Source organism: Anomaloglossus baeobatrachus, chromosome 5 (assembly GCF_048569485.1).
Source record: "Anomaloglossus baeobatrachus isolate aAnoBae1 chromosome 5, aAnoBae1.hap1, whole genome shotgun sequence".
NCBI lineage: Eukaryota > Metazoa > Chordata > Amphibia > Anura > Aromobatidae > Anomaloglossus > Anomaloglossus baeobatrachus.
Window position 1 is genome coordinate 119,367,264 of NC_134357.1, and position 288,358 is coordinate 119,655,621.

Below are 288,358 nucleotides of genomic sequence, written 5' to 3' on the forward strand. Positions count from 1 at the left end.
GTTATGAAGCCCAGGTTGCTTTGATTGCAGCCTTCAGCTCGTCTGCATTGTTGGGTCTGATGTCTCCTAATCTTCCTCTTGACAATACCCCATAGATTCTCTATGGGGTTTAGGTCAGGTGAGTTTGCTACCAATCAAGCACAGTGATACTGTGGTTATTAATCAAGGTACAGAGAAACCTCTGTTTACGAGTAACTTGGTGTGCGAGTATTTCGCTATACGAGAAAAGCTTGCTGTAAATTTGTAACTCAGTTTATGAGCAATCTTTGCTGTACGAGCAAATACCGCACACAGTTCTGGTTCCGTACTTTCACCGCGCTCTGACCTGCTCTTGCCGTCTGCACAATCACACACAAACACACATTATGCTCCTTTTACCTTCCGCTCCTTCGCTGGCCTTGTAGTCCGCAGGTACAGTATGTGTATCCCGTAACCATCGGAGGAACTTCCGCCGTCAGCCACTTCTCAAAGGCAGCGCGCTGACCAATCAGAGGCAAGCGACTCATGCCTTTGATGGCGCGCTGGCAGTGATGCTACGGCCGCAATGGTTATCCTGTACACATCCTGTACCTGCGGACTACAAGAACCAGGAGGCTGGCTAGGGAAGGGTGTGTGGGGGATGACACGGAACAATAGGGGACCAGGGTTGGCCATTGAACAAGTTGTGGAACAAATTGTCTGAGCTTACATTATTTCCTTTTACTTTGCTAGACGAGTACTTTTGTTTACAAGCACACTCCCAGAATGGATTGTTCTCATAAATCAAGGTTCCACTGTGTTGGTACTTTTGGCAGTGTGGACAGGTGCCAAGTCCTGCTGGAAAATTAAATTTCCATCTCCAAAACGCTTGTCGGCAGAGGGAAGTATGAAGTGTTCTAAAATTTAAAACACAGTAAAATTAAAACACAGTGGACCTATACCAGCAGATGACATGGCGCCCCACACCATCACTGAATGTGGCTGATACCTCTGAGAATTCATCTAGAGTAATAGGTCTGTCCAGCCTCTCCGGAGTCATCATGGACCTGTGCAAAGTCTATATTAATTACAAATATGGAAATATCTTCCAGAGAAGAGGTGAGAGGATTAAGTATCTTGATGATAAAAAAAAAAGCAACAAAACAATTCAGCATGTCTATTATTTGTAAAAGCCTCCCCAGCTTTGGATTTAATCTACCAGCCCATACCCAATCCAATCTTAGTCGGATGGATCTGAGATATATAAATTGCTTTAAAGTCACAGACAAAATACTTAAAGGGAAGGTGTTGTAAAAAAAAAAATAAAAATCAATAACTGAAAAAAATGTAAAGTATTAATATTTTAATGTTTTGTTTAAATGTTTTTAATTGAGAAAATATTTGAGTGGAAAATATCAAACTTTAAACACTAGGGGGAGCAGCTGCTGAAATCCTACTGTAGAACTAGATCACATTACAGCTCCAGTAAAAGTGGGCAGAATCTGCTCTCCTGTGTGTGATGTCAGCCCCCCCCCCCCCCTCCCAATCTGGGTGTTTCCAAAAGGATGAGAAAATGAAGTTTAGGGACACTTGTCACCAACAAAATGGCTCCACGCTAAGTAATCCTAATCGCTGAAGTGTCACTAAGGACAGCTGGCATAGTGCCCCACTGTATCCAGTGCCATTGGTAAGTTCTCTGAAAAATGCATAACATATAATATCTTAGAAGTGGGTTAATATTTTTGCTTATTCCCCATCCCGAAAAAAAAATTGAGGGTGGAGAGAAATGGCTGCTTTACACGCAATGACATCGCTAACGAGATGTTGGGGGTCACTGAATTTGTGACGTACATCCGGCCTCGTTAGCGATGTCATTGCGTGTGACATGTACGACCGGCCGCCAATGATCAAAAATACTCAGTTGATCGTTGACACGTCGTTCAAATCCCAAATATCGTTGCTGGATGCAGGTTGTTAGTCATTCCTGAGGCAGCACACATCGCTATGTGTGACACCGCAGGAACGACTAACACTGTACCTGTGTCCTCTGGCAACGAGGTGGGTGTGACTTTCCTGCGGCTGCTCTCCGCCCCCCCGCTTTAATTGGACGCCTGCCGTGCGACATCATACGAACCGCCCCCTTAGAAAAGAGGCAGTTCGCCGACCACAGCGACGTCGTTAGGCAGGTATGTGTGATGGGTACTAGCGATGTGCGCCACGAGCAGCGATTTGCCCGTGACGCACAAACGACGGGCGGGTGCTTTCACGAGCGACATCGCTAGCGATGTCGCTGCGTGTAAAGCAGCCTAAAGTCTGAAGGAAATATCTAAGTACCAACATGAATACTATCAGAAATCTATGACTCCTGTTATCCAAAGGAGGTCATTTGCAGAATGTTCCCCTGTGAGCATGAAACAAATCTACTTTATCAGTTTAATTAAAGAATATAGTCTTATTATATTACTTGCAGTTCTCCCATAAAGGAGGCTTTGATTCTCTGGATTCCGGCAGAGAAATTGGGAAATATAGTAATGACTGTGCTCTCAAATACGGTCTTTCCTCTCTCGCTGCTTGCAGAATGTCATTATGGTCTCGGTTAATTAAGAAGTGTGTGGGGTGCTCCTGGTGGAGGTGGCCTTGCTAGCACTTAGTGAAGTCTGGGAAGGATTCTTATAAGCCATTTTTCAATAAAAGCACATTAGTCTCAATTTTCAGCGATTTACTGGTTTAGGCTTGATGCCTTCATGGAATTTTGTTATAAAAAAGAAAATGTATGAAATTGCACATGTGACCAACTAGTATACAAGCAAGGGCTTGGACACAAAATACCGTACATACCCACACCCCCCAAAAAAATTTTTATTTTTTTTTTTTTTTTTAACATATGGTGCAAAAAATTTTTACTTAAGCTGAGGACTGGATTAGGGAATTCTGCCACATTATATATATTTGATAGGTGGGGTTAAGCATTCACCATCCCTCCCCCTGGCTCCTGACTGCATTTTGGCAGAGCAGCTTAAAACAAGTGTGATTATGCCAAAGGTCACAATCTTCTTTGCTGAACCCCATGTTGTGGCAAAAAAAAAAAAAAATAAAACACACGTCTGCTGATAAGTCTTTTTTAGCTTTGCGATCTTTGTTTCTATGGTAACAAATGATACATCACATGAAAGTTATGTGGCTAATATATGTTTTCAAGTTTTGTTTGTTGCTTATGGCAACAGTGTTCGATGCACGCGGGAAAACAAAATAGCTGGGTCTAATGCGATATTCACAGCAACTGAGAGCAGAGGGGTGATAAAATTCTTGTTTCTGCAAGGAAAGTCCATGAAGTATATTCATGGTGATATGTCACAGACATTGGGGGATCAATGCCCTTCATATTCCATAGTTAAGAACTGGGTTGCCAAATTAAAAATGGGTCACTTCAGCACCAATGATGAGGAACGTCCTGGACGACCGAGAGTGGTGGTTGTTCCGGAGATCGTCGATGCTGTGCACAACTTTATACTGGAGAATCGACGAATTTCGGCTAAAGCAATAGCAGACATCATGGGGATTTCCTGTGAACGTGTTTGTGTCATTCTCCATGAACATTTGGACATGAGGAAGCTATCTGTAAAGTGGGTCCCCAAATGTTTGACAACAGAGAAGCATGCGAATAATAAGAACTTCCTGGATTAACTGGTCACTATGGATGAGACCTGGATTTATTTGTATGACCCTGAAAACAAGAAGCAGTCAAAAGAGTGAAGACACAGTGGTTCTCGTCCAAAGAAGTTCAGGCTGCAAAAATCAGCCACTAAGGTGATGGTGTCTGTGTTCTGGGATAAGGAGGGTGTGCTGCTAGTGGATTACCTTCAAAAGGGTTCCACCATCAATGCAAGGTATTACATTAAACTTTTGGACATCTCTGAAGGCCAAAAGGTGCGGCAAGCTGTTCTTGCTAGACAATGCTTCCACTCACATTGCACATGCGACCACAGCAAAACTGGCAGAGCTGGGCTTCTAGCTGGTTGACCACGCACCTTATTCACCAGATCTAGCTCCCTCCGACTACTAAAAAAAAAAAAACCCCAATATGTTATCACAGCTCACCTAGACCTATATGTATCTCAAATGATGGACAGTGCCAAGCATATCAGGCCGGATCCTATTGTACCAGCGATGAGCAAGAGATGTGGAAAAAGCCAGCAACCATCTTGGAGAAAACTCTGAAGCTTTATTGTGAAAAGTCCATAAAAAGCATACAGTGGCTAAAATGCTCAGCGTCTACGCGTTTCAGCCCTAACATGGAACTGGCCCTTAATCATGACCATGACTAAATAATGATTAAGGGCCAGTTCCCTGTTAAGTCTGAAATGCATAAACCTGTCTACACGCTGAGCTTTTTAGCCACTGTATGTTTCTGGGTTTTTAACAAAGCTTCAGAGTATTTCCAAGATGGTTGATGACTTGTTTTCACTTCTCTTGATCCCTCCAACTATCATCTGTTTACAAACCTGAAGAAACACCTCAAGGGTATCAAAGTTCACACCATTTCTAATGCCATGGCTGCTACAGATGCCTGGTATGAGACACAACCGAAATCCTATTTTTTTTTTTTTTGCTAGGCTTACAGAAATTGGAATACACATATAAGAAGTGTGTTGTCAACAGTGAGAGTATGTGGAATAAATGTAAAGTTTCGTCATGCTATCTTGTTTCTGAGTAAAGCCAAAGACTTATCAGAAGCCCCTCGTATTGCAATTATTCGAAGTGTTTTACCACAGTTTTCTGTTGTATATGCTTGGATATATTCGCCCCTGTGTGTGAATTATCCTTGATAAGATAGGTGACCGGAAATGAGCCTCAGATAACTGGGAGGCTGTAGATTGGTTGAAATGAAAGGGGAAAAAAAAAAACCCCCCAATGACAAACCTAGTGCCACCTATTGAGAATATGGAAGCAAACTTATTTAATCTGACTCCACAAATATCACTCGTAGAGTTTTTGTCCAGAGTGAGCTATAATCGATGATTCCAAAATGTAAAGTCCACTTGCGATGTTTGGCATGTATGTAGTGGTGCACTGCTTATGACTAGCGTTCTCTCTGCACCTGCCCAAAGTCAGAGCCGTGGGATGCTAAGTTTTGGGAGGAGTGAGTCTGAGTCAGGTATTGCGCCTCTGGGTGGGGTATCGCATAGTTCTTACCTGTCCATAACCAGCAGTACAGTCCCACATTGGGAGATGTCCCAACTTCAACTGTCTTCAGTTGTAGTCAGCAAAGTTTGTGCAGCGTGGCAATGTCTCCAGCTTGTACCGGTATATAGAGCTGCAGCCCTATATACCAGTAAAACACTGGTTTAAATACTTGTATGTAAAATGATTTATTTATAAACATTTTTTTACGTCTGCAGAGGTGTACAGGCATATTGAGCTGCATTCCTAATTACCATTAACCTATAAAGAACATCATATAGTAATGTAGCCAGAGAATTTCTCCTATTTAAGCAATAAGCCTATGGTTCATAGTGAAGGCTGCTGCCTCCCATGCTGTAAGCTTGAATCCTGGGGAGGGTCAAACTATATTCCCAAAGCCATTTTTATATACCTCCAAATACTGATTGTTTCTTAGAAATACACTTTATTATTTACTAAAAGGGTGGTCCAGGCTGGAGACAAAAGGCTGCAGCTACACTATGGGACTGCAGACTGTGATAACATGAGCGCTGCACAGTCTTGATTCAGCAGTTTCTCTGTATTTCTAATGTGAGTGGGTATTATGCGATTTGCATACTTGCTGTCATGTGACATTAAAAACATACTCAGATTCTCTCCCTAGAATTAAATTGAAAAAAGCTGGATGAGTTTAGTCTGTGCGTGACGTCTAGTTTACAGCAGGTATTAAAGGGAAATTGTTCACACTGTCATGATTCAGCAGTCTGGTGTCAAATGGAATTGCCTACAGACTTTTGTGCCAAGCCTAGACAACACCTTTAACCATAACTCACGGGTTTGCCAACACAATAATAACTTCCCCAACTAGACACTATATCTGACATTGGTCAAGTTCAATCAAGATGATAAAATGTAAATTTAATTCAAAATATTTTTTAAATCTTATTTTAAAAGAATTACACAGTATGGTACCCAAGGACATGGAAATAGGTCACATATATGTATTAATAGTATCAGCATCAAAGTTATATAATATCCAGTCTCAGTAATAACTCATATCACAGAACATATAGACAAATGTATTGATCACAAAAATTGCATACATCACAACAGCAATATAGAAATTTAGTAATGGACAGATGATGTATATTGAATTGATAAAATTTATCTCTAGGACATAATTATATCAATATAATATTATTATCATATATCATATCAAAATTACTGGTTTCAAAATGCATTACTTATAACATATAAATCACAATTCATCATTATATTGCAATAATGACTGAAACAATTAAAGTGCTAGGCGCTGTAAAGTTAGTATGGGACTTATAGTTCCTCTGATCTATCTACTGCATGGTAGATCTGTGACGAATACCGTAGTTCCCCCAACCCATTCACTGCACATATCAACGCTGCTAATGCTGTTACTGATTAGTCCACATTTCTCCTACCATAGACAGATCATAGGTATTATGCTACTTACAAGAGACCATAAAGTCCATATCCTTCAACCCCAATTACTGATACTATTAAATATAAATATAAATATATATATATATATATATACATACATACATATATATATATATACACATATATATATATACACTATATTAGTGTGTGTATATATATATATGTGACCTATTTCCATGTCCTTGGGTACCATACTGTGTAATTCTTTTAAAATAAGATTTAAAAAATATTTTGAATTAAATTTACATTTTATCATCATCTCAATTTCTTGAGCTTCTTTAATCTGAACACCAATGTCAGATTATAGTGTCTAACCCCTCTAGCCAGTCTTCTCTGCAACATTTTTTTTTTCTCATATGGTGTGCATTTTTCCCTCCTTCTTCCAGGAGCCATAACTTTCTTATTTTGTCATCAACTTATCCTTCAAAAAAAAAAAAAAATAAGAAAACAAGCCTTTCTATAGCGGAGTGGAAAAATGGATGGTGTTGCTTTGCAATGTACTAAACAATGGAAAAAAAATTCCATTGTTAATCACTTTTCAACTTTCCCTTTGTGACCGGGGGGGAGGATGAAATGGTGTGGAAAATTTTAGGTCATGCAATATACCACACAATATGGTTTCCTGTAATAGGCCATAAAAGACATGTAGCCATATAATTAGTGTATAAGTGTTGATCCAGATGTAAAAAAACAAAAACAAAAAAACCCCAAACAAACCCCAACAGATTATTGCAATGTGGGCTAGTACTGGGAATCCTGGGAATCAGCTGTACTCCATCAAGTGTCCATGTTCTTCTCATAGCACTGAAGGGGAATTCCTAAAGTACCACGGGGAGGGGAACCCTATAAGGTTTAGAATAGGGACCCACTCAAAAGGTTCGCCGTGACGTGGCAGTGGGCTTAATACAGTCTGATCAGAATGGTAACAAAGAACCTCGTGTTCTATTTAATTTTTTGCTTTAGACGGCTTTAGATCATTGTATTTTTTGGGATGTACGATCCATGTCTTTTATAGTGAGGAATGTAGCAGTTGTGGACGTCGTACTGCACCTGTGAAATGTTCTTATCCTTCTATATCATGGCCATATTTTGATTGCTTTTTCTTCGCTTATGTTAGCCAAACGACCCCACAGAGGAGAACATTTGTATATTGGATGCTCCTTAAGCACCAGGGGTAGTATATTGGAACAGAGGGGCACAAAAGAAAAATAAACTCTTACAGAATCAGTACCAATTGGACTACATACTCAGTTTCAAGTATAGCACCCAATAAAAGGAGCTCTTAAAATCCTGGTGACAGATTCCCTTTAAACACCTAATCTGAGAGCAGCACAATGTAGGGGCAGAGATCCTGATTCAAGCGATGTGTCACTTACTGGGTTGCTTAGTGTAGTTTTGATAAAAATCACTGATTAATCAGCAGTAGGTTATCATTACAAGCATGTGAAGCATATAACTGCGAGATCTGCAGCAGAGAAAACATTGATTTTTCTCAAAATGACAGCAAACAGCTCAGTCCCTGGAATCAGGGTCTCTGTCTCTATATTATGCTGCTCTTAGAAGGGTAGCAAAACCTGGTGACAGATTCCCTTTAAGACCATAGTATTACTCTAAAACACAACAGTCAACAATGTTCAGGATAATGTGCATAATATCAAGTTGAGGTGATGCACAAAGATACTGTGAAGAGATAGCTCCTGAGACCCATGGTTGTGCCATTCATCTATGACCATCACCTCATGTTGCAGCCTGATAATGCACGGCCCAATGTACACAATTCCCAGAAGCAGAAAACATCCCAGGTCTTACATGGCTAGCATACTCACAAGACATGTCACCCTTTGAGCATGTTTGGGATGCTCAGGATCAGTGTATAGGACAGCATGTTCAAGTTTTTGACAATCTGGCTACTTCTCAGTCATTCAGGATTAGTGGTCCATCATTCCACAGGCTACAATCAATAACATCATCAACTCTACGCGAAGGAGATGTGTTGCACTGTGTGAGGCAAATGGTGGTTGCACCAGATACTGACTGGTTTTCTAACCCTCTAGAATATTGTAAAACTGCACATTTCAGTGTGGCCAGCCTAAAGGCCCCTTTACACACAGACTTTCAGCGATCCCACCAGCGATCCCAACCTGGCCGGGATCGCTACAAAGTCTCTGGTGAGTCGCTGGTGAGCTGTCAAACAGGCAGACCTGGCCAACGACACAACAGCGATCCGGACCTGCAGAACGACCTAGCTAGTCATTGGGGACGTTGTAAAGCACCTTTTTGAAAGGGAAGTCGCTAACAAAGTCGCTGTAAAGTCCCCTTTACACACTGAGACTTTCTAGCGATCATGCTGCACAGCGGGAAACAAAGGACCAAAGAATGGTCCTGAATGATTTGTAGCGATCACAACTTCACAGCAGGGGCCAGGTCGCTGATGTGTTTCACACACTGCAATGTCGTTGGGGAGGTCGCTATTACGTCACAAAAACGGTGACGTTACAGCGATGTCGTTTGCGATGTTGCAGTGTGTAAAGCCACCTTTAGGTAACACCTGTGCAATAATGTTATCTAATCAGCATCTTGATATGTCACACCTGTGAGGTGGATGGCTCTCAGCAAATGTGAAGTGATCACTAACAGATTTAGACAAATTTGTGAACAATATTGGAGAGAAAAAAAAGCCTTGTGTGTACATAAAAAGTCTTAAGGCCACTTCACACATAACGAGATCGCTAACTACATCGCTGCTACGTCACAGTTTCAGTGACGAAACAATGAGTTCACCAGCGATCTCGTTATGTTTGACATGTACCAACGATCCGCCCCCTGCTGTGAGACCGTTGCTCGTTGCTGAATGTCCTGGGCCATTTTTGGCTCGTTGGAGTCCTGCTGGGCAGGATGGATCTGTATGTTTGACACCTACCAACGATCTCGTTAACGACCTAGTTGAGAACTTAAAGAATGACAAGTAGGCATGTAGTTGCGTCACCTTTTCCGCACCCCCTCTGCACCGATTGGTTGGTGCTGAGAACAGTAAGCAAACAGGAACGCAGGAGGGATGAATCCGGATGCAGATACAGCTTCGATCCGAAAAGCAAGCAAGCAACCGGTAACAAAGTACGAATGAATCCGGGTGGAGTCGCAGGTTCTACCCTCAAAGGAAGGCTCAAAATCGGACAAAGGATGAAGCAATACAAAGTTACCTTCTAGCTGCCTAATCAGAACGCAGTATTGGCCACCAATCGGGGCGGTGTAGAAAAGGCAACGCATATGCACGCCTACGTGGCTTACAGCGTCAAACACCACGCCCCTATTCGAGAACGGAATCGTTACATAGTCGCTGTGTGCCAGGATCCCAACGACCTACGAGATCGTTATACAGGTCGCTGCATCGTTACTAAAGCCGTTGGGAAAATGACTGTGTGACATCTCACCAATGATCTCACCAACGATCTAACAACGTTCCGGAACTGTGACATAATAACGATCTCGTTATGTGTGACTGAACCTTTACAATTGAGACAAGATCATGAAAAATGGGAGCAAAAACAAGTGTTGCATTTATATTTTGGTGGGTGGGTGTGTGGGTGTGTGTGTGTGTGTGTGTAAAATATATATATACAGTGTGTCCATAATGAATTAGAATAGAATTGCCCAACACTATAAACTGTTCACCCCAAAGTATAATAACATCCTATCTATGCAATAGCCAAGATGGCACCTCTCCCACCCATTCATGATAGCTGAAATCCTACTGTAAGGCCACGTCCACACGTTATTTGGTGACTTTTTTTTACCTCAGTATTTGTAGCCAAAACCAGGAGTGGAACAATCAGAGGAAAAGTAGAATAGTAACACGGGCACCACTTCTGCTATTTTTCACCCAATCCTGGTTTTGGCTTACAAATACTGAGGGAAAAAACCCTCACTGAATACTCAATGTGTGAACGTGGTCCAAAGCAGATTCAGCTACAATGTTTTGCTAATATGTTCATTTTTATGGAATGGATTTATCAGGCTGCAATTGTCAGGTCTGAATTTCATTAAAAGGGATTCTGTGAATGTTTTTGCCACCTAATCAGAGCAGCAAAATGCAGAGACCCCGATTCCAGCAATGAGTCAATTACTAGGCTGCTTGCTGTAATTTTGATAAAATCACTTATCAGCAGGAGATCATCAGTAGAGAACTAGGAAACCTGGGGCCATGTAGTCCTCCATATTCATGCTATAACCACGACCCCACCACTGATTAGTTTTCTGAGTACACTGTACATTGATAGAAAGCTGCCAATCCATGATGTGCATGTTGCTATACACAACTCTGCATTGCTGCTAGATGTGCAGAAGATGAAACACTGGTTTTAATCAAAACTACAGTAAGCAGTTCAGTAAGTGATATCGCTGGAATCAGGATCTCTGCTGCACTCAGATGGAGTAACAATATTCTGGTGACAGATTCCCCTTAAGATAAGCTCCCATCATAGCCAATGGCATCTATATATATAATTGCCTTATTCTGTCTGTCTGTCTTGCTCCAAAATTGTGTCCTTACGGTGACACAAAGCTGATTGGCCGCTGGGCTCGCCATGGCCCCGCCCCCCCGCACGAATTGGCCGCTCGCCCAGGCTGCGCCCCCACACGGATTGGCCGGCCGCTCGCCCAGGCTCCGCCCCCCCACAGATTGGCCTCTCGCCCCGGCACCCTGCAGGCATTGGCAACTCGGCCACGCCCCGCCCCCCTCACGCAATGCACGCTAGCTCTGGCCCCGCCCCCCCACGCATTCCCCGAACCGACACGGTCACGGACCCACGACTCCCAGGTGAGTACTGTACCCCCGGGAGCCCATCAGCGTACGCCGCCAAACCAGCCGACACATACCCTCGCATTGCTGGGGCTGGCTGGCGTATGCTGGTGTGGGCTCCCGTGCGAGCGGGGGACGAGATACGCTGGTAACCATGGTAGCATAGTTACCAGCGCATCAAGGTCCTGCAGCGGCGGAACATACACACACGCACACACATAACAGCACATACACACACATCAGATCACACTCACTCTCACAGACACCTCACACACACATCACATCGCATCCACACACTCACAACATCCTGGGATATCGCTTGCTTCTCGGCGGCGATACTGTGCTGTGAGCTTCCAGGACCTGCCGGAGGATCACATGGCCAGAAGCATGTGGTATCTCCGGATGTTGTGAGTGTGAGCGCGTATGTGCGATATCGTCAATGTGTGTGTGTGTGACTGTATGTGATCGGGGTGTGTGAGTGTATGCGATCGGGTGTGTGTGAGTGTATGCGATCGTGTGTGTGTGTGTGTGTGTGTGTGTGACTGTATGTGATCGGGTGTGTGAGTGTATGCGATCGGGTGTGTGTGAGTGTATGCGATCGGGTGTGTGTGAGTGTATGCGATCGGGTGTGTGTGTGTGTGTGTGTGTGTGACTGTATGCGATCGGGTGTGTGTGAGTGTATGCGATCGGGTGTGTGAGTGTATGCGATCGGGTGTGTGTGAGTGTATGCGATCGTGTGTGTGTGTGTGTGTGTGTGTGTGACTGTATGCGATCGGGTGTGTGTGAGTGTATGCGATCGGGTGTGTGAGTGTATGCGATCGGGTGTGTGTGAGTGTATGCGATCGGGTGTGTGTGAGTGTATGCGATCGTGTGTGTGTGTGTGTGTGTGTGTGTGTGTGTGTGTGACTGTATGTGATCGGGTGTGTGAGTGTATGCGATCGGGTGTGTGTGAGTGTATGCGATCGGGTGTGTGAGTGTATGCGATCGGGTGTGTGTGTGTGTGTGTGTGTGTGTGACTGTATGCGATCGGGTGTGTGAGTGTATGCGATCGGGTGTGTGTGAGTGTATGCGATCGGGTGTGTGTGAGTGTATGCGATCGGGTGTGTGTGTGTGTATGCGATCGGGTGTGTGTGTGTGTGTGTGTGTGTGACTGTATGCGATCGGGTGTGTGTGAGTGTATGCGATCGGGTGTGTGAGTGTATGCGATCGGGTGTGTGTGAGTGTATGCGATCGTGTGTGTGTGTGTGTGTGTGTGTGTGACTGTATGCGATCGGGTGTGTGTGACTGTATGCGATCGGGTGTGTGTGAGTGTATGCGATCGGGTGTGTGAGTGTGTGTGTGTGTGTGTGTGTGTGTGTGTGTGTGTGTGTGTGTGTGTGTGTGACTGTATGCGATCGGGTGTGTGTGAGTGTATGCGATCGGGTGTGTGTGAGTGTGTGTGTGAGTGTATGCGATCGGGTGTGTGTGTGTGTGTGTGTGTGTGTGTGACTGTATGCGATCGGGTGTGTGTGAGTGTGTGTGTGAGTGTATGCGATTGGATCTGTTAGTGTCGGCAGAGGAGCACGGCGTGCTGGAGGAGGCTGGGAGGAGAGAGGCTGATCCTGGGGAAGGCTGGGATGGGGAGGCTGAGAGAAGAGAGGCTGAGGCTGGGAGGAGAGAGGCTGAGGCTGGGGGGAGAGAGGCTGAGGCTGGGAGGAGAGAGGCTGAGGCTGGGAGGAGAGAGGCTGAGGCTGGGAGGAGAGAGGCTGAGGCTGGGAGGAGAGAGGCTGAGGCTGGGAGGAGAGAGGCTGAGGCTGGGAGGAGAGAGGCTGAGGCTGGGAGGAGAGAGGCTGAGGCTGGGAGGAGAGAGGCTGAGGCTGGGAGGAGAGAGGCTGAGGCTGGGAGGAGAGAGGCTGAGGCTGGGAGGAGAGAGGCTGAGGCTGGGAGGAGAGAGGCTGAGGCTGGGAGGAGAGAGGCTGATGCTGGGAGGAGAGAGGCTGATGCTGGGAGGAGAGAGGCTGATGCTGGGAGGAGAGAGGCTGATGCTGGGAGGAGAGAGGCTGATGCTGGGAGGAGAGAGGCTGATGCTGGGAGGAGAGAGGCTGATGCTGGGAGGAGAGAGGCTGATGCTGGGAGGAGAGAGGCTGATGCTGGGAGGAAAGAGGCTGATGCTGGGAGGAGAGAGGCTGATGCTGGGAGGAGAGAGGCTGATGCTGGGAGGAGAGAGGCTGATGCTGGGAGGAGAGAGGCTGATGCTGCGGGCAGAGAGGCTGATGCTGCGGGCAGAGAGGCTGATGCTGGGAGGAGAGAGGCTGATGCTGGGAGGAGAGAGGCTGATGCTGCGGGCAGAGAGGCTGATGCTGCGGGTAGAGGCTGATGCTGGTGCAGCATGGGGGATGGAGCACGTTTGGGAGTGCGCAGCATGGCGGATGGAGCACGTTTGGGAGTGCGCAGCATGGCGGATGGAGCACGTTTGGGAGTGCGCAGCATGGCGGATGGAGCACGTTTGGGAGTGCGCAGCATGGCGGATGGACCACGTTTGGGAGTGCGCAGCATGGCGGATGGACCACGTTTGGGAGTGCGCAGCATGGCGGATGGACCACGTTTGGGAGTGCGCAGCATGGCGGATGGAGCACGTTTGGGGGTGCGCAGCATGGGAGATGGAGCACGATGGGGGGTGCGCAGCATAGGGGATGGAGCACGATGGGGAGTGCGCTGCATGGGGGATGGAGCACGATGGGGAGTGCGCTGCATGGGGGATGGAGCACGATGGGAAGTGCACACCTCCCCCCAACACACACACACACACACGCGCGCACTGCACAACACACCACACACACACACTGGGAACCACAAACAACTGCCCTACACAGACACCCACACACACAGACAATGCTGCACACACACAACACCCAACACACAAACACCACGGCACACACAAATATACACACATACCGCACAACACACACATTGCACAAAACATACCTCCCCCCAAAACACACCACACACACACAAACCGCGCAACACACATACGCTACAGACACACAGCGCTCCACAAACAACGCAACACACGCAACACACATACAACACCGCTCTCACCCCCCGCCACACCCAGACAACACCCAGAACATGTACAGCGCCCTACACAAACACTTGGTAACTACACACAACATCTATCTATCTATATATCTATATCTATATATATATAAACAAAAATCATACATGAACTACATGCGTAGAATCGGGCCACCTTCTAGTAATTAATAAAAGCTATAAAAAGTGGGGGGGGGAAATAATTTTATGAAAGGGTCTGCTTAGGCGACATAGGACATTTTTCTAACGTGTAACTATGTGTGCCAAATCTTTTGACAAAAGGTGTGTGGATAAACCACAATTTTGATAGAAAAAATAATAATAATAAAAAAAAAAAAGGATAGCTTAATCCCTTAGCAGAGTCTCTTGTCCCACCTTACACTCGTTTTGAATAGTGGTCTTGACTTAATTTACACTCGCGCTCTATAATCTGGTGAGCTCTTAAACTACCGTTTCCCCGAAAATAAGACAGTCTTATTTTTTTTGCCCTGAAAAAAGCAGTCTTATTTTCAGGGGGTGTCTTATTCTTGAGGAGACATGGTTGGGGGTAAGTTTACCCCCCACAAAAAGCAGACCGCCCCCCATCCCAGGATAGTTATACTTACCAGCCCAGGGCGTCTGTATGGCTCCCAGATCCTTCTGTGATCTCCCATCAGGTACGCTGCACGCCTCCCCTGCGTCTGGCTGACATCAGATCACAAACACACACACACACACACCCACCCACCCACACCACACCACACGATCCCAGCAGCTGTGCTGCATGCCGTGCTCCTCTGCCTCCTGCCGACACTCACAGATCCGATCGCTTACGTTCACACACAGTCACACATCAGATAGTATACACGCACACATCTGATAGTATACACGCACACATCTGATAGTATACACGCACACATCTGATCGCATACACACACACACACTTCTCCCTGTGCCCTCCGGTGGGCGGTCCCAGCAGCTGTGCTGCACCCCGTGCTCCTCTGCCTTTTGCCAACACTCACAGATCAGATCGCATACACTCAACACACACACACACACACACATCCATGTGAAACTGATCCAGTAAGCAAAAAACATCAGTTTCAAATGAAAGAAAAAACAGATGGCTAGTGATGAGCGAGCACTACCATGCTCCAGTGCTCGGTACTCATAATGAGCATTTTGACGCTCGGAAGGGCTTGCCTCGTTAACAGAGTATAATGGAAGTCTATGGGGAACTCTAGCACTTTCCATAAGATCTTCTGGAAAATTGCTTGAGTTCCTCATAAACTTCCATTATACACCTTTCTAAATCATTTATGGTCACCAACAACTCATCTGATCTGGGTAGTGGCGGCAAGAATCCTCCTTTTCATGTATACTTTGCCCTGGTTATCATACCAGAATCGGTCATTGTTAACAACTGCTCAGAGGAAGCAAGACTGCAGCCCCACCTTGTGCTCAGAGGGTAGGACACATACCTTTATCTTCTTACGAGTTATGGCTGTTTTTGAGAGATTTGCAGCTCACATTCCCTTGCTACTGTTATAACTCATATTCTATGACTTCTTTCATGTGGAATTCCTCTTTAGCAATACGAACACCCCACAATGACTACTGATGCCACTGACTGCTGTGACCTGGCCACCAGTACAGTGGAACCTTGGTTAATGAGAACAATCCGTTCTGGGAGTGTGCTTGCAAATAAAGTTACTCGTCTAGCAAAGCAAGATTTCCCATAGGAAATCATTGGAATGCAGACAATTCGTTCCACAACTTGTTCAATATCCCATTCCACACATGCACACAAACACACACACACAAACACACACATTATGCTCACCTTACCTTCCATTCCATCACCGGCCTCCTGGTTCTTGCAGTTCGCCGGTACAGGATGTGTATCGGGTAACCATTGCGACCTATGCCGGACCTTCCGCTGCCAGAGCGCTGACGTCAAAAGGCAGGAGCCGCTTACCTCTGATTAGTCAGCGTGTTGCCTTTGAGAAGCGGCTGACAGCGGTAGTTCCTCCCTTGTCACGATGGTTACCCGATACACATCCTGTACCGGCGAACTACAAGATCCGCGAGGCCGGCGAGGGAACGGAAGGTAAGGTGAGCATAATAGGTGTGTGTTTGTGTGGACTGTAAGAGCGGGTTAGAGGGCGATTAAAGTACGGAACCGGAAGTGTGTGCGGTGAGTATTTTGCTTGTACAGCAAAGCTTGCTCGTAAAGGGAGTTATAAATTTACAGCAAGCTTTGCTCGTAAAGCGAAATACTCGCTGAGTTACTCGTTAACCGAGGTTCCACTGTATATCATCACTGGCTGCGCTCCCTAGTAAAGATCACAACACTCCATAAGCCTTGTCTACTGACAAACTGCAAGAATCGTTTATTGTTAAATACATTTCATTTTATTCGGGAGAACATCATACATTATCGCCTGCAAATAGGTTGCATATTGTAGAGGAAGAAGTTTGGCAGTATAGAAGAAACATACATTTTATAGAGGGCTTACACATCTACAGGTTTTTGATGGAGAATTATACTCAGTTCAGTCATTGCTGTTGCATGGTGATGTGGCAATTAACAGTTTGTCCTTTAAGCCATTAGGGAAAATGATTTTTTTTTTTTATTTATTCTAGATTCTTATATTAAAAAGCAAAAGGGCAGGAACATACAAAAATTGACACCCTGCTCAGAGCAGCGGCCCATGCACAAAATGTATCGTGTGCTACAGTTTTATAAAACTCTTAGATAATTCAGAACATGCATAAAATTTCAACCTGGATGAAGAATATGTACAATTTGTAAAGCATGGAAATGAAAAGGGGGAGGGACTGGAGGGGGCAGGTAACTTAATGGAGTCATGTTTTCAAGTGATGTTGCAAAGATGAAAAGGTAAAATGTCAAAATATATACCAAAAATACAATGGAAATCAGTACATTTCATTTGTGGAACAAAGTAGTAAATTGTTGGAGTTTAAAACTTAGCAGTCCAGCAAATATCAAAAGAAATGAACATGCAGTCTTGGATTTACAGTCACTAATGTAACGGTTTGGACAGAGCAACTTCCTTTCGTTCGGCAAAGGCTTTGCAAAGTCTCTGCAGAAAGAAGGCGAGTCAAAGCTCTGCAGCTACGCAGTCATGTGATCAGCCATAGAAGCAACTTTAATACTCACAAGAAACTAAAAAGTATCAATAACATCTATGTCCCCTATAGATGCAGTTCCTGTACATCATAGGTTTATATATTAAATATCTGCAAAAAAGAAAACATGCATACACAAAATACAATGCCAAGCTTTACAGACTTGATATGAATCAAAATTTACTTTAACAAAATGTACATTGTTCAATTAAAAGTACCCTAGAATGAACAATTTATTTTTTTTTTTTAATTTTTAGCCTTTTTGAAAATCTTTGTCTTTTATACTTTAAAGGGTTGAAAAAAAAAAAATATCTCCACAAATTTCGGGCGTAAAATATTGAAATTAAATATCGGTTTGATCTGTGTTCAAGTAATAAACGTTCCTATGTAGAAATTTTCCGGAATCCTTTAAACTAAAAAATACAGTGAATATATATATAATACATAATCAGCGACATCTAATTAATACACCTGAGGTCGGCACGCCAGGAGAGCCAACGGGGGAGTTTTTGGCATTACACTTCGTAGGTTTGCAAAGTGCATCTCGCAGCCTCGGTATATGTAAGACAAGTCTAATCTTTTAAAGACATTTAATAAACAAATGTCTTAAATAAATAGTGGATTTAAAGGGATGTACTTAAATTCTGATTGAAAAGAAAAAAAAAAAAAATCTAGCTAGTGAACAAAAAACAGATTTCCATTTGTAAACTTAAGTGTCGACAATGATAAGCGTGAGATGCTACACTAGATGTGCTTTCATGAAAAACAGCCCAATGCTTTCCCATGATTCAGAGACCGTCAGCAGGCAGGTTCTGGCCTTGCCCATGTATAGGATTCCAGATCTTTACGTTTGGATTTACAGTTTACACACAAGAGTCTGCTGCGTTTTCCAGGACCTTCGGCTGTCTCTTATTAGGTCTTCTAGTGCCCCATGGCTATTGAAGCTGTTCTATCACAAAGCAGGAATCTAGGACTTCTCAGGCAAGGTGTGAGTAAACCTGGACATGGAGCAGTCACTGGGCGTTGTTGTTACCAGTCCCATTATTTTCCTTGGCATTTGTATTTACTGAATTAATACCATCTTGCTGCCTGGCATCTTTCCTGGGGGGCATCCTTTCGTTGATCCTGTCCAATCCCTTTGCTTCTTCAAAGCTGCAGATTTTATGTTGTGGAGAGAATCCTCGTATTGCTTAAAATATAAATAGGAAAAGTTAGTTAAGAATCATGGTCGTGGGACTTAGCTGAAAAACTGAACACTCTGTTATTTTATTAATCCTTCCGTACAGGTACAGCTCCATGCTTCAGCAAATACTGTTACTAGAATATACTGTAAACGGGTGAACTCCGATAGCTCCTCATATCAGCTCAATCGTCTGCGGAGGGGTTTTTTTGGGCAGCAAAAATAAAATGTATTAAACAGTGAATAGGGAATTATTCTATTCACATGCAGATAAGAAAAATAAAATGATTGCATGCTCTATATGTGATACATTATGACCACATTCTGGTAAATATGGCGGCTTTTGTTGTGCAGATTCAAGTTCCCTTCACAGTACATTTTATGCTCCATATCAACTTGGTGTGTAATGTATGAAGGGACAGTAAATTTAATAAATTAAAAAAAAATAAAGGAGAGCTAGTATCACTCATCGATATTAAAGTGAATGTTTGGGATGGTCTCAGAAATGAGCATTTATAAGACTACACTGAACAAAAATATAAAACACTTGTTTTTGCTCCCATTTGTAATGAGCTGAACTCAAAGATCTAAAGAATTTTCTCTCAAATATTGTTCACAAATTTGTCTATATCTGTGTTAGTGAGAGCTTTTCCTTTGGGACGATAATCCATCCACCTCATAGGTGTGGCATAATCAAGATGCTGATTAGACAGCAGAATTATTGCACAGGTGTGCCTTAGGCTGGCCACAATAAAGGCCACTCTAAAATGTACAGTTTTACAGTATTGGAGGAATCTAGGAGGTGGGTGTCACAAAAGCAGTCAGTATCTGGTGTGACCCATTAGCCTCATGCACTGCAACACATCTCCTTCGCATGAGCTGATCAGGTTTCTGATTGTGGCCTATGGAATGTTGGCCCACTAATCTTCACTGGCTGCAAAGTTGCTGGATATTGGCAGGAACATGAGCACGCTGTCATATACGCCGATCCAGAGCCCCAAACATGCTCAATGGGAGACATATCCGAGGAGTATGCTGCCAAGCAAGAACTGGGATGTTTTCAGCTTCCAGGAATTGTGTACAGATCCTTGAAACATGGGATCGTGCCTTATGCTGTAACATGAGGAGATGGTCATGGATGAGTGGCACAATAATGGGCCACAGGATTTCTTCACAATTACAGAGGAGTATAACCGAACAGTTAAGTGTTCATATCGAACATGGACTTTACAAAAAAGTAAGGCTGTTGTAAGGTGGGTTGGATGAGCTGCCAAATTCTGTGAAACGCCTTTGGAAATGGCTTATTGTGGAGAAATAAACATTCAATTCACGGGCAACAGTTCTGGTGGACATTCCTGCATGCCAACTGCACACTCCCTCAAATCTTGTGGCATTAAGCTGGGTGATAAAACTGCACATTTTAGAGTGGCCTTTATTTTGGCCAGCCTAAGGCACACCTGTGCACGGATAACGCTGTCTAATCAACATATTGATATGCCACACCTGTGAGGTGAATTATCTCGGCAAAGCAGAAATGATCACTAATACAGATTTAGACACATTTGTGAATATTTGAGAGAAAAAGGCCTTTTGTGTGCACAGAAAGTGTCTTAGATCTTTGAGTTTAGCTCATTAAAAATGGGACCAAAACAAGTGTTGTGTTCATATTTTGTTCAGTGTATAATTGGGGGTTACAATTCTGCTGTGAACCCCCTTCTATTATACTACCATCCATGCGGCCTGACACATCTGGAAACAGGATAAAAAAAATATCCAAAGGGGTTGCCCAAGATTTTAAGAAATGGTATTTAAAAAACATCATTCATGTGACCGCTGCAGCCGAAGACTAGACCCAGCGACCTCATGCCGCACATGGAAGCGTCAAAACTGAGCCCAATGACTGGCAACAAAGGTCAAGTGTATGATGCACATTGCTTCAAGGCCATAGAGGACCAGGTGCACAATGGGGGTTTTTAGTATTATAATTCTAGAACATTTTAAATTACAACACTAAGGTTTAAAATCTCCTGAAAGAAGTTGTTTTTTTTTTTTTTTAAAACAAAAGTGCTAACAGAAAGGATTCCTGTATATACAATATAAGATATTAACGCTGTATATTTGTGTTTAACCCTAAAATAGCCTGGCATAGCAATGACTTTCTCCAAACAATATAATGTTGCAAATTTTACATCTCAAACCTTGTTATTAGAGTTCACAACAGTAGATGCTTCCACTAGGCTAAAATACAAAGGTTATAAAATAGAAAACAGAAAAATACCTTGCACCACCAGAACAGCTGTACAACCACATAAAATTGTATACCACGATAATTGGGATGTTGGGTCATGCATACATTAAACTTCAAGAGAAGAAATGGATCTAGAAATATTAGATCTTTCCTTCCACCATACAACACAGAACACAAGTACACAAAGTTCTAGTGAAGTGTAAAGGATAGAAAAAAAAAAAAAAGGGAAACAGATTCAATTTACTCCATAGAACCATGCTACAAAGAGGACATAACACACAATTAATCTGGGGTACAGAAAATAGGGACGGATCACTAAAAAGATCCATCTCTGGTTGTGCAAGTTAAAACTGGGTCAAATCTACATATAACATTTGACTTCCCCAACCCAAAGAAATCTCTGCTGGTAGCAAAGACACTAAGCATACCTTTATCAGCCTCAATTGCCTCAACTGTGGCTGTACAGAAGTGAGCAGATGCATGCAAAATGAATGAAAAAGATGAGAAGTGTAAAATCGGTAACAAAAAAAGGCAATGACCAATTCTATAGTTATAAATTGCCGCCCAGAAGTATGGTTCATACAAATATTCACTTTGTAATACATAGCAGATGCATTTAAAAAAGCAAGTTGGTTAGATTTGCAATGCTCAGTTGATAGCAAAAATGAAAGAAAGGAAAAATGCAATTTATATTAATACAATATGTGAGAAATGAGTATTTAGTAATGTCTATGGTATGTTTAAACAAAAGGTAACAACCTAAAAAGGTAGAAAAAAAAAATCTTTACTCATTGCAGTCAACACAAGAGGAAAAGGTAACTTATTTTTTAAATAAAGGTAGAGGCTCCCCCAACCCTATACATCGCAGGTCTCCAGTGCTTGTAATATAAGGACAATCTACCCACGAGCAGCCAGACCGCAAATCTCCCCTAGACATGCCGGGCCGCTATAACAATGACCAAGCTGCTGGGTTCCAGCCTCCAAGAAACTGCCAGTCTGAGCCTGAACAGCTGATCGGTGGGGTGCCGGGTGGCCCCTACCTATCTGAAGGAAAAGCCATCTATTAGCAGGGTCCTCTCACCTCCTGAACCGGTCTGTGCCTTGTATTCCCTATTACGTATACCCCTTTTCTTATGTAAAACGCCATGGAATAAATGGCGCTATAATAAATAATATTAGAATAACCCCTTAGTGACCCGGTCAAATTTTACAAATCTGACATGTCTCTGGAACACTTCAACATATGCCAGTGATTTTGAGACTGTTTTTGTGTGCCACATTATACTTTGTTATTGGTGAATTTAGGTCGATACATTTTGCGTTTATATATATATATATATATATATATATATATATATATATATATATATATATATATATATATATATATATATATATATATATATATATATAAAATATCAGAAATTTGACAAAAATGTAAAATAATATTTTTTGCAATTTTCAAACTTCGATTCCCTTTAGGCCAGAGTCACACTTGTGAGAGACTCGTGCAAGTCTTGCATCACATCACCTGACATGGCCTGCAGCTCTCCTGACAGGAGCATCTCAGCTGCATAGAAATACATGCAGCTGACCCGCTCCTGTCAGGAGAGTGTGTGGCCGTGCCAGGTGATGCGATGTGAGACTCGCGCGAGTCTCTCACAAGTGTGACTCGAGCCTTAAAGGGAATCTATCACCACATTTGCCCTATCTAATCTGTTAATATGGGCATACAGATAATAGAATGCTGAAAAAAAGAAGACAAAAGATGATTTATCAACAACAATGCATCCGATATGATGCAAACAGGTAGGACTTCAGCAGACTAACCTGTATGAGAGGACCTTTCACAATATTTTTAGGCAATGCTGTAAAATATGCAAATTACCCCCTTCAGGAAAGGGTGTGCATTCCCCCCATGTATGACATTGCCCAATCATAAGAAGGCAGTGTGATCATATGGAGGGGGGTGGGGAGGAGAAATGCCCAGAGAAAAGAAACTCTGTTAACCCCTGCACGATGTATGACGCAGGGTCTGTTATTATTCGTCTCCCTGCCTTTGATGCAGGTCGCACACCGAGTCTGCATGTTTGCAGGAAGATGATGGTTAAATTATTCAGCCATCATCTGCTTCTAATAGCAGCCGGGGAGCGTCGCTCCGCCTGCCGCTGTTAATCTATTAAAGATCGCTGTTAATCTCTGGCAGGGAACATGCTGTTCTAACCCCACAGACATCCCCGCAACGTGATCATGGGACGCTGATGGTTTATCATAATATCCAGGGGTCTGCTGAAGACCCATGTCTGTCATGACAGTACTTCTGTGAAAACCAGCTTGTGGCTAGTTTCTGCTATATACAGCGATTACACTGTTAACCGATTCATTTTATATTTTAATAGATTGGACTTTTATGAATACAGCGGTATCAAATACATAATTTGTTTAGCTCTTAATTTTTAATGTGATCAGTTTTATGGCAAATGAACACTGTAAAATAAATGAATAAATAAATTGCAGAATTGTACTTTTTTGCTATATCGCCACACTTGGAATTTTTTTCCCCACTTTTCATCATAATATAAAATGGATGGTGGCGGTTAAAAAAGTACAGCTCATCCCAAAAAAAAAAAAAAAAAAAAGCCCTCACACAGCTACAACAATATAAGATTTAAAAAGTTATGGCTTTTGGAATACGGAGAGGAAAAAAAAACCAAAAGCAAACAAAAAATGACTCCGTTCCTAATGGGTTAATGCCACGTTGGAGGAAAGGTTTTGTAAAAGTTTGTATATAATCTTCAAAAGTCCATATCTCTAGTGTGTGTGTGTGTGCGCATATATTATATATATATATATATATATATATATATATATATATATATATATATATATATATATATATATATATATATATATATATATATATATATATATATATATATAAATAAAATCATTTTTTATCACCCACGCTCCACTGTCTGTTTTTTTACCAATGCTTACAGTTTAAAACCGAAAAATAAATATGAAAGGTCCTCTTTAAAGCCATGTATTATGCCCATTACATTCTGCAACACCTTCGAACTTCAGCCTTGCCTTGAAGATGCAACAATATCTCCCGCCACTTGCCCCCATCCGTTAAATGACAGATATCTCTAGGATAATGTACATCCTAATACATATAAACCATTTACATTTGTTACTTGATTATATATGTGATTAAACTGTATGTAAATCACTGTCACATTTCCATTTCCATAAGTCCTTTAGTGGGAGTGCAAAATGCCTACAATCTACTACAATGATATACAGGGCCCATTCTGAGAGGAGATATAAGGAAAATCTAGGACAAATTAGGAATTACTTAATGGACGACAGCAGTACCTCTAGAGACTGGTCTAATCTGAGCCACACATCAATGTACACCATGGAAATTTTCCATTTTATACAGAATTCACAGCCACACTTAAAAGATATAAGAAACTCGAGTGTGGCTTTCTGAAATGAAATTCAGTTGCCACCTGTAGGTTGATATTTTACGCAATGACAGTCAAGAGATCCAAAAAATGGTATTACAGTGAGGATCGTCCATCAAAAGGTAAACTCATACTTGGAAGGGTAAATCTAAATGATCAATGTATGATACGTGGGGGCACTTATCCTCACCGATACTAGGAGTTAATGGGCCGCAGCCCTCATGCATCATTCATTCACTTTTTTTCCTGCAGCTGTGAGCCCTACACCAGCATTACAGCCCCTTCATTCTCGGGTTTCTTGGGGGTAACAGAGCAGACCCTCACAGATCAGAAAGTGAGCGTGCATCCTAGTCATGTGCTAGAACTTTAGCAAAATAACCCCTGCACCAATTTTTCTTTAGCCTACAACACATCAGTATTCTCATGTTATACTATCATGGTAGTAAAGACATGCAATGGAAGTTTTAGCCTTGTACAAAAAACAATTTAGATTTATGATTATTCTCTCTTCACGTACTTATATAAATTTCTTTAGTCCAATATTATTTATATGACAATGTGTGCAAAATTATAAAATATGAATTATTTGATATAGGAGTTGTCTTATACTTTAATATAGACAGCCCATCCTTAGGAAAAGTCATCAATACCATATTTGTGCGGATGAGACACACCACTGATTTGCAGTTTTCGGGTGCCGGTGGTGGCCAAATGTGACCAGGTGTGGAGCTGCACAGTGGGCATAGCCAGGTACTGCACATCTGACCTTTGTGCATGTATAAGGTTGTATCTGTAGTACCTGCCATGGCCACTATACAAGTTAAAGAGCTGTGATATTCTGCAACCAAGGCCATCCCACATCGAAAACAGCAGATTGGCGGAGGTGCCAGCTATCACACCCCCACCCATCTATCCTAAGGATAGGCAATGAATATTAGAGTACTAGACAACCCCTTTCATTCCAAAATTATTTTATTTCACTGGAACTATAACCACGTCTCCCAGCTGGTTTTGTCTGCTCCGTCTTCTGTTTCTCAAGTCCTGCATTATCAGAATTTGGCGGGGGGTTCTGGATGCCGGGATAAAGGAATTGCACAATACTCACTCACCACCAAGATTCTTCTTTTGCTTCACTCAATAGAAAATGACAGATACTGAAGTCATCATGTAAAATGTATACAGTTAAAGTGGCTTCCCAAAAATCAATACTTGCCACCTATTAACGAGATGAGTGATGTGTCTGCTTGCTGGGGGACCAGCCCAATCGTGAGAATGGACCAATCGTGACCCACTTGAAGGGACTGGTTCTCTATCACTATTCAATTCAAGTAGGGAATCGGCACCTCTGTTCTCATGATCAGTGCAAGGGTATTGAATTTTGGAAATTCATCTTTACCACCACCACCCCACCTTTCCCTCCAAGACAAAAAAAAAAATGATATCTAGAATACATGTAAACACGTGTAGAAGAGCCATCAAAGAAAGGCAAAATGTCTATTGCTTAAACATAAAACAGACAGTTCTACATAAATAGCAAAAATATTAGTAGAGTTAGAAGAATCCAGACCTTTGAAAAAGAATAAGAACAAGGGAATACGTAGCGACATTTTACAGAGACCACTTAACACGCTCTACCAGGGCACAAAACGTACGCATTTACTAATAGAACATAGACAGCAGACATTGGGGCTAGTCTGGTCTTTTCCATCACTGGTGTTTTCTAGCCAAATCAGAATCAGTAAATGGAGAAACTGTTAATATGTTTGTACCCTGGTATGTATGTCTTGTTCTCACTGCATAGTAAAGCTGTGCAATGTATTAGCATCAGCCGCTAAGACAGGAGCTAAAAGCATTAGATACTCCCAGCAAGCGCTATTTGTAGGGTTGAATACGAAGCAAGATGTGCACCCATGCTTCTGAGGTACAGCAAGCAGTTCAGCATTACCACTTTGTAAAGTCTGCCGTCCACCAGCCAGCACACCGCTCGGCAGCATTCCAGTTGGGGTTAAACCCTTCAGTGTCAGAACACTTTCACTCTCCTCCCTTGAAAAGAGAAAAGACATTTGTCACATGTGATGAATAACTGGATCAGAGCAATCAGATACTGCAGATATATTGACAAGATCCGGATAGTAGGCAAAGTGAAAACAGAGGAAACAAAACTATACATATACATATATTCTGCATATTACAATTGGCAGTCACCCCATGCTGTAATAGTTTCAGAATGAGGGGGAAAAAAGTCAACCAAAAACAAACAAGGAAGCAGAAATGATCATGTATTTTGCTAGTCACTTATGACATTCAATCTCCTAGTGATACAAGGGAAAGGAAAAGCCTATTTCACTAATATAGTGACACCACTAGCTGGTTAAGGCTAGGTTCACATTTCCGTTGTTTTAAATCAGTCTGCGACGGATCAGTAGTTTTTTAGATGTCAACTGACGCAACGGATGTGTTTTTCACAGGATTCCTTTCACAAGAATCCTGTGAAAAAACTGATTCGTCGCGTCCGTTACATCCGCTGTGCATCTGTTTTTTGACGGATCAGTCATGATCAGTTTGTGTTTGGGACAGCCCAGTGGGTGTGCCAAACATGCTGGGCATGCTCAGTAGAGCATGACTGAATCCAGCGCTGGATTCCGTCGTAAGACGGATTACGACAGCATCCAGCACCATAGACAAACATTACAAGCTTGACTGATTGCGATGGATTCCTGCGCGGTGCATTAATTTTGACGGCCCGAAAAACTTTACATTCTGCGTAGCTTTCGCCCGGCGGTCAGTCCAAAAACGACTGACCGCGGCGCAGCGGATGCAACGCAAGGTAATCAGTCGCAATCCGCCACTAATACAAGTCTATGGGACACAACGGAATCCGCTAAACAGATTCCGTTGTTTACCAGAGCCGCGGATTGTGACTGATACAATTTAACGGAAATGTGAACCTAGCCTAATCAGTTCACTACGCTTAGGTCCAAATCCATCAGTCTTCAACGGAACTCTCAAATAAAACCTGGTTGAAAGTTCTGCAAAAAAGGATGCGACTTTTGGCATTTCTTTTCATCCTTTCACCAGAACCAGTCAACAGTGTCTGAAAGATGAGCCAAATTCATTCATCACGCCTCCTAATAAACGTGGCTTATATTACTACATCTCACCCTTCATCATGACTGGGTTACAAAATATCAGTCTTGATGAATCGGGTATTTAATCTTGGTGGGTAAATCGGTCAATGTTTTGCAACTAATGCATGCCAAACGGTTACGCACCATAGAATTCATGCCGACTGGCAGAGTTTTTGGTGCAGATTATCTTCAAAATACTTAGTCCAGATTTGTACTAGGCAGTTCCATCATGTGAGCACACCTATGCAGAATGAATGCCATAGATCATGGTGTAACGGGCTTCAAACACACTCATACACCTACAGTGACCTGAAAAAGTATTTATACCTCCGGAATTCTTCCACATTACACCCACAAACTTAAATGTATTTTATTGGGTTTTATGTGATACACAAATACAAAGTAGCAAGTATTTGTGAAGTGTAAAGCAAAATCACACATGGTTTTGGCAATATCTTAAAAATATAAATCTTAACAGTGATGTGAATTTGTATTCAGCCCCCGTGTAGTCAGATACCAATAAATAAAATAGAGTGACCAATTGCCTCCATAAGTCACCTAATTAGTAAATTGAGTGCACCTGTGTAATTTATTCTCAAACTACAGCTGTTCAGTGAAGGCCTCAGAGGTTTGAGAACATTAAGTAGCTAACAACCTCATGAAAACCAAGGAACACACCAGACAGGTCAGGGATAAAGTTGTGGAGTGTAGTAAAGTAGAGTAAGATTACAATAAAAAATCCCAAAGTTCTGAACATCTCACGGGGCACTGTTCAATCCATCATGCAAGGAATATGGCACAAATGCAAACCTAACAAGACAGACATCCACCTAAATTGACATCAAAAGTAAGGAGAACACTAATTAGAGAAGCAGCTAAGAGGCCCATGGGTACTATGGAGGAGCTGCAGAGATCCACAGGTCGTGAGAGAAATTGGCCAAAGAACAAACTATTAGTCATATAGTCCACAAATCTGGCTTTTGTTTAAGAGGGTCAAAAAGAAAGCCATTTCTGAAAGCAACCCAAAAGACTTCACATTTGCAGTTCACAAAAGCCATGTAGGGGACAAAACTATCATGTGGAAGATAGCGCTCAGGTCAGATGAGACCAAAGTGGAACTGTTGGGGCAAAATGCTATGTATGGTGGAAAAACAAAACACTGCACATCACCCTGAAAATACCATCAAACATGGTGGTGGTAGCATGTTGTGGAGATGTTTTTCTTTAGCAGGGACAGGGAAGCTGGTCAGAGTTGTTTGGAGGATGGATGGAACTAAATACAGGGCAATCCTGGAGGAAAACCTGTTAGAGGCTGCAAAAGACTTGAGACTGGGTCGCAGGTTCACCTTCCAGCAGGACAACAACTAAATATACTGCCAGAGCTATAAGGAAGTTTATATAAAAGCATATTCATGTATTTGAATTGCCCAGTCAAAGACTGGAACTAAATCCCATGGAGAACCTGTGGCTAGACTTGAAAATTGCTGTTCTCCGAGGTTCTCCTTCCAATGTCAATGAGCTAGAGCCATTTTGCAAATAACGTTTTAGAATTTAGTTATGCAACAGTGGTAGAGACATACCCCTAAAGGCTTACAACATTAATTTTCAGCAAAAGGGGGTCCTACAAAGTATTGACTTATTTCATATTTTTAAAACCATGTATAATTTTCTTTACGCTTCACAAATACTTGATACTTTATGCTGGTATAGGATATAATATCCCAATAAAATACATTTGTGTGTGTAACCTGAAAAAAACAAAAGTCAAGAAGTTCACACAATATGTATACTTTTTCAAGGCACTGTACTTCATCAGGTATAAGATCTACTTACATAAGATCTACTTACATATGTAGAAATCTGGTGATTTCCCCCCTCCCTTTTTAGGGATCGGGTGTGTAAGTGTCAGGTAGTAAGATGGTTACTATTTTCTTCTGGTCTCAGCTCGGTTCATGCACCAAGTGACTGCATTTGTGACTGCTCAATCATAATTTGCTTGCTGTAGAGGTCAATTCTTGAATTTTTTTAATTCAAGTCTATGAGACTCACAATGAAGCGAGAGAGTAGTCTTACAACGACTGAGTATCCTCCGCTCCACGCTGATCTGAGAGATCACAGATGTGGTCACATGGTGCTGGAGTGGATTGGAGCACAACTGTAATATAATAAGTAAATGGCACTTCCTCTGTGCAGGTGTTGGTAAACGTCGGGGTGCACTTCAGGTTCAAGGCCATGTTACAAGTAGTAAACAAGGCACTCCCAAAATTGGCTGCAATGTGTATTTATTCAATGTGCAAAAAAGAAGAAAGTTTTTGGTCCTACATGGACCTTCCTCAGTAGCACATTAGTGGAGTGGAAGTCAGCGTGGGATGACAGGCGCGGTATCCACCGCCGCATGGGAGCAGTCATCCATGTACGACCGAAAACGTTCTTTTTTGCACACTGAATAAATACACGTTGCAGCCAATTGTGTGAGTGCCTTGTTTACTTCTTGTAAGATATGGAGCACAACTGTGCCCGGCACAAAATAGCAACTATGTTAAAGGGAATCTGTCAGGTAAAAAAAAAAAGCTTGTAACCTACAAGCAGGAGCCTGTGTGAGCTAGTACCTCCTTCCTACCCATCCCCGTGTTGTAATAATATCTAATATGAAAGTAATAAAATGCGTTTTATTACTTACATATTGCCTATGTAAATGAGCAGGGGCTGAAGCTACATGGGTGTCTCATCGCCCTGTGGGCGTCTACATGCTTTACATGGTATCACATCCCTGTGGGCGTGCGCCCATGGATTTAAATGACTAACCCCACGTCTGCTCCTTCTGAATCACACGCGTGCACACTTACCATTCTCGCCGCCTTCTCATCCTGGTGTTTACATGTCGGCTTCTGATGCGCACTGCGCATGCTCAGAAGACTCCTGTGGCTCCTGTTATGCGCAGTGCGCGTCAGAAGCCGACATGTAAACACCAGGATGAGGCGGTGAGAATGGTAAGGCTAATTACACACATCAATTTTTTCCATCAGGCACAATCCGGAAAAAAAAAATGGGTAAAACGGATCCGGCGCCGGATCCGTTTTATCAAACATTGATTTGTATTAGCGCCGGATTGTGCCTGAAGGCCTTGCGTTGCATCCGGCTTTTCCCGGATCCGTCATAATTGCCTAAAGCGGCGGCCGGAGGGAACGTATCTTGTAACGTTTTTTGTCCGGCAAAAAAAAAAAAAAGCATCACGGTGTGTTTTACATCGGAAGCCTATGGACGCCGGATCCGGCGTAATGCGGTAAAAAACAGATGCAGCCGCCGGATCAGTTTTTGTAAACTGAGCGTGCTCCAATGTATTGGAAAAACGGATCCAGCAAAAAAAAAAAAAAAAAACGGACGAAAAGGATGCAAAAACGGATGTGACGGATCAGGTATATTGGAACCGTAAAAAAAAAGGATCAGGCACATCAGTTTTTGCATATTCTGCGCCGGATCCGTTGCATCAGGCAAACGCCGGATTGTGCCTGATGCCAAAAACTGATGTGTGAAATTAGCCTAAGTGTGCACGCGCGGGATTCTGAAGGAGCAGGCGTGAGGTCACTCATCCATGGTATCACGCCCACAGGGGAATGATACCATGAAAAGCATGCAAACGCCCACAGGGCGATGAGACGCCCATGGAGCTACAGCCCCTGCTCATTTACATAGGGAACATGTAAGTAATTAAACGCATTTTATTACTTTCCTATTACACAATATTACAACAAAGGGATGAGTAGGAAGGGTTTAATAGATCACACATGCTCCTGCTTGTAGGTTATAACGCTTTTTTGACCTAACAGGTTCCCTTTAATATCTTACACACCATACCTAACAAAAAGGACAAATAGAAAAAAACGAAAAAAAAAAAAGCAGGAGTGGTTCTTTAAGAAAAGTATGGGCAGCCTCAGACTGGGATATTTTTATTTTAAGGAACACTTATTAGGAAAAGCTGTCAAGAGGGTCTCTCTTGCTCCCTTAAAGGAACTGACTATTCAAAGTCATCAGGTCCAAATTTCAGGCTTCTGGGATCCCGGCATACAGAGCAGGATCCTACAAACCTCTGTGGCTCTCCTTGCTGTGAAAGCAAAAGATCTCACTCTTATCACTAACCCATTTTTGCTGCATCCGTTACTTATCAGATAATAATATTACATAAGAGCTGTTACTGTTTGGTAACGGCTTAGTAAAGTATGTGGCTCAGCTGCATTAGTGTGAGGTCTCATTTTTTTGCACCATCACTGCGCGGAGAGCAAGATAGGATTGTGGAATCCCGCTCTGCGTGCCAGGATCCCACTACCGGGAAGTTAAGACTCTACTTTTGTTAGGTCCGCTAGGGGAGCATTAAAAGGGCAGTCCGAAGGCTGAAAAAATTTCAGTATAAATCCCTATTTATTGCCTTAAATCTAAACTAATTTCTAATATGGCTGTATTAAGAATTTCCTCCCCTTCCCCGACTATAGTAATGTTTTTTTTAATTCAATGAAAAAGACATAAATAAAAAAAAAAAAAATCACCAGAAAAAAAAAAAAAGCCACCAGCCAACGCAGGTCAAAATGGCAGATGCACTCGCAGGATGCAGCCGGCCCCTTATGATAAAGATGGGGGGTATGTGCAATGCAGTGTCTAGCTTACAGCCTATAGAAAATGGTATATAATGACGTTTGGGTTATGAGCTTAGGTCTTTTGGCCAAAATATGACCAATACCTCACATTTTTTATCATTGTATACCATTTTCTTTAGGCTGTAAGCTAGACACTGCATTGCACATAACCCCATCTTTATCATAAGGGGCCGGCTGCATCCTGCGAATGTATCTGCCATCATGACCAGTGTTGGCTGGTGGTTTTCTTTCTGGTGAGCTTTTTTCCCTACTTCCTGTCTGAGGACTCCTCATTTGAGAATCCCAGTGCATGCTGGGATACTCAAAAAAGTGTTCAGAGCAGGGGGACAGAGGCTGTGATTACGGCAGTGAGGGACAGAGCAGGGACAGTGCAAGCCCCTGACACAAGCGTCACTGATGACACTTTGTTTCAGGGAAGTGACTGTGACAGCAGCCTCTGCCCCCTGATGAAGATTTGTTTGCACAGTAAGTCTCAAACAAATCATCATCAGACAGGAATTTTTTGGGGGTGAGGGAATCAATACAGTAATTAAATTTTTAATAAAGCCATATTAAAAATTTGTTTGCATTGGGGCAATAAATAGATAGGGATTTAGATTAGTTTCCTCAGCCTTCGAACCACCCTTTTAAGGTTACATCTGGCCACTTTTTCTAACTAGTATTATTTTGCAAAAGAAGGGAATTTTGTTTACTTACCGTAAATTCCTTTTCTTCTAGCTCCAATTGGGAGACCCAGACAGTGGGTGTATAGCTACTGCCCTCTGGAGGCCGCACAAAGAACTACACTTAAAAGTGTAAGGCCCCTCCCCTTCTGGCTATACACCCTCCCGTAGGAGTACAGATTCCTCAGTTTTAGTACCAAAGCAAGAAGGAGGAAAGCCAATAACAGTTTCAAAAACAAATTCAATCCGATAACACGATCGGAGAACTTAAGAAACAACATGAACAACATGTGCACCCGAAAAAACGAAACCCTAAGAACAAATAGGGCGGGTGCTGGGTCTCCCAATTGGAGCTAGAAGAAAAGGAATTTACGGTAAGTAAACAAAATTCCCTTCTTCTTTTTCGCTCCTAATTGGGAGACCCAGACAGTGGGACGTCCAAAAGCAGTCCCTGGGTGGGTAAAAAGATACCACATGAACGGGCTGTCAGACAGCCTCTTCCTACAGGTGGGCCACCGCCGCCTGAAGGACCTGTCTACCTAGGCTGGCATCTGCCGAAGCGTAGGTATGCACTTGATAGTGTTTGGTAAACGTGTGCAGACTCGACCAGGTAGCCGCTTGGCACACTTGCTGAGCCGTAGCCTGATGCCGCAATGCCCAGGACGCACCCACGGCTCTGGTAGAATGGGCCTTCAGTCCAGATGGAATCGGAAGCCCAGCAGAACGGTATGTGTGAAGAATTGGTTCCTTGATCCACCGCGCCAGGGTGGATTTGGAAGCTTGCGATCCCTTATGCTGACCAGCGACTAGGACAAAGAGCGCATCAGAACGGCGTAGAGCCGCCGTGCGAGAAATGTAAATCCTGAGTGCTCTCACCAGGTCCAACAGATGTAAACCCTTTTCAAATTGGTGAACTGGATGCGGACACAAAGATGGCAAAGTGATATCCTGATTGAGATGAAAGGAAGAAACCACCTTGGGAGAAAACTCTGGAATTGGACGCAGTACTACCTTGTCTTGGTGAAACACCAGGAAGGGAGATTTGCAAGATAACGCCGCTAGCTCGGACACTCTTCGAAGAGACGTGACCGCCACAAGAAAAACTACCTTTTGTGAAAGCCGAGAAAGGGGAACCTCTTTCAAAGGCTCGAAAGGCGGCTTCTGGAGAGCAATGAGAACCTTGTTCAGATCCCAGGGTTCCAATGGCCGTCTGTAAGGAGGAACGATATGACAAACTCCTTGGAGAAACGTGCGTACTTTAGAAAGCCGTGCCAAGCGCTTCTGAAAGAATACGGATAGCGCGGAGACTTGACCCTTAAGAGAGCTAAGCGACAAACCTTTTTCCAACCCAGACTGCAGGAAGGAAAGAAAAATTGGCAATGCAAATGGCCAGGGAGAAAACCCTTGAGCCAAGCACCACGCTAAGAATATCTTCCACGTTCTGTGATAGATCTTAGCTGAGGATGGTTTTCTAGCCTGTCTCATTGTGGCAACAACCTCATGAGATAAACCTGAGGCCGCTAGGATCCAGGACTCAATGGCCACACAGTCAGGTTCAGGGCCGCAGAATTCAGATGGAAAAACGGCCCTTGAGACAGCAAATCTGGACGGTCTGGTAGTGTCCACGGTTGGCCTACCGTGAGATGCCACAGATCCGGGTACCACGACCTTCTTGGCCAATCTGGAGCGACGAGTATGGCTCGATGGCAGTCGGACCTGATTTTCCGGAGAACTCTGGGTAACAATGCTAGAGGTGGGAACACATAGGGGAGTCGGAATTGCGACCAATCCTGAACCAAGGCGTCTGCCGCCAGTGCTCGGTGATCGTGAGACCGTGCCATGAAAACTGGGACCTTGTTGTTGTGCCGTGACGCCATCAGATCGACGTCCGGCGTCCCCCAGCGGCAACAGATCTGCTGAAACACGTCCGGGTGAAGGGACCATTCTCCTGCGTCCATGCCCTGGCGACTGAGAAAGTCTGCTTCCCAGTTTTCCACGCCTGGGATGTGAACTGCGGATATGGTGGACGCTCTGCTTTCCACCCACGTCAAAATCCGTTGGACTTCTTGAAAAGCTTGGCGACTGCGTGTTCCCCCTTGGTGGTTGATGTACGCCACCGCCGTGGAATTGTCCGACTGAATCCGAATCTGCTTGCCTTCCAGCCATTGTTGGAAGGCTCGCAGGGCAAGATAGATTGCTCTGATTTCCAGAACATTGATCTGCAGGGTGGACTCTTCCAGAGTCCACATCCCCTGAGCCCTGTGGTGGAGATACACCGCTCCCCACCCTGATAGGCTCGCATCCGTCGTGACCACTGCCCAGGACGGGGGAAGGAACGACTTTCCTTGTGACAATGAGGTGGGGAGAAGCCACCAACGCAGAGAGTCCTTGGCAGTCTGAGAGAGGGAGACAGTCCTGTCGAGGGACGTCAATTTCCCGTCCCATTGGCGTAGAATGTCCCATTGTAGAGGGCGCAGATGAAACTGCGCGAACGGGACTGCCTCCATTGCTGCTACCATCTTTCCTAGGAAATGCATGAGGCACCTCAGTGAGTGCGACTGGCTCTGAAGGAGAGATTGCACTCCAGTCCGTAGCGAGCACTGCTTGTCCAGTGGAAGCTTCACTATCGCTGAGAGAGTATGAAACTCCATGCCAAGATAAGTCAGAGATTGGGTCGGGGTTAGATGAGACTTTGGAAAGTTGATAATCCACCCGAAACTCTGGAGAGTGTCTAGTGCCACCTTCAGACTGTGTTGGCATGCCTCTTGAGAGGGTGCCTTTATAAGCAGGTCGTCTAGATACGGGATGACCGAGTGACCCTGCGAGTGCAGAACAGCTACTACTGCTGCCATGACTTTGGTGAAGACCCGGGGGGCTGTTGCCAGACCGAAAGGTAACGCTACGAACTGCAGGTGTTCGTCGTGTATGACGAAGCGTAGGAAACGCTGATGCTCTGGTGCGATCGGCACGTGGAGATACGCATCTTTGATATCTATTGATGCTAGAAAATCTCCTTGAGACATTGAGGCTATGACGGAGCGTAGGGATTCCATCCGGAACCTCCTGACTTTTACGTGTCTGTTGAGCAACTTTAGATCCAGGACGGGCCGATACGATCCGTCCTTTTTTGGGACCACAAACAGATTGGAGTAAAAACCGTGACCTTGTTCCTGAAGAGGGACGGAGGTCACCACTCCTTCCGCCTTTAGAGCGGCCACCGCCTGCAACAGAGCATCGGCTCGGTCTGGTGGTGGAGAAGTTCTGAAGAAACGAGTTGGCGGACGAGAACTGAACTCTATCCTGTACCCGTGAGACAGAATATCTCTCACCCAACGGTCTTTGACGTGTGACAGCCAGATGTCGCCAAAGTGGGAAAGCCTCCCACCGACCGCGGGTGTGGGAATCGGAGACCGCAAGTCAGGAGGACGCCGTCTTGGCAACGGTTCCTCCGGCTGTCCTTTTTGGGCGTGACTGAGACCTCCAAGAATCTGAGCGTCTCTGGTCTTTTTGAGTCTTTTTTGACGAGGCGAATTGGGACCTGCCCGGTCCTCGAAAGGACCGATAACCAGACTGACCCTTCCTCTGTTGGGGTCTGTTTGTCTGTGTTGCGGTAAGGATGAGTCCTTACCCTTGGAGTGTTTGATGATTTCATCCAAACGCTCTCCAAACAATCGGTCACGAGAAAAAGGCAAATTGGTTAAGCACTTCTTGGAATGAGAATCTGCTTTCCAATGTCTCAACCACAGGGCCCTACGCAAAACAACGGAGTTGGCTGACGCCACTGCCGTGCGGCTTGTAGCGTCAAGAACAGCATTAATCGCGTACGACGCGAATGCCGCCATTTGCGAGGTCAATGGTGCTACCTGCGGGGCAAATGGACGTGTGACGGAGTCAACTCGCGCAAGCCCGGCTGAGATAGCTTGGAGTGCCCATACGGCTGCAAAAGAAGGCGCTAATGACGCTCCAATCGCTTCATAGATGGATTTCAGCCAGAGCTCCATCTGCCTGTCAGTGGCATCTTTAACTCTCATCTTTAACTTTAACATCTCCATCTTCAACTGCAACCAAGGATCTAGCTGCAAGCCTGGAAATTGGAGGATCCACTTTTGGACACTGGGTCCAACCCTTGACCACCTCAGGGGGAAAAGGATAGCGTGTATCTTTAAGCCGTTTAGGAAAACGCCTTTCAGGATAAGCGTGGGGTTTCTGGATTGCGTCTCTAAAGTCAGCGTGGTCCAGAAAAGTGCTTAAAGCACGCTTAGGGTATCTGAAATGGATTCTCTCGTGCTGCGAAGCTGACTCCTCCGCAAGAGGAGCTGGTGGGGAAATATTTAACATCTTATTGATGTTAAATATAAGATCATTAACTATGGCGTCACCATCTGGTGTATCTAGATTGAGAGCGGTCCCAGGATCAGAATCCTGATCAGTTACGTCCGCCTCATCACCCATAGATTCATCTCGCTGGGATCCTGACCATTGAGATGAATGTGAAGGCCCGTCATAGCGAGCCCGCTTAGGCTGCCCGGGGCCATCGTCCGAGTCAGAGTCTTCACCCTGAGGTGTATATGCCCGTCCCGGAGCTTGGAGCTGAGGGGGACCAGGGGGCAATGATTGCACAGTGTCCGTGGCCTGAAGTACAGGCCTAGCTCGCAATGTGTCAAGAATTTGTGACATAGTGAGAGACATTCTGTCAGCAAAAGCTGCAAACTCAGTTCCTGTCACCTGGACAGCATTCACAGGTGGTACACCCTGGGTCACGTCCAGCAGAGGTCCCGACTGTGCAAGCGCCGCAGGGGCCGAGCACTGCACACAATGGGGGTCCGTGGAGCCTGCCGGTAGAAAAGTCCCACATGCGGTGCAGGAAGCATATAATGTCTGTGCCTTGGCACCCTTGCGTTTTACGGACGACATGCTGCTGGCTCTCTGCAATGTGAGAGAGTCTATAGCCAAAGGGCGACCAGCGCTATGCAATACAAAGTATTTGTAGAAACAAAATACTAAGAATACTACTGGCACAAGAGGGGGTGAGCCCTGAGGGCTGCTTACCGCCCGCTGAATAGCGGGTAAGAGGCTGCAGAATTCCTTGTCTGGGTCTCCCCGGCTCCCCTCTGCAGCTCAGCGTGTCAGCAGGAATGGCTGCCGGCGTCTGTGGAGAGGGGCGGTCCGTGGGAGTTCCTAAACAAAAGTGCGGGAAACAGTGTCCCCTCTGTGCCGATTGTGAGGGCTGGAGTATGTAAAAACGACTCCAGCCCTCGGCGCTGATGCACTGGCCAGCGTCCCGCCCCTCTCCTGACTGGCAGGTCTGGGGGCGGGAACGAACGGAAGCAGGCCGCAAAAGCCGGGGACTCGAGTTATCAGCGCGGCCGCCGTAAAAGCGCGGGCCGCGCTGAAGTCCCCGGCGCACCACAAGTGCCAGCCGCGCCGCAGTCCCAGCGGCCGGCGCGACCGATTCCTAGACGTGGCCAGCGTCCCGCCCCTCTCCTGACTGGCAGGTCCGGGGGCGGGAACGAACGGAAGCAGGCCGCAAAAGCCGGGGACTCGAGTTATCAGCGCGGCCGCCGTAAAAGCGCGGGCCGCGCTGAAGTCCCCGGCGCACCACAAGTGCCAGCCGCGCCGCAGTCCCAGCGGCCGGCGCGACCGATTCCTATAAGTGTGCCTGCTTCAGCGAAGCTGAATGAGGCCATGGCACAAGCGCCGTAGCGCTGATGTCCCCCGGCGCACTACAACACCCAGCATGCTGCGGTGTGAGCGCCAAATGCACGGGGACACAGAGTACCTTGAGGAAGCAGGGCCATGTCCCTGATGTACTCCGCTCCATCCAGCATCTTCTCCAGGGGCTGTAGATGGAGCACGGTCTCAGTGCCTGGAGACCAGTAAATCCCACTTCACCCAGAGCCCTGTAAAAAGGGATGGGGAAGGAATCAGCATGTGGGCTCCTGCCGCCGTACCCGCAATGGGTACCTCAACCTTACAAACACCTCCGACATACAGTGGGGTGAGAAGGGAGCATGCTGGGAGCCCTGTATGGGCCCTCTTTTCTTCCATCCGACATAGTCAGCAGCTGCTGCTGACTAAAAACAATGGAGCTATGCGTGCGTGTCTGACCTCCTTGCGCACAAAGCTAAAACTGAGGAATCTGTACTCCTACGGGAGGGTGTATAGCCAGAAGGGGAGGGGCCTTACACTTTTAAGTGTAGTTCTTTGTGCGGCCTCCAGAGGGCAGTAGCTATACACCCACTGTCTGGGTCTCCCAATTAGGAGCGAAAAAGAAACACCTCTTTGAGGCGGGTTACCGTTTTCTTAAATAAAAAGCGTCAATCACCAGTCTGGTGGTGGTCATTTTAAAAGATATATTTAGCATCATACTATTGGTGAAATGGCCATAAGGCTATGTGCACACTAGGCCGTTTTACCCGCGGATTTGCTGCGGAAATTTCTTGAGAAAGGTTTGAAATCTTTCTGCAAACATTTCCCAGCAAAACCTATGGGAACAAAAAATAGCTGTGCGCACGCTGCGGATTTCTCTCAAGAAACTTTCTTGAGAAAATGAGCATGTCCATTATTTTCCGCAGGTACCTGCGGAATACCCCCGGAATTTCACTCCATTCACTGTAATATAATTGCGACATTCCGGGGGTATACCGCAGGTAGCAAATGATGTGCGGTATACCACCGGTATAGCCGCGATTTACCTGCGGTAATGTTCATCGCTGCCTGCGGTTTTGCAGGAAGTGATGTCATTATGCCAGAAGAGGAAGCGGAGCAGAGTAAACACAGACGTCACACTCCCTGGACGCCGCACAGAAGCACTTCCGTGTGACGTCCGGCGGGTGCCCGTGCAGTCTGTGTCCTGCTCCGGCCCCGCAGCTGCCTGCCCTGCAGTGTGTCAGTGTCTGCCCGCAGTATCAGCAGCTTGTCACGCTGCGGCGCAGGCAGACACTGACACACAGCAGTGCGTGCAGCCGCGGGGATGACGGGCGCTGCTGTCAGGAGGTGAGATGAGATCATTACCTGATGTGACGATCTCCTGCCTTCTGACGTCACCGCGGTCACTGCCGTCTATGCCCGTCTCGCGAGCGGCCCGAGACTGTCACTAGCGGTGACGTCACAGGCTCTCACGATACTGCTGACAACGTGGCGGGCATAGAAGGCAGTGACAGCGCTGATGGAAGGGCTGCAGGAGATCATCACAGCAGGTAATGATCTCATCTATCCTCCTGACAGCAGCGCTCGTCATCCCCTGCAGTGACCTGGGCTATTGATGGTAGCTCAGGTCACTGCATTGCTCTCCCAGCCAATGGGGAACATTCTGTTCCTCAATGAATGGGACAGTGACTATGGTATGGATCGCCGTGGGACCCCACCCTTATTGGATTACGCCGGACGTGGAATTGATTGTTCTTTTCAATAAATTGGTGAAAGAGGAAATGTGGGGAGTGTTTTTTCAAATAAAACTTTTTTTGTTGTCTATTTTTTTATTTCTTACTAACTGGGTTGGTGATGTCGGGTATTTGATAGACGCGTGACATCACGAACCCCAGGGCTTGATGCCAGGTGACATTACACATCTGGCACCAACCCCATATATTACCTCGTTTGCCAACGCACCAGGGCAACGGGATGAGTTGGGGCGAAGCGCCAGGATTGGCACGTCTAATGGATGCGCCACTTCTGCGGCGGCTGCGGCCTGCTATTTTTAGATTGGGGAGTGCCCAATAACAGTGGACCTCCCTAGTCAGAGAATATCAGACCACAGCTGTCCGCTTTACCTTGGCTGGTGATCCAATTTGGGGGGGTAATCCCATGTTTTGTGTTTTAAATTATTTATTTAATGTAAAATAACAGCGTGGGGTGCCCTCTGTTTTGGATTACCAGCCAGGTGAAGCTGCCAGCTGTGGTCTGCAGGCTGCAGCCATCTGCTTTACCCGAGCTGGCTACAAAAGATGGGGGGACCTCACGTGGTTTTTTTTTTTAATTATTTATTTATTTTATGGCTAAATACAAGGCTAGGCACCCTTTAGTGCCACATGAAAGTCACTAAAGGGTGCCAGGTTAGAATATGCAGGGGGGGTGGGACATTATATAGGTCTTTCTCATCCATTATCTATCTCTCTATCTATTATCTATCTATCTATTCATCTATCTTTCCCTCTATCCATTATCTATTATCTATATTATTTATTGCAATAGTTACAGCATAAAAAAACCGCGGCAAAAACGCATGCGTTTTTCCCTCGGATTTGGTGCGTTTTTTTTACCACAGGTACGGTAATCTTCAACTCCCAGAAGTTTCTCAAGAAATTTTCTTGAGAAAAATCACTTTTCTAGTGCGCACATAGCCTTAAAATGGAAACAATATTGCACCATCATTGAGACTTTTAATAGATCTGCATGGTCTTCTGTTCACATGGTCTTATATAATTGGCTATAGCCAACAATTTTGAAGGCATACCAATAAAAAGATTTTAATTATTTTGGTGCCTTATAGTGGATCAGTGAATTAATGACACTTTTATAAGAAAACACAATTTAAATAGACTTTACAAGTGTTTTTGGAGAACAAAGCACATATATTCCTACCTAAAGACTAACGTAATTAAATGTCAAAAACTTAAATACATGGAACATTCCCTTTACATAAACTATGGAGGTGATAATGATTTATATAACTAACCACTATAGTGATAGTAGTACTGATTTTAGTTTTGGGATAATAGTAGGTAATGCTGTGCTTCTCAATACATGGTACTTCTAGTATACAAGCGGTTGTACCCGGGCGTTGCCCGGGATAGTAACTGTCTTTCTTCGACTTTCTGTCTGTCTCTCCCTGTCTGCCTGTGTCTTTTTCCCTGTCTGCCTGTTTCTTTTTCCCTGTCTGCCTGTGTCTTTTTCCCTGTGTCTCTCTGTCTGTGTCTTTCCCTGTCTGTCTGGTTCTTTGACGGTCTCTCTCTCTCTTTGTCTCTTTCTGTCTCTCTCTATCCATCTCCTCACCGACATCTTATTACTTCACACATAAGCTAGCAGCTCCATTGACTTTAATGGAGGCAGGTTTTTCTGCAGAGTAACTGTGAAGCGCAGGGCTAAGTTTTCCCGTCCAAACATAGTCTATGACATTCTCTGAGTCCCATGGAGTGTCTGTGCAAAATTTCGTGATTGTAAATGCGACGGTGCGGATTCCTTTAGTGGACATACACACATACACACACACACACACACACACACACACTCAGCTTTATATATTAGATTATATTATCAGATAACCATTGTAAAAATCAGACCAGTCATGTCAGCAAATTGTAGATGTGAATGGGATTGTGTGCTCATCCACATAGCGGAAGGATGCAGAAGTTGCCTGATATTTCATAGACTATTTTGATCTGGAAAATGGACCAGAAGAGTCCATGCTGTAATTATTCAATGTGGAAAATTGATAGTTTTGGCTCAGAGTTCTGACAGATGTGGATGCAAACATCACACTGACCGAAATGAAGGGCTTAAAAATAGTGATCTGAAAATGAGCAGTAAAGATTTAGTGCCAAGTAATCAGAATGAAGAGGCGCACACCACAGTAAATGAACAGAACGTTCAAGACTTTTTGTCCAAATGTAGAAGAAAAAAAAAAAAGTAAATATAGGATCCACAGAGTGAGCATGCAGAGTAAGGCGTCAGGATTTGCTCCAAATCATAACGGAGATGCAATCCTGACCATTGTACCCACCCATCAGCTGCATGGCTGTTAAGGGATCCGCTCAGAGCCTACAGTGTGGCTATCGCAGGCAGAGGATGCCATCTAGGAGTATTCCACGACGGACGTCTGCACAAGCTCCAATCCCAACACATTCCAAGGTAAGTAACCAAGGAAAAATATATCATGGGGGTTAGCTGTGCCCAGAAAACAATCTTGATGATTTCTTATAACCAAGCTATAATTGTATTTACTTTTGTTAATGTAAAGTAAGGTAACATGAGAAAGTCAAACGTGAACAATGTCATTCATTATATTAAATCACGAAGCTGAAACAATATGACCTTTATTGCAAGTGATCGCAGAACAATGACGTGTATTGCCATTAACCCTTTCACGTTGCAACCAATTTCCGTTTTTGCATTTTGTTTTTTTCCTCCCCTTCTCCCCAGAGACACACTTTTTTATTTTTCTGCCCAAAGAAGTGTGAGGGCTTGTTTTTTTGTAGTAAGAGTTGTACTTTTGGATGACACCATTCATTCTACCACACAGTGTACAAGAAAAAAGTTCCAAGTGTGGTGAAAAGAAAAAAAAACCCACCAAAAAACACGAAATGTTGACAGTTTCAGGGAAATGGTTTTTACGTACACTAAAAGGTAAAAATTACCTGGCAAGAGGCTCCTCATCAGTCCGAGAATATGGCAAACATGTCCAGCTTTATTATTTTAGTAGTTAAAAAAAATAAATTAAAAGTCCGTAAAGAAAAATTTGGGGGTTGTGTCACCATGTTCCAAGACCTCTAATATTTTTGTTTAATCAGTCGATAGAGCCGTGTGACTGCTTATATTTTTCAGGGCGAGGCGACGTTTTTATGGATATCATTTTCGGTTAGATATGACTATTTAAAATCGATTTTTGAAGCATTTTTGTCTACTTGGTGTAACGCAAAATAAAAATAAAATTGGGCATTCTGAAATGTTTCCATTCATGATGTTTACAGAGTAAAGGGAACCGGTCACCAGACCCCAAAAATAACTTTAGAAAAACATGACCGTTAGGTATGCTAATGACCTGTGAGGCTCAGATGGGAGGGCTTATTTTCTGCTCCTTTCCCCCCTCCTGCCGTTATTCGCCGTCCTCCTTTCTTGATTGATGTGATGACACCTCAGTCATCATCCTCCTTGCATTTTCAAATCTCGCGTCTGTGCAGTTATGTCGGCTCGTGCAGGCGCAATTCGCTCTGCCATATCGTGGGCAGAGCAGAAAACCTAGCTGCCCTCGCGCGCGCCGGTGAGCTAAATACGCAGGCGCGAAATTATGGTTCGCGCTGTACATGACCACACCAGCGTCATCCTCGTACCCAACCATAATCTCGCACCTTCGCATTTAGCTCACATTTTTGGGGTCTGGAAGGGGAGTCAGGACACAAGGTGCACCTTCATAGACTGCAGCCCAGGAGCTACAGAAGGTAATACTTTTGTTTTAATAGTGAAAAAAAACTGGTGACAGGTTCCCTTTAAGTTAATTATTTTTAGGTCTTGATAAATTGAACTTCTCTGAAAGCAGAGATTCCACATTTATGCATTTTTATCCCCTTCACAACCTGTAAAGTATATTTACGTCAGAGATTGTGTCCCTGCCTCTTTGATGCTGGCTCGCAAGCCGAACCTGCTTCTTTCCCTGCTGGTCTGATTCATCATGTGTCTCTAAATGCTAAGGGAGGATGAAAATCAGCTTAGTATACAAAAATTAAGCCATCACTTAGCCCCATATCCTAGAAAATAAACATTATTTGATCTCTGAAAATGGCAACAAAATCGAAAAAAAAAATTTTTTTTTTTTTTTAGAAACTTCAGAATTTTTTTTTTCCCCCACCACTTAAATTAGAAGAAAACTATACGTTTGTTATCTACATGCTCGTATTGACCTGGAAAATCACACTGCCCAGTCAGTTTTACATATAGCAAACACGGGAAATAAAAAAAAAATAAATAAAAAAAAATTGTGGAAGTGTACTTATTTAGCATTTTCATCACATTCGGAATTTTTTCCAGTGACAATATAAAATTAATGGTTTCTTTCAAAAGTACAACTAGCCACAAGCCTTCATGTGGCCATATTGACAAATAAAAAAACAAAACAAAAACAACTTATGGCTCTTGAAAGAAAGGGAGGAGAAAAACAACAAAACGGAAAATGTCAAGGTCACGAAGGAGTTAATGGTGGAAAGGGGTGGGGGAGTGATTTTAAATAAATAAAACAAAAAAGTTAATTTATTTTAAAAAAATTTTTTACTGTATTAGGGGACCATTACCGGCTATCATCTGATTGCATGTGCTACATATAATTGCAATCACCTTTGAAGCCTGGCCACAGGCAGTATTTAAAGGGGGCTCCATAATGACAAACACGAAGGTCTTGAACAGACACCTGGCTCTCACAGCAACCCATCGACAGCCCAAGATCACGTTACGAGCTCGCCGACTGGCGCATAGAATGGTATGTCCCAATGCCGATGTGGGGTAAATGCCGCTGTCAGAGACTGCCAGCGGCATTTAACAATTTACAGTCGTGGGCGTCATTTTGAGCATGGATGAGCCCGTTGCATACACCCGCTTCAGAGTAGCGCCATACATGTACAACACATATCATGAAGGTATTTAAAATTAAAATAATTTTCCTACATCATAGGGGGTTTGTGTCTTCTTACCTCTGGTTGGTAGGGGGCAGAGAATAGGTTTGTTTTCCCACGTTAGAGCAACCCTACACCCTGGGACAGAAAAGTTACTATACATTTATCATGGAGGGCACTAGATAACCCAGTCTGTTCAAATTAATATTCCAGCCCTCCTGCTTCCAAGACGGCTGCAATGCCCTGAGGAGCTAAGAAGTTAATCTGAACTACGCCTCCTTTTCTTTCTTGTAGTGGGAGATGAACCGGCACTGATGGCATTATCACCGTGTCCATCCCTGCTATGTCCTCCCTTCAGTCAAGCACTTAAGTTTGGACCTGCAGGGTGAACACAAAGCAGGGATGGACACTGCACCAATGCAATCGGCACTGGTCCATCCCACAGCTCAGGGAGCCTTGGGTCAGACTTACCACTGCATTGGCCATCTTTGAAGTAGGAAGACAGGTACACCGATCTAACGGAAGTGACCATAACTTGAAAAACCAAGCGAGAAAGATAAAACGTCTAGCTTTGCAAATGCAATATATGACTGCGATTTTGGCCAGAAGCGACTGATCAGGTGTCAAAAATAACCTATTAAAGAAAAAAAATGCTTCTGTTGACAGAGGTATTTCCACACGAGATGCCTATTTCCACTTACCTGAGCACTGAGAAGACTCGCGCCATCTTTCCAATTGCCCGTATTTTGTTCCTGATGATTTCTTTACGAGCTGCAGCTGTACCTACTTTCAATGGAATAAGAAGAATCTCAAGCTCAAGAATAGACATTGCACAGATTGCAACAAATCTTACACAGATTGCAACACACCACCACACGCTTTATAAAGTTTGTTTTTACAAACTTACAAATCGGTTTTGGTTAAATACACTGATAAAGCAAAAGAGAAAACAAACCAGAGTGGGGGGAAAAAAAAAAAAGAAAAAAAAAAGACTGTGGGCAGGGGTAGGTAGAGGGGTAAATTCTTGCTGATAAGAGCTCCAAGTCTATTGCAGATTTGTAAAGGTGAGCATGTGACATTCAGATAAGGTGTAAAACACTGAATGATACCAGAGAAGCATAGAAATGTATGTGGAGAGGATTACATGGAACATACAACTATGGGCTCGTGTGTTTAGGAGAAAAGCTATGTAAATTCTTTGACATCTTTCTATTCCACTCACCCATTCTGAGAACTAAAAGCACAAAAGTGTAGGTGAACCCCATTCTTATATATGGAATTCATATCAAATAGAAGAAAAATTAATAAGCTTTAATAAAACTTGCTAAGCTTTCATTCATACAAACATGCTGAAGCTCATGGATGTCACAAGTCAAGCCGCCAAGAAAATATTATATTATATGTCTGAAGGGTTATTTTTAGGCCATACAGTCGTGGACAAAAATTGAGGCTGTCACATATTTTGGATTTCACAAAGTTTGCTGCTTCTCTTTTTACAGAAGCAACTTATATTAGGTCTACGCTGTTAGGAAGAATGATCATACTTCTTATAAAAAAAATGTTTGTTTAAAAGAACTGAAGTCCTCAGTGGCTGATACCTTTTAATGGCTAACTGAAAAGATGGTAATAATAGCAAGCTTTCCAGACTACTCAGATCTCTTGAAGAGTCACATATTTATACACAACAGGACATAGAATAGTGCAGTTTGTTCTTTTTACTGCACTATTCTATGTCCTGTTGTGTATAAATATGTGACTCTTCAGATTTTGTGTTATACTGAGCCTGATGAAGAGACCTGCGTAGTCTGGAAAGCTGCTATTATTACCATCTTTTCAGTTAGCCATTACAAAGGTATCAACCACTGAGGACTTTAGTTCTTTTAAACAAACTTTTTTTTTATCTCTACTGGCTAACACGGTACAAAGATATATTTTACTTATATCATACTTCTTATAAAACACTGCAAGTCATTGCTTGTAATGAAAATTAACTTAATACCCACAACCCCATTTCTACTGATTTTCTGTCACAAAAATGATGTGACATCACTCAGTAATCTCATTAGCTCAGCAGAAAGTGTAAGGCTATGTGCGCACGTTGCGTAAATACATGCAGTTACGCTGCGCTTTGTAACGCAGCGTAACTGCATGCGTCTTGCGTCCCCTGCACAGTCTATGGAGATTGTGCAGGGGACGTGCGCACGTGGCGTTTTAGAGCGCAGCGCTTCGGCTTCTGCCGAAGCGCTGCGTTCTAAGAAGTGACATGTCACTTCTTCCGTGCGCTTTGCCGGCAGCTCCTGCTCTGTCTATGGGAGGGGCTGCAGGCAGAGCGCATGGAATCGGCTTTTTTTTTTTTTCACTACAGACATTTCTGCAGCGATTTAAAGCGCACATGTGCTCTTCAGATCGCTGCAGAAATTTCTGCAGTGACTGTGCGCAACGTGCGCACATAGCCTTACTGTCCAGCCACAAATAACGAGATTGTTATCGAGATCGTTACTACGTCACAGTTTCCGTGTCGTTGTTATATCGTTGGTGAGATGTCACACAGACATTTTCCCAACGACTTTAGTAACAATGCAGCGACCTGTATAACGATCTCGTAGGTCGTTGGGACCCTGTCACACAGCGGCTATGTAACGATTCCGACCTCGAATAGGGGCGTGGTGTTTGATGCTGTAAGCCACGTAGGTGTGCATATGAGTCGCCTTTTTCACACCCCTCCGCTCCGATTGGTGGCCAATACTGCGTTCTGATTAGGCGGCCGGCCTAGAAAGCAACTTTGTATCGCTTCCTCCTGTGTCCCTTTTTGAGCCTTGCTTTAAGGATCGGACCTGCGACTCCACCCGGATTCATTCGTTCTTTGTTCCCGGTTGCTTGCTTTTCGGATCGAAGCTGCATCTGCACCCGGATTCATCCCTCCTTTGTTCTATCCTCAAAGCAAGGCTCAAAAAGGAACAAAGCATGAAGCGATACCCAATAAGAACGCAGTACTGTTCTCAGCGCCATCCAATCAGTGCAGAGGGGGCGCGGAAAAGGTGACGCAACTACACGCCTAAGTGTCACACTTTAAGTTCTCATCAAAGTCGTTATCGAGATTGTTGGTAGGTGTCAAACATAGATCCATCCTGCCCAGCAGGACTCCAACGAGCAAAAAATGGCCCAGGACATTCAGCAACGACCAACGATCTCACAGCAGGGGGCGGATCGTTGGTAGATGTCAAACATAACGAGATCACTGGTGACATCGTTGTTTCATCACAGAAACTGTGACATAGCAGCGATGTCGTTAGCGATCTCGTTATGTGTGAAGTGGCCTTTTTCCAGGACAGGGCAGCTGATATCATTTAATCAAAAGTGCTAAGTTGCTTTAAAAAGGGAACTGGTGCTTGACATCAGTCTTCTTCTGTTAAAGGGATTTCCCATTTCCAAGATCCTATCCCAATATGTAGTAAGTGTAATAATAATTAGTGACGAGCGGGCACTACCATGCTCGGGTGCCTGGTACTCGTTCAGAGCAGTTGGATGCTGGCAACTAAAGCACCAGTGTATAATGGAAGTCAATGGAGGGACTCAGACATTTTTTCCGAAGACTTCCTGGAAAAATACTCCAGTCTCCCATTGACTTCCATAACTTGGGTGCTCAAGTCGTGCTCATCCGAGCATCAAACTGCTCTTAACTAGTACCTGACACCTGAGCATGGTAGTGCCCGCTCATCACTGATATTAGCAAATACCTCCAATTAGCAATGTAGTAGTTCTCCTGATAACTATGTCACTTGCCTTACGTGGAGGGCTTTACAGTAACCTAATTATCCATGGTTACGACCACAAACAACTACTTGTCACTATATGAGCTGTTGTAACCATGGATACCTAAACTGCAATGCCCTACACATGAGGTAAGTGACCTAGCTAATCAGGAGAACTATACTACATTTTTAAATCGGAGGATTTGCTAATATTATTACACCTACTACATATTGGGATAGGATCTTTGAAATGGGAATAACCCTTTAACCATGATTACCTCCAAATAAATATATGCAGTTATCAATGTTTTGCATCACAAGGGCTTCCCAGGAGAAAAAAAAAATGAAACACATTGTTGCATGTAAGGAATTGCCTTGAAATCAACCATTTATCAAATCATGAGAGGGTCAATTGGGAGGAAGGCTTCACGGCATTTAAGAAAGTCCAGCATGTACCAGGACCATCTTTGAACCCCTTCAGCCCCCGGGCACTTTCCGTTTTTGCGTTTTTGTTTTTTGCTCCCCTTCTTCCGAAAGGCGTAACTTTTTTATTTTTCCATTAATCTTGCCATATGAGGGCTTGTTTCTTGCGGGACGAGTTGTACTTTTAAATGAAACCATAAGTTTTACCATATAGTGTACTGGAAAACGGCAAAAAAATTCCAAGTGCGGAAAAATTGCAAAAAAAGTGTGATCGTACAATAGTTTTTGGGATATTTTATTCACTGTGTTCACTATATGGTAAAACTGAGGTATCTATGTGATGCCTCAGGTCGGTGCGAGTTTGTAGACACCAAACATGTATAGGTTTACTTGTATCTAAGGGGTTAAAAAAAATTCACAAGCTTGTCCAAAAAACGTGGCGCACGTTTTGCGCCATTTTCCAAAACTCGTAGCGTTCTTATTTTTCAGGATCTGAGGCTCAGTGATGGCTTATTTTTTGCGTCTCGACCTGACGTTTTTAACTGTACAATTTTTGCACAGATGCTACGTTTTGATCGCCTCATATTGCATTTTGCGCAAAATTTGCGGCGACCAAAAAAACGTAATTTTGGCATTTGGAATTTTTTTGCCGCTACGCCGTTTACTGATCAGATTCATTGATTTTATATTTTGATAGATCGGGCATTTCTGAACGCGGCGATACCAAATATGTGTGTATTTTTTTAACCCTTTAATTTTCAATGGGGTGAAAGGGGGATGATTTGAACTTTTAGGTTTTTTTTAATTTAAAACTTTTTTTTTTTTTTACTTTTTTTTATTTTACTAGTCCCCCTAGGGGGCTATAGTGATCAGCAATCCGATCGCTTTGCACTATCTGCAGATCTCAGCTACAGAGCTGAGAACTGCAGATTTGCTGCTTCACTTTCAATGCCGGCTGTATTCCGGCATTGAGAGGAAGTGAGTCATGTTAGCTACAGGCGTCATCACATGACCCTGTGCTACCATGGCAACCGCCGAAAGTCACGTGATCATGTCACGTGACTTCCGGTGGGGGTGGGGTAAGTGACTGTCATGGCGGTGCCCATATACATATCGCTGCCAAGATTTTGGCAGCGAAATGTAAGGGGTTAATGGCCGCGGGTGGAAGCGATTCCACCTGCAGCTAGCAGGCACACATGTCAGCTGTTGATAACAGCTGATATGTGCGTGGATCACCGCCGCCTGCCGGCGGCAGGGCTTACCGGCACACGATGCATGACGTACCCAGTACGTCATGGGTCGTTAAGGGGTTAAAAGGGTATATCCAGCACTTTATACAAGAAAAAAAAACCAAAAAACCTGTACAAGCACTAACAGGTGTCTAGTTTCCACTTACCTGCCTGTTATGTCAGGTGCCATTCTTTGAGACACAGAGCAGTCACAGACGTTGCGTCAACAGAGCGATGACTTCTCATCCGCTCTGCTGTTTAGACAGGGTGGGACGGCTGGTTCACCCAGTAAGGCAGCGGAGAGCCGGCTGCTCAGCCCCATCCACAGAGCAGCGCGGGAAAAGAAGCCTCCGCACTGTTGACAAAGTCTAGTCTAGTTTAGAGGATTCAACTATGGGATAAGTTAAACAACAGTGCAGAGCTTGCTCAGGAATGGCAGCAGACAGTTGTCAGTGCATCTGCACCCACAATGAGGAAAAAGCATTTGGAGGAAGGCCTTGTGCCCAATAGGGCAGCAAAAATGACATTTCTCTCCAAGACAGACATCAAGGACCGACTGTACGAGACATCTGGAAGAATAATTGTCTAGAGAAGAAAGATTAATGCCAACACAAATCCTGTGTCATGCCAATAGAAAAGACCATGTGTGGGGTGACCATTCATTCAATAGAGTGGGCTCACTCACAATTTTGCTTTAGAACACTGGCATGAATAAAGAATCATATAAACATCCTCAAGAGCAATCTCATAATGATATAGCAGCAATTTGGAGAGGACAATGCTTTTTCCCCGCATTATGGGCTATCTTGTCACAAGGCAAAAGTGATAACCAAGTAGGTCAGTGAATAAAACATTGAAGTTTTGGGTCCATGGAAACTCACGATCGCAATCCCTTTCAGAACCGGTGACAATACTCAAAAGTGGGAGGACAAACAAAAAGCGCAGAAATTGTGATAAACTCCAAGTACAGATTAGGCAAGAATGTGTTGTCCTCAGTCAGGACTTGGCCCAGAAACGAATATTCAGCTTGCCAAGGCGAGCGAAAGAAGTCTTGAAAATTAATGGCCAACATTGTAAATATGGAGTCTTTGCATAAGGCCTAAGGCACACGGCATGAAAATCGGTGCGAGTGGAATGCAATGTTTTATAGCATTCCACTCGGACCAATATTAGCCTATGTCCCAGCACCCATGAGCGATTATTTTCTCAGCCCTAATCGGACCGAGAAAACAGTCACAGCATGCTGTGATTGTAATGCGAGTGTTGTTTCTCACGCACCCATTCAAGTCTATGGGGCGAGAGAAAAATCGCACTGCACTCGCAGTACACGGCCGGTGTAATGCAAGTGCAGGGCGAGAATGGCAATAGCCGGCTACGGAGGAGAGAAGGAGAGAAATCCCTCCCCTCCGCAGAGCCGCCCGTCCCCCACAGCTGAGGTGCGATTGCATGATCGGACCTCAGTCACAGTGACACTCGCATGACACTGGGCTCCTGCTATGCTGCCAGCGTGAGGTCAGTGTCATGCGAGGGGATCGCAGTAGATCCCCGTGTGGCACCGGCCTAAACTCAATATATTGCTAATAAAGGTGTAAAAACTCATGATTATCGTATTTCTGTAACAATAAAAACCATCTGACTAAAAGATTTAAAACCAACAAGCAGCAAACTGTGAAAACAAAAATTTCTATCAATCTTTTGGCCACGACTGTATATACGGTAGTCTTTTCCCGTTCTGTTCAAACAGCATGCTCCATCAGATTCCATATTTATCTTTTTTGGGTGTAAAAGCATTGCTTCTACGGAAGAATAATTCTGTAAATACAGCACTGTATAGAGCCTGACCAGCAGCAGAGAGGCTGCTCGGCTCTAGATTCCAGCATGGTAAATAATCGCCTGCTAGGCCTACACTGCCGTAAAAGCAACATATGGCACAAAAATACCAGATTACAACACATTGGCTAACTGCAATATTCTGATTTGAGAAAAATGCATAGAATACGAAAAAAAAAAAATAAATAAATAAAATCTTCCCTACTGTGCTCAACAAAACCAAATTTGCCCAGGCCCACCATCAGGCATAATAGCCAACTTCCTATACCGGTTGAGTACTAGTTGTATAGGGATACTGTGCCACTAGCACCACTCTGCCACATCCCCATGTTCTGTATTCTACAAGGAAAAATAAAATCCCCACTAGCCCAATTTTTAACATTTACAGATTGAAACTGTGCAGGGAGAGAAACTAGATTAACTGATAAACAGACATTCACTAGCGCAGGCACAGAACAAAGACTTGGGCAATATGGAGACAAGTCACACAACAGCATTTCAGTCTACCACAAATAAAACAGAATATTGAAGACATTTGTGACTGTCACAGTTGTAGTAGGTCACAACGAGAAACCCCAAAAAATCTATAGATGTGGTGTCACAATGTGACACCACAATTTCAATGCAGCACGTGCACTAGCCTAAATTTTCAGGCCTAGGTCTCCCAAATATTACATGAACTTAAAAGTTATTTCTCTTCTATTCTCCTATCCAGTTTTTGTGCAATTATTTGTGTTTTAATTTGATCCATCAAAGGGGCTTGTTCTGGCACACTCATACATTGTCCAGGCTCTGTAGGGTCACAATCACGGGGCAAGGAGAAGAGTAACACCCACTTGTCAATGTGTTCAAACATTTCCAAAGGAATAACAGAGGAATTGACCAAATTGTAATTCAGAATTATTATTATTATATTATGATGAATACAAGCAGTTACTTAGACGAGTCAGGAGAGACGCCTGCTCCTCTTCAAGACAATGTCACTTATAGTGCGATTTTACTTATTTTTAAAAGGTTTTCATTATTTTCTAAAATATAAATAACAAAATTAAAAAAAATAAAAATACCCCATTTTATATATTCTAAATTACTCAGAATGCATAATATTATATCAAATAAAAAAAAAATATACATATAAAAAAAGTCATGCCTACTTTTATTTTTCAAATCATTACGGATGTGGGGAAATCGTAGCTAATGACTATTTGCTAAGTATTCCTTCAATGCAATGAAAGACTTAAAAAGGTCAAATATGGAAAGAAAAAAAAAAAAAAAAGTCTATAAAGGAGTATTCCATACAGTTTGTGCAGACTCTGTATAGCACATTATGGCCACATGGGCACCAATTTAAGCACTTCGTTATAGTACTGGTTTTAGGCCGTATTAAAAAAAAAAAAATAAAAACTCCATTACTAACTGCAATTGAAGAAATGCCTAGGTCTCAAGTTATCAAAAACCAGAGGAAAGAGGAAAACACCTAATTAAGGAAAAAAAAAATAAAAAAAGATTCAGGAAAAAGAAATATTGGCACAATTGGGTAGAACTGTGTACATTGAGTGTCAGCACAAAACATTCAAACAAAGCACAGCTGGTCGAAGCAGTGAGGGCATACCCAAAGAGGAGCACAACGTCACACGCGCCCAGGAATCACCCGTTACAGCGGATCCAGCAGAAATCAGTTGACAAAAGTAGTGGAGACAGAACTTCAGACCACTTTTAGATAACTGATCTCATCTGGATCAGTTTCTTTAAACATTGGAGTCTATGGAAACCGGATCCGTTAACAGATTGCTATTTATCTTCCATTTGAAACTGATCCCGTAATGAACCTTTGCAAAATGAGAGAACGGCTGGCCAATTAACGGATCCGTTTTCCAAAGACTTTAATGTTTAATGATGAAATCATTTATTTAAAAGGGAATCTGTAAAGTCCAATATGCACCCAAAACCACGAGCAGTTCTGGGTGTATATTCCCAATCCCTGCCTAACTAGCCCAGCATCTAGTAGCATAAATAAAGAGATCTTAGATAAAGTATTTCTAAAGATCCTTTATGATATGCTAATGAGCGCCGGGACTAGTCCCAATGGCGTTAGTTGCCCCGACTAGTCTGCCCTCTTAGCATCTTAGCAAACCCAGAGGGGCATACTATCATGCTATTCAATGCCCAGCGTCATCTGCATAGAAGCGCGTACCTGTGTCCATTGTAACACAGAAAAAGAAGTGCACATATAAGGCACCAGAACAACCCTCAATAATTATTTTTCTGTGTTACTATATACTTTCCCACATACCCTGTTTATAGTGGAGAGGTGCTAGGCCCCTTTGTTAGTTGTGTCCATTGTCACAGCCTCAGACACCGGGTTTAGGGTCGGTGTGCATGATCAGAAGTCCCCGGCACCTCGGGTCATGTGCACTAGACCTCTCTAAAGCCGAATGCGTAGACCCGGCTTCATGACCGGAAATGTTGGGACTTCTGATCCTATGCACAGAGCCTAAAGCCAGCGTCTGAGGCGGTGACAACAGACACAGGTACGCATTACTATGCTGATGATGCTGGTCATTGAATAGCATGTTAGCACTCCCCTGAGGGCATGCTAAGAGGGCAGACTAGTCAGGTGAAGTAACCCCCTTGAGAATAGTCCCTGCGCTCATTAGCATATCATAAAGGATCTTTAGAAATATTTTTTCTAAAGATCTCTATTTATGGTTGTAAATGCTGGGACGGTTAGGCAGGGATTAGCAATATACACTCAGAACTGCTCGTGGTTCTGGGTGCATATTGCTCCTGACAGGTTCCCTTTACAAAGCAGATAAAAAAAATAAATAAATAAAATTGTGTCTACTACTGCAACCATTCTAACAGATGATTACTGGACATGCGAACAGAACCTATTCTCTGCCCTCCACTTCCTTGATTGCCTGCACTGGTATTTTAAGAATAAAAGGTTGATGGAGGATGGATGAAAACTAGTGGGAAGGAGCACGGAACCGTTCACCATATACGTCTGTGCTTGGTTTGAACAGTCATTTTGTGCGGACAGATTTTCTTAACATACCACATAATTACAATTACATTACTCATCTTCAACTAAAATATTGCCAACGCATCAAATCTCCCTCCCCAGAATCTCGCAAACAATCTAAATATAGTAATAGTATTGATTGAAAAAACACATTACATGCAGAAAGGTAAAAAAGGAAAATTAATGGCAAATACTAGAAATTTGAAGCAGAAACACACACAATGAAAGTGTCCCCCCGTCATGCAGGGCCAACAATATGGAATGTTAGATGCGGACAAAGAGGATGGACTCTACGAATAGAGGGAATGGAAAGAAACATAGAAGAGAAAATGCCATGCACAGAAAGACAGATGTCTAGGAATATGACTTCTGACGATGCAAAATTATATTAAATGCTCGTGGTAAAAAGGTCTGAGCCAGAAAGTAAAAAAAAAAAAATAAATAAATATAAACATCTAAGGAAGGAAAAGCAAAAAATAAAAAATGCTACACTTAACTGACAGGTAACATTGTATAAATGTATCGTGTAGCAACTTCAAAAAAACTGGGAAGTCATATTTCAAAACAATGGTGCTCTGTCTGGTCTGTACCTTTTCTATTGCCATATATGAGTCGTTCTTCAGATGGAGAGTCCAGAAAAAAAGGAAGTGAACGATGGAGAAATAGGTGAGTGAGACAAATAAAAAAAAATAAAAAAAGATATTTTACTCGGCAGCAGCAAGAATGAGAGTGGGCTGGCAAAAAAGAAAAAAAAAAAAAAAAGAGAAAAGCTGCACCTCTGGGACTCTTGATAATGGTGGCAATACATATGTAGATATAGAGTTTGATGCTGGGCACCAGTAGTTTACAGGTTAACCCCTTAATGGTCACAGAGCCATCAACGTGCTGTTACATGTGTTGCAGTTGAGATAAGTGGAAAATACCTTAATAGAGTACAAATGTCTAGACACTAAGGTTAAGAATTTAATCATGCCATCAGCAGCTCCAGATTTCGGATCACGGGATAATATTTACCAAAAAAAACAAACAAAAACCCCACCCAATGTTTTTCTATAAAGTGTATCTGACAGCCTGCGTCACTTGCCTGCCACTGTAATATGGAAAAGTAGAAGATAAACTGGGTAAAAATATACAGAGGGGCATGGGAAATGAAAAGGTTCATGTACAAGAGCGAAACGGTGACTATTCTAGCAATGCAAATACTTATTGAATAGATAACAGTACAATGATCACAGAGCAGAGAAATAAATGTGATGGCACAAAAGAATGGAATAAGCAGAATACGTCAGCACAGCAAGTCAAGCAGGCATTGTGGTTACAATATTACACCAATAAAGTGTGAATGTATTACATGGACAGAGAAGGTGCAGCGGAGATAGGTGCTTCAGTGCAAAAAGAAAAGGATTCCAGTGAAAGAATCAGTACTCATCAGAATCACTGCGAGCTCAGGCTACACCTCACAGACAGTCATGAGGTTACCCAGGGCACATAGGCTTATACTGTGATCCGAAGTTTAGGCAGATGTTAAGCTCGTTACATTAGCTGATAAACAGGAATAGTCTAAATGGTCGCATCCATCGCTCATAAGAAATAAAGACCCAAATACTAAATTCAAAAGAAAACTTTACAATAACTTTTTTTTTTTACTTTTAAATGATACAATTGTGTAACTGAGAATAAAAAAGAAAAAGAAAAAAAAAAATGGGGAAAAAAAGTTATCCAAAAAGACAGACATGACAAATCAGATTTTATAACTCTATGGACTTCACTTAAATATAAAGACAAAAATACAGTATTCCTCATTAACAGTGGAGAAAACATACATTTATTATGTCACTTATGAAGCGACGGTATATAGGGAAGCGGTCGTATTGAACTGATCTACGGTGAAACCACTTCTAGCTGAGCAGACTGACCGCTTTATGGGAGAAGATTAAACAGATCTTGAGTTTTAGTCACTTACAATTCTACAATTCTGCATTTTGTTTGAGTGGGAGTCCGGTGGGAGGGTCTACATTGTGACTGACACCTCTCTCTGAATGCATTGTCATATAGGGAAGACCATCAGTCACTGTATAGGACCACCCACTGCACTTTAAGCATACAAGGAGCAGGGTCTCGATGTATAAAATACTGAATCTTTTCCCACAAAACTGTATATAATCCTGCTTAGCTCCCCTTACTCTAACCACTAAAAAGTGTATTTTATTCAGATTTTTGTTGATATACCAACACTAAGTGTTTGTGGAATGTAAAGGAAATGGTTTTCTAAATATTTCAAAAATATAAAATCTGAAAAAACTGATTTTCAGCCCCCAAGTCAATCCTCTGTAGGACCACCTTTCCCTGCAATTACTGCTGTATAGCGGGCTTTACACGCTACGATATCGTTAATGAATTTTCGTCGGGGTCACGGTGTTTGTCACGCACATCCGGCGTCATTAACGATATGACAGTGTGTGACACTTATGTGCGACCTAAAACGATCACAAAAGCGGCAAAAATAGTTTGCCGCGGAGAGGTCGTCCTAAAACAAAAAATCATTTTCTTCAAATTAGCGATGTTGTTCGTCGTTCCTGAGGCAGCACACATCGCTGTGTGTGACACCGCAGGAGCGACAAACATCTCCTTACCTGCCTCCATCGGCAATGCGGAAGGAAGGAGGTGGGCAGGATGTTTATGTCCCGCTCATCTCCGCCCCTCCGCTTCTATTGGACGCCTGCCGTGTGACGTCGCTGTGACGCCGCACGACCCGCCCCCCCTTAGAAAGGAGGCGTATCGCCGGCCAGAGTGACGTCGCAGGACAGGTAAGTCCATGTGACGGGGGTAAGCGACGGGCAGTGATTTGCCCGTGTCGCACAACCGATGGGGGCGGGTACGATCGCTTGCGATCTCGCTAGCGAGATTGCAGCGTGTAAAGCCCACTTAAGTCTTTTGGAGAATGCTTCTAGCAGATTTACACATCTAGAGGATGAAATTTTTGCCACCTTTTTTGCAAAACAGCTCTAGATCTGTGAGATTGGCTGGAGACCTCTTTGAGCAGCAATTTTCAAGACTTGTCACAGATTCTTAAAGGGATTTCGGACTGGACTGAGACATTGGCACACGACTACGCTTTTATCTTATCCTGCTGGTAGTATGTTTAGGGTTGTTGTCCTCCTTGAAGGTGAACCTACGCACCAGTCAAGTCTTTTGCAGCCTCTAACAGGTTTTCATCCATGATTGCATTTAATTCAGCCCCATCAATCTTCCTATCAACTCTGACCAGCTTCCCCGACTCTGCTGAAGAAAAGCATTCTACAGCATGATGCTACTACCACGTCTGACGGTGGGGATGGTGTTTTCAGGGCAATGTGCAGTGCTAGTTTTCTACCACACACAGAATTTTGCATTTAGCCAAAAAAGATCTACTTTGGTCTCATCTGACCAGAACACTTTCTTCCACATGCTAGCTGTGTCCACTACATGACTTTTTGCAAAGCGCAAATAAGATTTCTTATGGCTTGTGTTAACAAATGCTTTCTTCTTGTCACACTTTCATAAAGGCAACATTTCTGAAGTATCTGACTGAAGCCACATTCACACAATGAGTATTTGGTCAGAAGTTTACTTCAATATTTGTAAGCCAAAATCTGGAGTGGAACAATCAGAGGAAAAAGTGTAATAGAAACCTGGGCAGCACTTCTACAGTTTTCACCCACTCCTGATTTTGGCTTACAAATACTAGATGCAAAATACTGACCAGGTACTGAAATTGTGAACGTGACCCAATAGTAGTCCTGTGGACAGACTCTCCCCCTGAGCTGTGGATCTCTGCAGCTTCATCAGCGTGAGCATGGGTCTACTGTCTGCCTCTCTAGTTAGTGCTCTCCTTGTTTGAGATGTTAGCTTAGGTGGACGGCCATGTCTTGGTAGGTTTACAGTTGTGCTATACTCTTTCTATTTTTAGATGATAGATTTAACAGTGCCCGTAAGATGTTGAAATCTTGGGCTATTTACAGTATTATAACCTAATCCTGCTTATCTCTTCTCCAGAACTCTATCCCTGACCTGTCTGATATGTTCCTTGCTTTTCATGCTGCTGTTTGATATGTTCTGGAGGCAATTGGTCACTCATGATTTTATTTAGGGGTATTCGGTAACAGGAGGCTAAACACAAATGCACATAATTTTCAGATTTAGATTTTAACAATATTGAGAAAACCATGGAACATTTCCTTTACACTTCACAAGTACCGTATTTTTCGGACCATAAGACGCACTTTTTTCCCCCCAAATATTGGGGGAAAGTGGGGGGTGCGTCTTATGGTCTGACTATAAGGCTGCGGGGAATGAGGGTCATCGGCGGCACGAGCAGGCTGTAACAGCCTGCCGTGACCACGTGGGCCCGCTCATTACATATGCACGCCCATCCTCCCGCCCATCATCTCTCAGCGAAACCGGCGCTGACAGGTGGGCGGGGTGATGGGCGGGGTGGGGGGGTGCGTGCATAATTAGCAGCCGGCCGTGATCACCCCTGGCAACTACAGCCTGGAGTGATCATGTGCGGCTGTATTCACTGCCCCCCGTGCATCATTATCAGCGCGGGGTGCAGTGAATCAGTGTACTCACCCGTCACCGTGTGTGGAGCCGCCCCCCTGCAGCATCGCGTCTTCCTGTCTGTGCCGGCGGTCAGCTGATCTGGACACTAGCGGCGCGCACCGCGATGACGTCATCGCTGTGCGCGCCGCTAGTATCCACCAGAATCGATCAGCTTACCGCCGGCACAGACAGGAAGACGCGATGCTGCAGACACCGGTGACGGCTCCACACAGCGGCGCTGCAGCTGAGACAGAGATTGGTGCTTCAGGGAGTGAGGAAGGGTAAGTATAAACGTTTATTTTTTTTTTTCCTGTGCCACAGGATACACGCCATTTACCAGGATGGGGGCATTTCATGAGCAGGATGGATGGGGGCATTTCATGAGCAGGATGGATGGGGGCATTTCATGAGCAGGATGGATGGGGGCATTTCATGAGCAAGATGGATGGGGGCATTTCATGAGCAAGATGGATGGGGGCATTTCATGAGCAGGATGGATGGGGGCATTTCATGAGCAGGATGGATGGGGGCATTTCATGAGCAGGATGGATGGGGGCATATCTTGAGCATGATGGATGGGGGCATATCATGAGCAGGATGGATGGGGGCATATCATGAGCAGGATGGATGGGGGCATATCATGAGCAGGATGGATGGGGGCATATCATGAGCAGGATGGATGGGGGCATATCATGAGCAGGATGGATGGGGGCATATCATGAGCAGGATGGATGGGGGCATATCATGAGCAGGATGGATGGGGGTATATCATGAGCAGGATGGATGGGGGTATATCATGAGCAGGATGGATGGGGGTATATCATGAGCAGGATGGATGGGGGTATATCATGAGCAGGATGGATGGGGGTATATCATGAGCAGGATGGATGGGGGGTATATCATGAGCAGGATGGATGGGGGGTATATCATGAGCAGGATGGATGGGGGGTATATTATTAGCAGGATGGGGGGGTATATGAGCAGGATCATATACAAGGCAGGAGGATCCTCATCAGAATGGGGTACCTTAGTAGAGAATTTGGGGACATTACCCCCATAACAGTGTCAGCAGCAGATCCTCGCCCCATAACAGTGTGTCAAGACCATATTTTTTGGTTAAAATTTTATTTTCCTATTTTCCTGCTCTAAAACCAGGGTGCATCTTATGGTCAGGTGTGTCTTATAGTCCGAAAAATACGGTACTTGCTATTTTGTGTTCTATCACATAAAATCCAAATAAGATACATTAAAGTTTGTGGGTGTAATGTGAAAAAGTGAAAGTTCCCAGGGACGGAATACATTTTCATGGTTCTATATATTCAACATAAAAGGTTCCCTTTAAAGGGGAAGAAACAACTCCACTATTGAAGTTTCTGGCGCTGTCGTGCATATGAATCCATGCGTCAGTGGTAAACAAATACAATTTGATTTTAGAAACCACATAAATCACTCCTGAAGACCATTTTATTGTTTGGGGGTTTTTTATCTGCAGTGATGCAAAAAGGAACTAGAATGGGAATCAATAAAAATAATAAAGAACACCAATTTTTAGTTGTACTGGCTGAGAGGCACTTGACAAAATAAGCAACATGGCACTTCCAGTTTGTTGCCATTATTTCCTACATACATCCAAGAGGAAACTCAAAAGCTTCATCTCGGCAGAACAGCCAGAAGCGACAATAGCAGAAGACCTTTTAGTTGACGAAACTTGTACATCCGATGCAATGGTGCAATGGTATAAAAGCATGTTTTGTACTGATTGGATTCTCATTTTATCTACATTACAAAAGGAAATCATCAGTGATAGACCTAGCTTTTAACATTTGGGTTCATTGTTCACCACTAGAACTTCTTGAAATTATTTTCTGCTTCTAACAAGACAAAGTGTAACCGTCGCTTTAATTTTTATTTCATGAATCAATAGTATACACAAAAATAAGCAACTTTGTAATATTTCTTATCAGACTAATTTTCTTCTTTCTCTGCCAGAACTGATCAGTCATTATTAAACTTCATTTAGAGGTAAAATCTGTGTTCAGTGAAGACTTTCTCATTACTGAGATAGGAGATTGAGCTATTACTGATGAGATTCGACGACGGAACGAGGGAGGAGCTTATGACAGATTGAGGCGCTAGAGGCAGGGGGGAGCTAAAGTCAGCAGGAGGTGCTAGAAACAGGATAAAACATAGTGGGAGGAGCTAGAGGCAGAGGGAGGCTCTAGAGGCCGAGCTCCGCCCCTCCCTCTTCTATCTACATAGAATCTCATCAGTAACAGCTGCCATTTAGCTCAGTAATGGGAAAGTCTTAACTGAATGTAGCATTTACCTCTGGATTGAGAATTTTGATAATGACTGATCACTTCTGGCAGAGAAAGAAGCAGATTTGTCTGATAAGATATATGAAAAAGTTGCTTATTAACATGTGTACTATGGATAAAATAAAAATTAAAACCACAATTACACTTTAAATAATGTTTCAAGTAACAATACAAAGTAGACGGCAAAACAAATGAAAGGTCATTTTGTCATAAAGAAGATTACACATGGGGAGTGGCAAGAGCTGGGAAATTTATATATCTGCCCATAGTAATTAGCAGTCTGGAGGATTTTTTCCATGTCCTTGATGTTAACAGTTTTGTAGAAATCATGTGGCTAACATAGGGGTTAATTTCATATTACAATTCCTCACTGAAGAGCTGAGGCTGTCACATCTATATATACTTGTGCAGACAGAGCAGACGGGAGAGGCTCCTGCTGCAGTCAGCTGTCTTTCAGTCAGACAAGCCAGTCAAATCACTGTGCAGTGCATCAGTACAGAATCAGCTGTCAGTCAAAGTGTCAAGGCATGCCTACAGCCGCCTTCCCTTTACAACATAGTTTTTCTAGTGGTGTTCATTACATGTGAATGTCAATAAGGAAAAGTAGTAGCTTCATATCTGCGAGTGGCACGCTTGCATGACTGAAAGCTGGCAGTTACAAGGAAGAATAAAGTTATTTTTCTCCCGCGTGTCCACCAGCATCTTTTTGATGTTATTAACCAACAGATAAACCCTCTCATATATGAAACTAGACAGGCTCCCTTTAATTCCAATCTCAGCCAATAAGAAAGCTAGGCAGCATCCTAGAGATAGCCAGTCTACAAAAAAAAAAAAAAAAAAGAAGGACAGAAGGGGGTATGAGTTCTTAATCCCAGTCAGTAACAAAAAACATGCCAATAAAGGATCCAATGATCACATTCAAACCAGAGAACTTCAGAAAAATCCAGAATTCTCCATAGCTAGATTCAACCTGTTACATAGTAATCTTGCAGTCCACCCTCACAACATAATCATGAGCTACATACATCAGGCATACAAACATTATATATATATATATATATATATATATATATATATATATATATATATATATATATATATTTATATTTATATTTTATTTATTGCCAGAGAGTTTGCCATCATGGGCTTTCCCCACATTCCCATGTAAGTTCTCAGCTCTCACACTCCCAATGTGGTGATATTCAGATATAACTGAATGACAAGTTAACATTTGGAAATTGCTTTCAACGGTCTTTTCCCAATGTAAGGAGAACAGTGTGACGCTATTCTCACTTAGATTTAAATAAAAATATTTAATAAAATCAAAACAATTTTTTCTTTTAAATTGAAACCTTGGCTCCAGAAAAATCCCAACTATAATAGTACCAGAAAAATGCTAATTGTCACTTTCAATAAAATGGTTTATGATGCTGCCCTTTGGTTCATGGCACAGTTTAATATGGTGAGGAGTTGCACACATGCACAGATTGGCTCTATAAAAAGAACGAGCAACTAGGAATATTACAAAGTTCCTACCGTCAAATTGGTCTTCGCCTTCAGTCATTAACTCATCATCTGAACAAATACTCAAGACATTTACAAGCATCTCTGTTACTGTTTAAAGAGAAAAAAAACATAATTGGACAAAAAAAGTAACTATAGCCTTTAAATACAATGTACAAACATTGCAAAATTCTCCGCAAAAATTAGGATTAGTGTCACGATCATTACAGATCACTACAAAATAAAAGAAGACTGTTACATGAAACAATTTCATGTCTATTTTATACTAAAAAGCAGACTGAATAGTATAATGAAAGGGAATCTGTCATCAGATTCACGCTGCCTGAATCATGGCTGTGAATAATAAAGCCATGTGTGTTTCACTCAGAAATGCTGCTGTTCTTCAGAGAAAACACACTTTGAGAAGCCAGCTGTCGACTATGCGTCTCAGATTAATAGTCTGAGGCAATTCCCCGTGGCTTCCCCGCCTCACTCACTTAAGGGTGCTTTACACACTGCGACATCGCTAGTGATCTCGTTAACGATGTGACACGCCAGATCGCAGATGTGATCTGTTGAGATCGCACGTAGGTCATTTTATAGCGCCGGTCACATGTGTGATCTCAGCAGATCACATCTGCAATCTGGCGTGTAACATCGTTAACGAGATCGCTAGTGATGTCGCAGCGTGTAAAGCACCCTTTAGACTGTCAGTTCTCTCCGTATACATGTGTATAGGGGGAGACCTGTCAGTGTAGAGCACAAGTCGCCAGCGACCTGCCTCTTGGACTAGTTATCCAAGACACAGTCCACAGCTGGCTATTCAACGTAGGTTCTCTCTCAGACACCGCAGCCTGCGTCCAACTTGGATTACAGGTTCCCTTTAATGTACTTCATAAAACAGATGTCAGGAGAGCTGCTGGGTCCTGTTTGAGATATACACTATATTACATAATATTATATGTATATATATTGTTACAAGTCTTTATCTTTTGGCAGCATGGTATCCCACATCTGAAAGTCATTCTAAATAGCGAATACCTCGTGTCTTTAATACAAACTTTTTCCAGTAAAGGGACATGCTGCAACTGCTTTGCTTGCCATCAAAATAAAATAAACATGAAGATTATTCAGGGTAAACAAGTCATAGTATCCGCCAGAATTAAATAAATGGTGAGTATATAAAAGCCGATAAAGATGGATTGAAAGAATTAGATATGTGATGTATACATCGATGGAAATTTTTCACCCAAGCATAATAAACATCCTCCTATACAATATAGGCGTCTTTTTAAAATGCAGAAATCAATGTTCTACCTTTTTCACCGACAAATGGCAAAGACCAAGTGAAGACGTCCATGAAGTTGGGAAGCCAGTACGGGTGCGGGGAGCAGTTGAACTGTCGGATATTCATCACATTATTTTCATATTTTAATACAGCAGCTGTAATGAGAGTGGGGAAATCATTAGAGGCAATAACCTAAAAGTAACTAGAAAGAATTATTTCACATGACCAATGAGTAGTAGAAAGCGTTTTAAAGGGGTTGTCCACTACCTGGAAAACAATTTTATAAATTAAAGTAGCCCCTCTAGGACGTTCGCACACAGGAGCTCAATAGCGACATGACAATCAGGAGAAAGATTTGCTGGAGCAGCGCCTGTATGGGAGGAGAGGAGGAGTTTGTTTGTATTTTATTAAAGGGACTGCTTCATATAAAAAGGATTGTCCATGTAGTGAGCAACCTCTTTAATTAAATGTCACTAGATCCATAACGCTGGATGTAAGTGACATCTAGGAGAGTCACTTGCACCGATAATTATGAAGTATCACTTTTCCCCTCAAAATTGCACATTGAATACAGAAAATGCATTGCATACCTTTATTATTATAGACATCTAAGTAGTTAGGAGCTGAAAATATCGTTATTAAAGAAGGAAACCCCGTCGTTTGACTTTTTCTGTACATTCGATAACTGCAGAAACAAAAAAATAAATAAATAATATATAACAAGATCTAGCAAGAACTGCAAACAAAAAACAACAGGCACACACTTCATAGTCTTACCCAGCATCTTGTGCTTCGTGCGCTCGTATGATTGACAGCAGGTTGTTAGTCAGCAAAAACTCACAAACAGCTGGGTAACTGAAAGCAATCAGAATATAAAGAATCCAATGAGGTTCAGTCCAAATTACGTCGCCTTTAGATATTATAAAATGGTGACGTACCTATAGAAGTAGGAGCATCCCCTGACTGTGTTATGACTGAAGTGTTCTTGCGACTTCTCGTTACCAAAATCTTCGGAAGGGTCCGACCACAACAAGTCACACATGGGACCAAATGCTGGAGGTTCCTTGAACCTGTCTAACTACAAGCAGATTAGAGCATGTTTGTTACAATACTGCTGAACAAACGAGTCAATGAGTCTGCAAGGAACATTTTAATAAAAGGCATACATTCAATCAATATTACAGGGCTTGGGGTAAATAAAAGCTGAAAGCAGGGCAGTGGGTATGTGGCCGAAATGTTTTGTCATCACCAGGACTTTACTATTGTGCTGCAGAAAGGTCCGTTTATATTGGCAACCATAATAGTGCTTACTATTAGATTAGTACAACCTGTATGACTGGAAAGATGACAGAAGTTGTCAGATAACTCCTCAAGGGGGTTTTCCAGTGCACGGATATTGACGACCCATCAGAAGGTCAAAAATATCAGATTGGTGTGCGGAATAAAGTAGGGATGGGAAGACACCCGTCACACCTATCAATGAGCTGGAAAAATCTACAGCATTGGCTGGACGTAAAAAACAAAAATGTGCAGGACATAATCGCTCTATCATTGTGTTTAGTGGCTGTTCTGAAATAATGCTCTATTCCTTTGGACTCGTGATCAAACAACACCAATCCTGGCAATGCTGACCACGGCATCACTGGCTCAAAGCAATTGCAGGGGGTCAAAAGCTTGCTATGGCATTCAAAGACTAAACAAATGGCACAGAGGACCACCATAGTGAACCTCGCAGCCTCTGTCAGCATCACACTGACATGCACAATACACTGCAATTTAGAGGGGAAAAAAAAAACCCCACAAAAATAAAATGTGTGCCGTTTTATAGAAAAAATTTATAGAATCAATAGAGGTGCAAAATATTGGTATAGCAAAATCACAAATGACTCGGGACTGTAGTTATGGCAACATTTAACCCTTTATGCTAAATGCAGCAAGAAGAAAAAATATATATTAAAACAAATGCCAAAATTTGCTTTGCTCTTATTTACTCTACCAGCATAATTTAGGAGAAAGAAAAAAAAAAAAAATAGAATAATTGGCGACCAAATATTATATGCACCACCAAAAAAAAAAAAAAAAAAAAAAAAAAAAAAAAACCAGCAGCCCTCGGACAGCTGCACCTACAAAAAAGGATATAACTCCAAGATAGACTGACCAAGCAATTTTGGAAAACAAGCTTTTTTTTTTTTTTCTTAATTGTGCAAATATAGTTAAAGCGTGACTATCATTTATTTTTTCTAATTTCATAAATTGATTGTACACATGAAAACAAGCAGCTTTGTAATTTATCTTATCAGACATTTACTTCTCTCTTCCGGAACGGAGCTTTCATTCTCAAAATTCTCAATTATAAAGTAAGATCTGTATTCAGTGTATGGATACTGTATTATATGACTGAGATAGGAGATGGCAGTTGGTTTTTATAAAATTCTATTAGAAGGGAGGTGCAGTGAGGAGGGAGGAGATCGGGGAAGATCTCCTCCTTCCTGCATAGACTCTTAAAAAAAACAACTGTCATCTCTCTCATTAACCTCTTCACGACACATGGATCGAGTCAGGTTAATCCCCTTCGGCTGCTGCAGGCAGTCGGCAGCGATCCCTGCACATGTCAGCTGATTTGAACAGCTGACATGTGCTGCTATCAGGCACGAGTGGATCTGCTTTCCACTCGTGCCTGTTAACCCCTTGCATCTCGCTGTCAAAATGTGACAGTGAGATGAAACAGCGCGCCGCGGTAAGTATTCACTTACCCAGCACCATCGGAAATCACGAGATGTGATCACATGGATCTGATGGTTGCAATGGTAGCACAGGTTCATGTGATGACACCTGTAGCTATTATGAGTCTTACACCCACAGTGTCCTGTTTGAGAGTAAAACAACTTTTCTGCAGATCTCAGATTGCTTGTTCCTTTCTGTAGAGCACATCAGACTGCCCCCTAGGGGGACAAATAAAATAAAAAAAAAATAAAAAAAAGTTGTTTAAAAAAAAAAAAAAAAAACCTAAAAGTTCAAATCACCCCCCATTTGTCCCATTGAAAATTAAAAGGGTTAACAAAACAAAAAATATACACACATTTGATATCACCGCGATCAGAAATGCCCGCTCTATCAAAATATAAAATCAATTTATCTGATCGGCAAAAAGCATACCGGCAAAAAAATTCCAAACGCCAAAGAAGGGAATTTTGTTTACTTACCGTAAATTCCTTTTCTTCTAGCTCCTATTGGGAGACCCAGACAATTGGGTGTATAGCTTCTGCCTCCGGAGGCCACACAAAGTATTACACTTTAAAAGTGTAACCCCTCCCCTCTGTCTATACACCCTCCCGTGCCTCACGGGCTCCTCAGTTTTGGTGCAAAAGCAGGAAGGAGGAAACTTATAAATTGGTCTAAGGTAAATTCAATCCGAAGGATGTTCGGAGAACTGAAAACCATGAACCAAAAGAACCATTCAACATGAACAACATGTGTACACAAAAGAACAAACAGCCGGAAGGGAACAGGGGCGGGTGCTGGGTCTCCAAATAGGAGCTAGAAGAAAAGGAATTTACGGTAAGTAAACAAAATTCCCTTCTTCTTTGTCGCTCCATTGGAAGACCCAGACAATTGGGACGTCCAAAAGCAGTCCCTGGGTGGGTAAAAGAATACCTCGATAAAAAGAGCCGAAAACGACCCCCTCTTACAGGTGGGCAACCGCCGCCTGAAGGACTCGCCTACCTAGACTGGCGTCTGCCAAAGCATAGGTATGCACCTGATAGTGTTTCGTGAAAGTGTGCAGACTAGACCAGGTAGCTGCCTGACACACCTGCTGAGCCGTAGCCCGGTGCCGCAATGCCCAGGACGCACCCACGGCTCTGGTAGAATGGGCTTTCAGCCCCAAAGGAAGCGGAAGCCCAGAAGAATGGTAGGCTTCAAGAATCGGTTCCTTGATCCACCGAGCCAAGGTTGACTTGGAAGCCTGCGAACCCTTACGCTGGCCAGCGACAAGGACAAAGAGCGCATCAGAACGGCGCAGGGGCGCCGTGCGAGACACGTAGAGCCGGAGTGCTCTCACCAGATCTAGTGAGTGCAAATCCTTTTCACATTGGTGAATTGGATTAGGGCAAAATGAAGGTAAGGAGACATCCCGATTGAGATGAAAAGGAGATACCACCTTAGGGAGAAATTCCGGAACAGGACGCAGAACCACCTTATCCTGGTGAAAAACCAGGAAGGGGGCTTTGCATGACAGCGCTGCCAGCTCCGACACTCTACGGAGCGATGTAACTGCCACTAGAAATGCCACCTTCTGCGAAAGACGTGATAAAGAGACATCCCGCAGCGGCTCGAAAGGTGGTTTCTGAAGAGCCGTTAGCACCCTGTTAAGGTCCCAGGGTTCCAGCGGACGCTTGTAAGGTGGGACTATGTGGCAAACTCCCTGCAGGAACGTGCGGACCTGCGGAAGCCTGGCTAGACGCTTTTGAAAAAATACGGATAGCGCCGATACTTGTCCCTTGAGAGAGCCGAGAGACAACCCCTTGTCCATTCCGGATTGAAGGAATGAAAGAAAAGTGGGTAAGGCAAAAGGCCAGGGAGTAAAACCCTTATCAGAGCACCAGGATAAGAAGATCCTCCAAGACCTGTGATAGATCTTGGCGGACGTTGGTTTCCTGGCCTGTCTCATGGTGGCAATGACATCTTGAGATAACCCTGAAGACGCTAGGAGCCAGGACTCAATGGCCACACAGTCAGGTTGAGGGCCACAGAATTGAGGTGGAAAAACGGCCCTTGTGACAGCAAGTCTGGGCGGTCTGGGAGCACCCACGGTTGACCCACCGTGAGATGCCACAGATCCGGGTACCACGACCGCCTCGGCCAATCTGGAGCGACGAGAATGGCGCGACGACAGTCGGACCTGATTTTGCGCAGCACTCTGGGCAGCATCGCCAGAGGAGGAAATACATAAGGCAGTCGAAACTGCGACCAATCCTGAACTAATGCGTCCGCCGCCAGAGCTCTGTGATCTTGAGACCGGGCCATGAATGCCGGGACTTTGTTGTTGTGCCGTGACGCCATGAGATCGACGTCCGGCGTTCCCCAGCGGCGACAGATCTCTCGAAACACGTCTGGGTGAAGAGACCATTCCCCCGCGTCCATGCCCTGACGACTGAGAAAATCTGCTTCCCAGTTTTCTACGCCCGGGATGTGAACTGCGGAGATGGTGGAAGCTGTGGCTTCCACCCACTGCAGAATCCGCCGGACTTCCTGGAAGGCTTGACGACTGCGAGTGCCGCCTTGGTGGTTGATGTATGCGACGGCAGTGGCGTTGTCCCACTGGATCCGGATCTGCCTGCCCTCCAGCCACCGATGAAAGGCCAATAGGGCTAGATACACTGCCCTTATCTCCAGAATATTGATCTGAAGGGATGACTATCGGAGTCCAGGTTCCCTGAGCCCTGTGGTGGAGAAAAAACCGCCCCCCACCCTGACAGGCTCGCGTCCGTGGTGACCACAGCCCAGGTTGGGGGTAGGAAGGATTTTCCCTGCGACAGAGAGTTGGGAAGGAGCCACCACTGAAGTGACGTCTTGGTTGCAAGGGAAAGAGAGACGTTCCTGTCGAGGAAAGTCGACCTCCTGTCCCATTTGCGGAGAATGTCCCACTGGAGTGGCCGCAGATGGAATTGCGCGAAGGGCACTGCCTCCATCGCTGCCACCATCTTCCCCAGGAAGTGCATGAGGCGCCTCAAGGGGTGTGACTGACCCCGAAGAAGAGATTGCACCCCTGCCTGCAGCGAAAGCTGTTTGTCCAGCGGTAGCATGACTACCGCTGACTGAGTATGAAACTCCATCCCAAGGTACGTCAGTGATTGGGTCGGTGTCAACTTGGATTTTGGGAAGTTGATGATCCACCCGAACTGCTGGAGAGTCGCCAGAGCGACGGAAAGGCTGTTTTGACACGCCATCTGAGAGGGTGCCCTGACCAGAAGATCGTCTAATTAGGGAATCACCGAGTGGCCCTGAGAGTGTAGGACCGCCACAACAGATGCCATGACCTTGGTGAACACCCGTGGGGCTGTCGCCAGGCCGAAAGGCAATGCCACGAACTGAAGGTGTTCGTCCCCGATGGCGAAACGCAAAAAACGTTGATGTTCGGATGTGATCGGCACATGGAGATAAGCATCCTTGATGTCGATCGATGCTAGGAAGTCTCCTTGTGACATCGAAGCGATGACCGAGCGGAGAGATTCCATCTGAAACCGTCTGGTGCTCACATGTCTGTTGAGCAGTTTGAGGTCCAGAACGGGACGGAACGAGCCGTCCTTCTTTGGCACCACAAACAAGTTGGAGTAAAAGCCGCGACCATGTTCCTGGGGGGGAACAGGGATCACAACTCCTTCTGTCTTCAGAGCGTTCACCGCCTGAAAAAGTGCATCGGCTCACTCGGGGGGCGGAGAGGTTCTGAAGAAACGAGTCGGGGGACGAGAGCTGAACTCTATCCTGTAACCGTGAGACAGAATGTCTCTCACCCATCGGTCTTGAACATGTGGCCACCAGGCGTCGCAAAAGCGGGAGAGCCTGCCACCGACCGAGGATGCGGTTCGGGGATGCCGAGAGTCATGAAGAGGCCGCCTTGGAGGCATTGCCTCCGGCGGGCTTTTGGGGGCGCGGCTTAGCCCGCCACGCATAGGAGTTCCTCTGGCCTTTCTCCGGCCTGCTGGACGAAGAGGATTGAGGCTTGGCGGAGGGACGAAAGGACCGAAACCTCGATTGTATTTTCCGTTGCTGAGGTCTCTTCGGTTTGGACTGGGGTAAGGAGGAGTCCTTTCCCTTGGATTCCTTAATAATCTCATCCAATCGTTCGCCAAACAAGCGGTCGCCAGAAAACGGCAAACCGGTTAAGAACCTCTTGGAAGCCGAGTCTGTCTTCCATTCGCGCAGCCACATGGCCCTGCGGACTGCCACAGAGTTAGCGGATGCCACCGCTGTACGGCTAGCAGAGTCTAGAACTGCGTTCATGGCGTATGAAGAAAAAGCTGACGCCTGAGAAGTCAAAGACGCAACCTGCGGAGCAGAATTACGTGTGACCGCATTAGTCTCAGCCAGACAAGCTGAGATAGCTTGGAGTGCCCACACTGCTGCAAAAGCCGGGGCAAAAGACGCGCCCGTGGCTTCATAGATGGATTTCACCAGGAGCTCTATCTGCCTGTCAGTGGCATCCTTTAGCGATGAGCCATCTGCACCCGATACCACAGATCTAGCCGCCAATCTAGAGACTGGGGGATCCACCTTGGGACATTGAGCCCAACCCTTAACTACGTCAGAGGGGAAGGGGTAACGTGTGTCAGTAAGGCGCTTAGTAAAGCGCTTGTCCGGCACCGCTCTGGGCTTCTGGACAGCATCTCTGAAGTTAGAGTGATCGAAAAACGCACTCAGTGTACGTTTAGGGAACCGAAACTGGTGTTTCTCCTGCTGAGAAGTCGACTCCTCTACAGGTGGCGGCGGGGGAAATATATCTAACACCTGCTTGATGGACGAGATAAGGTCATTTACTATGGCGTCCCCTTCAGGTGTATCAAGATTGAGAGCAACGTCAGGGTCAGAGCCCTGAGCTGCTACGTCCGCCTCGTCCTCCAGAGAGTCCTCAAGCTGGGAACCCGAGCAGCGTGAAGAAGTCGGGGAAGATTCCCAGCGGGCCCGCTTAGCCGGTCTGGGACTGTGGTCCGGGCAGGAGTCCTCCACATGAGACCTAGGGCCCCCCCTGGGAACGCGCTGTGGCGCGGACAGAGAGGGGCCTGGAGGCGACGATCCAACAGGGCCCGAGGCCTGTGTAAGGACCGGTCTGGACTGCAAAGCTTCAAGCAGCTTGGCAGACCATTTGTCCATAGACTGAGCCATGGATTGTGAGAGTGACTCAGAGAGTTTTTCAGCAAAAACGGCAAACTCTGTCCCTGCCGCCTGGACAGGGGGAGCAGGGGGGTCTACCTGAGCCGAGGGGCCCACTAGTGACCGAGGCTCCGGCTGAGCAAGCAAAACAGGGGTTGAGCATTGCTCACAGTGAGGGTAGGTGGAACCCGCAGGTAACATAGCCGCACAAGAGGTACAGGTCGCAAAATAACCCTGTGCCTTGGCACCCTTGCTCCTTGTGGACGACATGCTGTTGTCTCCTAGGAGAGTGATCACTGAGGGTATATGGGAAAGGGTATACAGCCCGACCAAACAGAAATATATAAATATATAGTATCTATTCCGGCACCCTAGGGGGACCAGCACCGGGTGACCGGTGTGGCTTACCGACCGCTAAAAAGCGGAGCGTGTGTCCTCCAGATTCCCTGCCTTAGGTCTCCCAGCGTTGCAGAGCTCTTTCCTGGAAATCCTCCACCGGCAGAATGCCAAAAAAATGGCTGCCGGAGCTCTCTGGGGAGGAGTGGGGCCGTGGGCGGCGCTAGAAAAGTGCGGGAATCTGGAGTCCCCACAGTGATCAGTGAGGGGGGAGGAAACATCCAGGATGCTCCGGCCCTCACATCTGACGTCAGGTCGGCAGTCCCGCCCTTACCCCTGATAGACAGGCCCGGGGGCGGGAGTTTTGCTACTAGGCCACAATTGAAGCCGGGGACTAAATTTAAGACCGCGGCCGACAAGCAGGCGCGGAAGTCCGCCGGCCGTCACAAATAAGCAGCTGCTGCAGCGTCCGGGATGAAGGCGCTCCATGCACATCCCCCATGGGGACACAGAGTACCTTAGTGATGCAGGGCCCGGTCCCTGAGGATAAATAGACTCCTGTCCGACAGATTCCCACAGGGGCTGCGGAGGGAGCACGGTCCCAATGAATGGATGACCGCTCAGGATCCCACTTCTCCCAGAGCCGCTAAGGGATGGTGAAGGAGACGGCATGAGGCTCCGGCCTTTGTACCCGCAATGGGTACCTCAACCTTAACAGCACCGCCGACGTAGTGGGGTGAGAAGGGAACATGCCGGGGGCCCCGTGGGGGCCCACTTTTCTTCCAACCGATATAACTAAAATGAGAATGCATGAGTGGATGTGTGCCTCCTTCCACACAAAGCATAAAACTGAGGAGCCCGTGATGCACGGGAGGGTGTATAGGCAGAGGGGAGGGGTTACACTTTTTAAAGTGTAATACTTTGTGTGGCCTCCGGAGGCAGAAGCTATACACCCAATTGTCTGGGTCTCCCAATGGAGCGACAAAGAAATTACATTTTTTGGTTGCCGCATATTTTGCAAAAGATGCAAAAACAGGTAAACATCATTGAGATTTTGCTATGTTTATAATTGAATTATCTGGGAGTTTTTGCAGCGATGCTGACAGCACTGGACACTGGAAGAGGGAGAATCATCACCTGGGGTTATTATTTTAACTTATTAGAAGCTGATTGAGAGGCAAAATGTATTCTCAGAAAACCCCATTAAAAACACTATATACATTTTGAATTGCCAGGTGCCATACTATAATACTATACAGTAACTGTAAAGAAGAACTATACAATTGCAGAATTATAAAGAAGAATTAGAAGTCATCATAGGCCCACCCAGCACAGTTATAGAAATAAAATTTACATTTACAGAACTGATGGACGACACAAGGAGAAAAGAAAAATAGTATACTGTACTGGTAAGAGAAAATTTCTGGGTGCAAACTAAAAAAAAAAAATCAAAACATTTATTCATTATAGTCTTATATAATATTTGAGAATTCTGAAGATACTCACTCTTTTTATGTCATCTAATGTGTGTATTTCTGGAGATAGTCCCCCATGGACACAAAGAAATTGTTGATTTAAAAGTGCAGCTAAGGGAAGACAATCAAATGCTTCCATACAGGCTTCATAAACTCTTTCTGAATATTTTATTTTACCTAAATAAAAAAAAACAAAAACAAAAAAAAAAAAACAGTTTAATCACAAAATCATTTCTGTCATGAATCATGAAAAGAACAGGGGTTGCCATGTCAATAAATGGAAATTCCACAAATAAGCCTAAAGGAACAATCAGAAGTCTCCATAATTTCATTTAACCTTTATCCACCAATGACACAGTAACAATTTTCTATGTATTAATAAAAGTTTGAAAAAATGTTTATCACGTGGAATGCCCCTCTGAACAGCAGGAGTTACTGTACATGATCCAGAGCAGGGCAGAACAAGCGACACTGGGAAAAAGAGGCCGGCAACAAGACCGCAGGGAATCCGGGAAAAGTAAAACTTTAAAAAAGTAGGGTGACTAAATATTGCAGAAAAAAAAAAATCCCTGAAAAATTCATGTTTACCCAGAGTATTAATTTGACAGAGCACTCAGGGCAAAATAAAAATCAGCTTATCACATTACATTTTAACTTCAATATTAATGTCACTTTGTAGAACAGATATACAGTGGAACTTTGGTTAACGAGAACAATCTGTTCTGGGAGTGTGCTTGTAAACCAAGTTACTCGTTCAGCAAAGCAAGATCTCCCATAGGAAATCATTGCAATGCAGACAATTCGTTCCACAACTTGTTAAATGTCACATCCTGGTCCCCTATTCTGTCATTACATACATGCACAAGCACGCGCGCACACACATTATGTTCACCTTACCTTCCATTGCATCGCCGGTCTCCTGGATCTTGCAGTTCACTGGTACAGGATGTGTATCAGTAACCATCGCGACGAGGGTGGAACTTCTGCTGCCAGAGCGCTGACGTCAAAGGCAGGAGCCGCTTGCCTCTGATTGGCCAGCGCGCTGCCTTTGAGTAGCTGCGGACAGCGAAAGTTCCTCCCTCGTCGCGATGGTTACCGATACACATCCTGAATCAGCGAACTACAAGAACCGTGAGGCCGGCGATGGAACGAAAGGTAAGGTCAGCATAATGTGTGTGTGCGTGCGTGCGGACTGCAAGAGCAGGTTGCAGCACGGTGGATGTATGGAACCAGAAGTGAGTGGGGTGAGTATTTTGCTTGCATGGTAAAGCTTGCTCGTAAACTGAGTTACAAATTTACAAGCTTTGCTCGTTAAGCGAAATACTGGTTGACTGGGTTACTCGTTAAGCAAAGTTCCACTGTAAACTAAGCAAAATAAGATATTTTCACAGTTTACCTATGTAACCAGGTTTGGATTCACTCCCATCTTTTTTAAAGAAACCCTGTGAGCGAAGAATGAAAGTTCAAAACAGGGGCTCGGTGCATCATTTCGGGGCCAATCATTTAAATACACAGTCTCACCTGCTTGTTTTCCCTCTATTCCCTTTGATAGCTCTTTCTTTAAGGAGCCAGATAATGGTAGAAGAGAAAACAAGCAGGTGGGAATGTGTATATAGAGGTTTGGCTGCACCGTGATGCACGAGCGCCTGTACTTGGTTTGAACAGTCATTGTTGGCTGATAGAGTCACTTTAAGATAGAGATGTAGCTGTACAGATGGAAAACCTATAGCTCGTTTCACACCACTTTTGTCTCCTCCTTTGCCTGTTTCTATTGGTGATATTACTTTTCCTTCTGATACGCCAATAAGTGGGATTCAGATCGAAACCCCAAAGGTCATTCAATACAATGAGGCAAAAGGAGTCCAAATACAACTGTTGAGTCTGTTTGACCCTATTTTTTTCCATCAATTGCAAACAGCATTAACTGCTGTATCATTAACATTTTCGCAAAATAATTGTCAGTTAGTCCAAAGTTGCACACTTCAAGTCATAGACGGAAGCCCTTGACAGAGATCTGAAAGGAGATTCAAATGTGGTGTGAAATTAGCCTAAGAGCCAATGACAGGCTGGACACGTGTAAGAGTCTTCTAGAGAGATACGTTTTTATATAAGTGGAAAATAGAAAGCTATATGATAGTATCTTTATCAAGAAGACAAATTGTTGCGTTTTCCATTTCTCCAATTAAAGTCTTTTTAAAAACTTCTTGGAAGGCTTTAAATGGAAAAAATATGGAAGGCAACAGGTAATGCAATGTAGTCACCTAGTGATATTACGTCCTAACGTGCTTTGGGATCCCATGCCTTTTATGCTGCATGAGTGAAGAAGACGGCAGGGATGCCAGCAACGTCAACAGCCTATACCATGATTTTGTGTTGTCAGAATTAAAATCTTGAAGAAATTACCTCGGACATTAGGATAGGCAATCAATATTCGATCAATTAGATTCAGACTCTCAGCATCCCCATGATTGGCTGATCTAAGGGGTTGGCAAGTGGCAAATCTTTAATGATAACCAAATATAGCTAGATATTTCATTGGCAATTGTGCCTGCCTAGAAATTTGGTTCAGTCTCAATTTAAAAGTGAGGCGGTGGCAGTAAGCAGATACTGGGCAGAAGTAAGCCACTCGTGGTAAAAAAAAAAAAAATGTAGGAGATCCTGCAAATTATTCTAAAAAAAAAAAAACACAACTGATTTTTTTAAGTCTTTTTAAGCAATAAAAAAATTGTGTGTTTGCCATTATTCCTCCCTGCAACAAACCACACTAAAAATGTAAGTCTGTTACAGGTGATCATTAATAGAACAGTGCTTGGTCAGAGGACTTTGCAAGCTTCACAAATTCATAGCAGAAGTCTAAGGGTCAAAACTAATAGCATGAATCTCAAAAGAAAGTCACATAATGCAGGGGCTTCTTACTTACATTCTTGTTTAAAAGTGAAATATTCTGTAAGGTGCCTGCATTCATGATTGCCTCTCAGAAGGAAGAGCGTATTGGGGTACAGAATCTTCAGGACCCATAGATATAACACGCACTGTGAGGAACACAAAAAGGAGAGTAAAGCATCTAACTTATGCCTTAAAATTATGAACACTTTTCTGTAGCCCACTTGGCATCTTCGCTGCTGCACCACCTGCAATACCACCTATACAAGGGATGCAGCAATGTATAATCCAATCAGTGACAAAGTGGTTTACTTTATAGGGGCTTTTTTTTAATAAAGTTTATTTATTGTTTAATAAAGAAGTATCACATCTTTAGGTAATTTAGTTTGTGTTTCAACAATTCAAATCCTGCCTGTTTTAATGAAAAAGAAAAAAAAAAAAAAGTACAATCCGATATTTCTCACAGCTGAGTGTATCCTACAGTTATATCTACTGGACTATAAGGTACACATAAAAGCCTATGATTTTCTCAGAAATCGAAAGTGCGGCTTATAATCCGGTGCGCCTTATATATGAACCTAGGCACCTTAGCAGGCGCTCATTGCTAATGCGGCTTATAATCCGGTGGGCCTTATATATGAACCTAGGCACCTTAGCAGGCGCTCATTGCTAATGCGGCTTATAATCCGATGCGCCTTATGGTCCGAAAAGTACGGTAGTCTGGGCAGTTTTCAGAAGTCTATAATTGTCGCTGCTACTGTAAAGTAGCTTGGGAACCAGAGACTAACCAAGATTTAATGCATTTTAAAGGATTCACTTGATAACTTCAGTTTAAGGCTAAGGACACAAGGCGAGTAAAAGTGAGCGAGTGGAATGTGATAGAGATAGAGATATATATATATATATAGATTATATATATATATATATATATATATATATATATATATATATATATATATATATATATATATATATATATATATATATATATATATATATATATATATATATATATATATATATATATATATATATATATATATATATGTGTATAGATAGAGAGATAGATAGAGAGATAGATAGAGATATATATATATATATAATTCCACCCGGACCCATATTACTCTATGGGGCCGCTCCCATGAGAGATTTTTTTTTTTTTCTCAGCCCTAATTGGGTCGAGAAAACAATTCTGCGGGTGGAATCCAATTAATTTTCTCTCGCACCCATACAAGTCTATGGGTGCGAGAGAAACATCGGACTACACTCGTGTTACAGAGAAGTGCAGTGCCATATACGCATCAGCTGACAATTGAAGAGATTGGGAGATTACTCCCTCCCTCTCCTCCGCAGCGCCCGCCCTGTCCTCTGCGGCTGTGCTGCCATCGCAGGATCACATCACAATGGCACGACTCAGCTTACACTCCAGCAGGGCGGGAGCCGAGTGTTATGCAATGCACTTGCAGTAGTGCTAGTGTGGCCCAGCCTTAAGGAAACTGTCAGTTTTTACTACCTAATTTGAGAGCAGCATAATGTAGGAAAAGAGATTCTAAATCCAATAATGTATCACCTCGATTACTGGATGCATCCGTTCTGACACAATCTGAATTTTTCGATTTAGTTATGTAGCAGAGCTGAGAGAGCGGACCTGTCCACACCAGGCTCTCAAATAGAGATTGCACATAGTGCGGTGTCAATCACAGCAGGGGGCATGCCAGACCGCCCTGCACAAGACATTGTAGTCCCAGCAATGATAAGTCTTGCTGGTTAAACATACATATCAAATAAATAACAGATCAGACCTCGACAAGACAGGCATCCCTGAATTCTCTATTAACCCTTGCAGCATGCTGGCTTCAGATTACATAGCAAAAACCTGCTGTCAGATTCCCTTTAACATCTGCACAGTCTGTTTTAGGATTAAAAGGAACTCAACAGTTCTGTGCGGACAAAGCACCGAGGCTCTGTGCATCATGAAGAGGCCAAACATTTAAACACTCCCTCCACCTGCTTGTTTTCCACCCATCTTTGCCCTTCTCTACTCTATGGAGCCAGAGCTGTCAAAAAAGAAGAGAGGGGTGGAGATTAAAGGGAAAACAAGCAGGTGGGAAGGTGTATTTAAATCCCTTTAATGGGAAAAATCCTCAGGGAATGGAAGTTTTTATATTTTTTAATATATAATTGACATTTTTGTAACTTTTATATCCAAAAATATGAATTGATGTTGAACAGTCATTCTCTGCTGACAGAGTGCCTTTAACCCCTTAACGACCGTGGGCAGTAAAGTTACATCCTAGCGGTCAGTGTTAATCCACCCCCCCCCCCCCCCCCCGACTGCCGATTTATACAGCTGACATGTGAGCCTACCAGGTACAAGCAGATCCACGATCTGCCCGTACCTGTTAACTCCTTAAATGCCGCTGTGAAACTGTCACAGCGGCATTATAATAGCGGTAGCGGTATTCCTTTACTCACCGCCCGTCACGTGACGTGATCACATTGATCCGATGGTTGTCATGGTAGCACAGGGTCATGTGATTACTCCTGTAGCTCATATGACTCACTTCATATCTCACACAGAGAGCTGTGTAAAATAGGAGAGGAGCATATCTGGTGTCCACAGCTGTGAACAGCAGATATGAATGAGCGATCAGATTGCTGATTCTTATAGTCCCCTAGGGTGACTAGTAAAGTAAAAAAAAAAAAAAAAAAAAAAAGTTCAAATCACCCCCTTTCGCCCTATTCAAAAATTAATGGGTAAATAAAAATACACACATTTGGTATCGCCACATTCAGAAATGCCCTACCTATCAAAATATAAAATCAATTAATCTGATCGGTAAATGGCGTAGCAGCAAAAAAAATTCAAAATGCCAAAATTGTTTTTTGGTCGCCACACATTTTGCGCACAATGCAATAAACAGGAGATCAAAATGTAGCATCTGCGCAATAATGGTACAGTTAGAAACGTCCGCTCGAGACACAAAAAATAAGCAGTTACTGAGCCTCAGATCCCAAAAAATGAGAACGCTACGGGTTGTGGAAAATGGTGCAAAACATAAGCCTTTTTTTGGACAAACTTCTGACTTTTTTTAACCCCTTAGATAAAAGTAAACCTATACATGTTTGGTGTCTATGAACTTGTACCGACCTGAGGCTCACACAGCGACACATCAGTTTTACCATATAATAAACACAGTGAATAAAGTATCTCAAAACCAGGGCTGTGGAGTCGGAGTCGGAGTCGTGGAGTCGGAGTCGGAGCTCATTTTGGTGGAGTCGGAGTCGGAGTCGGTATAAAATGCACCGACTCCGACTCCTAAAATATATAATAAATTGGGGACAGGAGTGCAATGCAGAATGTGCTGAATATTTTACTAAATAATAACATTTAGTATAATGCTTATATTTAAGTGAAAAATGTATTGTAGTACAATGTGAACATCAGACATTTAATTGTTTTTATGATACAATAATCAAGATATTTGGATAGAACATAAAATATATTTATTGGAATACAACTTTAGAACACAAAAAACTGTAATAAATTGTAAATATGTAATACACTATGTAATATACAGTAGATTACATATATATCTTGTGTGTGTATATACACTGTATATACATATATATATATATATACAGTGTATATACACACACAAGATATATATGTAATCTACTGTATATTACATAGTGTATTACATATTTACAATTTATTACAGTTTTTTGTGTTCTAAAGTTGTATTCCAATAAATATATTTTATGTTCTATCCAAATATCTTGATTATTGTATCATAAAAATTATTAAATGTCTGATGTTCACATACACATATTCATGTACTACAATAAATTTTTCACCTAACTATAAGCAATATATGTAGGAGTCGGAGCCGGAGTCGGAGTCGGAGTCGGAGTCGGTGCAAGAGAATTTGAGGAGTCGGAGTCGGAGTCGAAGGTTTGGCTTACCGACTCCACAGCCCTGCTCAAAACAATTGTGCAAACTTTTTTTTTTTTGCCATTTTCTGCATTTGGAAATTGTTTGCCGCTTTCCAATACACTATTTGGTAAAACTCATGATTTAATTTAAAGTACAACTCGTTTCGCAGAGATTGTCCATGACTTTTTTTTTTTTTTTTACACTACAGTCCAAAAGTAGGTTGCCAACTATCTACCTGTTCTACCTGATGCTGGCTCAGAGCGAGTCAGCTGCTCAATGTCAACAGAGCAGCACTCTCTCTTCTGGGCCGTTCTGTAGACGGGGCGTGACCGAGGACTTCATGCTGATTGACAGCTGGTTCCCACAGTTAGTCAGAGGGCTATCAATAAGCATGACATTGGTAGTCACAACTGGGCAAAAAAGCAGAGCTAAAGAGAAGCTGCTGTTTTGACAACGTGATTTGCCAATTACTTACAGTAGGTTAAGTGACATTAAAGGGCTTCTCCAGGGTTTTACCAGTGATGGCCTTTACTTAGTATAGGTCATCAAATGTCTGATCAGCTGTCTCTGATGCCACTTATGACTGTAACTAATCAGTTACAGCTCCGCGGACTGAATAGTGGCCATGGCCAGGAACTGCACATCCGACCACTATTCATTCGAATTAAGGGTGGATATGCAGTACCCAGCATCAGCCCTATAAAGTTGATTGAGCTGTGCAGCTCCACAACCAAGTAGTTCCGGCCACTGACAACACTGAGACCAGCTGATTAGGGGGAGGTGTCTGGTCTCACAACCCCACCAATCACACATTGATGACCTATCCCCAGCATAGGTCATCAATGTTAAAGTCCCAGAACAGCCATTTAACCTCCACCCTCAATTTTCTTAAAAGGGAATCTGTCAGTAGGATCAACCCTATATCGTTCATATGGACAAGTAGGTAACGGAAAGTTGAATAAAATGATACTTTGATACCTGCAATGCCATGTCTTATGCCAGAGAAGAAGGGAATTTTGTTTACTTACCGTAAATTCCTTTTCTTCTAGCTCCTATTGGGAGACCCAGACAATTGGGTGTATAGCTTCTGCCTCCGGAGGCCACACAAAGTATTACACTTTAAAAAGTGTAACCCCTCCCCTCTGCCTATACACCCTCCCGTGCATCACGGGCTCCTCAGTTTTGGTGCAAAAGCAGGAAGGAGAAGACTTATGAATTGGTATAGGGTAAATTCAATCCGAAGGATGTTCGGAGAACTGAACCATGAACCAAAAGAACAATTCAACATGAACAACATGTGTACACAAAAGAACAACCAGCCCGAAGGGAACAGGGGCGGGTGCTGGGTCTCCCAATAGGAGCTAGAAGAAAAGGAATTTACGGTAAGTAAACAAAATTCCCTTCTTCTTTGTCGCTCCATTGGGAGACCCAGACAATTGGGACGTCCAAAAGCAGTCCCTGGGTGGGTAAAAGAATACCTCAATAAAAAGAGCCGAACGGCCCTCCTCTTACAGGTGGGCAACCGCCGCCTGAAGGACTCGCCTACCTAGACTGGCGTCTGCCGAAGCATAGGTATGCACCTGATAGTGTTTCGTGAAAGTGTGCAGACTAGACCAGGTAGCTGCCTGACACACCTGCTGAGCCGTAGCCCTGTGCCGCAATGCCCAGGACGCACCCATGGCTCTGGTAGAATGGGCTTTCAGCCCTGAAGGAAGCGGAAGCCCAGAAGAACGGTAGGCTTCAAGAATCGGTTCCTTGATCCACCGAGCCAAGGTTGACTTGGAAGCCTGCGAACCCTTACGCTGGCCAGCGACAAGGACAAAGAGCGCATCTGAACGACGCAGGGGCGCCGTGCGAGACACGTAGAGCCGGAGTGCTCTCACCGGATCCAAAGAGTGCAAATCCTTTTCACATTGGTGAATTGGATTAGGGCAAAATGAAGGTAAGGAGATATCCTGATTGAGATGAAAAGTAGATACCACCTTAGGGAGAAATTCCGGAACCGGACGCAGAACCACCTTATCCTGGTGAAACACCAGGAAGGGGGCTTTGCATGATAGCGCTGCAAGCTCAGACACTCTCCGGAGTGATGTAATTGCCACTAGAAAGGCCACCTTTTGCGAAAGACGTGATAAAGAGACATCCCGCAGCGGCTCGAAAGGTGGTTTCTGAAGAGCCGTTAGCACCCTGTTAAGTTCCCAGGGTTCCAGCGGACGCTTGTAAGGTGGGACTATGTGGCAAACTCCCTGCAGGAACGTGCGGACCTGCGGAAGCCTGGCTAGACGCTTTTGAAAAAATACGGAGAGCGCCGATACTTGGCCCTTGAGAGAGCCGAGTGACAAACCCTTGTCCATTCCGGATTGGAGGAATGAAAGAAAAGTGGGTAAGGCAAACGACCATGGAGAGAAACCGTTATCAGAGCACCAGGATAAGAAGATTTGCCAAGACCTGTAATAGATCTTGGCGGACGTTGGCTTCCTGGCTTGTCTCATGGTGGCAATGACATCCTGAGATAACCCTGAAGACGCTAGGAGCCAGGACTCAATGGCCACACAGTCAGGTTGAGGGCCACAGAATTCAGATGGAAAAATGGCCCTTGTGACAGCAAGTCTGGGCGGTCTGGAAGCGCCCACGGCTGACCCACCGTAAGATCCCACAGATCCGGGTACCACGACCGCCTCGGCCAGTCTGGAGCGACGAGAATGGCGCGACGGAAGTCGGACCTGATCTTGCGTAACACTCTGGGCAGCATCGCCAGAGGAGGAAACACATAAGGCAGTCGGAACTGCGACCAGTCCTGAACTAACGCGTCCGCCGCCAGAGCTCTGTGATCCTGAGACCGTGCCATGAATGCCGGGACTTTGTTGTTGTGCCGTGACGCCATGAGATCGACGTCCGGCGTTCCCCAGCGGCGACAGATCTCTCGAAACACTTCTGGGTGCAGAGACCATTCCCCCGCATCCATGCCCTGACGACTGAGAAAATCTGCTTCCCAGTTTTCTACGCCCGGGATGTGAACTGCGGAGATGGTGGAGACTGTGGCTTCCACCCACTGCAGAATCCGCCGGACTTCCTGGAAGGCTTGACGACTGCGAGTGCCGCCTTGGTGGTTGATGTATGCGACGGCAGTGGCGTTGTCCGACTGGATACGGATCTGCCTGCCCTCCAGCCACCGCTGAAAAGCCAATAGGGCTAGATACACTGCCCTTATTTCCAGAACATTGATATGCAGGGAAGACTCCATTGGAGTCCAGGTTCCCTGAGCCCTGTGGTGGAGAAAAACCGCTCCCCACCCTGACAGGCTCGCGTCCGTGGTGACCACAGCCCAGGTTGGGGGTAGGAAGGATTTTCCCTGCGATACAGAGTTGGGAAGGAGCCACCACTGAAGTGACGTCTTGGTTGCAAGGGAAAGAGAGACGTTCCTGTCGAGGGAAGCCGACCTCCTGTCCCATTTGCGGAGAATGTCCCATTGGAGCTGCCGTAGATGGAATTGCGCGAACGGCACTGCCTCCATCGCTGCCACCATCTTCCCCAGGAAGTGCATGAGGCGCCTTAAGGGGTGTGACTGACTCCGAAGAAGTGATTGCACCCCTGCCTGCAGAGAAAGCGTTTGTCTCGCGGTAGCTTGACTACCGCTGACTGTGTATGAAACTCCATCCCGAGGTAAGTCAGTGATTGGGTCGGTGTCAACTTGGATTTTGGGAAGTTGATGATCCACCCGAACTGCTGGAGAGTCGTCAAAGCGACTGTAAGGCTGTGTTGACACGCCACCCGAGAAGGGGCCCCGACTAGGAGATCGTCTAGGTAGGGAATCACCGAGTGGCCCTGAGAGTGTAGGACCGCCACGACGGATGCCATGACTTTGGTGAAAACCCGTGGGGCTGTCGCCAGGCCGAAAGGCAATACCACTAACTGAAGGTGTTCGCCCCTGATGGCGAAACGCAAGAAGCGTTGATGTTCGGGTGCGATCGGCACGTGGAGATAAGCATCCTTGATGTCGATCGATGCTAGGAAGTCTCCTTGTGACATCGAGGCGATGACCGAGCGGAGAGATTCCATCCGAAACCGTCTGGTTCTCACGTGTCTGTTGAGCAGTTTGAGGTCCAGAACGGGACGGAATGATCCATCCTTTTTTGGCACCACGAACAAGTTGGAGTAAAAGCCGCGACCACGTTCCTGAAGGGGAACGGGGGTCACAACTCCTTCTGTCTTCAGAGCGTCCACCGCCTGAAAAAGTGCGTCGGCCTGAGCGGGGGGGCGGAGAGGTTCTGAAGAAACGAGCAGCAGGACGGGAGCTGAACTCTATCCTGTAACCGTGAGACAGAATGTCTCTCACCCATCGGTCTTGAACATGTGGCCACCAGGCGTCGCCAAAGCGGGAGAGCCTGCCACCGACCGAGGATGCGGTTAGGGGATGCCGAGAGTCATGAGGAGGCCGCCTTGGAGGCAGTGCCTCCTGCGGCCTTTTGGGGGCGTGACTTGGACCGCCACGCATAGGAGTTCCTCTGGCCTTTCTCCTGCCTGCTGGACGAAGAGGATTGGGGCTTGGCGGAGGGACGAAAGGACCGAAACCTCGATTGTATTTTCCGTTGTTGAGGTCTCTTAGGTCTGGACTGGGGTAAGGATGAGTCCTTTCCCTTGGATTCCTTAATAATCTCATCCAATCGTTCGCCAAACAAGCGTTCGCCAGAAAACGGCAAACCGGTTAAGAACCTCTTGGAGGCAGAGACTGCCTTCCATTCGCGCAGCCACATGGCCCTGCGGACTACCACAGAGTTAGCGGATGCCACAGCTGTACGGCTAGCCGAGTCTAGGACTGCGTTCATGGCGTAGGAAGAAAAAGCTGACGCTTGAGAAGTCAAAGACGCAACTTGCGGAGCAGAATTACGTGTGACAGCATCAATCTCAGTCAGACAAGCCGAGATAGCTTGGAGTGCCCACACGGCTGCAAAGGCCGGGGCAAAAGACGCACCCGTGGCCTCAAAGATGGACTTCACCAGGAGCTCTATCTGCCTGTCAGTGGCATCCTTTAGCGATGAGCCATCTGCCACCGATACCACAGATCTAGCCGCCAATCTAGAGACTGGAGGATCCACCTTGGGACATTGAGCCCAACCCTTAACGACTTCAGCGGGGAAGGGGTAACGCGTGTCAGTGAGGCGCTTAGTAAAGCGCTTGTCCGGAACCGCTCTGGGCTTCTGGACAGCGTCTCTGAAGTTAGAGTGATCGAAGAACGCACTACGTGTACGTTTGGGGAACCGAAACTGGTGTTTCTCCTGCTGAGACGCCGACTCCTCCACAGTAGGAGGCGGGGGAGAGACATCCAACACCTGGTTGATGGACGAGATAAGATCATTCACTAATGCGTCCCCCTCAGGTGTATCAAAGTTAAGGGCGACATCAGGGTCAGAACCCTGAGCTGCGACGTCCGCCTCGTCCTCCAGAGAGTCCTCAAGCTGGGAACCCGAGCAGCATGAAGAAGTCGGGGAAGATTCCCAGCGAGCCCGCTTAGCCTGTCTAGGACTGTGGTCCTGGCAGGACTCCTCCGCGTGGGACCTAGGGCCCAACCTGGGAGCGCGCTGCGGCTCAGACCGAGAGGGGCCTGGAGGTGACGATCCAACAGGGGTCGGGGCCTGTGTAAGGACCGGTCTGGACTGCAAAGCTTCTAGCAGCTTGGCAGACCATTTGTCCATAGACTGAGCCATGGATTGTGAAAGTGACTCAGAGTTTCTCAGCAAAAGAGGAGAACTCTGTCCCTGCCGCCTGGACAGGGGGAGCAGGGGGGTCTACATGAGCCGAGGGGTCCACTAGTGACCGAGGCTCCGGCTGAGCAAGCGAAACAGGGGTCGAGCATTGCTCACAGTAAGGGTAGGTGGAACCCGCAGGTAACATAGCCCCACAAGAGGTACAGGCCGCAAAAAAACCCTGTGCCTTAACAGCTTTGCTCCTTGTGGACGACATGCTGTTGTCTCCTAGGAGAGTGATCACTGAGGGTATATGGGAAAAAAGGGGTATACAGCCCTACCGAACAGAAATATATATATAAATACGTATCTATTCCGGCACCCTGGGGGCGACCAGCACCGGGTGACCGGTGTGGCTTACTGACCGCTAACAAGCGGAGTGTGTGCCTCCAGATTCCCAGCTTTAGGTCCCCTGGAGCTGCAGAGCTGTTCCTGAGAATCCTCCACCGGCAGAATGCCCAAAAAATGGCTGCCGGAGATCTCAGGGGAGGAGTGGAGCAGTGGGCGGCGCCAGGAAAGTGCGGGAATCTGGGGTCCCCACAGTGATCAGTGAGGGGGGAGGAAACATGCAGGATGCTCCAGCCCTCACATCCGACGTCAGGTCGGCAGTCCCGCCCTTACCCCTGACAGGCAGGCCCGGGGGCGGGATTTTTGCAACTAGGCCGCGATGAAGCCGGGGACTAAATTTGAGACCGCGCCCGACAAGCAGGCACGGTCGGCGCGGAAGTCCGCCGGTCTTCTCAATTCAGCAGCTGCCGCAGCGTCCGGGAAGAAGGTGCGCTCCTGCATATTCCCCAATGGGGACACAGAGTACCTTAGAGTTGCAGGGCCCGGTCCCTGAGGTTAAATAGACTCCGGTCCGGCAGATTCCCCCAGGGGCTGCGGAGGGAGCACGGTCCTAGCAAATGGCTGACCATTCAGGATGCCACTTCTCCCAGAGCCGCTAAGGGATGGTGAAGGAGACGGCATGAGGCTCCGGCCTTTGTACCCGCAATGGGTACCTCAACCTTAACAACACCACCGACATAGTGGGGTGAGAAGGGAACATGCCGGGGGCCCCGTGGGGGCCCTCTTTTCTTCCAACCGATATAATATGAGAATGCATGAGTGGATGTGTGATCCGTCCTTTTTTGGCACCACGAACAAGTTGGAGTAAAAGCCGCGACCACGTTCCTGAAGGGGAACGGGGATCACAACTCCTTCTGTCTTCAGAGCGTCCACTGCCTGAAAAAGTGCGTCGGCCTGAGCGGGGGGCGGAGAGGTTCTGAAGAAACAAGCCGCAGGACGAGAGCTGAACTCTATCCTGTAACCGTGAGACAGAATGTCTCTCACTCATCGGTCTTGAACATGGGGCCACCAGGCGTCGCCAAAGCGGGAGAGCCTGCCACCGACCGAGGATGCGGCTAGGGGAGGCCGAGAGTCATGAGGAGGCCGTCTTGGAGGCAGTGCCTCCTGCGGCCTTTTGGGGGCGTGACTTGGACCGCCACGCATAGGAGTTCCTCTGGCCTTTCTCCGGCCTGCTGGACAAAGAGGATTGGGGCTTGGCGGAGGGACGAAGGACCGAAACCTCGATTGTATTTTTCGTTGCTGAGGTTTCTTAGGTTTGGACTGGGGTAAGGAGGAGTCCTTTCCCTTGGATTCCTTAATAATCTCATCCAATCGTTCGCCAAACAAACGGTCGCCAGAAAACGGTAAACCGGTTAAGAACCTCTTGGAGGCAGAGTCTGCCTTCCATTCGCGCAGCCACATGGCCCTGCAGACTGCCACAGAGTTAGCGGATGCTACAGCTGTACGGCTAGCCGAGTCCAGGACTGCGTTCATGGCATAGGATGAAAAGGCTGACGCTTGAGAGGTCAAAGACGCAACTTGCGGAGCAGAATTACGTCTAACAGCATTAATCTCAGCCAGACAAGCCGAGATAGCTTGGAGTGCCCACACGGCTGCAAAGGCCGGGGCAAAAGACGCGCCCGTGGCCTCATAGATGGACTTCACCAGCAGCTCTATCTGCCTGTCAGTGGCATCCTTTAGCGATGAGCCATCTACAACCGATACCACGGATCTAGCCGCCAATCTTGAGACTGGAGGATCCACCTTGGGACAGTGAGCCCAACCCTTAACGACTTCAGATGGGAAGGGGTAACGCGTGTCAGTGAGGCGCTTAGTAAAGTGCTTGTCCGGGACCGCTCTGGGCTTCTGGACAGCGTCTCTGAAGTTAGAGTGATCGAAAAACGCACTGCGTGTACGTTTGGGGAACCGAAACTGGTGTTTCTCCTGTTGAGACGCAGACTCCTCTACAGTAGGAGGCAGGGGAGAGAGATCCAACACCTGGTTGATGGACGAGATAAGATCATTCACTAAGGCGTCCCCTTCAGGTGTATCAAGGTTAAGGGCGACGTCAGGGTCAGAGCCCTGAGCTGCGACGTCCGCCTCGTCCTCCAGAGAGTCCTCAAGCTGGGAACCCGAGCAGCGTGAGGAAGTCAGGGAAGATTCCCAGCGAGCCCGCTTAGCCGGTCTAGGACTGTGGTCCGGGCAGGAGTCCTCCGCCTGAGACTTAGGGGCCAACCTGGGAGCGCGTTGCGGCGCGGACCGAGAGGGGCCTGGAGGCGACGAGCCAACAGGGGCCAGGGCCTGTGAAAGGACCGGTCTGGACTGCAAAGCTTCTAGCAGCTTGGCAGACCATTTGTCCATAGACTGAGCCATGGATTGTGAGAGTGACTCAGAGAGTTTCTCAGCAAAAGAGGCGAACTCTGTCCCTGCCGCCTGGACAGGGGGAGCAGGGGGGTCTACATGAGCCGAGGGGCCCACTAGTGACCGAGGCTCCGGCTGAGCAAGCGAAACAGGGGTCGAGCATTGCTCACAGTGAGGGTAGGTGGAACCCGCAGGTAACATAGCCCCACAAGAGGTACAGGCCGCAAAAAAACCCTGTGCCTTAACAGCTTTGCTCCTTGTGGACGACATGCTGTTGTCTCCTAGGAGAGTGATCACTGAGGGTATATGGGAAAAAAGGGGTATACAGCCCGACCGAACAGATATAGATATAGATATATATATATATAGATATATATATATATTCATTCCGGCACCCTAGGGGGACCAGCACCGGGTGACCGGTGTGGTTTACCGACCGCTAACAAGCGGAGTGTGTCCTCCAGATTCCCTGCCTTAGGTCCCCCGGAGCTGCAGAGCTGTTCACTGAGAATCCTCCACCGGCAGAATGCCCAAAAAATGTCTGCCGGAGCTCTCAGGGGAGGAGTGGAGCCGTGGGCGGCGCCAGGAAAGTGCGGGAATCTGGGGTCCCCACAGTGATCAGTGACGGGGGAGGAAACATGCAGGATGCTCCAGCCCTCACATCCGACGTCAGGTCGGTAATCCCGCCCTTACCCCTGATAGGCAGGCCCGGGGGCGGGATTTTTGCGACTAGGCCGCGATGAAGCCGGGGACTAAATTTGAGACCGCGCCCGACAAGCAGGCACGGTCGGCGCGGAAGTCCACCGGCCTTCTCAATTCAGCAGCTGCCGCCGCTTCCGGGAAGAAGGTGCGCTCCCTGCACAGTCCCCAATGGGGACACAGAGTACCTTTGAGTTGCAGGGCCCGGTCCCTGAGGTTGAATAGGCTCCGGTCCGGCAGGTTCCCACAGGGGCTGCGGAGGGAGCACGGTCCCAGTAAATGGATGACCGCTTAGGATCCCACTTCTCCCAGAGCCGCTAAGGGATGGTGAAGGAGACGGCATGTTGCTCCAGCCTTTGTACCCGCAATGGGTACTTCAACCTTAACAACACCGCCGACGTAGTGGGGTGAGAAGGGAACATGCCGGGGACCCCGTGGGGCCCTCTTTTCTTCCAACCGACATAACTAATATGAGAATGCATGAGTGGATGTGTGCCTCCTTCCACACAAAGCATAAAACTGAGGAGCCTGTGATGCACGGGAGGGTGTATAGGCAGAGGGGAGGGGTTACACTTTTTAAAGTGTAATACTTTGTGTGGCCTCCGGAGGCAGAAGCTATACACCCAATTGTCTGGGTCTCCCAATGGAGCGACAAAGAAAATAATTGTTCATGTGTGCTGACACAGTAATATTGGTCCGAGTGGAATGGGTTTTTTATCGTACTCCACTTGCACTGATTTTCATGCAGTGTGTCTTGGGCCTAACTCTTCATCTCACAGACAGACAGGGTGGCAATATTGTTGGATAGCAAATGTGTTTGCAAAAAGACAAAGTTCCGTTCTACTGTCAAGTGTTAATTACTTGTCTCACCCTGGTAACGCCTCCTTTTATTAAAGGGAACCTCTCACTACTTTTTTGGCCTATAAGCTGCGGCCACTACCACCGGGCTCTTATATACAGAATTCTAACATGCTGTATACAAGAGCCCAGGCTGCTGTGAGAACATAAAAAACACTTTATATTACTTACCTAAAAAATACTTTTATAATACCAAACGGTCAAGCGGTGGGCGTTATGGGTGTGTCCGTTCTCCGGCGCCGCCTCTTTCGGTCATCTTCGTCCTCTTTCTGAAGCCTGTGTGCATGACTTGTCTACGTCATACACTCGCCGATCCTGCGCAGGCGCACTACAATACTTTGATCTGCCCTGCTCAGGATCTGAATGCCAGCGAGTGTGTATGATGTCGGACGCGTCATCCCCGCGGCTAGAGAAGTAGGACGACGAAGATGGCCAAAAGAGGCGGCGCCAGCACCGGACAGCGGAGACGTCCACCTGGCCAACCAAGCGACCGTTAGGTAAGTAGTATGAAGTGTTTTTTTATGTGGTCACAGTGGCCTGGGCTCTTATATACAGCATGTTAGATTGCTGTATATAAGAGCCCGGTGGTGGTGGCCGCAGCTTTAACGCCAAAAAAGTGGTGACCGGTTCCCTTTAAAAAAATAAGCTTTGGTGGCAGATTCTCATACAGACTCCGTGTCCGGCCCATAGCCTGGAAGAGCTCGTTTACATGTAACAAAAATGTATTTCTCTGAAATAAGACATCGGATAGCAGATAGAGTATATTAATCAGCTTCCTATCACCTACATGCCCATATAGATGGCTTATGAGGGTTAATAATACAGATAGATTCCCTTTAAATCATCATTAATTTTTAATGACACAGGTTTCATGATCTGCGTACGGACTGGTCGTGGGTCTCCTAAACCCAACACCCTCATAATCATACATAAAGCTGTTGAGTTTGAGCTTGGCACATCGCAGTCCGTACTTGAACTGTGAAACAAGGATGTGTGCATCCGGCCTGAGCAGGACTACTTTCCAATTTTCTGTTGTCTAAACCTAGGCTTGTCTTCTAGTTAGAAAAAGACAGCTTTTACAAGTTTGCTCAGCTGTGTATGACGAGAGGCAGCCTTCAACGTGAGTCACGGATCCTTGTTGGTGGTCGGCTCTGACACAAAGCAGGCACTGTGATGATGATACCAGCTCTGCTTCCTCAGCTAGAAGGGGTGAAATACCTGCACTGACATAATGACCATGCCAGGAGTGCCCACCTCCTGCACCCAGGTCATAGACCAGATATGACAAATGAGCAGGCGGGAAGAGGGAAGTCTGCAATACTCTCTGTCATCATGAGTAAACACCAGTGGGGGGCAGTGTGGGAAGGGGGACAAAGCTGTTGTAAGTAATGCACTTTAGTTTTTGTTTGATACTTCTGGGGAGGTATTGGAGGTTCAGCAGTAGTATTTGTTTGCTGCCAAGACTCCTGCACCTACATAGAAGTAGAAGCTTAGATGTAGAGTAGATCTTTTTATACAAGTTGTAATATAATGAACATGACTTAGGCAAGATAAAAAAACCCAAATACATCACTCTAAGGCCGCGGCCACACGGGGATTTGTGCGAGTGCTCGCATGACGCTCGGCACACGCTCGCAGCACAGTGGGAGCAGAGCGTCGTGCGACTGTGGTCCGGTGTAACCTGAGAGCACTGCAATGTTTCTTTCGCCCCATAGACTTGAATCTGCAGAATGCTGTGACTGTTTTCTCGATCCGATTAGGGCTGAGAAAATAATCGCTCATGGGAGCGGGCCCATAGAGTAATATTGGTCCGAGTGGAATGTGATTTATTATCTCATTCCACTCGCACAGTTTTTCTTGCCGTGTGTCCTAGGCCTAACAAAGAGCACTTCTAGCCCTGAAGGATCACTCACTCTTTCCAGCCTGGAGAGCGACAATTGAAAAGCAGGTGCCCATGTAATGGCTGTATTCATGTGGAGTTTAAGGGTTAGGTAGCCTTGGTCTAAGCCCACTGTAGAGCTACAAAAGAAAGCTTTCCATTATAAGCTAGGGGGAAACATCAATAATACATTACTACATATGCAAAGCTACATTCAAATAACACTTGGCAGAGTGTGCAATGCTTACTGATACATAGTCACCGCGAACAAGTCTCCTATACTACAAATACAGTAAATTAAGCTTAAAAACTGGCCATTTTAAGCGGGTATGAGAAACACAAGTTATGATAACGCACAACGCTAATATTGAATTTTATTAAACCACGGAGACAAAAATGCATTTACCTCTATACTAAAATACCCTCTGTCTACGTAATCTCCCAAGAAGAGGTATCTTGTATTTGCTGGCGATCCTCCTACTTCAAACAACTTCATCAAGTCGAAAAACTGCCCATGAATATCACCGCAAACTGGAGGAAAGGAAAGAAAAAAAAAAAAAAAAAGTCAACTGCTGAACAAATCACAAGTACACACAGAAATAAGAAAAAACACAGCACATGGAAATCCCTGCTATCTGAAAAACAGGGGAGCAAGACAATTATTGAGGATGTTGATAACAGTTATACTCTATTGACAGGGCTTACTAATGGAACATGTTTTAATGCAGCAACCATTTGGCAGATGGCATGATAAGCACCTCGGGTTCATTCAGAAGTAAAATATATTCACCCGTTATAGGAGCTTCAACTTCTATCATGGTCTTCTCTCGCCGTAAAATCGCAGCACCCTCATTGATGATCCGAAGTGCAATTTCTTCATCTACCCGACCTTCTTTTATTAAGTGGTTCTTCAAAACGTCCACTTTGGGTTTTCCATCAATGTCAAATACTTCGTCAGATGTTAATCGGTGTGTTGGGGGAAAAGGGACAGCTGCAAAAAGAAGATGTATTAATATAAATTAACAGACACTCAAAAGCACAGGACTAAACCTAACTTACCAACAGAAGACACAGAAAAACAAGAACTACTATGGCAAGAAGGACACAGCAACCTCCGCTGTCTGAGGCCAGGCACCCAGCGATCCAGGGCTCTCAGAGATCTCATTGGTATCTGTACTCCCCTAAGGTTTACAAGTAGCTATTCACAAATAAAACAGCTGCACAAAACATTAAAGGAACATTTCAGCTAATTCATGCTGTCCAAGCCAGCGGGAAACACACCGACTGCGTTATTGCTGCGATATGAAAACAATACATAGTTTCATGGTAAACAGAGAAATCCTACTTCGTAAAGCCGGGAACTAGGCTTCTCAGATGACTAAACCAAAACAGCTCCCTGATGGCATTCCTCGCCCCGCTCCCCATCACTGACCGATCTCTCACTATACACATACATAGGGACAGACCTGTCAGTCTAGGGGAGCAGCCAGCGGGAGACCTGCCTTGGACGAGTCATCCGAGACACATCGTCCCCAGCTGGCTTTTCAAAGTAGGTTTTTTCTAAAAAGGCTGCAGCTTTTCAGAGTAGGACTGAAATAACGTGGCCGGTATCTAGTCCTCAAGACCAGTGATGAACCCCCTTGGAAAAGAGCAGGAAAATGTCAAGGGGAAGAATCAAGAAGCTGAAGCGCCAGGTCTTGAATAACTTTTTTGTACCTTTCACCAGAAGTCACAATTTAGCGCTGATTTATGATGGTCTAAGGCCCTGTGTGCACGCTGCGGTTTGGCTGCATGAATTGCTGCAGAAAACGTTCATAACCTTGCTGCAGTCCTTCCCCAGCAAAGCCTATGGAAAAAAAAAAAAAAATGGTGTGCACACACTGCAGTTTTTTCACCTGCAGGTTTTGCTGCAGAATTTCTGAAGCAAAAAGGATGAGCATGTCACTTCTTTTCTGCAAGAACCTGCGGTGTTTGCCATAGATAAAATAATGGTAATAAAACGCAGGGAACAACCTGTGGAAAGTTTGCGGCAATACCGCGGTAAATCCGCATGTGGTTTTTGGGCGTGGTTTGCTGCGGTATTTTACTGCAGGTGCGGTAATCTTTCAGAGGGTGCGGGATTTTAAGAAAATTCTATTTTCTAATGCACACAGAGCCTAAAGAGGACCAACCAGCAGGTATTTGCTATATGAGGTAAAAACAGTGCATACAGGCAGTAAGGTGCTGAATCCAGGCATACCTGTTGTAGAAAGATTGGATACTTGGTTGATTAAATATCGTTAATCAAAGAAAAGCCCTGCACTTTGATTGACAAGTGCAACATGAGCGGGTCATTGTGGTTCGGGTCCTCGCGTTTCTTCCTCCTCCTCCGGGGTCCTAAGGCTTGCCTTATTTTCTTTATTTGAATGTCGTGTTACGCCGCCATTGCTTCTGTTGGCGATGCGTGGTCATTACCACAGTACTAAGGTCTTCATTAAATTAGCGCCGAGTCCGCGCATGAGCGTACCGCGATCTACAGCACCACTGTATTGAACACTGCCGTGAAGACTATGAGAAACATCGGTGCAGATTTCTTTTTTACATTTGCGCACGCTCCGATGCTTGTTTAATAATTTCTTTTTTGATGACCTTACTTGAGAATGCCAGTGCATGCTGGGATACTCAAAGTGTCATCAGGGGCAAAAGCTGGGGTCATTGTCACAGCCTCGGCCGCTCCCTGAAATTAAGTATCATCAGTGACGCGTGTTTAGGGGTTGGGCTTGTCCCAGAACAATGTGCACTGTGCACAATGACAGCTTGCTTTGATGCAAACTAGTGAGCATCAGAGAAGAGTGCACTGTTAGGCTATGTGCGCACTTTGCGTAGTGTCCATGCTGAAAATTCTGCAGCGATTTGGCAGTGCATGTGCGTTTCAAATTGCTGCAGAAACACTGGGTAATGGATGCGGTGTGTCTGCAAAATAGAATCCTGTGGTTGTTCCTTCCCGGTGAAAGACCTGGCTAGTTTCCTGGCAGCGTTGAGAAACACATGATGGTGTCTCCGTGGCTTTCTTATTTGCAGAATAGAGGCAGATTTCCTGCGCTCGGGAGGCTGCCTCTCCCATACACAGAGTGGGAGCAGCATCTAGACCGCATGAAATAAGTGACATGTTGCTTTTTTGAGTGCAGCGAATTGGATCAAAATTTCAGCATACAAATCACTGTGCTCTAAAACGCAACGTGCGTATGGATTATGCACAAGCTTCATAGATTGTGCTGGGGACGCAGGGCGCATGAGTTTTCGCTGCAGTGCAATACGCAGCGTTAACTCATGAAGTTACGCAATGTGCACACATAGCCTTATTGTGTCTTCTGAGACCATCCGGCATGAGGGCCGCCTCCGCAAGTGATGGTTTCTTGCATTCTGACAGTGCGCTCTGTTGCCGGCTCATTGCCTATGAATCAAGCCCACAACAGAGAGCGCACTGTCATTGTGCACATTGCGCTGTGACTAGCCCACCCCCTGAAACAAGTGTCACTGTTGGCACTTCATTTCAAGGAGGGGGCAAAAGCTGCACCAGTGACCGCAGCCTCTGCCCCCTGATGACACAGGGATTCTTAAATAAAGTCATCCAAAAAGGAAGTGGTTGGGAAAAAAAAGAAGAAAATCAGTTAGTGTAGTTAGGGAAGGATAGAGAATTCTTAATTAAATTATGTTACGGAATAGTTTAGACTATTGCAAAATAGATCGGGGTTTAGGATTAAAATTACTTTGTATGTGTCAGACCACCTCTTTAATTTGCTGAGATAATGTACTTGTTTTTCAATCTTGTAAATAATGAATTTTCGAGTATATTACCCAATATCAATGGCCGCTTATATGTGGACGGTTCACTTTGCTCCATTCTCGCGCGTGCATATTAGTCAGATTTATCATAATATCAATTTATAAAGGTTAGCCCTCAAGAAGTGCGAGCACCGCATTGAATTTTGGGTAGCTAGGTGAATAGGGGTGTGGTGAGACAATATAATTGCTGATATTTCCCTTTTCCATCGAGTGAGGTGCATTCCCAAGTCTGGAATACTACAAATTTCTCCACATTTTTTACTCAATTTTTCTTTGGATATTATACTGTGACTATACAAGGTATATTATTAAGTACACCCTCTACATGGTAAATTAAGCTTCTATATAGTACTGCTACAGAGATCATATGACCTATGTGTATAGTCATATTGAGTTGTCTGGTAAAGATAGTCTTTGATTAACAGAGATGTATTTTATCCCCCAGGCAATATAAGGATTCCTTGCCTTCCTACAGATTTGTGTGCTTCTGAAATATATAGGTCTTATCCAATTTCATCGTCATTGGGTTGTGATTTTCATTTTTAACGAGTATTAATAAATACTAACTTTTAAGAAATAAGGGTATTTGGTTTAGCATTCAAGTTCTTGGTCCTAGAATACCTGTAGGAGCCCCATTTTAGATACCGTAACTGATCAAATGACCTTTCTTCACTTGCATTGAGCGAGCCCGCGCCCCTCTAGTCAGATTCTGGGCGGGGGTCTGCATATCGCAGTGCATGCGGTGTGAGGATTCACAATCACAGAGGACTGAAGATTTGTCATTTTAGAAGGCTACATGCGCACGCTGCTTCTTTTTCGTGTTCACAAACTGCAGCCAAAACTGCAGCCAAAACTGCACCTTGTCAGAGAGAGCCTGGAAATGTCACAAAAAATGTAGGTGCTTTTTTGCTGCTTTTTTGGTGCGTTTTTGGCTGCAGTTTTGTCAACAATTGTTTCATGTATTTTTCAGTTCAAACAAGCCCATAAAGCTTGTTGAATTGAAAAAAAAAAAAAAATTAGAAATAAATAAATAAATAATTAAAAAAAAACTGGCGTGCGGTCCCCCCCAATTTTAATGCCAGCCAGATAAAGCCATACGGCTGAAGGCTGGTATTCTCAGGATAGGGAGCTCCACGTCATGGGGAGCCCCCCAGCCTAACAATATCAGTCAGCAGCCGCCCAGAATTGCCGCATACATTAGATGCGACAGTTCTGGGACTGTACCCGGCTCTTCCCGATTTGCCCTGGTGCGTTGGCAAATCGGGGTAATAAGGAGTTATTGGCAGCCTATAGCTGCCAATAAGTCCTAGATTAATCATGGCAGGCGTCTATGAGACACCCTCCATGATTAATCTGTAAATTACAGTAAATAAACACACACACACCCGAAAAATCCTTTATTAGAAATAAAAAACACAAACATTCCCTCATTACCAATTTATTAACCCCGACAAAGCCCTCCATGTCCGGCGTAATCCAGGATGGTCCAGCGCCGCATCCAGCTCTGCTGCATGGAGGTGACCGGAGAAGCAGCAGACACAGCCGCTCCGGTCACCTCCATGCAGCAAATGAAGAGTGCCGCGCGATCAGCTGAGCTGTCACTGAGGTTACCCGCGGCCACCGCTGCATCCAGCGGTGGCCGCGAGTAACCTCAGTGACAGCTCAGCTGATCGCGCTACTGCGTGGAGCTGACAGGAGCGTGGAGGACGGGACTTTCAGCGGTGGCGGTGAGAGGGGTCCATCATCTCCCCTGTGCGTGCATGCTGGGGGACAGTGGTACTTCGGGGAACACGTGAAGGACGGGACTATCAGCAGCGGCGGCAGCGAGAGGGAAAAATCAATGTTTTCAGCTGCCAATGTCCATCCCCCTCTCGCCGCCGCTGATAGTCCCGTCCTCCACATCATCTCCCCTGTGCGTGCACGCTGGGTACAGTGGTACACTGTACCCAGCGTGCACGCACAGGGGAGATGATGTGGAGGACGGGACTATCAGCGGCGGCGGCAGCGAGAGGGGGATGGACATTGGCAGCTGAAAACATTGATTTTTCCCTCTCGCTGCCGCCGCTGCTGATAGTCCCGTCCTTCACATCATCTCCCTTCACATCATCTCCCCTGGGGACAGCGGTACTTCGGGGAACACATGGAGGACGGGACGGGACGGGACCACTTGCCTGACCTCACTTCCTGACAAATCACCTGCGTTTTTGGTACCAAAACCGCAGGTAAAAGGCAGGTAAAATGCACCACTTTTGATTAGCATGCATTTTTCCTGCGTTTTTGATGCCCTCATTGATTTCAATGAGTGACAAATGTTGACAAAAACGCAGGAAGAATGAACATGCTGCATTTTTTTTGTCACAAACTTTTGACAAAAAACGCTGACAAACTGCAATGTGCGCATGACAAATCTGACTTCTCATAGACTTTGCTGGGAAGTCAGATGTCAGAAAGTTCTGCTGACAAAACTGCAGCCAAAAAAGCAGGAAAAAAAGCAGCGTGCGCATGTAGCCTTAAGGCCGGGGCCCACATGAGGCACTAATGCGATGCTCGCATGACACTCGGCTCACGCTGGCAGTACAGTAGGAGCAGAGTGTCATGCGAGTGTCCCTGCGTCTGAGGTCAGACTGTGCGAGCGAACTTCAGCTGCGGGGGGCGGGCCGACACAGAGGAGGGGAGGGATTTATCTCCCTCTCTCCTCTGTAGCCGGCTATTGTGATTCTCGCTCTGCATGCGCGATACACCGGTGTACTGCGAGTGCAGTGCGATTTTTCTCTCGCCCCATTCACTTGAATGGGTGCGAGAGAAAAGAGTCTCACATTACAGTAGCAGAATGCTGCGATTGTTTTCTCGGTCCGATTAGCAGGGCTGTGGAGTCGGTAAACCAAACCTTCGACTCGGACTCCTCAATTTCTCTTGCTCCGACTCAGATTCCTACATATATTGCTTATAGTTAGGTGAAAAACTTATTGTAATACATGAACATGTGTAAGTGAACATCAGACATTTAATAATTTTTATGATACAATAATCAAGATATTTGGATAGAACATAAAATATATTTATTGGATACAACTTTAGAACACAAAAAACTGTAATAAATTGTAAATATGTAACACACTATGTAATATACTGTAGATTACATATATATCTTGTGTGTGTATATATATTACATATTGTATTACATATTTACAATTTATTAGTTTGTGTTCTAAAGTTGTATTCCAATAAATATATTTTATGTTCTAAATATCTTGATTATTGTATCATAAAAATAATTAAATGTCTAATGTTCACATTGTACTAAAATACATTTTTCACTTAAATATAAGCATCATACTAAATATTCAGTAAAATATTCAGCACATTCTGCATTGCACTACTGTCCCCAATTTATTATATATTTTAGGAGTCGGAGTCGGTGCATTTTATACCGACTCCGACTCCATCAAAATGAGCTCCGACTCCACCAAAATGAGCTCCGACTCCACGACTCCACAGCCCTGCCGATTAGGGGTGAGAAAATAATTGCTCATGAGCGCTGACACACAGGCTAATATTGGTCCGAGTGGAATGCGATGTTTTATCGCACTCCACTCGCACCGATTTTCTCGCCGTGTGTCTTAGGCCTAACAAGTCATAACTACTGATAATTGGATATGACTAAGGCTGGTTTTACACTACGTTTATTTAACATGCGTCAGGAACGTTTTTTTGCTGCAAAAGCGGATCCTGCTTTTACAGCAAAAAACGCATGCAAACGCATCTGGTATTTTGCAGGATCCTGTCACTGGATGTTTAGGGGCGGGCATTGGAGTCATGTGATCGGGAGTGAGGGGAACTAGACTGGGAGCCGGCTTCTGACAGCTGCAGACGCTGGTAACCAAGGTAAACATCGGGCTTGGATACCCGATATTTATCTTGGTTACGAGTGTCTGCAGCTGCTAGGAGCCGGGCTCCCTGCACACGTAACCAACGTAAACATCGGGTAACTAAGAAGTGGTTACCCGATATTTACCTTGGTTACGAGTGTCCGCAGCTCTCAGGTGGGAGAGAGAGGGAGGGGGAGAGACAGAGAGAGAGGGAGGAGAGAGAGAGACAGGAGAGGGAGGGGGAGAGACAGAGATAGAGAGGGTGAGGGAGGGAGGAGGAGAGAGAGACAGATCACGCGAGACTGGTTCTGTGCATGCTCAGTAGAGCAAGCAGGATCCTGCCTATCAGCACGCCAGCGTTCACCTGCGTTTGCGTGCTGTTTGGTCAGGATCCGGTGACATGCAGTATTTGGACGCAGCTCAAAAACGCTACAAGTAGCGTTTTTGAAAGATGTTAAAAAACTGCAAGTCGCTGGATCCTCACTATAACGCACGCAAACGCAGGTGAACGCATGTTAACGCGAGTCCATTGCAAATGCATTGAAGTGAAAACGCATTTGCACTGGATCAGTTTTTCCGCTAAAAAAACGTTATGGACGGATGTTAAATAAATGTAGTGTGAAACCAGCCTAAATTCCATTCAGATACTGAGATTAGACTACAATCTTCATGCACACAACTGTGAGGAAATTAAAAGAAAACAACAAAGAAACAAAAGAAAACACAGAAAACACAGGAGGAAACCACCATAGAATACAATACAATACAAGTATCAAAACAACAATACAGAATATGTATATGTACACAAATTGTAACTTGGAGTCTAATTTAAATTAGCATAATTAGACAACTACCATCATAACAACCATCCTCACAGAAAATACATTAAAGCAATATATATTGGGTAGACACTGAACAGAAGGCTCATGCTGTGAATTTACATGAATTTCTCCCAACAGGGGGCAGTATCCTAAATACCAAGAAGGGATGTGTCTCATCATATGTCACCTGTCAACTAACAAATATACGTCGCTCGATGACAAAAAAGAAAGCTCAGTGTGCATGTATCCTAAGGCAGAGCGGGGAAGAATTATTGCCAGACACCTCAGGTGACAGGTAAGGATTGGGGCTGCTGTACATTGGACTTTACATCCTTTGTTCATCCAACTGCTCTCACCTGACTCTCTCCTACACAATGTTTTGTCTGATGGCTAACTAATGTGTATGGTCAGCTGTAACCACACAATGAGAGGATGCTGGTTCCCACATCTTGGAGCTGACTAAGGCTATGTTCGCACACTGCATCTTTTTTCTGTGGTCACAGAAAACGCTTCTTGTGGCCCAAAAAATGCATGATGTTTTGCCACATTTTTGCAGCGTTTTTGTTAATGTGTTTTTTAAAGGAGAAACAAAATATAATAGGATAATTGATAGCTAGAATAGATAGAAATAACATATAGAACATAGAAAGACATAACAGAATAGCTCCATAGATAGAGCAAAAAGCAAGCATGGCTAGCTGTTTTTTTTAAAAGATTTTTTGGTAAAAACAAACAAAAAAAAAAAAAATAAATTACATGGGGTCCCACCCATTTTTCATATCCAGCACCGGAACAGCAGCAGCTCCGGACTGCAACCCTCAGCTGTGTGCTGTACCTTGGCTGGTTATGAAAAATAGAGGGGATCCCACGGGGTTTTTTTTTTTTTTTTTTTTTTAATTTATTTATTTATTTTTTTTAAATGAAGTGGGGTTTCCTCATTTTTTAAAAACCAGCCAAGGTACAGCAGACAACTGGGGACTGCTATTAGGTTGGCAAGGGCCATGGTTATTTGGCCCTTTCCAGCCTAACAATAATCGCCTACAGCCACCCCAGAAGTGGCGCATCCATATGATGCGCCAATTCTGGCGCTGGACCCGGTTGCCGTGGTGAGGTGGCAATTGGGGCAATAAGGAGTTAATGGCATCCCACAGCTGGCACTAAGCTCTAGATTAGTAATGGCAAGCAACTATGGGACTAATCTATATGAAATATAAAATATGGGACTATGGGACATCACTAATCTGTAAGTGAAAGTAAATAAATACAAACACCCCAAAAATCCTTTATTTGAAATAAAAGAAAAAAAACAGAACACCCTCTTTCACTACTTTATTAAGCCCAAAAATGACTTCCCGCTGTGAGTTCCATGCAGCAACTGAAGTGAGCTGCGAGGTCAGCGGTGATGACACTCAGGTTAGCCGTAGCCACAGCTGGAGTCCTCCACCTGAGACCGAAAATCACCCAAGTGACTGATTAGTGATTTGCAGTCACAAGTGTAGTACTCCAGCTGTGGCTGCTGCTAACCTGAGTGACATCACCACTGATTGCGCAGCTCACTTGAGTCGCCGTGTGGCGCTCACAGCGGGCAGTCATGTTCTATGGTGCTTGCTGTGAGCTTCAGCTGTAGTAGTGCTGGGTCCTCGTGTGGATTACATCGGACCTACAGGGGTGTGTTGGGGGGGGGGGTTAATAAAGTGGTGAAAGAGGGTGCTTTTGTCTTTTATTTCAAATAAAGCATTATTTCGGGCTGTGTGTTTATTTCTTTTCACTTCTAGATAAGGGTACTTTCACACTTGCGTTGAACGGTATCCGTTGCATTGCGTTGTGTAACGGATGCAACGGATGTGTTGCATATAGTGGCACAACGGATGCAACGGATGCTGCAAAACAACGCAATTCGTTTTGATTTTTTTTTTTTTTTACAGTTTTACCAGCGGCAGACTATTGTAAACGATCAGCTGATCGCTCCCAGTAGCCGGCCGCCGGGTGATCAGCTGATCGCTCTCTGCAGCCGGCCGCCGGGTGATCAGCTGATCGCTCCCTGCAGCCGGCCGCCGGGTGATCAGCTGAGCGCTGTCACTTGCCGGCACCCGGGCATGCCGGCGGGCGGGCGCTCAGCTGAGCGCTGTCACTTGCCGGCGCCCGGGCATGCCGGCGGGCGGGCACTCAGCTGAGCGCTGTGACTTGCCGGCGGCCGGGCATGCCGGTGGCCAGTCGCTCAGCTGAGCGTTCGGCCACCACGAGCCAAAATAAAGTTTGATTTAAAAAAAAAAAAAAAAAAAAAAAAAAAGAGCATGCGCAGTGGAATCCAGAGGATTCCGCTGCTCAAAATAACGTTACATGCTGCGTTCCTCCCGCTGGGCGGAAGCAACGGAGCGTCGTCCAGCGGAAGCAACGCAGGTCCTTTTGGTACAATCCGTCACCCATACAAGTCTATGGGAAACAGCGGAATCCGTTAACGGATTCCGCTGTTTCCCAAAAGGGCGGATTGTAACGGAAGGAAATAAACGCAAGTGTGAAAGTACCCTTAGTGATTAGTGATGAAGGGGGTCACTAATCTAGGACTTAGTGCCATCTGTGGGCTACCATTAACTCCCATTATCCTGATTGCCACTGCACCAGGGCAATCGGGAGCCGGGTAAAGTGCCAGGACTGTCGCATCCAATGAATGCGGCAATTCCAGGCGGCTGGCTGATATGTTTAGGCTGGGGGAGCCCAATAACCATGTGTATCCCCAGCCTGAGAATACCAGCACCCAGCTGTCGGACTTTATCTGTGATGAGCATCATAATATGAGGGGATCCTACGCCAATTTTTTTGTATTTATTTACTTTACTATAAGATATAGACCCGCCCACCGGCATCTGTGACTGGTTGCAGTCAGACATACTGTCACCCAGGGTGGGGGCTTGTCTGACTGCAACCAATCACAGACGTCTGTGGGCGGGGGAAGCAATGCATAGTCAATGAAGGTAATGAGAGGCCCAGGAAGTGAATGACAGGCCATGGAAGCAGTGTGACAGCCACGCCGGTAATTTGGTAAGTATGAAGCGCTTGCTCCTACCCCTTTGCGCCAGATTCTGGTCCCCATAGACATTATATGGGGACCGGCATCTAGCAGACACCAGGGATCAATCCCTAGCCGATCCATAGTCAACAGGGAATTGATCTGCCAGTCCTCCGAAACGCAGGGACCAAATGCAAAAAGAACTGACATGCTGCGTCTTCAAGAACACAGCGAAAAAAAAAAAAAAAAATGCACTGTGCGGACAGCAAAAATAGAAATTTCAGACTTTGCTGGGGGAAAGAAAGGCATGCATTTGGATGCATTTTTGTGAACTCAAAAACGCAGTAAAAGATGCCGTGTGCAAGCATAGCCTTAGTTTTGTAAAGCAATGAGGTGAGAAGTGACTACAGAACAACATATGATGGGGGAGACAGAAAAGCAGAAAACCTATAGACCAACTGTCTGAATCTTTTCTCTTTCATCATTTGACAAGTGTCCTTTTCCTATACTTATGAACGAGATAAGTCAAGTATTGAAGAGCAAGCACTACCATGCTTGAGTGCTCATAATGAGCAGCTGGATGACCGTTGGGTGCGTCTCGAGCACCCGAGTATAATGGAAGTCAATGGGGGATTAAAGCATTTTTCCAGAAGATTTCCTGCATGGTAGGGCTCGTTCATCACTAAAACCAAGATCTAATGTGCATGATCAACTTTAAACTGCTAGAAACCAATTTAGACCATTCAGACATAGTACATGTCTTCATGGCATTCATATACTTATTGCTAAGAATGGCATCAGATCCAATTGGGATGGAGCAAGACAAACCTTTACCTACAACGAAATATACTAAACATATACTTTAAGGGATGGACGATGGTCATCTAAATGCAGCATTATTCTGTATCCTCTGCTCTATTTCTGTTATTTTACATAGAAATATTACTATCAATTTGCAGCTCAAGAGGTTGATAGATCAATATGGTGTGATGGGTAAATAAACTACTGCATAGAACAAAGATTACCCAACATGTAGGAAAGCTCTATGAAAAGTATCCAATCTTTCCTATTTCATATTGCTAGCTTTGCCAACCATGAGCAATAAAAGATTTGCAATTTTTGTATTTTTTCCCTACATAGAATCACTCAAATACGAACAATGACCAAACACTAATGAAAATCGGAGGAGAAACAACAATGGCTCTTGGATCATTTATTCTGAGGACATGAAAGTCAGACGACTGAATGTGGTCTAATATGAACATTTACGATCTATGAAGGAAGGTTGCTTATTAGTAGCAGCATTACTACATTAGTATACATATTTGACTTCATACGCTAAGAAATGCCATGTTTTATTCTCTTTGATGTTTAACTTCAGCTTCTATAAATAGAGGCAATGTAAAATAGTTGGCTTCTGGAATGTAATAAACTACTTGTGCAAATTGATATGCCAGTTTCCAGGTTCACAAACTGCAGCAGGAGCAACATTGCGTCACACTATGAAGCGATTCTAACCACGGTCGCAGACATTCCTGACACCGAGTGATGAAGCTGATCAGCTAATTGCTTTAGGGTACTTTCACACTTGCATTCAGTGCAGTCAGTCACTATGGAGAATAGCGCAGTTCATTAACGCACTGCGCTATTCTCCATAGACTTGTATGGACGACACACTGTAACGAAAGTGTCAGTGTTGCATCCGCTGGACAACGCGTCGTTATTTTGACGCTGCGTCAGGCGGAAGGAACGCAGCATGTAACGTTTTTTGAGCAGCGCAATCCGTAGGATTTCACTGCGCATGTTTTTTTGTTTTTTTTTAAAATCACAAACTTTATTTTGTCTCTCGGTGGCCGAACGCTCAGCTGAGCGCCCGGCCGCCGGCATGTGAGAGCGTTCAGCTGAGCGCCCGGCCGCCGGCATGTGAGGGCGCTCAGCTGAGCGCCCAGCCGCCGGCATGTGAGAGCGCTCAGCTGAGCGCCCAGCCGCCGGCATGTGAGAGCGCTCAGCTGAGCGCCCGGCCGCCAGCATGTGAGAGCGCTCAGCTGAGCGCCCGGCCGCCAGCATGTGAGAGCGCTCAGCTGAGCGCCTGGCCGCCAGCATGTGAGAGCGCTCAGCTGAGCGCCCGGCCGCCAGCATGTGAGAGCGCTCAGCTGTAAAAAACTGTAAAGAAGAAAGAAAAATAAATAAAATAAAAAAAAGCTTTCCGTTGTTTTGTACGATCCATTGCATCCGTTGCGCCATTATATGCAACGGATGCCGTTCAACGCAAGTGTGAAACTAGCCTTATTGTTACCAAATCACAGCACATGAAGTGTGTATTATGCAAGATACGCACAATGAGAATACAGAAAACACTCACTGCTCTTGGCCACCAACAGGTCAAATAGAATAAAGTCATTCAGGTTTGCCACAAACGGCAAGGAAGTTCAAAGCCAAATGTCCGAGCAATTTCCAATCTGAGCTCAGGGATGACAGTGGTCAGGTCACACTATTACAAGACGGCAGTGTCCTCTCCTGCAGCCACCATATAAACACAAGAAATGCCTTAAGGCCCTGTGCACACACTGAGGTTTTTGCCGCGGATTTGCAGTTTTTGTTCCTAACCTTGCTGCAGTCCTTCCCCAGCAAAACCGATGGGGAAAAAAAAACCCCGCTGTGAGCACATTGCGGTTTTTTTTTACCTCTAGTTTTTGCTGCAGAATTTCTGCAGCAAGAAGACTGAGCATGTCACTTCTTTTCTGCAGGTACCTGCGGTTTTTGTCATAGAAATGGTAAAAAAAACCCCACATGTACCAACCCACGGAAAAAAAATCGCAGGAAAACCGCGAAAAAATGCGGGTGCGTTATTACACGGTTTTTGCCGCTGGTGCGGTATTTTGCCAGAGTGTGCGGATTTTTCTTAAGAAAAAGTTATTTTTCCAGTGCGCACAGAGCCTAAAGGGACTTTGTCAGTAGGTTTTTGCTATGTAATCTGAGAACACCATAATGTAGAAGCAGAGACACTGATTCCAGTGATTTGTCACGTACTGTGCTGTGTTGCTGTTCCAATACAATCAGTGTTTTATCAACAGGAGCTTATTACATGACAATTTGGACCGTGTAGTGGAGTCCAACCCCATCCCCAGCACTGATTAGCAACTCTTGGTTACTTTTCAATGTACACAAGAAGATGTGGTGAGCCGGAAATATACACAGCTCAATAACTGAGCTTTGCTACATCAGGAGAAGAGAAAAATGTGACCATCATACCTGCAGCACCCAGTAAACTAAGTGATACATCACTGGAATCAGGTCTGTCTCCTCCTACATCATGCTGCTGTCAGATTATACAGCAAAAACCTGCTGACAGATTATTTTCAAGGCTGCATTCACACATCGAAACTGACATGTCCATATGCTGCTCATTTTTAAAAATAAAAAGAGAATTTTGTTTACTTACCGTAAATTCTTTTTCTTATAGTTCCGTCATGGGAGACCCAGACCATGGGTGTATAGCTACTGCCCCCGGAGGACACACAAAGTTACTACACTCAAAACATGTAGCTCCTCCCTCCCAGTATATACACCCCCTGCTAGCCAGTCCTAGCCAGTTTAGTGCAAAAGCTGAAGGAGGACATCCACCCACAAGAAGAGACAGAGTAAAAACCGGAAGAACCGGAACCTCTGTCTACAACAATAACAGCCGGTGAAGACACCGGAACAAAAAACCTGCCAACAGGCAATAGGGAGGGTGCTGGGTCTCCCATGACGGAACTATAAGAAAAAGAATTTACGGTAAGTAAACAAAATTCTCTTTTTCTTTATCGTTCCTATGGGAGACCCAGACCATGGGACGTTCCAAAGCAGTCCATGGGTGGGAATAAACAGACAACTGAGAAGCAGGCAAAACCTAACTTCACAAATGGGCGACAGACGCCTGAAAGATGCGTCTGCCTAAGCCCGCGTCTGCCAAAGCATAAGCATGCCTTGGATAGAGCTTCGAAAAAAGTATGCAGACTAATTCGAGCTGCAGTCTGACAGACCTACCGAGCCGTAGCCTGGAGCCTGAAAGCCCAAAAGGCACCGACAGGTCTGATCAAATGTGCTCTGATCCCCGGCGGGGAAGGCACTTGAGTACACTTGTTGGGCCTCGGAAATGGCCGACCTAAGCCAACGAACCAGGGTCGGCTTAGATGCCGAGAGACCGCTACGCTGACTAGCGGTCAGCACCAGAGAGAGGTGCACTGCCTAATAACGGCGGTGCAAGACACATAGATCCAGAGCGCCCGCACCAGATCCAGGATATGCAACGCTTTCTCAAGCGATGAACAGGAGCCGGACAAAAGGAAGGCAGGAAAATTGCCCCGGATAAGGTGGAAGCAGTAACCACCTCAGGGAAAAAAGTCCGGAGTCGGACGGAGAGCACCTTGTCTTGATGCAAAAGGCCAAGAAGGGGGTGACTCCGAGAGAGTACAGCCAGAACTCTCTGGCGGGAAATTATAGCCACTAGAAGACTACTTTCTGTGAAAGATGAAACAAAGAAACCTCCCAAAGAGGCGCAAAGGGGGTTTCCGGGAACCGAGAGGACTGGATTAAGGTCCCAGGGCTCCATAGGCCGCAGGAAAGGCGGAATAATGTGAGATGCGCCCTGAAAGGAGCGCACCGGAGCCAGCCGGACGATACGCCGCTGGCACATACTGACAGAGCCGAGACCTGTCCCTTAATGAGGGATAGTCCTAGCTGTAAACCGGACTGTGAAAGAGACAGGAGGGTCGGCAAAGCTAAAAAGGTCAAAGAACACTTTGAAGCTCGAGTCATAGCGGAGATGACTTCAGGAAGGATACCAGAAGTCGCCAAGATCCAGGACTCAAGAGCTACGCCGTCAATCTGAGAATCCAGAATTCTGACGGGAAAAACGGACCCTTTTGAGAAAAGGTCGGAACGGTCCGGAAGATGCCATGGCAACCCAACGGACAGAAGGAGCAGGTCAGGGTACCAAGCCTGCCTGGGTCAGACTGGAGAATGAGAATGACCCGACGGCCCCCTTAACTGATCTTGCGCAGGACTCTGGGCAAGAGGTAGAGACGAAGCTGGGATCAAACATGAACCAGTGTGCCTACCGCAAAACCTGAGGATTGTGGACCACGGTTGGACAGCTGAAATAGTCTGCCTCGCAGTTTTCACATCTAGGATGTGGGCTGCGGATATGGTGGACTAGGAGTCCCTTGTCCACTGAAGAAGGATGAGCCGCCAAGATTGCCAGACGGCTGAATGTCCCGCCCAGGAAGTTGATGTAGGAAAACGCTGTCACGTTGTCCGACTGGACTCGAATGTGCCTAGCCGCCAACAGATGGTGAAGGCTTAGAGAGCTAGAAATACAGCTCTGATTTCCAGCACATTGAACCAGAGGGCTGATTCGGACAGAGTCCAAGCGCCCTGCGCTCCACGGTGGAGATATACTGCTCCCAAGGCGGAAAGACCAGCACCCTGGTGAGGATCACCCGGGACGGGGCCAGGAAGGAGCATCCCTGAGACAGAGTGGCCGAAACCACCACTGCAACGAGCCCGTGGTCAGTGGCGAAGCCACCACTCCGAGAAGGAGGGAGGTCGCGTGTACAGCGGAAACCCTCCAGTCTCAGAGGACGCAGGAGAAACTGGGCAAGGAATCGCTTCCATTGACGCCACCGTCTGACCAGCACCTTATTTGGTGTCTGATAGAACGACGTCGACCGCCAGCGGAGGGACTACTGATCGACTAAGAGCAGCTTCACAAGTGCCGACAGAGTCTCGAATTGCGTCCCTGAAAACCTTTGGTGCGAAGTCAGAGTGGACCTGGACAGAATGACAAGCCACCCGAATAGATTAGAGTGGCGAGAGTAAGCGAAGTACTCTACTAAGAGTCTGCACTGGATGAAACCCCGAGAAGAAAACCGTCCAGGGCAAACGATCACTGCCAATCCCTAGGGGTGCAGGACCCTAATCACAGCAGCCCCAAGGAGAGTACTCGAGGGGCCGTGGCTAACCCCAAGGGAAGAGCCACGAATTGGACCACTCCGATGGCAAAACGTAGTCAACGCTGGTGTGAAACTGCGATTGACCCTTGCCGAAAGGCATCCCTGATGCCGATGGCTGCTAGGGAATCTCCTTGGGTTCTTGATTGATCCGGTGAAAAACACACGGAACAAGACCGAGACTCCATGTGAAAACGCCACACCTGACCATGCTTGAAAAGCTAAAGATCCAGGTCGGAAGGCACCGCCCTCTTCGGGGACTAGAAATAGATTTAAGCAAAAATCTCAGAACCGTTCCCAGTCGGGAACCGGAACAATTACTCCGTTGGCCTGCAAGAAATGCCACGGCCTGTGAGAAGGCGGCGGCCTTGGAGCCGGGAGGAGTTGACAGAAAAAATCTGTTTGGCGGGTGGACAGAATTCCATCCTGTAGCCATGGGAGATATAAACTCGCCCCCACTGAACGGAGACGTGGTAGAACCATACGTCGTCAAGTGGAGAGAGCCTGCCACCGACCAAGGAGGTGGTTGGCGTGGCCAGATAGCTCGGAGGAAGCTGACTCCGTGGTAGCATCTCCTGCGGTCTTCTGAAGACGCAGCTTCAAGCCATTTGGTTCTATGAACTAAGGCCGAGCTAGAGGACGATCAGAAGGAGGAACGGAAACCACCGAAACCTCAACTGATTCCCTGGTTTAGGTTTGTGGCAAGGAAGAACTCTCGTCGCCGAGAGCTTCCTAAATTTCATCTAGTTGGTTCCGAAGAGACTGGTCCCACCAAAGGGGAGCCCAGCAAGGAACCTCTATAGAGGCATCTGCCTTCCATTGCCGAAGCCACACCTGCGGATAGCGAGGAAAGTAGCCAAAACCACCGCTGTGCGGTGTCCAGCATGGCAGACTTGGCAGAGGATGGAAAGACTGAAGTCTGGAAGTTCAGGCAACCGTCTTGGGCATAGAGTCCCTGTGAGGGAATGCATCTCCTCTGAGGAGCCATCAGCCACTGACATAACGGTCCGGGCTGAGCCACCTGAGGTGAATGAGCCCACCTCTTGACCACCATTGGTGGACGGGGGAAACCCAGTCCTCAGAATCACGCTTCATGGGAAGCGACTGTCAGAGCGGACCCTGGGCTGGTCACAGGGGCCTGAAAACTGGAGTGGTTAAGGAACACACGTTGTGTTCACCTAGATAAGGTAACTCCGGCGGATTGAGGTCCAGTACAAAATTAATGTACCGTGGGATCCTTATAGAGGTGCCGTCAGCCACTGATACAACTATCCGGGCTGAAAGTCTGGACACCGGAGTGGCCACGCTTGGCGAATGAGTACACTCCTTGACCACCTCTGATGGGAGGGGGAGACAGGCAGCAGAACCCCGCTGTGGGATCTGCAGGACAGGCTGCGGGCTTGGATGCAGCGGGCTGAAAACTGGAGTGGTTAAGGAACACACTCCTCGTCTTGTTAAAGGTATACTGATGCCTTTTTGCCAGCGGGGAATACTCCCCTGATACAGGCGGATGGAGGTCCAATACAAGTATAACGGACGCAATCTAATCATTCGCATCCCCGTCATCTACGGACGGATCAAAGTACGTAAAGCAGCGTCCGAGCCCCTGATAGAGACATCCTCCTCGTCCAGTGAGTCAGCTCGTATCGGAGCTGCGGGACGGGGAGGACAGGGGACCCTGCGTCTCCCTGTCAGGAGGACGGGGTCTGTGAGCTTTGCTGAGCAAGCAGAAAACGCCCTGAGAAGGGGGTTGCATGCTCAGCGGATGCCGGGACAGCCGACCCCTGGAAAAAGAGATTCCCCCAGGGGTCAGCCACCGAACCCGGAGCAGCTGGAGGGACCTGAGCCTCCAAGCTGAGGGGCCACAGCGGTTATGAGCTCAGTACAGCCGTACGAGACTACCAGCAGTGGATAATAAAAAACAGCCTGCAGCCTCGCTCTGTGAGACCTGCTGCAGAGGTGGGGGGCTCTGTCTAGAATGTCTAGAAAACACAAGACAGGGGTTCAGCCTGGGGAGACTCCAGGCTGAGGCACCACCACCTAAGAACCATTACAGTATGGGTCTGTGCCGGTTCAGGCAATATGAGCCTACATGCAGAACATGTAGTGTACAGCCTTGGAGCTTTGCTCCTAGTGAGACATGCTGCTGAGGAGGAGGTTCTATAATAAAGAATTAACTCCTTCACAATGCCCTGATAGTATATAAAAGTGCACAACCAGAGGTTGTGACTTGTCAGGCCGCTTGAGTGCCCCCCCAGGTTCCAAGCCTGGACCCCCAGCCAGATATTCACTCCCTCTGCACTGCAGAGCAGCCAGCGCCGATCAGCGTGCTAAGAACGCTGAGAAAATGGCGCTAGAGTGAGGGGGGAGGGCGGGGGTTAACCCAGGAGCGGGAATCGGAGGGCTAAGAAATGTACAGGGGAGGGAATCATCTCCTCAACAAGGAGTGTCCTCCCCTGTGCAGAGCGGCGGTTGGGCGGCGCTGCAGCGTCCCCCTGCATGACTGACATGCAGGGGAACGAGACGAAACTAGGCCGCGGCTGAAGCCGGGGCCTAGAGTTAAACATGCGGCCGAAAATCAGGCATCATCGGCGCGGTACACAGAAAAAAACAGTGGAACCGGCCGGAAACACAGTAAAAGCAGCATTATCAGAGTCAAACTCTGTCCCCCTAATAAAGTGCCCCACATTGCAGAAGGACCCTCTGAATAACGTCTCTATACTTAGCTTTGAGACGCAGGGTCCAGTCCCTGGGTGGGGTGGGGGTCCAGTGCTCCGTCCAGCAGGGTCCTGTCAAAGGGCTGCGGATGGAGGCTGGTCTCCTGCAAAGCAGTGAGAACCGTGTTGGCTCCCACTTCAAGCCAGAGCCCCAGCATGGGATGGTGAAGGAGCGCGGCATGAAGGGCTCTTGCCCTGAATCAACCTAAACAGCACCGCCGCCAGGGGGGTGTGAAGGGACATGCCGGGGGTCCAGTGGACCCGCTTTTCTTCCAAATCTTGTAGAAAAAATGAAAATCAAAAAAGGATGCATGTGTGTGTGTGATCCTCCTGACACAAAGCATGAAACTGGCTAGGACTGGCTAGCAGGGGGTGTATATACTGGGAGGGAGGAGCTACACGTTTTGAGTGTAGTAACTTTGTGTGTCCTCCGGGGGCAGTAGCTATACACCCATGGTCTGGGTCTCCCATAGGAACGATAAAGAAAATAAACTCCTTCACGACCTAGGACGTATATACACCCTAGATTGCCTTCCTTTGATGAGGCCTGACGCGCTGAGCCCATCTTTCCCCGCACATGTCTGCTGATCTGATCAGCAGATGTGCAGCTAACAAGAGGATGGATCAGAGATCCACTGGCACCTCTTAACCCTTTAGATCACACTGTCAAACAGTGCAATCTAACGCTCTCTGGCAGGGATAACGTTGTTCCCCGCCATCGGCAGCCCTTGAGGTGATCACGGGGAGTCAACGGGTTGTCATGACAGCGCAGGGTCAGCTGATGAGCCCGTCGCTGTCATGACTCAGCATTTCTGATGTTCAGAGTGATGCTGAAGCATCGCTCTGAAAAGAAGAAGAACTGACTTCACAGTGCAGGCATAAAGTCCCCAAAAGGAACTAGTGAAATAAAAAGTAAAAAGAAAACATTTAAAAAAAAAATTCTGAAAAAAAGATTCATTGTGGGCGTAACTAGTGATGGGTGAACCCAGACTGTAAAACTCAGGATTCTCCACCCAATTTTGATACCCAGCCATGATAAAGTCGACAGCTGGGGGCCTCAACCATGGGCTGAGGCCTAAAAATAGCAGCCGCCATCCGTCCAGAATTGTCACATCCATTAGAAGCATCAATCCCGGCACTTGACCCGGCTCATCCCGATTCCCCTATTGCAGGGGTAATACAAGGTGTTAATGATAGCTCACAGGTGCCACTAAGCCCTAGATTAGTAATAGGAAGAGTCTATGAGACCCCCTTATTACTAATCTGTAAGTGAAAAACAAACACACCGAAAAAATCCTTTATTTGAAATAGAATGCAAAAAAAAAAAAAAAAAAAACAACCACCCTCTTTCTCCAATTTTTTAACCTTAAACACCCAGTTCCGATGTAATTCACAGAAGATCCCATGACGATTCCGGCTCTGCTAAATACTGAAGTCAGAGCGCGCGGGCACAGAACATGACCTCATTGAGCTCAGTGACATCACCTCAGGTGAACCGAGTTCACAAACCTGTATCTCCTGGCAGAAAACCGCGTGTTTTTGTTTTTTTGCTTAAGAGATGCAGATACTTAGATCAGCCTCCAGGTAGGTAACATTAATTCTGGTCCCAAAACTGAGGTTTTTTTTTTAAAAAAAGAAAAAAAAAAAAAGAAATCTAGTTGAACCCGCTTTGCTCATCACTACCTGTAACCAAATACACAACTGAAATATTCCGCAACTAGTGAAGAGGTTTCAACAACAAAAAGGATCTGCTTTATTATTTCCCAGAATATTACACCACTCCTGCTCATGGGCAGTATCCGGCCTGTCTCTTTCATCAGCTGTAATACTTGGCATGCAGCAGCTTCTCCCACAGCCAATGTCACACTTTAACAGGAGAATAAGCTGCAATACAAGATTCAACTCAAGGACAAAAGCATTGCAGTTTCAGGGGATAAAAAGGCAGACTGTTTTTGCACAATCGTTTAAAGCGTAACCGTCACTTTAATTTCTTAAATCCATGGTACACATGAAAATAAGCAAATTTGTAATATATCTTATCAGACAAATCTGCTTCTTTCTCTGCCAGAATGGATCGGTCATTATTAAACTTCTCAATTCAGAGGTAAAACTGAAGACTTTCCCATTACTGAGAAAGGAGATGGCAGCTGCTACTGATGAGATTCTATGTAAGGCTATATGCACACGCTGTATCTTTGTGGTGAACACACAGAATTTCATCCTGTGGTCACAGAAATACAGCCTAGGGCTCAAAAATCCAAAAACGCATGCATTTTTTGCGGGGGTTTTTTTTTTTTTTTTTATCAATGGGTCAAAAATAGTGATGAGCGGACCCGGACTGTCAAGTCCGACCCCTGCGGATTCAAAGGTATCCAAGTGCTGTGCGCGGCACTCTGGTAATTTATAAAAAAAAATTAAAAAAAAAAAAAAAAAAAAAAATCACCGGAGCAGCTGTAACTGCTCCTGCAGCCGCTCATTCATTTCCGGGGCCACTCGTACATTAGCCTCGTACATATTCACTGCTTCCCCTGTCCACCACAGTCTGTGATTGGTTGCAATCAGACGTGCCCCCATGCTGAGTGACAGCACCTCTGATGCTTCCAATCCCAGACCAGGTCTGCGAGTACATACCGTAAAGTAGAAAAAAGTAAAAAAAATTGAATTTGGGTCCCCCCCCTCATATTATGCTACCCAGCACAAATAAAGCATGAGGCTAAAGGCTGCAGCACCCAGCCATCCGCTTATCATGGCTGTGTATCAAAATAAGAACCATATGCGGCAAAAAAGCAGCATGCGGTCCCCGTCCCCCCCCCAATTTTGATACCCAGCCACGATAAAGCCGACAGCTGGGGGATGGTAATCTCAGGCTGGGGAGACCAACGCTTCTTGGGCCACCCCAGCCTAAAAATATCATCCTGCAGCTGTCCAGGATTGCCACATCCATTAGATGTGAAAATCCCAGCACTGAGCCGCGCAATCAGTGGTGACCGTCACTCAGGTTAGCTGCGGGCACAGCTGGAGGTCCCCCAAGGCCCTCCACCGGTGACCGCAGGTAACTTTACACCTCAGGTGACTTTAGTGACCTCACCTGATGTGAGGTCACAGTTCATTGCAGTCTCCTGGGGTCAGGTTACCTGCAGTCACAGATGGAGAGCTGTTGGAACCTCCAGATGTGGCCACAACTAACCTTAGTGACGTCACCGTTGATGGTCCGGCTCACTCAGTTTCTGCCTGAACCTCACAACGGGCAGACATGTTCCATGATCACGCACTGTGATCTTAGATGCAGCAGAGCTAGAATCGTGGGACCTCGCTGGGAAGAGCGGGGTAAAGTGCTGGGATTGTCGCATCAAATGGATGAGACAATCACGGGTGGCTGTAGGCTGCTATTTTTAGGGTGGGGGCGCCCAATAAGTATGGCTCTCCCCAGCCTGAGAATACAGCCCCAAGCTGTCAGCTTTATATTGGCTTGGTAACAAAATTGGGGAAGAATTACACGCTGTTTTTTTTTTAAAAAAAAACTTTACATAATTAAAAAAAAGCTGCATGTGGTTCCTCCTATTTTGATAGTGCAAAGAAAGTGCACGGCTGGGGGCTGCAGCCTGTAGCCGTGTGCTTCATCTGTGCTGGGCATCATAATATGGGGGACTCTACGCCAATTTTATTTTACTGTTCGACATAGACCCGCTCACCGGCATCTGTGATTGGAGGCGTCAGACACGCTGTCACTCAGCATGGGAGCGCTTCTGACTGCAACTAATCACAGACACCGGTGGGCGGGGAAAAAGTGCATATTCAATTAAAATAGTGAGTGGTCTGGGAAATGAATGAACAGCAGCGGGAGCATACAGCCGCGCTGGTGACTAAGTATGAAGCACTTGCTCCTACCCCATTGCGCCGAATTCTGGTCTCCAATTCTGAACCCATAGACTTCATGCAGCCAGATACCAGGGATCAATCCTCCGCCGACCCAGAGTCGGTGGGGAATTGATCAACGAGTCCTCCCATCACTAGTGAGAAACGCAAGGACAAAAACGCAAAAATAATTAACATGCGGCATCTTTGTGGTCACTGTATCATATGTGGTATCGCCATGTTTAGAAAAGGCTAATCAAAATATAAAAATAATTGACACAATCAGTAAACAATCGTATCGTCATGATCACACTGATGAGGAGAATCATACTGCAAGGTCACTCTTACCACAAAATGTACACTGTAAAAACAATTCCCAAAAAAAATCACATCAGAAAGTGTGTGTGTGTGTGTGTGTGTGTGTGTGTGTGTGTGTGTATGTGTATGTGTATGTGTATGTGTATGTGTATGTGTATGTGTATGTGTGTATGTGTGTGTGTGTGTGTGTGTGTGTGTGTGTGTGTGTGTGTGTGTGTGTGTGTGTGTGTGTGTTTGTTTTCACAATTTCTCCCAGTTTGGATTTTTTTCCCCCAGTTTTAAAAGTACGGTATGTTGTAGAATGAATGGTGTAATTGAAAAGTACATCAAATCCCGCAAAAAGCAAACCCTCACGTAGACAGGAAAAAAAAAAAAAAAGTTATGCCTCTAAGAAGACAGGAGAAAAAAACGAAAATGTAAAAACGAAAATTGTCCGCTTCGCAAAGAATAAGTCCTTACATTTTATTCCCATATCCAGGCGTTATGGTGCAAGTATAGACCTTGATGTATGGGCCGGCCGCAGGTCCTCATGTCTGTGTCAGGATATCTGTGGTCGGTCTATACTCACACCATGACGCCTGGTTGTGGGAATACAGCATTATCATTATAGTATGTGCGAATAGGGACCCTGGTGAAAAAAGTTCTATTATTAATAGTGGACTAAGGATCATTGAAGAGATCATGGTCCAACCAAACAGGATTGCTTAAAAGAAACCTGAGAATAACAAGACACACAGTTTCCTTATGGCTACTTTCACACCTCCGGTTTTTGCTCTGCGGCACAATACGGCACTTTGCAGGAAAATCGCAACCGTTTTTTTATGCTGCCGGTTGCGTTTTTTTCTGCATAGACTTTAATTAGTGCCGCATTGTGCCGCAAGGCCTTGAGTTCCATCCGTTTTTTGCCGCATGCGGCAGATTTAGCCGATGCGGCGGCCGGATGGAACGTTGCCTGGCACGTTTTTTCGTGCGGCAAACAAAACCGCAGCGCGCCGCATTCGGCCTATGTGGTGCATTTTTCAATGCATACCTATGGCGGCCGGATGCGGCGCGATGCGGCAAAAACCGCATCCGGCCGCCGCATGCGGTTTTTGCCACTGCGCATGCTCAGTAGCATGCCACAAGCGGCAAAAACCGGACGGGCCGCATGGGAAAAACTTATGCAAAGGATGCGGTGTTTTCACCGCATCCGTTGCATAGCTTGCACAGCCGGATTGAGCCGCAGAGCTCAAGCCGGATGTGTGAAAGCAGCCTAAGTTGTTTCTCAATAACAGTTGGATTTCCAGTCTGGATTATACTGTGTATATGTAACAAAAGCCACAATTATGCAACAAACTTTATCCACCACTTTACCCCAATTTACATTTTATATTCACATACAAAAATGGTGAGTTCAACACCCAAATGTACCAACAAGCCACAGCTGTTTGCATGTGCATCGCCAGAGAAAAGGCTATTTTAAGTCTCTACAATGTAAAAATAGCATTACAAATTTAAGATCCACCAGTGTAAAGAGGGTTATTAAAAAAAAAAAAAAAAGTTAAAAAAGAAAAGGAAATTAATTCAGAAGTCAAAATTAATGTCTGGCTGATGGGTGCAGTGCCATATGGCAATCTTGGACTGTCACCTAACGCCTGTAGTCATCCCCTGCGTTAGGGCTGGTTCACAATATCAGTTTTTGCCATATTTATTCTCCAGAAATAAAATATAGCTTTTCACATTACCGGCACTGATCAGATTTCTGGAATTTCATGCATACGCTGCATATTTTTCTCTTTGCAAGACTGAACCAAATCACAAAAAGATCTGTTTTGAGCCATAAATTACCCAAAAGTAACCAAGCTAAACTCAAAAACAAATCACCAAACACACTGAACTGCCCTGGACATGATCAATATCCACACGGGGGCGGCTAGGTAATCACAACAGTGTGTCACATGTAAGTTTTACTCTTTTATTCCTTTGGGTGAATATGTTTTGGATAGACAGCCTGTAGTTAAACGAACTAGCATCTTGGGCCTTTACTGATACCATTTTTGATTGTTATTGTATACTTGCTGTAGTACCCAGCGTTGCCCGGGACAGTAACTGTCCGTCTGTCTCTTTCCCCGTCCGTCTGTCTCTTTCCCCGTCCGTCTGTCTCTTTAACTGTGTCTTTTTCTGTCTGTCTGTCTCTCTCTATCCATCTCCCCACCGACATCTTACCTCACACATAAGCTTCTTATACTAACAGTTTATTGTGTTCCTATAGCAACCAATCACAGCTGCTATTAATAATCTATAGCTCGCATCTCCATTGACTTTAATGAAGGCAGGTTTTTGGAGAGTAACTAAAGCGCGGGGTTAAATTTTCCATTCAAAACATAGTCTACGACGCTCCCTGGGTCACATGAGGCGTCTGTGCAAAATTTCGTGATTGCAAATGTGTTGGTGCAGATTGCTTTAGCGGACATACATGCGGACGGACGGACATACATACACTCAGCTTTATATATTAGATTGGTATACTTGGCTGGTTGTTCAAAATGAGCTGATATGTCAATATTTTTTGTTTTTCTAAGGCTGTACTGTGACACGAAGTATTTTTGATTTTTACCCAGCAACTGCTGGTAGTACATGCTTGAAGTTACTATTTTATGTGAATTTTCTGACTAATAAATACATTTTGAGCTTTTAACTCTGTGTGGATATTGATCATGTCCAGAACAGTTCTGTGTTTGGGGGAAGGTTGAATCAAAGCATTTTTTCAAATTGGCAACCTGTTCATTCTTTCGACATTTTCGTAGCATTTTTCACTCATTCAAATGATAGTGAAAAAAAGTTAAAAATTCCCATTTTGTGTATGTTTTTCTCAGTGTTTTTGGCGCTAACACTGATATTTGCAGCAGATTTTTTTTTACTGAAAAAAAAAAAGCAAAAAAAAAAATAATGTTCACACGTTGCTTTCTTGCAGCTTTTTTTTTTTTTCTTAGCAATAAAAGCCAAGTATAAAATCAGAAAGTGGCTGCGTTTTTTGTTTTTTTTTTTTTTATGAATGTTCCAGACGGATGTGTAAGCTGTCTACAGTATGTTAATAAAGTTAATTTTATTCACCAAAAACACTGCAAATAAAAAAACAGTTCTAAATGTTATGCTGCATTTTTTGCACTCTCTCGTTGCTTTCTATGGATGAAAAAAAAAAAAAAGCTCCAAAAATGGTGGCATAATTGAAATGCTGCAGATTCGCGGTGGTCAAATTTAGCCAGGAAAAGAAAAAGCTGTGTGTACATGAGATTTCTGAATTCAGATTTCGCTGGCAGTGTAAACACAGTGACTTTACTGCAGAAAAAAAAACTGCTAAAAAATGCCATTTGTGAATATAAGCTTAGTTTGTCAGTCTATTTAGCGACATGACACAAGAGAAATAAATATAACATTTGGCATCTGTCAAAAAAAAAAAAAAAAAAAAAAAAAATTCTAGGCTATCCAATTGAGCCATCGGAACTTCTTTTAAGGGCCCCCTTCAAACGTCCGGGAAAATCACGCACGTTTTTCACGGACGTGTCAAAGGTGCGTATTGCCCTCCGTGTGTCGTGTTTATGGCACACGTGTGTTCTCCGTGTGCTATTCGTGATAACACACGGAGAACGGGAACTTTCTACCCACCTGTCCCTGGCGTTGCTGTCCGTGGTGCTGATCTTCGGTCTCAGACCCTGCCGACTCCCCGCTGCTGCTTCCGGCCCGCAGTGGAGTGAATATGCAATGAGCATAATGAGCGGGGGTCGGAAGCAAGTGACAGCAGTGGCACAGTCAGGATGGCTGAAGAAGGCAAGTATAACATTTTTTTTTTTTTCACAGACACGTTTTCTCTGGTGCGTATCACACGGATCACATCCGTGTGGTCCGTGTGACAGCCGTGATGCCGGAGAAAAACGGACATCTCTACGTGTGGAGCACACAGGCACACGTATGCTCCACACACACACATGGTCCATGGCAAAACACGCATGTGTGCGCAGACCCATTGATTTTAATGGGTCTATGTGTGCTCGTGTCTCCGGCACGTGAGGAAATGGACCAAACACGCACGAGACGGACGTGTGAAGGGGGCCTAAAAGGGGTTGCCCACTACTCATACGTACTATACTATATGGGTGCCGTTCCAGGGGTATTGTCAGCACATAGACCTCTATCACACGTCATCAGTGTTTGAATGTCAAAGCCATGAATGGAACTTACAGAGAAAAACTATAATTGAAAGATTGACACCTGCTCTGTGTTTTGGAGACACTCCCTGGTTTGGTAAATACTGATGTTTAAATGAGGCCTTAAGGCTGCTTTACACACAGCGACATGGTGAAAGCATCCACCCCCGTCGGTTGTGCATCAAGGGCAAATTGCTGCCCGTGGTGCACAATATTGCTCGGACCCGTCACACTACTTACCTGCCTAGCGACGTCGCAGTGGCCGGTGAACCGCCTCCTTTCTAAGGGTGTGGTTCGTTCGGCGTCTCTAAGCGGCCGCCCAATAGAAGCGGAGGGGCGGAGATAAGCAGCCATAACATCCTGCCCACCTCCTTCCTTCCTCGTCGACGGAGGATGCAGGCACGGTGTTGTTCCTCGTTCCTGCGGTGTCACACGTAGCGATGTGTGCTGCCGCAGTAACAACGAACAACCTGCGTCCTGCAACAGCAACGATAATTGGGATTAGAACGACTTGTCAACGATCAACGATTAGGTGAGTAATTTTGATAGTTAATGGTCTTTTGTGCGTTTCACAAGCAACGACGTCGCTAACAAGGCCGGATGTGCGTCACGAATTCCGTGACCCCAACGACATCTCATTAGCGATGTCGTTGCGTGTAAAGCGGCCTTTACTCTCCTAAGTCTCAGGTGACATTATATGCGCAGAATATCAGCACCCACTGCACTGTCCCCCCATTTCGGATGTAACGGATATCCGTAAGAAGTAAGAACTGCAGTTGTTCTCTCACTTCCTCCAGATTTGGGAAGAAGCTGCCGATTCACTGTAGGGATCACATTAGAATATGCCCCAGGAGAGCCAATGTCGACACTGCTGGAACAATGCCCACCATAGTTATTTTATATATGGCTGAGCAGAGTGATTGAGAATGGCCTCTCCAAGTAGTCGACAACTTTAAAGGGAACCTGTCAGCAGAAATGTCCCCTAAAACCTAACAGATTCCCCCTCTGCAGCTCCTGGGCTGCATTCTAGAAAGGTCCCTGTTATGATTGTGCCCACTTTCTGACCGAAAAAAAGTGTTTATAAAGTTGTACCTTTTTGGCTTCTGATTCTGTAAATCCGTCACGGGGGCGGGCTGCCTGATGGCCGTTATTCTGCCCCCTGGTCCTGTATGCCGCCCCCATCGCTGATTTCAATACTTCTGGACGCCGCCCACTGCTCCAGCCATCCCCGCGCATGCCCAGTGCCCATCTCTCGGGGATGAGCACTGTGCCCAGCGTCACCGCTGGTGACGTGCACGCAGGGTTAAGATTATGGGCGGTGCTGTGATGTTTATTCCTAAGCAACCGCCCATAATCGCGGGACCGCGCTTTCAGTGTAGTCACTGCTCCGCGCTCTTCCCATCTATTTCCTGCCTCGGGGCAAGATGGGAAGGAGGCGAAGTGAGGTCAGCAGCAGCGCGCTTGCGCAGAAAGAAGCAGGCCGAGGGGGAAAGCGCGGTCCCGCGATTATGGGCGGTTGCTTAGGAATAAACATCACAGCACCGCCCATAATCTTAACCCTGCGTGCACGTCACCAGCGGTGACGCTGGGCACAGTGCTCATCCCCGAGAGATGGGCACTGGGCATGCGCGGGGATGGCTGGAGCAGTGGGCGGCGTCCAGAAGTATTGAAATCAGCGATGGGGGCGGCATACAGGACCAGGGGGCAGAATAACGGCCATCAGGCAGCCCGCCCCCGTGACGGATTTACAGAATCAGAAGCCAAAAAGGTACAACTTTATAAACACTTTTTTTCGGTCAGAAAGTGGGCACAATCATAACAGGGACCTTTCTAGAATGCAGCCCAGGAGCTGCAGAGGGGGAATCTGTTAGGTTTTAGGGGACATTTCTGCTGACAGGTTCCCTTTAAAAGTCTGTTAACGCGTTTTGTTTGTTATTTTTCTTTTTACAGAAATTTTACAACTGTTCTTAACACTCAATTTTGTGCAAAACCCATGCACATGATGCAGAAACCCCATTCAGATATACAGTGGGTACGGAAAGTATTCAGACCCCTTTACATTTTTCACTCTTTGTTTCAATGCAGCCATTTGATAAATTCAAAAAAGTTCTTTTTTTCTCCTCATAATTGTACACTCTGCACCCCATATTGACAGGAAAAAAAACAAATGTTGAAATTTTTGCAAATATATTAAACAAGAAAAACTGAAAAATCACATGGTCATAAGTATTCAGACCCTTTGCTCAGAGACTCATTTTTAAGTCCCATGCTGTCCATTTCCTTGTGATCCTCCTTGAGATGGTTCTACGCCTTCATTGGAGTCCAGCTGTGTTTAATTAAACTGATAGGACTTGATTTTGAAAGGCGCACACCTGTCTATATAAGACCTCACAGCCCACAGTGCATGTCACACCAAATGAGAATCATGAGGTCAAAAAGGAACTGCCCAAGGAGCTCAGTGACAGAATTGTGGCAAGGCACAGATCAGGCCAAGGTTACAAAAGAATTTCTGCAGTAATCAAGGTTCCTAAGCTCACAGTGGCCTCCATAATCCTTAAAAGGAAGACGTTTGGGACCACCAGAACTCTTCAAAGACCTGGCTGTCCAGCCAAAATGAGCAATCGTGAGGGACGTAAAGAAGAACCCCAAGATCACTGTGACTGAGCTCCAGAGATGCAGTAGGGAGATGGGAGAATGTGGAACAAAGTCAGCTATCACTACAGCCCTCCACCAGTCGGGCCTTTATTACAGAGTGGCCCGACGGAAGTGTCTCCTCAGTGCAAGACATATGAAAGCCCACATAGAGTTGGCAAAAAAAATAAAAATACATGAAGGGCTCCCAGACTATGAGAAATAACATTCTCTGGTCTGATGAGACAAAGATAGAACTTTTTGGTGATCATTCTAAGCGGTATGTGTGGAGAAAACCAGGCACTGCTCATCACCTACCCAATACAATCCCAACAGTGAAACATGGTGGTGGCAGCATCATACTATGGGGGTGTTTTTCAGCTGCAGGGACACGACGACTGGTTGCAATTGAAGGAAAGATGAATGCGGCCAAGTACAGAGATATCCGGAAGAAAGCCTCTTCCAGAGTACTCTGGACCTCGGACTTGGCCGAAGGTTCACCTTCCAACAAGACTGACCATAAGCACACAGCTAAAATAACAAAGGAGTGGCTTCAAAACAACTCTGTGACCATTCTTGACTGACCCATCCAGAGCCCTGACCTAAACCCAACTGAGCATCTCTGGAGAGACCTGAAAATGGCCGTCCAACAACGTTCACCATCCAACCTGACAGAACTGGAGAGGATCTGCAAGGAAGAATGGCAGAAGATCCCCAAATCCAGGTGTGACAAACTTGCATCATTCCTAAGAAGACTCATGGTTGTACTAGCTCAAAAGGATGCTTCTACTCAATACTGAGCAAAGGGTCTGAATACTTATGACCATGTGATATAGCAGTTTTTCTTGTTTAATAAATTTGCAAAAATGTCTATACATTTGGGTTTTTTTCTGTCAAGATGAGGTGCAGAGTGTACATTAATGGAAAAAAAATGAACTTTTTTGAATTTACCAAATGGCTGCAATGAAACGAAGTGTAAAAGTTAGAGGGGTCTGAATACTTGCCGTAGCCACTGTATGAACATCTGAGAAATTTCTTTAACTAAGGCTATGTCTACATTTGCATCCATGTTTGTCGGTTTTGTTTTTAAGAGCAAACAGAATGCAGGAATAGGATCCATTGCATTACTGATGCAAGCACAGTAGAGCCACTGATTTTTATGGAGTCTGTCCGAGCTTCGGTCTCTTGTCAGTTTTTACAACAAAAAATTCTGCACAATGCACTCTTCTCTTCCACATTTGCACACAAGCAGATCTTTCTACTTTCATTTGTTGTGAATTGTCACATTTCCCTACCGCTGTACCTGAGCTGTTTCCTGCACCCTCGAACTCCTTTGATTTTACAGTCCTTCAGTAGGGAGTCATAGGTTCCTCACCAGCAATATGAGCCCTTAGAGTACATTCCCACGTAGCGCAAACGAAGCAGATTGCATATGACTTCTCAGAAGTTGAATAAAGGTTATTTTCTTAGGCAAGGATGCTTTCAAAATAAACCAAGGCATAGTGACCTTCCCCACCCTTGTGTAGCCAGCGTGGGACTGTCCAGATGTCACAAGAACAATGAAACCTATGATTGGCTGCAGCCATCAAGTGACTAGAAGAGCACCTCCGGGAAACATTTGATGCGCACTGTTCTGGCCACCTGACTACTTTTAAAGTGATGTGCAGATGTCACAGAGTGAGCGACTATTGGCAAGTACGGCATGGTTAATTGAGAAGACCTTTAACTGATTTTTATATTTATTTTTTTTTAATCAATGTCAGACAACCCCTTTAAGAAACCTCAAGTATATATTGAAATAAATAACTGCAGGGTAAATCGACCAGGGCTGTAGGTTTGATATGAACAGCATGTCACACATGAATTTATGTGAAGATATCGCTTATAAGTGGTTGGGCACGCAAAATAAAAACTTTGCTCAGGGAACTGGATAAGTCATACTCCACGCCACCCACCTGGAACCACTGCTGGCTGCTTCGTGGCCCGTCCAGATTCAGGAAGCAGTGTTGTCACCATACAATGAGCCGACGGACTACTCGATTAGTTGTAGGGGTCATGCGAGTACGAGCAGCGTGTCACCAGAAAACATCCGATGATGTGCTGCAGCCACAGGCCATAGCAGTCTGGCGGCTAAAGGAATTGTGACATCACCGCTTCCTGGCTTTGGCCAGTGAGGGCTTATTTTTGTGTGCAGAGCTGAGTTTTGGGGGGAGTGAGGAGGCATGCATTTTTGTGGGGGGAGGCACACAGTCATGGAAAAACAGCAAGCGATCGATTAGTTATTTTTGTTGTTTAATGCATGCTTGAAATACTTGTAAATTTTGATATTTCTGACTTTTGGGAGACAAAACTATTTGGTATTAGTTTGTTTTTTTTCTCCATATTTGAATGGGAAAAAGGGGGGGGGGGTGATTTAAACTTTTATATAGTTTCACTGTTTTTTTTCCCCAGTCCTCTTTAGGCGACTTAAGCCTGTGATAGTACATTTGTGTAATTGCAGTTCTTCAATGAAGCCCATCCTCTGGCTGAGCTTCACAGGACTAAATGGCTGCCAAGACATCCCGCAGCTCCTCGCAAGCGCGTTGGCGTCAGTGAGTGACGGTGAGATCCAAATGGTTAGGCTGGAGTCACACTTGCGTGTGACTCGTGCAAGTATGGGATCGCACTGCCTGGACCAGCCACGGCTCTCCTGATAGGAGCGGCTCCGCTGTATGTATTTCTATGTTCTGACCCGCAGCCGGTCCGGGAAGTGCGATCCGATACTCGCAAGTGTGACTCTAGCCTTAAAGGGAATCTGTAGCAGGTTTTTACTCCCCCCATCTGAAAGCAGCAGAGACCCTGATCCCTTCGATGTGTCACTTACTGAGTGGTTTGCTGTCACTTTGATAAAATCATTGTTTTCTCTGCTGCAGATCTCACACAGTTAGGGTACGCCACACGAACGTATGACTCTCGTGAGTGTATGCAAGAATATCTCGCTTTACACTCAGACCAATGTTAGTCAATGAGGCAGAGCAGTTGGTACACTTTTTTCTCAGATTGTGGATGAGAGAAAAGTCGCAACATGCTGCAATTTGTTGCCGAAATCGTGCAAGACTCGCCAATGCAAGTCAATGGCTGTAGAAAAAAAAAAAACAAATGCCACACGAACAATCCTAGTGACGTCCGTTCTTATGGACACATTACTATCATTAGTACAGAACACTAAATGGTCCTGTAAATGACTAATAGTTGCTGAGAGAAAAAAACGGATTGCAGACTGACAGCATACGGATGACAAGTGAGAAAAAAAAAAAAAAGTCACCCACTCGCAGTGCAAACTGAATACCACACGGATACCACTCATCTGAGTCTCCTGGACGAGAATGGGACCGTCTTTTCATACATTCATGTGACTCCAGCCTTCTACAGAGCTCATGTATATGCTGGACTACATGGACTCATGGCAAGTAGTCCACTAATGATAATCTACTGCCGATTAAACAGTGATTTTATCAAAACTACACTAAGCAGCCCAGTAAGTGACGCATCGCTGGAATCAGGATCTCTGTCCCTATGTTATACTGCTCTCAGATTAGGTGGCAAAAACCTGGTGACAGATTCCCTTTAACAGCAATTGGTGATCTTCAGCAGCTACTGTTAGGGGCAGATCTTGACTATGTAATAGATGGCATCTGCTTATAAAGTGGGCTCAGCTTCTGCTCACTACAGCACTTGCCATGACAAGTCGTAAACTGGATATAAAAAAAAAAAAACCCTCAAAAAAACAGTAATCTGGGTACTCCCAATTGCATGCAAATTGTTTTTATTTTACAAATGTGGTGAATCCAGTTATGAATGAAAACATTTTGGTCTTCACTCACACCTTCATCAGCTCAATGTGCTGTTGCCTGTGAGACTGCCTGGATTGGCGGCATGGGGCTCATGTACACTTGTGTACCGCTTCCAACGCGACAGCATCGGATGCAATATGCTAATGACCCTTTGCTGCATGCGTCAGCCGAGGGTCATGCGACTGTGATGCGATCTTGTGATCACATCACGGGAGCGTAGAAGATGGTGGGAGCACTTTCTCCCCTTGTCCTCTGCTGTCTGTCTCTGCCTGCACTGCATTGCAGTCGCATAACATGCGAGTGCAGTGCGATGTTGGGGGTGCGTGAGCGGAGACTCGGTGCAAAACGCAGCATGCTCCGATTGCACCGAGAGCACGATTCGAGACGAGAAAACAAAAAAAATAGCAAAAGGATACTGCCCCATTGATTATCACTGGTGCGACTGCAATCCTATTTTTTATTGGATTGTACTCGCACATGAAAATCGCAAGTGGACATGAGCCCATGGAGATTACAGCGGTATCCACCACTGAGAGTAGCGCAGATTACGCCAGACCGTATACGCTGATTGTGTATGCATCTTGACAACACATATGCTGCCATTGTGCTGACGCATACTTACCCTGATGCCGCCATCCAGAACCTCAAGCGACCATTAGATAAAGACCCCAGGGGGTCGAAACTTTATGAAAGACGTGTCGCTCAGTGTTTAACTATATCACTTGTAGTATGAAAAATAAAATATTTTTCTTTTGCATTAAACAATTGTGAGAGTGCGGTGAATTTTACATTGTTGTATCTTGATAACCACATGAAGACACAACATAGAGTGCTGCTCACCCCCCCAATGCAGAAGGGACCGATGTCAAGAACCCAGTGATTAAAGGGAACCAATCACCAGGATTTTCGAATATAAGCTAAAGCCAGTGCTATACTGGCACTATCAGGCTGATCCTATACATACCTGTAGTGGTCAGCTCAGATGTTTAGGTTTTGAAATCCAAAAAAGTAAACTTTATAAAATGAGCAACTTCTTCTGTGACAGCAGCAAAGGTGCAGATCATATATGCATAGTTATCCCCTCTCCCTCTTTTAGAATTAGCATAAGTAATTATACAAACAATTCACTTTGTCTTGCAGGACCTGTGAGGTCATACCCATGTGACCTGGTATCCAGCTTTGGTGGCTGAGGCCCTGCCACTTCTGGTCACATGGTTATGATCTCACCACAGGTCCTTCCACAGACAAAGTGAATCGTTTGTATAATGCTTATGCTAATTCTAACAGAGCGAAGGGATAACTATGCATATATGATCTGCTCCTTTGTGGCTGTCACTGAAGAAGCTGCTCATTTTATAAACTTTACTTTTTTGGATTTCCATACCTAAACATCCGAGCTGCCCACTACAGGTATGTATAGAATCAGCCTGATAGTGCCAATATAGCACTGGCTTTAGGTTATATCTGAAAATCCTGATGATTGGTTCCCATTAACTACAGCGGTCACGAGGACTGTAGTTGGGACGTTGTCTCTGCAGCCTGTCAACAAAGACCACAGCAGCACGAAAAAGGCAGCACTGGATTGGAGGAAGGAAAATACAGCACAAGTGGGTATTTTACATAGTTTAAACCCTATAGATAAAAATAAGAAAAGTGTATATTCTAGACCACCCCCTAAAATAACACCAGGTGAAACAAACATTGATGACTTCTTTCCAAATTATATCAAATGTCCAAAAGCCATCGGTATTAAATTTCACCTGACAAACCATCACTTTGGTGTAAAATAATTCAGATGAATCAACTTGACACTAGATGTAAAGGACAGAGATAAACAAAACGTAATGATGAGTGGCTGGATCCGGCACACGTAATGTCTGGCACTGTGGGACACATCAGCAACAAAGTGAAAACTGCAGCCAGATAAAAATATTAGACCAGAGCAGCAATCCTTAGCCTGTACACCAAAGCTCCAATATGACCCCCGGAGCAGCAATCCTCGGCCTGTATAGCACTGCTCCAGTGTGACCCCCGGAGAAGCAATCCTCTGCCTGTATAGCACTGTTCCAGTGTCACCCCAGGAGCAGAAATCCTGAGTCTGTAGAGCACAATTCCACTATAACCCCTGAAGCGGCAATCCTCTGCCTGTAGAGCACAGCTCCACTGTGACCCCAAGAGCAGAAATCCTGGGCCTGTAGAGCAGGAGCAGAAATCTTCAGCCTGTAGCGCACAGCTCCAGTGTGACCCCAGGAGCAGAGGTCCTCAGCCTGTAGCGCACAGCTCCAGTGTGACCCCAGGAGCAGAGGTCCTCAGCCTGTAGCGCACAGCTCTAGTGTGACCCCAGGAGCAGAGGTCCTCAGCCTGTAGCGCACAGCTCCAGTGTGACCCCAGGAGCAGAGGTCCTCAGCCTGTAGCGCACAGCTCCAGTGTGACCCCCAAAGCAGAAATCCTCAGCCGTAGCGCACAACTCCACTGTGACCCCCAGAGCAGAAGACCTCGGCCTGTTGCGCACAGCTCTACTGTGACCCCCCCCAGAGCAGAAATCCTCAGCCATAGTGCACAACTCCAGTGTGACCCCCAGAGCAGAAATCCTGGGCCTGTAGAGCACACAGCAACATTGTGACCCCAGGAGCAGAAATCTTCAGCCTGTAGTGCACAGCTCTACTGTGACCCCAGGAGCAGAAATCCTCGGCCTGTAGAGCACAGCTCCAGTGTGACCCCAGGAGCAGAAATCCTCGGCCTGTAGAGCACAGCTCCAGTGTGACCCCAGGAGCAGAAATCCTCGGCCTGTAGAGCACAGCTCCAGTGTGACCCCAGGAGCAGAAATCCTCGGCCTGTAGTGCACAGCTCTACTGTGACCCCCAAAGCAGAAATCCTCAGCCTGTAGAGCACAGCTCCAGTGTGACCCCAGGAGCAGAAATCCTCGGCCTGTAGAGCACAGCTCCAGTGTGACCACAGGAGCAGAAATCCTCAGCCTGTAGCGCACAGCTCCAGAGTGACCCCCGGAGCAGCAATCTTCGGCCTGCGGCTGCACTGACAGCCCCTAAATCAATGAGTGATGTGGCCGCCCGGCGCAGGCAGCAGCTGGACCCCGGCGAGCCGTCAATATCCAATTTCCCCCTGTAGGATGACACCAATAACAGCTACACGGAGGAATCCCTGCGCCCGGAGTCGCCGCACACTACGCTGCGCGCAGCGGCGCTGTTGTCATGGTTACTGCCTGCTGAATGGACCTGTCACTGATTAACGCGTGCAGTGCCGGGCGCCTCGCAGTGACACAATGTGGGGATTCCCGGACACCTCAGGCCGCCGCTCCGTCTCCACAGTCCGGTATCGGCTGCGGGGCCGCCATCTTTATTACAGCTGAGGAGGGAGAGCTGTCATCGGACGGGAGGGGACATGACATAGCAGGGGGTCACACCGACACAAACGAGACTCACATTTAACCGCCCGCTCGGTGGTGGAGTGTTTACCGTCCTTGGTGGACATGGTTCAGGCTGCGGGGCCTCTCCCGGCTGCAGTGACTCTGCGGCGGCCTCCTCCTCCTGGCGGCTCCGGCTTTTTTCAGGGAGGGAGAGGCGAAGGGAGGGGGGAAAGGAGGACAGAAGCGGAGCACAGCTAGAGCCTGGCGGTAGCGGCTGCTGGCAACATGGCGGCGGCAGCGCAGACTCTGCGGCTCACACGGCGGCGCGGGAAGGGGGCTGTCCCGGCCCAGCATGCACCGCGGCGACTCTCCCTCACTCACAGGGGAGGGAGGCGGCGGGAGGAGCAGGGGGACGGTGTGGGCAGTGTACACACATGGCACGGCAGGCGGTGCATACACACACGGCGCCGCGTCACCTCACGCTGCCTCCAGTCTGCCTGCTGTATACAGACAGCGGAGCAGCTGCCCGTGGCGACCAATCAAAGTGCAGCTCTCATTTTCTTCCCTGGTTGGGAAACAGAAGCAGTGATGTGATTGGTTGCCATGCACGGCTGACTTGCGCCCTGCACTGCACCGGCCCTCACTGTGAAGGAAGTGCCCGTGTCTCCTCATCCAGTCAAGTGCAGCCGACTGTATACTCCACAGCTGCAGCTGCCTCCACACTGTGCACAGCCGACTGTACACTCCACAGCTGCCTCCACACTACACAGCCGACTGTATACTCCAGAGCTGCAGCTGCCTCCACACTGTGCACAGCCGACTGTATACTCCACAGCTGCAGCTGCCTCCACACTGTGCACAGCCGACTGTATACTCCACAGCTGCAGCTGCCTCCACACTGCACAGCCGACTGTATACTCCACAGCTGCCTCCACACTACACAGCCGACTGTATACTCCACAGCTGCAGCTGCCTCCACACTGTGCACAGCCGACTGTATACTCCACAGCTGCAGCTGCCTCCACACTGTGCACAGCCGACTGTATACTCCACAGCTGCAGCTGCCTGCACACTGTGCACAGCCGACTGTATACTCCAGAGCTGCAGCTGCCTCCACACTGTTCACAGCCGACTGTATACTCCAGAGCTGCAGCTACCTCCACACTGTGCACTGCCGACTGTATACTCCACAGCTGCAGCTGCCTCCACACTGTGCACAGCCGACTGTATACTCCACAGCTGCAGCTGCCTCCACACTGTGCACAGCCGACTGTATACTCCAGAGCTGCAGCTGCCTCCACACTGTGCACAGCCGACTGTATACTCCAGAGCTGCAGCTGCCTCCACACTGTGACCAGCCGACTGTATACTCCAGAGCTGCAGCTGCCTCCACACTGCACAGCCGACTGTATACTCCACAGCTGCAGCTGCCTCCACACTGTGCACAGCCGACTGAATACTCCAGAGCTGCAGCTGCCTCCACACTGCACAGCCGACTGTATACTCCACAGCTGCAGCTGCCTCCACACTGTGACCAGCCGACTGAATACTCCAGAGCTGCAGCTGCCTCCACACTGCACAGCCGACTGTATACTCCACAGCTGCAGCTGCCTCCACACTGTGCACAGCCGACTGAATACTCCAGAGCTGCAGCTGCCTCCACACTGCACAGCCGACTGTATACTCTGCAGCTGCCTCCACACTGTGCACAGCCGACTGTATACTCCAGAGCTGCAGCTGCCTCCACACTGTGCACAGCCGACTGTATACTCCACAGCTGCAGCTGCCTCCACACTGTGCACAGCCGACTGTATACTCTGCAGCTGCCTCCACACTGCACAGCCGACTGTATACTCCACAGCTGCCTCCACACTGCACAGCCGACTGTATACTCCAGAGCTGCAGCTGCCTCCACACTGTGCACAGCCGACTGTATACTCCAGAGCTGCAGCTGCCTCCACACTGCACAGCCGACTGTATACTCCAGAGCTGCCTCCACACTGTGCACAATCGACTGTATACTCCACAGTTGCAGCTGCCTCCACACTGTGCACAGCCGACTGTATACTCCAGAGCTGCAGCTGCCTCCACACTGTGCACAGCCGACTGTATACTCCAGAGCTGCAGCTGCCTCCACATTGTGCACAGCCGACTGTACACTCCACAGCTGCCTCCACACTACACAGCCGACTGTACACTCCACAGCTGCAGCTGCCTCCACACTGTGCACACAGCCGACTGTATACTCCACAGCTGCAGCTGCCTCCACACTGTGCACAGCCGACTGTATACTCCACAGCTGCAGCTGCCTCCACACTGTGCACAGCCGACTGTATACTCCACAGCTGCAGCTGCCTCCACACTGTGCACAGCCGACTGTATACTCCAGAGCTGCAGCTGCCTCCACACTGTTCACAGCCGACTGTATACTCCAGAGCTGCAGCTACCTCCACACTGTGCACTGCCGACTGTATACTCCACAGCTGCAGCTGCCTCCACACTGTGCACAGCCGACTGTATACTCCAGAGCTGCAGCTGCCTCCACACTGTGCACAGCCGACTGTATACTCCAGAGCTGCAGCTGCCTCCACACTGTGACCAGCCGACTGTATACTCCAGAGCTGCAGCTGCCTCCACACTGCACAGCCGACTGTATACTCCACAGCTGCAGCTGCCTCCACACTGTGCACAGCCGACTGAATACTCCAGAGCTGCAGCTGCCTCCACACTGCACAGCCGACTGTATACTCCACAGCTGCAGCTGCCTCCACACTGTGACCAGCCGACTGAATACTCCAGAGCTGCAGCTGCCTCCACACTGCACAGCCGACTGTATACTCCACAGCTGCAGCTGCCTCCACACTGTGCACAGCCGACTGAATACTCCAGAGCTGCAGCTGCCTCCACACTGCACAGCCGACTGTATACTCTGCAGCTGCCTCCACACTGTGCACAGCCGACTGTATACTCCAGAGCTGCAGCTGCCTCCACACTGTGCACAGCCGACTGTATACTCCACAGCTGCAGCTGCCTCCACACTGTGCACAGCCGACTGTATACTCTGCAGCTGCCTCCACACTGCACAGCCGACTGTATACTCCACAGCTGCCTCCACACTGCACAGCCGACTGTATACTCCAGAGCTGCAGCTGCCTCCACACTGTGCACAGCCGACTGTATACTCCAGAGCTGCAGCTGCCTCCACACTGCACAGCCGACTGTATACTCCAGAGCTGCCTCCACACTGTGCACAATCGACTGTATACTCCACAGCTGCAGCTGCCTCCACACTGTGCACAGCCGACTGTATACTCCAGAGCTGCAGCTGCCTCCACACTGTGCACAGCCGACTGTATACTCCAGAGCTGCAGCTGCCTCCACATTGTGCACAGCCGACTGTACACTCCACAGCTGCCTCCACACTACACAGCCGACTGTACACTCCACAGCTGCCTCCACACTGTGCACAGCCGACTGTATACTCTGCAGCTGCCTCCACACTGCACAGCCGACTGTATACTCTGCAGCTGCCTCCACACTGCACAGCCGACTGTATACTCCACAGCTGCCTCCACACTGCACAGCCGACTGTATACTCCAGAGCTGCAGCTGCCTCCACACTGTGCACAGCCGACTGTATACTCCAGAGCTGCAGCTGCCTCCACACTGCACAGCCGACTGTATACTCTGCAGCTGCCTCCACACTGTGCACAGCTGACTGTATACTCCAGAGCTGCAGCTGCCTCCACACTGTGCACAGCCGACTGTATACTCCAGAGCTGCAGCTGCCTCCACACTGTGCACAGCCGACTGTATACTCCACAGCTGCAGCTGCCTCCACACTGTGCACAGCCGACTGTATACTCTGGAGCTGCCTCCACACTGTGCACAGCCGACTGTATACTCCAGAGCTGCAGCTGCCTCCACACTGAACAGCCGACTGTATACTCCAGAGCTGCAGCTGCCTCCACACTGCACAGCCGACTGTATACTCCAGAGCTGCCTCCACACTGTGCACAATCGACTGTATACTCCACAGCTGCAGCTGCCTCCACACTGTGCACAGCCGACTGTATACTCCAGAGCTGCAGCTGCCTCCACACTGCGCACAGCCGACTGTATACTCCAGAGCTGCAGCTGCCTCCACACTGTGCACAGCCGACTGTATACTCCAGAGCTGCAGCTGCCTCCACACTGTGCACAGCTGACTGTATACTCCACAGCTGCAGCTGCCTCCACACTGTGCACAGCCGACTGTATACTCCACAGCTGCAGCTGCCTCCACACTGCACAGCCGACTGTATACTCCACAGCTGCAGCTGCCTCCACACTGCACAGCCGACTGTATACTCCAGAGCTGCAGCTGCCTCCACACTGTGCACAGCCGACTGTATACTCCAGAGATGCAGCTGCCTCCACACTGCACAGCCGACTGTATACTCCAGAGCTGCAGCTGCCTCCACACAGTGCACAGCCGACTGTATACTCCAGAGCTGCAGCTGCCTCCACACTGTGCACAGCTGACTATATACTCCACAGCTGCAGCTGCCTCCACACTGCACAGCCGACTGTATACTCCAGAGCTGCAGCTGCCTCCACACTGTGCACAGCCGACTGTATACTCCACAGCTGCAGCTGCCTCCACACTGTGCACAGCTGACTGTATACTCTGCAGCTGCCTCCACACTGTGCACAGCTGACTGTATACTCCACAGCTGCAGCTGCCTCCACACTGTGCACAGCCGACTGTATACTCCACAGCTGCAGCTGCCTCCATACTGTGCACAGCCGACTGTATACTCCAGAGCTGCAGCTGCCTCCACACTGTGCACAGCCGACTGTATACTCCACAGCTGCAGCTGCCTCCACACTGTGCACAGCCGACTGTATACTCCAGAGCTGCAGCTGCCTCCACACTGTGCACAGCCGACTGTATACTCCAGAGCTGCAGCTGCCTGCACACTGTGCACAGCCGACTGTATACTCCAGAGCTGCAGCTGCCTCCACACTGTGCACAGCCGACTGTATACTCCAGAGCTGCAGCTGCCTCCACACTGTGCACAGCCGACTGTATACTCTGCAGCTGCCTCCACACGGCACAGACGACTGTATACTCCACAGCTGCAGCTGCCTCCACACTGCACAGCCGACTGTATACTCCAGAGCTGCAGCTGCCTCCACACTGTGCACAGCCGACTGTATACTCCAGAGCTGCAGCTGCCTCCACACTGTGCACAGCCGACTGTATACTCTGCAGCTGCCTCCACACTGCACAGCCGACTGTATACTCTGCAACTGCCTCCACACTGCACAGCCGACTGTATACTCCAGAGCTGCAGCTGCCTCCACACTGCACAGCCGACTGTATACTCCAGAGCTGCAGCTGCCTCCACACTGCACAGCCGACTGTATACTCCAGAGCTGCAGCTGCCTCCACACTGTGCACAGCCGACTGTATACTCCAGAGCTGCAGCTGCCTCCACACTGTGCACAGCTGACTGTATACTCCAGAGCTGCAGCTGCCTCCACACTGTGCACAGCCGACTGTATACTCCACAGCTGCAGCTGCCTCCACACTGCACAGCCGACTGTATACTCCAGAGCTGCAGCTGCCTCCACACTGTGCACAGCCGACTGTATACTCCACAGCTGCAGCTGCCTCCACACTGTGCACAGCTGACTGTATACTCCACAGCTGCAGCTGCCTCCACACTGTGCACAGCTGACTGTATACTCCACAGCTGCAGCTGCCTCCACACTGTGCACAGCCGACTGTATACTCCAGAGCTGCAGCTGCCTCCACACTGTGCACAGCCGACTGTATACTCCACAGCTGCAGCTGCCTGCACACTGTGCACAGCCGACTGTATACTCCAGAGCTGCAGCTGCCTCCACACTGCACAGCCGACTGTATACTCCAGAGCTGCAGCTGCCTCCACACTGTGCACAGCCGACTGTATACTCTGCAGCTGCCTCCACACTACACAGCCGACTGTATACTCCACAGCTGCAGCTGCCTCCACACTACACAGCCGACTGTATACTCCAGAGCTGCAGCTGCCTGCACACTGTGCACAGCCGACTGTATACTCCACAGCTGCAGCAGCCTCCACACTACACAGCCGACTGTATACTCCAGAGCTGCAGCTGCCTCCACACACTACACAGCCAACTGTATACTCCACAGCTGCAGCTGCCTCCACACTACACAGCCGACTGTATACTCCAGAGCTGCAGCTGCCTCCACACACTACACAGCCGACTGTATACTCCACAGCTGCAGCTGCTTCCACACTGTGCACAGCCGACTGTATACGCCACAGCTGCAGCTGTCTCCACACACTACACAGCCGACTGTATACTCCACAGCTGCAGCTGCCTCCACACTGCACAGCCGACTTTATACGCCACAGCTGCAGCTGTCTCCACACACTACACAGCCAACTATATACTCCACAGCTGCAGCTGCCTCCACACTACACAGCAGACTGTATACTCCAGAGCTGCAGCTGCCTCCACACACTACACAGCCGACTGTATACTCCACAGCTGCAGCTGCTTCCACACTGTGCACAGCCGACTGTATACGCCACAGCTGCCTCCACACACTACACAGCCGACTGTATACTCCACAGCTGCAGCTGCCTCCACACTATGCACAGCCGACTGTATACTCCACAGCTGCAGCTGCCTCCACACACTACACAGCCAACTGTATACTCCACAGCTGCAGCTGCCTCCACACTGTGCACAGCCGACTGTATACTCCAGAGCTGCAGCTGCCTCCATACTGTGCACAGCCGACTGTATACTCCAGAGCTGCAGCTGCCTCCACACTACACAGCCGAATGTATACTCCACAGCTGCAGCTGCCTGCACACACTACACAGCCGACTGTATACTCCACAGCTGCAGCTGCCTCCACACTGTACACAGCTGACTGTATACTCCACAGCTGCAGCTGCCTCCACACTGTGCACAGCCGACTGTATGCTCCAGAGCTGCAGCTGCCTCCACACTGTGCACAGCCGACTGTATACTCCAGAGCTGCAGCTGCCTCCACACTGTGCACAGCCGACTGTATACTCCAGAGCTGCAGCTGCCTCCACACTGTGCACAGCCGACTGTATACTCCAGAGCTGCAGCTGCGTCCACACTGTGCACAGCCGACTGTATATTCCAGAGCTGCAGCTGCCTCCACACTGTACACAGCCGACTGTATAATCCACAGCTGCAGCTGCCTCCACACTGCACAGCCGACTGTATACTCCACAGCTGCAGCTGCCTCCACACTGTGCACAGCCGACTGTATACTCCAGAGCTGCAGCTGCCTCCACACTGTACACAGCCGACTGTATAATCCACAGCTGCAGCTGCCTCCACACTGTGCACAGCCGACTGTATACTCCAGAGCTGCAGCTGCCTCCACACTACACAGCCGACTGTATACTCCAGAGCTGCAGCTGCCTCCACACTGCACAGCCGACTGTATACTCCAGAGCTGCAGCTGCCTCCACACTGTACACAGCCGACTGTATACTCCACAGCTGCAGCTGCCTCCACACTGTGCACCGCCGACTGTATACTCCAGAGCTGCAGCTGCCTCCACACTGTGCACAGCCGACTGTATACTCCAGAGCTGCAGCTGCCTCCACACTGTGCACAGCCGACTGTATACTCCGCAGCTGCCTGCACACACTACACAGCCGACTGTATAGTCCACAGCTGCAGCTGCCTCCACACTGTACACAGCTGACTGTATACTCCACAGCTGCAGCAGCCTCCACACTGTGCACAGCCGACTGTATGCTCCAGAGCTGCAGCTGCCTCCACACTGTGCACAGCCGACTGTATACTCCAGAGCTGCAGCTGCCTCCACACTGTGCACAGCCGACTGTATACTCCAGAGCTGCAGCTGCCTCCACACTGTGCACAGCCGACTGTATACTCCAGAGCTGCAGCTGCCTCCACACTGTGCACAGCCGACTGTATAATCCAGAGCTGCAGCTGCCTCCACACTGTACACAGCCGACTGTATAATCCACAGCTGCAGCTGCCTCCACACTGTGCACAGCCGACTGTATACTCCAGAGCTGCAGCTGCCTCTACACTACACAGCCGACTGTATACTCCAGAGCTGCAGCTGCCTCCACACTGCACAGCCGACTGTATACTTCAGAGCTGCAGATGCCTCCACACTGCACAGCCGACTGTATACTCCAGAGCTGCAGCTGCCTCCACACTGTGCATAGCCGACTGTATACTCCACAGCTGCAGCTGCCTCCACACTACACAGCCGACTGTATAATCCAGAGCTGCAGCTGCCTCCACACTACACAGCCGAATGTATACTCCACAGCTGCAGCTGCCTGCACACACTACACAGCCGACTGTATACTCCACAGCTGCAGCTGCCTCCACACTGTACACAGCTGACTGTATACTCCACAGCTGCAGCTGCCTCCACACTGTGCACAGCCGACTGTATGCTCCAGAGCTGCAGCTGCCTCCACACTGTGCACAGCCGACTGTATACTCCAGAGCTGCAGCTGCCTCCACACTGTGCACAGCCGACTGTATAGTCCAGAGCTTCAGCTGCCTCCACACTGTGCACAGCCGACTGTATACTCCAGAGCTGCAGCTGCGTCCACACTGTGCACAGCCGACTGTATATTCCAGAGCTGCAGCTGCCTCCACACTGTACACAGCCGACTGTATAATCCACAGCTGCAGCTTCCTCCACACTGCACAGCCGACTGTATACTCCACAGCTGCAGCTGCCTCCACACTGTGCACAGCCGACTGTATACTCCAGAGCTGCAGCTGCCTCCACACTGTACACAGCCGACTGTATAATCCACAGCTGCAGCTGCCTCCACACTGTGCACAGCCGACTGTATACTCCAGAGCTGCAGCTGCCTCCACACTACACAGCCGACTGTATACTCCAGAGCTGCAGCTGCCTCCACACTGCACAGCCGACTGTATACTTCAGAGCTGCAGCTGCCTCCACACTGCACAGCCGACTGTATACTCCAGAGCTGCAGCTGCCTCCACACTGTGCACAGCCGACTGTATACTCCACAGCTGCAGCTGCCTCCACACTACACAGCCGACTGTATACTCCAGAGCTGCAGCTGCGTCCACACTGTGCACAGCCGACTGTATATTCCAGAGCTGCAGCTGCCTCCACACTGTACACAGCCGACTGTATAATCCACAGCTGCAGCTGCCTCCACACTGCACAGCCGACTGTATACTCCACAGCTGCAGCTGCCTCCACACTGTGCACAGCCAACTGTATACTCCAGAGCTGCAGCTGCCTCCACACTGTACACAGCCGACTGTATAATCCACAGCTGCAGCTGCCTCCACACTGTGCACAGCCGACTGTATACTCCAGAGCTGCAGCTGCCTCCACACTACACAGCCGACTGTATACTCCAGAGCTGCAGCTGCCTCCACACTGCACAGCCGACTGTATACTCCAGAGCTGCAGCTGCCTCCACACTGTACACAGCCGACTGTATACTCCACAGCTGCAGCTGCCTCCACACTGTGCACCGCCGACTGTATACTCCAGAGCTGCAGCTGCCTCCACACTGTGCACAGCCGACTGTATACTCCAGAGCTGCAGCTGCCTCCACACTGTGCACAGCCGACTGTATACTCCGCAGCTGCCTGCACACACTACACAGCCGACTGTATACTCCAGAGCTGCAGCTGCCTCCACACTGCACAGCCGACTGTATACTCCAGAGCTGCAGCTGCCTCCACACTGTACACAGCCGACTGTATACTCCACAGCTGCAGCTGCCTCCACACTGTGCACCGCCGACTGTATACTCCAGAGCTGCAGCTGCCTCCACACTGTGCACAGCCGACTGTATACTCCAGAGCTGCAGCTGCCTCCACACTGTGCACAGCCGACTGTATACTCCGCAGCTGCCTGCACACACTACACAGCCGACTGTATAGTCCACAGCTGCAGCTGCCTCCACACTGTACACAGCTGACTGTATACTCCACAGCTGCAGCAGCCTCCACACTGTGCACAGCCGACTGTATACTCCAGAGCTGCAGCTGCCTCCACACTGTGCACAGCCGACTGTATACTCCAGAGCTGCAGCTGCCTCCACACTGTGCACAGCCGACTGTATACTCCAGAGCTGCAGCTGCCTCCACACTGTGCACAGCTGACTGTATATTCCACAGCTGCAGCTGCCTCCACACTGTGCACAGCCGACTGTATACTCCACAGCTGCAGCTGCCTCCACACTGCACAGCCGACTGTATACTCCACAGCTGCAGCTGCCTCCACACTGCACAGCCGACTGTATACTCCAGAGCTTCAGCTGCCTCCACACTGTGCACAGCCGACTGTATACTCCACAGCTGCAGCTGCCTGCACACTGTGCACAGCCGACTGTATACTCCAGAGCTGCAGCTGCCTCCACACTGTGCACAGCCGACTGTATACTCTGCAGCTGCCTCCACACTGCACAGCCGACTGTATACTCTGCAGCTGCCTCCACACTGCACAGCCGACTGTATACTCCACAGCTGCCTCCACACTGCACAGCCGACTGTATACTCCAGAGCTGCAGCTGCCTCCACACTGTGCACAGCCGACTGTATACTCCAGAGCTGCAGCTGCCTCCACACTGTGCACAGCCGACTGTATACTCCAGAGCTGCAGCTGCCTCCACACTGTGCACAGCCGACTGTATACTCTGCAGCTGCCTCCACACTGCACAGCCGACTGTATACTCTGCAGCTGCCTCCACACTGCACAGCCGACTGTATACTCCAGAGCTGCAGCTGCCTCCACACTGCACAGCCGACTGTATACTCCAGAGCTGCAGCTGCCTCCACACTGCACAGCCGACTGTATACTCCAGAGCTGCAGCTGCCTCCACACTGTGCACAGCCGACTGTATACTCCAGAGATGCAGCTGCCTCCACACTGCACAGCCGACTGTATACTCCAGAGCTGCAGCTGCCTCCACACAGTGCACAGCCGACTGTATACTCCAGAGCTGCAGCTGCCTCCACACTGTGCACAGCTGACTGTATACTCCACAGCTGCAGCTGCCTCCACACTGCACAGCCGACTGTATACTCCAGAGCTGCAGCTGCCTCCACACTGTGCACAGCCGACTGTATACTCCACAGCTGCAGCTGCCTCCACACTGTGCACAGCTGACTGTATACTCTGCAGCTGTCTCCACACTGTGCACAGCTGACTGTATACTCCACAGCTGCAGCTGCCTCCACACTGTGCACAGCCGACTGTATACTCCACAGCTGCAGCTGCCTCCATACTGTGCACAGCCGACTGTATACTCCAGAGCTGCAGCTGCCTCCACACTGTGCACAGCCGACTGTATACTCCACAGCTGCAGCTGCCTCCACACTGTGCACAGCCGACTGTATACTCCAGAGCTGCAGCTGCCTCCACACTGTGCACAGCCGACTGTATACTCCAGAGCTGCAGCTGCCTGCACACTGTGCACAGCCGACTGTATACTCCAGAGCTGCAGCTGCCTCCACACTGTGCACAGCCGACTGTATACTCCAGAGCTGCAGCTGCCTCCACACTGTGCACAGCCGACTGTATACTCTGCAGCTGCCTCCACACTGCACAGCCGACTGTATACTCCACAGCTGCAGCTGCCTCCACACTGCACAGCCGACTGTATACTCCAGAGCTGCAGCTGCCTCCACTCTGTGCACAGCCGACTGTATACTCCAGAGCTGCAGCTGCCTACACACTGTGCACAGCCGACTGTATACTCTGCAGCTGCCTCCACACTGCACAGCCGACTGTATACTCTGCAGCTGCCTCCACACTGCACAGCCGACTGTATACTCCAGAGCTGCAGCTGCCTCCACACTGCACAGCCGACTGTATACTACAGAGCTGCAGCTGCCTCCACACTGCACAGCCGACTGTATACTCCAGAGCTGCAGCTGCCTCCACACTGTGCACAGCCGACTGTATACTCCAGAGCTGCAGCTGCCTCCACACTGTGCACAGCTGACTGTATACTCCAGAGCTGCAGCTGCCTCCACACTGTGCACAGCCGACTGTATACTCCACAGCTGCAGCTGCCTCCACACTGTGCACAGCCGACTGTATACTCCACAGCTGCAGCTGCCTCCACACTGTGCACAGCTGACTGTATACTCCACAGCTGCAGCTGCCTCCACACTGTGCACAGCTGACTGTATACTCCACAGCTGCAGCTGCCTCCACACTGTGCACAGCCGACTGTATACTCCAGAGCTGCAGCTGCCTCCACACTGTGCACAGCCGACTGTATACTCCACAGCTGCAGCTGCCTGCACACTGTGCACAGCCGACTGTATACTCCAGAGCTGCAGCTGCCTCCACACTGCACAGCCGACTGTATACTCCAGAGCTGCAGCTGCCTCCACACTGTGCACAGCCGACTGTATACTCTGCAGCTGCAGCTGCCTCCACACTACACAGCCGACTGTATACTCCAGAGCTGCAGCTGCCTGCACACTGTGCACAGCCGACTGTATACTCCACAGCTGCAGCAGCCTCCACACTACACAGCCGACTGTATACTCCAGAGCTGCAGCTGCCTCCACACACTACACAGCCAACTGTATACTCCACAGCTGCAGCTGCCTCCACACTACACAGCCGACTGTATACTCCAGAGCTGCAGCTGCCTCCACACACTACACAGCCGACTGTATACTCCACAGCTGCAGCTGCTTCCACACTGTGCACAGCCGACTGTATACGCCACAGCTGCAGCTGTCTCCACACACTACACAGCCGACTGTATACTCCACAGCTGCAGCTGCCTCCACACTGCACAGCCGACTGTATACGCCACAGCTGCAGCTGTCTCCACACACTACACAGCCAACTATATACTCCACAGCTGCAGCTGCCTCCACACTACACAGCAGACTGTATACTCCAGAGCTGCAGCTGCCTCCACACACTACACAGCCGACTGTATACTCCACAGCTGCAGCTGCTTCCACACTGTGCACAGCCGACTGTATATGCCACAGCTGCCTCCACACACTACACAGCCGACTGTATACTCCACAGCTGCAGCTGCCTCCACACTATGCACAGCCGACTGTATACTCCACAGCTGCAGCTGCCTCCACACACTACACAGCCAACTATATACTCCACAGCTGCAGCTGCCTCCACACTGTGCACAGCCGACTGTATACTCCAGAGCTGCAGCTGCCTCCATACTGTGCACAGCCGACTGTATACTCCAGAGCTTCAGCTGCCTCCACACTACACAGCCGAATGTATACTCCACAGCTGCAGCTGCCTGCACACACTACACAGCCGACTGTATACTCCACAGCTGCAGCTGCCTCCACACTGTACACAGCTGACTGTATACTCCACAGCTGCAGCTGCCTCCACACTGTGCACAGCCGACTGTATGCTCCAGAGCTGCAGCTGCCTCCACACTGTGCACAGCCGACTGTATACTCCAGAGCTGCAGCTGCCTCCACACTGTGCACAGCCGACTGTATACTCCAGAGCTGCAGCTGCCTCCACACTGTGCACAGCCGACTGTATACTCCAGAGCGACAGCTGCGTCCACACTGTGCACAGCCGACTGTATATTCCAGAGCTGCAGCTGCCTCCACACTGTACACAGCCGACTGTATAATCCACAGCTGCAGCTGCCTCCACACTGCAAAGCCGACTGTATACTCCACAGCTGCAGCTGCCTCCACACTGTGCACAGCCGACTGTATACTCCAGAGCTGCAGCTGCCTCCACACTGTACACAGCCGACTGTATAATCCACAGCTGCAGCTGCCTCCACACTGTGCACAGCCGACTGTATACTCCAGAGCTGCAGCTGCCTCCACACTACACAGCCGACTGTATACTCCAGAGCTGCAGCTGCCTCCACACTGCACAGCCGACTGTATACTCCAGAGCTGCAGCTGCCTCCACACTGTACACAGCCGACTGTATACTCCACAGCTGCAGCTGCCTCCACACTGTGCACCGCCGACTGTATACTCCAGAGCTGCAGCTGCCTCCACACTGTGCACAGCCGACTGTATACTCCAGAGCTGCAGCTGCCTCCACACTGTGCACAGCCGACTGTATACTCCGCAGCTGCCTGCACACACTACACAGCCGACTGTATAGTCCACAGCTGCAGCTGCCTCCACACTGTACACAGCTGACTGTATACTCCACAGCTGCAGCAGCCTCCACACTGTGCACAGCCGACTGTATGCTCCAGAGCTGCAGCTGCCTCCACTCTGTGCACAGCCGACTGTATACTCCAGAGCTGCAGCTGCCTCCACACTGTGCACAGCCGACTGTATACTCCAGAGCTGCAGCTGCCTCCACACTGTGCACAGCCGACTGTATAATCCAGAGCTGCAGCTGCCTCCACACTGTACACAGCCGACTGTATAATCCACAGCTGCAGCTGCCTCCACACTGTGCACAGCCGACTGTATACTCCAGAGCTGCAGCTGCCTCCACACTACACAGCCGACTGTATACTCCAGAGCTGCAACTGCCTCCACACTGCACAGCCGACTGTATACTCCAGAGCTGCAGCTGCCTCCACACTGTGCACAGCCGACTGTATACTCCACAGCTGCAGCTGCCTCCACACTACACAGCCGACTGTATACTCCAGAGCTGCAGCTGCCTCCACACTACACAGCCGAATGTATACTCCACAGCTGCAGCTGCCTGCACACACTAGACAGCCGACTGTATACTCCACAGCTGCAGCTGCCTCCACACTGTACACAGCTGACTGTATACTCCACAGCTGCAGCTGCCTCCACACAGTGCACAGCCGACTGTATACTCCAGAGCTGCAGCTGCCTCCACACTGTGCACAGCTGACTGTATACTCCACAGCTGCAGCTGCCTCCACACTGCACAGCCGACTGTATACTCCAGAGCTGCAGCTGCCTCCAAACTGTGCACAGCCGACTGTATACTCCACAGCTGCAGCTGCCTCCACACTGTGCACAGCTGACTGTATACTCTGCAGCTGCCTCCACACTGTGCACAGCTGACTGTATACTCCACAGCTGCAGCTGCCTCCACACTGTGCACAGCCGACTGTATACTCCACAGCTGCAGCTGCCTCCATACTGTGCACAGCCGACTGTATACTCCAGAGCTGCAGCTGCCTCCACACTGTGCACAGCCGACTGTATACTCCACAGCTGCAGCTGCCTCCACACTGTGCACAGCCGACTGTATACTCCAGAGCTGCAGCTGCCTCCACACTGTGCACAGCCGACTGTATACTCCAGAGCTGCAGCTGCCTGCACACTGTGCACAGCCGACTGTATACTCCAGAGCTGCAGCTGCCTCCACACTGTGCACAGCCGACTGTATACTCCAGAGCTGCAGCTGCCTCCACACTGTGCACAGCCGACTGTATACTCTGCAGCTGCCTCCACACTGCACAGCCGACTGTATACTCCACAGCTGCAGCTGCCTCCACACTGCACAGCCGACTGTATACTCCAGAGCTGCAGCTGCCTCCACTCTGTGCACAGCCGACTGTATACTCCAGAGCTGCAGCTGCCTCCACACTGTGCACAGCCGACTGTATACTCTGCAGCTGCCTCCACACTGCACAGCCGACTGTATACTCTGCAGCTGCCTCCACACTGCACAGCCGACTGTATACTCCAGAGCTGCAGCTGCCTCCACACTGCACAGCCGACTGTATACTCCAGAGCTGCAGCTGCCTCCACACTGCACAGCCGACTGTATACTCCAGAGCTGCAGCTGCCTCCACACTGTGCACAGCCGACTGTATACTCCAGAGCTGCAGCTGCCTCCACACTGTGCACAGCTGACTGTATACTCCAGAGCTGCAGCTGCCTCCACACTATGCACAGCCGACTGTATACTCCACAGCTGCAGCTGCCTCCACACTGTGCACAGCCGACTGTATACTCCACAGCTGCAGCTGCCTCCACACTGTGCACAGCTGACTGTATACTCCACAGCTGCAGCTGCCTCCACACTGTGCACAGCCGACTGTATACTCCAGAGCTGCAGCTGCCTCCACACTGTGCACAGCCGACTGTATACTCCACAGCTGCAGCTGCCTGCACACTGTGCACAGCCGACTGTATACTCCAGAGCTGCAGCTGCCTCCACACTGCACAGCCGACTGTATACTCCAGAGCTGCAGCTGCCTCCACACTGTGCACAGCCGACTGTATACTCTGCAGCTGCCTCCACACTACACAGCCGACTGTATACTCCACAGCTGCAGCTGCCTCCACACTACACAGCCGACTGTATACTCCAGAGCTGCAGCTGCCTGCACACTGTGCACAGCCGACTGTATACTCCACAGCTGCAGCAGCCTCCACACTACACAGCCGACTGTATACTCCAGAGCTGCAGCTGCCTCCACACACTACACAGCCAACTGTATACTCCACAGCTGCAGCTGCCTCCACACTACACAGCCGACTGTATACTCCAGAGCTGCAGCTGCCTCCACACACTACACAGCCGACTTTATACTCCACAGCTGCAGCTGCTTCCACACTGTGCACAGCCGACTGTATACGCCACAGCTGCAGCTGTCTCCACACACTACACAGCCGACTGTATACTCCACAGCTGCAGCTGCCTCCACACTGCACAGCCGACTGTATACGCCACAGCTGCAGCTGTCTCCACACACTACACAGCCAACTATATACTCCACAGCTGCAGCTGCCTCCACACTACACAGCAGACTGTATACTCCAGAGCTGCAGCTGCCTCCACACACTACACAGCCGACTGTATACTCCACAGCTGCAGCTGCTTCCACACTGTGCACAGCCGACTGTATATGCCACAGCTGCCTCCACACACTACACAGCCGACTGTATACTCCACAGCTGCAGCTGCCTCCACACTATGCACAGCCGACTGTATACTCCACAGCTGCAGCTGCCTCCACACACTACACAGCCAACTATATACTCCACAGCTGCAGCTGCCTCCACACTGTGCACAGCCGACTGTATACTCCAGAGCTGCAGCTGCCTCCATACTGTGCACAGCCGACTGTATACTCCAGACCTGCAGCTGCCTCCACACTACACAGCCGAATGTATACTCCACAGCTGCAGCTGCCTCCACACTACACAGCCGACTGTATACTCCAGAGCTGCAGCTGCCTACACACTGCATAGCCGACTGTATACTCCACAGCTGCAGCTGCCTCCACACTGCACAGCCGACTGTATACTCCAGAGCTACAGCTGCCTCCACACTGTGCACAGCCGACTGTATACTCCAGAGCTGCAGCTGCCTCCACACTGCACAGCCGACTGTATACTCCAGAGCTGCAGCTGCCTCCACACTGTACACAGCCGACTGTATACTCCACAGCTGCAGCTGCCTCCACACTGTGCACAGCCGACTGTATACTCCAGAGCTGCAGCTGCCTCCACACTGTGCACAGCCGACTGTATACTCCAGAGTTGCAGCTGCCTCCACACTGTGCACAGCCGACTGTATACTCCAGAGCTGCAGCTGCCTCCACACTGTGCACAGCCGACTGTATACTCCAGAGCTGCAGCTGCCTCCACACTGTGCACAGCCGACTGTATACTCCAGAGCTGCAGCTGCCTCCACACTGTACACAGCCGACTGTATAATCCACAGCTGCAGCTGCCTCCACACTGTGCACAGCCGACTGTATACTCCAGAGCTGCAGCTGCCTCCACACTACACAGCCGACTGTATACTCCAGAGCTGCAGCTGCCTACACACTGCACAGCCGACTGTATACTCCAGAGCTGCAGCTGCCTACACACTGCACAGCCGACTGTATACTCCAGAGCTGCAGCTGCCTCCACACTGTGCACAGCCGACTGTATACTCCAGAGCTGCAGCTGCCTCCACACTACACAGCCGACTGTATACTCCAGAGCTGCAGCTGCCTACACACTGCATAGCCGACTGTATACTCCAGAGCTGCAGCTGCCTCCACACTGCACAGCCGACTGTATACTCCAGAGCTGCAGCTGCCTACACACTGCATAGCCGACTGTATACTCCACAGCTGCAGCTGCCTCCACACTGCACAGCCGACTGTATACTCCAGAGCTGCAGCTGCCTCCACACTGTGCACAGCCGACTGTATACTCCAGAGCTGCAGCTGCCTCCACACTGCACAGCCGACTGTATACTCCAGAGCTGCAGCTGCCTCCACACTGTACACAGCCGACTGTATACTCCACAGCTGCAGCTGCCTCCACACTGTGCACAGCCGACTGTATACTCCAGAGCTGCAGCTGCCTCCACACTGTGCACAGCCGACTGTATACTCCAGAGTTGCAGCTGCCTCCACACTGTGCACAGCCGACTGTATACTCCAGAGCTGCAGCTGCCTCCACACTGTGCACAGCCGACTGTATACTCCAGAGCTGCAGCTGCCTCCACACTGTGCACAGCCGACTGTATACTCCAGAGCTGCAGCTGCCTCCACACTGTACACAGCCGACTGTATAATCCACAGCTGCAGCTGCCTCCACACTGTGCACAGCCGACTGTATACTCCAGAGCTGCAGCTGCCTCCACACTACACAGCCGACTGTATACTCCAGAGCTGCAGCTGCCTACACACTGCACAGCCGACTGTATACTCCAGAGCTGCAGCTGCCTACACACTGCACAGCCGACTGTATACTCCAGAGCTGCAGCTGCCTCCACACTGTGCACAGCCGACTGTATACTCCAGAGCTGCAGCTGCCTCCACACTACACAGCCGACTGTATACTCCAGAGCTGCAGCTGCCTACACACTGCATAGCCGACTGTATACTCCAGAGCTGCAGCTGCCTCCACACTGCACAGCCGACTGTATACTCCAGAGCTGCAGCTGCCTCCACACTGTACACAGCCGACTGTATACTCCACAGCTGCAGCTGCCTCCACACTGTGCACAGCCGACTGTATACTCCACAGCTGCAGCTGCCTCCACACTGTGCACAGCCGACTGTATACTCCAGAGCTTCAGCTGCCTCCACACTGTGCACAGCCGACTGTATACTCCACAGCTGCAGCTGCCTCCACACTGTGCACAGCTGACTGTATACTCCACAGCTGCAGCTGCCTCCACACTGCACAGCCGACTGTATACTCCACAGCTGCAGCTGCCTCCACACTGTGCACAGCCGACTGTATACTCCACAGCTGCAGCTGCCTCCACACTGTGCACAGGTGACTGTATACTCCAGGGAACCGTCTGTTCTAGCTGGATTTTGTCACTGTCTGAAGAGATCCGCGAAAAAATAGTGCAGTGTAAAGGCTGAAGAGACGTCCGTGCATCTTCTTGAGCAATTTGTCAGTGATTTTGCTGCAAATCACAATTTTTATTGGATTTAAAAAAAAAAATTAGTAAAAAAGACGCACAAAAAGCTTTGGCAGTTTTCAAAACTCCAGAAAAAAGGAATGATTCCTAAAGTGTCTTCCCCTTTAAAAATTTACATTTTTAGGGTATGCTCACTCGAGTGTATGGCTATGTCTGCACTTTGCGTTTCCAAACGCTGCGTTTAATTTGCATACTTTTGGGCAAAATCTCTGCGTTTGAAGAAGCAGCATGTCAATTGTTTTTGCCGTTTTGGCTGCGTTCTACACCCATTGAAATCAATGAGTTGTAGCAAATCGCTGCCAAAATGTTAAGCAGTGTTTGCATTGCATTATTATTGCGATCCACATGTTTTAATTTAACATAACAAAGGCAGGTCTTTCGTCTTTCTCTCTCTGTCCATGTCGGTCTCTCCCTCCCACCCCCTCCCCCATACTCACCGATCCACGATCTCCACCGTGGCGCTGCACGGTGTTCACACTGTGGCGACTTTTTCTCTTTTTAAAATGCTGGCAGCTCATTAATCCATTACGTATTCCCTGCTTCCCCTGCCCACCGGCGCCTATAATTGGCTGCAGTCAGACACGCCCCCACGCTGAGTGACAGCTGTCTCACTGCAAACAATCACAGCCGCCGGTGGGCGTGGCTATATCGAGCAGTAAAATAAATAAATAAATGAAAAATAACGACGTGCGGTCTCCCCCCATTTTGATACCAGCCAGGGTAAAGCCACACGGCTGAAGGCTGGTATTCTCAGGATGGGGAGCTCCACGTTATGGGGAGCTCCCCAGTCTAACAATATCAGCCAGCAGCCGTCCAGAATTGCCGCATCAATTAGATGCGACAGTCCCGGGACTTTACTGGCTCATCCCAAATTGCCCTGGTGCGGTGGCAAACGGGGTAATAAGGAGTTAATGGCAGCAGCCCATAGCTGCCACTAAGTCCTAGGTTCATCATGGCAGGCGTCTCCCCGAGATACCTTCCATGATGAACCTGTCAGTTAAAGTAAATAAACACAAACATCCAAAAAATCATTTATTTGAAATGAAAGACAAAAAAACAACTTCTTTCACCACATTATTAATCCCTCAAAAACACCTCCAGGTCCGACGTAATCCACACAAGGTCCCACGACGCTTCCAGCTCTGCTACATCTGAAGCTGACAGGAGCGGCAGTAGAACACCGCCACTCCTGGGAGCTCCATGCAGCAACTGAAGTGAGTCACGCGATCAGCTGTGCTGTCACTGAGGTTACTCGTGCCACCGCTCTCAGGTGTAGGACTGCAGCTGTGACCGCGAGTAACCTGAGTGAAAGCACAGCTGATCGCGTGGTTCACTGTAGTCATTCAGGGGATTTGCGATCACAGGTGAGTCCTTCACGTGTGACCGCAAATCAAGCCGCGGCACACGCACAGAGCCGCGCGATCACAATGAAGTCGGGTGAAGTTCATCCGAGTTCATTCTGATCATGCGGCACTGTCCCGCAGCCAGCCATGACAGTGACAGTGCGGTCCCACTCGGCTCTGCTACAAGTCTATGGGGATGCTGCAGAGCCGAGTGGGTGCGTACTGTGAAAAATGTGCGTTCTGGATGCTTTTCCCGCTCTATCTATGGCAGAGAAAGCATCCAGAACGCATGAATTCTCCAGGAATGTCGGCACTTTGCATTCTGCCGAATGAGTCTCAGAACGCAGCTTTTTCGGCTGCGTTCTGAGACGCACACGCAGTGCCTTACACGCTGCAGAATTGAATTGTAAAGTGCGCACATAGCCTATGACTCCGACGAGTGCAATGTGAGAAAATCTCACCTTTCACTCGGTCCAATGTTATTCAGTGAGGGTGTCATGATTGACTCCTGGCTCAGCTGGAGCTGAGCCTTTTTTTAGTTTCACTTCTGATGCAGGTCACGTTAGGGGTTAATCCTTTCTGCCTCCTTCTGGAGGTCAGGCTGCTTTATTAGGGCACTGTTTCTCTTGGACTTCGCCAGTGATACTTCTGGCTCTGCTGTGTTTTGCTCTTGAGTGACCTGTTGTCTGCCCTGCCCCCGCTTGACCTCCGTGTTCACCTGACCTGTTATCCTCCTCTGTTGTCTGTTTCCATCAGTGTCTCTCCCGCTGTCTCCCTGTTCGTTCCTTATCTGTTTACCTTAATTCTGTCTTGTCTTCCCACTCCCCCTTGCTTCTAGTCTCTGATTTCCCAGCTACTGACTATTTGGTTTCCTCTGACTACGTTTAGACTTTGCCCTTGTGTACTTACAAGACCTCATGTTGTGACACGGCTTTCTGACGATTCTACTGCCATCTGGTGGGCTTGACTAGTATTCCCTCTGCTAAGGAATTCCCTGCTCATACGTTTCCTCCACTTTTACGCTCCCTAGTGGTTTACCAGCTAACTACCTTCTCAGATAGTTTCAGGAATCCTCTCAGTCCCACATTACTGCGCTGTACTGCTATTGTACATCTTAGAGTACAGCGTGACAGAGGGAGAGCACATGGTCAGCTTTTTCTCATCCAGATTTCTCATGCAGATTGTCAGAGACAGACGTGTTAAGGCCCCGTTACACGCAGCGATGTATCTAACGATATATCGCTGGGGTCACGGATTCCGTGATGCACATCCGGCATTGTTAGCGACGTCGTTGCGTGTGACACCAACGAACGAGCGTTAACGATGGAAAATACTCACCTTATCGTCCATCGTTGACACGTCGTTCATTTTAAAAAAATCGTTGATTGTGGATGACGCAGGTTGTTCATCGTTCCCGAGGCACCACACATCGCTATGTGTGACATCGCAGGAATGACGAACTACAGCTTACCTGCGTCCACCGGCAATGCGGAAGGAAGGAGGTGGGCGGGATGTTACGTCCCGCTCATCTTCGCCCCTCCGCTTCTATTGAGCGGCCGCTTAGTGACGTTGCTGTGACGCCGAACGTCCCTCCCCCTTCAGGAAGAGGATGTTAGCCGCCCACAGCGAGGTCGATTGATAGGTAAGTCCGTGTGACAGGGGTTACCGACTTTGTGCGACACGGGCAACAAATTGCTTGTAACGCACAAATGATGGGGGCGGGTGCGATCGCATATGCGATCGCACGATAAATCGACGCGTGTAACGGGGCCTTTACTCGCATCTATACAAATCAATGGGTGCGAGTGAAACCTCAGACTGCACTCTTATGACACCGGAGTGTAGTGCGATAATCGCATCAGCTGACAATGTAGGAGATAGGGAGGTTAGCCCCCCCCTTCTCCACTCCTGTGACCGCAGGATCGCATCACAGTATAATGACACTCGACTCACCCTAGCAGCACAGTGGGAGCCAAGGGTCATTAGCACATCGCATCGGATGCACTTGCATCACATGCCACACGATCATGTAAATCCAGTCTTAATTGAAAAAAGGCACAATGTAAACATACCCTAAAGCAGACTGGGCACAGTGTGGCCCGCGGGCCACTTGTGTAACTTTGGCTGTTACAGTACAGAACAGAACAGCCAAAGGGCCTTATGCCGTGGTGTCCTGTACTTCACGGCCACCCCCTGACCAGTGTCACATTCACCCATATCTGCATAACACTGTAAGGCCCCTTTCACACGTCAGTGATTCTGGTACGTTTGTGCTTTTTTTAAAACGTACCAGAATCACTGACATACGCAGACCCATTATAATGAATGGGTCTGCTCACACGTCAGTGATTTTTCACTGCACGTGTCCGTGCGGCGTACCCGCGTGTGCGTGATTGCCGCTCGGAGACATGTCCATTTTTTTCTGGCATCACTGATGTTCCACGGACCACGCAGTGCTGTGGTCCGTGAAACACGTGCCAGAAAAAAACGTACTTTTAAAATAAAAATCATTTTTACTCACCCGGCGTCCAGCGATGTCCTCTGCAGCCCGTTCTGCTTGCTGCTTCTGAGCCGGCTCATTACTGTCGCGCATATTCATTATGCGCGACACAGCCGACCCGGAAGCAGCTGCTGCGGGGGTCAGCGCCGGCCAGATGCTGTGCACCGCGGGAGCGATCAGCACCATGGAGAGCGGGAGCGCGCACAGGTGAGTTGTTTTCTAAGTGCAATCACGGGCCACGGAGAACGGAGCCCGGATTGCACTTAGACAACCCACGTGTGCCGTGAATCATGGCACACGCAGGGACATGTGCGTGTTTTACACGCCAGTGAAAAACGTCACTGTTTTTCACTGACGTGTGAAACGGGCCTAAGGACAATATGGAGACATACACAGCCCCCTTACACAGTGTTATTTCGTGTGGGGATATAACACTGTGTAAGGCCTGAAACACACATCCGTGAAACACGTGCATGTTTGGTCCGTTTCCGTGTATACTGGAGACACGGCCAAACGTGCACCAATGTTATTGTATGCGCAAAGCTCCACGTGCGTTTTTGATGCATGTCCGTTTGTCCGTTATCCGTACCTGTGTGCGTTTTGCACGGAAGCATGTCCGTTTTCTGCACGCAACACGCAGCACGGACCCAATGAAAGTCAATGGGTCTGTGCGCACGTCCGAGTGACACGGACGCATCTCTGTTTGCTCCCTGTACGTTTTGTGCTTTTTTCATGTGATGTCGGTCTTTTTTCTTTTTCTGTTTCGTTCTCTCCCTCAGTCCGTCGGTCGGTCTCTATGTCTGTCGGTCGGTCTCTCTGTCTTATCTGTCCCTCTCGCTGTCTGTCGGTCAGTTCCCCCCCTCTCTCATACTTACCGTTCCCCGATCTCCGGCGCGGCGCTGCACGGCTGTTATAAAAACTCCGGCGGCTTTTACTATTTTGAAAAAGCCGGCCGCCCATTAATCAATCTCGTATTCCCTGCTTTACCCGCCCACCTGCGCCTGTGATTGCTTGCAGTCACACACGCCCACCACGCTGAGTGACAGCTGTCTCACTGCACCCAATCACAGCAGCCGGTGGGTGTGTCACTATGGAGTATAAAAATAAATAAATAATTAAAAAGACCGGCGTGCGGTCCCCCCCCATTTTAATACCAGCCAGATAAAGCCATACGGCTGAAGGCTGGTATTCTCAGGATGGGGAGCTCCACGTTATGGGGAGCCCCCCAGCCTAACAATATCAGTCAGCAGCCGCCCAGAATTGCCGCATACATTATATGCGACAGTTCTGGGACTGTACCCGGCTCTTCCCGATTTGCCCTGGTGCGTTGGCAAATCAGGGTAATAAAGAGTTATTGGCAGCCCATAGCTGCCAATAAGTCCTAGATTAATCATGTCAGGCGTCTCCCTGAGATACCTTCCATGATTAATCTGTAAGTGACAGTTAAAAAACGCACACACACCCGAAAAAATAATTTATTAGAAATAAAAAACACTAACAAAGTCCCTCATCACCAATTTATTAACCCCGACAAAGCCCTCCATGTCCGGCGTAATCCACGGACCTCCAGCGTCGCATCCAGCTCTGCTGCATGGAGGTGACCGGAGCTGCAGAATACACCGCCGCTCCTGTCAGCTCCACGCAGCAAATGAGGTGAGTAACGCGATCAGCTGCTGTCAGTCAGGTAACTCGCGGCCACCGCTGGATCCAGCGGTGGCCGCGGGTAACCTCAGTGACAACTCAGCTGATCGCGCTACTCACCTCAGTTGCTGTGTGGAGGTGACAGGAGCGGCGGTGTCTTCTGCAGCTCCGGTCACCTCCATGCAGCAGAGCTGGATGCGACGCTGGAGGTCCGTGGATTACGCCGGACATGGAGGGCTTTGTTGGGGTTAATAAATTTGTGATGAGGGACTTTGTTAGTGTTTTTTATTTCTAATAAATTATTTTTTCAGGTGTGTGTGTGTGTGTGTTTTTTAACTGTCACTTACAGATTAATCATGGAAGGTATCTCGGGGAGACGCCTGACATGATTAATCTAGGACTTATTGGCAGCTATGGGCTGCCGCCAATAACTCCTTATTACCCCGATTTGCCAACGCACCAGGGCAAATCGGGAAGAGCCGGCTAAAGTCCCAGAACTGTCGCATATAATGTATGCGGCAATTCTGGGCGGCTGCTGACTGATATTTTTAGGCTGGGGGGCTCCCCATAACGGGGAGCTCCCCATCCTGAGAATACCAGCCTTCAGCCGTATGGCTTTATCTGGCTGGTATTAAAATGGGGGGGAACCGCACGCCGGTTTTTTTAATTATTTATTTATTTATTTCTATACTCCATAGTGACACGCCCACCGGCTGCTGTGATTGGGTGCAGTGAGACACCTGTCACTCAGCGTGGGGCCGTGTCTCACTGCAACCAATCATAGGCGCCGGTGGGCGGGGAAAGCAGGGAATACGAGATTGTTTAATGAGCGGCCGGCTTTTTCAAATTAGAAAAAGCCGCCGGAGCAGTGTGAACGCCGTGCAGCGCCGGTGATCGGGGATCGGTGAGTATGAGAGGGGAGGGACACTTCAGTCATCCGGGGGATTAGCGGTCACCGGTGAATCCTTCACAGGTGACCGCTAATCAGTACATGGCACACAGACAGAGCCGCGGCATGACAATGAAGTCGGGTGAAGTTCACCCGAGTTCATTCTCATCCCGCTACTCTGTCTTCCGACATGTAGTAACGACATTTTGCATCACACACGCACATTTCACACGGACAACACACACACATGTCAGTTATTTCAGTCACGCACACACGGACATTCCACACGCACATACGGCTAGCATACGGGATACACACGCAGGCCACACATACCATAAAAACGGACCTAAAAAACGCAAAACGGACCCGAAAAACGGCCCGTTTTACACGGACGTGGTTTTAACGGATGTGTGTTGGAGCCCTTAGGCCTGTTTCACACGTCAGTGAAAAACACTGACGTTTTTCACTGGCGTGTAAAACACGCACATGTCCCTGCGTGTGCCGTGAATCACGGCACACGTGGGTTGTCTAAGTGCAATCCGGGTTCCGTTCTCCGTGGCCCGTGATTGCACTTAGAGATTAACTCACCTGTGCGCGCTCCCGCTCTCCATGGTGCTGATCGCTCCCGCGGTGCAGCATCCGGCCGGCGCTGACCCCCGCAGCAGCTGCTTCCGGGTCGGCTGTGTCGCGCATAATGAATATGCGCGACAGTAATGAGCCGGCTCAGAAGCAGCCAGCAGAACGGGCTGCAGAGGACATCGCTGGACGCCGGGTGAGTTAAAATGTTTTTTATTTTAAAAGCACGTTTTTTTCTAGGCACGTGTTTCATGGACCACACCACTGCATGGTCCGTGGAACATCAGTGATGCCAGAAAAAAATGGACATGTCTCCGTGCGGCAATCACGCACACGCGGGTACGCCGCACGGAGACACGTGCAGTGACAAATCACTGACGTGTGAGCAGACCCATTCATTATAATGGGTCTGCGTATGTCAGTGATTCTGGTACGTTTAAGGCCCCTTTCACATGCCAGTGATTCTGGGACGTTTGTGCTTTTTTTAAAACGTACCAGAATCACTGACATACGCAGACATTATAATGAATGGGTCTGCTCACACGTCAGTGATTTTTCACTGCACGTGTCTCCGTGCGGCGTACCCGCGTGTGCGTGATTGCCGCACGGAGACATGTCCATTTTTTTCTGGCATCACTGATGTTCCACGGACCACGCAGTGGTGTGGTCCGTAAAACACGTGCCAGAAAAAAACGTGCTTTTAAAATGAAAAACATTTTTACTCACCCGGCGTCCAGCGATGTCCTCTGCAGCCCGTGCAGCTTGCTGCTTCTGAGCCGGCTCATTATTGTCGCGCATATTCATGATGCGCGACACAGCCGACCCGGAAGCAGCTCCTGCAGGGGTCAGCGCCAGCCGGATGCTGCACCGCGGGAGCGATCAGCACCATGGACAGCGGGAGCGCGCACAGGTGAGTTGTTTTCTAAGTGCAATCACGGGCCACAGAGAACGGAGCCCGGATTGCACTTAGACAACCCACGTGTGCCGTGATTCATGGCACACGCAGGGACATGTGCGTGTTTTACACGCCAGTGAAAAACGTCAGTGTTTTTTTTTTTTACCCCGATTTGCCAACGCACCAGGGCAAATCGGGAAGAGCCGGGTATAGTCCCAGAACTGTCGCATATAATGTATGCGGCAATTCTGGGCGGCTGCTGACTGATATTGTTAGGCTGAGGGGCTCCCCATAACGTGGGGCTCCCCATCCTGAGAATACCAGCCTTCAGCCGTATGGCTTTATCTGGCTGGTATTAAAATGGGGGGGGGGTTTAATTATTTATTTATTTTACTGCACAGTATAGACACGCCCACCGGCTGCTGTGATTGGGTGCAGTGAGACAGCTGTCACTCAGCATGGTGGGCGTGTGTGACTGCAACCAATCACAGGCGCCGGTGGGCGGGTAAAGCAGGGAATACGAGATTGATTAATGGGCGGCCGGCTTTTTCAAAATAGTAAAAGCCGCCAAAGTTTTTATAACAGCCGTGCAGCGCCGCGCCGGAGATCGGGGAACGGTAAGTATGAGAGAGGGGGGGGGAACTGACCGACAGACAGCTAGAGGGACAGATAAGACAGAGAGACCGACCGACGGACTGAGGGAGAGAACGAAACAGAAAAAGAAAAAAGACCGACATCACATGAAAAAAGCACAAAACGTACAGGGAGCAAACAGAGATGCGTCCGTGTCACTCGGACGTGCGCACAGACCCATTGACTTTCATTGGGTCCGTGCTGCGTGTTGCGTGCAGAAAACGGACATGCTGCCGTGCAAAACGCACACAGGTACGGATCACGGACACGGACAAACGGACATGCATCAAAAACGCACGTGGATCTTTTATCATACAATAACATTGGTGCACGTTTGGCCGTGTCTCCAGTATACACGGAAACGGACCAAACACGCACGTGTTTCACGGATGTGTGTTTCAGGCCTAAGGGGGCTGTGTGGGGATATAACACTGTGTAAGGGGGCTGTGTGGGGTCATAACACTGTAAGGGGGCTGTGTGGTGACATAACACTGTGTAAGGGGGCTGTGTGGTGACATAACACTGTGTAAGGGGGCTGTGTGGGGATCTAACACTGTGTAAGGCGGCTGTGTGGTAACATAACACTGTGTAAGGGGGCTGTGTAGACATAACACTGTGTAAGGGGGCTGTGTAGGGTCATAACACTGTGTAAGGGGGCTGTGTGGTGACATAATACTGTGTAAGCGGGCTGTGTTGTGACATAACACTAAGGGGGCTATGTGGGGATATAACACTGTGTAAGGGGGCTGTGTGGGGACATAACACTGTGTAAGGGGGCTGTGTGGTGACATAACACTGTAAGGGGGCTGTGTGGTGACATAACACTGTGTAAGGGGGCTGTGCGGGGACATAACACTGTGTAAGGGGGCTGTGTGGTGACATAACACTGTGTAAGGGCTGTGTAGGGACATAACACTGTGTAAGGGCTGTGTGGTGACATAACACTGTGTAAGGGGGCTGTGTGGTGGCATAACACTGTAAGCGGGCTGTGTAGGGACATAACACTGTGTAAGCGGGCTGTGTAGGGACATAACACTGTGTAAGGGGGCTGTGTGGTGACATAACACTGTGTAAGGGCTGTGTGGTGACATAACACTGTGTAAGGGCTGTGTGGTGACATAACACTGTGTAAGGGGGCTGTGTGGTGACATAACACTGTGTAAGGGCTGTGTGGTGACATAACACTGTGTAAGGGGGCTGTGTAGGGACATAACACTGTGTAAGGGGGCTGTGTGGTGACATAACACTGTGTAAGGGCTGTGTGGTGACATAACACTGTGTAAGGGGGCTGTGTGGTGACATAACACTGTGTAAGGGGGCTGTGTGGGGATATAACACTGTGTAAGGGGGCTGTGGGGTGACATAACACTGTAAGGGGGCTGTGTGGTGACATAACACTGTGTAAGGGGGCTGTGCGGGGACATAACACTGTGTAAAAGGGCTGTGTGGTGACATAACACTGTGTAAGAGCTGTGTAGGGACATATCACTGTGTAAGGGCTGTGTGGTGACATAACACTGTGTAAGGGGGCTGTGTGGTGACATAACACTGTAAGCGGGCTGTGTAGGGACACAACACTGTGTAAGCGGGCTGTGTAGGGACATAACACTGTGTAAGGGGGCTGTGTGGTGACATAACACTGTGTAAGGGCTGTGTGGTGACATAACACTGTGTAAGGGTTGTGTGGTGACATAACACTGTGTAAGGGGGCTGTGTGGTGACATAACACTGTGTAAGGGCTGTGTGGTGACATAACACTGTGTAAGGGGGCTGTGTAGGGACATAACACTGTGTAAGGGGGCTGTGTGGTGACATAACACTGTGTAAGGGCTGTGTGGTGACATAACACTGTGTAAGGGTTGTGTGGTGACATAACACTGTGTAAGGGGGCTGTGTGGTGACATAACACTGTGTAAGGGGGCTGTGTGGTGACATAACCCTGTGTAAGGGCTGTGTGGTGACATAACACTGTGTAAGGGGGCTGTGTGGTGACATAACACTGTGTAAGGGCTGCGGTGGTGACATAACACTGTGTAAGGGCTGTGTGGGGAGGTCATACTGCACGGGGAACTTTGTGGGAACATTATAGTGCATGAGAGGTTTTGTGGGGACACTATACTGTGGGTGAGGGCATCCTATTGTATTGAAAGCTGTTGATCTAGGTGCAAGGGCTGAATACCAGGAGCAGTATGATTTCTAAACTTTAAAAGCCATAAATATGGTTTTGATTGGCTGCAACTGATGAGATCATGTTAAAATAAGCCCTGCCTGTAACATGTATTAGAATTAGCAGCGAATTAACAGCCTTACATATTGAATTGTATACAGGGTCAGACTAACAGTAGCCAGGGCCCTGTCCGTTCAGAAGGCGTAGGCCCCCAGCCCCGATATATCATATGACATGTCATATGATTCTCTTGATAGGTCACGTGAAAAACATTAAGGTCCTCTGGTGCACATCTGCCGATGGAGATACGGTAGGTAGAGGGAAAAAGGTAGAGACAGTGGCACACATACCACCACTCAGGTTTTTTTCATTATGTACAGCTGTGTACATAATAACAGAGGTGCGGAAATGAATTTTCTCAAGTGGCCACATGATAGACTGACTGTTGTGGAGGGACGAACCAATTGGCTGAAATTAATTCTGCTCAATATTAATATTAACATATTCATTACCATTATTATTTTATATTAATATTAATTATATTACTTAATATTGAGCAGAAATATGTATGCTGACACCCACCTTATATACTGTATGAGCCTGCACACAGCAACCCCTATATACAGTATGAGTCCACACACAGCACTCTCTATATACAGCATGAGCTCTTACACAGTCCCATATATGGAGCATGAGCTCTTACACAGCCACCTATATACAGGATGAGTCCCCACATAGCTCCCTGTATACAGGACAAGCCCCCTGTATACAGGACGAGCCCTAACATAGCCTCCCTATATACAGGATGAGCCCTCACATAGCACCCTGTATACAGTATTGTCGCGGGCGGAGGAGGGGACGCTGCGCTCTCCCACTGCTCGGGTCCGGCTGCCGCTGCGGCCTCTGCTGCTCAGTGGCTCGAGTGATGGGCCGGATCCCGGGGACTCGAGCGGCGCACCTCGCCCGTGAGTGAAAAGGGGATTGGTTTTGGGGATTTATTGTTGTCCGTGACGCCACCCACGGTTGTGGTGATTGTGTGGACACCACCCCTGCCCTGTATGGGGATCCCGGGAGCGGTGGCAGGGAGCAGCTTTGTTGTTATTCCTCCCCTCCGTGGGTAGGGGGTTGGTTGTCCCGGGGCCCGGTGATGGGGTAGGGATGGATGGCAGGCCGGGTGCGGGGCCTGGTGAGGTGCAGGGTCGCGGGGGCAGCGCTGTGCCGCACGGCACGGTGGTACTCACTCAGCCTGAGACGTTGACACAGTTCTCGGTAAAACACACGGCTGGAAAGACGGTTCCCACGGACGGCTGCTGTTGCTTTTCCCCGGTAGTTGGCGGTGACGGTCTCTGTCCCTGCACCTAATGTAATGTTGGTAGCGATGGATTCCCACCGGTAACCCGCTCCCCGACTTGGATATGGGCCGGAGGAGCCCCTCTTTGCCCGCAGGCGCTGGCCTTGAGAAACTGGTGCCTTGGCGGTGGCGGTGTCTCTCTCCTACGGTTGGACTGTTGCCTTCAATCAGGACTTGGTTGTTTGGAGACCCGGAGGTCCCCTTCACTGACGGATTTGGCAAATTCACGGCGACTCCTAGCCTTACCGGGATCCGAAAGGCCCCTGCCAATGGTGCTGGCTTCTCTTCGTATACCGGTCCGGTACCGCCGGGCCACCACCCGTCCACGGTCCTTTCGGCAACCTCCGATCAGCCTCTCCTGCAGACGGTCACCACCGTCTGCTGACCTTGCTGTCTCAGTCCGGGGCACACACCCGGACCAACTTCAGGCTTTCCAAACTGTCACTTTCTCTTCCACCTTAACTCCTCTCTCTTGCTCCTCTACCACTTCACTTCAACTTCCACTCTCACTAATCTCATCTCGTCTCTGCCTGGTTTTCCGCCTCCAGGGCTGTGTACTCCTCGGTGCGCGGAGCCAACCGCCTGGCCCACCCCCTGGTGTGGACGTCAGCCCGTGGAGGAAGGCAACCAGGATTTCTGGTGTAGCTTTGGTGTACCTATCCGGGGTGTAGGGTGTGGTGGTGTCATGACCTGTGACCCCTGGCTTGCCCAGGGCGTCACATTCCCCCTTAGCAAAATGCAGACCGTCCGCGGGCTGCCCGTCCAACACCGGTTTTATTTTTCTGAAAAAGATAAAACATAATACAAATAAAATATCATCCCACAACGGGAGGCACTTTTCTTAAACGTTACGGTAACGGTTGCGGCTGCCGCTCTCTCCCACCCAAGTAACCTGGCCCTGATGCTGTCCCTAAGAAACAGGCAGCACCCCTTAACCCCAGTCCAGCACCAAGTTACCCGAGCGGGATCTGTCCTTCCCCTCCAGAGGGTAGCCACCGGTTCCTGTGGTGGCTGGGCCCCAGCCTGCTCCACTGCGGGCCCTCCCTCCAACCTGCCTCTCCGGAGGCGGTAACGGTAGGCTGCAACAACACAACATATTTACAAGCCACTAACGTTTGATGTTGCCCTGCAAGTTCTCGGGCCTGTTCATAGGAGTTCCTATGCAAACTTGTAAAAGGGGTCCCAACGGGGACCAGTTGCCGGCTACGACCGGTTCAATCATGGTTGCTGACAATCAGATGAGACTTCGGTGATCATTTTCATTTTCTCATAAACTTTCAAAACTTTTAAACACATATTCACCCCCCCCCCCCCCCCCTCTAAATAGTAGTTTCCCTGTACCTAAGTGGGGGTCTACCTAGGTTGGGGCGAGTGGACCTGCGGGGTCCAGTGTCAGTGGTGACAGGCAACGGGGGAGAGGGAACAATCAGTCCCCCTTCCCTGTTATCATGTGGGGCAGGCGGAGGCATAGGGGAGCTGGGCACAGGTTCATCCCTGGGCGCTGGCACTGGCTCTGGCTCACGGTTGACCACCTCCATCATTTCTTCATCCACGGGTTGTGGGAATAGTATCACTGGAAGAATCACCGCGCCGTTCTGTGTAGGCCAGTCCACTGGGAAGTCACCCATCATGGTGTGGATTACCTCTTTTGCCTTCTCAGCTGGTGGAGGAACCGGACCTTCAGCCATTGCCCTCAATGCTGGTGGGCACCTTTTCAGATGGTCCCGGGAAACCGTAGCCAAAGTGCCCCCTTGGTCACGACTGATCTGGTAGGCCTTCCCATCTTCCCATCCTGTGGGCTGTATGACATATGGGGTTTGTTCCCATTGATCATCCAGCTTGTGGGTTCTCCTTTTCCGCCAGCAGACGCCTTCTGGTTGAAGCGCCGCTCCTGTTGTTCCCGACTCCGACTTAAATTCTTCTCCACATATTCCTGAATCTGTCGGTACTGAACCCTCCTCCGGGTGTCCCATTCAGCCGTCGAGGGGAGTGTTTCTGGGGCTTCCAGTCCCATTTCCAGGTCCACCGGCAGTCGGCCGGGGCGAGCCCTCATCAGATATGCTGGGGTGCACTTCGTTGAGCTGGACGGGATATTGTTGTACATATCGACCAAGTCAGGCAGCTTCTCTGGCCACATGTTCCGCTCTTCTAGCGGCAACGTCTTGAGAAGGCCAAGGACCAAATGGTTCATCTTCTCACACATACCGTTGGTTTGGGCATGGTAAGGCGTGGTCCGGATCTTCTTGCAGCCGTACAGCTGACAGAACTCATGGAACACCTCCACTTCAAAGGCTGGGCCTTGGTCAGTAAGCACCTTCTCAGGGTATCCATGTGGTCGGCAGAAGTAAGCTTGGAACGCTCTAGCGGCGGTACGGCCGGTTAGGTCTTTGACCGGGACAACTACCATGAACCTTGAGTAATGATCCACTATGGTCAGAGCGTAGGTGTACCCACTTCGGCTGGGGGTGAGCTTTACATGGTCCAAGGCAACCAGCTCCAGCGGCTGATGTGTGATGATCGGGTGTAGGGGCGCCTTCTGGCTAGCCTCGTCCTTCCTCCTCAGCGTGCAAGGACTGCACTCTCGACACCAGGCCTCTACAGACTCCCGCATCCCACTCCAATAGAACCGCTCTCTCAACAGCATCTCCAGCTTCTTCCATCCGAAGTGTCCGGCACCATCATGGTATGCTTGCAGAACGGTGGGTACATTAGCTTGGGGAATCACCAACTGGCGGATTTTCTCATGAGTCTTCGGGTTGATCAGTTCACGGTACAACTTCCCTTGGTGTAGATACAGCCGGGTCCGTTCCTTCCACTAGCGTTGGGCTTCAGCTGGGGCGGCAGGGTCTATCCCAGCAGTGCCTCGCTCCACCAGGGTCTTGACTAGGCGGACAGCGGGCGCCTGGTTTTGAGCTTCCTGCCACTCCTGACTTGGCAGCGGGTCCAGGTTCGCCCGTTGTGGGTGGACATGTACCTTCTCAGTTGGCGGCTGGTGGAATGCAGGCAACTCGATCTCTTCAAGGTCGTCATCTTCATAGCCTGCTTCTGACGAATGGGGCATTCAAGAGAGTGCATCAGCATTAACGTTGACACGACCGGCCCTGTATTTGATTGTGAAGTCATAGTTGGCTAGCCTGGCCACCCACCGCTGCTCCAACGCACCCAACTTGGCCGTGTCCAGGTGAGTCAGCGGATTGTTATCCGTGAAAGCGGTGGATTTTTCTGCGGCAAAGTAATGGCGGAACCGCTCGGTGATAGCCCATACCAACGCCAGGAGTTCAAGCTTGAAGGAGCTGTAGTTCTCAGGGTTCCTTTCAGTCGGCCGGAGCTTTCGGCTAGCATAAGCAATCACTTTTTCCTTCCCGTCCTGGACCTGGGATAGGACTGCCTCCAAACCCACATTGCTGGCATCAGTGTAGAGGATGAATGGGTGGCTGTAATCAGGGTATGCTAGGACCTCCTCTCCGGTCAAGGCCGCTTTCAGCTGGCAGAAGGATTCCTCATGCCTTTCTTCCCACACCAGTGGGGCTCCGATGGGTCTACCACCTTTGGTCTGTCCCACGAGGAGGTCTTGCATGGGGGCAGCTATCTTCGTGTACCCCTTGATGAAGCGTCGGTAGTACCCCACCAGACCCAGAAACTGCCTTACTTCCCTCACTGTGGTTGGTCTTGGCCAGTCTTGGATGGCAGTGATCTTCTCAGGGTCGGGGGCGACACCTTCTGCACTCACTACATGCCCCAGGTACTGCACTCTGGGTTTCAGCAGGTGACACTTAGAGGGATTCAACTTCATCCCGTATTTGGCAAGGGACGCGAACACCTCGGCCAGGTGCTCCAGATGGGCTTCATACGTCTGAGAGTACACAATCACATCATCCAGGTATAACGGTCTCAAAGTTTAGATGCCCCAGACAGCACTCCATCAGCCGTTGGAAGGTTCCAGGGGCATTGCACAGCCCGAACGGCATACTATTGAATTCACAGAGCCCCATTGGGGTGGTGAAGGCAGTTTTCTCTCGGTCCTCCGGTGCCACCGCTACTTGCCAGTACCCGCTGGTGAGGTCAAGGGTAGAGAAGTAATTCGCGGTTCTCAGTGCGGCCAAAGACTCTTCAATACGGGGCAGTGGGTAAGCATCTTTATGCGTTATCTGGTTAATCTTCCGGTAATCCACACACATCCGCATGGTGCCATCCTTCTTCTTGACCAGTACCAACGGGGCGGCCCAGGGACTTCAGCTGTCCCTAATAACCCCTGCCTCTTTCATGTTCCTCAACATATCCTTAGCACATTGGTAGTGTGCAGGGGGAATAGGCCTGTACCTCTCTTTGATAGGGGGGTGCTCACCAGTGGGGATGTGGTGTTGGACCCCTTTGATCTGCCCAAAGTCTAGTGGATGTTTGCTAAAAACTTGCTCATACTCCCGGACCACCCTGTATACCCCTTCTTTGTGATGTGTAGGGGTATCGTCAGTGCCCACGTGTAACTGTTGGTGCCACTCGTCTAACTCCCCTTGGGCCGGGTGAGGGCTGGTAGCAGGTGGGGAAATTGGAGGAGCTGCCCCGTGGATGGTGTGGGGATCCAGGGTGAGCAACTTGGCAAGGGTAGCATACCGGGGAAGCCTGACTTCTTCCTCCCCACAGTTCAGCACCCTCACGGGAACTCTCCCCTTTTTTACATCTACCACCCCTCGGGCGACCATTACTGTGGGCCAGTGCTCGGAGGGCATGGGCTCTATCATGGCGGGGTAGTCACGCCCCTGAGGCCCTACTGCTGCCCTACACCAAATCATCATCTCACTCCTAGGGGGCACAATCAACGGAGCAGCATCCATCACTCTCACTCCACCAATCTCTCCTCCTGTTGAGTTCACATGCTGACGGTACATCAAGGCTCGGATCTCACGCTGCACAGCTCTCTGTCGGCTTCCCGCCGCCGTGGCGGCCAGCTGCTGCAGTAGGGCCAACACATCACTCATACAGTGCTCCATCACATTGGTTCCCAGCACTATCTTCGGGTTATGATCACTGGGTTCATTCATGATCACAATCATACCCTGGTGTTGCAGTTCAGCTCGCCCCACAGTCATGGCCACTTGTTTATACCCCACTTGGGTCAGTGGGAGTCCATCAGCAGCAATCAGTGTTATACTAGTATCCGGGGGAGCCAGCTCGTCTGTCCCCCAATACCGTTGGTACAATGTGTATGGTATGGTGGTTACCTGTGATCCAGTGTCCAAGAGAGCCATCACCGGTACGCCGTCCACAGCCACGGGGATGATGGGCCGGGCTCCGATATACCGATCCCGCCAGTCTGGGGGGCCACGGGGTTCAACTCCTGAGGATTGGCCCATGGCCCCAGGGGTTGCTCGTTTAACGGGCACTGTCGAAAGTAATGGCCAGGATTGCTGCACCTGTAGCAGGTTGGAGGTCTGTTCCGCGAGTTGTTAGCACTTCTCCGCTGCATCCAGGGAACATCCTCAGGGCTGTCGGCGAGCTGTATCCCGGTTGGAGGCTGGGGTCTGGTCAGAGGTTGGAGTGTGGCGAGAATCTTGGCGAGGTCTCCATCCATGCGACGGACCTGGGCAGCCAGTTCTTCCATCGTGCTGCTTGGAGCTGTAGGTACTGGAGACGTTGGTAGGGCAGAGGCCACCATGACGGGGGCCGTCTCAACTGGCCACGGGGCTGGTTCCAAGACTTCCGAAGCTGGGGGTTGCAGAGCTTTAATGGCCCGTTCCTTTAATACAGCAAAGTCCACATCAGGGTGTTCTAGGGCCCACAGCCGGAGTTGTTTGCGATCCCCAGGGCGTCGCAGTATTAACACTAACATCACCCTATATACAGTATGAGCACTCATATAGCCCCTATATAAAAGTATGAGCCCCCACATAGCCTCCTAATATACAGGATAAGCCCTCACATAGCCTTCTAATATACAGGATAAGCCCTCACGTAGCCTCCTACATACAGTATTAGCCCACACATAGCCTCCTATATGCAGTATGAGCTCTCACATAGCCTCCCTATATACAGAATGAGCCCTCTATATACTGTATAAGCCCCAACATACAGTTAGGTTCCTCACACACATATATATATATATATATACTACGAGATGAGCTCTCACATAGCCCCTCATATAGCCTCTATATACAATATGAGCCCCCACATAGTCTTCCTATATACAGTAAGAGCCCACACGTAGCACCTTATATACAGGATGAGCCCACACACAGCCCCCCATATACAGCATGAGCCCTCACATAGCCTCCCTATATACAGTATAAGTCCCCTACATAGCCCTTATATACAGTATTAGCGCTAAAATATACTTATCTTCCGCAACATAGCGGAAACATGATGGAAGCAGTGTGATGACATGAGCATGCATGGCTTCCAATGACACTGGGTCACTAGTGTTTTTTGATGATGTGACTGAAGATAGAAGCAGCCGGATGAATTCTGATGTGTACAGGGCGAGACTTTATGCTACGAGTCAACCAAAACCAGGAAGGTTGATTGCACGGTGCTTCCCAGTACTGATGGATGATGACCCAAAACATATTGCAAAAGCAGGAGTTTGAAAAGGCAAAGAAGTGGAATATTGTGTAATAGTCGAGTCAATCTGAACCCCATCGAGCATGTATATCACACTTAGGCTATGTGCCCACGGGAGCTTGTTTGTGCGGATTTTGCCGCGGAAAACCTGCAGATTTTTCTGGATTTTCCAGATAAATCCGCAGGTTTTAGCATGTACAGTCACTCCCCATGTTATCCTATGGGACATGGGGAGTGCTGTGTCCACGCTGCGGAAAGTGCAGCTGTCGACCATGCTGCGGATGTAGGCATCCGCATGTATAATTGCATGTCAATTATTCATGCGGAATTACCTGCGGATGTCCCGGCCCTCCGCTATGGAGATAAGAGGCCGGGACGTCCGCAGGTAAGCCGCATGAATCTCCGCATGTTTCCCGCAGCTATTCCGCTGTAATCTAGCAGCTAAAAATAGCTGCGGACGCCGGCGGTCAGCTGCGGGAAACATGCGCTCTCGTACCAGCGGATACATCCGCAGGTACGAGCGCCCGTGGGCACATATCCTTAGGGCATAAAGATCCACAAACAAGCAACAACTGAAATCAGCTGCAGTAAAGGCCCATTTAGTGACATCCATGGCTTCCAGACTTCAGGCAGTCATTGTCAGCAAAGAATTCTCTATGAAGAATTAAAAATGAACATTTTATTTATGGTAAAGTACATTTGTCCAATTACTTTTGAACCCGTGAAATGAGGAGGCTTTGTAGAAAAATGGTTGTAATTCCTACACGTTTCACAGGATATTTTTGTTTAACCCCTTCACCCCAACCGATTTTCCAATTACATTTTTTTTTTCCGCTCCCCTTCTTTTGAGGGCCGTAACTTTTTTATTTTTCAGTCAATCTTACCATATGAGGGCTTGTATTTTTGCGGAATGAGTTGTACTTTCAAATGAAACCATGGGTATTACCATATAGTGTACTGGAAAATGGAAAAAGAATTTCAAGTGTGGAAAAATTGCAAAAAAAGTGCCATTGCAGGATTGTTTTTGAGATATGTTATTCACTGTGTTCACTATATAGTAAAACTGGTGTGTGGGTGTGATGCTTCAGGTCACTATGAGTTCGTAGACACTAAACATATATGTTTACTTTTATCTAAGGGTTAAAAAAATTAGATCTTTGTCCAAAATATTTTCCATGACCCGTAGCGTTCTCATTTTTCGGGTCTGGGGCTCAGTGACATCTTATTTTTTTCTTCTCGAGCTGCCGTTTTTAGTGGTACCTTTTTTGCGCAGATGCTATGTTTTGATCGCCTGTTATTGCATTTTGTGCAAAATTTACGGTGACCAAAAAACGTAATTTTGGCGTTTGGAATTTTTTTGCCGCTGCAATTGCTGCGATTGACAGATCAGGCATTTCTGAACGTGGCAATACCAAATGTGTGTATATTTTTTGTGTGTATATTTTTTATTTTTTTAACCCTTTAATTTTCAATGTGGTGCATGACTTTTAGGTTTATTTATTTGTTTTTTTTTTTAAAAACTTTTTTTTACATTTTGCTAGTCCCCCTAGGGGACTATAAGGATCAGCAGTCTGATCGCTTCTGTATTTCTGTTGATCACAGCTACACAGCTGAGACCAGCAAATATGCTCATCTCCTGTCTCACACAGTAGCCGGCCAAGTGAAAGATGAATTGAGTCATGATAGCTACAGGAGTCATCACATGACCCTGTGCTACCATGTCAACCATCGGCTCCACGTGATCACGTCACGTGACTTCCATTGGCGGCCAGTAAGTAAATCCTTTTCCACGACAGCTAATTAAATGGCCCTGTCACATTTTGACAGTGCCATTTAAGGGGTTAACAAACATGCCTGGAACGCGGATCCATTCATGCTTGAGAGGAACAAATGACAGCTGAACAAATCAGCTGACGTGTGCGGATCGCCGCAGTCTGCCTGCAGCAGCCGGTTGGGACTAACACTATGACCGCTAGGACGTAATTTTACCGCCAGTGGTCGTTAAGGGGTTAACCTTTTTATTTAAATCTGAAAGTCTCCACTTCAAATGCATCTCAATTGTTTCATTTTAAAACAAAAATTACGGCATGCAGATGCCAAATGACAAAGATGTGGTCACTGTCCAAATATTTCTGGACCTAATCGTTGTCTTCTATATATAGTATGAAACCTCACATAGCACCTTCTATACAGAATGAGCTCCCATATAGTCCCTCATATACTGTATGATGCCTCACATAGTCCCTTATATAAAGTATTAGGCCTCACTTAGTCCCCTATATATAGTATGAGGCCTCATATAGCTCCCTATATAGAGTATGAGCCTCCTATACACAGGCACACACCCCATACACATATTAAAAAGAAAACACATACTTACTCACCTCACTCCCATTCCCACAATGCTCTGCTCTGGTCTCCAGAGCTCCACTTCTTGCCGGCATTGTGTGCATGCTGGCCCCAGCAAGTGCGCATTGACATCATTGACGGTTGATAACGTCATTGTGCCGGCACATCATAGAAGAGGCAATGGGAGCTGCGCTGTTACTCTGTATTGTTGGCAGCTGAACTCCAGGAAAGCTCCCTGCCTGGAGATGTGCACAGTGTCTAGCAGTCAGTGTAATCTGACAGGTCTTATGTATTGAAATACATGTCTATTCCAATGTATGAGATAAGTAATCAGAAGAATAAGGCTGGGGCCACACGGGGACTACTGCGATCTTTGCATGATACTCGTCTCACGCTGGCAGCACAGCGGGAGCCAAATGTCATGCAAGTGTCATTGTAGCTGAGGTCTGATCATGCGATCGGACCACAGCTGCAGGGGGCGGGCCGGCTCTGAGGAGGGGAGGGCCGGCGCTGAGGTGGGGCGGGAGGCATTTATCTCCCTCTCTCCTCCGTTGCCGGCTATTGCCATTCTCGCACTACACTCGCGGTACACCGGTGTACCGCGAGTGCAATGCAATTTTTCTCTCACCCCATAGACTTGAATGGGTGCGAGAGAAACAAGGATCACATTGCACCCGCAGCATGCTTCGACTGTTTTCTCGGTCCGATTAGGGCTGAGAAACTAATCGCTCATGGGTGCTGGCACATAGTTTTAATATTGGTCCGAGTGAACTGCGATGTTTTATCGCATTCCACTCACTCTGATTTTCTCGCCGTGTGGCTTAAGCCTAAATATTACAGAATGCAGAATTACAGAATATTATGCAGAAACAACATGAAAAAATAAATAGCTGATCAGCCATGCTCCATAGTATAACTTTGGGTTGAGTGCTATTCAATAAAACATTCCGATTTATATGCTGGCTATACACCAGTGTGAATGCACCCTAAGGGCTTTTTTCCACTTGCATACTGCTTCCGATGCGAGAGCATCGGAAGCGATATGCTAATGACCCTCGGCTGCGTGTGTCAGCCAAGGGTCATGCAACTGTGATGCGATCATGCGATGGTATCACAGCCTCGGAGAAGAGGGAGGGAACACTCTCCCATCTCCTTCGCTATCTGTCTCTACGTATATCGCACTGCAGTCGCATAACATGCGAGTGCAGTGCAATGTTTCACACACTCCCATAGGTTTGTATGGGGGTGCATGAGCCAAGACTCGCTGCAAAACACAGATGCTGCCATTGCACCGAGAACATGATTCGTGTCGAGAAATAAAAGGAAAGAGGACATTGTCTCATTGATTAACACTGGTGCGAGTGCGATCCAATGTTTTATTGGATTGCATTTGCACATGAAAATCGCAAGTGGAAAAGACTCCTAAAAGCCAGATACTACCAAACAGACGCCACACAGAGTCCACAGTATATCTGCTGCCTCATTAGTGAATAGATCTGTATGGGAGTTTCATCTGAATCACATATTTTCTAGATTTAGATGGAAACCCAGATGTAAGTGTTCAGCATAGAGCACAGGATAAATGTGAACTGATCTAAAATGTTGTGTATCCCAAAATGCCAGCAACAAAAGCTTCTACTCAATCCACAAAAAAACAAGTCCCTACTCAGGTTTGTCATTTGTTAACTAAAATATAGGGGCTTCCAAATTACTGGTCGCACAAAGGCTTTGGAAAAGCAAAATGGCTCCCTGTCCCCCAAAAGAAAGCCAGCAAAATTTGTGTTCCCAAATACAAATGCCCCGTCCCTTCTGACCCCAACATTGTGGCTCTAGAAGCTCAAACTCGGCACAATGTATGGGCCCTACAATGTACTGGACACTACAATGGCAGATTTCCATCTCTACACCTGTAGTTGAATTCCCAGAGTGGAGTAATTTCCAAATTGGGGTCACTTGAAGGAAGATATACTCTTCTAGCCCGTAGGGGCTCTGTACATGGAGTTTGCAAACTATGTTAGGAAACTCTGAGCTCCAAAAGTTAAATAGCGCTCCTTCCCTTCCGAATCTCGCCGTGTGGCCAAACAGTACTAATGGGGTATTGTCACATTCACAAGAAATTGTGTAACACTTATGCGGCCATGTTTAACCTATCTTCCCTTGTGAAAATGTAAAATCTGTAACTAAAACAACATTTTAGTGGTAAAAATGTAATTATTTTTTCTTCACCGCACAATGGTATAACATTTTGTGAAAAAAATGTGTTGTCAACATGCCCACTGCATCACTCGATGGTGTCAATAAATGGAATCTGTCACCTTACCAGGTTTTTGAGGAGAAAGAAAAAACAGAGGCACCTTCCTGGTGCAGATCAGCAGGATAGGATTTGGGTTGCTAGTAGTTATTGGATAGGCTCACCTGGACCGGTTGTGTACACTCAGGCACAACACTGCTGAAGACATAAACATGACTGCAGCACAACACCGATGCCAATCCAGGGATGTAATGTTGAGAAGCGAAAACATAGAAATCCAATGATGAATAGGCGCTGTCATGGTGTAGATTAGCAAGAAAAAATTATTAGCAAAAAAACAAAACAATGCGTTTCAAGAGCATCCCGCTCTCTTCATGAGGTTCACAAAAAATGGTGAGACAAACCACATAGATATATACCGTATATTCATTTACATAGATGAGGGTTATCTGGCCAAATTGGCTCATGATTAACCCCTCCTAAAACAAACACAAAAACACAATCAAAAAACTAATTTCATTTACATTTGACTCCTCTGTTAATTGTAAAAAAAAAAATTAAAAAGATTTTTTTAAAAAAAAGGTTATCATTTTTTATACCCAACCCCAACACACTTATAATAAAAGGTACATACAACTACTAAAACCAGTTACAAACATGGTTATACAGAATGATCTATACATTCATTTAGACTACTAAAGTAGATAACTTAAAAATCCTAAAGGACTCTGTGTACAATAACCGGATACCTGTTGACACAGTCAGATGGAACAGGTTCAATTAAGAACAAGATCAAACTCTCTGGATCCTTGTTGTGCATATGAAAAAAAATGTCTGGAAAGGTATATTGTATGACCATATAAGAACAGTACAGTCATATTTAAATGAGATTTTTTTTTTTTATTGTGTTTTTGTGTTTGGTTTAGGAGGGGTAATCATGAGCCAATTTGGCCAGATAACCGTCATCTATGTAAATGGATATATATATCTATATATATATATATATATATATATATATAAATATATATATATATATATATATTTATATATATACATATATATATACAGTTAGGTCCAGAAATATTTGGACAGTGACACAATTTTCGCGAGTTGGGCTCTGCATGCCACCACATTGGATTTGAAATTAAATCTCTACAACAGAATTCAAGTGCAGATTGTAATGTTTAATTTGAAGGTTTGAACAAAAATATCTGATAGAAATTGTAGGAATTGTACACATTTCTTTACAAACACTCCACATTTTAGGAGGTCAAAAGTAATTGGACAAATAAACCAAACCCAAACAAAATATTTTTATTTTCAATATTTTGTTGCGAATCCTTTGGAGGCAATCACTGCCTTAAGTCTGGAACCCATGGACATCACCAAACGCTGGGTTTCCTCCTTCTTAATGCTTTGCCAGGCCTTTACAGCCGCAGCCTTCAGGTCTTGCTTGTTTGTGGGTCTTTCCGTCTTAAGTCTGGATTTGAGCAAGTGAAATGCATGCTCAATTGGGTTAAGATCTGGTGATTGACTTGGCCATTGCAGAATGTTCCACTTTTTTGCACTCATGAACTCCTGGGTAGCTTTGGCTGTATGCTTGGGGTCATTGTCCATCTGTACTATGAAGCGCCGTCCGATCAACTTTGCAGCATTTGGCTGAATCTGGGCTGAAAGTATATCCCGGTACACTTCAGAATTCATCCGGCTACTCTTGTCTGCTGTTATGTCATCAATAAACACAAGTGACCCAGTGCCATTGAAAGCCGTGCATGCCTATGCCATCACGTTGCCTCCACCATGTTTTACAGAGGATGTGGTGTGCCTTGGATCATGTGCCGTTCCCTTTCTTCTCCAAACTTTTTTCTTCCCATCATTCTGGTACAGGTTGATCTTTGTCTCATCTGTCCATAGAATACTTTTCCAGAACTGAGCTGGCTTCATGAGGTGTTTTTCAGCAAATTTAACTCTGGCCTGTCTATTTTTGGAATTGATGAATGGTTTGCATCTAGATGTGAACCCTTTGTATTTACTTTCATGGAGTCTTCTCTTTACAGTTGACTTAGAGACAGATACACCTACTTCACTGAGAGTGTTCTGGACTTCAGTTGATGTTGTGAACGGGTTCTTCTTCACCAAAGAAAGTATGCGGCGATCATCCACCACTGTTGTCATCCGTGGACGCCCAGGCCTTTTTGAGTTCCCAAGCTCACCAGTCAATTCCTTTTTTCTCAGAATGTACCCGACTGTTGATTTTGCTACTCCAAGCATGTCTGCTATCTCTCTGATGGATTTTTTCTTTTTTTTTCAGCCTCAGGATGTTCTGCTTCACCTCAATTGAGAGTTCCTTAGACCACATGTTGTCTGGTCACAGCAACAGCTTCCAAATGCAAAACCACACACCTGTAATCAACCCCAGACCTTTTAACTACTTCATTGATTACAGGTTAACGAGGGAGACGCCTTCAGAGTTAATTGCAGCCCTTAGAGTCCCTTGTCCAATTACTTTTGGTCCCTTGAAAAAGAGGAGGCTATGCATTACAGAGCTATGATTCCTAAACCCTTTCTCCGATTTTGATGTGAAAACTCTCATATTGCAGCTGGGAGTGTGCACTTTTAGCCCATATTATATATATAATTGTATTTCTGAACATGTTTTTGTAAACAGCTAAAATAACAAAACTTGTGTCACTGTCCAAATATTTCTGGACCTAACTGTATATATGTATATATATGTATATATATATATGTGGTATGTCTCACCATTTTATGTGAACCTGATGAAGAGAGTGTGTTGCTCTCGGAACGCATTGTTTGTTTTTTTAATAAAAAAAAAATCTTGCTGACCTACACTGTAACCTATTCATAGCCGGATTTTTTTTTTAAGTTTTGTCTTCTCACCACGTTTTTGCCACATAACCTGAGAGCAGCATAATGTAGGGGCAGAGATCCTGATTCCAGCGATGTGTCACATACTGGGCTTCTTTTGTGTATTTCTGATAAAATCACTGTTTAATCAGCAGGAGATTATCATTAGAGGATTACTTGGCGTGCTGCCAGGAGGTCTAGCATATTCATGAGCTCTGTGTAACTGCTAGATGTGCAGCAGAGAAATGACAGAAAACAGCTCAGTAAGTGATACATCACTGGAATCAGGGTCTCTATCTCTACATTATGCTGCTCGTAGAGAAAAACCTGGTGACAGATTCCCTTTAAGAAGTGTAGTTTGTAAGATGCGGTCACTTATGGGGATCTGGTGTTGTGGTACCTCAGGGGCTCTGCCAACGTGACATGGTACCCGCAAACCAATCCAGCCTAATCTGCACTTTGATATGGTGCTCCATCCTTTCTGAGCTTTGCACTGTGCCTGAAGAGTAGTTTCAGGGGTATTGCTGTACTCAGGAGAAATTGCATAACAAATTTTGTGGTCCATTTTCTCCTGTTACCCTTGTGAAAATAAAATTTGAGAATTCGGCATCATATTTTGTTGAAAAAGCCTTAATATTTTATTTTCATAGGTCAATATTATAAAATTTGATGACGCACCAATGGGTTCAAGATGCTCACCACACCCCTAGATAAGTTCCTTCAGGGGTGTCGTTTCCAAAATAGTGTCATTTTTGGAGGTTTCTACAGTTTTGGAACCTCAGCGGCTCTCCAAATGCGACATATTGTCCTCAGTTTATTCCAGACAATTTTGCACTCCAAAAATCAAATAGTACTCCTTCCCTTCCAAGCCCTGCCATGTGCTCAAACAAGAGTTTCTGACCACATATGGGGTATCCCTGTATTCATGAGAAATTGCACAACAAATTACCGTATATGGTCCAATTTTTAGTTACCCTTGTGAAAATGATAAATTTGGGACTAAAACAAAATGCGGGATGAAATAATGTAATTTTTCATTTTCATGGTCCAATGTTTTAAAATTCTGGGAATCACCTGTGGGTTCAAGATGCTCACCACACCTCTAGATAAATTCCTCAAGAAGTGTAGTTTCAAAAATGGGGTGAATTGTGGGGGTTTCCACTGTTTAGATACATCAAGGGCTCTCCAAAAGCGATATGCGCTCCGCTATCTATTCCAATTAAGTTTGCACCCAAAACTCAAACGGTGCTCCTTCTCTTCTGAGTCCTGCCATGCATCCAAACAGTAGTTTTCCATCACATATGGGGTATTGGCGTACTTAGATTGCACATTAACCCCTTCACTCCCTGGCGATCTTCTGTTTTTTTATTTTCGTTTCTCCTTCCATTCTTCCAAGAGCCATAACTTTTTTATTTCCCTGTAAATATAGCCATATAAGCCATATGCGGGCTTGTTTTTTTGCGGGACGGGTTGTAGTTTTGAATAAAATCATTCATTCAGCCACATAGTGCGGTGAAATTGCAAATAAAGTGCAATTGCACAATTATTTTTTGGGGGGTTTTATTTCCCGTTCTCGCTATATGCTAAAACTGACCTGGCAATATGATTCCCCTGGTGAGTACGAGTTTGTAGATGTCAAACTTGTATAGTTTTACTATTATCTAAATGGTTAAAAAAAAAAGTAAAAGTTTGTAAAAATAAAAAAAAAAAAGAATTGCGCTTTTGTTGTCATTTTCTAAGATTGAAAATAGCACCGATTCAAAACCAGTAGGTATTAGACTATAATTCCAACATGTACAGCTTTTATAGATATAGCAACATGTGATATTAAAACTTAACCTTTAATTGGGTTTATTAAAAGGAGAAATATACAACCTGTGATCCAAACACCAATTAAAACCTGAAAATGGTGGGGCCAATGGGTGGTGCATGTATTTATGGCGCCATCATTTTCAAAAGTAAGGGAACAGGTATCGTTCACCTTTTATAAACAACACAGGATGGGTAGAGAATTCTTATACACAGATAGCTGATATGGTACCGCTGGTTAGATGGATGCTGGGTAAATGCAGCTTTCAAAAATGTATGTAATCACAAAAAGTGGCATGCCATTCAACCACAAAGATATTGTCACTCAGCGCTAATACCATCAGACTAAGACAGTGTAATTGCCCAACTATAGAGTTATGCTGGTGTAATACACTCTATCAGGGGACAACTAAACAAATGCACCATAAAATATAGTATCCAGGAGACAATAGCCCCCTAACACATATACCATGCTGTATACCAACTATGTCTATAGTCAAAAAAAAATGAGATATCAAATACAGTGCAGTGTTAAGGCCACTCGAAGTGGAACCATCTCACCCAAGTCTTTTCGTCCCAATGATGGATCGTCGTCCTCCCGTGTTACAGGTTACCGGCGGCCACCGCTGGATCCAGTGACAGCGGGTAACCTCAGTGACAGCTCAGCTGATCGCGCGGCTGTCTTCAGTTGCTGTGTGGAGGTGACCGGAGCGGCGGTGTCTGCTGCAGCTCCGGTCACCTCCATGCAGCAGCGCTGGAAGCGACGCTGGAGCATCCTGGATTACGCCGGACATGGAGGGCTTTTTGGGGCTGATTAAAGTGGTTAACCAGGGTATATGTTTGTGTTTTTTATTTCTAATAAACACACACACCCGAAAAATCCTTTATTTACTGTAATTTACAGATTAATCATGGAAGGTGTCTCATAGACGCCTGACATGATTAATCTAGGACTTATTGGCAGCTATGGGCTGCCAATAACTCCTTATTACCCCGATTTGCCAACGCACCAGGGCAAATCGGGAAGAGCCGGGTACAGTCCCAGAACTGTCGCATATAATGTATGCGGCAATTCTGGGCGGCTATTGGCTGATATTGTTAGGCTGGGGGGCTCCCCATAACGAGGAGCTCCCCATCCTGAGAATACCAGCCTTCAGCCGTATGGCTTTATCTGGCTGGTATTAAAATTGGGGGGGACCGCATGCCGTTTTTTTTTAATTATTTAATTATTTATTTCACTGCACAGTATAGACACGCCCACCGGCTGCTGTGATTGGGTGCAGTGAGACAGCTGTCACTCAGCGTGGGGGCGTGTCTTACTGCAACCAATCATAGGCGCCTGTGGCCTGTGGGTGGGGAAAGCAGGGAATACGAGATTGTTTAATGGGCGGCCGGCTTTTTCAAAATAGTAAAAGCCGCCGGAGCAGTGTGAATGCCGTGCAGCGCCGGGGATCGGGGATCGGTGAGTATATGAGAGAGGGCTGCTCACTTCAGTCACTCAGGAGTTTAGCGGTCACCGGTGAGTCCTTCACTGGTGACCGCTAATCAGGACGCGACACAGACAGAGCCGCAGCATGACAATGAAGTCGGGTGAAGTTAACCCGAGTTCATTCTGATCGTGCGGCTCTGTCTGTGTCTGCTGTCATCTGCCATTCAGCTCTGCTACATGGCTGTCTGTGTCTGCTGTTAGCGGCCATGTAGCAGAGCTGAATGGCAGATGACATAGTAAAAACGCATCCCTACACATTACACACGCTTGGCAAGTCAATAAATAAAAAAAAAAAAAAGGTGCCCAATGCATACGTCACAGAACACGTGATCTAAAGGATCACACATAAAATTGATCAATTTAACATAGACTACTAACGCACGTGTGACAGCAAATGAACGACCTACGTGCAATCTCATAAGATGCCGTATGCAACCTGGGCGTGTCACATCGCAAATGCGATTGCACAACTAATTGCAACGTGTAAAGCAGGCTTAAGCCTTATTACCCCGATTTGCCAACGCACCAGGGCAAATCGGGAAGAGCCGGGTACAGTCCCAGAACTGTCGCATATAATGTATGCGGCAATTCTGGGCGTCTGTTGGCTGATATTGTTAGGCTGGGGGGCTCCCCATAACGTGGAGCTCCCCATCCTGAGAATACCAGCCTTCAGCCGTATGGCTTTATCTGGCTGGTTTTAAAATTGGGGGGGACCGCACGCCGTTTTTTTAAATTATTTAATTATTTATTTCACTACACAGTATAGACACGCCCACCGGCTGCTGTGATTGGGTGCAGTGAGACACCTGTCACTCAGCGTGGGGGCGTGTCTCACTGTAACCAATCATAGGTGCCGGTGGGCGGGGATAGCAGGGAATACGAGATTGTTTAATGGGCGGCCGGCTTTTTCAAAACAGTAAAAGCCGCCGGAGCAGTGTGAATGCCGTGAAGCGCCGGGGATCGGGGATCGGTGAGTATATGAGAGAGGGGAATAGACTGACATGAAAACACACGTGTCAGAGAAAAAAATAACAAATCTTTACTCACCTTCTCCTGCCCTCCTGTCTCTGCCGCTGCTGTCACTTGCTGCCGACCGCCACTCATTATGCTCATCTAATATTCACTTCACTGCGGCCGACAGCAGCAGCAGCGGGGAGTGGGCAGGGCTGGAGACCGAAGATCAGCACCACGGACAGCAGCAAGGACCACGTGAGTATGCAAATTACCGGTTCTCCATGTATTATCGCGGATAGCACACGGAGAACACACGTGGCCCGCACGTACCGGAAACACATACTTACATCACGCAACACACAAGGAAAATACGTGTCTCGGGGCACGTGCGTGATTTTCATGTGTGTGTGGAACAGGCCTTAAATGCATAAAAATACAAACTTTGAAAATTGTGAAATTTTCAAATTTTTGGTAAATTTTTGATATTTTGCTAAATAAAAACAAACAATATAGACCAAAATTTACCACTAACATGAAGTACGACATGTCATGAAAAGAAAAAAACAATCTCAGAATCTTTGGGATATGTTGAAGTGTTCCAGAGTTATTAACTCATAAAGTGATGCTGGTCAAATTTGAGAAAGGAGGCTCGGTCATTAACGTAACAAGTGGCTCAGTCCTTATGGAGTTAAGCATAGAAATGGATGGGAGTTACAGAAACAGCGTAGGACAGCAGGCTTTACTGTTGGAATAACTCCCGAGGTGCAGAAATGGCTGCTATACTGATTCCATAAATTCCATAAATTTCTATGGGAAGTACCTGCAAGGAAAAAAATACTAGTGTGTGTATGAGACTTCAGAAATTTCATTCAATTGCTGGTACTGTAAAACGCTGTGATTTTCTGCAAGCAAATACGCAACATGAAAAAACAACCCAAGTAGATTTTTAAATCTATGAATCAAGCACCGAAACACAAGTAAACCCAAGGTCTATCAGGTTGCATTTTCCACTGGGAGTTGTTAAATCGCTTTTCTAGGTGTTTTCTCGGGTTTTGAGTAGGTTCTATGAGTGTACAGTCTCTTAGGGACAGCTAGTGGTATCCACATGAGGAATGAGGTCTATAGTATTCAGCAGAGATTAAATGTAACCTGCCTGATAGCTCAGTAGACTCCCAAAAGACAGGCAGATGCAATAGTAAGTAATGTAAAGGATCAGCTGGTTGTCATCACGACAAAGGACAGTAAACATGTTATAGTAATGTTACCTATATGCAGAAAAGTCCTGTCAGCTTGGCAATGTCATATGATCTCAGGGCAGTATGTTACAGAGCCAGAGGAGCTGAGAAGATTGACAGCCATAAGGTGCCCATACACTATATACAGTCAGGGCCAGAAATATTTTGACAGTTACACAAGTTTTGTTATTTTAGCTGTTTACAAAAACATGTTCAATAATACAATTATATATATAATATGGGCTGAAAGTGCACACTCCCAGCTGCAATATGAGAGTTTTCACATCCAAATCGGAGAAAGGGTTTAGGAATCATAGCTCTGTAATGCATAGCCTCCTCTTTTTCAAGGGACCAAAAGTAATTGGACAAGGGACTGTAAGGGCTGCAATTAACTCTGAAGGCGTCTCCCTCGTTAACCTGTAATCAATGAAGTAGTTAAAAGGTCTGGGGTTGATTACAGGTGTGTGGTTTTGCATTTGGAAGCTGTTGCTGTGACCAGACAACATGCGGTCTAAGGAACTCTCAATTGAGGTGAAGCAGAACATCCTGAGGCTGAAAAAAGAGAAAAAATCCATCAGAGAGATAGCAGACATGCTTGGAGTAGCAAAATCAACAGTCGGGTACATTCTGAGAAAAAAGGAATTGACTGGTGAGCTTGGGAACTCAAAAAGGCCTGGGCATCCACGGATGACAACAGTGGTGGATGATCGCCGCATACTTTCTTTGGTGAAGAAGAACCCGTTCACAACATCAACTGAAGTCCAGAACACTCTCAGTGAAGTAGGTGTATCTGTCTCTAAGTCAACAGTAAAGAGAAGACTCCATGAAAGTAAATACAAAGGGTTCACATCTAGATGCAAACCATTCATCAATTCCAAAAATAGACAGGCCAGAGTTAAATTTGCTGAAAAACACCTCATGAAGCCAGCTCAGTTCTGGAAAAGTATTCTATGGACAGATGAGACAAAGATCAACCTGTACCAGAATGATGGGAAGAAAAAAGTTTGGAGAAGAAAGGGAACGGCACATGATCCAAGGCACACCACATCCTCTGTAAAACATGGTGGAGGCAACGTGATGGCATGGGCATGCATGGCTTTCAATGGCACTGGGTCACTTGTGTTTATTGATGACATAACAGCAGACAAGAGTAGCCGGATGAATTCTGAAGTGTACCGGGATATACTTTTAGCCCAGATTCAGCCAAATGCCGCAAAGTTGATCGGACGGCGCTTCATAGTACAGATGGACAATGACCCCAAGCATACAGCCAAAGCTACCCAGGAGTTCATGAGTGCAAAAAAGTGGAACATTCTGCAATGGCCAAGTCAATCACCAGATCTTAACCCAATTGAGCATGCATTTCACTTGCTCAAATCCAGACTTAAGATGGAAAGACCCACAAACAAGCAAGACCTGAAGGCTGCGGCTGTAAAGGCCTGGCAAAGCATTAAGAAGGAGGAAACCCAGCGTTTGGTGATGTCCATGGGTTCCAGACTTAAGGCAGTGATTGCCTCCAAAGGATTCGCAACAAAATATTGAAAATAAAAATATTTTGTTTGGGTTTGGTTTATTTGTCCAATTACTTTTGACCTCCTAAAATGTGGAGTGTTTGTAAAGAAATGTGTACAATTCCTACAATTTCTATCAGATATTTTTGTTCAAACCTTCAAATTAAACGTTACAATCTGCACTTGAATTCTGTTGTAGAGGTTTCATTTCAAATCCAATGTGGTGGCATGCAGAGCCCAACTCGCGAAAATTGTGTCACTGTCCAAATATTTCTGGACCTAACTGTACAGCGCCAGCTATCTCTCCTGAGTCCTGACTCCCCCATACACATGAACGCTCAGTTGTGCTCTATGGGGGACAATGAGTAGTCTGATGCTGGACACCTCTGGTAAAGGCTTCTATACCTGGTTATCTGAGGCAACTTTATTGAATATGGAGCCATTACTGTATAAGGCTATGTGCGCACTAGAAAGTGCCTTTTTCTTAAGAAAAAAAACGGACCCTCTGAAAGAATCCCGCACCCGCGGTAAAAACCACGGTAAAACCGCACCCGTGATTTTGCCGCGTTTTTCCGCGGTTTCCCGCGGATTTACCACGGATTTTCCGCAAGTTGATCCCTGCGGTTTTTACCATTATCTATGGCAAATACCACAGTTACCTGCGGAAAAGAAGTGACATGCTCATTAATTCCGCAGCGGAAAATCCGCAGGTAAATCCGCAGGTATGAAAAAACAGTGTGCGCACAGCATTTTTTCAAACCCATAGGATTTGCTGAGGAATGACTGCGGCAAATCCGCGATAAATCCGCAGCGTGCGCACAGGGTCTTAGGCCACCCCCTTGTTCTACTGACTATTTTCCCACAAAACTACATATCAAGGTTCTCAGCTCCTGCTAAATGTTCATTATGAAAGGTCCACTTTAAAAAAAGATAAATAAGGCTTCTGTACCACCCCAGCGTCAGTAGCCAAGACTGCTCAGATCCGGATCCGCGGTGGCTCTAGGGGTCTCCGGACCCAGGAGGGGTCGTGCGGCCACTCAAAATAAAAGGGGGGTATTTACAGGGGGTTGTGTGTTTAGCGTTCGTGACGCCACCCACGGTGTGTGGTATGGTGGACTACCACCGCTGCTGTTGGGAGCGCCCGGTGGCGATGGGATGGCAGCCAGGTGTTTAACCCCTCCGTGGGTAGGGAGAATGCCCCGGGGCTCGGTGATGGTAGTGAGGGGATACCGTTGGAGAGGAAAGGGTCACTGCGTACTCACTCAGTCAAATAACGCTGACACCAACAACTTGTAAACCAAAATTCTGAGCACCGCTGCAGCAGGGAGGGAGCACGCCTGGATCCCATGCCCAATGGTGTTACTTGTTAGCTTGTGACCTTTCCCTTGTCACCTTCTTTACTGGTTGGCCCCTGTAGTATAGAACTAGTCGGGTCCCACTCACGCGTATGGATAACGGAGTGAGCTTGCTCTCAGGGTTCACGCTTGGGATTTTCTGGACTGTATATTGGGAAAGTCCTATCACCCTCGTTGCGCTAGTACCCCGATTTTGGAACGGGTGGAGAACGATTCCTGAAGACTTCGTCCTTGTCGGGTGAATTACCAGGACACTTGAAGCTACTTCCCAGCTTAGGGTCCACGTACCCTGTCGTGCCCTGGCCCCTGCCCGGAGATGGCACAAGGCTGCCGGCTACCCTCCTCAGCAGTTCCGTGCCCCTTGACACGATGCCCTGCGACCGGGTTCCAGCTCCTACCAGGCGCAGACCAACGTCTGCCACCTAATATTAGCAGGGAGCCCAGCTCCTGACCTCCTCTAACTGACTTGTGACCTCTCCTCACGAGAGTCACCACACAACTGACTGCTCATGACACTCCTGACCCTTCCTTACCAACCTCCCAAGTGGGCGGCCCTATTCCCTTCAGGCTACCCATTGGTATGTCTGGTGGGTGTGGTGCAGAGTGTTCCTAGGATTTCGATTAGCTTGTTCTTAGCAACACCAAAGTCCAGGGACTCGTAACCAAGGAGGAGGTGGATATCATGCAGAAGGGAAGATTGCACAATACCCTGTGACGACCTGATAGGCCAGGGCGTCACATTCTCCCTTGGTTAAACGTAGCTCGTCCCCAAGCTACAGGACACCAGAGTTTTATTTAGTTTTATTTTTTTTAACTGTAGAAAACATGGAAAACAAGGTTAACATTTTTATTTGCAATTTTCATCCCACGCAGGGGAGGCACTTTTCTTAAATGTTACTTAAACTTTAAAGAGTTCATCTCCCAATGATGGGACGCTACCGGTTTTGGTGGTAACGGAGGCTCAACCTGCTCCGTTGCAGCCCCTTCCTGCGACAGTCCATTCCCAATGTCCCGGATCCCAACAACCCACCACCCAAACAAACCTGAGCCCTGCAAACCTATCCGGGGGTCTGTGACCAGGTTAAGGTCCCGGGTGTGGTATTAGACGACTATGGTTGGCACAAGAGATGCAACTATATACAAAACACAAGTTTGTGTTGTTCACTCCAGTCCTATGACCGTGGTCCATGTTTACTTATATATATATATATATATATATATATAAAACGTAACGGAGTCCATGTACCAGGTGTACACTCTGTAAAGGAATCTGGTTATCAGCCAGGTAACTTCTTCATTCATTTGCAATTGGTTACTCAAGCATTCATTTGCTAACATTTCTACATGAAAAATAACTGTGGAAAATAACAAACTTAAACACCAATACCTGACAGTTCTGTGGAATCGTAAAAGTACTGGCATTATAACATTTTCAATAATAAATTGCCAGGTACCGTAGCCACTCTTCCTTGCGAATACGTGCCACTGACGCCGGCACAAACCCTTCGTCAACCATCACAAGCTTGGTCCCCTCCAGGGCATACCAGCCCCTCTCTCCGTAATGCCGGGTGTAGGTAACCATTTCCTCGGGTTGAAGGTTGCGCTCGGGGTGCCCCCAAAGGAGGTACTGTGCCACATCCCGTCGGGATACAAACACCCAAGCTGTGAGGCCTGCTTCTCAGATGAAACCCCACCCCTGCTCGGGGTCAAACCGATCCACAAGGCCACGGCACCATGGCCCCTTAACCCGGGAAGCAGCGCTCCTCACTTGCTCTTTTTCTGCTCTGTTACGGGCGGCAAGCTCCCGTCGTCGCCGGTCTCGGGTTGCTATCTCTGATTGCAACTGGTACTGGTGTCATTCCCAGTAGGGAGCATCAGTGTCCGGCCTCAGCTCCCTAGCTGGCTCTGGCTTTAGGTGAACTCTTGCGGCTCCAACAGCCGCCGGGATGCCACGCGGTAGCGGAACCCGGGGATCTTTAGGCTCGACTTCCGTAGCTGTAGACTGGAAAACCGACTGCTCCCCAGCCGGGGTTGCAGGGTCCGGGTGCTCCGCCTCTGAGGACGGGCCCGGTGAGGCAGCCGGGTCTGGTCTGGCCGGGGTCCGGATGACCGCTGTCATGACTGGGATGATAGTCGAGACCAGGGTTTCTGTTGCTGGAGATACTAGCGTTGCAGGTTCCGGTTTGGGCAGCTCGGCGTCCGCCGAGGATGGGGTAGGTGACGGTGGAGTACTCGCTGCGAGCAGGGGTGGTCCAGATCCCTCAGCCACAGTGGCTGGATTAGGGTAATTGACAGGGACTGGGTAACCGCTTACCCTCTCTTCTCGTGGGACTTCCATCTCACGGGCTCGCACCGCCATCGCCAGGCTTCTCATCTCTTCCCTCCAGTGGTTTAGTATGAACAGGAACTGCGTCCGCATTCTCCTGCACAGTTGTTCTGTCTCTTCCTCTATCCAAGTCGCGGTCCTGGGAACAGCACGTTCTAGTGACCAGCTCCGCTCCGACATCTTGCCTCTGTGTTGTCCAGGAACGTTATGGCAGAGTCCTGGCGTCCCTGCTTCTCTTCCGCTGTTGTTACATTCCGGCACGCCCTCTCGGTTTTCACCCACCACTCTTTTGCGCGCTGTGCGCACTTTCTTGCGGAAGACAGCGTTTTGGCGCGAAAAAATGGCGGAAAATGTTGGAATTGGCGGGAAGAGGAATTTTGACTAACGGTTTTCGGCTCTATGGCGCACGTCATCCAGGTAAGTGGGTCCTGCTCGTATCCTGTTCGTGATGGCAGAAGTTTCGAGGTGTACCGTCCCAGCATCAGCAGCCAAAACTGCTCGGATCCGGATCCGCGGTGGCTCTAGGGGTCTCCAGACCCGAAAGGGGTTGTGCGTCCACTCCAAATAAAAGGGGGGTATTTACAGGGGGTTGTGTGTTTAGAGTTCATGACGCCACCCACGGTGTGTGGTAAGGCGGAGTACCACCGCTGCTATTAGGAGCGCTCGGTGGCGATGGGATGGCAGCCAGGTGTTAAACCCCACCGTGGGTAGGGGGAATGCCCTGGGGCTCGGTGATGGTAGTGAGGGGATACCGTTGGGGAGGAAAGGGTCACTGCGTACTCACTCAGTCCAATAACGCTGACACCGACAACTTGTAAACCTAAATTTTGAGCACCGCTGCAGCAGGGAGGGAGCTCGCCTGGATTCCGTGCCCGATGGTGTTGCTTGTTAGCCTGTGACCTTTCCCTTGGAACTTTCTTTACTGGTTGGCCCCTGTAGTATAGAACTAGTCGGGTCCCACTCACCCGTATGGCTAACGGAGTGAGCTTGCTCTCAGGGTTCACGCTTGGGATTTTCTGGACTGTATATTGGGAAAGTCCTATCACCCTCGTTGCGCTAGTCAGGTGAATTACCAGGACGCTTGAAGCTACTTCCTGACCTAGGGTACATGTATCTTGTCGTGCCCTGGTCCCTGCCCGGAAATGGCACAAGGCCGCCGGCTTCCCTCCTCGGCAGTTCCGTGCCCCTTGACACGATCCCCTGCGACCGGGGTTCCAGCTCCTACCAGGACCATACCAATGTCTGCCACCTAGTATTAGCAAGGAGCCCAGCTCCTAACCTCCTCCAACTGACTTGTGACCTCTCCTCACGAGAGTCACCACACAACTGACTGCTCTTGACACTCCTGACCTTCCCTAACCAACCCCCCAAGTGGGCGGCCCTATTCCCTTCAGGCTACCCATTGGTGTGTCTGGTGGGTGTGGTACAGAGTGTTCCTAAGATTTTGATTAGCTTGTTCTTAGCAACACCAAAGGCCAGGGACCCGTAACTAAGGAGGATGTGTATACTGTGCAGAAGGGCAGATTACACAATACCCTGTGATGACCTGATAGGCCAGGGCGTCACATTTCTATGCTTCATGTATTATATAATCATACAGAGTAACTTTTGTTCAATATTGCTATCATGTAGATTTATAGGATATGTCATTAGGGGAGCAGCATCTATCTAAGAAATGTGGCCCCATTGTGTGCTATTGTGGAGCGTTGGTCAGTAATTTCTATAAAAATGAATGGAAATGCCTACCACCTCTCCACCGACAGCAGCCTGCATCAGGGCCCCGATCTTGAGATAGTTGAGGAACTAAACATTTGCTAAATGTTATGGTGCATCCTTTGGGCATGCCAAAAAAGTACCAGATAGGGGTACCTCTTTAGTTATTTTCCCATAAGTCAAAGTATAAGATAGAAGAACAAATCTTTAAAGGGGTATTCTGGCTCCACGCACTCCTGCATCAGAAAGAGATGACGAGAGGGCTGGAGGCATCACATGTACTGATACCTGCCGAGACATACGTGCAGTCAGAATGCGATCTTTAGAATCAGACAGATGGACAATACCTATCAATCATGTATGCATCCCTTTATTGGTCAACCTACTAATACGGCAGTGAGTCGAGTCAGAAAAAAAATAGTGTATGCCTACATCTCGCTCTAAAATATGTTACATGTCAGGAGATTACATTTTTAAAAAATAATAAGATTTCAGTAATTGCAACTGTTTTTTAAGTGGGACCTTGGTTTCTCATAATTTTTCTAGATTGAAAATTTCTTTGATTCCTAACTATTCACAGTATTCTTGTAGCACTTCATTATACAAGGTTTGATAACTGTTAAATTATTAATCATTGCCTCCGGTCTCAGTCTGAATTTTAGGATGGGGTCACACAAGCATGTAAAAAATGGGTCTCATTCTCATCCAGAAAAGTGGGACGATTTTTTCACACTTGTCATCCGTATGCTGTCCATATGCAATCCATTTTTTTTTCTTTTTACTCAGAAGCTATTATTTTGTTACAGTACTATTTCCCATCTTTAAAACATCCTTGAAAACCCTTTTTTAGTAAGGTAGGAAAACCTTACCAGACTAAAACGTGCGCTATATGCTAAAACATAATATGAACAACATGTAATGTTTACATACTATATTTAATGAGGTTGTCCCACAAAGTACATTTGAACAAATAGATCTTAGAATAAAAATCAGTTTTTCCTTACAGAAACCAGCGCTATGATCCCATGATGTCTTGTCTGTATACTTTCTTTTGCGTCCCCTCACTGCCCAGGAGCTGTGATGTATATATATATATATATATATTTTTATATATATATATATATATATTATATATATATATATATATATATATATATATATATATATACAGTATATATATATATTTATATATACTGTATATATACAGTATATATATAGATATATATATACATATACATGTGTATATATAAAATTAGCTTAGCACAGTAAAGTTTCTTTTTAATACATTCAATTTTGAATGTATTTTTATTCCAAGATCTATTGAGTAAAGTGCACTTTGTTCGTGGGTCAACCCCATTAAGAGAGTAGAGTAGATGTTTAGGAAATGAACTAATTTGTTAAAGAAACAATATAAAATAGTCTATGCACTAATTTAACCCAACAGAATATGATATGACAAATAAGTAAATAAAAAAACATGGTACACATGCAATAAGAGCACCTTCCCATTATGGCAATACCCAAGAGAAAAACTCAAAATGAGTATATACCCTATAGTAAGTAAATAAATAGTAGTAGTACATGTAAACAATATAGGGTACTTGGTTGATTCTAATCAAAAAGCATAAAAGCCATCCCATTGCAACAAGATGTACCCAGTCGGGACGATCCTACTGTAGTAGTATGAACCAAAAAAAAAATATCTATCTATAAAAGTCTTAATAGTTAACATTTTGTTAATTGATGAAAAGAAAAATTGAGTGAACAAAAGAGAAATTAAGGCAATGTTTGTTGTGAATAGCCTTTGCCTTCAAAGCAGCATCAACTCTTCTAGGTACACTTAAGGTGGTGTCACACACAGCGACTGCGACAACGATGTCGCTGCTACATCACCATTTTCTGTGACGTGGCAGTGACGTCCAGTCGCTGTCGCTGTGTGTGACATCCAGCAACGAGCTGGCCCCTGCTGTGAGGTGGCCGCTCGTTGCTGAATGTCCTGCTTCATTTTTTGCTCGTCGCTCTCCCGCTGTGAAGCACACTTCACTGTGTGTGACAGCAAGAGAGCGACAAACTGAAGCGAGCAGGGAGCAGGAGCCGGCGTCTGGCAGCCTGCGGTAAGCTGCAACCATGGTAAACATCGGGTAACCAAGAAGCCCTTTCCTTGGTTACCCGATGTTTACATTAGTTACTAGCACCGCCGCTCTCACGCTGCCAGTGCCGGCTCCCTGCTCTCCTAGCCAGAGTACACATCGGGTTAATTACCCGATGTGTACTCCAGCTACGTGAGCAGGGAGCCGGCACTTTCAGCGTGAGAGCACTCCGCTTAGTGCTGGCTCCCTGCACACGTAGCCGGAGCCGGAGTACACATCGGGTAATTAACCCGATGTGTACTCTGGCTAGGAGAGCAGGGAGCCAGCGCTAAGCGTGTGCGCTGGTAACCAAGGTAAATATCGGGTAATGGTTACCCGATATTTACCTTAGTTACCAAGTGCAGCATGGCTTCCACGGCGACGCGTGTTGTTATGATCGCTGCGGCATCTGCTGTGTTTGACAGCTAAGCAGCGATCATAACAGCAACTTACTTGGTCGCTGTTGTGTCATAGAAAATGGTGACGTAACAGCGACGTCGTTGTCGCTATCTGTGAACCCAGCTTTACACACAGTTTTTGAAATAACTCTGCAGGAAGGATTTTACAAACATCTTGGAGAACTAACTACAGATCTTCTGTGTATGTAGGCCTGTGCAAATCCTTTTGTCTTCCTTCATTTAATCCAAGACAGATTGGAAGTTGTAAAGGTCTTCAACCTACCCAGATCAATGATCACTCAAGATACAGTGACACACTGGAAGTCAATAGGAGAGTAGATATGAGCAAATCAACAATGAAGTCACTGAACAAGGTCCTCAAATCCAGGAATGTTTCATGGGTGACGAAGACACGGCTCATATATAGTCTGGTCTTTTCTGAAGTAACACAGGGATGCGAAACCTGGACGATAAAGAAACAACAGAGTAGAAGAGTCAACGCCTTTGAAATGTGGTGCTGGAGAAGGATATTATCAATATTATGAATGGCGAAAAGAACAAACAAATCAATTTTGGAACAAGTGAAGCCAGACATGTCACCCAAAGCAAGGATCACCAAGCTATGAATTGCCTACTTTGGACACATCATATGAGGAGACTAATCACTGGTGACATCGAGGTCAGAAAAATAGAAGGAACAAGGCGAAAACGGAATATCACCAATCCCATGGCTTCATACTATCAAGGTAACAGCGGAGAAGATCCTGGTGGACCTATCTAGACTTGCATATGATCGATCTTCCTACAAGAGCATTGATCCACCAAGTCGCCATGGCTCGAAATGTAGCTGAAGGCTTTTAAAAGAAAGAAAGACTCCTGAATGAGGCGTCCTTGATGGTATCACATGATACATAAATATCTGCCTGTAGTTCTCAGGGTTGCAGACACTATTAATCCTGACAAAATTACCAAGTCTACTTTCTGAATTCCGCCCCAAACTTGCAAAGGTCCTCCTCCATGCTTCACTGCTGCCTGCAGTCACTAATTATTGTGCTGCTCTTCAGCCTTTCGGTGAACATGCAGCCTTATGTTACAGCCTGATATTTCACATTTTGACTTACTTATCAGTCCAGATCACTTGCTACCATTTTTCTGCTTGCCAATTGCTATGTTTCCATACATAGCTGAGTCACTTAGCCTTGTTTTCTTGTCGAATGTTTGGCTTTATCGCCGCAATTCTTCCATAAGACCAATTAAAGGGAACCAAGCAGTAGAATTTTCATATGTAAAGTAAAGCCAGTGCAATACTGGCGCTGGGGTGCTGAATCTAAGCATACCCTTTGTTCAGAGAATGCATGTTTATTTCAGAAATATGTGCAAGTAAAGTTCCAGCAATGCACTGCTATTTGATTGACAGGTGCAACAGGGGCAGGAATATGTGGGTCATGCAGGGCCGGTTCCATGTTCTTGTGGGCCCCGGGTGAAAAAGTCTTAGCGAACCCCATGCGCACACAGAAACAAACATAAACAGATGCGACAGATACGTACACATGCAGGCATACGTATATATATATATATATATATATATTTATATATATATATATATATATATTTGAATACAAATGTCCTAAAATACATATAAACAGACAAAAATACACAGTCATATACACTGACATACATAGATATACACATCATACATGCATACACCACAAACATATTAGAGATATTATTAATATGGGGAAGCCAGCAGTAGCCTCACTCACCTCCCCGCTTGTCTCCTTCCAGCTCCTCCTGGGCATGGAGCTGTGCTGCGCTATGTGACGGACATCACTTTAACAGACATGGCAGCGCACAGTGAGACTGCTGTATACACTGTACATCACAGGGGAGGCTGGGGGCTACTGTATATACATCACAGGGGAGGCTAAGAGCTACAGCATATAAATCACAGGGGAGGCTGGGGGCTACAGTATATATATCACAGGAGGGGCCGGGGGCAACAGTATATACATCCCAGGGGAGGCTGGGGGCTGCAGTATATATATCAAATAAAGGAACCTTTTCCCAGATTTCAGGCTTGAAACATAAAGATAATAATTTTAATGTTTTGGTGAAGAATCAACAACAAGTGGGACACAATTGTGAGGTTGAACGAAATGTATTGCTTATATTATTCATCTTCTTTAACTTAATACTTTGTAGCGCCACCTTTTGCTGTGATTACAGCTGCAAGTCGCTTGGGGTATTTCTCTATCAGTTTTGCACATCGAGAGACTGAAATTCTTGCCCATTCTTCCTTTGCAAATAGCTCGAGCTGAGTGAGGTTGGATGCAGAGCGTTTGTGAACAGCAGTTTTCAGCTCTTTCCACAGATTCTCGATTGGATTCAGGTCTGGACTTTGACTTGGCCATTCTAACACCTGGATACGTTTATTTGTGAACCATTCCATTGTAGATTTTGCTTTATGTTTGGAATCATTGTCTTGTTGAAAGACAAATCTTCGTCCCAGTCTCAGATCTTTTGCAGACTCCAACAGCTTTTCTTCAAGAATGGTCCTGTATTTGGCTCCATCCATCTTCCCATCAATTTTAACCATCTTCCCTGTCCCTGATGAAGAAAAGCAGGCCCAAACCATGATGCTGCCACCACCATGTTTGACAGTGGGGATGGTGTGTTCAGGGTGATGAGCTGTGTTGCTTTTACGCCAAACATATCGTTTGGCATTGTGCCCAAATAGTTCGATTTTGGTTTCATCTGACCAGAGCACCTTCTTCTACATGTTTGGTGTGTTTCCCAGGTGGCTTGTGGCAAACTTTAAATGACACTTTTTATGGATATCTTTGAGAAATGGCTTTGTCCTTGCCACTCTTCCATAAAGGCCAGATTTTTGCAGTGTACGACTGATTGTTGTCCTATGGACAGACTCTCCCACCTCAGCTGTAGATCTCTGCAGTTCATCCAGAGTGATCATGGGCCTCTTGGCTGCATCTCTGATCAGTCTTATCCTTGTTTGAGATGAAAGTTTGGATGGACGTCCGGGTCTTGGTAGATTTGCACTGGTATGAAACTCCTTCCATTTCAATATGATCGCTTGCACATTGCTCCTTGGGATGTTGAAAGTTTTGGAAATCTTTTTTGTAACCAAATCCGGCTTTAAACTTCTCTACAACAGTATCACGAACCTGCCTGTTGTGTTCCTTGGTCTTCATGATGCTATGTGCGCTTTAAACAGAACAATTAAACTATCACAGAGCAGGTGCATTTATACGGAGACTTTATTACACACAGGTGGCTTATATTTATCATCATCAGTCATTTAGGACAACTTTGGATCATTCAGAGATCCTCAATGAACTTCTGGAGTGAGTTTGCTGCACTGAAAGTAAAGGGGCTGAATTATATTGCATGCCTCACTTTTCAGTTATTTACTTTTTAAAAAAGTTTAAAATAAGTAATAAATTTCGTCAAACTTCACAATTGTGTCCCACTTGTTGTTGATTCTTCACCATAACATTAAAATTTGTATCTTTATGTTTGAAGCCTGTGTGGGAAATGCGGGAAGAGGTTGAAAAATTCAAGGGGGCCGAATACTTTCGCAAGGCACAGTACATCACAGGAGGTGTTGTGGCTACAGTATATACGTCACAGGGAAGGCTGGGGGGCTACAGTATATGCATCCCAAGAGGGTTTGGAGCTACAGTATATACATCACAGGAGGGGCTGAGGCTGCAGGATATACTTCACAGGAGAGGCTTGGGATATAGACAATACTGGGGGGCATACACATTACTGTGGAGAGGCATGCACGTTACTGAGGGGCATACATGTTACCGAACGGCATACACATTACTAAGGGGTATATATATTACTGGGGGGGAAATACACTTTACTATGGGGTATACATATTACTAGGTGGTCATACACATTATTAGAGTGGCATACACATTACTGGGGGGCAGAGATGTTACTGGGGGGCATACACATCACTGGAGAAGGGTGCATACAGCTCTCGTGTTGGGGCTCATACAGCTCTGCTGGGAGTCCTATACAGCTCTAGTGGGGGGACTGTGGGCATACAGTTCTGGTGATGGGGGCTGGGGGCATATAACTCTGGTGAGGGCTCTGGGGGAATACAGCTCTGGTGAGGGGGGCTGGGGGCATAGAGCTCTGGTGAGGGGGGATTGGGGCATACTGCTCTGCTCTGGTGAGGGGGGCCAGGGGAATTCTACTCTGCTCTGGTGGAGCCATACTGCTTTGGGGGGCCCATTCTGCTCTGATGAGGGGGGCTGGAAGCATACTGCTCTGCTCTGGTGAGGGGGGCCGGCAGCATTCTGCTCTGTTCTGGTGGCGCCATACTGCTCTGATGAGGGGGGCTAGGGGCATACTGCTCTGCTCTGGTGCAGCCATACTGCTCTGGTAGACCCATGCTGCTCTGATAAGGAGGGCTGGGGCCTACTGCTCTGCTCTGATGAGGGGTGCCAGGGGCATTGTGCTCTGCTCTGGTGAGGGCTGTCAGGGGCATACTGCTCTGCACTGGTGAGGGGGGGCATTCTGCTCTTTTCTGGGGGAGCCATACTGCTCTGATAGGCCCATGCTGCTCTGATGAGTGGGGCTGGAGGCATACTGCTCTACTCTGGTGAGGGGGCCCAGGGACATACTGTCACGCTCCCCGGGTCCTTGGCTCCCCTTCCCGGGTCCTCTGTTCCGCTCCCCGGGTCCTCAGCCCCGCTCCCCGGCTCACCTGCCACGCTCCCCGCTCTCCAGCCTCCGGTGCCCGTCCTTCCCAGGCCCCCTGGTCTCCGATCCCGGCGCCCGACGGCTTCCCAGGCCCTAGCCGGCTCCCCTGCGTCCTCCTCTCAGCTTCCTTCCCTGGCTTCTGGCACCCGGGCCGCGCGCATGCGCATTAGGGCGCGCGCGCGGTCACTGACCCTTTCTTAAAGGGCCAGCGTCCATTAACAGGAAATGAGGCTAATCAGGTACAGGGTATAAAGGGGTTTATTGTCCAAGGGGGCGGGGCCTGATCTTCGTGTTTCCTAAGCTAGGAGTCAGGTCTCCTGGTGTCTCTGTGCATATACTCACCTATCTTTCTTGTAGAGCCGTGCCTGCCTCGCCATCCAGTCCTGCCGTATCCTGAACCCCGAACGCTGTCCATCTGCCATCCTGACAGTCCGCACCATCCCGGATCCCTGCGGTGACTCGTCATCTCGCTCCAAAGGTTCCGGACCCCGCCTGACATCATCTCGGCTTCCGAACCTGAGCTGCGTCACCCGGACTACCACCCGTGACTCCGTGGTCCCAGGGACTTCTCCGCTATACTCGTGTGCACGGACTGTTCTGCTGTTTATAGTGTTCCAGCTACCGGACTCTTTACTACCATCTAGGAGTTCGGCCCAGTGGATCCACCTCCTGGGTCTGCCCGTCCACCTGGCCGTGACAGTAAGATCAGGCCATGGATCCCGCTGCAGCACTAGCAGCCGTACAGGAGGAACTCCAACGCCAGCGTGAAGTCCAGACCCGCATGCTGCAATTCATGTCTTCTGTAGACGCTCGCCTGAACACGCTACAAGCGGCAGTTACGACTCCAACATCCCGGGCTTCCACTAGTCAATCCACGGATCCAGCTCCTGTGGCGACTTATTCAGATACCACCAGACTTCGGTTGGCTTCACCACCCCGGTACGCCGGAGACCCCAAGACCTGCAGGGGATTCTTAAACCAATGCTCCCTCCATTTCACGCAGCTGCCGCATTTGTTTGCCTCCGACCAAGCCAAGGTCGCCTTCATCATGTCCCATCTAGAGGGTGAGGCACTGGCGTGGATGAACCCCTTGTGGGAGAAGGGGGATCCTGTGACCACGAACATCCAGGACTTCCTGCAGGTATTCCGTGGTACCTTTGATGAGCCCGGACGCGCCTCCGCGTCTGCTTCGTCTCTTCTCCGGTTACGTCAGGGGACTCTGACGGTGGGTCAATACGCGATCCGGTTTCGCACCCTGGCCTCAGAACTCGGGTGGAACAACGAGGCCCTAACCGCCGCCTTCTGGGAAGGACTCTCAGGGCGAATTAAAGACGAGCTGGCGGGTCGTGACGTACCGACCACCCTGGATGCCCTGATTGCCCTAGCGACTCGAGTGGACATTCGCTTTCAGGAGCGATCCAAGGAAGTGTCCCGTGAGAGACGTCCGGTACGGCATTCCTCTCCTCCGCAGAAACCCTCCGTACTTCAGTCATCGACAGCTGGGGCTCCCGTCCACGAGCCCATGCAGATCGACCGAGTGCGTCAGTCTGAACAACGCCGAGCAGAGCGGCTCGCCAAGGGTCTCTGCTTTTACTGCGGTGAGGGCACACACCTGCTACGCTCCTGTCCAGAGAGGCCGGGAAACTCCAAAGCCTAGGGTTGGTAGGAGAGGCCACCCTAGGTGCTGGGACTCTCTCTGACCCGGATACATGGACAGTGCAAGTGACAACGGGAGAGACGCGGTTCAAGGCTGATGCCTACCTCGATTCCGGGGCAGCAGGCAATTTCATCCAGCAGGCCACGGTGGACAAGTACCGGGTGCCTGTTATTCCACTCGACAAGCCCCTAGTGATTGCCTCGGTGGATGGGAGACCCCTCTCTGACACCATCTCCTGGATCACCAGGCCAGTCGAACTGCGTATCGGTGCCCTTCACACCGAGAACATCGCTTTCTACGTCCTCCCACACATGTCCCACCAGATCCTGCTGGGACTTCCATGGTTGCGGACACACGAACCATCAGTTACCTGGGGCACTGGCGAAATCACCCGATGGGGCTCTTCGTGTCATGAGAGGTGCCTAAAGTCCATACAACCCATCCGACGACCTCCGGTTCCAGAGAACCTACCGGGGCTGCCCTCGGCCTATTGGTCCTTTGCAGATGTCTTTGATAAAAAGGAATCCGAGGTATTGCCGCCACATCGTCCATACGATTGTGCCATCGACCTGCTCCCAGGAACAACACCACCACGAGGACGGATATATCCTTTATCTCCAGCCGAAACAAGGGCCATGTCTGCTTACATCTCAGAGAGCCTGGCAAGGGGGTTCATTCGGAGATCCTCCTCTCCTGCTGGAGCAGGTTTCTTCTTTGTCAAGAAGAAAGAGGGCGACTTACGCCCATGCATAGACTACCGGGGTTTGAATCAAATCACCGTAAAAAACAAGTACCCTCTGCCACTCATTCCCGAATTGTTTGACCGGCTTAGAGGAGCTCGTGTGTTCACCAAGCTGGATCTTCGGGGTGCTTACAATCTGGTACGCATCCGCTCTGGTGACGAATGGAAAACCGCGTTCAATACGCGCGATGGACATTATGAATACTGCGTGATGCCCTTCGGCCTGTGTAACGCTCCTGCCGTCTTTCAAGAACTGGTGAACGACGTGTTCCGGGACCTTCTCTACATCTGTGTGGTAGTGTATCTAGATGACATCCTTGTCTTCTCTCCGGACCTCCAAACCCACAGAGAAAACGTACAGCTGGTTCTACAAAGACTGAGAGAGAATCGTCTGTACGCTAAGTATGAGAAGTGTGTCTTTGAGCAGTCTTCTCTCCCCTTTCTGGGGTACATCATCTCTGATACTGGACTGCAGATGGATCCCAAGAAGGTCTCCGCCATTCTCAACTGGCCTCCCCCTTCTGGACTGAAGGCAATCCAATGCTTCCTGGGATTCGCCAACTACTACCGCCAGTTTATCCCTCACTTCTCTGCCTTGACTGCTCCTCTCTCCGCTTTGACTAAGAAGGAGGCTAATCCAAAGGATTGGTCACCTGCGGCTGACGCCGCGTTTGGCTCTTTGAAGCGGGCTTTTGCTTCCTCTCCTGTACTCCACCGTCCGGAGTTAAACCGCCAGTTCACCTTGGAGGTGGATGCCTCCTCCTCAGGAGCCGGAGCAGTGCTCATGCAAAAGTCCTCCTCCGGGAAGATGGTGACTTGCGGATTCTTCTCCAAGGGCTTCTCAGCGCCTGAACGCAACTACACCATCGGTGACCGAGAGCTCTTGGCAGTCAAACTGGCTTTGGAGGAATGGCGCTACCTCCTGGAAGGGGCAGTGTACCCCGTGATTATTTACACGGACCACAAGAACTTGGAATACCTACGGTCCGCTCAGCGTCTGAACCCACGGCAAGCCAGGTGGTCCCTATTCTTTGCCAGGTTTGATTTCCAGCTTCACTTCCGACCCGCGGACAAGAATGTACGCGCTGATGCCTTGTCCAGGTCTTTCATGCCCATGGAGCAGGAGGAAGAGACTACCCAACCCATCATTTGTCCTAGTAAAATCATTCCGGTGGCCCCTGTCACCCTGGCCCAGATACCGCCCGGGAAGACCTATGTCTCCGAGGTAGACAGGGAAAAAGTGTTACACTGGGGTCATGCCTCGAAAACAGCCGGTCATGCTGGTCAGAAAAAGACATGGGGTGCGATTGTACGTCATTATTGGTGGCCATCCCTTCGCACGGACGTCGCTGCTTTTGTATCCGCCTGTTCCTCTTGTGCCAGGAACAAGACGCCCAGACACCTCCCATATGGCCGTCTTCTGCCTCTGCCGATACCCTCAGTTCCGTGGCAACACATAGCAATGGACTTTATTACGGACTTGCCATTGTCCTCCGGACACACAGTCATATGGGTCGTGGTGGATCGGTTCTCTAAAATGGCCCATTTCGTCCCTATGGCTGGACTGCCCTCTGCTCAGGAACTCGCGGACGCTTATATACAACACATCTTCCGCTTGCATGGCTTTCCATTACACATCGTATCCGACAGGGGAACTCAGTTCACCTCCCGCTTCTGGAGAGCTCTCTGCAAACATCTGGGAGTGACTCTGGACTTTTCATCTGCATACCATCCTCAGTCTAATGGCCAGGTAGAGAGGGTCAATCAAATCTTGACCTCTTTCTTACGTCACTATGTTAACGCCCATCACGACGACTGGTCCGCTCTCCTTCCTTGGGCTGAATTCTCCCACAACCACCACATCAGTGAGTCGTCCTCCAGCTCTCCCTTCCATGTCGTTTACGGACTTCAGCCTTCCATCCCATTGCCTGTATCTCCTTCTTCGGATGTCCCTGCTGCAGATACAGTAGCCCGTGACTTTGCGACCATTTGGGACTCTGTCAAAGCGTCCCTTGGGCGTGCTTCCCTGCGGATGAAAAGACACGCAGACAAGAAACGTCTGGACCCTCCGTGTTTCTCTCCTGGAGATCTCGTCTGGCTTGCTTCCCAGTACGTCCGCCTGAAGATACCGTCATACAAGCTGGGTCCTCGCTACATTGGGCCGTTTAAAGTCCTCAACAAGATCAATGAGGTCTCCTACAAGCTACAGCTCCCGGCCACGATGAGGATACCCAACTCATTCCACGTCTCCCTGCTCAAGCCGGTTGTCCTTGGTCCCTTCTCCGCTGCTGCCAGTCCGGCTCCTCCACCTATTGCCGATGACGACATCTATGCGGTAAGGGATATCGTGGCCATGAAGACCGTACGAGGTCGACAGTTCTTCCTGGTGGACTGGGAAGGGTATGGTCCGGAGGATAGGTCCTGGGAGCCCAGGGAGAACGTGGGCACTCCTCTGATCCGTGCCTTCATGTCCCGGTTGCGGGGAGGGGGGCGTGGGGGGGGGGTACTGTCACGCTCCCCGGGTCCTTGGCTCCCCTTCCCGGGTCCTCTGTTCCGCTCCCCGGGTCCTCAGCCCCGCTCCCCGGCTCACCTGCCACGCTCCCCGTCCTTCCCAGGTCCCCTGGTCTCCGATCCCGGCGCCCGACGGCTTCCCAGGCCCTAGCCGGCTCCCCTGCGTCCTCCTCTCAGCTTCCTTCCCTGGCTTCTGGCACCCGGGCCGCGCGCATGCGCATTAGGGCGCGCGCGCGGTCACTGACCCTTTCTTAAAGGGCCAGCGTCCATTAACAGGAAATGAGGCTAATCAGGTACAGGGTATAAAGGGGTTTATTGTCCAAGGGGGCGGGGCCTGATCTTCGTGTTTCCTAAGCTAGGAGTCAGGTCTCCTGGTGTCTCTGTGCATATACTCACCTATCTCTCTTGTAGAGCCGTGCCTGCCTCGCCATCCAGTCCTGCCGTATCCTGAACCCCGAACGCTGTCCATCTGCCATCCTGACAGTCCGCACCATCCCGGATCCCTGCGGTGACTCGTCATCTCGCTCCAAAGGTTCCGGACCCCGCCTGACATCATCTCGGCTTCCGAACCTGAGCTGCGTCACCCGGACTACCACCCGTGACTCCGTGGTCCCAGGGACTTCTCCGCTATACTCGTGTGCACGGACTGTTCTGCTGTTTATAGTGTTCCAGCTACCGGACTCTTTACTACCATCTAGGAGTTCGGCCCAGTGGATCCACCTCCTGGGTCTGCCCGTCCACCTGGCCGTGACACATACTGCTCTGCTCTAGTGAGGGGGGATATTCTGCTTTGCTCTTGTGGAGCCATACTGCTCTGCGGGGCCCATGCTGCTCTGATGATGGGGGCTGGAAGCATACTGCTCTGCTCTCAGTCCTACCTGTAAGTCGCATATCAGATGCCTTGGTGTGGAAATATTTTTTATCACTTTACATAAATGAGCTCTTCCAGGCTATGGGGCAGATGCTGCCTGGAAAATAACTCCGCCTCCAGAGATTATTTCATATAAAAGGGGCGTTACCAGTGTGATGTGTGATGGCTGCTCTCTGCTCTCACTACAGAGCTGTGTGTGATTATAACTGACACTTCTGCAGGTGTCTCTCAGCTTCATCCTCCATCTCACAGGCAGACAATATTGCAATATTGATGCAATAAAGTAGAGCTCAAAGAGCTGCAAAATATGTGTTTGCAAGAAGTTAAATTTCCTTTCTACTGTTCTGTGTCAGTTACTTATCTCACACTGGTAACACCCCTTCTATTTAAAATTATTTCTGGAGGCGGAGTTATCTTCCAGGCAGCATCCGCCCCATAGTCTGGAAGAGCTCATTTATGTAAAGTGATAAAAGATATTTCCACACCAAGGCATCTGATATGCGACTTACAGGTAGGACTGTTTTCAGTATTCTATAACCTGTATGCCCATATTAATAGGTTCGATAGGTCAAATGTGGTGATAGATTCCCTTTAAGTAAATAACATTATGCAGTGTTGGTCAGGCAGGGAATTTTCAAAATCAGTGTCTGATTCTTTTGTTCTTTCAGGAGATAACTTACCAGCAGAAGTGTTCAGCAGCGGCTAATTCCCCATTGAGAACACATGTATGCTCGGATAACGTGATTGTGTATGGTGGTTGGGAGAGAAAAATTCTGTTTGAACAAGTTATTTAGCAAAAAAACATCCAAGGTGTCACATACCTGTCTGTACCAATCAGGTGGCACTAAGATCAGAGGACCTGGGCAGCATTGGAACAGGAGGATCGATAAGGTTAGTATTTGTTTATTTATTTTTTTATTTAAATGGATTCTGAGTGCTTTATTAGTGGTTGCACAGCCTCAGGCTTTTGATTGGACAGTTCCTAGTTTGTAGCATTTTCCATCAAGAGTTGCTTTAAATAAGTGATGTGCACGCTCCTTTTAATCCGTGACTCTGCGAGGCATTTTTCAAAATATGAAGAAAAAACAAAAAGCCAGCACTAAATGTGCACTTCAGCACTAAACATTCCAAACTGTACTTATAAAAATTTTGAGATTTTTGGCAAAAATTGCAATTTCTTGAGCTGCCTCGCCACGTCACGGCAAATCTCATTTGAGGCAGTCCTACACTAAAATATTTTTATAAAATGTGCCATACGGCCTCACATATGAATAGTAGAACTGCTCTTAGGAGCACTCACCTGGTCTATTTCAATCCCGTACCCATGACTGAGTCATGGCTGTGGGCGGGACAGGTCCAAGCAAATGCTGCATGAAGTAAATAGCCTGTGGACAAGGCCTGATGACTTAATGTGAACAGTCACCAACCGCCAAAATCTAGACAGATGGAATACATCCCAAATTGGGGTGCATAGCAAGGTGGACCTCATGTAGGACTGCCTCAAATGAGATTTGCCGTGACGTGGCGAGGCAGCTCAAGAAATTGCAATTTTTTGCCAAAAATCTCAAAATTTTTATAATAAGTACAGTTTGGAATGTTTAGTGCTGAAGTGCACATTTAGTGCTGGCTTTTTGTTTTTTCTTTTTTGTTTTTTCTTCATTTTTCAAAATATGAAGTGGGAAAACATGCTCAAAAGACATGAACAGCAAAGTGGATTTAAGAAGGCTTTACACGCTACGATATATCTAACGAGATGTCAGCGGGGTCATGTTGTAAGTGATGCACATCCGGCATCGTTAGTGATATCGTAGAGTGTGACAGCTATGAACGAGCAGAAATACTCACCTTCTTGTTCATCGTTGACACATCGCTCATTTTCTAAAAATCGAACGTCCTGTTGTTCATCGTACCCGGGGCAGCACACATCGCTCCGTGTGACACCCCGGGAACGATGAACTGCAGCTTACCTGCGTCCCGTCGGCAATGCGGAAGGAAGGAGGTGGGCGGGATGTTTACGTCCCGCTCATCTCCGTCCCTCTGCTTCTATTGGCCGGCTGCCGTGTGACGTCGCTGTGACGCCGAACGTCCCTCCCCCTTCAGGAAGTGGATGTTCGCTGCCCACAGCGAGGTCGTTTGGAAGGTAAGTACGTGTGACGGGGGGTTACAGCATTGTGCGAGACAGACAAGAAATTGCCCGTGCCGCACAAACGATGGGGGCGGGTGCGATCGCAAATGCGATCGCACAATTAATTGTAACGTGTAAAGCAGGCTTTACAAAAAAAATTAATAGAAAGAGTCTCAATAATTTTTAAATAATTTTTCACATGTTTTTGTTTTTTGTTTTTTTTTTAATGGACAGCTAAAAAAAAACCTGCAGAAATCCTTAGATGTTTCTTCTCAAACTAAATAATATAAGGGTGAAAGGAACCAATTTACTTATGTGTTTGTGCCTAGACATTAGTAAAAATGCACCAAAATTTGGCACATGATATGTCATCAAGTTTTAGACCCTTTTTTATTTTGTATCTTAGGCCTCCTTCACAAGTCCGTGATTCTGGTATGTATGATGTCCATTTTCATACGTACTGGAGACACGGACATGCGCAGACCCATTCAAATCAATGGGTTTGCGCACACATCCTTGTTTTCTCACAGATGTATGTGTCCGTGTGCTCCACACGGTGACATGTTCGTTTTTCTCCAGGTGACACACACAGGTGTGACACAGACCACACACTGATGTGATCTGTGTGACATCAGGGTGACATGCATCGGAGAAAACTTGTGTCTTTGCAATAAAATTATTTTCTTTACTCCACTGTCTCCAGCCCTGCTGTCTTTGGCGCTGCTGTCACTTGATTCCAGGCCCGCTCATTCTGCTCATGCATGTTCACTGCACCTCGGACCCGGAAGCAGCAGCAGCGCCAGACACAGCAGTGATGGGGACAGGTGAGTATAGAAGTCCCCGCTGACCATGTGCTATCACAGATAGTACACTGACAGTACAGGCTGAACACACACATGGAACACACACACACACATATGCACCCATACCATGGAATGTGAAAAACGTGCGTTTTTATCATGGATGAGTGAAGAGGCATTAGATGATTTTTGCTGCTCACAGTTTTAAATTTATGTACAAAGTTGGTGCAAATTAAGCCAACCTAAGACAAAAGTGTTTAATGAGTGGCACACTTTTAGTTTGCTTAGTCTAAGGTTTCATTGTATATATGGGACAGGATTATCAAATCTGTTTAATATCTCCATGCATATACCAACTGATGGAGTCTGTACAGAAGCATTTAAAATTGCTTTCTGATTAAAATAATCCATAACTTTAAAGGGGGTTGTCCACTACTTTGACACTGATGGCCTATCCCTAGGATAGGTCATCAATGTCTGATTGGCTGGGGTCCGACACCCTGCACCCCCGCCGATCAGAAGTTCTCAGTCTCGGTAGCAGCGGCAAGCAGCCGGAAATGCTCAGCTTCGGAGCTGCTATGTCTTCTGATAGCGGCTACGGCCGTGTACTGCATATCCGCCTCCTATTCTAATCAATAGGAGGCGGATGTGCAGTACACTGCGGCTGCCACTATCAGAAGACACAGCAGCTCCAGAACTTAGCTGCCTGCTGCTGCTGCCGGGACCGAGAATAGCTGATTGGCCGGGGTATCGGACCACAGCTGATCCAAAGGATAGGCCATCAATGTCAAAGTAATGGACAACCTCTTTAATGGAAACCTGAGGGGAAAATACGTCTGTGTTCCTGTGGCCACATCCATCACAGCTTTATAAATAAAAAGGACTTAAACACCTGATCCACAAACCAGGAGGGCCACAATGATTCACATAAGTGCCACTGATTCAGACACTTGATCCACAAACCAGGAGGGCCACAATGATTCACATAAGTGCCACTGATTCAGACACTTGATCCACAAACCAGGAGGGCCACAATGATTCACATAAGTGCCACTGATTCAGACACTTGATCCACAAACCAGGAGGGCCACAATGACTCACATAAGCGCCACTGATTCAGACACCTGATCCACAAACCAGGAGGGCCACAATGATTCACATAAGTGCCACTGATTCAGACACCTGATCCACAAACCAGGAGGGCCACAATGATTCACATAAGTGCCACTGATTCAGACACCTGATCCACAAACCAGGAGGGCCACAATGATTCACATAAGTGCCACTGATTCAGACACCTGATCCACAAACCAGGAGGGCCACAATGATTCACATAAGTGCCACTGATTCAGACACTTGATCCACAAACCAGGAGGGCCACAATGACTCACATAAGCGCCACTGATTCAGACACCTGATCCACAAACCAGGAGGGCCACAATGATTCACATAAGTGCCACTGATTCAGACACCTGATCCACAAACCAGGAGGGCCACAATGATTCACATAAGTGCCACTGATTCAGACACCTGATCCACAAACCAGGAGGGCCACAATGATTCACATAAGTGCCACTGATTCAGACACCTGATCCACAAACCAGGAGGGCCACAATGATTCACATAAGTGCCACTGATTCAGACACTTGATCCACAAACCAGGAGGGCCACAATGACTCACATAAGCGCCACTGATTCAGACACCTGATCCACAAACCAGGAGGGCCACAATGATTCACATAAGTGCCACTGATTCAGACACCTGATCCACAAACCAGGAGGGCCACAATGATTCACATAAGTGCCACTGATTCAGACACCTGATCCACAAACCAGGAGGGCCACAATGATTCACATAAGTGCCACTGATTCAGACACCTGATCCACAAACCAGGAGGGCCACAATGATTCACATAAGTGCCACTGATTCAGACACTTGATCCACAAACCAGGAGGGCCACAATGACTCACATAAGCGCCACTGATTCAGACACCTGATCCACAAACCAGGAGGGCCACAATGATTCACATAAGTGCCACTGATTCAGACACCTGATCCACAAACCAGGAGGGCCACAATGATTCACATAAGTGCCACTGATTCAGACACCTGATCCACAAACCAGGAGGGCCACAATGATTCACATAAGTGCCACTGATTCAGACACTTGATCCACAAACCAGGAGGGCCACAATGATTCACATAAGTGCCACTGATTCAGACACCTTATCCACAAACCAGGAGGGCCACAATATTTACATAAGTGCCACTGATTCACTGATCTCTGCTTAGTGCTAAAGAAGCTGTTCAAGCTACATGCACAGATATGCCCAGGCTTTGTGCCAGACTGGATAAGGTTCAGTGGAAGATCCCTAAATTAGGAAACTGAGAGATGTCATACAACAAAGGGAAATGTAAGGGCTAGTCCTAATAATTACTTGTACTGCCATTCTTCTTCATCTTCTATTATGATTTGAATATGTCCAAGGGCCTGTAAGATCCTGGACTGTCTCCAGCTGGAGCTTTTAATGAGTATAATTATCTATTTTCATGTAATACTGGCATCACTATTAATGTTAGTAAGGTGATATAACCATATAAGCATAGAGTGTTTATACGAGGCAGCCATCCAAATTCATAAAGCCTTTTATGTCTTTACCATTGTTGATTGTTTTCAAAAATGACATGAAAAGAACTGTGAGTGACACAAGAAGTACATTGTTCGATTGTCTATTTCACGTTATTTAAAGGGAACCTGTCATGTGTAAAAACCTTAATAAATACTTGCATTAACCATTAAATAACAATTGTGGTTTATCTTTTTATATGTCTTTGTACCTCTGTTATTCTTGCTTGAAATTCATAAATTAATTGACAACTGGGTGTAACTATAACCTTAGTAAAAAAAAAAACTAAGAGGGAAATATCTCTCTGATAAAGTTGCTAAACCAATGTACTGTATGTTCATGGGCAATGAAAGTTATTACTTCAGAGGTATGTCAGGAAAGAGTTACAAGTTGCTTTTATACATATGTTCTACAATTACTAGAACATTTATTTAAAAAACGTGCGTATTTTTTTAAATGTTCTACATCCAATAATTGTATTTTTGTATGAATGTATTCCTATCATAAAGGGACTCTGTTAGCACAGAATGACTGTTCAAACCAAGTACAAGTACTCTGTGTATCATGGTGGGGTCAAACAAACATTTAAAGGGAAGCTTTCAGCAACTTTTGCTATATAATCTGAAGTCGGCATGCTGCAAGGGTTAAAATATAGAATTCAGTGATGCCTTTCTTGTCAAGGTCCAATTTGTTGTTTACTGGCTATGTCTTTTTAAGCAGCAGGACTTTTCATTGCTCGGACTGTTGAGGAGAGCCTTTCCATTAAATACTTAATTAACCTCTTGACAAGGGATTGTGGGAAATATGTCGATTTGCCTTACATAATTCAAGTTTCAGATCATACATATGACGCAGAGCTAAAGATGGCTGCCATTTCCTGTTTTCCACACCTTGCCTGGAATGCAAGGAATGTCCAGATGTAAGACGACCACCATATAAGGAAAAGACCCACTGACCAACCTAGAGGACCAACCAACAGATGAAGACGTCTTAGACCCACCATCAGCATCAACACAGATCTGCCAATTGGCTAACCCATGAACCATCCCGCTAAAAGGACATATCCGAACTTATGTACGCCCCTAGCCTATATCAGAGCCGCATGGTCTTTCTTGTTCTCTTGGCTGCCATTTTTACTGTGATCAAGAAGAGATTTCACAACCGACTGTGTCTGACGTGATTTCCTTACGCATGAACTTGATCCACACCAATTAGGCCAGGCAGTAGGCAACAAGTGACCTCTGGTTAAGAATTCACCCTAACAAGACTACAATGTCACACACACACACACACACACGGCAGTCCGGCACGCCCCCTCTTCTGATTGAGACCTCACTGTCAATGTACAATCTCTAAAGAGAGCCTGGTGTGGGCTGGACAGCTTTCTCTGCTCTGCTACATGGCTAAATCTATAAATTCTGATTGTGTCAGAATGGCTGCAGCCAGTAATCTGATTCAGCTTCTCTTTGTCTACCATATTTTTCCAAAAAAAAGACAGTGTCATACTTTTTTTTGCCCCCCCAAAAAAGCACTAGGGCTTATTTTTGGAGGAGGTCTTATTCTTGGAGGAACATAGTTGGGGGTAAAAAAAAAAAAAAAAAAAGCTAGCACTAAATGTACACTACAGCACTAAAAATTCCAACTGTACTGTACAGGCTATTTACTTCATGCAGGATGTGCTTGGTCCTGTCCCGCCCACAGCCATGACTCAGTCATGGGTACGGGATTGAAATAGACCAGGTGAGTGCTGCTAAGAGCAGTTCTACTATTTCATATTTGAGGCCGTTTGGCACATTTTATAAAAATATTTTAGTGTTAGGACTGCCCCAAATGAGATTTGCCGTGGAGTGGCGGGGTGGCTCAGGAAATTGCAATTTTTTGCCAAAAATCTCAAATTTATAATAAGTACAGTTGGAATTTTTAGTGCTGTAGTGCACATTTAGTGCTAGCTTTTTTGTTTTTTCTTCATAGTTGGGGGTAAGTTTACCCCCCCAAAAAGCAGACACCACACTTTCCAGGAGACTCATACTCACCAGACCTGGACGTCTGCGTGGCTCCCAGGTCCTCCCTGTGATCTCTGGTGAGTGCTGCACGCCGTCCTCCCCTGCTTCTGACTGACACACACACACAATCACATCCAGCGTTACAGAATCCTGGCCGCAGTGAATGATGGGAGGAAGTTACATGTCGCAGGTCCTGTAAGCAAGAATTGCGGCAAGTCCTTGTGCCCCACTGCACAGCTTCTCAGGATTCTGCCGGCGAGAAGAAATCGGTGTCGCTGGATGTGGTGAGTATGTTTGTGTGAGTGAGATCGGATGTGTGCTGGGGTGCGATCTGATTGTGTGTGCGATCTGATGGGTGATTGTGTGTGATCCGATGTTTTTGTGTGAGCTCTGATGTGTGTGGGGGTGCCATCTGAATGTGTGTGCGATCTGATGGGTGATTTTGTGTGAGATTGGATATATGTTTGTGTGTGAGATCGGATTTGTGCTGGGGTGCGATCACTGCAGGTCCTCTGCTCGGCGTCTGGTGAATTTGATTGCAGTGTGCCAGGAAACTTTCCTCCTTTATGATGGTTATTCTACCTTACACCTGGAACTTGCTCTGGATTGGCATACTTCCATCTGATCTTTACAGAATTAATATTTTCTGATTTCCATCTGATTTGTGCTTGCAATCTATTGTACCTCTATCTGTAATTGTGTTTGCTGCTTAGCATTTTCCAGAGTGCTGTTATACTGCATGCAGCCATACTTGCTGCTTTATGTCATGGTCACTTTATATGCATTTTTTTTGCTTCATGCGTGCTATATTGCTGCTTTTTTGATTGTGTATGGTGCATTTCCTAGTATGACATTTCTTTAAGGAAGAACCCTGGGGTGTATTATGCCTTATTGTATGCAAACCCCTATATGCTTGTTCACTTTTGGAGTGTTTGAAATGTTTTTAACATATTTTTGGTGTTTTTTGTCAATAAAATATTTTATATTTTGTGAAATATTTGGTGATCCCATTTGTTACACACCCTCTTTTTCTTTGTTTTTGGCTTATATTATATAGGTGTGTACTTTTGGATCGATCCCGCACATTGAGTCGTGGTGCCCTCATATCCTCTTTTTCTTGATTTTTTAGCTGCATGAACACTTCATTATTGAACCGCGACTAGGGCTTATTTTCGGGGTAGGGCTTATATTTAAGCATTGCTCCGAAAATGCTGAAAATCCCTGCAAAGGCTTATTTTTGGGGGAGGTCTTATTTTTGGAAAAACACAGTACATCATGCTGCTCTCAGATGAGGTAACAAAAACCTGCTCACAGATTCCCTTTAAGTGTACCTTCACGCCTGCTTGTTTTCCCTCTATTTTCTTTTCTTTGATTGAGTTACACTTCTTTTTATATACAGCCAGAGAACGGTGGAAGTAGAGAGAAGACAAGCAGGTGGGAAGGTGCACGTAAATGGGTAGGCCCACCATGATGCACCCTTAATTGGATTTAAGAGTTATTCTGTGCTGACCTTTAAGTACTTTTACCAGATTTGTATAAATCTATCCATGATTTATCTGAAGACTGAAAATGTAGAAACATAGCTCTCTTTAGTGTTTCCTTGTGTTGTCCTCTTGGCTTCCTTTGGCATCCGCCTGTAAATACATTGTCAGTATTGATTAATGATTGCTATCTCTAATTCCGTAGGTCAGCGGCTGATTGAAATAGTTAATATTTACCAAACTTTATGACAGCGCTTTTATGGGATAGTAATAAAAATGTCACTATGTAACATTCTTACTATGTTACTATGTTAATATGTTATCTAACTATGTTACATTCTTACAGAGTGTAATCACAGTTCAAAAAGATTTTTCATGGCAAGCTGTGTTTAGCACGAGTGTTGTAATGCAAAATGAATATCCATTGGCTTAAAGGGAACCAGCCATGTTGGGAAACACTTTTTACCTACAGATATAGGGATAATCTTCAGGTAAGTAGCATTAAAGTCATGCCTGCATACCTTACTGAAATCACAGCTACAAGGATTAAATTAATTTATTTCTCCCTGTAGCTGCTTGCTTTCAGTCATAGAGGCATACACGGAGTGTTTACACTTATTGCTCACTATGAGAATAGTGTCTGTAATCACTCACTAGCACACTGACAGCCTCCTCTGCACAAATGCTATTTCTGTAGGTAGAGTTTCTTGACATCACAACTTCCCTTTAAGGCCCCCTTTACTTGTCTGTGCAAAAACAAACGTTTTCACAGTCCGTTGTGGAGTTCCGTGGGTCATCCGTGTGTCAGTGTGTATGTCATTAGTGTGCCATCTGTGTGACATCCAGATAATACATGGACAGGATGATACTTACCTATCTCTGGCGCTTCTGTCATGCTTGCGGTTCCACAGTCATTACAGTGAATATTCATGAGGCATAATGATCAGGACCTGGAAACAACAGTGCCGGAGACAGCAGCGTCGGAGACAGGTAAGTATGAAAATCCATTTAATTTCAGTGAGGTATCCTTTGGTAAATGTCACACTGATGTCACACAGATCACATCAGTGTGCGGTCTGTTTGACATCCGTGCTGCTGACCAAAAATGGACATGCCGCCGTGTGAAGCACAAGGACGACGTGTGTGTGCTCTACATGGATATGTGGTCCGCGTCAAAGCACAGACGTGTTAAAAAACCTATTAAAATTTATGGGTCTACGTGTATCTGTGTCTTGTGGAAATGGACACCACACGTAACGGAGACATGGATGTATGAGGGGGGCCTAACGCACATATCAAGAAGTCTGCAAAATTAATGGGTTGAACTTATATTAGGCGCATTTAGTAAAGTACTCCCTGCATTGTAGTGTGGCTTACATTGTAAGTGTGGGCCACATTTATAAAGTTTCCAGATCAGACCTACTGCACATTTTAGAAGGACAAAAGTTTTGGAAATTGGACAGTTCACTTATATTTATAACTTTAACCTCTTAAGTATATAGCCCATTTTCGTTTTTTCATTTTATTTTTCTTCGCCTTCTTCAAAGCACTATAACTTTTTAATTTTTCCATCAACATAGACATCTGACTTATTTTTGGTTGGGCGAGTTGTAGTTTTGAAAAACACCAATCACTTTAGCATGTAATGAGCTGAAAAACATGAATAAAATTCCAAGAACTTACTTAAATTAGTAAAAAAAATGCTAATTCCTCTATTGTTTTTTTGGGTTTCATTTTTACAGCATTAATTGTGCAAAATGACCTGACGATATGATATGCTTGTAGCGGCGGGCACGGGGCAGGCAGTGGCAGTGGTGCGTGCAGGGGTGAACAGGCCGCAGCGCAGCTGCTTGTTAGCCCCATGCCTCCCCGTCGCCACAACACTCACAGGAGAACTCCGCAACACTCCAGGCGACACAACATTCTTGCTTACAGTCAATAAAGCCGAGGCATGAATTCTTTTTTTAAACAAACTGACTTATTGTTCTTTAACTGCTGTATAACTTCGGTCCGCATCACACTGACATTGTTACATGTCCCATTAAGGTTCCTTCTACACTCCATACTGGTATTAAATTTAAAGGCTGTCTGTCCTTTTGGCACCTGGGTTCCATAAGACACTGCTAGACCCCTCATCCAGGGGTGGGATTGAAATTTTTAACAACAGGTTCTCTGTAAACCCCGCCCAGTTGAAAACCCACACCCATTCAGTAACCACACCCATTTTGTTAGCCACACCCATTTTAAAGCACTTTCCTCAACCAAAAAATCCAAGTAATTTAAAGTAAAATCTCTTTCCTCTTCTTCCCCTCCTATACCTTCACTCTCCTGTCCAGCACCAGTTGTTCCAGTCACAGTCAGTCATATTGCATTAAACGGTTTTTCTACAATTTTTAAAAATTATTACTAAAGGAGCCCTGCTAAAATTGGAACGGACGACCTTCCCCATAGAGATCCCATCCATGTGGCTGCTTTCCCCCTACAGATCCCATCCCATGTGGTCTCTCCCCCCCTGCAGATCCATCCCATTATGGCCTCTTTCCCCTGCAGATCCCATCCCATTATGGCCTTTTTCCCCCTGCAGATCCCATCCCATTATGGCCTCTTTCCCCCGGCAGATCCCATCCCATCCCATTATGGCCTTTTTCCTCTGCAGATCCTATCCCATTATGGCCTCTTTCCCCCTGCAGATCCTAGCTGATTATGGCCTCTTTCCCCCTGCAGATCCCATCTCATTATGGCCTCTTTCCCCCTGCAGATCACATCTCATTATGGCCTCTTTCCCCCTGCAGATCACATCTCATTATGGCCTCTTTCCCCCTGCAGATCACATCTCATTATGGCCTCTTTCCCCTGCAGATCACATCTCATTATGGCCTCTTTCCCCATCAGATTTCATCCTATTAAGGCCTCTTTCCCCAGAAGATCTCATCCCATGTGCTCCTTTTCCACTGCAGATCCTGTCCCATATGACTCCTTTTCCCATATAGCTCCCATCTTATGTGGCCCCTCTCCCCATATAGCTCCCATCTTATGTGGTCTCCTTTCCCCATATAAATGCCATGTTAATGTGGCCTCCTTTCCCCATATAGCTCCCATCTTATGTGGCCCCTCTCCCCATATAGCTGCCATCTTATGTGGTCTCCTTTCCCCATATAGCTGCCATCTTATGTGGTCTCCTTTCCCCATATAGCTACCATCTTAATGTGGCCTCCTTTCCCCATATAGCTCCCATTTTATGTGGTCTCCTTTCCCCATATAGCTGCCATCTTTTGCTGCCCCTCTCCCCATATAGCTGCCATCTTATGCAGCCCCTCTCCCTGCATCTTCGACTCACTGAGCGCTTACCTGCTCCAAGCACCGGCGGCCTCTCCTCTGTTTTCCGTCCTCCGCGGCTCTCTGCACACTGACACTGACAGACGGCAGGAGTAGGAGCTACCTCCTCACACTGCCGTGACCTCTCTGCAGTGTCAGCAAGTCGCTGCACGCCGGGTCAGGGAGCAGACTGGCTCCACTGAACCCGGAAATGGAGCACGGAGGTGCAGGGATTCATTTGTGCTAGTGCCTTAAAGACACTAACACAAATGTCTACAGGGAACCGGATTGCCAGAGCTGTTTCTTGCCGGTTCGGGGAACCGGCTGCTATTTTAACAACCGGTTCTGCCGAACCGGACAGAACCTTCTGAATCCCACCCCTGCCCTTATCCCACCGCTTAACATTACTCTAGCACCGATCGGATCATAAAGTCTTTTGGGCCACTTCCCCCCACCCACAGGGACTGCTTGTGCACATGAAGAACCAGACATGACGACGCTCCCCCGTCCGTACTCAGTCCAGGAACCAAACATATCCTTCTCCAGAGGGCACAACTGACCTTCGGTCTTGTGGAGAGACTTTTTGGGTCTTTCGAGCCAGGAAGAATCGGACGTCAAACCACCGACCGACCAGACTATACCCCGCTTCAGGGGATGTGGTTAGCCAATCCCTTACAGGATCCCGTATGTCTGCAGTCGTAGGGGTGACCCTTAGGCGGGCTTTGCACGTTGCGACATCGCAAGCCGATGCTGCGATGTCGCACGCGATAGTCCCCGCCCCCGTCGCAGGTACGATATATTGTGATAGCTGGCGTAGCGAAAATGCTTCACATGCACTCACCTGCCCTGCGACCGTCACTCTGGCCGGCGACCCGCCTCCTTGTTAAGGGGGCGGGTCGTGCGGCGTCACTGCGACGTCACACGGCAGGCGGCCAATCGGAGCGGAGGGGCGGAGATGAGCGGGATGTAAACATCCCGCCCACCTCCTTCCTTCCGCATATTCTACGGAAGCCGCGGTGACGCCGGTAGGAGATGTTCCTCACTCCTGCGGCTTCATACACAGCGATGTGTGCTGCCGCAGGAGCGAGGAACAACATCGGACCATCGCGTCAGCGTAATTATGGATTACGCCGACGCTGCACCGATGATACGATTACGACGCTTTTGCGCTGCTACTGGGGGACTCTTCTCCTTTTCCACTGTCTCCCATGCTTTAGATATACCTACTTCTACTCTTTCTTAACTATTTGTTTGCCTAACCAGGTGCCAGAAATACGACTTCACAGACACACTGCCACCTGGTGGCCACTTACACAATACACATTACATAGCGATATATACAACTTCAGATGTAGCGGCTACTTCTGCAGGGGTGGACCGAGTCCTGACCCCCCTTCACACTGTATACACTGTACATGGGCAGAGAGCTGCCAATCAGTGGTGTGGGTGGGGTTATAAAGCTCAGCATTCAGAGAACTGCTACCGATAGATCTGCAGCAGAGAAAGCAGGGATTGTATCAAAATGACAGTAAGCAGCCCAGTAAGTGACACATCGCTGGAATCAGGGTCTCCGTCTCTACATTATGCCGGTCTCATATGGGATAGCAAAACCTGGTGACACATTCCCTTTAAAAGGTTAAGAAAAAAAAATTGTGAAAAAAAAACACTGAAAAACCACCCCTATATTCTATAAAGTACTGTATTTTGGAACTTTATATACAGTTGAAATCAAAATTATTATTATTATTATTATTATATAACCAGTCACCAGCTTCCTACAGAGTTCCTGGGGAATCCTAATCCATTCCTCATAGGCAATGGCCTCCAGTTCATTGATATTATTGGCTTTGTGTGTTGTAACCGTCTTCTATAAATGTCACTAAAGATTTTCTACGGGGTTCAAGTCAGGCAACTGTGATGATCATTCCAGTAGCCTCCAGGCCTTCTCCTGAAACAAACTCTTGGCTGACTTTGAGGTATGCTTGGGATCATTGTCCTGTCAGAAGGTCCCATGACACCTAATAGATTTGCTGCTTATCAATTAGCAGCACCTAGTCCATTGGCCACGTCACTAATATGTATCTGCTGGAAGGGAGTTCTGAAAACCACCTTTTACCTGACAACATCTCCAGCTTCTGATTTGATTAACCAGCCTGGTACTACATCATCATTGCAGTGTGATGCATATTTGACGTCTTCAAAAGAAACGCCACAGATGCCAGGAAGTAGGAGAGTGTTTTCAGGACTCCCTTCCAGCAGTCACAGATTACTGACACGACGAATGGATCAGGTCCTGTGACTCGGCTCACACCAACTCTAGAGCCCAAGCTTTCTCTCTGTCACGCTCCCGGTGCCCCAGCACCGCTCCTTACCCACTGATCCGGTCGCACCATCCAGGCACCGCTCCGTACCCACTGATCCGGTCTTACCGTCGCTGCACCGCTCTGTACCCACTGGTCCGGTCTCGCCGTCACACCACCGCTCCTTGCTCACTGGTCCAGTCCATGCGTCCACCGGTCATGGCTGCCGCTCCCGCTCTTGCTCCCCTGAGTCCTGTTCCAGGTCTCAGGAGTCTGACTCTGATTGATGCCTCTGTATAGGACCGGGCCGCGCCCACTCACCTGGTCTTATAGGCCCAGCACTGCTGCAACAGGAAATGACCTGAGGCTGTGCTGGGTATCTAAGACTTGCCTTTCCATGTGGGCGGGGCCTGATCATCGCTTGTGTTTCTTTGCTTTGTCTTGTGAGCTAGGTGCTCAGGTCCTTTTGTTCCTGTTTCCTGTATTACTGCCTTAAAGTACGCTGTGACCCTAGTGACCTGGTCCTGTCTTTGCTTCCTGATACCTGCACCTGTTCCTGTACTGTCCTATGGGACTCCATGACCCTGGTGACCTGGTTCTTCCCATTCCTGCCACACTAGTGCTCCAGCTACCGTGTACCCTGCCCTCCAGGTGGGGTGCTCGGTCTAGTGGATCCACCTCCTGGGCCTACCAGTCCTCCCCGGCCCTCACAATCTCCCTCACGGAAGTCCCTCCGCACACTAAAGATTTTCAGTGACAGAGAAATTGTAACAATTGTGTATTTAAGAAGTTGATTACCTTTTAGTGATGAACGAGCACTAAGATGCTCGAGTGCTCAATACTCAAAACGAGTAGGTAGAATACTCGGATAGGGTCTACTCGATTAACGAGTATAATGGGAGTCAATGGGAAACTCAAGCATTTTACCAGAAGAGTGTGTCTAAAAAACGCTCATTTCCTATTGACTTCCATTCTATTAGATAATCAATTTGAACCTTTCACTTACGGTAGTAGGTTCCCTTTAATACTTGTGCTAACTTCATGTCAGCTCACAAGGGACATCTAGTGGCTTTTATACGAAAGTACATTTAAAACTGAAAAGGAATGTCAGCTTTTTCAACTCTACAAAACTGTTTATCACCATTAAATAGGGGCAAACCTAGGTAGGGCTGGACTGGCTATTGAGTAAATCTGGCAAATTCCATATGGGCCGATGTAGCTGTGTAACCCAGGGGGCAGAGGGTCAACCTTACTCGTCGCCGGGCCGGTGGTGTCGGTTCCAGGGATGTCATGGGTGGCCATGCCCGGCTTTGTGCCACAAGGAGTCCACAATAAAAGGAGATAATTAAGAGGTGGATGTTTGTCGTGACCCCAACTGCGGTACGCGGCCAGGCATTACCCACTGCTGCTGTCACTGTTGTGACGCCCTGGACTATCCAGGTCGTCCCAGGTAGACACAACAACACTACACACCCCCCTTCCCAGTTAGGTAACAGCAGTCAAACTAAAAGCCTTGTCACCTCCCTCCAGGTTTGATGTCCACACCAGGGGGGTGGAGCCAGGTGGTTGGCTCCACCCACCGAGGAGTTCACAGGCCTGGAGGCGGGAACCCAAGTAGTTGTAGTCTAGTTGTAGTAGAGTTGAAGTCTAGCTCAGGCTCTGGAAGAGTCAAGTTCAAGTCCAGAAGCAGACCTGTGCTCAGGCCTGCCAAAGACTACTCCGGTGGCTGGGTTGGAGCCCAGTCACCATTGGCAAGGAGGCAGATGGTAGTGGCTGCCTGCAGGAGACTGGGCATACAACCGGTGGAACCGTAAGGGACCGGGACAGGGTAGTGGCCCACTGGAACCGAACCGGGGAGCCAACTGGATACCGGAGCACCAGGCAGGGTACTCAGACCCCGAACTAGGCTAGAAGCCACCACTATACAGTAGTCAAATTAACTGATTGCAGTCTGGACCTCAGGGGTTCATTCCCACCTAAGTCCCGATTGAAGGCAACAGCCCAACCATTCCGGATAAGTGCCACCGCCAAGGGCCAGAGATCCAAAGGGCCAGCATCTGCGGGCAAACGGACTCCTACGACAGATACACGTCGGGGAGCAGACTACCGGTGCCTAGGCACAGGAGTCAAGATTCACATACAGAAGTGCAGGAGAAAGGCGGACATTACCAACCTAATCTGGGAAAAGCTGCAGCCGGCTGCGGGCCCCATTCATCACTCTGTCAGGGCCAGGCGGTCGGGCAGACCCAGGAGGTGGATCCACTGGGCCGAACTCTAAGATGGTGGTAAGGAGTCCGGTAGCTGCAGCAGTATGGGCAGTAGAACAGTCCGTGCAAGTGAAGGTACCGAAGAAGTCCCTGGGACCACGGAGTCACGGATGGTAGTCCGGGTGACGCAGCTCAGGTTCGGAAGCCGAGATGATGTCAGGCGGGGTCCGGAACCTTTTGGAGCGAGATGACGGGTCACAGCAGGGATCCAAGATGGTACGGACTGTCAGATGGCAGACGGACAGCGTGCGGGGTTCGGGATTCAGCAGGACCGGCTGGCGAGGCAGGATCAGCTCTAGAAGAGAGATACGTGAGTATGGCAAGACGACACAAGGAGACCTGACTCCTAGCTTGGAAAACACGAAGATCAGGCCCCGCCCTCTTGGACAATACACCCCTTTATACCCTGTACCTGTTTAGCCTCATTTCCTGTTAATGGACGCTGGCCCTTTAAGAAAGGGTCAGTGACCGCGCGCGCGCCCTAATGCGCATGCGCGCAGCCCGGGTGCCAGAAGCCAGGGAAGGAGGCTGAGAAGAGGACGCAGGGGAGCCGGCCAGAACCTGGGAAGCCGTCGGGCGCCGCGATCGGGGACCAGGGGGCCTGGGAAGGACGGGCACCGGAGCCAAGGACCCGGGGAGCGTGGCAGGTGAGCCGGGGAGCGGGGCTGAGGACCCGGGGAGCGGAGCAGAGGACCCGGGGAGGGGAGCCAAGGACCCGGGGAGCGTGACACACTCCGTTTGGTTTACCAGCAACTCCAGTGTCTTGTGTCAGAGAGAGTACACCAGTGCCATCCGGCACCGCGCCGCGCTGCACCGCAACACTACACCCTGCACCCGGGCCCCCGCCCACCGGACCCCGGGACCAACATCCCCTACCCACGGAGGGGTCAACACCTAGCTGCGCTACTACACCGCTCCCGGGGGCCCCCAAACCTTCAACGCAGCGGTGGTGTTTACAATCACCATAACCCGTGGGTGGCGTCACGAACTATCACTTCAAACCAAACACCCAAATCTCCGAGTGTAGCGCCAACTCCCCTGCAGAGCGACATGACCCCCGGGTCCGTGAGAGGCTCGAGCCACCACCCGCAGTATGAGCAGGGATCCGAGCGGCTCGGCGGTCGCAGCCGAGCCCGCGCGGCGGTACACATCGACTCTTCTGGCGTCACGAACAGGATTGAGCCAGTCCACTTACCAGTGGATGTGTGCCTTGAAGTCCCCGTCAGCGGCGTCCCGCTGAAAAATTTGAGAATCCGCCATCTATAAAGAGTTCCCGCCCGAGCCGTCTTCCCTGAGCAGAAAGGACGCGAAAGCGAAGCCCCGCCCCCCGAGAGTGGAGCTGAGCAAAAAGCTAGAGAAGTGCTCGGAAAAGACCAAGGGGGGACGGGAAGAAGATGTCCATACCTACCGGAGACGGCGGAGGGGCGTCAGCCGCAGGAGTGGCGGCGCTCGAAGACAAGAACGTGGCGGCCCCCGCTCTGGTCCCAAGAGCGGAAGAGGCCGCGGGTCCAGCAGTCGCCCAGGTAATGCCGATCTCCCTGCCATACGTGCCCGGTGCTACCTGGCTACCCCAGTACGATGGGAAGCCTGACGCCTTAAAGGTGTTCCGGAAAAAGATAAACCCGATCCTTGACTTGTATGTCATGACTGGCAGACAGCGTGCGATGGTAGTACTCAGGCAGCTGACCGGCGCGGCCGAGCAGGAGATGGAGACCTGGACGGACGCGGACCGGGCCTCGGTAACCACTATCTTTGAGAAACTCGGGGGTGGTGGCCTGGACGGCAATGTGAAGAGACTTGTTTGTGGAGCTCTCCTGCAAACTCCCTTGATAAATCCCTGAATACTGCTGTTATCACTGCCTCAGCCGGCTGTCAGGAAGATAAGGTGGTGAGGACTTATCTGGAGTGAGTTTGGTGGATGCAGAGAGGTGCCATGGTCCGTCACAGGCAAAAAGATAATGGAGGCGGGAAAGTCCCCAGCTCTCAGGATGGTGCCATGATAAGGCAGGAAGCTGAGAAAGTTAATGCAGCCTGTCAGGAGAGGATGCAGATCGCTGCAAAGCTGGAGAAATTTGCCCGGACTTCAGAGAAATCACATCAGCATACAGATAACAGAGGTGAGGAGGGAGAAGACAATGCCAGCTCTGATGAGATGGGGGATGGTGAAAAGCAGCAAGATAAGACAGGAGAAGTGGAGAAAGCACATAGTGCAGACCAGGCTCCAGAAAACCCCACTTTAAAGGACGTTTTTGCAGTAGTGTCTTTTTGTAAAGAGGCTCTGACTTCCCTGACGAAGCAAGTTAAGGGATTACAGGCAGAGGTTGCTGACATTAAGAAAGACCTCAAGAAAGCCGATCTGAGAACAACGGCTGTAGAGGAGAGAGTGGGGATAACAGAGGATCATATTACAAAACTACAAAAGTCTGAAAAAACATTTGCACAGCAGATAGCTGAAATCATGGCAAAAAATGATGATTTAGAGAACCGCTCTAGAAGAAATAACATCCGAATTGTCGGCATCCCTGAGAAAGCGGAAGGAAGAAACCCCACTGAATATGTAGAAGACTGGCTCAGGGGGAAAATGGGTGCTAATGTCTTATCCAAGCTCTATGCTGTGGAACGTGCACACAGAGTCCCGATGCAGCCACAACCAGCAGGCAGGGGCCCTCGCACTATGCTAGCCAAGCTCCTCAACTACAGAGACAGGGACACTATACTGCGAAAGGCAAGAGACATGGAGGATCTTATGATTGACGGCCAGAGAATTTCCATATACCCGGACTACTCCATTTCTGTTCAAAAGCTACGTATGACTTTTACAGGAGTAAAGAGGCGCCTGCGAGAGATGGGGGTGCAATACTCAATGATGTTCCCGGCAAAGCTAAGAGTGACGGCGTTGGAGCGGGTGCACTTTTTTACAACTCCAGAGGAAGCCATGCAGTGGTTGGACGCAAACGAAAAGCGGATCCGTTTGAAGGAATGAGCTGACTGTCTGAATCTGCAGTGTGTTGGAGAAGGCCGGCTGAGGCTCTACAACATCCTTAGGAGCTTACAGGGGACCCTTCTTGTTTTTTCTTTTTTTTTTTCTCCTTCCCTTTGGGATTGAGGTAGTATGCAGGGGGAATGCGAAGGGTTTGATGTGAGCTTCGCAGGACATGGGGACTGCCTAATTTGGCGCGGTGGTGGTATTTACAATTTGAGATTCCAGTTTAATTACTGTTCGCCATTTTACTGTTATATTGGTTGAGTGGAATATGATTATACATAGAAAGGGGGGGAGTGGAGAATTGTTGGAAAAGGGACGAGTTTTAAAATGTGTCTAAGAGGGGAAGGCGAGGGAGGTAGGGGGGAATTTAGTAGGGATTATGGACCAGGTTTGGAAAACCCGATGCTTCACGGGAGTACTCGAAAACAGGAAGTGGTGGGGAGTAGGAGGGGAGGGGAGCAGGGGGGGAGGGGGGAAAGGGGTAGGGTAGAGGCAGCATGGGGAGATACTACAAGGTTTGATGGTTTTACTGGGTGGGATAATGGGGGATAGAATTAAGGTGTTGAGTTGGAATATTAGAGGGTTATCAGATAGGTCTAGGAGAGCGGCAATAATTAAATATGTTCAAGACCAGAACCCGTCAGTAATATGTCTACTAGAAACGCATCTAACAAAGGAGACAACACATGTTTTAAATAGGAGATGGGTGCAGAAGGCCTATCACTCCACCTTTTCCAACTATGCAAGGGGTGTATCACTGCTGATCCATAACTCTGTGCAATATGAAGAGATAGAAGTGTATGTGGATAAAGAGGGACAGTGTGTGGCCGTCAAGTGTAAAATATTTGGCAGACTCATGTGTATAGCTGCAATATATATACCACCTCCATATAAGTGCACCAAACTAAGGGAGATAAGGGAGTTCTCTGAGAAGGGGGGAGTAATCCCTTTTTTACTGGTGGGGGACTTCAATAATGTGATAGATCTGTACTGGGATAGGAGTAGTAGACCTCCAGGTATCCAGGATAGTTGTATGACTTCGTTTGGCACTCTTATTGGGGAACTTGGAATGGTGGATGCCTGGCGAGTGAGGAATGGGAGAGTATCCTGCTTCTCTTGTTATTCGGCTTCACATAACACTCTGTCCCGCATTGACATGGCTCTAGCTAGTGATCTGATGGATGCAATGATAAGCGACGTGCAATATCTGACAAGAGTGATTTCGGATCATAGCCCAATTCTAGTGTCCATACGACGGGGGACCCTGACAGGGGGAAGGAGGGGAGAGTGGAAGCTTCATCCAGCATGGATCCGTCATATTAATATGGGGAATATAGAACGGGATCTTGGGGATTTCTTTATCCACAACGAGGGTAGCACTGGGCCGCTGGTGGTATGGGATGCGATGAAGGCATACCTCAGGGGACTCCTGTTCAGGGATATCTGTAAACGTAAAACACAGACGAGGCAGGATGAGAAAGATAGGCTGGAGGCCTTAGATAAGGCAGAGCTGGAAGCAATCCGGAGTACTACTACGGACGCGAAGCAAAATCTTAGGCAGGCGCATGAACAGGTTAATAAGATGCTTTTGGAGAAGGCGGTAAGGAAGCAGGCATTCCAAAAATTGCATTTTTATGAGGAGGGGGAAAAAGTTGGTCATCTATTATCGGTCATAGCTGCAGCTCAAAGGAGTAGTTCATTTGTGCATGGTATGGACACAGTGGAGGGGACACAGGTCACTGAGGTTGAGGAGATCCTTGGGGTCTTTAAAGATTTCTATCGCACGCTATATTCTTCTATTGGAGAGATGAGGGTGGAAGAGGTGGACTCATTTCTTGAGCGAGGTGAGCTTCCGGTGTTGTCTGTGGCGGATAGAGATAAACTGGAGTCACCTATTACTATTGATGAACTGGAGGGTGCTCTGCATGGAATGAGCAATGACAAGGCACCGGGAGCAGACGGGCTACCAGTTGAAATTTATAAACAGTTAGAAGAAATCCTATTACCCAAACTATTGAAAGTCTTTGAGGTGGCGGAGGGGGAAGGTGTATTGCCTGAATCTATGAGAGAAGCAATAATAGTAGTAATTCCTAAGGAGGATAAAAATCCGAGGCTTCCAGACTCATATAGACCCATCTCGTTATTAACAGCGGACGTGAAGCTTCTGGCTAAGGTGTTGTCAAACCGGCTGACTGGAGTTATATCTAACCTAATCCATATGGACCAATCAGGGTTCATGGCCAATAGGTCGACAGCTGCTAATATCAGGAGATTGTACCTTAATCTACAGTTGCCGCCTGACAACCCTGGCCGGAGGGTGATCGCTTCGTTAGATGCCCAGAAAGCGTTCGATAGTGTTGAGTGGGGGTATCTGTGGAAAGTGTTGCAGCATATGGGTTTTGGCCCACGGTTTGTAAAGTGGGTGCAGCTGTTGTATAATAGGCCTACTGCTAAAGTTAGAGTTAACGGTATGACCTCCTCAGCGTTTGAGTTGCACCGGGGAACGAGGCAGGGCTGCCCACTATCACCGCTCCTATTTCCTATTGCAATAGAGCCTCTGGCGGCGGCCATTAGGAAAACAAAGGAGATCCATGGATTTAAGTATGGGCATTTAGAGGAGAAAATAGCTCTTTATGCTGACGATTTATTACTTTTCTTGGGGGATCCATCAGCCTCATTGGATCATGCCATGCAGATAATAGAGAAATTTGGAGAAGTTTCGGGACTGACCATTAATTGGTCTAAATCGAGCCTCTTTAAGGTGGATGGGGAAGTAGCCTGGACAAATGAGGATACTGGGGCTAACAAATTGAAGAATGTGGACGAATTTAAATATCTAGGTATCCAGATATCTCTGCCAGTAGAAAAATACATACAGGTGAACTTATGGCCGCTCCTTAAAAAATTGAGAACCAAGGTGGATGCCTGGAACAAGCTACATTTGTCAGTTGTTGGAAGGGTTAATTTACTAAAGATGGTAGTAATGCCTAAACTCCTATACATACTGCACAATGCCCCTGTTTGTATTTCAAGGAAAAGATTTAAAGGGATAAACTCGCTGTTTAGGGACCTGGTGTGGGGTAAAAAGCAGCCTAGGGTGCGATTAGAGACTTTACAAAGGCCGAAGGATGAGGGGGGTCTAGCAATCCCAAATCTGGAATTGTATTATATAGCGGCGCAATGTCAACACCTCAGGGGTTGGTCTGATCGAGAGAAAGATGGGGGCATTAAAGAAGTACTGGAATACATAGTGGGTAGAAGTCCATTGGTAATGGGACTAGAGGATGGTGCGGTGGGGCTCCTGGGTAGAACATCTCCTACAATGGCACTTATAAATAAGACCTGGGATAGGCTGAAAAGGGTGAGAGGGGTGACCCGGTTAACTAAGTTTACACCTATCTGGGATAACAGTAATCTCCCGGAGATTCAGAAAATGGGGAATATTGAGGAGTGGAGACGCAAGGGTGTGATATACATGCATCAGATATTGGACGGAGGAATTGTGAAATCGTTCCCGCAGTTACAGAGTGAGTTTCAGTTACCGGCGTCCGGCTGGCTCCACTACAGACAATTAAAACATGCGATTGCAGCCCAAGCGGCTAAACAAAGTGTGGCCATACAGACTGACCTGGTACTGGAGTATGTGTGTAAGGGCGGAGGAAGCACTAAAGGGATCATTTCTGGCACGTATAAAGATATACTACATACCTTTCTTTTAGAATACCCAATTAAAACTAAATCTAAATGGGAGGAGGAAGTTGGGCCGATAACGGAGGAGGTGTGGGAGAGTATCCTGGAGTATGTCCCTAAACTTTCCATGAGCGAACCGGCCAGACTGTCTCACCTATACGTGATTCACCGGGTATATAGGTCTCCCTTACTGATGTTTAAAATGGTGTTGAAAAGGAATTCGGAGTGTCCAAGGTGTCAGGGATCTGACGCAGGTATTTTTCACATGATGTGGTCTTGTCCGAGACTGGTCTCCTTTTGGACTAAGGTTATCCACAAGATAGGAAGAACATATGGGTGTGTCCTCCCCAGGGAACCAGTGCTATGCCTATTGGGATATGTTGAGGAGCTTGGGGTGGAAAATACTATGAAAATTGTCATTGCTAGGCTGCTGTATGCGGCAAGAAAGCTAATCGCCAGGTCCTGGATTAAAAAAGACCCCCCGACCAGGGGAGAGTACATTAAAAGGGTGGAGTGTATTCTTCAGCTGGAACGGGGAGTGTATGAAAGAAGGGGGAATGTTAAAATGTTTGAGAAGCTCTGGTCTCCTTGGCTGCAATGCGAATAAGACGAGTGATGGACCAGTAAACTGGTCTGGGACCGGGATAGCCGTCTGAGACCTCTGATGTGTATGTTTTGTTTTATTTGTGTTACTAGTTGTTCCTCCTGCACAACGGGATGGTTGCTATACTACAGTTGAAGGGTATCCTAAGTGTGTACTAAATGGGATGTAGTATCGGGGAGAAGTGTTGCTGCCAGGGTGGGGGAGGGGGCGGGAGGGGGAGTTAAAGGGGTAATAGATGTGATAACTTTAATTTGGATGCCGATTTGTTATTCTGTTGTATGTACTCTGTTTTAATAAAAAAGTATCTGATTTAAAAAAAAAAATCTTTGAGAAACTCCAGACCGCCTTTGAAACCTGTACCGAGGCTGAGTTGCGGATGCGGTTCTACCAGTGTCGGCAGTGTCCCGCAGACAGTATCAGAGACTATGCCTTGCGCTTGCAGACGGCCCTCCGGACCCTGAAGCGGGTGGACACCATCAGTGAGGCCGACAGCAACAAGATGTTAGTGGAGCAGTTTCTACAGGGATTGGAGTCTGCTGAAGATTGCAAACAACTGCGGTTATGGACTCTGTAGTACGCCGACCTAGACTTTACAGTACTAAAGGAGCGGGCCATCAAGGCCCTACAAGCATCAACTGTTGGCGCTCCTGACGTGGCCCCTTGACCGGTCAAAACCGCTCCCGTCTCGGTAGCACCCCCTCCCTTAGCTCTACCGGCCCCTGCTACGCCCGTCGGGACGGTAGAAGCGCTGGCCTCGCAGGTCCAACGTATGAATGAAGATCTCACCCGGATCCGCGCCGCACTCCAGCTCTGGACGAAAGTCAAGCCCCAGGAGAAGATCCAGCTCGCCGACAGCCCGAAGAACGTATCTTGGATGCAGCGGAGGAAGAACACCGACCTGCGGTATGGGCCACCTGTGTGCTACAGGTGCAACAAGCCTGGACATTACTCTAGGCGATGCCCGTTAAACGAGCAAACCCTGAGGCCAAGGGCCAATCCTCAGGAGTAGACCCCCATGGCCCGGCTGATTGGAGAGACTAGTTTGTAGGAGGCCGCCCCATAATCTCCCTGGCAGTGGATGTCGTCCCGACCATGGCCCTGTTGGACACTGGATCGCAGGTAACCACTATGCCTTATTCATTGTATCAGCGATATTGGGCTGATAGTGAACTTGCCCCTCCCGATGATAGCATGACCGTTATTGCCGCCAATGGGCTACCCATGACCCAAGTGGGACTCAGAGAGGTGACCCTGACCGTTGGACGGACCCAGCTGAAACGCCAAGGGATGATTGTGGTGCTGAATGAGTCCAGTGACCGTAACCCGAAAGTGGTCCTAGGGACCAATGTGATTGAGCACTGTATGGGAGAGGTGCTGAGCTTGCTGCAGCAACTGTCTGCCACTGCAGGAGGAGATCGGCAGAGGACCCTACAGCGTGAGATCCGGGCCCTCCTGCACCGGCAGCAAGTGAACCTGACGGGTGGAGAGATTGGTGGAGTGCGGGTGATGGACGCCGCCCCTTTGGTGATCAAGCCAAGGAGCGAGATGATGATTTGGTGCAGGGCAGCAGTAGGCCCCCAGGGACGGGATTACCCGGCGTTGGTGGAACCTTCGCCTTCGGAGCACTGGCCCACAGTAATGGTAGCCAGAAGGGTGATTGACGTCAAAAAGGGGAGAGCGCCTGTGAGAGTGCTGAACTGCGGGGAGGAAGAGGTTAGGCTCCCTCGCTACGCCACCATAGCTAAGCTGTTCACAATCGACCCCCACACCATCCATGAGACCACCCCCACTACCCCTACACCGGACATGAGTAGTGACACTCCATCTCCGCCACTAGAGAAGTGGTGCCGGGAGCTACATGTCGGCACTGAATCTACCCCGGTACATCACAAAGACGGGGTATACAGGGTAGTACAGGAGTATGGGCAGGTTTTCAGCAAGCACCTGCTAGATTTTGGGAGGATTAAAGGGGTCCAACATCATATCCCCACAGGCACACATGCACCTATCAAGGAGAGATATAGGCCAATACCACCAGCACACTATCAATGCGCCAAAGACATGTAGTTACGTCCGGGTGGTGGAAGCACTGGACCGTACACTGATGTCCCCTGAGAAGGCAGCCAAGCTGGTCACCCCGCCAGAGGGTCTTGATGCACGGCAGCCGGAGCACTATAGGTAGCTGGACAGTCCGTAGAAAAGCAGGAAAGATGGATGATGCTGAACCCACGGAGTTCTGGATGGTAGTCCGGGTGACGAGGCTCAGGGTCCGAGGTCGGGATATAGAGTCAGGCGGGATCCGGAACCTGCTGAGCGATGGAACGGGTCACCGAGCGGAGCCAGAGACTGGAGACTGGCGGAGCTGCAGAGGTGGTGGAACATCCTCCGAAGTCACCGTCAGGGTCCAGGGATGGACTTGGTTCGGAGCAACTGGCGTGGCAGGATAGGCTCTACGAGACAGGACAGGGTTAATACACGGCAAAGCACAGAGCAAAGCAATACGGGGACCTGAACACTAGCTTGCTAAACACGTAGAACAGGCCCCGCCCACCAGGAAAGAGAACCCTTATATACCCTGTACCTGTCTATGCAATATCCTGTTTCTGGGTGCTGGCCCTTTAAGAAAGGGTCAATGACCGCGCGCGCGCCCTAATGCGCATGCGCGAGGCCCGTGTGCCAGAAGCCAGTCCAGGAAGCGGTGAGGAGGAAGCAGGAGCGCCTGGCTGGGAGTCCCATGTCACAGAGGAGCGCCGGGAGCGGGGAGCTGAACGCATGGAGGCCGCAGGCGGGGAAGAGGAGACCGGGACCGGAGTGGTAAGTAGGGAACGCCACCGGGGAGCGGGGAACGGGCCACGGGAACCGGAGAACGGGACCAGGGGACCGGGAAGCGTGACACATGTTGAGGAACATGAAAGAGGCAGGGGTCATCCGGGATAGTTGTAGTCCCTGGGCAGCTCCATTGGTGCTGGTAAGGAAGAAGGACGGTACCATGAGAATGTGTGTGGATTACCGGAAGATCAATCAGATAACGCATAAAGATGCCTACCCTCTCCCCCGCATTGAAGAGTCATTGGCTGCACTAAAAACCGCTAATTATTTTTCTACCCTTGACCTTACCAGCGGATACTGGCAGGTGGCGGTTGCACCAGAAGACCGCGAGAAAACTGCATTCGCTACCCCCATGGGACTCTGCGAGTTCAATAGTATGCTGTTCGGGCTGTGCAATGCCCCGGGGACCTTCCAACGGCTCATGGAGTGCTGTTTGGGGCATCTCAACTTCGAGACTGTTCTGTTGTATCTGGACGATGTGATCGTGTATTCCAAGACGTATGAGGCCCATCTGGAGCACCTGGCAGAAGTATTCACAGCCCTCTCCAAGTACGGGATGAAGCTGAAGCCCTCTAAGTGCCATCTGCTGAAACCCAAAGTGCAATACCTCAGACATGTGGTGAGTGCAGAAGGCATGGCCCCGGATCCAGAGAAGGTTGCTGACATCCAGAGCTGGCCACGACCGACCACGGTGAGGGAAGTGAGGCAGTTCCTGGGCCTGGTGGGCTACTACCGCCGTTTCATCAAGGGGTACACGAAGATGGCTGCGCCTATGCAAGACCTCCTCGTGTGACAGACCAAGAATGGGAGAGCCCCAGGCCCCCCGTTCGTCTGGAACAAGAACCATGAGGAGTCTTTCCGCCAGTTGAAGTCAGCCCTGACGGGCAAAGAAATCCTGGCCTACCCAGACTACGGCCTCCCGTTTGTCCTCTACACCGACGCCAGTAATGTGGGCCTGGGTGCGGTCCTGTCCCAGGTGCAAGATGGGAAGGAAAAGGTGATCGCCTACGCTAGCAGAAAACTCCGGCCGACGGAAAGGAACCCCGAAAATTACAGCTCCTTCAAGCTTGAGTTCTTAGCCCTTGTGCGGGCAATAACCGAAAGGTTCAAGCATTACCTCGCGGCGGCGAAGTTTACTGCCTACACGGACAACAATCCAATGACAGATCTAGACACGGCCAAGCTGGGTGCCCTGGAGCAGCGGTGGATGGTTCGACTGTCCAATTACGATTTCACTATCAAGTACAGGGCCGGCCGCAAGAACACCAATGCGGATGCGTTGTTCCGAAAGCCGCACCTGCCTGATGAAGGGGTGGAGGACGACGACTTTGAAGAAATTGAGCTACCCGCATTCCATCAGCCACGAGATGAAAAGCCCTGCGTTAATCAACAGCAGGTGAACCTTGACCCGCTGCCTGGCCAGGGGTGGCAGGAAGTTCAGGATCAGGAACCTGCGGTCCAGCTGGTCAAAGCCATGATCGCGCGAGGCTCCTCCAGGATGGATCCCTCGGCCCCTTCAGAAGCCCAACGGCTGTGGAAGGAGAGAAACCGGCTGTGCTTACATCAAGGGAAGCTGTATCGGGAAATGATCAATCCAAAGACCCATGAGAAGGTCCGCCAGGTTGTGGTCCCCCAAGCCAGGGTGCCCAGAGTCCTGCAGGCCTACCATGATGGCGCAGGGCACTTCGGGTGGAAAAAGCTGGAGATGTTGTTGCAAGAGCGGTTTTACTGGAGTGGGATGCGAGAGTCTGTGGAGGCCTGGTGTCGAGAATGTGGTCCCTGCACACTGAGGAGGAGGGACGAAGCCAGCCAGAAGGCCCCCCTACAGCTGATCGTCACTCACCAGCCATTGGAGTTAGTTGCCCTGGACCACGTCAAGCTCACAACGAGCCGAAGTGGGTATACTTATGCCCTGACCATTGTAGACCACTACTCCCGCTTCATGGTGGTTGTCACTGTTAAAGATCTGACGGGCCGTACTGCAGCTAGAGCCTTCCAGGCCTACTTCTGCCAACCACACGGCTACCCGGAGAGGGTGCTCACAGACCAGGGCTTGGCCTTTGAAGCGGAGGTGTTCCAAGAGTTCTGTCACTTGTATGGGTGTAAGAAGATCCGGACTACACCATACCATGCTCAGACTAACGGGATGTGTGAAAAAATGAATCACCTGGTCCTGAACATCCTCAAGACACTACCGTTGGAGAAAAGGAACCTGTGGCCGGAGAAGCTGCCTGATCTGGTAGACATGTACAATAACATCCCCTGCAGTTCCACCAAGTGCACACCTGCATATTTGATGAGAGCCCAACAGGGACGGCTGGCCGTAGACCTGGAAATGGACATAGAGGCACCTGAAGCCCTTCCCTTCACTAGCAACTGGGAAACCAAGCGGCAAATGCAGTACCGACAGATCCAGGAGTATGTGGAAAGGAATCTGCGCCAGAGCCGAGAAAAGCAAGAGCAGCGCTTCAACAAGCGGGCTCCGGCTGCCCCCTTTGAACCCGGGGATGTGGTATTAAAGCGCAAGAGGAGGACGCATAAACTCGACGATCAATGGGAAAGGACCCCATATGTCATACAGCCCACTGGATGGGAAAATGAGAAGACCTATCTGATCAGTCGCGACCAGGGGAAGACAACGGCTACCATTTCCAGGGACCACCTGAAGAGATGCCCAGATCCCCTAAGGCTGGTGAATGAGACTCAGGCTCCCGTGCCGAGCAGGGAAAAGAAGAAGGAAATGATTCATACCGTAATGGGCGACTTCCCAGCAGACTGACCTATGCAGAATGGCGTGGTGATTGTTCCCGTGATAACGTTCCCACAACCTGTAGAAGAGAGAGAGATGGAGACGCCCGCCAGCGAGCCACCCGAACAAGCGCCCAGGGATGCACCTATACTACGCCCCCGTAGGTCTCTACCTGCCATACCTGACACACGGGAAGAGGGACCAGTTGTCCCCTCTGTCTGTCCCATTGCCTCCCACTGACGACACTGGGCCTAGGAGGTCCACACGCCCTAATCTAGGTAGGCCCCTGCTTAGGTACAGGGAAACTGCCATTTAGGGGTGCAATATGTTGGTTGTGTAAATAGCTGAATGAATGAGCACTAATCACCCGAGGCATCACCTGATTCATAAGAAAGTTAAAGTCCCCGTTGGGACCTATGTTTATGGTAGCGCACCAGCTACTGAAGCGCCCGTCTCCGTTTGGACTCTTGTTGCCCCCTGTTTGTCCCACATGAGAAATCATGAACATGGCTGAGAACTAGCAAGCCACCCAAAAACTTTTGGGCTTGTAAATAGTGCCCTTATTGCCCTTCCCGTAACTGCCGGTCTCCGGAGAGGCTAGTTGGAGGGAGGACCCGCAGCAGAGCAGGCTGGGATCCGGTCACCACAGGAACCGGTGACCATCCTCCGGGTCAGGGGTCCCTTGGACATGGGGCCTCTGAGTGACTGCAGGGTGCAAAACACCGTACCCGTTCCCGCTTAGGTTGCCTGGCCAAGTTCCTGATCTGGACTGGGGAAAAGGGGTGCTGCCCACTTCTTAAGGGCAGCATCAAGGCTAGGTTGCTTGGGTGGGGAAGCGGAAGGACATGGACCCGTTATTATTAAAGTTGTTTGCAACGTTAAAAGTTATGTGCCTCCCGTAAGGGAAGAAAAAGAAAGCCTACATATTCTTGACTATGTAAATATGTTATTATAAATGTACTTGTGTCATTATCTTTCTGCAGTTTACAACAAAAATAAACCGGTGATGGACGGGCAGCCCACGGACGGTCTGCATTAAACCACGGGGGAATGTGACGCCCTGGACTATCCAGGTCGTCCCAGGAAGACACAACAACACTACACACCCCCTTCCCAGTTAGGTAACAGCAGTCAAACTAAAAGCCTTGTCACCTCCCTCCAGGTTTGGTGTCCACACCAGGGGGGTGGAGCCAGGTGGTTGGCTCCACCCACCGAGGAGTTCACAGACCTGGAGGCGGGAACCCAAGTAGTTGTAGTCTAGTTGTAGTAGAGTTGAAGTCTAGCTCAGGCTCTGGAAGAGTCAAGTTCAAGTCCAGAAGCAGACCTGTGCTCAGGCCTGCCAAAGACTACTCCGGTGGCTGGGTTGGAGCCCAGTCACCATTAGCAAGGAGGCAGACGGTAGTGGCCGCCTGCAGGAGACCGGGACGACCGGTGAAACCGTAAGGGACCGGGACAGGGTAGTGGCCCGCCGGAACCGAACCGAGGAGCCAACTGGATACCGGAGCAACAGACAGGGTACTCAGACCCCGAACTAGGCTAGAAGCCACCACCATAGTCAAATTAACTGATTGCGGTCTGGACCTCAGGGGTTCATTCCCACCTAAGTCCCGATTGAAGGCAACAGCCCAACCATTCCAGATAAGTGCCACCGCCAAGGGCCAGAGATCCAAAGGGCCAGTGTCTGCGGGCAAACAGGCTCCTACGGCTCCTAGGCACAGGAGTCAAGATTCACATACAGAAGTGCAGAAGAAAGGCGGACATTACCAACCTAATCTGGGAAAAGCTGCAGCCGGCTGCGGGCCCCATTCATCACTCCGTTTGGTTTACCAGCGACTCCAGTGTCTTGTGTCAGAGTGAGTACACCATTGCCATCCGGCACCGCGCCGCGCTGCACCGCAACACTACACCCTGCACCCGGGCCCCGGCCCACCGGACCCCGGGACCAACATCCCCTACCCACGGAGGGGTCAACACCTAGCTGCACTACTACACCGCTCCCAGGGGCCCCCACACCTTCACCGCAGTGGTGGTGTCTACAATCACCACAACCCATGGATGGCGTCACAAACTATCACTTCAAACCAAACACCCAAATCCCCGCGTGTACCGTCAACTCCCTTGCAGAGCGATGTGACTCCCGGGTCCATGAGAGGCTCGAGCCACCACCCGCAGTACAAGCACGGATCCGAGCGACTCGGCGGTCGCAGCCGAGCCCGCGGGGTGGTACACTGTCCTCCGGGGCAGATGGTAATATTAGCCGCTGCTGCTGTTGCTGTCCATCGGGGCAGATGGTAATAGCAGCTGACATGGTATTGCTCCGCACAACAATCTGTAGTACTCCGTTCAGAGGAGAGCATAAACAGGCTCTAACCAGAGTACAAAGAGAAGTGGGAGGTCCCGCTGCACAACTGAGCAACCAGACAAGTACATTAGAGTCTCTGGTTTGAGGAATAGACACCTCTCAGGTCCTCGACTGGCAGCTTCATTAAATAGTACCCGCAAAACGCTAGTGTCAACGTCTACAGTCAAGAGGCGACTTCGGGTTGCTGGCCTTCAGGGCAGAGTGGCAAAGAAAAAGCCATATCTGAGACTGGCTAATAAAAGGAAAAGATTAATATGGGCAAAATAACACAGACATTGGACAGAGGAAGATTGGAAAAAAAGTGTTATGGATAGATGAATCGAAGTTTCAGATATTTGGATCATACAGAAGAACATTTATGAGACGCAGAACAACTGAAAAGTTGCTGGAAGAGTGCCTGACGCCTTCTGTCAAGCATGGTGGAGGAAATGTGATGGTCTGGGGTTGCTTTGGTGCTGGTAAAGTGGGAGATTTGTACAAGGTAAAAGGGATTTTGAATAAGGAAACGCCATGCCATACCCTGTGGACAGCGCTTGATTGGAGCCAATTTCATCCTACAACAGGGCAATTCCCAAAGCACATCTCCAAATTATGCATGATCTATTTGAGAAGAAGCAGGCAGCTGGTATTCTATCTGTAATGGAGTGGCCAGCCCAGTCACCAGATCTCAACTCTTTTAAGCTGTTGTGGGAGCAGCTTGACCGTATGTTACGCAAAAAGGGCCCATCAAGCCAATCCAACTTGTGGGAGGGGGGAAGCATGGGGTGAAATATCTCCAGATTACCTCCGCAAATTAACAGCTAGAATACCAAAGGTCTGCAAAGCTGGAATTGCTGCAAAGGGAGCATTCTTTGACGAAAGCTAAGTTGAAGGAGAAAATTATTATTTCATGTAAAAATCATTAGTTCTAACCTAGTCAATGTCTGGACTATATTTTCTATTCATTATGCAACGCATTTGATAAATAAAAGTATTATTTTTCATGGAAAAGAGAAAATTGTGTTGGTGACCCCAAACTTTTGAACAGTAGTTTAAATCTGGACTATCTGGTCCGATGTGCATCCTTGCTGCAGTGTCTATCCTGCCTCTATGCCGCTGATCAACGTCATTTTCCTCTGATTGACGAGGATGACCCCTCTTGTGTCATCTGCAGTAGCGCAGAGCAAAGTGCACATACACAAGCCAGCAATTTGTATGCACTGGCTATGTGAATAATGCAGGAGGCGTCATCCACTTCAATCAGAGGAAAAGGATGGCAATGAGATGTGTGATAGTGTCAAGATTCCTATGTGCAGAACATTCTGTATTGTTCTGCTATTGTAGCTCCCTGAAGTTGCAGGTGGTTAACCTACTTGTCGCCGGGCCATTTCGGGTCGGATCAGGCGTTGTGACGGGGTGGCCTTGCCCCGAGGCGTACAGTAAATGGTGGGGGAAGCAAGGAATTCGGAAAAGTTTGTCGTGACGCCACCTGTGGTATGTGGCCAGGGAGTAGCCGCCACTGCCGGGTTCCTCGTCGGGGCAGGTGTTATGGCAGCTGGGATGGTGTCGCTCCCCACAGGCGGAGCGGGCCCCGGGTGGATGATGAGGATTATAATGGCTGTTGGCGCCTAAGCGCTGGTTGGCGGTGCCGGTAAGAATGAGCTTACACAGTCTCCGTGGGTTTAGGGTGTAGTTTACTGAACTTCAGCTGCCAGCCCGGCCACACTGGTCACTGCTGTGATGGGCTCAGGTCGATCCCGATTCCGCAGGAGGTAAGAACTGGTCCGGTAGTCTGTGGGCCCTTCTTCACTGCGACTTTTAGTGTGGGTCCCTGTGGCTTGAAACACTTAAGAGTCCCTTCCATACTAGGTAGAGTACTGTTCCCTATGCCAGTAGCGGGGATCCCCTTGAGTCTGATCGTGAGCTAGGCCCCGAAAGTCCTCTATGCCACCTGGCTCTGGAAACTTGGGTGGTCGAAGAAGCGTGGAACTTCTCCGTCCGGCAGAATCTGGTGATGCAATGTGGAATTACACCACCCTAAAGTGCTGTACCCTGAACAGCGCTGTCCCGGGGCAACTGACACAGTATCCTTCTCAGCGACCGTTAAACTCCTTTGTTCCACAGGAGCTACCGGGAAATACGTCTGCTCACTGTCCCTCCTGCTGTAGAACTCCCTAAATTTTGGTAATAAACTGTATGACTCCCAACTCCCCTTGGTGGCCGTTCCTCCCCCTACCCAGGTCCTAAGCTAGTGGATTGGGGCCCCTGTTGTGATGGCATCCTGTAAATGCCAAACACTCTTGGAAACCCCTTTTATACCCGATCCTAGCCCAGTCCCCAGTGGGGAAGGGGCAACCCATGTGTGTATGTGGTTGTGGATGATGAAACCGGTACCGACTTCCTTTGGATCCATGATCAGCACCACACCCTAAGTGGGGTGCAGTACCCTTTGGTGACCTGAGCCTCAGGGGTGCCACACTATGCTCTCCTGCAGAGCCGGTATATGTTGTTCATGGTGCAGAGCGTTTTGTAGGATGAATGCTCTGCTGGTTGTTTTACAGCACTAAGTTTCATGCTGGTCCTGGGAGATGCTCTCGCAGATGCTTCTCGTTCCTGGTGATTGCTCTGCTTCATTAGGGAGCGTGTTGGCTCTGGATGCTGCCAGTTATACTTCCTGTTTACAGTTCTGCTGTTGGCTCCCATGGTGCTCAGTGTTCAGATTTTAATCTCTCGACCCCAGTTTCTGCCTGTCCTCCCCTGTTTCTGTTGTGACTTCCTGGCTTCTGACCTTGGACTTCCTCCTGACTACGTCCCACCGGCTCTCTGTATTTTTATGTACTCTCCTGGAACCCTGACCTTTGGCTTGTAACTTGACCTCGTCTCTGTCTGCACCCCATGAACTGTCGTTCCCTCCTCGTTTATGATCTCGGCCTGTCTGACTAACTCTCCATTTACTGCATACAAGAAGTGTCTAGCACCACCTTGTGACAGTCATCACAGATAGATGCCGTGGCAAGGACGCCCATCAGACTGGACCATCCGGATTTACATACAGCGTGGGAGAATACAAAAAGGTTTTTGAGGAATATGCTGGAGCAGTTAGGGGGTGATATACATCTTCTTTATGAAGGTGGTAGTCTTAGTTTAAACATGAAAAATCTGGTGACTGGTTCCCCTTAAATGAAACCCTCAGTTTTGCACATTTTTTATAGTACAAGTTTTGCAATCCAATTATTTTTTGTTTAATGTTCAGAAACCTATTTCTTATACTCTGATGATTTTAAGTATTATTTTACTAGCATGCTTTTAATATATTTTAGCTTTCAGTAGGTTTCATTTTCATATATGTTCAGCTTGAGTGCACTCTATCCAGGGCATTCTTTGTGTGTTTGCAAACTATAATAATTGTAAAATTATTCTGAATACTAATTTTTGGTTTCTATTTTTCAGATTTTTTTCTCGTTGAGCCTCCTCCTGCAATTCTTTGATCATCAGATATTGTTATGCACGTTGCACTTTACATATCTATATATATTTTTATTAGACTCCTTCAAATACTTGGTAACCACCATCAAGCAGTCACACATTTCTTATCAAGATTTATTCATCGTCAATCATTACTTTTGCAGGTGCCTCTTGACGAAGCCACCCCTGGTGAAACGTGCGTTGAGGCCCTCCTGCCCTGCCACCTGACTTGCCTGACCTCCTGCAATGTCTCAAAGTATCTTTTGTTCTAATTACTGTCTATTTATGTTAAGGGCGGTACCTATTAGGTTAACATAGAGTACTATCTTTAGTAGTTACCTGCCACCCTCTCTAATCCAGTCTGAAACACATTTCTATATGATGCCTTGGGCTTAATAGTAGAGGCTGCCATCTTGTCGCTTCGGTGGTGCTTTGTTTGTGGGCAATTTTCTCTATTTCATTTACCACTTCTGCATGTCACTATGTTTACACATTATTATTATTATTATTATCATTTTTATTATCAATAATAATAATAATAATAATACATTTGGTATTTGATCATTTATTTCTGGTCCTTCTCCCTTTTTTAGTGGGTCCTACACTTGTGGTTATTTGGTTATTTATTTTATCTGGGGTACCACTTGTTTTTGGTTTGTTGTTTGTTTTTGGACCTTTCCATTAGGGAAGTTATGTAGGTTTATTTTATTTTTCTAAATACTTTCTGTTGTCCATTCTGCTTCTGAGCAGAGCTATTGCTGTCCGCTCATACCCCATCAGGTGACCCAGGCTGCAATGACCTCTGATGTACAGTGATATCACATCAACTTCCGGAATTGGAAGTTGACCCAACATCACCGACGGGGAACCCAGTCTCCGTGAGGGACTGGGCTGTGGGCGGAGTTTCATCACACATCATGTCGGCATCCCGGGAGGAGGAGTCAAGGCAATGCATAGACACCGGCGTTGCAATCTGAAGATTATTTAAAGGATTTATGGACTGATGAGGTGAGGGAGACTCTTCACAGATCAGATGGATAAGCCCGTGGCTGTTTAAGTAATGGGCACAGACTTCAATTTGACTCAAACATCAACAAGGTGGAGGTGGGGTACTGCTAAGGGCTGATATTATTAAACTTGATCTAGCTGGACCTTTTCATGTTGAAGTTGGACTCAAAATCAACTCCTAAACTTACTGCCTGTTTTTAGAAGACATTTTCTTCAAGCAGTGATACATCAAAAAGTCTGCATCTTTAAAAAAACAAAAATATGATTTTTATGCAGGACAATGCTCCATGCATCAAAGTCTCCACTGTTGGGTTGTTTAATAAAGGCTTTAAAGTTGAATGAACAGTGACATGGCCCCTTCCACACCTGACCTAAATCTTATTGAGAACTTGTGGGCTCTTCTTAAATGTAAGATTTACTGTCAAGGAAACAGTCACCTCTCTGAACAGTGTCAGGGAGGCTTTGGTTGCTGGTACCCAAAAAGTTGATCATCAACAGATTAAGAAACTGACATCATGGATGGAAAGTTTGTTAATGTTATTGAACAGAGCGTGGCTATATTGATCACTGATATTTTTTTAAATGTCAGAAATATATTTTTGCACATTTTGAGTTGTTTGGTTATTATTCTTACTTTACCAGATGCAAAATAAACAATTGAGATGGGAAAATTTTGAATTTTTTATCTAGAAAAATGCATATTGCCTTTAATGAAACATGGTGGTGACAGCTGCATGAGTGTGCTTCTGTTGGGGAGCTACATATCATTGATGGTATCATAAATGCACAGATGTATTGCTCAATATTGAATGAGAAGATGCTACCATCACTTTGTACCCCTAGTAGACGTGCAATTTACCAACATGACAATGATCAAAAACATACATAGGTTGCATTTCTGAAGAAGAACAGGGTGAAAGTGGTTTAATGGCCAAATGCTTCCTGATCTGCACCTAGTTGAACATCTATGGGGAATTATGTAGAGACAAGTTATCATCACTCTCCATCCAGAATCCGGGCTCTGAAAGAAGTTGTTCTTGAAGAATGGAAAAATATAGATGTTGCAATATGTTACCAACATGTTAGTTCCTTGATTAGAAGCGTTGGTGCTGTCCTTAAAAATCATAGAGGGCATACAAAATACTAGATATATTAATTTTTGATGTGGTTTGTATTGATTTTTGCATCAATTAATTGAGTAAAACTGAATTTTGTAATGAGCTATATTTTTACCTTACTTGTATGCAACATTAATCTCAGTCTTGTACATGAAACTCAGTCTTGTCCAAATTTTGGAGATTGTTCTCATGATCAGTGAGATATAAATTAAAATCTTCCTTTTCAAAGGGGGTGTACTCATTTACACTGAGCACTATATACACAGTATATTGTACATGACCACAAGTCATATACAATATTTTTTTAAAGTTACAGGTTATAGAGGGTTGTGAATTAGTCCTTGATTGATAGTATTTCCAAAGGCAATTAACAAATAAAGAACAACAAACATTGCTTCAGTAAATGATGAAACTGAGTAGAAGTCGTAAAATCGATCACAGGGTGCGGTTATCACCCTCTTTGACAATATAGAGAACAATCTCCTTGATGGTTTTAAAATAAAAGGATTAGCCATCCAATGATCTATTTTACAACTTCTACTTAGTTTCAACTTTCATTGAAGCAATGTTTGTAGTTTTTTGTTGTTAATTGCCTTTGGAAATACTATCATATAAGGAAGAACTCACAATCCTATATAACATGTAACTATAAAAATATTGTACATTACATATGATCAATCACAATTGTTTGTGTGTTAAAATGGTGCAGAGGGCAGGGACAATGATCTTGAAGTCCCCCCTAATGATGGCAATCTTACTTAACATTGGTAATACTTTGCTTCCCCTCTAGGGGGTGCTCATGGGATAACCAGCTGGGTGTAGTTAGGGATTATTCCAATTGATAAGGAGGTCATTATATGGTCAATGGAATGAAAAATATACTACTTCTACATGAAGTCTGGCTTCATAACTCTATATTATGAAAAGACAAATACATTACTTTCTAAGACAATCAGACATCCTGTTTCATGGCAACTTATCAGTACACAAATTGCTGAATAAAATTATTAGGTAAAAAAACAATAACTGTTTTCCATGACTTTTCTCTTAGCTGGGTCCAGTTTTATATTTTGATTTGTAATTATTTCGGAAAACATAATATATCTTGTTGCTTTTCCTTTAGGCTAGTTTCACACTTGCGTTGTGTGGCATCTGTCGTATTGCGCTGTGTGACGGATGTAACGGATGCATTGCATATAGTGGCACAACTGATGCGACAAATCCTGCAAAACAACGGAATCCGTTTTTTTTCAGCAATTTAGTCAACTGATCATGCGCAGTTGTGTAAAGACGGATCGGTCACAGGAATCCATCAAATGACGGATTCCACCACCATAGGCTTCCATTATAAAAATGACGGACGCCGACGGAATCCAGTACATTGCGTTTTTTTGACGCTCTGGAAAGTGCAGAAAAACGCTACATGCTGCGTTCTTTCCACCCGGTGGATGCAACGCAGCGTCAGCCGGCAGATACAACGCAAGGCCATCCATCGCAATGCGTCATCATCACATCCGTTAATGGATTGCGCTGTTTCCCAAAGCGATGGATTGCGACGGGTGCCAAACAACGCAAGTGTGAAAGTACCCTTACTCGTGGAGAACTTGCATGTTTATATCTGGGGGAAAGCACAAAATGACATCTTGAATATGATCCACTTGGTGATTTATGTTTGAATTTTTTTTATACTTCATAGCATAAGACTCATGCCTCACCTTTCCTTTAGTAAAAAATCCAGTGAGCCGAGGTGTGGGGATCTTGGGCTCCTGATTACAAGACTACAATTATCAATCCAATAACCCTGCACATAAAATAGCACATGTGACACATTCCGATTTGACCATCTGTGTGGGGTTTTTTTTTGCATTCGTGTGTACATTTTTTTTTAAATCTGTGTGTCATCCTTTATCATCTTTGTGTACGGATGTTTATGTGTTAAAAACTCTGCAAAGATAATAATAGATAGATAAGAGATAGATGTCGAGAAAGTTTGTGTACCTTCCAATTAACCAAATAAATACTGTAAATAAATGAAAAAAATGAAGTGGGGTCTCCTCTATTTTTGATAACCAGCAAAGGTAAAACAGCCAGCTGATGTTAACAGTAGAGATGAGCGAACCGGTCCCGGTTCGGCTCGAGGCGGTTCGCCGAACGGGGGGTCTGGCTCGAGTTCGACTCGTCGAACGTTCGACGAACCGAACTCGAGCCCATAGGAAACAATGGCAGGCAATCACAAACACAGTAAAACACCTAGAAAACACCCTGAAAGGTGTCCAAAAGGTGACAAACAACTCACAACATAACACAAACACATGGGAAAGTGACAAGGACATATACTCATGTGAAAACAAAACAGCTGGACAAGGAAAAAGAGGGAGACACACAGATATATGAGTATATGCAAAGAAACATCGATTCCATTATTGTGCAACTTGAGCCCTGCTCATTTTAGGCTTCCAATCTGGATAAATTGCCTGAGCTCGCCACGTACGCCTTGAGGATCTTGTCGTGTCCTGCAGCCAGCGTTCTCTCGGAACCTGTCTTCAGTGCTGCTGGGGGTCTGCTGGCAGATAAGCACACGTGTCTGTCCACTGACAATGTGGACCTGGCTCTCAGAGGACTTTTCTTCCCCTGGGTCAGCCAGGGGAGGCGAAAGGCACGCGTATTTTTGAGAGTGCTTCATGCAAAGCATCTTTTTCTTTGTCAAAAGGGGGGGTCAACCGATGCCAGTCAAGTGGGGTGTGTGTGGCCCAGTTAGTGGCAACGAGGGAGACTGTGGTTGGAGTCCCCTCGCTGTGTCTCTAAAAGAACCAAGATGAACAAGTCATGGCTCTCAGAGGACTTTTCTTCCCCTGGGTCAGCCAGGGGACGGGAAAGGCACGCGTATTTTTGAGAGTGCTTCATGCAAAGCATCTTTTTCTTTTTCAAAAGGGGGCTCAACCGATGCCAGTCAAGTGGGGTGTGTGTGGCCCAGTTAGTGGCAACGAGGGAGACTGTGGTTGGAGTCCCCTCGCTGTGTCTCTAAAAGAACCAAGATGAACAAGTCATGGCTCTCAGAGGACTTTTCTTCCCCTGGGTCAGCCAGGGGACGGGAAAGGCACGCGTATTTTTGAGAGTGCTTCATGCAAAGCATCTTTTTCTTTTTCAAAAGGGGGCTCAACCGATGCCAGTCAAGTGGGGTGTGTGTGGCCCAGTTAGTGGCAACGAGGGAGACTGTGGTTGGAGTCCCCTCGCTGTGTCTCTAAAAGAACCAAGATGAACAAGTCATGGCTCTCAGAGGACTTTTCTTCCCCTGGGTCAGCCAGGGGACGGGAAAGGCACGCGTATTTTTGAGAGTGCTTCATGCAAAGCATCTTTTTCTTTGTCAAAAGGGGGGGTCAACCGATGCCAGTCAAGTGGGGTGTGTGTGGCCCAGTTAGTGGCAACGAGGGAGACTGTGGTTGGAGTCCCCTCGCTGTGTCTCTAAAAGAACCAAGATGAACAAGTCATGGCTCTCAGAGGACTTTTCTTCCCCTGGGTCAGCCAGGGGACGGGAAAGGCACGCGTATTTTTGAGAGTGCTTCATGCAAAGCATCTTTTTCTTTGTCAAAAGGGGGGGTCAACCGATGCCAGTCAAGTGGGGTGTGTGTGGCCCAGTTAGTGGCAACGAGGGAGACTGTGGTTGGAGTCCCCTCGCTGTGTCTCTAAAAGAACCAAGATGAACAAGTCATGGCTCTCAGAGGACTTTTCTTCCCCTGGGTCAGCCAGGGGACGGGAAAGGCACGCGTATTTTTGAGAGTGCTTCATGCAAAGCATCTTTTTCTTTTTCAAAAGGGGGCTCAACCGATGCCAGTCAAGTGGGGTGTGTGTGGCCCAGTTAGTGGCAACGAGGGAGACTGTGGTTGGAGTCCCCTCGCTGTGTCTCTAAAAGAACCAAGATGAACAAGTCATGGCTCTCAGAGGACTTTTCTTCCCCTGGGTCAGCCAGGGGACGGGAAAGGCACGCGTATTTTTGAGAGTGCTTCATGCAAAGCATCTTTTTCTTTTTCAAAAGGGGGCTCAACCGATGCCAGTCAAGTGGGGTGTGTGTGGCCCAGTTAGTGGCAACGAGGGAGACTGTGGTTGGAGTCCCCTCGCTGTGTCTCTAAAAGAACCAAGATGAACAAGTCATGGCTCTCAGAGGACTTTTCTTCCCCTGGGTCAGCCAGGGGACGGGAAAGGCACGCGTATTTTTGAGAGTGCTTCATGCAAAGCATCTTTTTCTTTGTCAAAAGGGGGGGTCAACCGATGCCAGTCAAGTGGGGTGTGTGTGGCCCAGTTAGTGGCAACGAGGGAGACTGTGGTTGGAGTCCCCTCGCTGTGTCTCTAAAAGAACCAAGATGAACAAGTCATGGCTCTCAGAGGACTTTTCTTCCCCTGGGTCAGCCAGGGGACGGGAAAGGCACGCGTATTTTTGAGAGTGCTTCATGCAAAGCATCTTTTTCTTTGTCAAAAGGGGGGGTCAACCGATGCCAGTCAAGTGGGGTGTGTGTGGCCCAGTTAGTGGCAACGAGGGAGACTGTGGTTGGAGTCCCCTCGCTGTGTCTCTAAAAGAACCAAGATGAACAAGTCATGGCTCTCAGAGGACTTTTCTTCCCCTGGGTCAGCCAGGGGACGGGAAAGGCACGCGTATTTTTGAGAGTGCTTCATGCAAAGCATCTTTTTCTTTTTCAAAAGGGGGCTCAACCGATGCCAGTCAAGTGGGGTGTGTGTGGCCCAGTTAGTGGCAACGAGGGAGACTGTGGTTGGAGTCCCCTCGCTGTGTCTCTAAAAGAACCAAGATGAACAAGTCATGGCTCTCAGAGGACTTTTCTTCCCCTGGGTCAGCCAGGGGACGGGAAAGGCACGCGTATTTTTGAGAGTGCTTCATGCAAAGCATCTTTTTCTTTTTCAAAAGGGGGCTCAACCGATGCCAGTCAAGTGGGGTGTGTGTGGCCCAGTTAGTGGCAACGAGGGAGACTGTGGTTGGAGTCCCCTCGCTGTGTCTCTAAAAGAACCAAGATGAACAAGTCATGGCTCTCAGAGGACTTTTCTTCCCCTGGGTCAGCCAGGGGACGGGAAAGGCACGCGTATTTTTGAGAGTGCTTCATGCAAAGCATCTTTTTCTTTTTCAAAAGGGGGCTCAACCGATGCCAGTCAAGTGGGGTGTGTGTGGCCCAGTTAGTGGCAACGAGGGAGACTGTGGTTGGAGTCCCCTCGCTGTGTCTCTAAAAGAACCAAGATGAACAAGTCATGGCTCTCAGAGGACTTTTCTTCCCCTGGGTCAGCCAGGGGACGGGAAAGGCACGCGTATTTTTGAGAGTGCTTCATGCAAAGCATCTTTTTCTTTTTCAAAAGGGGGCTCAACCGATGCCAGTCAAGTGGGGTGTGTGTGGCCCAGTTAGTGGCAACGAGGGAGACTGTGGTTGGAGTCCCCTCGCTGTGTCTCTAAAAGAACCAAGATGAACAAGTCATGGCTCTCAGAGGACTTTTCTTCCCCTGGGTCAGCCAGGGGACGGGAAAGGCACGCGTATTTTTGAGAGTGCTTCATGCAAAGCATCTTTTTCTTTTTCAAAAGGGGGCTCAACCGATGCCAGTCAAGTGGGGTGTGTGTGGCCCAGTTAGTGGCAACGAGGGAGACTGTGGTTGGAGTCCCCTCGCTGTGTCTCTAAAAGAACCAAGATGAACAAGTCATGGCTCTCAGAGGACTTTTCTTCCCCTGGGTCAGCCAGGGGACGGGAAAGGCACGCGTATTTTTGAGAGTGCTTCATGCAAAGCATCTTTTTCTTTGTCAAAAGGGGGGGTCAACCGATGCCAGTCAAGTGGGGTGTGTGTGGCCCAGTTAGTGGCAACGAGGGAGACTGTGGTTGGAGTCCCCTCGCTGTGTCTCTAAAAGAACCAAGATGAACAAGTCATGGCTCTCAGAGGACTTTTCTTCCCCTGGGTCAGCCAGGGGACGGGAAAGGCACGCGTATTTTTGAGAGTGCTTCATGCAAAGCATCTTTTTCTTTGTCAAAAGGGGGGGTCAACCGATGCCAGTCAAGTGGGGTGTGTGTGGCCCAGTTAGTGGCAACGAGGGAGACTGTGGTTGGAGTCCCCTCGCTGTGTCTCTAAAAGAACCAAGATGAACAAGTCATGGCTCTCAGAGGACTTTTCTTCCCCTGGGTCAGCCAGGGGACGGGAAAGGCACGCGTATTTTTGAGAGTGCTTCATGCAAAGCATCTTTTTCTTTGTCAAAAGGGGGGGTCAACCGATGCCAGTCAAGTGGGGTGTGTGTGGCCCAGTTAGTGGCAACGAGGGAGACTGTGGTTGGAGTCCCCTCGCTGTGTCTCTAAAAGAACCAAGATGAACAAGTCATGGCTCTCAGAGGACTTTTCTTCCCCTGGGTCAGCCAGGGGACGGGAAAGGCACGCGTATTTTTGAGAGTGCTTCATGCAAAGCATCTTTTTCTTTTTCAAAAGGGGGCTCAACCGATGCCAGTCAAGTGGGGTGTGTGTGGCCCAGTTAGTGGCAACGAGGGAGACTGTGGTTGGAGTCCCCTCGCTGTGTCTCTAAAAGAACCAAGATGAACAAGTCATGGCTCTCAGAGGACTTTTCTTCCCCTGGGTCAGCCAGGGGACGGGAAAGGCACGCGTATTTTTGAGAGTGCTTCATGCAAAGCATCTTTTTCTTTGTCAAAAGGGGGGGTCAACCGATGCCAGTCAAGTGGGGTGTGTGTGGCCCAGTTAGTGGCAACGAGGGAGACTGTGGTTGGAGTCCCCTCGCTGTGTCTCTAAAAGAACCAAGATGAACAAGTCATGGCTCTCAGAGGACTTTTCTTCCCCTGGGTCAGCCAGGGGACGGGAAAGGCACGCGTATTTTTGAGAGTGCTTCATGCAAAGCATCTTTTTCTTTTTCAAAAGGGGGCTCAACCGATGCCAGTCAAGTGGGGTGTGTGTGGCCCAGTTAGTGGCAACGAGGGAGACTGTGGTTGGAGTCCCCTCGCTGTGTTTTACATGCTTTTAGAAGGGCATGAAATGGCTTGGAGGTTGACTTTCATCATATGCAAACTGTTGGCTACCAAAATGCTGCCTTTCCAACAACTGTGGTTATAGGCAATGAGGAACATACTGATGAAGATGAGACGCAGATACCCGATTGGGATGACAACTTAAATATTCGGTCAGGGCAAGAAGAAACTCGGTCTGAGGGGTAGGGGAGTGCAAACACAACAATTGATGATTAAGTTCTAGATCACACCTACTGTCAACCCACAGTCAGACACTCGAGGAGGTCAACAGAGGCGGTGGAGGAGGATGCAACCGACGTCGAAGTAACCTGGCGCCTTCCTGGACACAGTCGGAGCACTGGTAGCACGTCTACAACTGCATCCTCAGCCACCACTCTGCCTCTGAGCATTATTCGGGGTGGATCAACAGGTCGCATGGCCTCTAAGCCTTGCCTAGCCAGGTCCTTTTTTGACATAGAAAAAGATCGCCCAAATTATGTGATCTGTAAAATTTGTCATGGTTCTCTTAGTAGAGGTCAAAACCTCAGCAGTTTGACAACTTCTTCCATGAATCGTCACATGAATAAATATCATATGGCCCGATGGGAAGCTCACCGTGCTGCAATGCGGCCTAGCGGAGCGAACCATCCACCGCCTGCCCCTTCCAGTGCATCCGCGCGCTCGTCATCTTCTAGGACTGTGGGGACAGCTGTCACACCTGTTTTTCCACCCACAACTTCCACCACTGTAACCGCAACAGGCAGTTTGCTTGGTAGGTCGTCAGTTGGTTTGGAAGGGGAAACAAGTGAGTGTGTACAGCTCTCTCAGACATCGATAGCACCAACTTTGGATGAAGGCAACATCATGTCTCCGCCTGCACTTTCCTCACAAAGCTGCATTTTTCCAGGGACACCCGACTCAACACCGTCTACACACAGCAGCCAGATCTCTGTCCCTCAGATGTGGTCAAATAAAAGGCCACTTCCTGCGACCCATGACAAAGCGAAGAGGTTGACTCTATCCCTCTGTAAGCTGTTGACTACAGAAATGCTGCCTTTCCGCCTAGTGGACACACAGGATTTTAGAGACCTTATGTCTGTCGCTGTGCCCCAGTACCAGATGCCTAGTCGCCACTACTTCTCTAAGAAAGGTGTGCCCGCGCTACACCAGCATGTCGCACACAACATCACCGCTTCCTTGAGAAACTCTGTGTGTGAACGGGTGCATTTCACCACCGATACTTGGACCAGTAAGCATGGACAGGGACGTTACATGTCGCTGACTGGCCACTGGGTAACTATGGTGATAGATGGTGAAGGGTCTGCTGCACAAGTCTTGCCGTCCCCACGACTTGTGTGTCAATCCTCTGTCTGTCCAAGTTCCGCCACTGCTTCTGCATCCTCCACCTCATCTGGGTCCTCCACCTCCGCCCCAAGCCTGCCTGGTCAGGCCACCAGCGTTCTCACTGCGCAGAAGGAATCACGCACCCCTCATTACTATGCTGGTAGCAGAGCGCAACGGCATCAGGCGGTCTTTAGCTTGACATGTCTTTGAAATAGGAGTCACACAGCGACTGAGTTGTGGGCAGCTCTGGAGACTGATTTTGATAAATGGTTGTCTCCACTCAACCTGCAGCCTGGTAAGGCCGTGTGCGACAATGCTGCAAACCTGGGTGCGGCCCTTCGCCTGGGCAAGGTGACACACGTGCCTTGTATGGCTCACGTGTTTAACCTTGTTGTCCAGCAATTTTTAACACACTATCCCGGCCTAGATGGCCTTCTGACCAGGGCACGGAAACTGTCTGCAGTGCTCACTTCCGCCGTTCAACCGCCGCACCTGAGCGACTTGCATCGCTCCAGAAGTCTTTCGGCCTGCCGGTTCATCGCCTGAAATGCGATGTGGCGACACGCTGGAATTCAACTCTCCACATGTTACAGCGACTGTGGCAGCACCGGCGAGCCCTGGTGCAATACGTCATGATGTATAGCCTGGGCCAACGAGATGCAGAAGTGGGGCAGATCACCCTGATGGAGTGATCTCAGATCAAGGACCTATGCACCCTTCTGCACAGTTTCGACATGGCGACGAATATGTTTAGCGCTGACAATGCCATTATCAGCATGACGATTACAGTCATTTACATGCTGGAGCACACGCTAAACACTATTCGTAGTCAGGGGGTGGGACAACAGGAAGGGGAGGAACTACAGGAGGATTCATATGCGCAAGACACAACAACATCACCAAGGTCCAGACGTTCATCATCACCAACGCGGCAGGCATGGGACCATGGGGGACAGGGATCAACAAGGGCGCATGGTAGCAGGTGAGATGTTGAGGAAGGTGCAGGAGGACATGAAGATATGGAGGACGAACTGTCCATGGACATGGAAGACTCAGCAGATGAGGGGGACCTTGGTCAAATTTCAGTTGAAAGAGGTTGGGGGGAGATGACAGAGGAAGAAAGAACGGTTAGCACCTCTATGCCACAAACACAGCGTGGACTTGGTGCGCATGGCTGCGCAAGACACATGAGTGCCTTCTTGTTGCACTACCTCCAACATGACCCTCGTATTGTCAAAATTAGAAGTGATGATGACTACTGGCTTGCCACACTATTAGATCCCCGGGACAAGTCCAAATTTTGTGACATAATTCCACCCATAGAAAGGGACGCACGTATGCAGGAGTATCAGCAGAAGCTGTTACTCGATCTTAGCTCGGCTTTTCCACCAAACAACCGTGCAGGTGAAGGGAGTGATTCTCCCAGTTGTAACTTGACAAACATGGGACGGCCTCGTCATCTTCAACAGTCTACCCGTACCAGTAGGACCGTATCTGGTGCTGGTAACAGCAATTTTATGGAATCTTTTCATAATTTTTTTAGACCCTCCTTTGCAAGGCCACCAGAGACAACAAGTCTGACACATAGTCAACGGATGGAGAGGATGATACAGGAGTATCTCCAAATGAACATCGATGCAATGACTTTGCAAATGGAGCCTTGCTCCTTTTGTGCTTCAAATCTAGAAAAATGTCAAGAGCTCTCCAGTTACGCCTCGAAGATTTTGTCGTGTCCAGCTGCCAGCGTTGTCTCTGAACGTGTCTTCAGTGCTGCTGGGTGTGTGCTGACAGATAAGCGCACGCGTCTGTCCAGTGACAATGTGGACAGACTGACGTTCATCAAAATGAACAAGTCATGGATCCAGAAGGAATTTACTACCCCTGTGTCATCCTGGGGAGAGTAAATGCTTGTGGATTTGGAATGTGCTTGATGCAAATCAAAACATCCTGTTTGCAACTAGGGCACAAGTGCTGCCACTGATAAGGTGTCTGTGTGGGGCCCAATTTTTGGAAAAAAAGGGAGACTCCGCTTGGAGTAACCCTTGCTTGCTGTGTTTTTTAAAAATGATACAAGATGAACAGATCTGAAGGCAAGATGAAGCCAACATCATGTCTCCGCCTGCACTTTTCTCACAAACCTGCATTTTTCCAGGGACACCCTACTCAACACCGTCTACAGACAGCAGCCAGATCTCTGTCCCTCAGATGTGGTCAAATAAAAGGCCACTTACTGCGACCCATGACAAAGCTAAGTGGTTGACTCTATCCCTCTGTAAGCTGTTGGCTACCGAAATGCTGCCTTTACGCGTAGTGGACACACAGGATTTTACAGACCTTATGTCTGTCGCTGTGCCCCAGTACCAGATGCCCAATCACCACTGCTTCTCCAAGAAAAGCATGCCCGCGCTACACCGGCATGTCGCACACAACATCACCACTTCCTTGAGAAAATATGTGTGCGACAGGGTGCATTTCAACACAGATACTTGGACCAGTAAGCATAGACAGGGTCATTACATGTCACTGACTGGGCACTGGCAAACTATGGTGAGAGATGGAGAAGGGTCTGCTGTACAAGTCTTGCCGTCCCCACGAGTTGTTTCAATCCTTGTTCTGTATGTAGAAGTTAATACACTGCTTCTGCCTCTTCAACCTCGTGTGGGTCCTCTACCTTTGCGCAAACCCTGTGTGGTCAGGCCACCCTTCCTTGCAACTGCGCACAAGGACTACCACACACCTCCTTACTATGCTGGCAGCAGAGCTCAATGCCATCAGGCGGTCAAAGTTTTACTTTGAAATGTATGGGAAATGTGAGTCACACCGCTATTACAGAGAATAGTAGTCAGGCAGGGTCAAAACATTAATTGAGGAACAGGAACAGAATGGGACGGCCAGGACTTAATCAGAAAACAAGCAGAGGTGAAATGCGTATCGGCCAACAAGGTACATAAACAGCAAGCAGGAAAAGTAGTCAGGTAACAAGCACACAAAATCATAAAACTGAACTGGGGGTAAAATTAACCAGAGGTTCATAGCTATGTCTGGCAGTGGTCTGCAGACAGGATGGGCATAAAAAAGGGTGTGGTGTCTTCCCATTGGTTGTAGCTGAATGATGGTATTTCATCTGTGAGATACCCACCAGCTACATTCAGCCAGAGATTCTGCATCTGTCAAGGTAATGCAGCCCAGTGGGTGAGCATAACCTGCGTCCACCTGCGCCGCTGGCATCGACTACTCTCCCATCATCAGCACTATTCATGAAAGGAACACGTTGTCACCTGGCGACCGGAGTACAAATTGACGGAGCGGACTCCGTTGGTGACTTAACAGCCGTGTGCGGCAATGATGCAAACCTGGCTGCGGGCCATCCTCAGGGCAATGTGACACACGTGCCTTTTATGGCTCACGTGTTGATCCGAATTCTCCAGCAATTTTTAAAACACCATCACGGCCTACATGGCCTTGTGCAGCGGGCACGCTCGCTATGTGCTCACTTCCATCGTGCGCACACAGCAGCTCAACAACTTTCATCACTCCGGAAGTCTTAGGGTCTGGCAGTTAAACGCCGGAAATGCGATGTTCCGACACGCAGGAATTGGAATCTGCACATGTTGCAGCGTGTGTGGCAGCACCGCAGAGCCCTGCTGAAATACGGTAAGACATATAGCCTGGGATAAGTTGATCCAGAGGTGGTGCAGATCACGCTGCTGGAGTGGTGTCAGATCAAGGACCTATGCACCCTGCTACACAGTTTTGAAATGTCGACGAAGATGTTTAGCACTGGCAATGTCATTCTCAGCGTGACAATTCTGGTCATCTACATGATGGAGCACACTGTAATTATTATTCGGAGTCAGGTGTTGGGACAAGAGGAAGGGGAGGAAGTACAGGAGGAGTCATGCGGAAGGGATAACAAGATCTACGAGGTCCAGATGGTCAGCGGCACCTATGCGGCAGTCATGGTGAGGGAGAGGGATTAACAAGGGCGCATAGTATCAGCAAAAAGTGTTGATGAAAGTGCAGGAGCCCATGAAGAAATGGAGGACGAACTGGCGATGGGCATGGAAGACTCAGCAGATGAGTGAGAGCTTGCTCACATTTCGGTTGTGCGAGGTTGTGGGTAGAGGGCAGAGGAAGGATGCACGATTCTCACCTCTCTGCCACCAACACACCAAGGACTTGGTCCTCCTGGATGCACAAGACACATGAGCGCCTTCTTGCTGCACTACCTACATGACCCTCGGATTGTATGAATTTGAAGTAATCCTGAATACTGGGTTGCCACACTGTTAGATCCCCGGTACAAGACAAAATTTGGCGAACTAATTCCTGCCATAGAAATAGACGCACGTATACAGGAGTATCTGCAGAATGTGGTACGCAATCTTAGATCTACTTTTCCACTAAACACCAGTGCTGCACAGAGTGAATCTCAACACTTTGTCATGGATAGGAGGAAATGGTCTTTTACTTGTCCACATCGGAGGGACCGAGGGATGGCTGCTGTGCTGAGATGGCGTTGAGTACGGTGTCCCTGCACAGTTGCACTTTTGGTCATATCCCAAAATGAGTTGAAAAAGGACAGATGCTGTTGGAAAGGGGAACAGGTGTGTTGGAAAGGGGAAAAAAATTTTGGTCCGTGGATTTGGTGGTTAAACAACTGTAACATTTGCTGAAGAAACAACATCTGTTACAGTGGGACTGGCAGATTTGGATAAAGTGGTATATAATCTGTGACCGCTATATAACAAAAATTAATAAGAAAAGAAAGAGAAAGGTATATATCACCTTCAGCAGTCAGTGTCCACCGTGCTCCCAGTTGGAAAAGGAGAGGTTGGCAACTTGAAGGTTTGGTGGAGGATACAGAGCTGTGTGGCTATGAAACTAATAGTAGCCTGAACCGAGTTAGACGCCATTCGGATCTGGAGACTGTGAGCCCTGTTAGCGTCACAGGGTCCACATGCCCACCCAGCCCAGGAACTCCCTGTTAACAACACAGGGGCCATTGAGTACGCTGACCGTGTGCGTAGGGGCCACACCTGTGGACAGCAGGCGCATCAGCAGCAGCAGGCCTGTTAATGCCACTGGGCTGCACAAGCAGGACTGTTAGGACAGGAGCTGGTCTTAACCGTTCTGCGTTACCAACTGTGGTGGTGGCCTGCATCCACCACCCTATCCCTGCCTACCTCTGGCCTAAAGCCGCAATGGGTTCAACACATGGAGGTGTGCTCTTTCGGAGCATAATAGAAGACTGCGCACCTCCTTGTTGGCTCCAGCCCCTTTTATAACCTGGGTCCGCCCCAAACCAGGGTGAACCACAATGCACCTCCTGGAGACAAAAGCAGAGTGACACGTCATGAGTGGCATAACTAGCGTCCTATTTGGAAACGCAACTTCAATGATGACCTCATGGCTGCCATGACCCAAACACCTCACCAGTCATCGTCTGACCATCAATAATGCGGTGACAAGTCATAGGTGTGGGCCTCTGCAAGCCATTTGGGAGGACACCTGATGCCCTGTGGTCTATATGGGACCCCCACATCAGGGCCAGGGCCAAAGAGTTCATTACCGGACCTAGTCTCTGATGCAGGAAGTGCCTGAGCATGCTCAGTAGCATGAAATACAGTCTCTGAAAAAAGACTATCAGCTTTAGCATGGTGTCTAGGCACAAAACAGGACTTAGACCCGGCACAGAATGCAAGCACCTGTGCAAAGAGGCTTTTCACACTTAGTGTGGGAGCATGCGCTGTATCCCGAAATGAAGACTTAGCGTCAGGAATGGCACAGTCAGGCTGAGCATACTCACTAGGCGAAACACTGTAATTATGCTGCAGCTGGGGTACATCGGCACACGCATGCGCACTAGCTGCCTCTCCACACTTAGACGTGGAGGGGAAATTTGTCTTGGAGATGCTGTCTATGAACAGAAGGAAAAGCTAAAGGAAGCCTGACTTTCTATCCCTCCGAATTATGAAATGCAGCAATGAATTCCATGAGTTTGCTATAACATTAGCGTAGCTAAATGTGCATGAGGGTGTGATGTAGAGGTGCTAGAAATAGCTTGTCACCAGTGGGGCACTAATGGAATACAACAGCCAGTTCTATGATGCCACAAAATGGCAGTATTTTGTGCTATCATTATAGCTTATTAAAAACAGAGCACGAGGTTGTCATGCAGAGGTGCTGCACATAGATTTGCAGTAGTGTGAATAGACAAAAGTACAATAGCCACGTTTAGGATACAACTAGGTACAGTGAGTGTTTGCTAGTATAATGGCTGAGTTTAAAAAAGTTTGAGTGTGCAATGCAGGCAGATGTCCTGCAAATATCGTTCCAATACTGTGAATTGACAAAAGTACAATAGCCACGTTTAGGATACAACTAGGTACAGTGAGTGTTTGCTAGTATAATGGCTGAGTTTAAAAAAGTTTGAGTGTGCAATGCAGGCAGACGTGCTGCAAATAACGTTCCAATACTGTGAATAGACAAAAGTACAATAGCCACGTTTAGGATACAACTAGGTACACTGAGTGTTTGCTACTATAAATGGCTGAGTTTAAAAAAGTTTGAGTGTGCAATGCAGGCAGACGTGCTGCAAATAACGTTCCAATACTGTGAATTGACAAAAGTACAATAGCCACGTTTAGGATACAACTAGGTACAGTGAGTGTTTGCTAGTATAATGGCTGAGTTTAAAAAAGTTTGAGTGTGCAATGCAGGCAGACGTGCTGCAAATAACGTTCCAATACTGTGAATTGACAAAAGTACAATAGCCACGTTTAGGATACAACTAGGTACAGTGAGTGTTTGCTAGTATAATGGCTGAGTTTAAAAAAGTTTGAGTGTGCAATGCAGGCAGACGTGCTGCAAATAACGTTCCAATACTGTGAATTGACAAAAGTACAATAGCCACGTTTAGGATACAACTAGGTACAGTGAGTGTTTGCTAGTATAATGGCTGAGTTTAAAAAAGTTAGAGTGTGCAATGCAGGCAGACGTGCTGCAAATAACGTTCCAATACTGTGAATAGACAAAAGTACAATAGCCACGTTTAGGATACAACTAGGTACACTGAGTGTTTGCTACTATAAATGGCTGAGTTTAAAAAAGTTTGAGTGTGCAATGCAGGCAGACGTGCTGCAAATAACGTTCCAATACTGTGAATTGACAAAAGTACAATAGCCACGTTTAGGATACAACTAGGTACACTGAGTGTTTGCTACTATAAATGGCTGAGTTTAAAAAAGTTTGAGTGTGCAATGCAGGCAGACGTGCTGCAAATAACGTTCCAATACTGTGAATTGACAAAAGTACAATAGCCACGTTTAGGATACAACTAGGTACAGTGAGTGTTTGCTAGTATAATGGCTGAGTTTAAAAAAGTTAGAGTGTGCAATGCAGGCAGACGTGCTGCAAATATCGTTCCAATACTGTGAATAGACAAAAGTAAAATAGCCACGTTTAGGATACAACTAGGTACACTGAGTGTTTGCTAGTATAATGGCTGAGTTTAAAAAAGTTAGAGTGTGCAATGCAGGCAGACGTGCTGCAAATAACGTTCCAATACTGTGAATAGACAAAAGTACAATAGCCACGTTTAGGATACAACTAGGTACACTGAGTGTTTGCTACTATAAATGGCTGAGTTTAAAAAAGTTTGAGTGTGCAATGCAGGCAGACGTGCTGCAAATAACGTTCCAATACTGTGAATTGACAAAAGTACAATAGCCACGTTTAGGATACAACTAGGTACACTGAGTGTTTGCTACTATAAATGGCTGAGTTTAAAAAAGTTAGAGTGTGCAATGCAGGCAGACGTGCTGCAAATATCGTTCCAATACTGTGAATAGACAAAAGTACAATAGCCACGTTTAGGATACAACTAGGTACACTGAGTGTTTGCTACTATAAATGGCTGAGTTTAAAAAAGTTTGAGTGTGCAATGCAGGCAGACGTGCTGCAAATAACGTTCCAATACTGTGAATTGACAAAAGTACAATAGCCACGTTTAGGATACAACTAGGTACACTGAGTGTTTGCTACTATAAATGGCTGAGTTTAAAAAAGTTAGAGTGTGCAATGCAGGCAGACGTGCTGCAAATATCGTTCCAATACTGTGAATAGACAAAAGTACAATAGCCACGTTTAGGATACAACTAGGTACACTGAGTGTTTGCTAGTATAATGGCTTAGTAACAATGAGTTGTAGTGTGCAATGCAGGCAGACGTGCTCTGCAAATGTCTTTGCACTAGTGGGACTATAGCAAAGTCCAATAGCCACGTTTAGGATGCCACTAGGTACACTGAGTGTTTGCTAGTAAAATTGCTTAGTTTAAAAAAGTTGGAGTGTGCAATGCAGGCAGATGTGCTCTGCTAATATCTTTGCACTAGTGGGACTATAGCAAAGTCCAATAGCCACGTATAGGATGCCACTAGGTACACTGAGTGTTTGCTAGTATAATGGCTTGGTTAGAATGAGTTGTAGTGTGCAATGCAGGCAGATGTGCTCTGCTAATGTCTTTGCACTAGTGGGACTATAGCAAAGTCCAATAGCCACGTATAGGATGCCACTAGGTACACTGAGTGTTTGCTAGTATAATGGCTGAGTTTAAAAAAGTTAGAGTGTGCAATGCAGGCAGACGTGCTGCAAATATCGTTCCAATACTGTGAATAGACAAAAGTACAATAGCCACGTTTAGGATACAACTAGGTACACTGAGTGTTTGCTACTATAAATGGCTGAGTTTAAAAAAGTTTGAGTGTGCAATGCAGGCAGACGTGCTGCAAATAACGTTCCAATACTGTGAATTGACAAAAGTACAATAGCCACGTTTAGGATACAACTAGGTACACTGAGTGTTTGCTACTATAAATGGCTGAGTTTAAAAAAGTTAGAGTGTGCAATGCAGGCAGACGTGCTGCAAATATCGTTCCAATACTGTGAATAGACAAAAGTACAATAGCCACGTTTAGGATACAACTAGGTACACTGAGTGTTTGCTAGTATAATGGCTTAGTAACAATGAGTTGTAGTGTGCAATGCAGGCAGACGTGCTCTGCAAATGTCTTTGCACTAGTGGGACTATAGCAAAGTCCAATAGCCACGTTTAGGATGCCACTAGGTACACTGAGTGTTTGCTAGTAAAATTGCTTAGTTTAAAAAAGTTGGAGTGTGCAATGCAGGCAGATGTGCTCTGCTAATATCTTTGCACTAGTGGGACTATAGCAAAGTCCAATAGCCACGTATAGGATGCCACTAGGTACACTGAGTGTTTGCTAGTATAATGGCTTAGTTAAAATGAGTTTGAGTGTGCAATGCAGGCAGACGCGCTATGCAAATGTCTTTGCACTAGTGGGACTATAGCAAAGTCCAATAGCCACGTATAGGATGCCACTAGGTACACTGAGTGTTTGCTAGTATAATGGCTTGGTTTTAATGAGTTGGAGTGTGCAATGCAGGCAGACGCGCTCTGCAAATGTCTTTGCACTAGTGGGACTATAGCAAAGTCCAATAGCCACGTATAGGATGCCACTAGGTACACTGAGTGTTTGCTAGTATAATGGCTTGGTTAGAATGAGTTGTAGTGTGCAATGCAGGCAGATGTGCTCTGCTAATGTCTTTGCACTAGTGGGACTATAGCAAAGTCCAATAGCCACGTATAGGATGCCACTAGGTACACTGAGTGTTTGCTAGTATAATGGCTTAGTTAAAATGAGTTTGAGTGTGCAATGCAGGCAGACGCGCTATGCAAATGTCTTTGCACTAGTGGGACTATAGCAAAGTCCAATAGCCACGTATAGGATGCCACTAGGTACACTGAGTGTTTGCTAGTATAATGGCTTGGTTAGAATGAGTTGTAGTGTGCAATGCAGGCAGATGTGCTCTGCTAATGTCTTTGCACTAGTGGGACTATAGCAAAGTCCAATAGCCACGTATAGGATGCCACTAGGTACACTGAGTGTTTGCTAGTATAATGGCTTAGTTAAAATGAGTTTGAGTGTGCAATGCCGGCAGACGCGCTATGCAAATGTCTTTGCACTAGTGGGACTATAGCAAAGTCCAATAGCCACGTATAGGATGCCACTAGGTACACTGAGTGTTTGCTAGTATAATGGCTTGGTTTTAATGAGTTGGAGTGTGCAATGCAGGCAGACGCGCTCTGCAAATGTCTTTGCACTAGTGGGACTATAGCAAAGTCCAATAGCCACGTATAGGATGCCACTAGGTACACTGAGTGTTTGCTAGTATAATGGCTTGGTTAGAATGAGTTGTAGTGTGCAATGCAGGCAGATGTGCTCTGCTAATGTCTTTGCACTAGTGGGACTATAGCAAAGTCCAATAGCCACGTATAGGATGCCACTAGGTACACTGAGTGTTTGCTAGTATAATGGCTTAGTTAAAATGAGTTTGAGTGTGCAATGCAGGCAGACGCGCTATGCAAATGTCTTTGCACTAGTGGGACTATAGCAAAGTCCAATAGCCACGTATAGGATGCCACTAGGTACACTGAGTGTTTGCTAGTATAATGGCTTGGTTAGAATGAGTTGTAGTGTGCAATGCAGGCAGATGTGCTCTGCTAATGTCTTTGCACTAGTGGGACTATAGCAAAGTCCAATAGCCACGTATAGGATGCCACTAGGTACACTGAGTGTTTGCTAGTATAATGGCTTAGTTAAAATGAGTTTGAGTGTGCAATTCCGGCAGACGCGCTATGCAAATGTCTTTGCACTAGTGGGACTATAGCAAAGTCCAATAGCCACGTATAGGATGCCACTAGGTACACTGAGTGTTTGCTAGTATAATGGCTTGGTTTTAATGAGTTGGAGTGTGCAATGCAGGCAGACGCGCTCTGCAAATGTCTTTGCACTAGTGGGACTATAGCAAAGTCCAATAGCCACGTATAGGATGCCACTAGGTACACTGAGTGTTTGCTAGTATAATGGCTTGGTTAGAATGAGTTGTAGTGTGCAATGCAGGCAGACGCGCTCTGCAAATGTCTTTGCACTAGTGGGACTATAGCAAAGTCCAATAGCCACGTATAGGATGCCACTAGGTACACTGAGTGTTTGCTAGTATAATGGCTTGGTTAGAATGAGTTGTAGTGTGCAATGCAGGCAGACGCGCTTTGCAAATGTCTTTGCACTAGTGGGACTATAGCAAAGTCCAATAGCCACGTATAGGATGCCACTAGGTACACTGAGTGTTTGCTAGTATAATGGCTTAGTTATCAGTTGGAGTGTACAGAGGACAAGAGGGTACAGTGGCAGGATTGTGGTGCTCTGGGTAGAGGAATGGAAGCCTGCCTTTCTATTCCCTCCTAATGGTGAAATGCAGGTAGGAAATCCCTGACCTGGGCTACACAGACGCTGTTGCTGTTTGCAGGACCTGTCACCTATGGCTCTCTGACCCTGCCGGTTGGAGCCCTTAAAAGGACTGCTATAAAGTGCTCTCCCTAAGCTGTCTAACGCTGTGTATGCAGCGCATACAGCTGTATCGGCTATAGGACTCAGGAAGACGGAGCTGCGACAGTGATGTCTGACACCAAAGACGCAGAAGGCAGATAATGGCGTCCGTGAAGAAAATGTCCGGTTTTATAATGCAGGGACATGTGACATGCAGATCCTATCACACATGCCGTTGCTTCTCTGGCTCAAAGTCCACTTAGCTGTGTGTGTGTCTGGGATTGGCTGACATGCTGGCCCGCCCCACAAGACGCGCGCACTTAGGGAAGGAAGACAAGAAAAAAAAAAAAAAAAAATGGCGATCGCCATTATAGAAACAGCAGTGATCTGAAGGCGCTGTTCACGCACACTATACACTGAAATGTGATAATAGTTTGATTCACAGAGTGACTTACACTATTACAGCAGAAACCAAGCTATGATTTAGCTGTTTTTTGGCTGCTAGAACCGTTCTCGAACGTTTCTAGAACTACCGAGCTTTTGCAAAAAGCTCGAGTTCTAGTTCGATCTAGAACATGCCCCAAAATCACTCGAGCCGCGAACTGGAGAACCACGAACCACGAACCGCGCTCAACTCTAGTTAACAGGCTAAGAAGGTCCATGACTATTGGGCGCTTCTACCAACCAACCCGCAACGTCCCCAGAAGTGAAGCACTATGATATTCTCCAGTTCTGGCGCTTCGCTTTGGCTCTTATTAATGCCCAGATACCTTAGACACCGCTGTGAGTGACTCTGAAAAGCAGTATGTTACTGATATCATCGCTCTTTAATGTCAAGAGTGTGCAAAGCAGTAATCAAAGCAAAAGGTGGCTACTTTGAAGAACTTAGAATGTAAGACATATTTTCAGTTGTTTAACACTTTTTTGTTAAGTATTTCATTCCACATGTGTTAGTTCATAGTTTTGATGCTTTCAATGTGAATCTACAATTTTCAGAGTCATGAAAATAAAGAAAACTCTTTGAATAAGAAGGTGTGTCCAAACTGTTGGTCTGTACTGTAAATGAGACAATCATACACATAAGCATATCATCCAGATTGAACAAAGGCATCAACTGAAACTTCTGATTTTATGAGATAAAGGTTAGGCCCACAATTTTCCCTTCCTAACCTCATATGGGGCTGGTAATAAGCTCTGGCTCAGGTCATTAGAAAATTATGGGATCCCCAACTTTCATGATATCTCTGCCTCTGGAGGTCCCAAGTGGGAGATATTAATGCCATATTTCCTATCATGATTTTAGCTTTCCGTTGATAGGATAAATGACCCACAAAACCCATCCATTGGGCCAATATTAATTTCGGGCTGATGCAGTGATCATTGTTGTGAATGTCAGTTATGCTTTTGCTGCTGTGAGGCTCCCTCTTGTGGCCAGTAATGGTTTGGACAGAGACCAGGTGTGCTGGAGCAATAGGTGTTTCCATTGCTAACTCTCTGCCTATTTAAACCTTGGTCTGCTGGCAGTCTGAGCCGGTTCTCATTTATTCTTTAGTTTACCAGCCTTCTCATCTTGCTCCAGACCACATCTACCCCAGATAAGTGCTTGGTTCTTTCTTATGTTGTTTTGTTCTTATCTGGGTTTGTCATTTACTGTGGTTATTGTCAGTTTATTTGCATGCAGGAATCTTCCCTCTCTGTTGCTTAGCTGGGAAGCTCCCTGCAGCTATGTTTGGAGTTTTGCTCCTATAAGTCCATGTGTTTGTTGCTTCTTGAATTTGTAATTGTTCCAGTTTTCTGTTCATTGGTTTGACAAGAGTGCCTGATATAGGACGGAGTTCAGATCGTGCGATCTGAGGACTTTTTGTACTATCAAGTATTTGGATTTTTGTAGGGTTTTTCTCTGGCCACCATTAGCCTCTTTCCTATCCTTTCCTATGTAGTCAGTGGGGCCTCACCTTTACTAATCCTATCATCCATCTGTGTATTGTGTTTTCCTATATCACCGTAGTCTTTGAATGTGGGGGGCTTGCTATACCTTTTGCGGTCTATTTCTGATTCAGAGAGTTATTCATCTTTCCTTCCTTTAGGATAGCTAGTTCTCCGGCTGGGTTTGCGGTGCATAGCATGTTAGTTCACCCCTCAGCTACTTCTAGTGTTGATGGTTAGTAAGGGGATGGCAGCCAGATTAGTTGCCAATGCTCTTGTCACCTTTTTTGCCAATGATCTATTGTGATCTTCCAAGGTTCCGGATCATAACAGATCATACAGGTATGTAATAACATGCATGTCATTCTCCATGGGATTATAATGCCATATGTCTCCCATAACTGTAGGACCTACGCCTGTCACACAAAAAATAAATATTCATAACTGGAAGAGTCTGCAAAGCATGATGGTTGCAGTATTTTGAAGCCTAGCAGAGCTGACTCCGGAGGTGAACAGGTGACAGATTGTAAAGTGCTAGCTCTTGTTTCATTCCCAAATTATGAAAAAGCCATATTCCATTTCTCAGTATATTATGACACTAATAGCTATGCACATTTTTAAAACAAAAAACACAGTAATTTCTTGAAAACATTTAATTCTGTTATGTATATATTTGTATATACACAGCCAGCAACCTCTGTAATAAATATGTATATTTATATTATATAAATAATATTTTCAACCAGCAGATGGTGTTTGATGGGAACTATTAACGTGTAATTGATGAGGATGTAGTACAGAAGTGGAGTTTTTCCAAGAGTAGCGGTGGGACTGTGAAAGCTTTGAAGGGGGGGGGTGGAGGTGGAGCTGGGTTGAAGCCTTGGCGGAGGCTCAATGGGGTCTGAAAATTTTGACAATGTGGGGCCCCGAAATTTCTGCTGGCAGCCCTGATTGTACCCATAAAGGGCAGTTAGTACTAGTGCATCTCAATAAATTAGAATATCATAAAAAAAGTTCATTTATTTCAGAAATTCAATACAAAAAGGGAAACACATATATTATATAGAGTCATTCACACAGAGGGATCTATTTCAAGTGTTTAATTCTGTTAATGTTGATGATTATAGCTTAAAGTTAATGAAAACTCAAAAGTCATTAACGCAGAATATTATATAAGACCAATTGAAAAAAAATATTTTAATCTGAGAAATCTTGGCGCCTACTGAAAAGTCTGTACAGTAAATGTACTCAATACTTGGTCGGGGCTCATTTTGAATGGATTACTGCATCAATACGGCGTGGCATGGAGGCGATCAGCCTGTGGCACTGCTGAAGTGTTATGGAAGGCCAGGTTGCTTTGATAGCAGCCTTCAACTCGTCTGCATTGTTGGGTCTGGTGTCGTTTCATCTTCCTCTTGACAATACCCCATAGATTCTCTATGGGGTTTAGGTCAGGCGAGTTTGTTGGCCAATTAAGCACCGTGATACTTTGGTTATTAAACCAGGTATTAGAACTTTTGGCAGTGTGGACAGGTGCCAAGTCCTGCAGGAAAATGAAATTTCCATCTCCAAAAAGCTTGTCAGCAGAGGGAAGCATGAAGTGCTTTCCTGGTAGATGGCTGCGTTGACTTTGGTCTTGATAAAACACAGTGGACCTACACCAGCAGATGACTTGGCTCCCCAAACCATCACTGATTGTGGAAGCTTCATACTAGATCTCGAGCAGCTTGGATTGTAGCCTCTCCACTCTTCTTCCAGACTCTGGGACCTTGATTTCCAAATGAAATCCAAATTTACTTTCATCTGAAAAAAATACCTTGGACCACTAAGCAACAGTCCAGTTCTTTTTCTCCTTGGCCCAGGTAAGACGCTTCTGGTGTTGTCTATTGGTCAAGAGTGGCTTGACACAAGGAATGTGACACTTGTAGCCCATGTCCTGGATACGTCTGTGTGTGGTGGCTCTTGATGCACTGACTCCACAACAGCTCACTCCTTGTGACTCTCCCCGAAATTTTTGAATGACCTTTCTTCACAATCCTATCAAGGCTGCAGTTATCCCGGTTGTTTGTGTACCTTTTCCTACCACACCTTTTTCCTTCCACTCAACTTTCCATTAATATGCTTGGATACTGCACTCTGTGAACAGCTAGCTTCTTTAGCAATGACCTTTTGTAGCTTACCCTCCTTGTGGAGTGCATCAATGACTGCCTTCTGGACAATTGTCAAGTCATTAGTCTTTCCCATGATTGTCTAGTCTACTGAACCAGACTAGGGGATCATTTTAAATGCTTAGGGAGCCTTTGTATGTGTTTTGTGGTGATTATTCTAATTTTCTGAAAAAATTACTTTTGGGTTTTCATTGGCTGTAAGCCATAATCAATAAAATTAACAGAAATAAACACTTGAGATAGATCACTGTGTTTGTAATGACTTGATATAATATATTTGTTTCACATTTTGTATTGAATTACAGAAATAAATTAACTTTTTCATGATATTCTAATTTATTGAGATGCACTTGTATGTGTGCTTACTAATACCAGTTGACCTGTTCTAGCTGCTCTAGAAAAAATTTGGGACAAATAATCCACCTAACCACTTATGAGAAAACATTTTATTTTGTGAAGTACATGGTATATTTTATCCCAAATAAATCTAGAGACCTCCACCTGCAAGGTTCTAAGGTCTGTATAATAACAGGTATAGGGAGTGTAATGTTCTTGGCAAGACTACCAACTTCACCGTAAAGATACGCCCAAGCCAGGATAAATAAGGAGAATTCCACTTCTTAAGATCATCTTTGCTAGCATTATATAGTCAGGGATAGTTAATTTTATATATATATATATATATATATATATATATATATATATAAAAATATGTATATATATATATATAATATATGTATATATATATATATACATATATATATACATATGTACATATGTTTTTTGCTTTTTTTAATTATGCAATATTGGAACTCTTTAATGCTGGATTTACAGTGTGTGTCCATGGCATTTCATAAAATCTGAAGGGAAAACAGATAAAAAGTAAAAGATAAAAAATAAAATAAGCACATTAAATGTACGGCTTTGTCTCATCGCGCATGCTGATATTTTGTATAATGTTGATTTTCTTGATGTCTGTATGAAATTCCTTTCCTCTGTAAATGTAATTATTTGATGCTACTGAATGTCCGCATCTCTTGTATATAATATGTTAGTGTCTCTGTTAATGCTAAGCATGAAATTCACGTTGGCAGGTGGATTAACCCTTCCATCTGCTTTTTTGCTTTTAATTGCACACAACTGTTTGTAATCACATGCACTGTTTTCATGGGGGATTGCCATTTATATGGCTCCAATCACAAGGAGCAGACTAGTTTAGGACAATGAGGAAAGCAGACAAGGCCGTCGAAACGCGTAGTCACATCTGCGATATCTCTGGCTAACAATATATTGTTGTTCCTGAGCCTTGTGGGACGTGTTTACTTTTATGGATATCACAAATAAAGAAGAAGTTTTATTACAGCACCGGAGTTTCCAAGTCTTTGCTGGATTTTCCTTATAGTCATTTTCATTGCTGGATGCACTCCTGTCCATGTCGGTGCAAGGCTTTGTTTACCGGTTGAGCCTGAACCTAGGTGGCTTGTAGGCTGGAGCTGGACTTTCACTTACTTGCATAAATATATATATATATATATATATATATATATATATATGTATCATTGTACATTCTACTACCCAGATACAGAAGAAAGTGAGAAGAGGCATGAAGTTGAAAATTTATCTTAATCAGTTTTTGAACATTAACTGGGGGTTTATTACAGAAATGCACTTTGGACTTAGTCATGTTAACATTAAGTCTAGATATAGCTAAAAATAAATCTAATTCCTGAAACAGATAAGGTAAGAATAATAATGACTTAGTAAGAGGAACTAATATACATTATCATCTGCAAAAATATCCATTTATAAGTCTTATCACCAATCTTTGGACTCCAGCTTTGTCTGGGTCTTCCCTGATCAAGGCTGCTAAAGTTTCTATAGCTACAATTAACAGAGCTGGAGATAAGGGGCATCCCTGTCAAGGGCCAGGATGAATATCGATAGGGGTAGAACAACAGGAAAGAAGCATAAAAGGGTTTTTCCACAAAGTTAAGTTTCAAAGTTGATTTGAATCAATAGATCTTTGAATTATAAGAATTTATACAATTGGACGTGTTTAAGAAAAATGTTCCTGTGCTGAGATAACCTTATACAGCTAGGTCCAGAAATATTTGGACAGTGACACAATTTTCGCAAGTTGGGCTCTGCATGCCACCACATTGGATTTGAAATGAAACCTCTACAACAGAATTCAAGTGCAGATTGTAACGTTTAATTTGAAAGTTTGAACAAAAATATCTGATAGAAATTGTAGGAATTGTACACATTTCTTTACAAACACTCCACATTTTAGGAGGTCAAAAGTAATTGGACAAATAAACCAAACCCAAACAAAATATTTTTATTTTCAATATTTTGTTGCGAATCCTTTGGAGGCAATCACTGCCTTAAGTCTGGAACCCATGGACATCACCAAACGCTGGGTTTCCTCCTTCTTAATGCTTTGCCAGGCCTTTACAGCCGCAGCCTTCAGGTATTGCTTGTTTGTGGGTCTTTCCGTCTTAAGTCTGGATTTGAGCAAGTGAAATGCATGCTCAATTGGGTTAAGATCTGGTGATTGACTTGGCCATTGCAGAATGTTCCACTTTTTTGCACTCATGAACTCCTGGGTAGCTTTGGCTGTATGCTTGGGGTCATTGTCCATCTGTACTATGAAGCGCCGTCCGATCAACTTTGCGGCATTTGGCTGAATCTGGGCTGAAAGTATATCCCGGTACACTTCAGAATTCATCCGGCTACTCTTGTCTGCTGTTATGTCATCAATAAACACAAGTGACCCAGTGCCATTGAAAGCCATGCATGCCCATGCCATCACGTTGCCTCCATCATATTTTACAGAGGATGTGGTGTGCCTTGGATCATGTGCCGTTCCCTTTCTTCTCCAAACTTTTTTCTTCCCATCATTCTGGTACAGGTTGATCTTTGTCTCATCTGTCCATAGAATACTTTTCCAGAACTGAGCTGGCTTCATGAGGTGTTTTTGAGGAAATTTAACTCTGGCCTGTCTATTTTTGGAATTGATGAATGGTTTGCATCTAGATGTGAACCCTTTGTATTTACTTTCATGGAGTCTTCTCTTTACTGTTGACTTAGAGACAGATACACCTACTTCACTGAGAGTGTTCTGGACTTCAGTTGATGTTGTGAACGGGTTCTTCTTCACCAAAGAAAATATGCGGCGATCATCCACCACTGTTGTCATCCGTGGACGCCCAGGCCTTTTTGAGTTCCCAAGCTCACCAGTCAAGTCCTTTTTTCTCAGAATGTACCCGACTGTTGATTTTGCTACTCCAAGCATGTCTGCTATCTCTCTGATGGATTTTTTCTTTTTTTTCAGCCTCAGGATGTTCTGCTTCACCTCAATTGAGAGTTCCTTAGACCGCATGTTGTCTGGTCACAGCAACAACTTCCAAATGCAAAACCACACACCTGTAATCAACCCCAGACCTTTTAACTACTTCATTGATTACAGGTTAACGAGGGAGACGCCTTCAGAGTTAATTGCAACCCTTAGAGTCCCTTGTCCAATTACTTTTGGTCCCTTGAAAAAGAGGAGGCTATGCATTACAGAGCTATGATTCCTAAACCCTTTCTCCGATTTGGATGTGAAAACTCTCATATTGCAGCTGGGAGTGTGCACTTTCAGCTCATATTATATATATAATTGTATTTCTGAACATGTTTTTGTAAACAGCTAAAATAACAAAACTTGTGTCACTGTCCAAATATTTCTGGCCCTGACTGTAAATGTGCCCTTGTAATGTACTGTGTAATGGACGTGTCTGACCGTACAGGGACATGGTCTGATCATACCACATCTCATGGCCTGAGGAGGAAGCAAAAGAGAGAAAACAGATAGCATAGCATGGTATAATAGCTGATTTTTTTTTAGGTTATTATGGCCAAACAGTTCAATTTTAGTTTCGTCAGACCACAGGACATGTCTTCGGAAATTAAGGTCTTTGTTGCTGTGTACATTTGCAAATAATTTGGCTTTTTTTTTATCTTTCTTTTGGAGTAATGGCTTCTTCCTGGCAGAGTGGCCTTTCAGCCCATGTAGATACAGTACTCATTTTACTGTGGATAATGACACAATCTTACCAGCTTCCATCAGCATCTTCACAAGGTCTTTTGCTTTTGTTCTTGGGTTGATATGCACATATCTGACCAAAGCACGTTCATCTTTGCTACACAGAAGTTGTCTCCCTCCTGATGCCTGGACATTCCGATCTTGTTTGTACTTGCGTATAATTGTTTCTACAGATGAATGAGACATCAGGTATCTGGAAATTGCAATACGGAAGAAATGTAGTGGTCCAGCTCACCCCAAAGTACGTCCTCCGACGTCCAGGAAAGCACGTGATCACGCTTCTGTTTCAGCGTATTGAAGGCAGGAAAAGGAAAAAAAAGGATCCAGACTCCAAAGAAGAATATGCGGATAAAATCCACTTTTTCATAAAGAATATGCAATGACTGCTGTTATTCATGTGAGGACTACAAAGTTTTGTATCGCTTTTAAAGAAAAATATATTAACAAGTGGATTTTATCTGCATATTCCTTTTTGGAAACTATAAATTGCACCCAAGAATAAACAAGAATTGTGCACATCCACAATTTTCTTCCTGAGATCTTGGCTGATTTATTTTGACTTTCCCATGATTCTTCACACAGAAGCAGTGTGTTTCAAGTGTGCATGTAAATACATCCACAGGTGTGTCTATAATTTACTCAGATGTTTCCTAAAACCTATCAGAAGATTCCAAAGACATGACATCATCATATGGGCTGTCCCATATTGTTTAAGCCCTTCCTCTGGGCGATTTTCTGTCTTTGCCGGGGGTTTTTTTTGCTCCTCTTCTTCCGAGAGCTGTAACTTTTTTTTCCCCCATCAATCTTGCCATATACGGGCTTGTTTTTTGCGGGAAAAATTGTACTTTTAAATTAAACCATAAGTTTTACCATATAGTGTACTGGAAAACAGCAATAAAAATTTCAAGTGCGGAAAAACTGCAAAAAAAGTGTGATTGCACAATAGTTTTTGGAATATTTTATTCACCATGTTCACTATATGATAAAACTAATTTGTTGGTGTGCTGCCTCAGGTTGGTGTGAGTTCGTAGACACCAAATATGTATAGGTTTACTTTTATCTAAGGGGTTAAAAAAAAATCACAAGCTTGTACCAAAAAAGTGGCGCACTTTTTGCGCCATTTTCCGAAACTTGTAGCGTTCTCATTTTTCAGGATCTATGGCTCATTGATGGCTTTTTTTTTGCATCTCGAGCTGACGTTTTTAACAGTACCATTTTTTCACACATACTCTGTTTTTATCGCCTGTTATTGCATTTTGTGCAAAATTTGCGGTGAATAAAAAAAGTAATTTTGGCATATGGAATTTTTTTGCTGCTACGACATTTACAGATCAGATTAATTGATTTTATATTTTAATAGATCGGGCATTTCTGAACGCAGTGATACCAAATATGTGTATATTTATTTTTTTTGTACCCTTTAATTTTCCATGTGTTGAATGGGGGGTGATTTGAACTTTTAGGTTTTTTTATTTTTTTTTAATTTTTTAAAGCTTTTTTTTAACTTTTATTTTTTGGTTTACTAGCCCCCTTAGGGGACTATAACGATCAGCAGTTTGATCGCTCTTCCATTTAACCAGATCACAGCTCAGATCTGGAGAAAAGCATCTTTACTCCCAGTTATGGCAGTCTGCCGGCAGTGAGAGAAAGTGACTCATGATAGCTACAGGAGTCATCACATGACCCTGTGCTACCATGGCAACCACCGGAAGTCACATGATTTAGACCTTTAGTCTAGTCATGATTTAGTCTTTTTCTTTGTGGTCAAGAAGGATGGATCATTAAGACCCTGCATTGATTATCACCTGCTTAATAAAATCACTGTGAAATATCAGTATCCATTGTCTCTAATATCAGACTTGTTCTCTAGAGTAAAGGGTGCTAAATGGTTTACCAAACTTGACCTTAGGGGGGTGTATAATATTCGAATTAAGGAGGGTGATGAATGGAAGACAGCTTTTAACACCCCTGAGGGGCATTTTGAGTACCTAGTCATGCCTTTTGGGCTCACTAATGCCCCCTCTGTCTTCTAGTCATTCATGAATGATATTTTGCGGGAGTTTATTGGTAAATTTCTGGTCGTATATTTGGATGATACTTTTATTTTTTTTGATTGGGAGTCTCATGTTAAACAGGTTCATACTATCTTTCATGTACTCAGGGAAAATGCATTGTATGTTAAGGGGTCTAAATTGTCTCTTTGGCATACAAAATATTTCATTTTTGAGGTTTATTTTGTCCCCGTCTTCTATTGGGATGGATCCGGTCAAGGTTCAGGCCATTTATGACTGGGTTCAGCCCACATCTTTGAAGTCCCTTCAGAAATTTTTGGGCATTACTAATTTCTATCGCAGATTTATAGAAAATTTCTCTAGTATTGTTAAGCCTTTGACTGATTTGACTAAGAAGGGGGCGAATGTTGAGAATTGAACTCCGGAGGCTATTAAGTCCTTTCTAGAGCTTAAGGAGAGGTTCACCTCTGCTCCAGTCCTGAGGCAACCTGATACTTCTCTTCCATTTCAAGTGGAGGTTAACGTCTCAGAGATTGGAGCAGGAACTGTTTTGTCTTAAAAAGATCCTGTAACTTCTAAAATGAAACCTTGTGCTTTTTTCTCGGAAATTCTCTCCATCTGAACAAAACTATGATGTGGGTAATCAGGAATTATTGGTTATGAAGTGGGCTTTTGAAGAATGAAGACATTGGTTGGAGGGGGCAAGACATCAAATTGTGGTGCTCACCGATAATAAAAATCTGACTTATCTTGAATCAGCCAAGAGACTGAATCTTAGGCAGGCTAGGTGGGCCTTATTTTTTACTCACTTTGACTTTGTGGTCTCTTTTCTTTCGGATACCAAGAATGTTAAAGCCGATGCCCTCTCTAGACGTTTTTTGGCTGATTCACTCGATGTCGGTGAGCCATCTGCCATCTTGAATGATGGTGTGGTTCTGTCTGCTATTTCATCAGATTTAAGGTTAGAACTTGAAAAGTTCCAGAGGGAAAAACCCGAGAGATGTCCTGTAGGAAAATTGTATGTTCCTGATCAGTGGAGGAGTAGAGTTATGCCCGAGGTTCATTGTTCGGTCTTGGCTAGTCATCCAAGGATTTTTGGTACTAGGGATTTGGTGAGCAGGTCTTTTTGGTGGCCTTCTTTATCTCAGGATGTTAGGGGTTTTGTGCAATCTTGTGAGATTTGCTCAAAATCAAAGCCTTGTTTCACACGTTCTCGTGGGTTATTGTCACCATTGCCTGTACCCAGGAGACCTTGGACTCATATTGCTATGGATTTTATTTTGGATCTTCCGGTTTCTCAGAGGATTACAGTTATTTGGGTTATTTGTGATAGATTTTCTAAGGTGGTCCATTTGGTACCATTGCCCAAGTTACCGTATTCTTCAAAGTTGGTTCCTTTGTTTTTTCAACATGTGGTTCATTTCCATGGGATTCCTGAGAACGTTGTCAGATAGAGGGGTTCAGTTTGTGTCTATGTTTTGGAGAGCATTTTGTTCCAAATTGGGAATTGAGTTGTCTTTCTCTATTGCTTTTCAACCTCAGACCAATGGTCAGACTGAGAGAACAAACCAGACTTAAACTTATTTGAGGTGTTTTGTATCTGCAGATCAGGATGACTGGGTTTCTTTTTTGCCATTGGCAGAGTTTGCTCCTAATAATAGGGCTAGCTCTGCTACTTTGATGTCTCCTTTTTTCTTTAATTTTTGTTTTCACCCTAGGTTCTCTTTTTGATTATCAGGTTGTTCGTATTATTCAGGGTTTTAACTGGCTGCAACCAGCAATCTATTCTATACTTTTGTGTCTAGCAAGCAGGGCCTCCCTTTGCTTATTTCTATATCTACCATCTGTGTGTTGTTTTTTCTTACATCACTGTCATATGTTGGGCGCTTTGATTTTCCTTTGGGGCTGCTCTGAGGCAAGTCAGGATTCCTCATTCCATCTTTGAGGTTAATTAGTTCTCCGGTGGTGATGAGGCGTCTAGGTTTGTTAGGAACGCTCCACCGCTACTTCTAGTTGTGTTTGTATAGTCAGTGGATTGCAGCCAGCTAAGCTTCCAACTACTCTTGTGTATCATCATCAACCTTCTTTATGGGATTTTTGCAAGATCTTTTGCGGTCTCCTAACCATAACACAGTTTCTTTCCAAGGAGAGTGAAAACTACTGGCCAGTGTGCATAGCAGTTACATTCCAAGAGAGGAATTAACTCCTAACATACCAGACAGCATTCTCCAGCCCATTGATTTCTATACAGTAGTTAGCTGCTCACCTCTCTCCCCCTCCTTCTCAGCTCTTGTCCCAGCTGCTCTTATATGTCTTATAGAATCACAATCCCCCTGCACAGCACCCAGCATCGCTAGTGTCCAGAGCAGTGTTCCTAATCAAAGGAGCTCTTACTTTCCTGAGCTGTGTGTGTTGAAAGTCACTATGGATAACCACTATGGATAAATAAGAAAGTACAAAGTATAATAAAAGAAAGGGCATTCAAAATCTTGAGGGCTGAAAAAACAGAAATAGCATTTCAGGAGTATAAAATTCTCATTAGGAAATGTAAAAAAGAAATCAAGCTAGCAAAAGTAGCTAATGAACAAAAATTACCAAAAACATTAAAATAAAACCCCATAATTTGTATAAATACATCAATGCAATTGATGGTATAGGCCCCATTAAAGATTATAACAGGATAATTAGAGGACAAAAAAAGCCTGAGATATTAAACATGTACTTTTCAGGGTGATCATCCAGGAACTGACTGTTCCAGGGATTATACAACAAGGCAAAAATCAAAGTCCCCCTTGATATAACTAATTTAACACACAAAGAAGTATGGATGAGTGAAGGAAATGAGGGACCGCACTCCGTACCGTTGTGCAGGAATCTTTAGTTTATTAGACGGTGCAGGGTAAAAAGCAGGAGACGAGCTATGAGCTGGCTCCCAGGTAGAGGACGACAGCTGTTTCGCCTAACTAATTAGGCTTCCACAGGTCCATATGTGGAGCTACAACAGCGCCCCCTATATAGGAGTGCTCACAGGTGCGTCGCATGCCACATAAAAACATACATAGGAGAATGTAATGTGCATATAAAACATGGAACACACCATGCCACAATACAAAACAATAAAAACAAGGTTATTACAAAACGATTATACCAAAAAAGAAGAAAGAAAGGACACCGAAGGAATACATATGCAAAATATGTCAAAGCACACACATATGGAGGACCTACAGAAAAACTGACAGATCCACGCGATCATTTAACCCCAATGCCCCCTGAGCTCCATAATTAATGATTAGTTTGGCCTCAACTTGTAGTAAAAGTTGCTGAAGGTTGCCCCCCCTCGATGGGAGGACAACCTTCTGCAGGCCAGCAAAACGGAGGACATCAGGGTTACCATTATGATGCTCGCGGATGTGAGAAATCAGTCTAGGAGAACCTTTGCCTGACGTTACCGAATTGTAGTGGTCCCTGAACCTGACGTATAAACATCTGATTGTTTTGCCTATGTAAAATCTGCCACAAGGGCAGAAAATCACATAGACAACGAATTTAGTTTTACAAGAAATAAACTGGAGGACCGAATGTGAGTGCGAACCCACCTGTAGGGATCGGCCAGTGAGATGCAGGTTACAAAATCTGCAGTTGCCACACCGGTAGTTACCCGGCGGGCAGCATCTATCGAGCCACACAGAGGGGCTGGTAAGTCTATTTCTCACTAGTTTATCCCGTAGGTTAACGCAACGTCTGAACGAGACCAAAGGATTAGCCTTGGTCATTTCAACCAAAGTAGGATCTCTTTCCAGAATGTGCCAATGCCTATACAAAGTTCTCCTAATGACATGCTCCAAGGGACCGAACCGAAAGCTAAACACAAATCTATTCAGATCATCAATCTTTCTGTCAGGGCGGCCCATGCGATTAGAACAATGGACACCAGATCTAGCCCTCTCAAAAGCAGAATCAATCAACTCCTCAGGGTAACCCCTTTGCTGAAGCCTTTCCTTTAATTCCATTGACTGCTGGAGAAAAGTCTCCTCAGAACTATTAGCCCTGCGTACCCGCAAAAATTGACTGTACGGTAAAGCTGTCTTAGTATGAAGGGGGTGTGCACTCTGGAAATGTAAGAGTGAGTTGAATGCCGTCGGTTTCCTAAACAATTGAGTGTGAATATTACCATCCCTGATGGAAACCTCAACGTCCAAAAAATTGAGGATATCGCCACCAAAAGAGGAAGTGAAGGACATATTCATTGTATTCGAGTTGTTAAGATGTGACACAAAATCAGAGAATAAATCCTCCGTGCCATCCCATACAATGAATATGTCGTCCACATACCTCAAATAGTGTCGAATATACCTCAAAAAGGGGTTGGTTTCGGAAAACACATACTTGCTCTCGAAAGATCCCAAAAATATATTGGCCATGGCACAAGAGACAGGGGTACCCATAGCGGTACCCCCGCACTGCAAGTACCAACGGTCCAAAAAAGTAAATGCGTTCCCAGAAAGAAGAGAATCAAGGGACTCCTCCACAAAATTGCAATAACGAGCATCCTTTCCACTCTGTGCCACCATTTCCTTCACAGCTTGAACCCACAAACGCTGGGGAATGCGGGTATAAAGGCTCTCCACGTCAATTGATGTTAGTTGGAAGCCTTGCTGCCATGTTATACCTTTAAGTAGTGCCAGAAAGTCACCAGTGTCCTGGACATAAGAGGGGATATGACTAAGAATGGGTCTTAGCAGCCAGTCCAAATAGTGTGATAAAGGCTCCGTTAAAGAGCCGATACCAGCCACTATAGGACGGCCCGGGGGATTGTCTCTACTCTTATGGACTCTGGGTATACAATACCAGCAAGGCTTCGTAGGGTAAGGAGGGATCAATTTGTCCGCCTGCGTCTGCGAGAGAACACCTAGACCAACGAACTTGTTCAAGAGCCACACCAAAGACTTCTTAAATTCCTAAATGGGGTTGCTAGGCAACGGGGTATAGGTGGCTTTGTCAGATAACTGTCGGAGGCACTCTTGGACATACTGTTGCCGTGTCAGGAGGACAATGTTGCCCCCCTTATCCGCCTCGCGGAACACCGTGTCCTCCCAACCCCGCATAATGCGAATGGCAGTCAATTCGCCCTGACTCAAATTCTGAGTGGGGTTGGTATAGATCAATGCCTCAATGTCTTTAAGGACAGTATCCTGATACAAGTCCACCAAATTACCCGGTACCATGGGGGGAAAAAAATCGGATTTAATCCCTTTAGTGAACCTATTTACTGGTAACGCAGAAGTAGCCACACTGGGGCTAGACCCATGATGGGGTTCATTCTGACTGAGGAGTACCTCAGCGTCCCGAACCACATCTGCATCAAAAGCACCTGTGACATCGAAGTGGTTACTATCAACAGTGCACGGGATATGCCCCTCCGGAGTAGATCCCGGACTGCCCGGTGCAGACTGAAAATGTTTGTATAAATGGATCTTACGGATAGCTTTAAACAAATCCACCCTAAACTCAGCAAAATCAAAAGGTTCAGGAATACAAAATTTCAGACCCTTGGAAAGTACGGAAATCATGTCAGGAGATAGAGAATGAGAGGAAAGGTTGATGATTGTGTTCACACTAGACTGAGTGACAGAGGGACTATTCAATTCCGCCAGGACACAGATTTCCTTTTGCGCCCTCTGCCCCGTGCGTTTCTTCCTGCCCCCCCGTCGAGTGCGTTTTCTAAAGGGACAGTAGCTCTAAACGCACCTGAGTTACCCCCAGAGGGGCCTGCGACCACCTCCTCGGAGCCACTGGACTCCGAGTCGGTGGTCCAGTATCCCCTGTTGGCACCAAAAGTACTCTTCTTCTTAATATGGGGTCTATGCCTATAATTTTTGGTGCTGTCTTTAGCCCAACAGAAAACCTGCTTCTTCTCATAGTCCCTCTTGTCCCTGAGAAATTTTTCTCTTTTTTATTTTTAATTTCAGTCTGAACGTTCACCAACCTTTTATCAAGTTTTAAACAAAATGCATTCCAATCATCATTTGACATTCTTAATCGTGTATCTTGTTTTAGAGCATCCAGTTCAGAGTTCAGAACAGCATAGTCCTCCTTGTTTTTATCCAATACAAGATGTAACAGTTTTTTAGAGCATTCCAATTGTATATTTTCCCATTGCTGGGTAAACGCAGTGTCCTCTTGGAAGTGTGAAAGGGTCTTGATAACCCGTAGTCCACGTGGGACCCGATCACATTCAACATACGATTGCAAAGACTGAATAGTCTAAAATAATCTCACTTCCTTTTCTGCCAGTGTCTGTATCCGAAATTCCAAGGTTTTAACTCCTAAAACCTCCGTGTCCTTCTTAAAATTACATTCTCCAAAAAAGGAGCCGGCGTCAGCCCGTCCAGCCTGCAAGCCTGTAGCACCAGGTGGTAATTCGTTACAATCATCAGACACCTCCATAACAGCGCCGTACCAGCGCACAGAGTCACACCAAAATAATATAGTGACAGCAAGCAGTGTGCAAGCAAACCAAAGAAACAGTCAGTAATCCAGCAAGATAGGAAGGGTGCTGCACCACTGTATGTCACTCAGCGATAACGCATGTGTGCTCGTCGAGGGTTGGGAATTACCGTATCCTGAGCGGGGGTGCTCGTCCAGAAGAAAAGTCCAGGTACCGATGGATGAGTGAAGGAAATGAGGGACCGCACTCCGTACCGCTGTGCAGGAATCTTTAGTTTATTAGACGGTGCAGGGTAATAAAATTAATGATTAGTTTGGCCTTTTTTGGAGAATGTAATTTTAAGAAGGACACGGAGGTTTTAGGAGTTAAAACCTTGGAATTTCGGATACAGACACTGGCAGAAAAGGAAGTGAGATTATTTTGGACTATTCAGTCTTTGCAATCGTATGTTGAATGTGATCGGGTCCCACGTGGACTACGGGTTATCAAGACTCTTTCACACTTCCAAGAGGACACTGCGTTTACCCAGCAATGGGAAAATATACAATTGGAATGCTCTAAAAAACTGTTACATCTTGTATTGGATAATAACAAGGAGGACTATGCTGTTCTGAACTCTGAACTGGATGCTCTAAAACAAGATACACGATTAAGAATGTCAAATGATGATTGGAATGCATTTTGTTTAAAACTTGATAAAAGGTTGGTGAACGTTCAGACTGAAATTAAAAATAAAAAAGAGAAAAATTTCTCAGGGACAAGAGGGACTATGAGAAGAAGCAGGTTTTCTGTTGGGCTAAAGACAGCACCAAAAATTATAGGCATAGACCCCATATTAAGAAGAAGAGTACTTTTGGTGCCAACAGGGGATACTGGACCACCGACTCGGAGTCCAGTGGCTCCGAGGAGGTGGTCGCAGGCCCCTCTGGGGGTAACTCAGGTGCGTTTAGAGCTACTGTCCCTTTAGAAAACGCACTCGACGGGGGGGCAGGAAGAAACGCACGGGGCAGAGGGCGCAAAAGGAAATCTGTGTCCTGGCGGAATTGAATAGTCCCTCTGTCACTCAGTCTAGTGTGAACACAATCATCAACCTTTCCTCTCATTCTCTATCTCCTGACATGATTTCCGTACTTTCCAAGGGTCTGAAATTTTGTATTCCTGAACCTTTTGATTTTGCTGAGTTTAGGGTGGATTTGTTTAAAGCTATCCGTAAGATCCATTTATACAAACATTTTCAGTCTGCACCGGGCAGTCCGGGATCTACTCCGGAGGGGCATATCCCGTGCACTGTTGATAGTAACCACTTCGATGTCACGGGTGCTTTTGATGCAGATGTGGTTCGGGACGCTGAGGTACTCCTCAGTCTGAATGAACCCCATCATGGGTCTAGCCCCAGTGTGGCTACTTCTGCGTTACCAGTAAATAGGTTCACTAAAGGGATTAAATCCGATTTTTATCCCCCCACGGTACCGGGTAATTTGGTGGACTTGTATCAGGATACTGTCCTTAAAGACATTGAGGCATTGATCTATACCAACCCCACTCAGAATTTGAGTCAGGGCGAATTGACTGCCATTCGCATTATGCGGGGTTGGGAGGACACGGTGTTCCGCGAGGCGGATAAGGGGGGGCAACATTGTCCTCCTGACACGGCAACAGTATGTCCAAGAGTGCCTCCGACAGTTATCTGACAAAGCCACCTATACCCCGTTGCCTAGCAACCCCATTCAGGAATTTAAGAAGTCTTTGGTGTGGCTCTTGAACAAGTTCGTTGGTCTAGGTGTTCTCTCGCAGACGCAGGTGGACAAATTGATCCCTCCTTACCCTACGAAGCCTTGCTGGTATTGTATACCCAAAGTCCATAAGAGTAGAGACAATCCCCCGGGCCGTCCTATAGTGGCTGGTATCGGCTCTTTAACGGAGTCTTTATCACACTATTTGGACTGGCTGCTAAGACCCATTCTTAGTCATATCCCCTCTTATGTCCAGGACACTGGTGACTTTCTGGCACTACTTAAAAGGTATAACATGGCAGCAAGGCTTCCAACTAACATCAATTGACGTGGAGAGCCTTTATACCCGCATTCCCCAGCGTTTGTGGGTTCAAGCTGTGAAGGAAATGGTGGCACAGAGTGGGAAGGATGCTCGTTATTGCAATTTTGTGGAGGAGTCCCTTGATGCTGTTCTTTCTAGGAACGCATTTACTTTTTTGGACCGTTGGTACTTGCAGTGCGGGGGTACCGCTATGGGTACCCCTGTCTCTTGTGCCATGGCCAATATATTTTTGGAGAGCAAGTATGTGTTTTCCGATACCAACCCCTTTTTGAGGTATATTCGCCACTATTTGAGGTATGTGGACGACATATTCATTGTATGGGATGGCACGGAGGATTTATTCTCTGATTTTGTGTCACATCTTAACAACTCGAATACAATGAATATGTCCTTCACTTCCTCTTTTGGTGGCGATACCCTCAATTTTTTGGACGTTGAGGTTTCCATCAGGGATGGTAATATTCACACTCAATTGTTTAGGAAACCGATGGCATCCAACTCACTCTTACATTTCCAGGGCTCACACCCCCTTCATACTAAGACGGCTTTACCGTACAGTCAATTTTTGCGGGTACGCAGGGCTAATAGTTCTGAAGAGACTTTTCTCCAGCAGTCAATGGAATTAAAGGAAAGGCTTCAGCAAAGGGGTTACCCTGAAGAGTTGATTGATTCTGCTTTTGAGAGGGCTAGATCTGGTGTCCATTGTTCTAATCGCATGGGCCGCCCTGACAGAAAGATTGATGATCTGAATAGATTTGTGTTTAGCTTTCGGTTCGGTCCCTTGGAGCATGTCATTAGGAGAACTTTGTATAGGCATTGGCACATTCTGGAAAGAGATCCTACTTTGGTTGAAATGACCAAGGCTAATCCTTTGGTCTCGTTCAGACGTTGCGTTAACCTACGGGATAAACTAGTGAGAAATAGACTTACCAGCCCCTCTGTGTGGCTCGATAGATGCTGCCCGCCGGGTAACTACCGGTGTGGCAACTGCAGATTTTGTAACCTGCATCTCACTGGCCGATCCCTACAGGTGGGTTCGCACTCACATTCGGTCCTCCAGTTTATTTCTTGTAAAACTAAATTCGTTGTCTATGTGATTTTCTGCCTTTGTGGCAGATTTTACATAGGCAAAACAATCAGATGTTTATACGTCAGGTTCAGGGAGCACTACAATTCGGTAACGTCAGGCAAAGGTTCTCCTAGACTGATTTCTCACATCCGCGAGCATCATAATGGTAACCCTGATGTCCTCCGTTTTGCTGGCCTGCAGAAGGTTGTCCTCCCATCGAGGGGGGGCAACCTTCAGCAACTTTTACTACAAGTTGAGGCCAAACTAATCATTAATTATGGAGCTCAGGGGGCATTGGGGTTAAATGATCGCGTGGATCTGTCAGTTTTTCTGTAGGTCCTCCATATGTGTGTGCTTTGACATATTTTGCATATGTATTCCTTCAGTGTCCTTTCTTTCTTCTTTTTTGGTATAATCGTTTTGTAATAACCTTGTTTTTATTGTTTTGTATTGTGGCATGGTGTGTTCCATGTTTTATATGCACATTACATTCTCCTATGTATGTTTTTATGTGGCATGCGACGCACCTGTGAGCACTCCTATATAGGGGGCGCTATTGTAGCTCCACATATGTACCTGTGGAAGCCTAATTAGTTAGGCGAAACAGCTGTCGTCCTCTACCTGGGAGCCAGCTCACAGCTCGTCTCCTGCTTTTTACCCTGCACCGTCTAATAAACTAAAGATTCCTGCACAGCGGTACTGAGTGCGGTCCCTCATTTCCTTCACTCATCCATCGGTACCTGGACTTTTCTTCTGGACGAGCACCCCCGCTCAGGATACGGTAATTCCCAGCCCTCGACGAGCACACATGCGTTATCGCTGAGTGACATACAGTGGTGCAGCACCCTTCCTATCTTGCTGGATTACACAAAGAAGTATGCCTGCGTCTGAGTAAATTAAACATTGACAAATTTGCTGGGCCAGATGGCATTCATCCACGGATATTGAGGGAATTGAGCTCAGTAATTGACAGACCACTGTACAGTGAGTACAGCAAGTATTCATTTAATTTTTTTCCCTTTTTGTTTCATTGCAGCCATTTGGTAAATTAAAAAAAGTTCATTATTTGCTCTCATTAATGTACATGCTGCACCCCATCTTGACAGAACCCCCCCCCCCAGAAATGTAGAAATTTTTCCAAATTTATAAAACAAGAAAAACTGAAATATCACATGGTCATAAGTATTCAGACACTTTGCTCAGTATTGAGTAGAAGCACCCTTTTGAGCTGGTACATCCATGAATCTTCTTGGGAATGATGCAACAAGTTTTTCATACCTAGATTTGGGGATCCTCTGACATTCTTCATTGCAGATCCTCTCCAGTTCAGTCAGGTTGGCTGGTGAACGTTGGTGGACAGCCATTTTGAGGTCTCTCCAGAGATGCTCATTTGGGTTTCGGTCAGGTCTCTGGCTGGGCCAGTCAAGAATGGTCACAGAGTTGTTCTGTTCTATTTTAGCTGTGTGCTTAGGATCATTGTCTTGTTGGAAGGTGAATCTTTAGCCAAGTCCGAGGTCCAGAGCATTCTCTGTACTTGGACGCATTCATCTTTCATTCAATTGCAACCAGTTGTCCTGTCCCTGCAGCTGAAAAGCAACCCAATAGCATGATACTGCCACCACCATGTTTCACTATTGGAATTGTATTGGGCAGGTGATGAGCAGTGCCTGGTTTTCTCCACCCATACCACTTAGAATTATCACCAAAATGTTCTATCTTCGTCTCATCAGACCGGAGAATTATATTTCTCATAGTCTGGGAGTCCTGCATGTTTTTTTTGCAAACTCTATGCAAGCCTTTATATGTTGTGCACTGAGGAAAAGCTTCCGTCAGGCCACTCTGCCATAAAGGCCCTACTGGTGGAGGGCTGCAGTAGTTGACTTTGTGGAACTTTTTCCCATCTCCCTTCTGCATCTCTGTAGCTCAGCCACAGTAATCTTGGGGTTCTTCTTTATCTCTCTCACAAGGGTCTTCTCCCACATATGCTCAGTTTGACTGGACGACCAGGTCTAGCAAGAGTTCTGGTGGCCCCAAACATTTTCCTTTTAAGGATTATGGAGGCCACTGTGCTCTTAGGAACCTTGAGTACTGCAAAAATTATTTTGTAACCTTGGCCAGATCTGTGCTTTGCCACAATTCTGTCTCTGAGCTCCTTGGGCAGTTCCTTTGAACTCATGATTCTCATTTGGTGTGACATGCACTGTGAGCGGTTAGGTCTAATATAGACAGGTGTGCGCCTTTCCAAATCAAGTCTTATCAGTTTAATTAAACACAGCTGGACTCCAATGAAGGAGTAGAACCATCTCAAGGAGGATCACAAGGAAATTGAAGAATGTGACTTAAATATGAGTGACTCGGCAAAGGGTCTGAATACTTATGACCATGTGATATTTCAGTTTTTATTGTTTAATAAATTTGCAAAAAATTCTACATTTCTGGGGGTTTTTTCTGTCAAGATGGGGTGCAGAGTGTACATTAAGGAGATAAAAAATGTTTTTTTTGGATGTACCAAATGGCTGCAATGAAACAAAAAGTTAAAAATTTAAAGGGGTCTGAATACTTTCCGAACCCATTGTATCTTATCTTCTTAGACTTGCTTATGACAGGGTATGTACCTCAGGATTGGAGAATGACTGATGTGGTACCGATATTTAAGGTAAGAGGGGTGGATCCAGGCAACTACCGTCCAGTAAGTCTGACATCAATGGTGTGCAAGGTTTTTGAGGGCATTTTAAGAGATGACATGCAACGATATATTAGAGAGAATATAATAATTGCTAACCAACATCAATTCATGAAAGATAAGTTGTGTCTAACCAACCTGTTGGGGTTCTATGAGGGGATAAGTGCAAATCTAGATATTGGTAATGCAGTTGATGTGATTTATTTGGACTTTGCAAAGACATTTGATACTGTACCACATAATAGCCTTATACTAAAGCTCCTGAAACAAGGACTAGGGGAAACTATATGCAGATGGGTAAGGAATTGGCTAAAAGATAGAAAACAAATAGTAGTCATAAATAGTACATTCTCTAATTGGGCTATAGTCAGCAGTGGGGAACCACAGGGATCTGTGGTAGGACTGATTCTTTTAAATCTGTTTATTATTGACCTTGTGGATGGGATAGATAGTAAAGTGGATAAAAGAAATCTTCAGCTCACCTGCTGCCCGGACTGCTGGACTTTGCGGGTGCCTCGGATCCACCGGTGAGTCCCAACCGGTTTGTAGAAAATATCAAGGAAGAAAATGATCCGGCACTGATTCTTCGTTAGGATAAAACTTCCATAATCTTTATTAGAAATATTAAAAGCATCGTGGAGGCCGAGGTATAAGTCAGTACATGGAAACTTGGAAAGTTTCCATGTATTGACTTATACCTCGGCCTCCACGATGCTTTTAATATTTCTAATAAAGATTATGGAAGTTTTATCCTAACGAAGAATCAGTGCCGGATCATTTTCTTCCTTGCTATAGATAGTAAAGTGTCAGTCTTTGCTGACGACACCAAACTACTGTATGTAGGATATTAAAAACTGACCTTGATAGTACAATATTACAAAACGATCTGGATAGATGTTGGTATGGACAGACACTTGGCAAATAGGATTTAATGTTGATAAATGTAAAATAATGCACCTAGGACGGTGTTATCCTATACCTGTATATACATTAAAAGGAAGTAAACTCCGATCTACAGAACGGGAGAAAGACTTCGGTATTCGGTTTACAAATAAGCTGAGCAGCAGCACTCAATGTCAAGCAGCAGCTGCTAAAGCAAACAAGATTTTAGGGTGTATAAAAAGAGAGATTAGATCCTGTGATCCAAACGTATTGTTACTTCTCTATTTGTAAGGCCACATCTAGAATATGGCATCCAGTTTTGGGCTCCACATTTTAGAAAGGATATTCAGAAGTTAGAGTCAGTGCAAAGGCGGACAACTAGATTATTGCAAGGAATGGAAGGCCTCCCATATAATGAGAGGTTGAAATAGTTGGATTTGTTTAGCTTAGCAAAAAAAAAAGTCTCAGAGGAGATCTCATTTATATGTATAAATACATGTGTGGTCAATATAAAGGACTTGCACATGACTTTTTCCTTCCAAAGACAATGCTAAGGACCAGGGAGCACTCACTATGAGTGGAAGAAAGGTGATTCTGACAGTTAAATAGGAAAGGGTTTTTTACAGTTAGAGTAGTCAGATTATGGAATACCCTACCACAAGAGGTAGTAATGGCTGATATTATTACAACTTTTAAAAAAGGCTGGATGATTTCCTCAGTACACACAACATTGTCGGTTATAAATGATTTAGTGACTAAATGTATAATTGGTGGAGGAAGGTTGAACTAGATAGACCCTGGTCTTTTTTCAACCTTAGTAACTATGTATCTAAAAAAAAAAAAAAAAAGCCAGCACCAATTGTGCACTTCAGCACTAAACATTCCAAACTGTACTTAATATAAAAATTTTGAGATTTTTGGCAAAAAATTGCAATTTCTTGAGCTGCCTCGCCACGTCACGGCAAATCTCATTTGAGGCAGTCCAACACTAAAATATTTTTATAAAATGTGCCATACGGCCTCACATATGAATAGTAGAACTGCTCTTAGCAGCACTCACCTGGTCTATTTCAATCCCGTACCCATGACTGAGTCATGGATGTATTCCATCTGTCTAGATTTTGGCGGTTGGTGACTGTTCACATTAAGTCATCAGGCTTTGTCCACATGCTATTTACTTCATGCAGCATTTGCTTGGACCTGTCCCGCCCACAGCCATGACTCAGTCATGGGTACGGGATTGAAATAGACCAGGTGAGTGCTGCTGAGAGCAGTTCTACTATTCATATGTGAGGCCGTATGGCACATTTTATAAAAATATTTTAGTGTAGGACTGCCTCAAATGAGATTTGCTGTGACGTGGCGAGGCAGCTCAAGAAATTGCAATTTTTTGCCAAAAATCTCAAAATGTTTATAATAAGTACAGTTTGGAGTGTTTAGTGCTGAAGTGCACATTTGGTGCTGGCTTTTTGTTTTTTCTTCATTGTAACTATGTATCTGTAGACTCAGGATAAACACTGACAGACCGTTAATGTGTCATAGCTGAACAAACCTGCTCACAAGAAAAGTCACTCAAGGAGGAACAATCATCTCCTAAGCAACCAGTTAGTAAGGAGTCTGTAAGGAGACTACAGAGCAAATTGCCAAACTGCATCATGTGAGTGAAGATAGATTTTATTTACAGAAACAAGGTACCGCCATGGGCGCGGCCTGTGCACCTTCATATGCAATCCTCTCAGTTTTTGGGAGAGCGGTTTGCTTGATGATGGAGGGGCACAGGCCGTTCCCCTGGTAAACATGTGGGTCAGATACACAGACGGTCTTATTATTCTTTGGCACGGTATCGTATCATCTTTGGATGAGTTCATGGGTCAGCTCAATCAGAATGAATATAACATCAAATTAACTTTCAATCATAGTGACAGTGGAGTTGATTTTCTGGACATCAGGATCACTGTGGATGATAATAGAGCATTGCAGACTGATGTCTTCAGAAAAGAAACAGAAGTTAATTCACTGCTGTATGCCACTTTGGCGCATATCAACTCCACTGTCCCTGCTGTCCCAGTTGGTCAATTTTTCAGGGTGAGGTGGATCTGCTCTACTGAAGGCTCATTCGAATGCCAAGCCAAGGATCTAAGACACAGATTCAAAGTTAGATGGTACAGCAGACGCTGCATTAAAACAGCTTACCAAAGGGCTAAATCTGTGCCCCGGAGTGAATTGTTTTATTCGGGAAAGATGGAGAAGAATACGACTCAGGGCGTGACCAGATTTTTTCTGTCTATAATGAAAGATGGGAAGATATAAGGGAAATCCTAAATAGTCACTGGCCGGTGTTCTAGTAAGATCCATCTATCCAATCATTTCTACCTAAAACCCCCTTGATGACAGCAAGGAGGTGTAAGAACCTGAAAGACTTTTTGGTTCGCAGCCATTATGTTCCCCCAAAAGTGACTAACATCTCTGCCTCCATAGCTCAATTGGCTGTTTCCCGTGAGGTCGATGTATGTCCTGCTCCAATATCTCTCGCTGCTCTGAATTTAGTTCAAGTGATGATTTCAAGACCTTTTAGATTAGGGAACATATTACGTGTAGTTCCATCAACATTATTTACTACGCTACCTGTGATTGTAATAAGATCTACATTGGCCTCACATCGAGAGAGCTGAGAATAAGAGTAGGGACCATGTGAGAGATATTGGCGCGGCTAGGACGGCGACCAGCAATACGGAACTGAAAACAATTCTTAGGGATTTCCACGGTTTCAACCCTAAGTCTTTCAAAGTTAAAGGGATAGATGTCATCCACTGTGGGATATCCACTGTGGGGTGGCAATATAAAAAGATTTCTGGCCAACAGGGAGAGATGAAGTAGATCATTACAACATGGCCCGCAAAGGCTTCAATAAGGCTATGACATTTGCCCTGTTCCTATAGATATTTTCACCCATTGTCTAAGATGGGGATTATTGATTATCCTTTTATTTTATTACATACCCTGGTTTTTAATCACGTCTTTTGTGTATGTATATATGTGTATCAATGCAACTTTTTTGAAGATGTGATTGATACATTAACATCTAAATTTATATTTGTACTACCCTTGCAGGATCTTGATAAATCATCTGTAATACTACTGTATGAACTGAGGATTTCGATTGCGTTAGGGCAATGACAACCAGAGACGGGTTCTTGGTGCAAAGATGTTTATAATATGCAACCAACAATATGTACACAGAACAGAACATAAACACAGTAGAACATAAACACAGTAAATACCTGCCAGGGTCGGAGCAAAGGGGAATTCCCGGGGCCACGCACCGGACTCCCCCAGGGAGACCACCAGGAGCGAACCCCTATACAGGGGCTGTCTGGCGATCACCTCAGAAGGCCTAAATGCGCAGCAGCTGGGACACGAAAGGGCAACAGGTATAGTCCAAAAATATCCGTACGTGATGTGAGTCCTAGGGTGGATATGAAACGGAAGGAACCGGGGAGAAGTGCCGACCAGAGACGGCAGACGGAGTCTGGGCACAGCTTGATGAGACCAGGTGAAGTCCAGAGCCGGTGTCGGGTGTTTCAACAGGATCCAAATAGCAATCAGGAACCAAGAGCAGCAGGGCAGGAGTAGACAGGAAGCAGTATACTCAGGCAACTAGACTAAGCTTAGGGGCGGGCTTTTAAACAGATGAACAGGAAGTAGGGCAACAGAACAGAAAACTCCATGTTAACAAAGGGCAAGATCCTTCAAAAGAAAACTGGAAATCCCGGAACTCTGACATCATCTTTGTGTTGTGCCATCACGTCTGCTACGTGTTAAACCTGAATATCTGGACTCTTTTAAACAACTTTAGAATCTAACAATGTTTATACCTCAAAATCCAAATTATGAAGCACTATCACTTGAAATCCACTGACCACTAAAATCTTCTGATCACCGATCTATATGGAATGTAATAGATATGAAACAAGCATTCTTGCTGGGAAATGGTTAATTTAGGTATTTTTATAATGCTGCAATTTTTATAATGCTATCATATAGTATTGTCACTATGATTATGTTTGGGAGACAGATATAACAGATATTAATAGGTATTGTATTATGTTACCAGTGTCCAGCCTTCTCTGGCCTGTGGTGCACCTGTGCTCTGCCTAACAGAGCGTCCATCCATCTTCTCCAGCATCCTTATGGGAGGGTGTGGGCACCTGGCGTCCCTGGTTACTATGGGCGTGGTGTCCTTACTTATCCCTCCTCCAGGATGGCCAGGGTGGATGAGTGTGGGCACGCGTCACGCAGCACACATGTGCCGGTTCACAAGCCCAGGATTGGCTGAACACCGGCTTCAGGTCCTGAAACTCACAACCAATGTGGTCACGTGAGCACCTTTTTAGGGTCCTGCAAGGGATGAGTGAGTATACCTTCCCTGCAGAAGCGGGTATATGGTGCATGTGAAATGCGCATTGGAAGGGGTCTTTTTGTGCTTGTGAGGGGCTGAGCTGGGCTACTGATTTATGGGTAAGCAGTCATAATTATTTTTTCACATGATCCCACCACCTTGACTCCACCAGAGTGCGCATTATATTGATGACCCCTCTAGGGATATCACAGTCGGCCTTCTATTTTGCTCTGATGTGGATTAGTGTGGTGGTTTAGTATACAATTAGGATTTTGGATCCTGCTTAACTGTCACTGCTCAGTTATTCTACTCACCTCCTCACTTGCTGTGGG

General features: G+C 46.9%; 1 protein-coding gene across 8 annotated transcripts; it reads right to left on the reverse strand.

Moving 5' to 3' along the window:
* Positions 1–16,838: 16,838 nt before the first annotated feature.
* Positions 16,839–132,369, reverse strand: PPP3CB (protein phosphatase 3 catalytic subunit beta). 8 transcript variants are annotated; one of them, XM_075348820.1, is made up of 15 exons: positions 132,067–132,369; positions 94,364–94,564; positions 93,980–94,104; positions 77,806–77,917; positions 74,917–75,062; positions 66,144–66,283; positions 65,983–66,060; positions 65,796–65,890; positions 65,235–65,360; positions 63,951–64,028; positions 56,106–56,132; positions 45,958–46,039; positions 26,443–26,540; positions 21,456–21,485; positions 16,839–18,788 (listed from the first exon to the last, which is right to left on the reverse strand). In XM_075348820.1, exons 1-15 carry the CDS (start codon positions 132,113–132,115, stop codon positions 18,613–18,615), a joined length of 1,563 nt encoding a protein of 520 aa, XP_075204935.1. In that variant the 5' UTR covers positions 132,116–132,369; the 3' UTR covers positions 16,839–18,612. The 8 variants fall into 8 exon arrangements, with proteins under 8 accessions (XP_075204935.1, XP_075204939.1, XP_075204934.1 ...); XM_075348824.1 differs by having other exon boundaries at positions 45,958–46,042; positions 132,100–132,368; XM_075348819.1 differs by having other exon boundaries at positions 45,958–46,042; positions 132,067–132,368.
* Positions 132,370–288,358: the final 155,989 nt, after the last annotated feature.

Bases quoted from the DNA above. Each gene is read 5' to 3' on its own strand.
- PPP3CB (XM_075348819.1), bottom strand. From the start codon at position 132,115: ATGTCCACCAAGGACGGTAAACACTCCACCACCGAGCGGGCGGTTAAA. The intron at 65,891-65,982 runs GTAAGACTATGA...TTGTTTCTGCAG, and splicing joins CACGAAGCACAAGATGCTGG to TTATCGAATGTACAGAAAAA. The intron at 26,541-45,957 runs GTAAGTGGAAAT...TCTCTTTTCAAG, and splicing joins CGAGTCTTCTCAGTGCTCAG to GGAGGAGAGTGAAAGTGTTC.